At 38.9% G+C, this 288358-nt stretch overlaps 2 protein-coding genes across 4 annotated transcripts; one reads left to right on the forward strand and one right to left on the reverse strand.

The window, feature by feature from the left end:
- The first annotated feature begins 6469 nt into the window (after positions 1–6469).
- Positions 6470–199989, forward strand: LOC119040492 (cytochrome P450 7B1). 3 transcript variants are annotated; one of them, XM_053660863.1, is made up of 7 exons: positions 6470–6681; positions 112916–113026; positions 168348–168484; positions 176287–176874; positions 177331–177537; positions 187770–187945; positions 195399–199989. In XM_053660863.1, exons 3-7 carry the CDS (start codon positions 168397–168399, stop codon positions 195684–195686), a joined length of 1347 nt encoding a protein of 448 aa, XP_053516838.1. In that variant the 5' UTR covers positions 6470–6681; positions 112916–113026; positions 168348–168396; the 3' UTR covers positions 195687–199989. The 3 variants fall into 3 exon arrangements, with proteins under 3 accessions (XP_053516838.1, XP_036989417.1, XP_036989416.1); XM_037133522.2 differs by lacking the exon at positions 112916–113026; XM_037133521.2 differs by lacking the exons at positions 6470–6681; positions 112916–113026 and adding an exon at positions 29553–30882.
- An 8352-nt stretch (positions 199990–208341) lies between these two features.
- Positions 208342–211894, reverse strand: BHLHE22 (basic helix-loop-helix family member e22). Its single transcript, XM_037133524.2, has one exon. The coding sequence runs from the start codon at positions 211089–211091 to the stop codon at positions 209988–209990; it is 1104 nt and encodes a 367-aa protein (XP_036989419.2). The 5' UTR covers positions 211092–211894; the 3' UTR covers positions 208342–209987.
- Between the last annotated feature and the right edge of the window lie 76464 nt (positions 211895–288358).

Here is a 288358-nt window from a genome sequence, read left to right on the forward strand (position 1 = left end):
AATCTCTTCCCCCTCTTTCCATCATTTCCCCATCTTCTCCCTCCTCTCTGGCAGTTGTCAGTCTGTTCCATGTTTCCCTGTCTCTGGTTCTGTTTTGCTCCTTAGTTAATTTTGTTCATTAGATTCCTCTTATAAATAAGATCATATGGTATTTGTCTTTCACTGACTGGCTTACTTCACTTAACATAATAATCTCCAGTTCCAACCATGTTGTCACAAAAGGTAGGAGTTCCTTCTTTCTTTCTACTGTGTAGTATTCCATTGTATAAATGTACCTGTTTTTAATCCATTCATCTACTGATGGACATTATGACTCAACAACAGGAAGACAAACACTCCAATTAAAAAAATGAGCAAAGGACCTGAACAGACACTTCTCCAAGAAGGACACAGATGGCCCATATGAAAAAATGCTCAACATCACTAGATCTCAGAGAAATGCAAGTTAAAACCACAATGAGATATCATTTCACCTCTATCAGAATGGCTATCATTAACAAATCAACAAACACAAGTGCTGGTGAAAGTGTGGAGAAAAGGGAATCCTAGTTCACTGTTGTTGGGAATGTAGACTGGTGCAGCCACTGTAGAAAACAGTATGGAATTTCCTCAAAAAATAAAAAATGGAACTGCCTTTTGACCCAGGAATTCCATTGCTGGGAATATACTGTATGAAGCACAAAACACCAATTCAAAAGGACTTATGTGCTGTGTTCTTAACAGTGCTATTTACAGTAGCCAAGTGTTGCAAATGCCTTTTCTTTTTAATGAACGTTAATGCAGGATTTCACTAAAATGAGGAAAAAGAGCAGTATGTCTTTTAAGAATTAATGTTTTTACAAGATCTTAACAAACAAATTTGGGGAAAATCTAGAAAATTCAGGCAATTTCTTTGGCACACATCACCTGTGACTGTAATCAAGCATTGCCCTTAAAGCAAAATAATCTCCAAGTACTCCTTTGTCACTATAATCATATCAACAGTTATGCTCTAAGCCTGTTAGCTACCCTGGGTTCCTCTGGGAATGCTGGGAAATAGAAACTCCATGACAGAGAGGTCAGCTTTACCAAGGAAATTCAGCAATACCTTACCAGTTCCAGTGTATAGAGAACTCATGGTATCCAACAAGACCCTGGAAGTTGTATCTTGTCTTATCAGTGAGATGTTAGTGTTAATAAATAAAGGTTCTATCTGTTTAACTCTTTTAAACCATATCCTAGAAAAAAAGATTTTTTGCCAAACTTTGAGAGTATGTTTGGAGTGGTCTGATTTAAAATACAGATTATATACTATGTACAATTACACAAATAACATACGGGGGTCAAGGGAGCATAACTTTGAAGATTTCAGTTAGTTATATTGTATGTATTTTGAAAAAATGCTTTGTGTTTTAAATAAAGAGGGCTCCAAATGTTCATTAATTTTCTAATATGATTAATTTCAACAGTCTTTTGGCCACAGTCATGAGTATATCAGACAAAGGGCAAGCTAAAAAATTAGTACGTTTCAGTTCTATGTCATCAAAAGCCTAAAAGCACAAATGAGAATTCATAGTGAGTCCAATGGCTTTATGGAAAGGAAAACTACTTGAGGCCACTCAGGAAGGGCGTGTTATGTCAAGGAGACCTGGGACTAATGTACAATGTGAGGGAGGGCTGACTGCCAAGGACAAGCATCTTCTAGAGCAGCTGAAACTGAGGCATAACCAAATGCCCATGTGACTGCAAACCCGGACAGGGTTGCCACCAGTAGTTAAAAGTCCAGCCTGAGGGAAATTTGGCCACCACTCAGGAGAGACATGCCTTGCATATTAAGATCTCGTGGACAGAGAAAACAAACAATGGTTAGAATTATGAGCCTCGAACCAAGGAGTGTAATATTGATTGTGTCTGAGCTTTGTCAGTATTGATAAACATGAAAAATAAAAGATCAGTGTAAAGGTTCCATGTAGTCAATTAATGAGTCTCCAGAATTATTAAATGGTAATTAATAGGACAAAAACCACAAGAAATTTTGAAAATGACATCAAGGTAAAAAATATATGAACAAAGGGTGCATTAAAAGGAAACCAGTGTTTGACATGCTGGATCCCACTGTTTCCATGTACCAGTCTTCCTGTTTTAAACCCCTACAGTTCTTATGGAGCGTTTCTTTCACCTTAGACGTGTATGGGCCACAAGAAGAGATGCTACAAATTGCAGGCACTAGCTGGTGACTGAGCTGCTTCTTTGTGCAATGCGCTCCACAAAGAGAATAGCGTTCATGTGTGCATTGTATAGCAAATGTTTATATGTATAAAAATTTTAAAGCTCTAAATTGTTACAGCTTTATTTTAATTATAAAAATATTGCAATAGTAACTTTTAAACATCACATAAAAATGATTAAGAGTACTCTTAAGAAAGGCTGCACAATATGGCTGGATGTAAAAGGAAGAGAGAGAGATAAACAAGAAAAATAAATGAGGAGAGGGGAGGGGAATCAGTTTAAACTGAAACTGATTCTGTTAAAAAATTTAAACTAATAAGCTGACTTTTATATAAGAATTTGGATCAAATACAGATTTTTCCTGATGGTTGAAAACTTCAGTGGACATTTCTACCCCAAATGTACTTTCTTTCTTTCTTCCAGTAGAAAACCTACAATCCCCTGTTTTAACCTTTAAGGAACTTTATTCTTTATAATTATGGTAGAACTACCGATCATAACCACACAACTATTCCCAGAGATGGAAAAACGATCCAAGCAACATAAACCATACTCATGACCTGAGGGGTTTAAATTAGAACAAAGATCCATAGGTACTGAAGGTATTTGTGGCTGGATGATCCAAGAAAGTCATTTCAAGAAGTGGGCTCTCAGATTCCTGAAGAGGAAAGCAGCAGACACACTAGATCCTATCTTTCATTTTGGCAAGCTTATCTATATTCTGAAAGTAGATTCCATTTTCTTGCTTAAGTTATGGTTCTTTTTGCTTTCAATCAAAAGATCCTAGGTAGTACCTCCATCTATTTCATTCACTGGTACATCCCTGTGTTGTCTCTGCATTGAGTTTTTGTGGGCTTTCAACTACTCGTGAAATGATAAAACATGGGTAAACAAATATACCCCAACTCCTAAAAATACTTCCTGATTTTAAGACATAATGAGTAATTTATATCTTAAATCAAAATAGTTGAAATAATTTTTACCAAATATATAAAATAATATGACAAATGAAGTGAATATTAATATGAAAAGTTGTTTTAAAAGACAAAAAATTAATACAAGTTTTTAAAAATGACTTTTGTAGTTTCCATTACATGTTCTATTTATAGAGACCAAGTGTAATTTATGCCCAACACCTACTCATTCTCATTAATAAATGACATTTTAACACACTTCTTTTCATTCTTATCTGTGCACATTAATGGCTTACCTGCATGAATTATTTTGCTTTATCACAGCCATCAACTTACTAAAATTTAATGATACTTTAAATTTTTTTTGAACACTGTTATGAACTGAATCTTTGTGTGGCCCTGCTTCAATTCCTGTGTTGAAATCTAATCTCCAATATGATGATACTTGAAGATGGGGTCCTTGAGAGGTAACTAGGTCATGAGGACACCACCCTAATGAATGAGATTAGTGCTCTTATAAGAAAAGGCCAGAGAGACTGTTTCCACCATGGGAGGAAGTAAAAAGAATTCAGCAGTCCACCCACCCCCCCCAAAAGAGGGCTCTCACCAGAATCCGACCATGTTAGTACTTTGATCTCAAACTTTTAGGCTTGAGAACTTTGAGAAATAAATTTCTGTTATTTATTGAGTAAAATAAGCATGTAGGCAATAATTAGCAAATTGGGTACAAATGCCCCTGATGACCCATGAAGGTTTTCTATGAACTCTACAGGCAGTGAAAGATTTAAGAAAATTCATTTTTCATATTTTCAACTTTTATTTTTAGCTAAAGCTGATGTGCCTGAGAATAGGCTTGTGGTCAAGGAGTTAATTTGGCTTATCTTTCCCATATTCCCTTCTCACGGTGAAACTTCCCTCATCTCACAAAAGAAAAGGTTGTGTTTCATCCAACCCAACTGTTACTGCAAACTATCAGAAAGTTTCTTTAACCAAGTCACCATAAACTTTTCACAAGGCTTTTGTCTTTTACTTACTCATACATTTTTCTATTTTGGACAAGCTGTGTCATTAGAAACAGAGTATTTGGCCTGTGTTGGAATATTCTGAGATCAGATACATTTGTAGAGCTGGATTGAAATAGTGACAATTTTCTTTTAAAAACCTATTTGCTTCTCTCTCCCTAGTTTTTGTCAAAGAAATTGTTGATGCTGAAGAAGACCCTAAGAAGAAAGCAACAAAAGTATGTCCAGAGAAAATATTGGAGGGCATTGTAGGTTATTTCATCTAGGTGAGAAACTCATAGAAAGGCTGTGTCCTATCTATCTATCATCTATCTATATATCTATCATCTATCTATCATCTATCTATCTATCTATCTATCTATCTATCTATCTATCTATCTATCTATCTATCATCTCTATCTATCTATCATCTATCTAATCTATCTTTCTTTCTTAGAGTGAAAGAGTTTACACTTGTAAAAATGCATGCTTTCTTTCCCCTCCCTATCTCGTTTTCTTTCAGAATAATTCAGTTCATAGGTCAGTAGTTGAGGCAGAGCAAAATACAAAAAGGGGAAGCAGAAGCGCAAGCCCGGTGCTTTTGTTGGGTCTAAGCAGGGTGAAGGAGGCACTTGCATAGTGGCCCTGTGCGGGCATCAGAGCTAAGAGGTTTGAGGAGGTTGTGGGAATGGGTAATGCTGGTGGTGTTAGTGGGAGGTTGTATATATACAGATGGGGTAGATCAAGAAAGTAAATATAGCCGTGGCTGGTGTAGCTCAGTGGATTGAGTGTAGGCCTGCGAACTAGAGGATCGCGGTTTGATTCCCAGTCAGGGCATATGCCTGGGTTGCAGGCCAGTTCCCAGCAGGGAACCCATGAGACGCAACCATATACTGATATTTCTCTCCCTCTCTCCTTCCCTTCCACTCTAAAGATAAATAAATAAAATCTTAAAAAAAAAAGAAAGTAAATATATTGAGGGTGATGGGATCCCAGGGTCTCACTGTCAGAGAAGAGAGTTATATGTATTATATATATTAAAATGTGTATTTCCAATTAAACTTTACATTTATTAAATTTCTAAAATATATTTAAGTTACACTTGAAAAATAACTAAATAAAATTAAAATATATATATATATTTAAGTTTCTTTGATCAATAATGTGCCAATAAAGATTGTAATAACAACTTGATACAGATGAAGGAAAAAAATAATACTTAGGTCTTCTGGTCACAGAGAATATAAAAAAATAAATTCCAATTTATATACATATTTTTATAGCAGAAAGATAAAATGTTATCAATAAAAGGCCTTCAAGCATAAAAATATATTATGTTAGGAAAAAAATTTGTAAAAGAAATGGAATGGAAATATGAGTTCAAGGAGAAAATGAAGAATGTAAAACTTAAAAAAGAGCTTGTTCATGGATTTAAAAAAATTGACTATTGTGGGTATTAAGTCACCACAGTATTTAAATTGCATTGAATAGCCCCTTTCCCCAGCTGCCGCTAAGGTGCTCTGTCCTTCCAAGGAACCTTAGGCTGCGCTGGGGTGAGGCCCCCATTTCATCCCAAGACCAGCATCACTCCTGGCAGCCCTAGCCTAGCATTCGCCCACACCATGGCCACCGTCTCCTTATCCTGCACAGTGATGAGGTGATGGTGACGCAGGATAAGATCAATGCCCTCATTAAATCAGCTGGTGTAAATGTTGAACCTTTCTGGTCAGGCTTGTTTGCAAAGGCGCTGGACAATGTCAACATTAAGGGCCTTATCTGCAATGTAGGGGCAGGTCGACCTGACCAAGCAGCTGGTGCTGTACCATCAGGAGGTCATGCCCCTTAACTGCTGCTGCCCCAAAGAAAGTAGAAGCAAAGAAAGAAGACTCTAAGGAGTCTGATGGTGACATGGGCTTTGGCCTTTTTAATTAAATCTCTTTTATATAACACAGTCAATAAAAGCTGAACTCTAAAAAAAAAGTAAAAATAATAAATTGTATTGAATAAATAAGTTAAAAACAATATTACAGTTTTGAAATCAAATGCCAATAATTAAAATATGCCAAAAGACACATCTTTTTAAAGTATTTTAACTTATGATGAAAATTTTTCACTGTCAATGTAAAAATAAACAAAAAGGTAACATCATTTTCAAAAAGCATACTAGGGGCATGCAAGCAACTCCTGGCAGTAAATATTTTATACTGTGTTCTAAAACTGGAATAATAAAAATCACAAGAACTGAATCAATGTTCCCAACTTCACTATGGTAAGTGGTGAAACTGGGAGTGTCTAACTGATTCTGATCCTCTAAATCTCTTACTACACCTTCCTTCACTTTGCCAGATTTTCCTCACTCCACTTCCTGTTCAGCTCATCTCTCCAACCATTGGCACAGGTGACCCACAGCGACTCCAAGACACCACCACAACCTGCTTGACTGAAGACTCACAAAGGCAATCTCTGCACCTAGGCCACAGCTTCCCACATACCTGTCCATGAGCTTGAGCTCTGTAAGCTCCGGCAAGTTCACCTGCCACAGTACTTCAGGAGGCCTGGTACTTTAGTATTTTTTTTCTTGAAATTGTCTTTCTGTAACTTCACTTCAATAACTCCTCCCCTAATTGTGTAAAGCTTAATCTTTATGATAAATCTTCTATTCTCATAATATGCAGGATGGCTCTGCTTTTTTACTGACACGGTTATTGTTATCTCAAGTAATTACAGAGTAATAGAATCTTAGTATTAGAAATCTGGAATTGGTTCTCTGATCTGGCTAGATTTAAAGATAGTTATAGAGCAGTTGCCAGTGGCAAGTGAGGCAGTGGTAGTTTATGGCATGCAGTGTAAAAACAGTATTTAAAGGAGAATTTATAGCCATCGGGAAAGATCTTACATGTCAAAGTGGTTGTTGCCATAGAACAACTTAGTGGAAATAAGAGTAAAATTACCATGGATTGATTTGCTTGATTCTCAGGGTGCTGGAGAACATGGAGGAAAAAATTAGATTATTTATTTGAGTTTACTTTTTTCTTGGTGAGGCTAGCTAATGTTTTTTTTTTTTTAATTTTATTTATCTTTTCAAAGAACCAGCTCCTAGTTTTATTGATTTTATTGTTTTTTAGTCTATATTTCATTTATTTCATTATTTCTGCTGTGATCTTTGTTGTTTTCCTCCTTCTACTAACTTAAGGCTTTGTTTATTCTTTTTTTGTTGTTTCTTGAGATGTAAGTTTAGGTTGTACATTTCAGATTTCTTTGTTTTGTTTCTTGATTAGGTGTATATTACTATGGATGTCCCTTTTAGAACTGCTTTTGCTGCATCCCATGAGTTTTAATATGTCGTATTTTCATTTTTATTTGTCTCAAGGTATTTTTTAAATTTTATTTTGATATTTTCTTTGAGCTGTTGGTTGTTCAGTAGGTTGTTGTTTAATCTCCTCATGTTTTTTAATTGTTCATATTTCTTCTTCTAATCAATTTCTAGTTTCATATCATTGTGGTTATAAAAGTATTTAGTATGATTTCAAACATAATAATTCAGTAAGACTTTTGTGGTCTAATATATAGTCTCTCCTAGAGAGTATTTTCTATGTGTTTGAAAAGAATGCAAACCAGTGGTGTCTGACTTATTGTGGTTTGACTTACAATTTTTGACTTTGAAATGGTACAAGAATAGAAACTGAACTCAAATTTTGAAATTTGACCTTTCCTCAGGCTAGTGATACAGGGTATGACATTCTCTTGCAATGATAGGCGGTGAGAGTGAGCCATCGGTCCCAGTCAGCCCTGCTATTAGAAGGGTGAACAACTGACGCTCTAACCCCATGCTGTGTTGCCAGCATTTTGGACACTGTGTTTTGTTTTTTCTATCCCCTTAGGTCTATAAAATGCCCATCTGTGGGCCAGTGTGCTTTCAGCTGTATGTGTTAATGATGAAAACCTCTACGACTATTCTGTTTCTCACTCTCTGTACAGTATTCAATAAATTACATAAAATATTCAATATTATAAAATAAGCTTTGTGTGAAAAGATTTTGCCCAGCTGCAGGCTAAAGTGTTCTGAGCATATTTATGTTAGATGAGGCTAAACTATGATGTCCAGTAGGTCAGGTGTATGAAATGAATTGTAGACTTACAGATGTTTTCAACTTCCAATGGGTTTAGCCGGCATATAGCCCCATTGTAAGTTGAGGCACATCTGTAATGTTGCTTTTGGATCTTTTAAGTCTGTCTGGTATAGCATGTCATTTAATGCCAATGTTTCCATTTCTGCCCAGGTAACCTACCTATTAATGTAAGTGGGGTACTAAATAGCCCTACTATTACTGCAATTCTGTCTTTTATCACTTTAGGTATGTTAATATTTGCTTTCTATATATTTTGATGCCTTTTGGTGGGTGCATAAATATTTTTAAATGTTATATCCTCTAGTTCGATTTACCCCTTTATCATTATATAATGCCCAACTTTGTCTTTTACTACAGGCTTTGTTTTAAATCTATTTTATCTGATATAAGTATAGTTACAGGAGCCTTTTTTTTGAGAGGGAGGGAGGTTCCATTTTCATGGAGTATCTTTTTCCATTCCTTTACTTTCAATCTGTGTGTATCCTTACATCTTGTAAGCAGCACATAGGATTAAAAAAACAACAAAAACCATTCAGCCACCTATGACTTTTAACTGTAAATCTTAATCTATTTAAATTTGAAGTAATTATTGATAGGTATGTACTTATTGCCACGTCGTCCATTGTTTTAAAAACTGGCAATTTCTCTCTGTTCCATTCTTCTCTTAAACTCTTTGTGATTTGATGACTTTCATTAGTGGTAGGCTTAGATTATTTTCTCTCTTTTCAGAGTTTTTAAAGTTTACCTATTTAGAGTTTGTAGTAAGAAGAGAGGAACATTTGGGATCAAGCCCTTTGACATTTACTGATCAAGTAGAGGATGAACAAGCCAAGGAGATTAAGAAGCAACCAGAGAAGTAAGAGGACAATCAGGAGTAAATCATAGAAGTGAAAAAGGAAAACATTTTCTTTTTTAAAGATTTTATTTATTTGTTTTTAGAGAATGAGGAAGGGAGAGAGAGAAACATTAAGTCCTAGAGAAACATCAATTGGTGGGCTCTCTCACATTCCCAGCAAGGACCTGGTTTGCAACCCAGTCAAGTGCTCTGACCGGGAATCGAAACAGCAACCATTTGGTTTGCAGGACCATGCCCAACCCACCAAGCCACACCAGCCAGGGCTAAAAGAAAATATTTCTTGAGAATGAGAAAGCTTCTAGGAGGAAAAATAAGATGCAGACTGTGAAACAAACAGTGAATCCAGCACCATGGAGTTGGGTTACTGGAGGTAACTAGCTACACTGCAGAATTCTGTTTCTTCCTTCAGAATCGATCACTCAAGTCCAGGACACCTAGACTAGCATTTCACAAAAGAAGAAAAATACTCTCCCCCCTCTATTAAGCAACATGAAATGTATGGGCCACAAAATGATACTGCTTTGTGCTACCAGTTATCTTACAAAAATCTTAGCAAAAATTTTTTTTAACAGACTTCACTTTCTAAAGCTCTGTTTCAAGTTCTTAAGGAAGTAGAGATATAGAGACATAAGAAAAAGGAATGTCTAAGCCCTGGCTGGTGTAGCTCAGTGGACTGAGCACGGGCCTGTGAACTAAAAGATCTTGGTTCTATTCCCAATCAGGGCACATGCCTGGGTTGCAGGCCAGTTCCCAGCAGGGACCAGTTCTTACCAGGGATCGAATGAGAAGCAGCCATACATTGATATTTCTCTCCCTCTCTCCTTCCCTTCCCTTCTAAAGATAAATAAATAAAATCTTAAATAAAATTATAAAAAAAGAAATGTCAATTAATTAAAAAATTATTCCTTCTTTTTCTTTATCTTCCAAACAATCTTGTATATTTCATGTGGCTCAAAACCTCTTATGCAAGTCAGGACAACTCCTTTGGCCCTTCTTCAAGACTAATAAATTCTTACAATAAACACAGTGAAGCTGTTAAGATGAGGGCCCTGCTAGATACCATTGAGATATTTTCTTTCTAAAATAGATAGTTACTGAAACTTAGGAGAGATTGTTGTTGAAATTTTTCATTATCTTGGCATGTGACTCTTGCAATGTTTGCCTACATTCTGCTCCAGATTATTTATTTAGAAAAGAAAACAAAATTCAGTAATATCAGTCCCATCATTGATCCCTAGAGTCTTTACTATTTGTTCTCTTGATTTCTCAGAAATAACCAACTAAGTCTACCCTTTGTTCACTCTAAGTTCTGTTTTCATGATGTTTTCCTCAAATTAAAGCTTAAAATGTTATCTAAATTTTGATCCCAAATCTAGAAATATCTTTTAAAAAGAGTTATATTGCAAGGTAGGCTATTATAGAAGGGATCTAGGAATGCATTACATATAGTGAGACAAACCCATACAGTAGGAAGAATACCATTAATATTTAGAGAATATGAGAATTCATATTCTCTATATTGTCATATTTTTAGAGGAAAATGAGAATCCATATGCGTAGTACTATCTGACTAGTGAACTTGGTCAAATTCATAGAAATACTGTAAAGATAAAATGTAAATGAAAATATTTACCTTGGTGACCAGAACATAGTAGACATTCAACAAATTTTCATTTCATTTTATTTGTGAACATTAGTTTTCTAATTTTCATTCATTCAACAAATATGTACTGAGGATCTCCTAAGAGCCACACCAGTCTACCAAGCATTGTGTGAACAGTCTTAAACAAACAGACAGATGTGGTGCTTATTGTCAGGGAAGTTACCGGGTATGTGTATAAAAATAAGAATATTTAGCTCACTAGATTTTCAAGTGGTCACATGAAATATTGCTTGAAAGTGCCTTGTTGCCTAGAAATAACTAAAAATAAATATGAAGGTTCATTTTTAGTCTTCTAATTGCAAAATAATCATGTTCTATTTTTTAAACTTTATTTTTATTGTTGACACTATTACAGATGTCCCCATTTCCCACTGCCAGCTTTGTCCATGTCTGCCCAGTCTCTGGTGCCCCTTCTCTCTGGCCATCACCACACCAGTGTTTGTGTCTATGGGTTATGCACACATGAGTATGTTCTTTAGCTAATCCCTTCACCTTCTTTTATCCAGTCCTCTGTGACTATTTTGTCAGTATAGTTTGTTCATTAGATTCCACATATATGTATGTTCATACGGTATTTGTCTTTCTCTGACTGGTTTATTTCACTTAGCATGATAATCTTCAGGTCCACCCATGCTGTTGCAAAAGGTGGTATTTTCTTCTTCTTTTAATGCCATGTAATATCCCACTGTGTAAATGTACCACAGATTTTTTTATCCACTCATCTACTGATGGGCACTTGGGTTGTTTCCAGCTCTTGGGTATTGTAAATAATGCTGCTATGATGATAGGGTGCATATATTCTTTTGAATTGGAGTTTCAGGATTCTTAGGCTATATCCCCAGAAGTGGGATCATTGGGTGGAAAGGCAGTTCCATTTTTACTCTACAACCAATGATATATTGATATTGGGCTCTAAAGGCCCTATCTTGGGACAATTCTGAAGGCCTCTCTGAGTTATCACCATTATGGTCTTAGTCATTTGTTGAAACTGCAACCTGGTCCAATTTCTCCCTATGTTTCCTTAACTTTTCTACCTATGGTGTGATCCTGTCCTAATAAACTCCTGTTGTGGTCCTGAGTCTGTTTTCCAGGACCTCTTCTATGACAGGTAAAAAAATGACACAACCTGGTAGAAGAGGTGGTGTGGGTAGATCTTATTTCAGACCAGGGTTCTTGGTGGTTCTCCAAGACCCAGCAAGACCAAATTCCCCACCCCCCAAAAAACATTCTTAGTCTATAAAATTTTCCCTCATCGATCAGAGGTAGCTGCAGTGGGGAGGGTGAAGAGAATGGTTCTTAAGTAAATGAAGGCTTAGAGAGTTTCCTGTGCTTTCTCTCCTCAAAAATAGGGGACAAAAGGCTAATCAGGAAATGAAATTTTGGAAAAGCCAGTGAGTCAGAGAAAGAGAAAGAGTTGAGTCTTGAATCTTGGCATGGGAAATAGGGTCAGACCATGAGAATACACTAAGTTTTAGCATGAGATTGTTAATTTGTAAGTCAGAGTATTCATAATTTGAATGTATAAAATTCTAAGATTATTAAAGAAGAAATGACAGAACTTTTGAATCTTTTCCTTCCTCGTGGAGATAATCAGAGCAATCTGTTCCACCATTTTGAAAGTTGCTTCAAAATAAATATATTTGGATTGTAACTGAAATTTTAGTTTATTTAAAAATTACATTTAAATGTAATAACATTTTATATTATTGGGTTATTCTGTTCATTAACAGTATTTTATTTTATAAGCATTCTTGCCTGACATGTTTCTGTGTATAAGCTGAATGCTGGGTCAATGCTATAAAAATGCCATTTAAAAAAAAAAAAGAAAAACTGAAGAGAAAACAAGTGAATTTATTTAAATCATAAATAAAGACAAAATGAGAGAAAGCATTTATGATTTAAGATACTTTTAGTTGGGTTCAGGGCCAGCATCTAAGGTGCATCACTATTTGCTGTATATGCCAATTTATAATTATAAGCTTACAGCATCTCAGGACTCGGGATATACTGTTACTGTTACCTCAGCTTCACAGAACAGCCACTTAAAACAAGAAAGTGGAACATTTTACATTTTAATTGGGCAGCAGTTATATATTAACAAACTAATACCTCAGCTGGGCTGAGTTTGTGTGATAAACTCATTTCTACTTTTACTTTATACCAATGGAAGAGAAGGTGCTATGTGAAAAAAGGGAGAAGATCCAGACATTTCAATTATCATATATTTAATCCCCACAATTTAACCCCCATAAATCTATAGGGTAGGTAGATATATCATTTTTCAGATGGAAAAACTGAGACTAGCTTCAGAGCTAGACAAGGGCTGAGGTAGGCCAAAATACAAAGCACACACCCAACTGTCTCCATGAGGCAGCGTAGTTAATATACAGCTCAAGGTAAAAACAGGAACCACAAACATGGGGCCAGAATGACTGCACAGAGACAGTAAAGTGTTAGTGAAAGAAAACTCAAAGGAAGGCAAGATAATACACTGAAAGGAGGGGTGACTTCACAGTGGGATGTGAGAGCTGAATAATCACAGGTGTCCTAGAACTATTTGAGTCTTGGTTTTCTTTTATGTAAAAAGGAATAATACCTATGTCATAAATTGGTTTTGAAGACAAGATGAAGCAATGTATATAAAACATGAGGCACTACCTGACACATAGCAGGTCCTCTCTCTCAATCCATGTTCCTTTCTTCTTCCATTTTTATCCCTTTCTCTGCTTCCCAATTTTGCCCAGGAGTGGTCTTAATTTTAACAGAAAGGGATAGGAAATCAAAGGTAATTAAAACAAAGCTCACAGGGGAGAGGAGAAAGTTAATCGTAGTCATTCTTTTTAGTTATAAATATGACTGTAAGGGAGGTAATAACTTTGATTTACCTTCTATGATGTTAGGGCTGGTCTAATAATCAACATGAGACAGATTAACAAGAGAAAATAACCAAATTTACATATGCATGTATGGGAACCAATACACTAAAGGTTCTGAGACAGAGGTTAGAATGGGTGTATGAGACATTTGGAGACAAGCATAAGAGTTAAGGCACTGGGACTTCAGAGGGGAGGAAGGCAATTCACAGGTCAAAAAGAAGAGCAGTAATTAGAAGTTTGCCCTGCCACGTAGGTCGGTTATAAACAGTTATTTTTGGTGGCTCTTATTACTGGAAAGGCTCCCAATTTAAATTATCTAAGAGAGATATAAAATTTTCTCTTGAGCCCACAGGGTCTCAGTTAACTTCAGCTCAAAATAATTCACAGATCAAAGTGGCACATCTTGAGGAGGTTGGTTCTGAATGCTTTCAACTCAAAACCCAATCTACATTTTATGTCAAATGTTGATAGGCTCTTTCAGGCTTAAATACTCAAATCTATTTTTGGAATTTCCTGATATTGTAAAAAAGAATGTGTAAAATTCTGCTTTGACATTTCCCACAGTGGTAACTTCAATTGTTCCTCAACAACTAAAGCTTATAACCTACCCTTCTCCAGGTACAATTTGTAACAGGATTGAAGCCATTGGATGCATGTTCTCAATCTCCTAGTTGAACACTGCAGTCTCATATTGACTAGCCTCTTTTCTTTCTTTTTTCCATTGTTAATGCTTTTAGTCCCCTTAGTCCCAGCCCTTTGAAGGTAAGGCCACTCCATTCACTTTTATAACTCTAGTAGGCCAGGACATTATTTACACTTAAGAAAAGTTCTTGACTATGTAGGTGGATTTGGAGATCTCAATTCAGTGTTATCGGTATTTTCAAAGTCAGGCCAGAAGAATCAGGACATAGATGTTGAAATGCAAGGGGAAATAGTCATTATTCAATTTTGGTAACTTCCAAATAGGATCTTTAGAAGCAAAAGAAGGCCTCAAGGGGGTGAAGCAGGGACAGAATTCAGGCACTAATCATTGATCAGAGAATGGAGGCTGACAGCTCCTACCAGCTGGTAGATGAGGGTCATCTGAGCTGGTCATCATCTGGATTTCATGGCTCTTATTGTAGAGACTCCAATGTGTATCATCCTCTCCCTTTACTCCTTCATTTTCAGTTCTGCTTTTGCTTGTATTTCTCTAAATCCATGTGTATCTAAGTCAATGTTGTCTGAAGAGAGATCAGTTGCTATCTATATGGAATACATGTCCATATTTGGATACCTCAAAGTTTAAGGGCTACCCTATGACTCTTTTAGATCAGACTGTTGGTCCTGGTTTAATTAGTATGGCCAAGGTACACAAGACACTAACATTGGTATGTGATGTTGAAGGAACAATTTGTGGCTGGGTTCTGAAGGGGACCGTTGGGAAGCTACAATTTTATACTTACCTTATCTGTATGCCTTCCAAACCCTTGTGTTGGAATTAAGCTAGAGTTGCCAGATTTAGCAAATAAAATAAAAGGACCCCCAGGTAATTTTATCATGTAAACAAAAAACAATATTAAATGCAGTATTTGGGACACAGTTAAATGGGCTAGGGGGCCACTTGAGTTCCAAGAATATTACCCACACTGTAATCAGCAGGAAAAGGACAAGGAGGCAAAGAGTGTATCCATTCCTGTAAAATGTGCTTTCCTGGGGTAGTAATTTATACTTGACCTAGTTAGAATTTAGTCACATGGTCACATCTAACTATAAGGGAGGCTGGGAAAACAGTGTTCACATTGGACAGTCTCATGCTCGGCTAAAGACTGAGAGCTATTCCTGAGGAGGAAGAAGGGAATAGATATGGAGAGTCAATTGGTCATCTCTGTCAGAGAAGTGATGAGAATCAAGGCATGTGTATGAGGTAAAAGAAATTGAACTGGACTGAAGATAATGATGCTGTAATTAGGTTACAAAAACAAAAGAGAAATCAAAGATGTCTTCAGATTTTATTTCAACCAGATCAGTTTACAGAATGGAGGTTCCTTTTAACAGAAATGGAAAACACAAGAGAAACATTCAAAAAGTATTAAGTGGGTATCCAGGGGAAGATGGGGGTGAGATAGGTGGGAGCGAGTCCACTTCCCCCAGCACATAGGTGGAACACCTAGCCAATCTTCTGAGGAACAGAGTCAATAGCCAATGGTATGCCAGCATATATGAAGGTTAAAGGCCAAAACTGTGGAGGACACTGAAAAATCAGAAGGTAAGGACAGTGCTTCAGGACAATATGGTCCCTGGGACCAGCATGGGGACCGAGGCAGCTGCAGCCCCAGGCCGGTGCCCCTGGGTCTGCCGCAGGATTTTGGGGAAAGAGCTAGGTCAACGGCTCCCTACCCTGCTACATAAGGTTTGAGCAGCACCAGGAGGAACTTGAATGGGTGAAGTTGCTGAAGGAAATAAGGACAAAGTGGCAAACACACAGGAGGCAGTGTGCACCTGCTGAGACTGTGGATGCTGGCTGGGAAGAGTTGGGTGGAGAAGGACCCTGATCTGGTTGGAGAGTTGGGCTGTGTGAGAGGCCAGGTGCTTGTTTGGGGGGACAGGCTTACACAGGAGGAATTTTTCAAAAAGAAGAGAAAAAGAAGCATTTGGTGCCTTTTTAGGGAATTCTCCCACAGCAGCCACCCCTACTGCCTCCGCAGCCCTGGCTGCACCTGTGTAGCCTCCGTAACCTCAGCCATGCACGCACCTCTGCTGCAAGGACCTTGACAGCACCCCTAACCTTGGAAGTGGCAGAGGGGACCTGTAACACCTGTGGCGCACCACTTACCCAGCCACCCCCAACCTGTCTCTGCTGCAGCCACACCCACAGCCTCTGGGGTGGAATGCACCTGACCCCACTGCCCCAAATGCCACAGCAGCAGCACCGGAGGCCGCAAGCTCATACCAGAGGCCAGGGGACAGTATGCACCTGACCCCATGGCCCAGCAGCTGCCCAACCGGCCCCAGCAGTGGAGGCTGAGTGCTCACACCCAGAGCCCCAGAGGCACTGAGTGCCAAGCCATTGCCCCTGGCACAGCAGCAGAGGAGGTATGTGCTCCTGCCTGCCACAGTGGTGCCCCTGCCCTATGGGGCAACTGGTTTGCTAAGAAGAAGGTGGAGATGCCCCAGCAGAGAAAAGCAATGGGGCTCAAGGGAGTCAGCAATCCCCAGACTCAACTCAGTGGGGGAGCTGAACTGCCCTGAAGAGACTCTGAGAGTCCCTAGTATCTAGGATAGCAAAGAGCGAGAAGGTGGTGTGTGAGTTGCCCCTAACTTGGGCACCTCAAGGGCAGTGCAACTGAGGGACTGAAGGTGTAGGCTGGGCACAGAAGGGCACTGGGGGCCCTGCAGCAAACTAAGGAACTGGGCTGGAGGTTGGGTAACTGCAAATGGGGTGGCTCAGACCTGGTTCCCAAGCCCGAAAAAGCACAGGAAGGGAGAAAAGCAAAACCAATCCCTCTTCAGACTGCTGCAGCCAAGAAGATGAGCAGAACTGGCTTGGCCGGTTAAAAGCCAGCAGAAGGCTTTTTTCCTCTTCTTCTTCCTTACTTTTATTTTTTTAATTCCCACACGTAAGGCAATAAAACCTGGAGTTGTGAAAGGACCAGAGTTAGACCCACAGAGGGGTCTTCCCAACAACTGAGACAGAGAGACAAATTTCACTTTGCTACTCCAGAGAACTTGCAAGTTATTGTATATTTGTATTATTATTATTTCATTATTTTTACATCTTTTATTCTATTAGTACTTTTTTATTTCTCTTCATTCTGTTTAGTCTTTTTCACTTGGTTTGTTAAATTGCATTGTTTGACTGGTTTTCCTTGATCTCTCTTCCATAGTGTATTTTTAATTTTCCTTCTTTAAGTTCACTTGTGTTTCAATAGTATACTACTCTAGGTTGTGTACGTCCCACTCTTGTTATTCAGATCACATAGATTCTGTCATATGATTGTTGCTCCATTACTATTATAATTAATTACTGTTCCACTCAAAGGATTGTAAAAACCACACAGCACTCCTCCTGGATCTTAACTCACTTCACTGTTTCTAGAACTCTATTACTGCTGTGGTTAACTCTATTCTCTCACACACTACACCTATTTTCTATGCTTTATTCTCACTATATCTCATAATCTGACCTCTGACAAGCTCATTGCTTTCTAGATACAACTCACAAAACTTTCCCTCCTAACAAGAGTTTTATCTTTTTTTGACCCTTTCTAAAAAGTGGCTAGTTGGGTGAAATATCACAGTTAACACTATACATATCCAAAGGATCTCCTATCTCTTCTCTATGGGTTAGTATTTTAAATACTACAGAATACACTCCCACTGTCTTAATCCATTTCACCTCCAATTAATCATATCAAAGAGTAGGTGGAAGATGTGAACACCAGTATACCTGCTGGAGGAGGAAACCCACCAACAAAGGAACCACCAACAAATAATAATGGGAGAAGGGGAAGGAATAAATGGAAGACTAACCTCCAGCCAGGACCAATCTGCAAATACAACTAAAAGGTGGAGAAATTACTCAGAATAAACAACTGAGTAAGAGCTAGAGAGAAGCCCCAAAACATCATACGGACAGAAGAACCAGCTTTAACACAAACTGTCCACACCCACACAACAGAATACAAGATGTGGTGGATGGAGTGACCCTCAGTTAACTAGCTGGTGGGAAGGACCCACCAAAAAAAGATCAAACAACAATCAAAACTCAAAGACATAAATCCAGAGTCAGATTTGGATTTATGAGTCAATCTTGGAAGACTTCAAGAAAAATAATGATAGCAACACACTTATAGTAGGGGATTTTAACACTCCACTGTCAAAAATGGATAGATCTTCCTAACAAAATATCAACAAAGATATTGAAACAATGAACAATGCCCTAGATGAAATGGACTTAATTGATATATATATATAGAGCCCTTCATCCCAAAGAAGCTAAATACACATTCTTTTCAAATGCGCATGGAACATTTTCAAAGATAGACCACATGGTAGGACACAAAACAAGCCTCAGCAAATTCAAGAAAGTTGAAAGCATACCAAGCATTTTCTCCGACCACAAGAGACTGAAACTAGAAACCAACCTCAAGAAAAAAAAACCCTAAAACATTCAAACTCCTGGAGATTGAATAGCATGCTATTAAACAATGAATGGGTCAAAAATGAGATTAAGGAAGAAATCAAAAAGTTTCTGGAAACAAATGAAAATGAACTCACAACAATCCAAAATGTATGGGACACACTAAAGGCAGTCCTGAGAGAGAAGTTCATATAGCGATACAGGCCTACATAAAAAAGATAGAAACATTTCAAATAAATAACCTAACCTTATACCTACAAGAACTTGAGAAACAGTAACAAGTTCTTGTAGGTATAAGGTTAGTTCTTATAGGTATAAGCCCGGAGCAAGTAGAAGGAAGGAAATAACCAAGATCAGAGTAGAATGAAACAACATAGAAACTAAAAGCACAATTCTAAGGATCAATAAATCCAGCAGCTGGTTCTTTGAAAAGATAAATAAAATTGACAAGCCTTTAAGCAGGCTCATCAAGAAAAAAAGAGAGGACCCAAATAAACACAATCAGAAATGAAAGAGGAGAGATTACAACTGACACCACAGAAATACAAAGCATTGTAAGAAACTACTATGAAGAGGTGCATGCCAAGAAATTTGAAAACCTAGGTGAAATGGACAAATTTCTAGAAAAATATAATCTTCCAAAACTCACTGAAGTAGAAGCAGAAAGTCTGAACAGACCAATAATAGCAGATGAAATTGAAGCAGTAATCAAAACTCCTGTCACACAAAAGCCCTGGACCAGATGGTTTCATAGGAGAATTCTACAAAGTATTTAAGGATGAGCTAACCCTTATTCTTCACAGACTATTTCCAAAAATCCAAGAAGATGGAAGGCTCCCAAACTCTTTAATGAAGGACAGGGGTTAGCTCATCATTAATCCCCAAAACAGATAATCCCCAAAACAAAGAAAGAAAACTTCAGGCCAATATCACTGATGAACATACATGCTAAATCCTCAACAAAATATCAACAAACTGCATCCAGAAATACATTAAAAAGATCATGCACCATGATCAAGTAGGATTCATCCCAAGGATGCAGGATGGTACAATATTTGCAAATCAATAAACAATACATCACATAAACAAAACAAAAGACAAAAATTACAAGATCATATCAATAGATACAGAAAAAGAATTTGATAAGACACAGCACTTATTTATGATAAAAAACACTTAGCAAAGTGGGATTAGAGGAAGCATTCCTAAACATAATAAAGGTGGTATAGAAGAGACCTAGAGCTAGTGTCATACTCAATGGGCAAAAACTTAGAGCTTTCCCCTAAGATCAGGAACAAGACAAAGATGCCCGCTTTCACCACTCCTATTCAACATAGTATTGGAAGTCCTAGCCACAGCAATCAGACAAGAAAAAGAAATTAAAGGCATCCAAATTGGAAAGGAGGAAGTAAAACTGTCACTGTTTGCAGATGACATGATAATATACATAGAAATTCCTATAAACTCCATCAAAAAATTACTTGACCTAATAAGTGAACTTGGCAAAACAGTGGGATACAAAGTCAATACTCAGAGACCAAAGGCACTTTCATATACCAACAATGAAATATCAAACAGAAATCAGGAAAAATCCCATTTGAAATAGCAACAAGAAAAATAATATACCTAGGCAAAAACCTAACCAAGGAGGAAAAAGACTTGTACTCAGAAAACTACACAACACTGAAGGAAGAAATTAAGGAAGACACAACCCTTTTGGATTTCCTGGAAAACTGAATCTACAGCAGGAGGAAGGGGAGGCAGTACAAAGACCCTGGAAAGAAAGTCAGAAATGAAGACAGATACTCGTAAACATGAGGGTTCCGATGCTGGCCCAGCCATTCACAGCTTTAAGGCCAAGGGCAACAACAAGTAAATAGAAGCATATACCATCTTCATGGATTGGAAGAATTAACATCATCAAAATGTACATACTACCCAAAGCAATTTATAGTTTCAATGCAATACCTATTAAAGTACCAATGATATATTTCACAGATATAGAACAATTTCAGAAATTTATATAAAACTATAAATGACCCCGAATAGCTATAGCAATTTTGAGAAAGAAGAACAAAGTAGGAGGGATCACAGTACCTGATACCAAACTGTATTACAAGGCCACTGTAATCAAAACAGTCTGGTACTGGCATAAGAAGAGACACATAGACCAGTGGGACAGAACAGAGAGCCCAGAAATAAACCCAAGTCTCTATGGTCAATTAATATTTGACAAAGAAGGAAGAAGCATAAAATGGAGTTAAAATAGCCTCTTCAACAAATAGTGTTGGGAGATCTGGACTGCTATAAGCAAAAAAATGAAACTCGAGCACCAACTTACACCATACACAAAAATAAATTCAAGGTGGGTAAAAGACTTAAATATAAGTCACGACACCATAAAAGTCCTAAAGGAAAACACTGGCAGGAAAATCTCAAGACATTCCACACAGCAATATCTTCTGTGTCCCCTAGAGCAAGGGATATAAAGAAAAGAATAAATAAATGGGGCCTCATCAAATTAAAAAGCTTCTTCATGGCTAAAGGAAACAGCATTAAAATGAAAATAGAACAAACTATATGGGAAAACATATTTGCCAACTAATCCTCAGACAAGGGTTTGGTCTCCAAAACATATAAGGAACTCACATGACTCCATACCAGGAAGACAAACAACCCAATTAAAAAATGGGCAAAAGACTTGAAGAGACACTTCTCCAAGGAGGACATACAGAGGATCTAGAGAAACAGGAAAAGATGCTCATATCGCTAGCCATAAGAGAGATGCAAATTAAAACCACAATGAGATACCACTTCATACCAACTGGTTAGAACGGCCATTATGAACAATTTAACAAACAAGTGTTGGAGAGGATGTGGATAAAAGGGAACCCTAGTGCACTATTGGTGGGACTGCAGACTGGTACAACCACCATGGATAACAGTATGGAATTTCCTCAGAAAACTAAAAATGAAACTGCCCTTTGACCCAGCAATTCCACTGCTGAGATTATATCCTAGTAGCCCTGAAACACCAATCCAAAAGAACCTGTGCACCCCAATGTTCATAGCAGCATAATTTACAGTAGCCAAGTACTGGAAACAACCTAAGTGCCCATCAGTAAATGAATGGATCAAAAAACTATGGTACATTTACAGAATGGAATTCTCTGCAGCAGAGAGAAAGAAAAAGTTCCTACCCTTTGCTACAGCATGGATGGAAATGGAGAGCATTATGCTATGTGAAATAAGCCAGGTGGCGAGAGACAAATACCACATGATCTCACCTTTAACAGGAACCTAATCAACAAAAGAGAAAAAGCAAGCAAAATATAACCAGAGACATTGAAATTAAGAACAATCTGACAGTAACCAGAAGGGAGGTGGGGAGAAATAATGGGGGGAAGGGTTTTCAGGAACAACTATAAAGGACACATGGACAAAAACAAGGGTGGGGGTGGAAGCAAGGGAGGGAGGTGGGTTTGGCTGGGGTTGGGGGAATGGTGGGGGGTAAATGCAGACAACTGTGATTGAACAATAAAATAAATTTTTTAAAAAGTATTAAATATATAGTACCTTCTAAGTAAGGTTCTATACCACTACTATAAGAATATGACATAGTTGCTAATCAAATCTAGTAGGTGGCAGTACAGTCTTTTTCCATGTACTTCTAGGGGACAATGTGATCAACTGCAGGCATTTGCTGTTGTTGTTTAATAAAAATTAAAATGTTTAGCACTTAGTAAATGTTCAAAAAATTGATTAGTACTTGATATTTTTACATATATTTTAAAACAGATGAGTCTTCCTGGGGACCAAATGGAAAATAAAAGTACAGAACTTGAGGCTTCTTGTGAAAATTAGCAAGAAGAGGGGATTGCTGCCATGGTTACAGAAATGCACAGCATGGATACCATCCTGTAAACGGGCTCTGCTGGCCAAACAGTGATGGAAACCAATTTGCTTTCTTTTGGAGGAGACAGTTGGCTCACTGTACCCTTTTGGATTTCCTGGAAAACTGAATCTACAGCAGGAGGAAGGGGAGGCAGTAGAAAGACCCTGGAATGAGAGTCAGAAATGAAGACAGATACTCATAAACATCAGGGTTCCAATGCTGGCCCAGCCATTCGCAGCTTTAAGGCCAAGGACAACACAACAGTAATTCAGTTATGGAGGCTGACTAAGAGCCAGGCACACTCAAAGTCCTTCCAAATATGTTATCTCAGGATATGGGATCAGGAAGTTGGGGGATAGAGAGTGGGTACAGACATGGTTATCCAAGAGATGGTTTCCACCTGCTATAACAGGAAAGACAGTCGGAAAAAACCCTCAGATATAGTGGGAAATGTGATGGGGTGAAAAGTAGAGATTTAAAAGTATGGAGGAGAAAGATTAATTACAAGAGAAGAGTAACATATGGGGGTGCAGGGATGGAGCAAAAGAGAAAAAGAATTCATGGGCCTGGACAAAAGTGTGGTGATTACAGGGTGAAGGCAGAAGAGCGTATAAGGGAGATAAATGGTAATGGAAAAAATACAATGAAAACAACAGCAAAAAGTAGTTAGGGATAATTTCTCAAAGGAAGTGGGGTTTGAACTGGACCTTGAGGGGTAGGCAGACTTTTAGTATTTAGGGAGGAGAGGAAAAATTTTCACAGAGAATGAGTATCATAAACAAAGAAATGAAAGGACTCATTGTGAGGGACATACTGGCTCAAGCTGTAATGAATGTGGAACTGTGCTAGCCATGGGAACTGTACCATAAACAGAAATTGTGGAGGGCTTCTCATTGCAAGTGGGAGATTTATGACTTTATCACTGAGACAACTATTAAGCATTTTGAACAGAGCCACGGCGCTGGGCTGAGTGGTGGAGAGCAGAGTGGTTGCAACCCTGCGGTGGCAGCAGCATGGGTCCCAACCCGAGAACGGCGGCCTCACAGACTGAGAGCACATGGAAACGAGTTTGAGGCAGCACGGGTGCCACTCTGCGCAGTGCCCGGGTAGAAATGAATTCTCAACAGTTTCCTCAATTAGGAACTCCTTGCACTGGGCTAAGCCAGGCTCCTTCACAGGTTGCTAACAGTAGTTCTGCATGATTGATAAAACCAGCAGCTGCAGAGTAGGTGGAAGCAGTAAACACCAGGATACTCGCTGGAAGAGGAAACCCAATAACAAAGAAACCACCAACAGATAACAACAGAAGAAGGTGAAAAAGAGAGTGGAAACCACACAAACCTCAATCCAGGACCTATCTGGAAATACAACTAAATAGTGGAGAAACTACCCAGTTCAAACAACTAAACAAGAGCAAGAGAGAATCCTCAAAACCTTGTACACATGGAAAAACTAGCATCAACACAACCTGTCCTCACCAGCACAACAAATTACAAAAGGTGGTGGACAGAGTGACCATTACTTAACCAACTGGTGGAAAGGACGCACAAAAGAAAGACCCCAAAACAATCAAAACCCAAAGACGAAAACAGAGCCAACTTAAAGGACAGCCCAAGACCAGTGAGCTCGGGAGATCAAGGAGACTACACCACTGAATCTCACAGGTCTCCTACCACAGAAGTTCACACCATAAACCCAGGGAACCACAACAGATAAATTTAAGAAGCTGAAGCTAACAAGAAGAGTCTCACAAACAATGGAAAGACAAAGAATCCCCAAATGAAAGGAAAGCAGGAAGCCTCAGAAAGAATGCTGAATGAATAGAGGCAAGTCAACTATCAGATAGTGAATTCAAACCACTGGTTATCAGGAAGTTCAAAGAGATCACAATGAGCTACCAGAAACTACAGGGGAACTACAATGAACTCAGTGCAAACTATATCAACACGAAAAAGGAAAAAGGAACTATCAATAAGGGCCAAGAGGAAATGAAGAATACAATTTCTGAACTGAAGAACACTGGAAGGAATCAAAAGCGGGATCAAAGAAGCAGAAAATTGGATCAGCGAGGTGGAGGACAAAGTAGAAAAAAACACCCAGAAAGAACAAGAAAAGGAAAAAAGACTCAGAAAGAATGAAGAGGGATCAAGAGAAATGCAAGAAAATATGAAACGTAATAGTATCTGAATAATCAGGATACCAGAAAAAGAAGAAGAAGAGCAGGGGACAGAAAACCTATTTCCATTATTACTTAATGATGGAAAATTCCCTAATTTGATGAAAGAAAAAGTCACACAAATCCAGGAAACACAGAGAGTACCAATCAAGAGGAACCCAAAGAGGCTCACTTCAAGCCACATCATAATAAAAATGGCAAAATTCCAAGACAAAGAGAGAATCTTAAAGGCAGCAAGGGAGAAACAAGAAGTAACATACAAGGGAGCCTAAACAAGGTTAGCTGCTGACTTCTCAATGGAAACGCTCCAAGCAAGAAGAGAATGGCAAGTAATGAAAACCAGAGGCCTGCAACCAAAGCTATTTCACCCAGCAGGGCTCTCAATCAAGATAGAAGGCCAAATAAAGAGCTTCCGAGACAAAAGAAGTCTAAAAGAATACACCTCCACCAAACCAGCTCTGCAAGACATGCTAAAGGGACTACTCTAAGGAAAGGAAGAAAAAGAGAGAGACAGAGAGGAATACAGGTACAAAAATGGCAATGAATAAGTACCTATCAATAATAACCTTAAACGTAAGTGAATTCAATGCTTCAATCAAAAGACATAGAATAGCTGAATGGATAAGAAAGCATGACCCACACATATGATGCCTATAAGAGACTCACCTCAGGACAAAAGACTACACAAACTGAATGTGAAGGGATGGAAACAAATTTTCCAAGCAAATAGAGAGGAGAAAAAAAAAAGCCGGGGTAGCAATACTCATATCAGACAAAATAGACTTCAAAAAAGGGCCATAAAGAGACCCAGAAGGTCACTGTATAATACTCAAGGGAAGAATCCATAAAGAAGACATAAACATTGTAATATATGTGCACCCAATGTAGGAGCACTCAATACATAAAGAAAATGTTAGAGTACTTCAAGAAAGATATTGACAGCAACACAATTATAGTAGGGGATTTTAACACTCCACTGTCAAAAATGGACAGATCTTCCAAACAAAATATCAACAAAGATACTGAAACAATGAACAATGCCCTAGATAAAATGGACTTAATTGATATATATATATAGAGAGAGCCCTTCATCCCAAAGAAGCTAAATACATACTCTTTTCAAATGCACGTGGAACATTTTCAAAGATAGACCACATGATAGGACACAAAACAAGCCTCAACAAATTCAAGAAAGTTGAAAGCATACCAAGCATTTTCTCCGACCACAAGGGACTGAAACTAGAAACCAACCCCAAGGGAAAAAACACAAAACACTCAAAACCGTCGAGACTGAAAAGCATGCTATTAAACAATGAATGGATCAAAAATGAGATTAAGGAAGAAATCAAAAAGTTTCTGGAAACAAATAAAAATGAACTCACAATAATCCAAAATGTATGGGACGCAATAAAGGTAGTCTGAGAGGGAAGTTCATATAGCGATGATACAGGCCTACCTAAAAAAGATAGAAACATTTCAAATAAATAACCTAACCTTATACCTACAAGAACTTGAGGAACAATAACAAAACAGCCCAGAGCAAGTAGAAGGAAGGAAATAACCAAGATCGGAGTAGAATTAAACAACATAGAGACTAAAAGCACAATTCTAAGGATCAATAAATCCAGCATCTGGTTCTTTGTAAAGATAAATAAAATCAACAAGCCTTTAAGCAGGCTCATCAAGAAAAAAAGAGAGAGGACTCAAATAAACAATCAGAAAAGAAAGAGGAGAGATTACTGACACCACAGAAATACAAAGCATTGTAAGAAACTACTATGAAGTAGTAGTGTATGCCAAGAAATCTGAAAACCTAGCTGAAATGGACAAATTTCTAGAAAAATATAATCTTCCAAAACTCAATGAAGAAGAAGCTGAAAGTCTGAACAGACCAATAGCAGCAGATGAAATTGAAGCAGTAATAAAAAAACTCCCAGCATACAAAATCCCTGGGCCGGATGGTTTCACAGGAGAATTCTACAAAGCATTTAATGAAGAGCTAACCCCTATTCTTCACAGGCTATTCAAAAAAATCCAAAATGATGGAAGACTTCCAAACTCTTTTTATGAAGCTAGCATCATCCTAATCCCAAAACCTAATAAAGATACAACAAAGAAAGAAAATTTCAGGCCAATATTGCTGATGAACATAGATGCTAAAATCCTCAACAAAATATTGGCAAATTGCATCCAACAATACATTACAAAGATCATACACCATAACTAAGTTGGATTCATCCCAAGCATGCAAGGATGGTTCAATATTCGCAAATCAGTAAATGTAATACATCACATAAACAAAAGCAAAGACAAAAACCACATGATCATATTAACAGATGCAGAAAAAGCATTTGATAAGGTACAGCACCCATTTATGATAGAAACACTCAGCAAAGTGGGAATAGATGGAGCATTCCCAAACATAATAAAGGCCATATATGAGAGACCTACAGCCAACATCATACTCAATGGGCAAAAACTAAAATCTTTTCCACTAAGACCAGGGGCAAGACAAGGTTGTCCACTTTCACCACTTCTATTCAATGTACTATTGGAAGTCTTAGCCACAGTGATCAGACAAGAAAAGGAAATAAAAGGCATCCAAATTGGAAAGGAGGAAACAAAACTGTCATTGTTTGCAGATGACATGACAGTGTACATAGAAAATCCTATAGTCTCCACCAAAAAACTGCTCAACTTAATAAAATGAATTTGGCAAAACAGCGGGTTACAAAGTCAATATCCAGAAATCAAAGACATTTTTATACCAACAATGAAACAGCAGAAGCAGAAATCAAGAAAAAAATCCCATTTTGTATAGCAAAAAGAAAAACAAAATACTTTGGAATAAACCTAACCAAGGAGGTAAAAGACCTGTATTCAGAAAACTGCACAAGACTGAAGAAAGAAATCAAGGAAGACACAAACAAATGGAAACATATATTGTGTTCATGGACTGGAAGAATTAACATCATCAAAATGTTCATACTACCCAAAGCAATTTACAGATTCAATGCAATACCTATTAAAGTACCAATGGCGTATTTCACAGACCTAGAACAAACACTTCAAAAATTTATATGGAACCATGAACGACCCCAAATAGCTGCTGCAATTTTGAGAGAGAAGAACAAAGTAGGAGGGATCATAATACCTCATACCAAACTGTGTTACAAGGCCACTCTAATCAAAGTAGCTTAATACTGGCATAAAAACAGACACATAGACCAATGAAACAGAACATAGAGCCCAGAAATAAACCCAAGTCTCTATAGTCAATTAATATTTGACAAAGGGGGCAGCAACATAAAATGGAGTAAAAATAGCCTTTTCAACAAATGGTGTTGGGAGAACTGAATAGCTACATGCAAAAAAAAAAAAAATGAAACTTGAGCACCAACTTACACCATACACAAAAATTAATTCAAGGTGGATAAAAAATTTAAATATAAGTTGTGACACCATTAAAGTTCTAGAGGAGGACATAGGCAAAAAATCTCAGATATTTCATGCAGCAACATTTTTACCGATATGTCCCATAGAGCAAGGTACATAAAGGAAAGAATAAACAAATGGGATCTCATCAAAATAAAAACCTTCTGCAGGGTTGAAGAAAACAGTATTAAGATAAAAAGAGAACCAACTGTATGGGAAAACATATTTGCCAATGATACCTCAGACAAAGGTTTAATCTCCAAAATATACAAAGAACTTACATGACTCCACTCTAAGAAGACAAGCAACCCAATTAAAAAATGGGCAAGGGACTTAAACACACACTTCCCCCTGGAGAACATACAGAGGATCTAGAGACACATGAAAAGATGCTCAATATTGCTAGCCATCAGAGAGATGCAAATTAAAACCACAATGAGATACCATTTTACACTGGTCAGAATGGCCATCATAAACAAAGCAACAAACAAGAAGTGTTGGAGAGGTTGTGGAGAAAAGGGGATCCTAGTTCACTGTTGGCGGGATTGCAGACTGGTACAACCACCATGAATAACAGTACAGAATTTTCTAAGAAAACTAAAAGTGGATCTGCCTTTTGACCTAACAATTCTACTGCTAGGATTGTATCCTAAAAACCCTGAAACACCAATCTAAAAGAACCTATGCACCCCAATATTCATAGCAGCACAATTTACAATAGCCAAGTGCTGAAAGCAACCTAGGTGCCCATCAGCAAATGAATGGATCAAAAAATTATGGTACATTTACACAATGGAATTCTATGCAGCAGAAAGAAAGAAGGAACTACTACCCTTTGCAACATCATGGGTGGAACTGCAAAGCATTATGCTGAGTGAAACAAGCCAGGCAGTGAAAGACAAATATCACATGACCCCACCTTTAACAGGAACGTAATCAACAAAACAAACAAGCAAGTAAAATGTAACCAAAGAAGGAGTTCCTACCCCTTTGCAACAGCATGGATGGAACTGCAAAGCATTATGCTGAGTGAATATTTCAACAAGCCAGGCAGTGAAAGACAAATATCGTATGATCTCACCTTTAACAGGAACCTAATCAACAAAACAAACAAGCAAGCAAAATGTAACCAAATACAGTGAAATAGAGGAAGGGCTGACAGTGGCCAAAGAGGAGAGGGGAGAGAATTTCAGGAGAAAAGGGGAAGGGTTTAGAGGAACAAGTATAGAGGACACATGGACAACAACTAGGGGTGGAAATGGGAGGTAGGTGGGGAGCACTAGCAGGGTGGGCTGGGATGGGAGTAAAAGAAAACTGTACTTGAACAATTAAAATAATTGAAAAAAGAACTTTGAACACTCTAAAAGCAGAATAGGTCTATGTTGTAGAGAGGTGGCAAGAGGAGCAGGATGGGCTGGAAAGGTCAAAGGTCAGAGGTATGGCGAGCATTTCTGAAGTGATAATGGTTCAGAGAAAACCCCTGAAATAAAATATTGCAAAAAAAAAAAAAAAAAAAAGACCCACAGTTGTCCTGGAATAGCCTTGGTTAGAATGGTTATTATTTTTTTATTTATCAACAAACCGGGCTAAGTTACTAAACCTGTCTCAAATGTTCTCTAAAACGCTGCTAAAAATTATATCATAAGTTTGTTGTGGAGAGTAAATAAACATGTGAAGTGGCATGTGCATGGTGACTACTCAGGAAAAGGTATTTTAAAATTTTCTCCCTTCTTTCTAAGTACAACTTGTGGGACTTCTGCCACTTATATTTGGGCCCTTACAGTTGTTCTGCAGTCTTCCCTCCCTCGCTTCTCTGTTGCTGGGCTGTATGCCTCTTTGGGGCACTTGACGAGTCCGCAGCGCATCTGTACTCCGGACGTCGGTATTCCGGGCTCTAGTACTGGCCCTGCACACCACGAGCTCTCAACTAAAGCAAATAGGATGTGCGGGGTGACGAGGCAGCCCGAGGCAGTGCACTCCGCAGGTATCCGCCACTCGTCTGCCGGACTTTCGGGTCTAGCCTAAGAGATCCCGGGTGCCAGAGAGCTGCGGGCAAAGTTGAGCTCTCTAACCCGCAAGCAACGTCCCTGAGGGGCGCGGGCTAAGGGATGGGGAACCCAAGCCACACTCACTGCCAACTCAGTACAGAAATCCCCCTCCTCCAGGCCTTCGGAGGCTCACTCTCGGGAAATCTCAACTCTTTCCCTTTCTACGGCCCTTCTTCCCGCCCCGTTTTTAAGGAGCAGCCTGGAGGGAGGCGTCGCCGTACGGGGCGGTGAGCGTGGGTGGGAGTTGAGCCAAGGGAGGGCAGTCCGGGAACTTTGAGACCCGGCCTCCAGGGGTCCAGCACAGGCCAGCATCTCCAGCCGGAGTGAGCGCAGAGGAGAAACCGCGCCAGTCTGCAGAGTCGCCGCCCCGCACCACGCGGAGAGAGACCCGGACAGCTCACCGCGGTCGCGCGCGAACCGGACAGCAGAAGACGAGTCTGAGAGCATGGGCCGCTTCCCGCTAGAGAGGTTGCTGCAGAAGCTACTCAGCCCCTCGGGCCTGGCTCTCGCCGCGGCCCTGCTCCTCCTGGTCCTGTGGCTACGCGCCCGGCGCACCAGGTAAAGCGTCCCCGAGACCTCCTTGCGCGGCCCCGCGGCACGGGCCACGCATGCGCTCTGGGCCCCCTGGACAGAGCGTAAACTAGATGACCTAGAGACCCCTCCAAGATTTTGGGAGCAATAGTCTAAACTTGCGGAAGCAGCGGCGTCTTTTGAGATCCTGTGTAATGATAAAGGCTTTTTGTGTCTCTCTCCCACGCATACGCATACACAGGAAAGCGTTGGGACCCAGTTAGATTTGCTGTTCCAGTACAGGTTGTAATAAGCCTTAGGTTTGTGTTATATATACATTATGCATGACGCGGGGCTTCCAAACACATGTTGGTGCTTTCTTACAGCGAGTTGATAACTTTAGCGCTTAGGAATTCATTGAGCATTTCGCGAAGGGAATTTTGTTTTACATTTATTTCATTTGGTTAAAACTGAAATGTTTTGGGGAATTGTGTGGTATGAATGGTAACTCTGGGTGCCTCTCTGCTTCAGTTTACCTCACTGTACCTCATCTGGAAAAAACAAAATAAAAGTACGTCTACCTTTCCCATTTCCCGCCATTCTCCTTTCCCTCTGGTAATCACCATAATGTTGTCTATGAGGGTTTTTTGTCTGTTTTGCTTAATCCCTTTACCTTTTTCACCCAGCACCCAACACCCTCTGCTCTGACAGCTGTTGTTCTATTAGTCTGTTTCTATTTTGTTTGTTAGTTTATTTTGTTCATTAAACTTCACATATAAGTAAAATCATATGGTATTTGTCTTTCTGCGGCTGTCTTATTTCACTTAGCATAATGCTGTCCAGTTCGATCTGTGCTGTCACAAAAGGTAAGATTTCCTTCTCTTTTTACAGCCAAGTAGTATTCCACTTTGTAAATTTTTGAAAGTTTGTTGACACTATTACGGATGTCCTCATTTTCCCTGCCTTTGCCTTTCCCTATCCAGCTCCCATCTGTGCCTATGAGTTATGCATATTCATTCTTCTACTGATGGACATTTGGGCTTTTAGTTTGATGTAGTCCCACCTTTTTTTCCTTTTGTTTCCCTTGCTTGAGGAGATATATCAGAAAAAATATTGCTGTGAAAAATGTCTGAGATTTTACTCCCTATATTTTCTTCTAGGATTTTTATGGTTTTGAGTGTAGCATTTAAATATTTAATCCATTTTGAGATTATTCTTGTGTGTGGTGTAAGAAGGTGATCTAGTTTAATTTTTTTTGCACATATTCAATTTTACCAACACCATTTATTGACTAGAAAATCTGTACACCATTATATGTTTTTGCCTCCTTTGTCAAATATTGATTATAAAGGTGTGGGTTATTTCTGGGCTATATTCTGTTCCATTAATCTAGATGTAAAAGACTTGTACTTGGAAAATTATAGGATACTAAAGACAGAAACTGAAAAAGAACCCTGACTGGGTAGTTCAGTTGGTTAGAGTGTCATCCTGATATGCCAGGGTTGTAGGTTTGATCCCCCCAGTCAGGAAACATACAAGAATCAACCAATGGCCCTGGCTGGTGTAGCTCAGTGGATTGAGCACCAGCCTGTGAACCAAAGGGTTGTCAGTACAATTCCTGGTTGGGGCACATGCCTGGGTTGCAAGGCCAGGTCCCCAGCTGGAGGTGCATGAGAGGCAACCACACATCGATGTTTCTCTCCCTCTCTCCTTCCCTATCTCTCTCCCCCCAAAATAAATAAAGTCTTTAAAAAAAAGAATCAATCATTGACTACATAAACAAGTGGAACAACAAGTCAATCTCTCAATAAATAAATGAATAAGTAAATAAAATTTTAAAAGAAATTGAAGAAGATCCAAATAAGTAGAAGCATACACAATATTCAGGAAGAATTAACATCATTAAAGTGCCCATACTTCCCAAAGCAATCTATAGATTTTTTGCAATTCTTATCAAGATACCAATGGCATATTTCCCAGAAGTAGAACAAATATTCCAAAAATTGATATGGAACCACAAAAGAACCCCAAATAGCCACAGCAGTCTTGAGAAATAAGAACAAAGTTGGAGGAATAACTTTACTTAATATCAAACTATACTACAAGGCCATAATATAGGCCAATCAAAACCATCTGGTACTGGCATAAAAATAATAGTCTAGATCAATGGAAGAAAATATATTTTAGACATCTTTCTATGTCATGTTATTGAAATCATTATTTGTAATTATTTTATAAAGATATACCATACTGATACACAAATATCTTTGTGTTTTGGGGGAAATATTTGTGTAGGATTTTGGAGTTGTTGTCAAACATAATGTGCCTTACACTTTGATAGATATCCCCAAAGTACTCTAAGTCCCAATTTATGTTACTACTAATAATTTATGTAAGCTCCAGTTTCTCCTTTTCCTATCATACTGGTATAAATCATTTTAATTTCACCAATTTGATATTAATAAAAATAAAACTTTATCTCAATTTTTATTTATTTACTTTTGAGGGACTTTGGAATTTTTAAAGGAGATAATTATCTCTCTTTTTGTATGATTAATAATAAATGATAATTAACTACTTCTGATTATTAATAGCTGTTATATAGACATTGTTAAGCTTTCATACCTGCTATAATTATTTTTACTATTTTTATTAGTATTTAAGAGTTTCTGGATATACCTCTTGCTTAGAAAGTCCATCCACTCTTCAACATGATAAAGACATTCACTATTATTTTTCATCTAGTTTATTTTAGAAGTATTTTATATACATATATTACATTTTTATTTTCATTCAATATCCATCCATCCTTTGAACAATTATGTCTTAAAAGTTTACAATATAGCATAAAATAGGAATGCTGGATATTCTAAAGAAAACATTTAAATGTTACCTAAAAAACTGGTGAAAAATTTTCAAAATAGGTAGAAATCAGCTCAGAGGTCATTTTTTACCTTTGGCCACCTACCAGCCCACTACTCCTCTTTTAAATATAGCATTTTGATTTCCTTATGTGAAGTTGATTTCCCTTTTAGATGTGATCTGGTGAGACTGTCAACCACAGAAGCTGTTACAATGCCCTTCAGGAGAGAGTACAGAGGCTTGACCTAGAGTTGTAACTGTGGGGTTGATGGGAAGTAGTTAGAATCAGGATATATTTTTGGTGGTAAAGTCAGTAGGACACACTAGAGGAATTAATGTGCCATATAAATGAGAGAAACCTCAACAGTGATGTTTAGAAGGTATTTTTCATGTTTTATGCTTCTTGTCTGATCATCTGTGCATAGTGTGATATTGTTTCCTGAGATAGGATTTCCAGGATTTGAGGAATTTAAAAAATTTGATAGGTAGTGAGGTATGTATTTCTGGTGCTCAGGGGAGATGTCCAGGCAGGATATGGGATCATGAAAGTCACAAATATGAAAGTGGCATGTAAAGTCATGAGTATTGATTTGATCACCTGGTGAGAGAGTTTGATGGAGAAGTAGAGGGCCCAGCCCACTCTCCCCGCTGAAGAGGCCGTCAGAGAAAGAGGAACCAGCAGACTGAGAAGGAAGAGCCAACTAAGGGGAAAGAAACCCATGAAGATGGTATCCTGGAAGCTAGGAACAGAGGTCAACAAGTTGGGGGAGTTATTTGTGTCAAATGCTGCTAAGAAGTCTAGTTTGATGAGGACAAAGAAATGAGTATCAGAGTTGACAAGATGCAAAATTGGTAAGAGCTATGCAAAGAATCGGTGGGAATGAGTCTGTTTGAAGTGGATTGAAATGCTGTCCTACATAGCTTCTAAGATTTTATACTCAGACTAGAATGCAATTCAGTATTATGTGTTATAGCTCTTGAGCCCATAATTCCAGTAATTTTATTTAAAAGAATTTCTCTTGGTGAAATAATCATGAAGTTCCTTAAATATTTAACCTTGACACAGTTCATTAGGACAGCTTATTATAGTGAAACATTCAGAAAAAACTAGGTTATCAAAAAATAATGGTTTATTTAAAGAAATTCTAGCATGTCCAATAATAGAAAATCACGTAGCCATAAAACGTATAATGTAGAATATATGAAGATATGGAAAGCCATATTCAAGCTATATTAAGTAATAAAAATTATAAAACAACATGTTCATATTCACGGTATTAATGACTTCCAGCCAGAGACCACTAGGAACACATCTATAGTTGAACAAGATGATTTATTGTTTATTGTTTATTGCAGTGAAAAAGAACACACACTATTCATTCTCCATAGAAGACTGTTAAAAAGGACTATTTTGGGCATGTGGTTTAGGACTTTGGAAAGGGTTTAAGAAAACAAGGTTTTACTCTATTGGTAAAATACTGTCAGAAAGTGGAAGCTGTTCTGATTGAATATTATTTTTAATTCTGTTTCATTTATTTATTTTCACTGTTTAAATTTTATTTTTCAGTTCATTATTATTTTGTATCAGTTTCATGTGTATAGCACAGTTAAACCACCATATACTTTACAAAGTGTTTCCCCAATATTTCCAGTACCCACTTGGCACCATACATAATCATTGCAGTATTAGTGACCACTGCCCATGTTCATGAATCCTTTTTCCTTTTTGCTTATTCCTTCTACTCCCTAAGCCCCATGCCCCTCAGAGCTGTCAGCCTGCTCTCTGTCTATGAGTCTGTCTCTACTTTGCTTATTAGTTCAGTCTGTTCATTACATTCCACAGATGAGTAAGTCATATGGTATTTTCCTTTCTCTGACTGGCTTATTTCACTTAGCATAATGTTCTACGGGTTCATCCATGCTGTCGCAAAGGGTAAAATCTTCTTTTTTATGGCCATGTAGTATTCTTTTGTGTAGATGTCCTATAGTTGTTTTCTCTACTCATCTACTGATGAGCACTTCCACGTCTTGGCGATTGTAAATTATGCTGCAGTGAACATAGGGGTGCTTAAGCTGGGCAGCTGAGGAGTACAGCTGGAGACACTGATTAAGCCTAAAAGAAAGCCTGCAGGCAAAAGTGAATCTCTGGGGGCTCTGGGAATTGAGGTGATCCTACCCCAGGCCCAGTGCTGCATAAAAGCCTGCCTTGGTGCACAGCTTGGTTCTTTCTGCACACACCCAGGTCCGGCACAGGGAGCCACAAGCTGTGGATCACTGATAGCTCCAAACAGGTTGCCCAAGGCCAGTCACAGGCAGCATCTTACACAGATTTGATCCGGAGTCTTTGCAGATCTACCTAATACAGAGAAACAAACACAAAGAGGCAGCCAAAATGGGAAGACAAAGAAACAGGCCCCAAATGAAAAAACAAGAGAATCCTCCTGAAGAACGAAATGAAATGAAGGCAAGCAATTTATCATATATAGAGTTTAGAGTAATGATTATAAGGATACTCAACAGCATGAAAAAAGACATAGAAACCATAAAAAAGGACCAGTCTGAAATAAAGAATGCAATATCTGAACTAAGTAACACTCTGGAAGGAATAAACAGTAAGTTGGATGAAGCAGAGGATCACATTAGTGATTTGGAAGACAAGGTGGAGAAAAACACCCAAGCCGAGCAGCAAAAAGACACTTTTAAAAAATGAAGAGCGTTTAAGAAACCTCTAGGACAACATGAAGAATTATAGCCTCCGAGGGGATGGGAATACAAGGGGACTAAATGGTGATGGAAAAATACAATAAAAATAAAAATAAATTAAAAAACATTATTGACTATATTCCCTATGCTATACTTTACATGCCCATGACCATTTTGTAACTACGAATTTGTACTTCTTAATCCTTTCACCCTTTTTGCCGAGTCCCCTCCATCATCTCTCCCAGCTGGCAACCATCCATCTGTTCTTTGTAGCTTTGAGTCTGTTTCTCTTTTGCTCATTTCTATTGTTCTTTAGATTCCATAAATAAGTGAAATCATATGGTATTTGCCTTTCACTGACTGATTTATTTCACTTAGCATAATGTCCTTGAAGTCCATCCATGCTGTTGCAACTGGTAAGCTTTCATTCTTTTTCATTGAACATCTTTAATAACTCTTCTCTGTAAGGCAAGGAGACTGGATTGAGGCTAAATTGGTAATTGCTAAATAAACAACCGACACTAACATCAGTAAGGTTTGGGGGATGTTTCTTCATCTTATTGATTTTGATGATTTTGTCAGTATTTAGACATGGTCTTATGTTTGTCTTTTTCCATAATGGTCATGGAGTAGTTTTCCTTTATGTCAATGTTTGTGCAAGTGCGTGATCAATAGAAGAACGAGGTATCCGAGCTGTTGGTGCCAACCAAGCACTTAAATCTCAGGGGCTGCATTCTTAAAAGTAAAAAAGGTTGCAAGGATACTTCTCGGATGGTTTGGGGAGGGGTACAATTTAAATGAAATGTGCAGATTTTTAGTGTACAGTTTGGTTAGTTTTCATAAGTGTATATACTAATGTTACTGCCATCTCAATCAGAACAGAATATTTTCATCATCCCAGAAAGTTTTCTCATGATACTTTCTAGTCAGTCCCCATCCTTGAACTCTGATTTAGTTTTGCCTATTCTTTAAATTCCTATAAATGAGATTTTGCAGCACCTGCTTTTGTGTATGGCTCCTTTCTCTCAATTTACTAATTTTGAGATTCACCCATGTTATGGCATGTGTCAGTAATTCACTTATTTTATGGTATTGCAGAATAATTTTTGTATATTGGGTTGGCCAAAAAGTTCATTTTTTCCCATCAGATGGCTCCAGTAGTGCTGAGTTGTCTTTAACTTCATTGTAAACAATTTTATTAGGTTGTCTCATGACAGCTGTCATATCAGCATGCATTTAAAAATGATTCAGCATGTGTGAATTTTTGTGTAGCCATTTTAATATTGAAGATGGAAGAAAATAAGCAACATTTTCTTCAAGAAAGGTAAAAATGCAACTGAAACGTACAAAAATTTGTGCAGTGTGTGGAGAAGGTGCTGTGACTGATCAAATGTGTTGAAAGTGCTTTGTGAAGTTTCTTGGTACTACTGACATTTTGGCCAAATAATTCTTTGCCATGGGGCTGTCTTACACATTGGAAGATGCTTAGCAGTACTCCCAGCCTCTGCCCATTCGAAGCCAATAGTGGGAGATAGCCAACACACTCAAAATAGCCAAGTCAATAAAGTTATTGGAGAAAAGAAAAATGTGTCTTGCCCTGGCTGGTGTAGCTCAGTGGATTGAGCCTGGGCCTGTGAAGCAAGAAAAATGTGTCTTTTAATTTATGGCAAAAAAGCTAAACAAACTTTTTGGCCAATCCTATATATATATATATAGTGTATATACGATATATAATTTGTATTACATTTATTATGTATGTGTATGTATACTACAATTTAATGATCTTTTGTTTTGTTAATGGATGTTTAGTTGTTTCTAGTTTGGCGCTATAATGAATAAAGCTTCTATAAATGTTCTTTCACAAGATTTTTGTGCATATATATTTAGCTTTTGGGGGAATTAAAACCTTAAGGTCCTAGGACAAATTTGATGGGTCATATGGTAATGACTTTTATACCCACAACCATTTTGGAAAGTTGACCCTTTTCCATAGTAATTGCACTATTCTTTACACTTCCACCAAGACTGTCTGTGAGTTCCAGTTGTTGCACATCTTCCTCCATGTTTAATGTGGCTAGTCTGTTTGTTATAAGCACTATCTTCCTAGATTCTGTATTTTGTTATTCTCCCCTGAAGAGTGTTGGATTTTGTTTTAGTGTGCAGATGGATTTCTGGCTGATTTTTTAAAAATATATTTTGTTGATTATGCTGTTACAGTTGTCCCATTTCCACCCCCCTTCATTCCCCTCCACTCTGCACACCCCTCCCATCCACATTTCCCTGCTTTAGTTCATGACCATGTGTCACAAGTTCTTTAGATTCTATATTTCCCCTACTCTTCTTGCCCTCCCCTGTCTACTTTCCACCTCCCATCTATTCTACTTATTCTCTGTACCTTCTCCCCCTCTCTCCTCTTCTCACTCCCCTACTGCTCACCCTTCATGTGATCTCCATTTCTGTGGCTCCGCTCCTGATCCAGCTGTCTGCTTAGTTTACTTTCGTTTTAGGTGTGGTTGTTAATAACTGTGAGTTTTCTGTCTTTTTACTGTTCATATTTTTTATGTTCTTTTTCTTAGATAAGTCCCTTTGACATTTCATATAATAAGTGCTTTCTTGCTAGGGCTACATTTCTCATAGTGGATCTAGGGGAGAATCCATTTCCTTGCCTTTTCCAGCTTCTCAAAGCCACCAGAATTCAAAGCTTTTTTTCATATGCTAATATTCCCATTTTCTTGTGAGGGCCCATGTGATTACATTGAACCAATCCATATTAATCTAGGATAATCTTCCCATCTCTAGGTCCTTAATTTAGTCACATCTGCAAAATTCCCTTTGCTACATAAAGTAACATATTCACAGGTTTGGGGGATTAAGACATAGACATCTTTGGGGGACATTTTTCTTCCCACCATGGTACTTCCACCAACCACCAAAGATTTATTATGTTCACCCTGCATGCAAAATATATTCAACCCATCCCAACATCCACAAGTCTCAACCCATTACAGCTTCAACTCAGAGTCCAAAAATACCATCTAAATCTTATCATCTCAAAAGTTCCAAATCTCATCATATAAATCATTGAAATAAGGTCTGAGAATCTTAGTATGATCTATCCTGGGATAAAAATTCCCAGGAACTTGATGAGATTTCCAAGTATGTCACAGGGTTTTACTCTGAGACAAGAGGCTCCTCCACAGATTATATTCTCTACCATATTCCTCAATTCCTGGATAATCCCATTTATAGTTCTGGCTTTTTCTGTGATGGCTATGATGAGTCACATGCTTAATCTTTTCAACGACTGACTAATACTCTGTCTATAGGGATGGGATCTATGACTAAATACTCCAACTTTTTGATTCTTCTGCAGCACTGTGAAAAACTGTCCAGCCACATTTTTGGCCTTCTCTCCAGAGCACTTTTTCCTAACAGTGAATCTCCTAGTTTTGGTGGGTGTCTTTTGCAGTCTGGGTAGGCAGAGAGTCCCCCAACTCATCAGTTCCTGGTTCTTTTGTGCTTATCCATTCTTCCCTTCATTGACATCTTTCCTCTCACATTTTACTGAGAGCAGCAAGAAAAAACTATGCAGTGTCTTCAACACTTTGCTTAGAAATCTTCTCAGCTAAATATCTGAATTCATTGTTTATAAATGCTGCTTTCCCTGTAACTTCAGGGCACAACACAGCTAAGCTTTGTGTAATTATATGACAGGGATTTGTTTTCTCCCCTTTCCAATAACGTGCTCCCCATTTCATCTGAGCCTTCCCTGGCAGTGCCTTTCATGTTAATATTTCTACTCACAGCCTGTTTCCGACAATGTAAGTATTCTTTAACATAATGTATTTGCTCCCTACCACACTTATCACTTCCTTCTGAGTCCTCACTAGGAGAGTTGTTAACATCCCTATTTCTACTCACCAGCTGTTAAAGGAAAGGCAATCTAGGATTTTTCTACCATCTTCCTCAAAATTTTCCCAGCCCCCTGCCCATTGCCCAATTCCAAAGCCACTTCTATATTTTAAGGTGTTGGCACTTCCAGGTACCAGAATCTCCATGAGTTTCCTATTGCTGCTGTAACAAATTGGCACAAATATAGGGGTTAAAACAACACAGACTTATTCTCTCACAGTTCTGGAGTTAGAGTCTTCTAGGCTTATATCAATGCATCAGCAGGGCTAATACTCTTCTGAAGCTCTAGTGGAAAACACTAGATTTCAAGAACACGTCTGAGCCTGTGCTGGATGAACAGTCTTCAACTAGAAAAAGACCTTTAAGAATGAGCCCAGAAGAGAATGTCTCACCAAATGACATTTCTCAGGCTACCTCGAAGAGAATCTCCTTACTCAGCAGGAAATTCAAAGCGTCCGTGAACTCTGTGACCATTGAGCAGTAGACTAACCTATCTGAGCCACCTTCCTTAACTGGAAAATGGAAACAACAGCTATTTCACAAGTAAAGTGCATGAGAAACGAGAACACATTTTGTAAAGGGTGAAGTCACTTAGAAGACAGGTGGCTTACACCATCAGGTTTCCTTGGCACTTCCCAGAGACTCTTCTCTCCTAGTCTCCTGTTGGGGGAAAAAAGTGGAGTGGGTTTCCTTCCATCTTTCATCTTGTTCCCCCAATACATGTGTTACCACATGACCAAAATGCTTTAATAAGTGAGAAATAAGATGTAAATGCTAAGATAAATTTTAGGCAAAGTCAAAATTCAATGATTTTTTTTGAGTTGTAAGATGTCAAGGTTATGTTGATAATGAGTTGTTTGGATATGTTGACTTGTTGACATCACTGTATCACATTACTTTCTCTTTGTAATTTCTTCATTACTCTCAGACAAGACCCCCCAGTGTTGTGGATTCTTCACATCATTACTGTTGCCTGGAGAATGAGACTAGATTGCCATCATTACTGGATGTTTCTCTTTTGTTCCCCTTTTCTCATATCACAATTAGGAAAAGGATGTGGGTAGCTGAAAGCCAAGTCTTTTTCTGCTCAAGAGCATGCTGAATTGAAGAAGTGAATTTAGTGTTTTTACATAGGAGGTGGGAGATCTCCATGTACATCTGTGGCTCTTGATTAAATGACTAGGCAGTTACTATGTGGTGTTATGCCTTCCCTTATTAAGCTACAGGGTTTGGATTGGTCTTGTTACCATTTGAGGCAGATTTCAGGCTTGGTTCAATGTTTTATTTTGTAACTTGAAAAAGCATTCTGAGAATTCAGAACATTCCTGTTGTGTAGTTCTAGCAACATGGGAGCTCTGAAAAACAAACACTTGGCTGTTTATTTTGTGCGTCTTTCAAAATGACCATTTAATCCTTTGTGAGGTGGTCAGAACTGCTAATATCATCAGCATTGAGGACTGGTCAATGCTATAATCACATTCGGCTGATAAATCTCACCTATCTCTTTAAAAAAAATCGCCTGTGTGCATAAGAGAAATCAATTCAGAATTTGTGCTGGATCAGCCTAAATCTGTTACTTTAATCAGAATAAAATATTGGAGTGCTTACCTTAGCAATAGAGGGACATTTATGTATGTAAATTTACACATGGCTCAGTGTCTCCTAACAATGGGGAAACTTACTTGTAGAGGCAGTATAGCGTAAGGCAGTGGGCATGGCTAGAAGGCAAAATGGGCCTAGATCCAAAATCCAACTCCTCCCTGGTGATGTTGACTTTTGAAAAGATGGTAAGAAAAGGTTGCAATTATAAGACAAAGCAAAAAACAAACAAAAAACTGCCACAGTTGAAAGACTTTTAAAAAGAAGATGTTAATTGGGCCATAAAAAACCAAGTTCAGGGGCATGAAGTCTAAACCACCAAGAACGTGCTTAGGTGGAGAAGGTAGCAAGTCTACCCACCATCCTGGAGATGATGGTGCTCTATCACACATCAAGTTTAGGGGAAGATGGAAGTTGTTTTAAAGGAATTTACATTGGCTACAGATAAGTTAGGCAGAATAACGTGAAGGGCAGTTCTGGGATGGAGTCCAGAAAAAAGATATGTTTGCTCTTTTGGATTGGTTGTGGGCAACAGTCTAGAGAGCTCATGGGAAAGCAGGAAGTGGAGGTTCCTGGGGTGGGTGGCACCTGGCTTTCTTCTTTTAGATAGTCTTTGTAGTAGCCACCAGGAAGTTAATTCAAAGTTCCAATGTACATTCAGTAGTGTGAGCAGTCTTTTATTGGTTTGGCCCTACAGGTGTTAATTAATTAACTCCCACTTACTCTTCCATCCACCTTCTGGCCTGCTGTAATTAATTTAGGACATTTCAGAAATTTTGTCTTTATCACAATGAATAATGGTGAGGCTGTTCTTTATACCAGGCTCAATGCTTAGATGTTTTGCATGTATTCTCTCATGTAATCTTCATTATTGTTCCTGAGATAGCTATTATTAAGCTATTTTTCAGAAGGGAGTAACACAATAAGAGATTACCTAATTTGCCTCAGATGGCAGAGCTCTGGGGAGTAGAATGGGTTTTTAAATCCAGGTCCATTATAGCTGTGGTAGACAGAATAAAGCCTCCTTAACCCTGAGGTTGTTCACACCTTAATGTCCAGAACCTATGACTATATTAGGTTTCTTGGCAAAGAAGATTATGGTTGCAGAAGGCCTGGAGGTTGCTAATCAGCTAACCTTAAAAGGTGGGATGATCCTAAACCATTCAAGTAGACCCAGTGTAGTCACAAAACTGCAAGAGGGCAGAAGAGAAGGTCAACCAACCATTGCAGGCCTTGGAGATTGGATTAAAGAGTTCAAAAGCCAAAGAACGTGTGTGGCCTCTCGAAGCTGGAAGGACAAGGAAATTCATTCTCCTCTAGAGCCTCCAGGAAGGAACCTTGCTCTGTGAACATGGATTTTAGCCAAGAGAGGCCCATTTTGGACTTCTGGCCTATGAAACTATAAGATAATAAATTTGTACTGGTTAAGCCACAGATTTCGGTAATTGGTTACAGGGGCCATAGAAAGATAACATAATAGTCATATTCCCCATATTCTCTGTGTGAAACTATACCACTCTTCTAAGAAGGTTGCAAAGAGGGGTAATACTGGGATTTGGATGACTTTGTAGGTTGTCCATAACAAACAGGATAGAGAATGAATAGTTCTAAATACTCAGTGGCTTTCTCACTTAGCCAGTGTAAAATAATTTGAGATTTTTGGGGTCCCAAGCTCCACACATTATCAAAGGCTATTCATTGATGTCTCTCTTCCTTATTATCCCTTAATCATGAGTAAGTTTTGAAGGTTTCTGATGAATCTTGTATTTCCATGAACCTTTAGAATCTTTTTGAAAATCAGATACAGGTTGTAGGCATTGAGATACAGATGTGATTTGGTCAGGAAACTTTTTGTTTTCAAGACTGGCACATTCCTCCTCCCTGCTGCCCACAGCCTGGATAAATGAGGCCAACTCTGAGGATTTATTTTTATTATTATTTATTTATTTTAATTTTTAAATTATAGCTTACCATCAGTATTATTTTGTATCAGTTTTAGGTATAGAGCACAGTGGTTAGACAATCATAGACTCTACAAAGTGGCCCCTGCAGTTATTTCAGACTCTGAGGATTTGGAGGTCTAATGGAATGGGATGCTGTACTTCACTGATTTCTCCCAAAATAGTAAAGCTGCGAGAGCCATCCGCTGCACAGGAGAGATTAACAGCTTCTTGTAGGAGAATATTTTGTACTTTATCCAAAATAAAATCCCATTGAAATGACTTCAGGTTATTGTTCTGTGAAAGGCAAAGGACAAAATTACAGAAAGCTACCTTGCTGAATGAGAGAATGTGACATCTATTATATCATCCATTTTTATAGCTGCAGTGCTCATTTTTATGCCTTTGGCATTTTTTTCAACACAGGACTATTTGGGATGGTATCTTTTTTTGTCTCTAGGAAAGTGGAAAGAATTAATTAAGTCTGTAATTGTATAATACAAAAATTAATAGAGATTTTAATAAAAGTGCTACCTTAACAGGATTTAAATCCATTGTCACTTCTCGTCATAACTTAATCCTAAATAATTGGTAGTAATGAAGGGGAAACTTTAGAAGCTCTACTTTAGTTTTAGCACCTACCACAATACCCAACACTGAGCAGTTCCCAGTGAATATTTGCTATATGAATGAAGGATGAATGGATGAGTTAACTGCTTGGTGCATTCATTGTACCTATTTCCAATATAAATATTTTAGAGTTGTAGATCTCAATATCAAAATATACAAACTGCAAATAAAAAGGATAAATTGTGTGTCATCCATATCAGGTTTTTTGCTGCTTTAATTAAAAAATAAAGTTTTTATAAGCAAGTGCTTCTATCATGAATATTTAAAATGGAGAACATATTGGTGCAATAATTATTCTTCAGTATAAACCTCACTGAAAACATAGCAATTGGAATGCAGTCAATTCCTAAAATCCTGCTTCTGAAAATTCAAAGTTTAAAAACATGTATTGTTAACTCTCAGATCTAGGTACTGGATTTGTATAACTGTGCTTATGACTCTTCTGCCTGGTGTAGGTGGACACTGTTTCATTTAACAGATCAGAGCTGCTTTGTGAAAAAGTTGAGCCTGGTTTTGGTTAATCACACAGAGTCACACACATTTTGGTCTTTACACACTGAAAAACAAATAATGATAGAATAATTACAAATAAGTATTAAAAGGATCAAGTTTTCTGCTTGAAAATCAAAGTTGCCCTGGTGAATACACTGCTTTGTTTTAGAACTATGAACACCCATACCACTTTAACCCAGGGAGAACAATGGCTTGTTGTTCAGTCATATCTGGTGAGAATTTACTGTCCTCTTAGTGCTGGAGGTGAAGGGATTAACATCTTTGGAAGATGGACAGTTACCACTTTAGGTTTGGCTACTCCAGCATTGTTAACTCTTCTATATGTCTTCGTATATTGAGTTTATAGTAATGTAGACTTATTATGATGATAGCCAGCATTTTCGAGAACTTTCTATGTGCCTACCAGGCATAGAGGCAAGTATTTCATATTCATTATTGTATGGAATTTATTGAATTCTCCCTTGTAAGAGGGAGTTAAAACTTTTTAACTCTTCATTTTAGAGAGTTAAAAAAATAAGTCTTATTTAAGTAGTATCTCAAAATTATAAACCTAGAATATAGCGCAGTTAGGGTTCAAATATAGTGTTTAACTTAAGTTCAAATATTTAGTACTGTTTTTCTTTTTTAATTATTTTAACGTTTTCTTGTAGTGGTCTGATATTTGTACTTACTCTTTACTAAAAATAAAGGTATTAAGATCTAAGACAACTTTTAAACATTTCTAGTAGAAATTTAACTAAGATATAACTATATGCATTTGTACTTTAAAAGAATATGTTGTATAAAAAGCAGGAAATAATAGTCTGCTATTTCCCTCTGACATGAGATTGTATGAAAGTCATATGAAGTGAACAATGTGAGAAAATATCTCTTTTTTCTTATCCTATTTGCTAGCTTTTATACTCACTTACTTAATGGCTCAGCAGAGGAGTTGAGGTTAATTGTGTTCCTGATTGCCCTTTATTCAAATAAAATGTCTGGGCTATTGTGAATAATGCTTTAATTGATATGGGAGTGCAGATCCTGATTTCAATTTTGGGGGGTGGGGGATCTTATACCTAGAGGTGGAATTGCTGGATCATATGGTAGTTCTACTTTTACTTTTTTGAGGAACTTCTGTATTGTTTTCCATAGTAATTGTACCAAATTACATTTCCACCAACAGTGTGCAAGGGTTCCATTTTCTTCACATCCTCACCAACACCTACTTTATTTTAATAATAGCTATTCTAACAGGTATGAGTGATATCTCATTGTATTATTTAATCCTTGCCTGAGGATATGGTTATTGATTTGGAAGACAGAGGAAAGGAGAGAAAGAGGAAAAGAAACATTGATGATATGAAATTTCAATTGGTTGCCTCTCATAGAAACTCTGACAAGGGACTGAACTGCAACGTAGGTATGTGCTGTGACTGGGAATCGAACCCACAGCCTTTTGGTGTATGAGCTGATGCTCCAGCCAACTGAGCCACTTCCAGCCAGGGCTCTTGTGTGGTTTTTATTTGCATTTCCCTGATGATTACTGAGATTGCATATCTTTCCGTATACCTTTTGGCTATTTGCATGTCTTCTTTGGAAAAATGTCTATTCACTTCCTTTATCCATTTTTATTTTTATTTATTTTATTTTTTAAAATATATTTTATTGATTATGACATTACAGTTGTTCTATTTCCCCCCTTCATTCCCCTCTACCCTGCACACCCCTCCCCCCACCATTCCCTTTCTTTAGTTTATGACCACATGTCTCAAGTTCTTTAGATTCTATATTTCTCATACTATTCTTGCCCTCCCCCTATCTATTTTCTACCTACTGTCTATGCTACTTATTTTCTGTACCTTCTCCCCCCTTCTCCTTCTCCCTCTCCCATGTTGCTAACCCTCCATGTAATCTTCATTTCTATGGTTCTGCTCCTGATCTACCTGTCCTCTTAGTTTGCTTTTGTTTTAGGTGTGGTTCTTAATAACTGTGAGTTTGCTGTCCTTTCACTGTTCATCTTTTTTATCTTCTTTTTCTTAGGTAAGTCCCTTTAACATTTCATATAATAAGGGCTTGGTGATGATGAACTCCTTGAATTTGATCTTATCTGAGAAGCACTTTATCTGCCCTTCCATTCTAAATGAAAGCTTTGCTGGATAGATCAATCTTGGATGTAGGTCTTTGGATTTCATGACTTGGAATAGTTCTTTCCATCCCCTTCTTGCCTGTAAGGTCTCTTTTGAGATATCTACTGACAGTCTGATGGGAACTCCTTTGTAGGTGACTGTCCCCTTATCTATTGCTGCTTCTAGGATTCTCTCTTTCATTTTAATCTTGGCTAATGTAATGATGATGTGCCTTGGTGTGTTCCTTCTTGGGTCCAACTTCTTTGGGACTCTCTGAGCTTCCTGGATTTCCTGGAAGTCTATTTCCTTTGCCAGATTGGGGAAATTCTCCTTTATTATTTGCTCAAATAAGGGTTCCACTTGTGGCTGTTCCTCTTCTCCTTCTGGTACCCCTATGATTCGGATGTTGAAACATTTAAAGATGTCCTGGAGGTTCCTAAGCCTTTCCTCCTTTTTTTGAATTCTTGTTTCTTCATATTTTTCTGTTTGGTCATTTTTTTTTTCCCTTCTGGTCCACTCCTTTGATTTGAGTCCCAGTTTACTTTCCGTTACTATTGGTTTCCTGTGCATTTCCATTCATTTCATTAGTTTAGCCTTCATATGTTCCTCTAATTTGCAACTAAAATCAACCAGTTTTGTGAGCATCCTGATCACCAGTGTTTTTAACTGTGCCTCTGATAAGTTGGCAATTTCTTGTTCGCTTAGATTTATTGGCTCTGGGGCTCTGAGTTATTCTTGAGCCATGTTTTGATCTGTTTATGCCCGTTAGGTATGAGGAGCGGAGCCTTAATTGTTCACCAGGGCGGGGCCACCCAGGTCGCTGGTTTGTGATGCTGTATGTGGGGGTGGGGTCAGAGAGGGACAATGGCGGTTCCCTCTGCTGCTTCTCACCACTGGGGCCTGTGCAGTCTGTCTCACTGCTCGCTCCTTCACTGGTTTATCTGCATACGAATGTGTGACCGTGGTCAGTGTTGCATCCGCCATCACGAGAAACAGAGGTTTGGAGACTTTCAGAATTTTCAAGATGTTACTTTATTGGCCAAGTTTTACCTGCGCAGGGGCGAGCTCTCTGAGTGTCCGAGGACACTATGCTCAGGAGAGCTGCAGATGAGAGCCGCGCCCCGGCGCTTACAGCTATGTCCTTATATAGGGGTATGCAAGCAAGCTTTGAACAGAAGCAGATGTGGCTGTTAGCTATGGGCTAGCTCTAAGCAGCTGATTGCCATTGGCTTATTAGGGAAATTCAAAAGGCTAGTTGGCGGTTAGCTCTTTTAGGAAGTAAAAATTTCCCTGCTCCTGGCCAGCCTAATTTTAGTTACTGGTCAGCCTAACTTTATCCGGGGCTTGTTAGGGATTGTCCCTTTTCAACATCTGTTTTGGACCTCAACAGTCAGCCCTCAGTGAGTCCACCGCCTTGCGCCCTCAGTGGGTCTACCTGCTTCTCCACACCTGGGATCCGCCCATGGCTGCTGGCGCACCTCGGTCACACGCCCAGGTCGGTCCGGTGGATCTTTCCTGCCCGACCCCGCTCTGCTGCTGGCTCTTCCCCTCTTACCGGTTTGGCTGAAGGGTTCGTTTTTGTCAGACTTCCGTAGTTCAATTTTCTGTGGTTTGGCTGCGTTTTTGTTGCTAAAACTTTGTTGTTTTTAAACTTGGTTGTGAGAGAAGGCACAGTGCTTCCACCTACACCTCCATCTTGGCGGAAGTCTGAAGTTGATACTTTCCTTTGAATATCATACTCTGCAATTCTGGGGCAAAGCTTGTAGACTTCCCTGTATTTCTTTCACTACTTGAAGTGGCAGTAGACATTGGGCTGGCTGCAGTATTATTCATCTCTGCTTTAAGAACATGTGTAGGCCCTGCTGCGAGTCCCACGTGGAGAATGTGGGGGTAGAGATGGTGTGGTTTCTGTTGCTTCTGCCCAAAACACGCTTGGATAGGATTGGGGTGGGAGTGGGCTGAGAGTGTAGAGAGAGAGAAAGTGTTTCGGCTGGAGTGGGGTTCTCGGGGGTAGGGGGAAAGATCCCTTTGCCCATTTTTTAATTGGATTATTTGTTTTTTAATGTTGAGCTTTAGGAGTTCCCTATAGATTTTGGATATTAATGATTTCTCAGATATACTATTTGCAGAGATTTCCTTCTATCCCACTGGTTGTTTTTTCATTTTGCTGATGGTTTCCTTTGCTGTGCAGAAGCCTTTTGGTTTGATGTGGTCCTACACGGTTTATTTTTGCTTTTGTTGCCTTTTGCTTTTAGTGTCAATACAAGAAATCATTGTCAAGGAATTTTTTTTCTATGTTTTCTTCTAGGGGTCCTGCCTCTTGACACAGAGAATATTGAGCAGGCTTAGAGCCACACTGTAATTTTTCTGAAAACTTATAAAGTTTGATTTAAAATCACTGTTTTCCAAAGGAAAACCATGTTGAAGCAACCTGGAATCAAAGGGGAAGAATATTTTCACCCTCTGGGAATCCATTAAATACAGCTTAGTGTGTTTCCTCTTTTAACAATCCTTCCTAAATGTATTATACAAGCTGTCATACCATTACTGCAATTCCTATTGTATATAGAGAGGCAGCATTAAATACCGCATGAGAAAGTGTTACAGACGGTTCAGAGATGACTTGATAGAGCAAAATGCAGTGGTCCCTGATACGTTTCTTGAAAGCTTTCAGATCTGCAGTGAGATTTTAATCTTGCTTTGGGTTTTGAATGACCTTTTTCACATGGACAGAGAAGCTCAATACTGTGTGTGGAATGTGTAACTTTGCTTTTATTTCTTTGCAGGCATGCATGAGACTTCTCTCACTATGCATGCAGTGTATGTGTGTGTGAATATATAAATGTGTAAATATATGTGTGTATATATGTGTATAGATTTCAAACTAGTTCTACCCTTTTTGCTTGTCAGTGTGTTGTACCATATGGTTACAGTATCATGCCAAAAGATAAAAATATTCCTAGACCATATGAAATCACCAGTCAACTGAAGAAGGGTAAAGACTTTTGACCACAGCATTTGCAACTGTGATGCATTTGAGGACAGTAGTACATGGCTTAATACCCCATTTCTAAAAACAGGACATATTTTGCAATAAACGTGGCTCTTACTTTTTAAGAGGAGGAATCCAAAAGTAACATCTTTGAAAATCTTATTTTTCTAAAGTAAAGGAATTTATTCAAATCAGTGTTTTCTTTCTATATGGAAAATTTCCATATTTATATATAAAACTTTCCCCCCTTATTTTACTCTCTGCTGTTACCATATAGAGAGGCCTTAGAGATGAAACCTACTCTGCTACAGGTGGATGGAGTCCCTTTGTTGTAGATAATATGGCCACTACACAGTTTCTCTAATTTATTCTGTGAGTGGGATGTTTCAACCAAGATAAGAAAGGTATGGAAAATCAAATTCCACAGCATTCCTAGAGACCATGGAATAAAGTCATAGTAACAATGTGATTCAAGGCTGTTTACTCCCCCCAAAATAAGCAGTAAAGGGTCTGTGGGTCATCTACAATATGTCTCACTTGAGCTACTCACATTTTACTCATTTTAGGTCTTAAGTAGACCTGGGGACTTTTGTGGCACATTGAATTTTGTTTTCAACTAATTAACTAAACCAAAATGGGCAGGGTGGGGGGACTTCTATAGTCAATTTCCTAACCAAAGACTGAGTATATTTTTTACTAGAGAGGTAAGTTAGTACATAGAGTAAGTGCCATCGTCATGGCATTTCCAGGCGACAGTTGTGTAAATAGTACTCATGTTATTTGACAGAGATGCTATCTTGAGTTTCATCTCTTCACTAATTATGATTCTGCTTCTTCTTTTGTATTTCACCCTAATTTTTTTGTTTAACAAATGATCCTACCTGAGCTTTTTTATAGGACAGGTCTAAAATAGAATGGTCTTGATACACTTCCTCATTCTATAATTTATGTTCAAACCCTCCTATTTTGCAATTGAATTTTTAGAGAGTGGTTGCCTTACCTTGAGACAAACAGATGCCAAAAATGTTCAAGTAAAAATCTTAGTCCCGAAGTATCTATATATTTTATTTGTTCTTGTGCTTTTCTCTTTGTTCACTGGAGATCTGCCATAGAGAGATTATTTTAGTCTCAGATATAAGTCAACAAAATTGAGTAGGTAGGTAAACATGGCCTTAATTGCAGTGTATTGGAAGATATATGCAAGTTGCATTCCACTTCATAGGTAGCTATAATATTTTTAAAGGGCTAGTCTTTCCTTTTTAGGAACCAAAGTGACTGAGTCACGTCAGTTTCCTTAATATGCTTTAAGATAACGCAATCCCTCTTTGAAATTCTGCTTTTATACTCTTAAAACAGTCATGTTTGAGAGGAAATTCTGGCCAAACTGAACCAAAAACTGGAGTAGTGTCTGTTTTGGGACTTCAAAAATTGTTACTGTTATAAAAAGGAACTCATAAACTGCGAGTCTCAAGCCCTGTGCTTATATGATAGGGTAAGAGGTCTTTTTAAGTATTTTAAAATGACTCACATTTGTAGGATATCTCATAACCTGTGTAAAAACACTTAGCATAATGCCAGGTTATTTAGTCACTTAAAATTGATCATTTTTCATTTAGAAACCACTTTGAACAGTGGCAGTTTTATAACTATTTATAATATGCATAGATTTATTTTTCAAATTCACCCCCTTCTGTAGAAACTCTGGTTATTTATAAAAAGAGAAAGGAGGAACATGCAGGGACATTGTTTTGGTCCGCCACAAGGATGACTTTGGAAAATGACTAGAATTTTGGCTGCATCCAGAGCCTGCTTTCCCAGGGTCTCTGAAGCCTTAAGATCAAGTAAGAAAGAATCCACGGCAGTGAGTGATTTCTTTTTCCAACTGCTGTTTCCAAGTTTCCATTGGAATGTCACAGTTACTACCAGGTCAAAAAAATAACTTGGAGTACTTATCCTTATTAAAAGAAAACAACTAGGGGAGTGATATTTGTGACAAAGGTAAAAATGGAGCTCACTCCTACTGAGAAAATGACATGATAACATTTCACTCCAATCTCTCTCTGAGCCTCGGTTTTCTCATAAATAAGGATGTCAGGCTAGTTAATCACTTTGGAAATGATAATGATTCTGCAAGGACATTGTCATTCTTCAGTTAACCCCACCAAACAATATATATTTCAGCTATCTGGAATGTATATGTCTTCAAACACAGCATGTCTTTTTGAAAAAATATTCTATTGCAATATCTATCTTTCTTCTTTTTTAGACCCAGTGCAAAAGCTTCACCTGTCTGGAGTTTTTCCAGCTTTTTCCCAGGCAGAATTCACCATCTTCTCTTCCTGCCTCTCTGTCTCCCCCAGCACCTCAGAATTCACTTCCTGATCAGTCAGTAGACATTACTCCCATCCATTGTGTTAAGAACAAGAGTCTGCTTGTTGAGACTCTGCTTGATGAGAATCAGAGTCTGCTTTTCATTTATCTCTATGTCCTCAGCTCCTAGAAAAAAAGTTTGGTATGTTATAGGTAGTCAATAAGCAAATCATTAATAATTTAAAAAAGAACTGTCCTTAAATAAAATCAGTGCTCCTCATAATGTGGAAAATAAAGCCTGTGGACAATTTTCTTCATAGCCATTACAGTTCATAAAGTGCTGAGAAACCTGATACACACAGTTGACTCTAAAGATATGAGTCACAGCTTCACATGAGTCAGAGTTAAGCCAGTTAGGCAAGTGGGAATTCCTTATAGTCCACTTGCGAATTACAGGGTAGTTTCAGGGTCCAGCGTGAAAGGATCACAAGATCCTGAATCCCAGAGGGTTCAGGACCATGAGAAACAACTCATTTCTAAAGACTGAGAGCAATATTCTTTCTGAGAATTGGAGAAAAGAGTTGTTCAAATGGGATTAGATGAGGACATTTGGAAATCTAAGCAGGCTGCCAGAACTCAGATCAGAGGCAAGAAGACCACTTCAAAACACAAATTGGATGAAACTCTTGGTACAAAAACAAAATAGCGGAGGGTGAGGTGTTCGATATATTTGTTCCAAATACTTCAGGTTGCAATATGGCAGAATGGTGAAGAACTAGGGCTTTAGAACCAGAGATAAGGAAGAGTTTGAATACTACCTCTGCTACTTATTTGAGGTAATACTTTGCACAATTTATTTTTACCTCTGAGGATAGAAGTAGTTTTCGAGGCAGATGGATGAGTTTTGAAAAGGCTTCATTTCTTATACCCTTGAGGGAAAGCAGGTATGCACTATTCAATATATAGCTATTGAACTCCTACAATATTCAAAACCCTGAGGGGTGTAGAAAGTACAATAAGATACCATTTCTGCCACACAGAGTTTATGTGTGTATATATATATATATATATATATATATATATATATACTTTTATACATATATAGCTGCATTAGGAACATGTATAAATATGGCTCAATCTTCAAATGTTCACACTTCCCTGATATATTAGTTTAAGATTGCTTAACACCTACATTTGTCAGTATTTGCACACTTAGTGCCTTATAATACTGATAGGTCAAGTAAGGTGATCCCTTAAGGCTGTGTGTCTTACACTAGTAGAAGTTGAGGCCACTAATGCCAACTGTTATTATTGACACAAATTACTCAACAATCACCAAGGCAAAAGAAATTGCTTTCCCTCAGATCCATTAGTCTTTCCTTTCATGTGTTCTTTTCAGTTCAACTCAACAAATGTATGTTGGTTGCCTACAATAGTCATACTTTTTTGCTGCTGGATATACAGAGATGAAAGTCAATTTCTATATTTAACCCAAAATCTATAGAGATACATAAAGGGTCTGGCTATTTTATGATGCAATGTGACAGGTAGGCAGGATAGAGATAAGCACACACACACGAACAGAAACAAAACAAAGCAACCCTTCATAGTAGGGCTAGATTAGAGAAATTCTTAGGAGCAGGAACTACTGTACTTGGAATTGGGCTGCATGTGGTTGGAGGAAAGAGGGAAGGTGCAAGGATGATTCTTAGGCTTCTAGTCTGAGTGTCTGTCACTGGTCATTTGACAACATAGAAGATGTTTAGGAAGATTAGGTTTGGGGTCCAGAGGATGAACTCACTTTTTTGGACATAATGAATGGGCAGTGTCTATGGGATACCCTGTTGTCCTATTGTTGACATTATTTTTTCTTTGCTTCTAACCTCATGATTTTTATCAGGAAAAAAGGCAGAATGGTGGGTAGGATAGTAGAAATAAATGGAGGTAGCTGTCGGCTCAAGGTGAGTCTCCCAGATGTCACATCTTCCCCAACATCTCAATGTTACGTGTATACATTATCTACCATTCTTTCACAAGATGCATCTTCTGGGCCAAAGCAATTGGCTTAAGGGTAGGCATGTGACCTAAGAGTCTTTCACCTTAATTTTTTCAAACTGCAGTTGATATGGAAGATCCCATTCAGTTATGGTCCTGGAGTTGTAAAGATGTGAGCCTGGGAATGGCTAGCAGCCATTTGCCCCATCTTGAGGGAAGAAGGTCCATATCTTGAGAGAAGGTTTAGCTGATTAGCAGAGAAAAAGCAGAGAGGATAACTGAAGGTCATTTTTAATTTCTTTTTTATTTTTAAATTAATTTATTTTTATTGACTTTATTGGGGTGACATTGGTTAATAAAATTATACTGGTTTCAGGTGTACTTTCTATAATACATCATCCGTATATTGTATTGTGTGTTTCCCACCTCAAGTCAAGTCTCCTCCCATCACCATTATGCCCTCTTTACCTTCTTCTACTTCTTCCCTCCACGTTTTTCTCTGGTGATCACCTTACTGTTGTCTGTGTCTATGAATTTTTCTTTTTTTGCTTAATCCCTTCACCTTCTTGCAGCCCCACAACCCTCCTCACCCCTCTGACAGTTGTTAGTGTGTTCTCTGTGTCTATGAGTCTGTTTCTTTTTTGTTGGTTAGTTTATTTTGTTCATTAGATTCCACGTATAAGTGAAATCATATGGTACTTGTCTTTCTCTGACTGTCTTATTTAAGCATTTCTTGAATGTCAAATGTATGCCAGAAATTGTTTTAGCTGCTTAGAAAATACCAAGGAACAAAACAGACAAAAGTAATTAGTCTGCACTTGAGCTCACATTGGAGACAGACATTAATAACACAATAATAAATAAAAAGTTCTATGACATCATAGGAGTGAGTGCTGAAGAAAAATAGAGCAGAATAAAAGGGATCTAGAAGTATAACTGGTTGTAATTTTATATAGGTTAACTTTCATTGAGGAGGTAATAGTTTTGCACAGAATTGAAGTGAGGAGGCGGTGACTGGAATTTTGGTGGGAAGAATGTCTCAGTCAGAAGCGGCAGCCAGTGCTAGGACAGTAAAGTGGAAGCCTGCCTGATGTCTCTGGGGAGCAGTAAGCAGGCCAGTGTTCTGGGAGTGAAGTGAGTGGTACGTGATGTGGCTGAATATCAGGTCAGAGAAGTGACAAGTAGTCAGCTTGTGAAAGGCTTTGAAGACTTTTGCAAGGCTTTGGCTTTATTCCCAGGGAAATGGCAGATGTTGGAAAGCTGGGGATAGTGGGGTCAGGTCATCTGATTCACATTGTAAAATAATCACTCTGGCTGCAGCGTAGAGGGCAGGCCGGAAACCACACACGTGTAGGAGGTTAAGAAGTGAGAGTGGCTCAGGTTAGACATGTGGGGGTGAGAAGTAGTCAGAATCTGAATATACAGGGTCTGGCACAGATAACTCCCTCTTTTTATTACAAAATCTTTTATTATGACATCATACACATATAATTCTGTACCATTACAATATCATACTTCAGCATACCATGTGACATTTTAGGTGAAATGTTCAAATTAAAACTATAAATTATTATTCCCATATTATTATCCTACCAACCATGCTTAGGCAGGTATTACTTTTTCTGGACCCCTGTATTTTGAAGGTAGAGCTGACAGAATTTCCTGAAAGAGGGGAACTTAAGTAACACTCTAAGATACATGGTGTGAGCAACTGGAGGATGGTGTAGAGTACTGTGGGTGGGAAGATCGATTTCTCAGGTTTAGATGTGTTAAAGTTCATATTTCTATTTACACAGCTAGATAGACATATCCTATAGGTAGTTAGATGTTTAAATATCAAGTTTAGGAGAGAGGCCTGGATTGGAGATGCAAGTCTTTGGATCCTTGGCATATAGATAGAAAATTAAGGCAATGAAAGTGGATGAAATAAGGCAGCGGGGGGGCTCAGTGTGGATATAAAAGAGCAGAGGACCATGAACTGAGACTTGGGCAAAAGAGGACCGAAAAGAGTCCAGTCAGTCAGGTGGGGGAAAGTCTTGAGGGGACGGTGTCCAAGTGAAGGAGAGCAACCCATGAACTGTGTCAGGTGCTGCTGGTCAGTCAAGTAAGAAAAGCAGCAAGAAGCCTCCTGGGTTTATTAAAGTAGAGCAGTGTGGATCTCAACGAAAGATGTTTCTGAGGAGTGGCAGAGCTAAACAACTCTCTAGAGGAGGCTTAATGGAAAATGACAGGAGTGAGATTTGAGACAGTGACTACAGATAAATCTTCTTAAAAGTTTTGTTGGAGAGGGGATGAGAAATAGGGCAGTAGCTGGTGGGGAACACGTGACTAAGGACAGATTTTGTTTAGATATAGAAGAGAAATGATAGCATGTTTGAATGTAAGTGACAAAGATTCCATAGGAAAAGAAAATGATGCAGACGAGAGAGTGGGGAATTTCCAGAGAGAATCCCTTGCATTAGTGAGAGAGACTGTCTTTTAGTCAATGTTCTCTTGAAAAACAGAACCAATGGGGGGGGTGTGTGTGTTAGTTATAAACAACTGGCTCACGTGATTATGAAGACCAGCATGTCCAAAGTCCAAAATTTGCAGAGTGAGCCATCAGGCTGCAGATCAAGGGAAGAGCCAGTGTTGAAATTCAGGTGCAAGGCCATGTGCTGTAGAATTCTATCCTGCTGAGAGGAGGTCAGCCTTTGTGTTCTACTCAGGCCTTTAACTGATTAGATAAGCCTACCAGCATTATAGTGAGCATCCACCAATTTAAATGTTAATCTCACTCAAAACCCCTCACAGAAACATCCAGAATAATGCTTGATCTGGCTCAGCCAAGTTGAAACATAAAATGAACCATCACAGGTGGGATCTCCTGTGTAAGAGGAGGGTTGGGTTAGTCAGGAGCGTGGATTGGTCCTTCACAGAATGAGGTAGGGAGGCAGAGTGTGAGTGTCCGACACTAGTGGGTGGGTGTGTGTGATGCTGAGAGTCTGGGGGAAAAGTTCTCTGCAAATTATTTCAATTTTATCAAAGGAATTGAAGTAATTCGACGAGAAAGTAAGAAGCAAGGTCATCTGAGGAGAGTGAATACGGGGGACCAGGTGTCTGGTTTGAGGAACAAAGCAAAGGGAAGGAGTGAACTAGTTATCCAGAAACATGGGAGAGTGAATGCAGCAGGGAAATGTGACATGATTACTGATGGAGTTCAGGATCACTGGAGGTTTGGGGTCATTAATTTAAAGCGATACCTGTTAGTAGGATTGTGTATTTTTCTCCAACCATGTTCACTGCCTGCGCTACACATGGAGAAGGCAGAGCATCATATGAGTGGAGTAATGGTTTTGCCCATGAGCTCCATGTAGTGTGAGAGGCAGTGTTGAAATTGGGACAGGTAGTTGAAGGGGTAAGCTGGGCACAGTTAGGCTGATTGGCCATGGAATTCAAAGAAATGGGCACTAGAGGACGTCAAGTGGGAAAGGGACTCAAAAAGGTGGATGTTCTAAGGGCATGAAGCCCCTGGTGCCTGTCACTCCTGGGGCCAGTTTCACTCCTGACTTTAGTTATCTGAACAAATTCCCCTCTGAGCCTAAGTAGGTTGGGTTTCTGTCACTTGAAATTGAAAAAGTCCTGCCAGTTTGGGAAGAAAATATAAAGAAAAAAAAAAAGGGAAGGGACCTGACAAAATTTTTATTACTTTTCAAGCAAGTGATTCTTAACTCTCACAATGAATCAGAATTTTCTGAAATTGAAGTGCATCAGTGTTTTTTAAACGATTCGCAGCTTTCACCCCAAGATTCTGATTGAGTTAGTGAGAACTGAGAAACCTGTTTTCAAAACTCCCCAATATAATCCAAATGTTCAGCCTCGGCTGAGCATGAGAGTTCTAAATCTTCTCAACTAAGGTCTTTAGTGACAGCCTCAAATTATTTGGATGCTGCAAATTAATCTTTGAATTAAATGATCAATTAATTTTTGGATTATCTCTGCATGCTTCTGGGAGATTTATGGAGGAAAGGAAGGTGTTCACATTTCCCCTGGATAGCTTTTACAGCTCTAGAGACTGCGTTGTGTGAAGTTAGCGGCCAGCGATGGACTGTGGTGACCGGTGTGCTGGGGACTGTGCAAACAAAGGAATGGCCGTCACTTTCCAGGAACTCGCTGGGGCTTTTTTATTTGTTATTGTTTGTTTAATGTTTATTATAAGGAGTATATTGGTTTTAGATTTATGGTTCAGTTGTTTTATTTTTTTATGGTAGTTGAACACTTTATTGCAAATTGAGGCTCCTTAAGTAATTGGTGTATAAAGTATGCCCCTTTTAATCGTCATTTATAGCAGGGCAGTAGAATATACTACTAGTAAGAGCTTCGGTCTGTGTGTCAACAGAGCTCTGCTCGAGTTGCATTCTCACCCTATCCCGGCTGTGAAATTTAGGGCAAATTTCTCCGCCTCTTTGTGCCCCAGGGTTCCCGTCTGCAAAATGAGGAGGCTGTCTACTTGCCCCTCTCACACTATAGGGAGCTCATGGGCAAACCATAACTCCATTAGTACGACTCTTCTCCTTCTCCACATGTAGCCTGTGCAGTGAACAGAACTCTAAGATCATTCAGCCCCAGATCTCTACGACTCAAGCTATAGTTTTATTTCCCCCCCAGTTTATTTTTGATATAGAGTTGTAGTTTTATTGTTTTATGGCACACTTGATCTTGCCGTGGTTTTGGGAATGTTGCATGGTAACAGGTGGAAAACATGAATTGGCTTGATGACAGTCCACCTTCCAATACGGCATTTAGGGAAGCATTGTGGAGGAAGTGAAGACAACTATTCCCAAAACAGTGCCATTGAGAATACTAAATGGTAAAGATGAGGTAAAGAATAATGGTAAGAACACTGGTTTTTGCTGGACTTCAGAAAGGAGGGAGAGAGCAAGTTTCTTTGTTGTTCGGGAGGACTTCATGCAAGAAGTGATAATTGACCCAATGCTTGGAGGATGAACTGGATCTCAGGGGAGATCCAGGGGAGAAGAGGACTTTATCTTATGCGCTGGGCTGGAATGGCGGAAGGATAGTGGAGGAAGTGAGGACTATGTTTTGGATGAATGGAGGGAGGGGATCAATTTGTCTTTGTGGGGAAAAAGAAGACTGCAAATACAGAAATTGTAGATATTGAACTACAAACCAGCAGCTGACAGTGCTGTAGAATAGAATGATGCTGACATTCAAGTATTAATGTTTCAATCTGTTTATAAAAGGTCGAACAGTTAAAATGTAATGGGGAATGGAGACTTCTGAGGGGGTAAAAATTCTTTAGAAAAATGGAATACAGTGGGGTTTGTACACACCTGGGAGGACATGTAGAGGACACTGTGAAGGTAGTTTCTGCGCTCTTAACATTCCTATACTTTATAAACTTTTCACCTAAATTGACATGCTAATTTAATCTAAATTGATATACTCCTTGGCATCATGCTTGGATGCCAAGGAGTCTATCATAACTCCTCTTTTATAATTTCTCAATTCTTGTTGAAACTTACCATTACCTTAAGGCATAAAGATCTCTTTGGTGGGAAGAAAGAGTGAAGATTGAAAATGTTTGTGTTTGTCAAGACTTCTTTAATCAAGGCACTGGACCACCGCCTCCACTCATTTCATTAAGGGACTAGACACCAATAAATTTTATACTTTAGATTTAATAATAATATATAAAATGTATTGCATTCAACTTTTTAATTTAATTGTGTGCTGCTAATGATTGCAATAATTTAATTATAATTGAGCCCAGAAGAACATTTTTAAATGGAGTAAAATGGTCATGAACATTATAATAAAACAAGGGAAAATAAAACTATTTTAAATCATAGTGCAATATTTTTGCAGAGATGTATAATGGGTAATCTAGTTTTAAAAAAAAAAGCTGGTGTGTAGCTAATAATCCTGTGCCACTAATCTCATATACTTTGCACTCTGTTTTGGAAGAACACCAAGTATTTAGAACCCGGTATTAGAACCTCTTAAAAGAGGTATCAGAACCTCTTAATCCACCAGGTATTAGAACCTCTTAAAAGAAGGTGGTTCTTTTTATTAGGGGACTTGTTTTTATTTGGTTTGGTTTTTCAAATGGTCAAGTCAGGCATTTGCTTATGCCTGTGTCAAATGCACCTTTGAATTGAAGCAGCCGCCTGCCAACTCTGTAATCTGAGATAAATTACTTAACTTCTCTAGGCCTTAGTTTTCTCCTAAGGGAATTGGGAATAAGACACACCACATAGTTTTGACTTGAGGAGTAAAGAAGAGAGTGGTGTTAAGCACATAGTAGCGTCAGGTACACAGAAGACTCTCAGTCAATTGCCTCTCTCTCTCTCACTCCCGCATTATATATAAATAATTGAAGTTGATTGTAGATCAGTCACTAAGTTAAATGGGACCTTAAAAAGTAGCCTCACTTGGAAAATTAGCACAGGAAAAGAGGAGTGAGTAAGTTAGTTTAAAAAAATGAAATACTAGAAATGCATCAGAAAATTGTAAAATAATTTCTCCTTGAAATATGAATAATGCCTCTTAGTTTACTTCCTATATTTTAGATTTTTGTATTTTTTATGCCTGTCTAAATACCTACCTACCTATTTGTTAATATAGGAAATACCTGAAGGAAACATTTATTATTCACTAATGATTATAACAATGAATAATAAAATAAAGATGGAAGATATTTTGGAGGAAAGAATACTATAGGTCTGGTTAATGCATACAACAATCATCTGAAAGTTGATTGGAAGTATTTGAATTTTTATGTGTATACTGACCATCAAAAATGTTTTTCTCTCAAAAAGTATATGAACTACTAAAATATGTGCCTTTAATATTGTGTTGACATATACCATAGCAAACAGTCATTCATCATTTAACCAAGGTTTCAAATGCATGATGAAAACTTAGTGAAGTAACCTATGTTCTTACCTAACTGTATTATCTTCTTAAATGAATTACATCCAAGTATTGATAATTCATTGTCATAATTTCCTTGCATGTAGCTTAACAGTGCTACAGCAATTCTAGAAATCTTTTGGGCTACTTGTTTGGTTAATATAAATACATTTGACCATTACATCTGTAACTGGAGAGAGTCAAAAAAGAAAATCAATATGATCGTGCATGAACAGATAAGTTTAGTTACAAAAATAATTTTAATACATTCAGACTTGTGTAGCTTTTGGATAATTCTTTTAGATAAGATAAAATTACAACTTTAGCATTTTTACTAATGCACTAGAAATCCACTGTTGTAGGTTTCTGAGCTGTAATTAAGAGAACTACCATGTCGTGTGCCTCTCTCCATAAGCTGAAAGTATATGTTCAGTGCTATCATTTATAACAGTTTTTGCAAACTAAAGAAATTTTCACATTTGAAAAGTTGGAAAGCAGTTCAGAATCTCATCTTTGGAACATGCCTGTCTTTCTCATTTCCTGCCTCCCTCTTAAGGCCTCCATTTCTCTTCGCCGTGGAATATGCGTAGGAGCAAATGGCTAGAAGACAGTACTGTACACGGTTCACACCAGGTCTTGTTAAGAAGATGGGAGGGACTACATCTTTAACCATATGGAGTGCTGAAATTCTTGGGAACAAACCAAAATGGTAATCTGAAGTCTTATTTAGGAAACAAAACTTGCGTGACTAGAAATAGACCAGCTCCTAAATATATTCTGGTTTATGTGCATTATGGTGTAAACCACATGCCACTAGGTAGGATTTTAGGTGGACAGTAGAGGGCAGGTATATTTTCTACCTAAAGAATGTGTCTACAGTCTGGGAACTGATTATACTCTTCTTTCAGTTTGATAATTTGAAGTCTTTTCTGCCCCTGTGACAAATCTATACATACATACATGTTTTTTTAATATTGCCAATCCCATCGAAGCAATGAGTGTTCATTTTTAGATAACTTTAATTATGAATTATAGCTTCAGAAATCTCTTTTCTACATTTCAATTTTTAAAAGCATCATATAAGGTATTCTCTGAAATATTGGTCTTCTTGGACTTAAACAACTGAAGATAAAATTGTAAACTCTTGTTGTAAATATTCTATATTTTTTTTTGCCAAAATAATCCAGGTTACCCATGATATGCAGCTATGAGAGAGTGCGTTCAAATCTCTACACTTTCAAGCATTAATAACTTCCTCACTAATTAGCTGCTTTATCTTAATGAAAATGACTTAATCACTCTGAGCTTCACTGTCCTTGTTCATAAACTAAAGATTTTTGTATTTAATGATCTTAAAGACTTACACTATGTCTGAATTTCCATTTTCACAAAAGTTTAACATACCATACTCATAGTTTGATTGTTCTCCATATTTTTTCTTATAAATCATTTACCTGTCAGCATTTTTGTTTTCTGGATTTTATAATTTGGCATATGGTTACTCTTTTTTACTCTTCCTTTGATTTTCTGATACATTTCTTTTGCAGTTGATAAAAGGAAACCCACTAGAATGTATTTTTATAAGATAGTGTAAGAAGTATAGATATTTAGAGATGTAAGTGATCATAAACAGCATCAAACTCATCTGTTAAAAATAAGAGAAGTGCCCTGGCTGGTGTAGCTCAGTGGATTGAGTGTGGGCCTCTGAACCAGGGGATCGTGGTTCGATTCCCAGTCAGGGCACATGCCTGGGTTGCAGGCCATTTCCCAGCGGGGGATGCACGAGAGGCAATCATACATTGATGTATCTCTCCCTTTCTCCTTCCCTTCCCCTCTAAAGATAAATAAATAAAATCTTAAAAAAATAAGAGAAGTGATGGCCCCATTGTCCAGGGCCTTGGTTTCAATTTAGAAGGAAGATATCTGAACTCAGACACTGGCAGATTGATAGATAACCTTTTATCTTTCATTCTGTGTTCCACCCTTTGGCTGTGTCAACCAGTAATGTTGCTACTGTGATATACTCACGGGTTTGTGACATTTAAGAATAAATCTTTGATTCTGGTGAGATACAACAATTCCAGATTTTTGTAGCCAAAGCTCCAGTTCCTCCTTCTGTCTTGGGATTTGGAGCTGACCCGGCTGAGAAGGCTAGAAATACTTTCTCTCCTCCTCCTTCATCGTCCCACGGTGCAGCACGACCCTCATGGTGCTTGGTCAACTCCTGGGTCAGCATTTGCTTATCAGGAGACCTTGCCTTGGACTTGTCTTCCTGTAGATGGTGATCATGATTCTCTGATGGCCCAGATGGAGGCAGCAGAGTGTTGATAGGAAAGGGTATCAAGGATCTCTTAGCTTCACTGATTTAAAATGTAGGTTTTATTATTGTTCAGATATGGTGAATAATACCACACTCCAGGGGGCCACAGAGGGTAGAACCAGGTTTGTCAGGAGGCAGAGAGAGCCAGGAAAGAACTAGGGGGAGTGACTTCATTGTGGTTTCTCCAGGAAGGAAAGCCAAGGCAGAGTAAGTAGGCTGAGGATGGGCTAGTTTGAATGATTTTAGCAGGCTCTGCACACAGGAGTTTTCCCTGGTTGTTCGTACCTGGTTCTGGGGACATTAGGGCAGGGGGCTAGTCCCCCAGATTGTGAAAGCCGAAGATAAAGGAGGTGGTTGGGATGTACTCTCTGAATTTATTGGTTTGTAAATGAAAGTCATGGTAACTCTGGGAAGCTGGGGGTGGTGGTGGGGGGTGGGGGTCCACTCCAGTGGCAGCAAGGCCCCAAGAAGCAAAATATTAAAAATTGAATAAAAAATATATTTAACACATTCACCGAGCCTTAGGATTTTTTATCTGAAATAACATAAATAGTTGTATTGTTACTAAGGTAACATGAGTAATAATTCTTATATAATTTCTGAAAACAGTACTGTGGTCTAGTTATTATTTTATTTGATTCTCACTCTAATGAGGAATGAGTTACGAATTTTTACATGCTTTTTTCATGTTTTTTTAATTTAGTTATTTTTCAAGTACAGTTTTTTGTCTATTTCTCCCACCCCAGCCCCCCCCATGCTCCCCACCTCCCTCCCATTTCCACCCCCCTTAGTTCTCGTCCCTGTGTCCTTCCTATTTGTTCCTCCAGATCCCTCCCCTTTCCCCCCTTAAATTCCCTCCCCTCTCCCCTCTGGTCACTGTCCTTCTGTTCTCTATTTCAGTGTCTTTGGTTATATTTTGCTTGCTTGTATGTTTTGTTGTTTAGCTTCCTGTTAAAGGTGAGATCATATGGTATTTGTCTTTCAACCCCTGGCCTATTTCACTCAGCATAATGCTTTCCAGTTCCATCCACGTTGTTGCAAAGGATAGGAGCTCCTTCTTTCTCTCTGCTGCATAGAATTCCATTGTGTATATGTACCACAATTTTTGATCCATTCATTTACTGACGGGCACCAAGGTTACTTCCAACTCTTGGCTATTGTAAATCGCTTTTTACAGGTGTACAATATGAAGACAGGAGTTCACTTGCCAGGTCTCCACACTCAGTACTGTGTAACCGTGTCTGTTCACTGCACTGCAAAATAAAAGGAGAACAGAATTACATTTATTGAATATCTACTATGTGTCGAATGTCTTCTTCAGTGCTTTAGTGTAGTGTGTTATTAAATAAATTAAAAAACTCAATACTATTACATATTCTTAGTAACCATCTAAGAAGAAATTGCAATGTCATTTGATAGATAAAAAAGTGAGATTCATAAAAGTCAGGAAAGTTGTTTCAAGGCTACGTACCTACTAAGTGGCAGAACTGAGATTTGAACCGGCTGTGCATGTTGGACCCCAGGTCATAGAAGAGTTTTATCTCGAGCGTCAGCTTCAATGAACTGACGGAGGCCGGCTGCAGCAGTGTGGAGAAGGCATCTGTGTCTGGACTCAGCAGAAATGTCACATTTAGTCTGTGACCTTTGTCACAGGAGTGAGGGGAGAGAAGCAGCACCCAGCCATTTGTTTCTCCTCCTTGAAGTAAACTCTCTTCAGTATTTCTTTCAGCTCCACAGATGTGTTGTTCTAGGTAGCCATGGTAACAGGTGATGTCTTAGCCTGCATTCCCCTGAGAGCACAGCCTGAGACAGAAGTTCCTGTGCAGGTAGTTTGAGAATGTGACCCTGGGGAGCAGGAGCCAAGGGGAGGGAAGGAGGGAAAACCAGGGTGTTAAGCCACCACTTGTGCCTAAACTGCTGCAGCCTCCTGAGAATCTTTATGAAGTGGGTCTGAGAACATGCGCTGAGGGAGGACCACAGGGACAAGAAGCATTTATGCATAGATTCCTAGGTCCTGTGACTCACTCCAGCCGCTGCTGAGCTGACAGAGTCAGTGCTGGCTCTTACCAGCTCCAGTGTATCAGCAGTCTGCACTGTCCATTTCTTGCTTTCCACCCTGATGCTTCTTTGATAATACAGCCCAAGAAGATGCTGACCACTGTTGATTTCCGTAATTCCCAGAGGCCTGGGAGACTCCATGACCCTTGTAAAATCTATATTTGTCCTAGGAAAGTGCTAATGACATCTAGTCTTAAGAACTTCCTGAACTTTTCCTCTGTCCTTTATTTTTCTGACTGTTAGCATTATAGATAGCCATCTGTCTATATGAGAGCAAGTATGTTGGGCACTAGTAATCCTATTTCATTGAATATCTATTATGTGCCAGACTCCATATACCCAGGATCTCACTCAGTCTTAACCACACCATTGGGAAGGAGTTATTGCTCCTCTGCCTTGCACAGAGGAAAACACTCTAGGAGCCAAACAAATTGCCTAAGAGGCCACATCTACCAAGCAGTTGAACTGAAATTCACACATGCCTCCAGCTGATTTCTAAGCCCCTAATCATTTCACTCTGTGCTTGTCTGGTGGGAGAAAGCGGGAAGGGCTTGGCTCTTATTTGAGCAGTGCTTGAGATCTTGCCCTGGGGTTCGATGAAATGAACTGACTTCTGGGTATCAGGCCATGTATCCTCCATGTGAGTCAACTGGAGGCTGGCCTGTTTGTTCTCTACGAAAAGTGCTGGAAATCCCCACTGGGTCTCTGACTCAGAGGTGTGTCTCTGAGCCTGCGAATCTTTAAACTGGGTAAAGCACAAACTGAAGTCGTCGAAAGTCCCTAGAAAAACTACTCTTTTTCCTCAGAAGAGCGGGAAGGCCACATTTTCTTATAGACCAAATTAAACAGCAAATCAAGTTACAAAGAAAATTAGCGTCAACCTCTCTAAATGCCAGGTTTGTCATGTACCAAATAAGGCTGTGGATTTCATGATCTTGAAGGTCCCTTCCAAGCTAAATTTTTATGAGGCCAGCACTACACTGAAGCAAATTTCAAGAAGCCAGAGGGCAGGAGCATGTTTCAACCTTTCTGTTTCTCCAGTATTTAGCACACAGTAAATCCCGATCCTGTGTTTGCCAGATGGCAGAGGAGTGCAAACCTGACAGGTCCCCTCCTGCACACCTTTCTGCCACTCCATGATAGTTCTTCATCCTATTCCAGCACCTATAAATCCTACTTCCAAAATAATCCCTGAGCTTAAAAAATGGTGGGGCATTTAGTTGTGCCTTTGTGTCAAGGATCTCAAGTTGGTATATTCTCTTCCACAGGGTATTTGCAAATCGAGATGCGTACCTAATTATGAAATTAGAGGAGTTTTGTCTATCAAGCCAGTTTCAGTGTTGAAGGACAGAACTCTTCCAAGGCTGTAAAATCACCCCACTGGGCATAAAACCCAAATTCCCTGTTTGATGCACAGAGAAGGGTAGAGTGCTTTCCTCAAGGACAAGAGGGGGAAAAGTGAGGAAAATGAGTGAAGGGTAGGACATGAAGTGACCACAGGCACTGCCAGGAAGGCGGCAGCCTTTCTCTGGTTGTGGCTGCAAGCCTACCAGGTACAAAGTGCGTAGAGCGAGGGGATGATGTAAGTGTGTACAGCAGGAGTCCAAGAACTGCAGCCTGCAGGCTGAGTCCAGCCCAACCGTGCACCTCTTTTTTCATGTGGTGTGCAAGCTGGGAATGGTTTTTACGGGTGAATATTTGCTACAGATTTGATGATTGAGAACACTAACTTCAAAATTCAATTAAGTGAAATATTAATCCCTCCACTGAAAAAAAAGGAAGAAGAAAAGAAAAGAATTTCATTCCTTTCTTAGTAGGCTTATGTTATTTAAAAAAATGTACTCCAGACCTGACCAGTGGGACTTGGTTGGGTGTCATCCTGCAAACCAAGAGGTTACGGGTTCGATTTCTGGTCAGGGCACATGCCTGGGTTGCAGGTTCATTCTCTGGTCGACGCACGTGTGAGAAATAACCAACCGATGTTTCTCTCTCATATTGTTTTTTCTCTCCCTCTCCTTCTCCTTCCCTCTCTCTAAATTTAAATAAATAAAATCTTGTGAAAGATTGTACTCCACTACTATTATTGTATTTTAAATTTCAATGAGAAATATGTGGAGATTTTTTAATATAAATACTTATGTGATACAATTGACTTTTCCTCTTGGCCCACAAAGCTTAAAATGCTTTTTCACTAGATCTTTACAAAAACATATCAGTCCCTTGTTAAGAGGAAAAGCAAGCAAACAGTAGGAAGATGAACAGGGCTATGGGAGAAGGTTAAAAGAAAACCGAGGAAAAGTGAAGTGATGTTACAAATGAAGTGAAAAAAGTAGATGTTCTTTCTCTCATCTTGTGAAGCACATACATAAAATCTTTAAGGACTAGCCAGTCTCTTCCTTTTCCAGCAAAATAAATTTCTCTTTTGTGTTGAAACACACACATGGCACATGCACACACATGGGCACACATGCTCGCAGTGGCCGGCTACATGGACAACGTGACCCTGAGCCCAAATCACAGCTCTGCCTCTAACTCATTGTGAGACCTGGCATGTTATTTCCCCTCTGGTCTCAACACCATTTCCTGAGGTTGCCGGTGGAACTTGGAATCATTAAAGCCGGTAGGTGTTCCCACTTATCAGCACACACTGAAGCCCCGACCCTGTGTTTGCCAGATGACAGTGGAATGCAAAACTTTGTCTCTGGGCTCCACATGCTGCTCTCACAACTCTTCAGTGATTCCAATTTTGTCCTGAAATTCTCTACATAAATATAGGCCTTACCCAAGGTTCTGTCCTCCGATCTCTACCCTCCTTTTTTTGTTTTTTTACATTTCCCTTTAAAGTTTTCGTTTCTTCTCCAATCTGATCATGTCATTCCTTTTCATTACCCTGACAGAGGTCCGTCTGTTGCATATGAGGCGTTTATGTCCGCACCTCTCCCCCACCAGCACTATAGTGCAGATGCACAGTTCTTTCTGTGTCTTCTAAATGCTTGCCCCTGGTTCCAGGGCTCACTTTCGCTTGCCTGCTTTGTCTACCGAATCCTGTCAGTCCCCCTCTCTCACTTCTACTGGACTAACTTCTAGTCCTTCAAGACCCTGTCTGTCATGACCCCTGCCAGTTAAATTATCATAAGCATTTAAACACTGTTTTAAGTTTAATATATTAGATTATATTAACTTCACATTACTATCAGGGCTATCAGTCACAACTCCAGTGTGCAAACGTTCCCAAACACTGAGATCTTAAAAATAAAATTGATTAGTGTAATGCATCAAGTATGCACAGATATCTCAATACTAAAAATACTCCAGTAGCCAAAAAGAGACCCTGCACTTTTTGGACAGGCTTTCTAGAAGTTAAGCAGATGATGCATGTCACTCCCCTGCTACAGACTCTGCATGCCTTCCTGTTTTTCTCATAAGACAGAGCACATCCTAGCTGGGGCGGGCTGGGCCCTCCAAGAAGCCTCCACCCACCCTCTGCTGCCCTGTGCAAGGGGCATTGGCCACACTGGCCTCTTTGTCCCTTGGACATGTCAAGCTGATTCGCCTTTGCACCCTTGCACTATTGCCTGGAGTTCAGCTTCCACATTTCCATAATGTGCTCAAGCTTGTCATTTGAAGCACAGCTCAAATGTCATGTCTGCAGAAAGGATTTCCCTTACCACCTTAACTAATGCTATCCTTTCCCTCTGTCAATCTAACGCATTTTACTTCCTTTACAGACTTTGTAGAGTCTGAAACTTTCTGGCTCATGTATTGGTATACTTATTCTTTTCTAATTCCTATAATGTAAGCTTAACAAAAGAAGAAATCCTGATTATTTGGCCATTGCTAGTAGGCCTTGTCCGTTGTCCTGCCCCATATGCTTTCCTTCAGGGTGTTAGTATGAAAGGTCTGATTTATTCTTTGCTGGGAATGGGTTGCTTTGGTGTAACAGTGTTGCATGTTTGGGGTTCAGAGAAATTCTATGCATGCATGCTTAATATAGAGAAGAAGGTATGTTTGCAAAGCAAGGTTTGTTTGCAGAACAGTGGGTGCTGGCACAATGCTAAATATCAGCATAGTGATTCTGAGTTCAATGAAATGATTATTTTGTAGGCTCAGCAAATTAAAGTCAAGAACGGCCCTAAGGAGTGGATATTTGGCATTGTTTTTGTTTGATAAATTAGCATAATATCCTAATGAGAAATTCCCATCAGTGCATTCAAATCTGAGTTCATCATCTTTATTTTTAAAAGTGTTAACTATTTAAAGAGAACCATTGAATTTCCCATATGCATTGAATTCTGGTACATTTTAAACAAAGGTGTTCTCTTTAAATCTTCAGTGGAAAATAACATTTAGAACACTGGAAAACTTAGTAGTTTATATTTGACCTTTACTTTTTGTACACTCTGTTAACTTTTCCAGATTATTAATCAGGTTGTTAATCGTGTGTGCTATCTGTAGGTTCTCTCAAATCTCATCTCATCCCCTTAACATGTAGCAGAAATAGTGTGTGCATAGTTTAGGGTACCATTAAAGTATACCAATTTATCAGGTTTTACTTTCTTCCTATATTAAAAGAAAAATAATAACAAAAATTATACACATATGTATGTATATATACAGGGTGGGGTGCCAAGTAGGTTTAGAGTTGTGAGCATGTAAGCTTATTCTTGTATTATTATTTATTAATTATTATATTATTTTCTCTGAGAACAACTGTATACCTACTTTTGTCTACCGTGTATATGTAGTCAAAGCTTCATATATATATATAGAAAGAGACATAAGAATTTGTAGTTTTCCTTCAAATATTGTGTTGTTAATTTCACGCAGAGAATATTAGGAAAAAAATTCTCTCAGTTCAGTGAGTCCCATTCTGCGTCTCATACCTCCTACCTCAGCTCTGCATAATATTCCACATGTCTTTCCTCCTTACCCGTATATTGTACAGTCATTCGAATTCTGTGAGTGGCAGAGATGCACTGAAGAACAGCTCATATTAATACAAACCCCTCGAGGGAATTTTAGAGTTTATCTTGATACATATACATATACATGCACAGACATAATTTAGTATAACAGAAGGTTGGATATAGTATTTAATTATGAAAATATATGTCAACATATATAGCCCTGCTTGTAAGTAAACTTTATTATATCATTTCGCTGGAATCTCAGCAGGGTACCATTTATGATATAGCTGGAGCACTGATTTGCTTACAGGACCTGGAACCTTATACTTAAATACTTTTTTTCTCTCGTTCTATATCATGGATCAGGTAGTGGCATCTGCTGGCTATGAATGATATTGCTTTGTGATTCTATAGCCAGCCTGGCTTTTCATAACAATACATCCCTGGAAAGCAGGTTATGATTTTTTTTAGAACAAACATATGCCTGAAAAGATAAATAACAAAACAGAGTGGCAATGACAGTTTACACATTAGCTGGAATGTGACATGTAGACAGAAGGAAAAGAACTTTTATCGTGAATTTACTGTGCCTATGTGGTGTTGTGTTCTTTCAGATGCTATCAGAGAGGTTAAGAGATCAGAGAGGTTAAGAAACTTACCCAGGTTCACAGGCTGGGGAAGGCAGGAATCAGTGAGATCTTATTCTGTGGTACGTAGGTAGGATGACCTAGTTTTTGAGGCAAACTCAAAAAGAGTATTCAGAAAAAGATCTGGGTGGCAGCAAACACTCTCGTACAGTGTTTCAGTTTTCTGAAGGACAGTTTTCCCATATGCATCAAAAACCCTAAAAATGTGCATGGTATTTGACTAAGCAATTCCCATTCTGGCAATTTATCCTCAGGAGATAATAATAGAGAGGCTTGAAGATTTACTAATGTATACAGTTATTGCATCTCTCTATGTGCATAGTACATATCACAGCATCTACTATGATCCATGAGAAATAAATGCTCTACATACCAACCAGTAACAAAGGGTTGTTAACATAGATTGTAGTATGTTTCTATAAAGAAATCGTAGTCATCTATTAAAATATGTTGTATAGGAATATTTGTTGACATGAAAAAATGTACTCTATTATTAAGTAAAATATCTGGTTTTCGATGCTATATGAAGTCATTTCCCGGTAAACCTCTCTATATTAATACGTTTGTGTGAATTTTGTGGGCTTATACAGAAGATACACCAGAGACTGGGAAACTGGAATGGGAAGGGACCCACGCCCTTTTTCTCAGTAGAGTCTGGGAAGCAGCAAGATCCTATCATTTCTTTGAGAAATGAAAAGACTGTGATCGGCAGAGCTGGATGGCTAGCTGGGATACAGCCCACACAATTCCCATGCACGCCATCTTGGGGCCAGGAGCAGCAGAATAATTTGCGTGTCCAAAATACTAAAATGTGCTGGCAATGAAGACATAATTACCCTAAGGGCTGAAGATAGTGTGGACACATTGGCATTAGTATTTAAAGTCAGAAATCAAGAAAAGATTTCAAACTGTGAAATAAAGTTAATGGAGTTAGATGTTGAACAACTTAGAATTACAGGACAAGAGTATAGCTGTGTAGTAGATGCCTTCTGGTGAATTTGCATGTATATGCTGAGATCTCCGCCATAGTGGAGATGCTGTTATAATTTCCTGTGCAAGAGACAGAGTGAAATTTTCTGCAAGTGGGGAACTTGGAAATGGAAATAATAAGTTGTCACAAACAAGTAATGTCGATAAAGAAGAGGAAGCTGTTACCATAGAGATGAATGAGCCAGTTCAGCTAACTTTTGCCCTGATGTATCTGAACTTCTTTACAAAGTTATTCCACCCTCTCCTGCGGTAACCCTCAGTATGTCTGCAGATGTACCCTTGTCATGAAGTATAACATTGCTGATATGTTATATAGCTGTTATATAGCTGATATGTTATATAGCTGGGACATTTAAAGTACTCTCTGGCTCCCAAGATCGAGGGTGAAGAAGGATCTTAGGCATTTCTAAATTCTGATAAAACTAAGCTCTGGCTTATTTCACTTAGCATAATGCTTTCCAGTTGCATTCATGCTGTTGCAAAGGGTAGGAGCTCCTTCTTTCTTTCTGCTGCATAGAATTCCATTGTATAAATGTACCATAGTTTTTGGATCCATTCTTTTACTGATGGGCACCTAGGTTGCTTCCAGCACTTGGCTATTGTAAATTGTGCTGCTATGAACATTGGGGTGCATAGGTTCTTTTGGATTGGTGTTTCAGGGTTCTTAGGATATAATACTAGCAGTGCAATTGCCAGGTCAAAAAACAAATCCATTAGGGAGTAAAAGACAGAAAACTGTACTTGAACAACAATTAAAATTTAAAAGAAAAAAAAAAGCTCTTTGAGGACTGCTTCTGAGATTCCAACATGCCCTTAAAAGTTTCTTCTGTCACCAAATTTGTACCTGGGTGCATATGTAGATAATGTTTTCTGTAAATAACCTATTTTTTCCCATTATGTACAACTTAAAGGATAGTCCCAAGTCAAATCTGGTCTTATGAACCTAGAGCAATTTCTGCCTTATTTAGAAATACTCTTTAAGATTTTTATAGCAAAGGGTTTTAACTATTAGTGCAGTTTTAAGAATTATGTTTTCAATTTAAATAAAAGTTATTTGAGACTTCCTGCCAAAATGGAGGCATAGGTAGACACACTGTGCCTCCTCGAACAACCAAAATAAGGACAACAACAATTCAGAAACAAAGTAACAACCAAAACTGAAAGAAAATTGAACTGTATGGAAGTCCAACAACCAAGGAGTTAAAATAGACACATTCATCCAGACCGGTAGGCAGGGTGGAGTCGGGTGGCCCGGCGGAGTCCGGCGGCCCAGCAGAGATGGGTCACAGCACAGGAACTGGTGACACCAGGCATGCAAGGCACCCAGGGCATGCAAAGCGGCACTGGGCAGACCCTGGGCACCCAGGTGGTGGTTGGCAGAATTCAGGCATGGGGTGGCAACAGGCAGACCCAGCAAGGCGGCGATTGAGAAGTGGGGCACCGTGCGCAAGGTGACTGGCTGACCAGGCAGTGGCCCCACATTCGCATGCAGATAACTGAGGAGCAAGACAGATTGCGCACCCAGGGTTCTAGCGCCGGGAAATAAAGCCTCAAAACCCCGATTGAAAACACTTGTGGGGATTGAGGTGCAGTGAGAGACTCCCACCCTCACAGGAAAGTTTGTTGGAGAAACCCACAGGATCCCAGAATGCACACAAGCCCACCCACACAGGAATCAGCACCAGAAAGGCCCAGTTTGCTTGGGGGGGGGGGGGTGCTGCTGAAGGGACTGAGGTACAATAGAGAGCGCAACAAAGTGCTATTTTTTTTTCGTCTCCAACCCTGTCCCCACATACAGTGTCACAACCCAGCGACTTGGGTTGCCCCTCGCTGGTGAACCCCTAAGGCTCTGCCCCTCATACGTAATAGGTGCGAACAGACCAAAACATTATGGCTGAAGCAGAAAGAGAGCTCAAAGCTCCAGAGCCAATACTTCTAAGGGACCAAGAGATAGCCAACCTATCAGATGCACAGTTCAAAATACTGGTGATCAGAATGCTCACAGAACTGGTTGATTTTAGTTGCAAATTAGATGGAAAAATGAAACATATGCTAGGTGAAATGAAGGAAAATGCACAGGGAACCAATAGTGAGGGGAAGGAAACTGGGACTCAAATCTATGGAGTGGACCAGAAGGAAGAAAGAAACATTCAACCAGAACACAATGAAGAAATAAGAATTAAAAAAAAATGAGGAGAGGCTTAGGAACCTCCAGGGCATCTTTAAACGTTACAACATCCGGATTATAGGGCTACCAGAAGGGGCAGAGGAAGAGCAACAAGTGGAAAACTTATGTGAACAAATAATAAAGGAGAACTTCCCCAGTCTGGCAAAGGAAGTAGACTTCCAGGAAGTCCAGGAAGCTCAGAGAGTCCCAAAGAAGTTGGACCCAAAAAGGAATACACCAAGGCACATCATAATTACATTAGCCAAGATAAAGATGAAGGAGAGAATCCTAGAAGCAGCAAGAGATAAGGGGACAGTCACCTACAAAGGAGTTCCCGTCAGACTGTCAGTGGATTTCTCAAAAGAGACCTTACAGGCAAGAAGGGGCTGGAAAAAAGTATTTCAAGTCATGAAAGACAAGGACCTACATCTAACATTGCTCTATCCAGCAAAGCTTTCATTTAGAATGGAAGAACAGGTAAAATGCTTCTCAGATAAGGTCAAGTTGACGGAGTTCATCATCACCAAGCCCTTATTTTATGAAATGTTGGTGGGACTTATCTAAGAAAAAGAAGATAAAAAACATGTATACTAAAATGACAGCAAACTCACAATTACTAACAACCACACCTAAAATAAAAACAAATTAAGGAACCAACTAAAACAGGAACAGAACCACAGAAATGGAGATCACATGGAGGGTTAGGAACAGGGGAGTGGAAGGAGGAGGGGGGAAGGTACAGAGAATAAGTAGCATAGATGGCAGGCAAAAAATAGACAGGGGAGTGCAAGAATTGTATAGGAAATGTGAAAGCTAAAGAACTTAAGACACATGGACATGAACTAAAAAGGGGGAATGTGAGAGGGAGAGGATATGCAGGGTGGAGGGGAATGAAGGGGGAAATGGGACAACTGTAATAACATAATCAATAAAATATATTTTTAAAAAGTTATTTGAATTTCAAGAAAAGAGAAGATGGAACACCAACAGTTGTTATCTTTGAGAGATAAGATGATACATTACATTTATTTTCTTCTTTTCCTTGTCTCTATTTTATAAATTTTCTTTAGGAAAACCCCATTATTTAAAAAAATTTAAAACACTTTGAATCTTAAGAAATAGATTGAGAATAACAACTAAGAGGCCCAAAATACAGAGACCCAACAGGGATGGAACTGGAGAGAGACAAGTCTCTCCAGTGGGAAGTTAATGGAATGTGACATTAAACAGGATTCAGCACTGGCCAAAGTATGGTATCCTGGTGTACTGTAAAAGGAGAAGCAAGAGGCATGAGGTACCCAACAGGTGCACAGGTTGCATCAGAGATGTTAAATGGCTATAATGGTTCCTGGAGAGGAGCCAGACACTATAATGTCTACAGAGTTTTTGTTGTTGATAAATTGGTGGACCAGGAAGAGAACCAATGACAGGAATTTCGGTTGGCTGTGAAAAGTGGATGCAAACCCAGGGCAGTATTAAGTTATTGAACAATTGTCCCTCCTGGGAGCAGTTCTTCACATTTCCCTTTGATCATGCTCCAGATAAGTTTCATTCCCCCTCCTGGCACCACACTAAAGATTTAGAGAACCATTTGTCTGCATAAGTAAATCATAATATCTAGTATACTAAAGGTTGCTTAAGGCTACTAGTGTACTTGGGACAAGTTGGGAAACAAAAATAAAACCAAGCCAACAGATGGAACCAATATCTTTTTTTTTTACTTATTTTTTTCTCTAGAAGCAAAGGTGTTTACATTTATTCCTTTGACTTCAAGCATTTCCCTAAATTGGGATCATTTGCAACATCTGGATGTATTAAACTTCGCGAAAGCTTTTGAATGTAAAGTTTTGGAGAGAAAAGGAGTATTAGACCTAGATCTCATTGTGCTGCCATGACTGATGGAGAAATTCACTTCAAGTTCGTAGATCTCAGTTTCCTCATCTATGAAGGCAGATCAGATGGGATAAAGGTATAGGGTCCTTTCAGCCTGGAAACTTCAGGACTCTCTGGACCTGAAACTTTGCTCTTATTTTCATACCCATATTGTTTTTCATGTCTACCCATCCCCAGCCCCCAAATACAAGAGCCACAAAAGGCAAGTTCAATTGCAAAAGGTCAGATTGAGGGGAGAGCTGACTCTTTACTCTTCCTGGAGTATTCTTACAGGCTGACTGTCCAAAAGGAGCATTTTCTTATTCGTTTATTCATCTACTCATTCATTCAAGAAACATTGACTACCCAGTTTTGTCCCAGATATTGTGCTAAACAAAGCACAATATCATAGGTAAACAAAATTGAAATGATATCTCTTCTGATGTCAGGAAACTTCTTATGTAGGGAAGGAATTTCAGTTATCCTGCTGTATGTTCTCCTAGAGACTCTGAACTTCCTCCCTCTTCTCCACCCCCTTCTGCCCACACTTCTGACAAGAAATATAACCAAAGTTGATTGAATATGTGGGTAGTATGGATGTAGAAAAACACCAAAAACCACTGGCATGGTGCAGGAGACAGACTCATATTCAGAAAATTACAAATTGCCGTTGTAAAATCTATAACATGGTGATTTTTTTTATTTTTAAATTTTTTTCTTAAGTTTACTGGGGTGACATTTGTTAAGAGGATCATATAGGTTTCAAGTGTACACTTCTATGATACTACATCTGTACACTGCACTGTGTGCTCACCGCCCAAAGTGAAACCATCTTCTGTCACCATATATTCGTCCCTCCCCACTCCTGTACCTTTCCCTTTGGCAACCGCCACATTGCTGTGTGTCCATGGCTTTCAATTACATATCTCACATATGAGTGGAATCATATGGTTCTTGGATTTTTTGACTAACTTATTTCACATAGCAGAGTATTCCCAAGGTCCATCCATGTTGTTGCAAATGGTGGTATTTCATCCTTCCTTATAGCTGAGTAGTGTTCCATTGCATATATGTATCACATCTTTATTCAGTCCTCCGGTGAAGGAAACTTTGGTCACCTCCATGTCTTGGCCACCATGAATAATGCTGCACTGAACATAGGGGTGCATTTGTCTTTGTGAATACATGTTTTCAAGTTTTTTGGGTAGCTACCTAGGAGAGGAATTGCTGGGTCATGTGCTAACTATTCTTAATTTTTTTGAGGAATATGCTAGACATTTTTTATTGAATAATGGAAACAAGCCACATGAACATACCTGACCACATGTTTCCTATTCTGTTTCCAGGAGTGTTTTACATATCCAATGTCAATCAATAAGTGTTACAAATCTATTCAATAAATTTCTCTTTGTTCCTACAGCCTCTCCCTTAATCTAGTTTTCTATCACTGTTTACTTGGATTACTTTAGCACCTCCTAACTCATCTCCTTGTCCTCTGAATCCATTAGATCCAGAATAATCTTTCTAAAACACAAATTTGGTGATGTCTTTCTCTTGCTGTTATACATTCAGAGTCTACACCCTCACTGCAAATTAGGATAACCATCCCTGTGCACTCATCTCCGTGCATCATTCAATATTATAACTACTTGCCTAGTTATCTTTCTCCTAAACTACATGGAAAACTCTCTGAAGACTACTTTATTCAGCAATGAATGAGCCTAGCACTATGCCTGGCTCAGTGTCAGTGCTTATTGGTATTTTTTAGATGAATGTAGGGTGTCAGTGTGGAGGTCATTTTAAGTGAAGTCAAAGGCATAGATAAAATCCAGATGTAAGAGATGCTCAGTAAGGGTTTGGTTGAATGAACTGATAGCTAGTAAACGTTAGTAGACTAAGAACAGATGTAGACAGTAGAATCCTGAGGAACACTGACATTTCACTGAGGAGTAGAGGGAGGTAAAATGTGAGTGATTGAAAAGATGGGAGGAAAGCTAGGAGAGAAGGTGGGAGGGTTGCCAAGAAGCAGACAATCTCAATAAATGCTTCTTTTTATCCCCAAGGACCAGCACAGGGGCAGGTGAATGGATGGGTTAAATGAGGGGTGGTCAGCAGCTTGGCGTTAAACACATTCCACAAAAGGCAGTTGATAAGAAGAGTATGTGAAAATGTCCTCTTAATCTCTGTTGTATCCTGTTCTGTAGCAAAGTTGAATATCATTAGAACTGAGAAGTGTTCGTTGGATTGGACAGTTAGGGGATCCTCGATAGTCAACTGGATAATTATAGTTTTAATGGAGCATTTGGTGCAGAAGCATGGGGTGGGAATGGAAGTGAGGAAGGAGGTCAGAAAGTATAGACTACTCTTGGAAGGAAAGGGAAGGAGACATACAGTATTTCACAATAACTGAAATGGACTCTAGAGAAAAGGGGGGTTTCTGTTTGTTTGTACTTAAAGGTGGGAGACATGTGAGGACGTAAGTACACTTGAAGGGGGGAAAACTCCACCTCCCCTCTCAGTGCTTATCCGGAGTCATGACCCCTCAGCAGATGCTTTGGTTCTAGGCAAAGGCTGCTGAATGTGTGGATGAATTGTAAGTTCAGGAAGTGCAGGTGTTTACTAGGCAACATCAGGAGTCAAGGAGGTGGAGGTGAGAACCATGTCAATATTGTCTGTGCTCGTGAGACCTGGGAAACATCTCATAGTCCTCAGAAGAAGATTTTGGGTAAGAAGGGGCAAGCATAGGCCCTGAACTTGTACAGGTACCACTGTTTCTAGAGCAAAGTACAGAGGACCATGGGCCAGGACATGACCTTAATTTTTCCCCTTTCAAATTTCCAACTTTGCCCATTGGGTGACTTAATACTTTTTTTGCTCTGTATTTTCTTTATATTTCTCTAGTAATGATAATGATGATGATGGTGATAATGATAATAATCATAGGCCAGCTACTGTTGTAGGTGCTTTTATGAGCACTAATTTTATTCAGCTAATAACTCAAAGCTATAGATAATATTCTTATCTTTCTTTTACAGATCAGTAAAATAAATTGAATAAATGAATGCTTTCTATTAATTTATAATAAAGTCAGTGACAAAATAGAATTATTTTAATGCATTTTCTGTACTCAAATCTTAAGAAAAACATCTTTCCTAAAATAATGCTATATAGAAGTTGTAGATTTATACATGTAGTTTGGGGTTAAATAGATTCCACAAAAGGCAGTTGATAACAAGAGTATGTCAAAATATTCTTTTAATCTCTTCTGTGTATTTGGTGGGTTGTGATATAAATAAATGGAATTTAGAAAATATGTAGCATTGGGTTGGATACCTCTTCCAAAATTTTATATCTAAGTAATGAAAAAATTAATTTTAAATTGTTTAATACTCTGTTTCTAATCATTTGTTTTTGAAATTAAAATATTTCTCCTGCCTCATGGGCAAAATTTTTCTTGGTCTTAATGCTTACTATAAAAATGTAGAAGCAGAATAGTACAGTATGTGTGAGATAACTCACACATAAAATTTAGTTATTGTGTCTTTTAAAGTACCAAAATATAAATGCCTGTGGGATCAGTAATTGAGTCTTCAGAACCATTGAAAACAACAGAATACAAAATATATTTTCATATTTTTTATGAACAAGTAATTATAATACACAAGAATGACAGTGTGTCTTGTGTGATTTCTTATGCAGTTTTCAGAAGTGATTTTTCTTGTGGTAAAATAAAACCAAGAAAGAAAATGCATGCTCTTAAAGTTACCTTAAAGGCCTGCCTTTAAATAGACAACAGAAGCTAGGAAATCAACGCTGGGGGATCTTAGCTGCATTATTAATCTACCCTTTTGTGTTGCAGAATTACGACACATAACGTACAGGAGGGTCCACACTGCAGTTTTAATAAAAGACCTGAGCTAGAGATTTTATGCTCCCCCCCTAAATAACTCCTTCTTTCTTTCTAATTCAACTTAGATTTAGCAAGAGATTTTAACTATATTTGAAAATTTTAGTGGAGGGAAGTACTCCTTAATATCAAGTAGATTAAAAAATATGCATTGAATGGCTGACTCAGGGGCTTTCACTAAACTGGCCATGAATGCTGAAACCATCTGTTTTTCTGGACGTTGTCAGGGTGAGTGTGGCAGAGGCAGCTGTTTGAAAGGGGACGCTTTGGATGATGAACCAGCCATTGTTTCTAAGCAATTCACTTGCATTCAGAGGCTCTACCCAAGCGTACTATAGAGTAATCAAAATCAAACTATTGTTTGTACCAATCATATTGATCTGAAAAGAACGTGGTGGGATGACCCCATTGTAGATGCAAATAGTTGTTCTGAGCAGCTGTATGCTGGCCAATATGTACCTCGGTAGGAAACAGAGAAGCTAGAGGGCTCTCTGCACCCTACTGGGGAAGCAAAAAAGATTATACCAGATTGAGCTGCAGTTTAAGGGGACTGGGGGGAGTGAAGACAAGTCTGTTGGTATTAGTGGTAATTTCTCTTGCAAAAAAATTGTCAACATTAACTCTACGGTGGTGAAGCTCTTTTTATATTAAAGCCTCTGCAAGATAGAAATGTAGAATGTCCATAAAATTAGATAATGACTTAAAACTATAGCACAAAAAGTGATTTGTTTTGGTTGCAAATGTCAAGTCCTGACTAGTTCTACAAATTAAAAAATGCACACTCTTACCATATCTGGAATTATCCATACACTGTTTAAAGTTTTGTAATTTATTTACATCTCAGAAAAATGTAGAAACAACCCTGATATTGCAATATTTGCATGAATATTAAAAAGGACTTTTGTGTCTATGCAGAGAGCAAATGGAAGCACACAAAATGAAAATTATACCATTTAGTGTTTAAATATAATCTGAATGCTATCTTTTATCCATTAACATTTAAGCTTTTTGGTTGTCCTTGTCACTTCATTGCATGCATGCTAATATCTTCTCATATAAAATTTAATCTGTTGAACTAAATGAAGGAATTAGTATCTGAAAGACATCTTTCATTAAGCAATTAACGAATCTCTCCAACAAATCTACAAAAGCATATGTGTTTATATTTAATAATTATTTGTATGATCAGCCAGTTATAACACATGCATACATTTTGTTTTATTCACGAGATTACTATACCTAAAGCTACTGTCTTTGTACTATAGAGTCCAAATAAAAATGTAGTTAAATTGGTTATTTGCCAAAGAAGATACACATCTATAGTTGATGGACTCTTAAAATCCCTCTGTGGTTTAGTATAGAGTAGTGACAGTTCTCTCAAACAGCTGTTTGGTTGTGGGTACAATTTTGTGTTATATTGCACTGAAAACCAGAAATAACCAGTAAAGTTAAAACAGTTCATAGATTTGTGGAATACAGTTAAAAGTAGGATCAACATCCTATGTGCCAACCAACCTTTATTGTCAAATATAGGGTCCCTGGTAAGACTTGAAGTTGAAAATAAAAGAAAATATCTAATTTATTCACAATTTTCATTGCTTAAATAATCATTTCTGAGCAACACTTACATTAGCAGCCTGCTCTGTTGCTTCTGAATTTATTTGGTTGTCTTGGTGTCACTGTGAGTCTGGCGTAGGGTGGAGCCTATGAAGCATTCTGTCATGGCCAACTCAGTCCATCAGTGGGTTGGTAGGCCTATATAATGTGAAGAAAAAATACCAAAACCCATTTTTCAATTAAATCTCTGATTTTTACTTGAATTATATGTTTGGGTAGAATGGCTATGAAATATCTGAAAATAAACTTCATTGGTTCAGATTCTTAAATGTTTTATGTTTACATTTAAGAGACATACACAATATTTCATTATTCTAACACTCAGCTTTTTCTCTACTTTTAGGAGAATGAGACCAATGACAATTTTTTAAAAAGCAATTAGGTCCTGGCCAGGTATCTTATTTGGTTAAAGTGCCATTCCAATACACCAAAGTTGCAGGTTTGATTCCCAGTTAGGACACATACAAGAATCAACCAATAAATGCATAAATAAGTGGAAGAACAAATCAATGTTTCTCTCTCTTATCAGTAATAATAATAGAAAATATAGAATTTATTCCAAAAGCAATAGCCATACTTTATTCTTCATATAAGTAAATATTTGGCCAAATTCCTCATGCCTATCTGTAGAAATACTGATTGGGGTGGTAAGTGATATTCTGAGTGATGACCTGAGGTGACATAATGACATGTTAGCTACCAAAGGATAATGACATAATGTTCATACTACTGTATTTAAAAACAGCTATAAAAACAGCTACTTACTATTGGATTTTTCTGTGTGTCCATGGGGAAGTTTAATTTTTTTAATGAAAGCAATTCTACAAACTATTAAAATGAAAAATATATTGGTATGCATTATGGGCTGAGTTGTATTCTCCCAAAATTTATATGTTGAAGTTCCTCAGAATGAGATTGTATTTGGAGATAGAGTATTTAAAGAGGTAATTAAATTTAGATGCGGTCACATGAGTAGGCCCTATTCCAATGTGGTGTTCTCATGAGAAACGGCATTTGGATGTGCAAAGGGATGCATATGCATAGAGCAAAGGTCGTGTGAGGACACAGATGTAGACAAGGTGGCCATCTGAAAGCCAAGGAGAGAGACTTCAGAAGAAACCAAACCTGCTACCACCTTTGAGGTGGGTGTTTGTGTCGTATTTTGGTGCCGATAAGGAAGCAGAGGCTGAAAGAGGTTCAGATTTGCCAAGGGTCCTATAACTCATAATTGGGAAACTTGATTTTAAACCCAGGTCTACATGTCTCCAAAGTCTTTCTCTTAACCACCATGCTGCCCTCTGATTCGAGCAAGGGAAGAAGTCTATCAATGCCCTTTATATAAAGAATTGCAGCAATAAATGCAGAGTTATAAAGATTATTTATATTTTAACCCTTATTAATATTGAGGCTAATAACAGAAATGGCCTATTACCCAAGAATTTTGTTAATGGAGGTTCATATTATATATTCAATATCTCACTTTTGGTCATTTTATTTCTGCGAGTGAATTTATTGGAAAAAAAAAGAAGCCTCCACTTGTATTGATTCTCTGCTATGTAAATCTTAACAAGACAAATTCAATTTCTCCAGGAGATGCAGACAAAAAGAGTTTAAGTTTATAAGAAAAGTGTGTTAGAGATAGAATATTATAAAATAAATAGTATAGGAAATTAACGACATTACTTTAATGTACTATATATATTCATAAGGAAGTTCAACTTCTTTTTCTAGAAAAGAACAATCGATCACTTCAAACTAATAAATGGAAAATGTATTAGTATTCAAAAGCATGTCACTTATCCTATTTTTCTTCTCCATTGGATTGAACTGTGTGATTCAGGAATTGGTTAAAAGTTGAAGGTGAGAAAACAATAAAACCATGTACTTAATATTTGCTCATATTTTGCTCATATATCCTATTTATGAAAAAACTATGGACACGATGCTGCATTTTCTTCTGCTCTCTTCCACCCTTTGTCACTTGATATCTTCATACTTGACAAAAAGAAACACATTCAGAAAAGTTATAGACCTGCTTTTTATTTTTAGACATGTAAAGAATGCTTGCTTTAAGTTGAGCAAAAGTATATACTATAGGTTTGAGCTAGATTAAGGAAATGAGAAAGGTTACACCATGTACACATCAGCAAATAGAACATTAAAAACAATACGGACAATATCCCCAAACAAGCAGCCAAAGTTGGATATCCTTCATCCATTTCTGTGGAATTTTAACTCCTTGGCATGGGTCACAGTTTGCTTTTCCTAAAATGATCTGCTTCTGGACTAAAAAAGAGTTCTGGAAATTCAACCCAATGTATTGTGCCAGTTGTCCAGGTGATGTTAGTCTGGGAGTTTGAACCCCCAGTTCTAATAATTGAAATGTTAGTAGTTAAAAGTATCTGGTGTTTTCTATCACAGTTCTGAGTCTGTCCTTTGTTGAAGGCACAGTTTCTAGCCCATAGTTTATGGCAGAGCCTTCAGGCACACATAAGAAGAAAACAGAGACAATCTGCTACTGAATGTATCAACTGTTTGTGGTCAATGGTTCTAGTAACCAATAAAATATTAGAAGGTAAGGAGAGTAAAATTTTCTGTGGGAGTATAAAACATAACTGTGTTTCTTTCCAGGAAAAGAACAATAATGGCATTGACAAATGCTATCCTTGCATGAATTTATATTAATAATATTTTATTATATAAAATTAACCTAAGAAAGGCTCTTTTTCTCTTTTGATTGGACAGCTCTTTTCATGCAGCTGATCAGTGTTGAGCCAACTAAGAAATATAGAGCCTGCTAAATGAACTTATTTCTGGCATCTCTTCTTCTCTAAAGTGAAAGAGTAAGTCTTTGTGGTTGCCTAGGAGTCAACTGGGAAACCTCAGAGATAGTTTAGGTATAAAAAATAATTTCAAAAACATTTTTTTGTTAATCTAGGGTATAATCTTGGGAAGGCAAAATCAAGAGTTTTTAGTGGCGGGAACACTGTACAAGCATAATCAATAAAAATATACTAAAAAAAAGAGTTGTTAGTGAAAATGTGGTCATTCGATTAAGAGGGGATCATAAATGCCTGGGAAGAAGGAATGGTGTTAGTTGTGGCTACTTACCAAAATGGCAAAATATTATTTTTAAAATAAACATAGAAGAAAGAAACAAAATTATGATGAACTCTAACATTCTTAGAAATGAGACATCTTTTAAATAGTTAAAGACATGATAAAATAAGCAAAAAACAGAAAATTATTTTAATGTTATATAGATGGTTGCAAAAAAACCCCCTTTGCTACCTTTAATAAAGACTAGACTGAATTCTCCAAGACCAACTTGACGTTTAACAGAGAAAAACATTCTGATATTGTCTAGAAAATAACTCATATTCATGAGTTATTTTCTCCTATGAATATACCCACCAAAACAAATTTTTCTTAAAATTTTACTGCATTTCAGTGCTTCTTTTCAGTCTTATTATTTGCAGTAGTTATGGACCAAGACAAATGAATTCCACAGAATTTCTGCAGTTTTCTATATGCATTCATATTATGTCTTCACTGCCCTCTTTTGCAGTTTGGAAAAGCCAGAAAATTTACTTGAAGGGGAAAAAAAACACTGTTTTTCCTTTGATAAACAAAACACATCTTATTACCTTGCATACACAACCTATTTCTCTACTACTACCACTTCTAATGTGGTTTTAATTGCCTGTGTTAATCATAATTTTTAACTGAACCAACTTCTATTTCTCAAAAAGAACTGAGAGGTAGGTAATCAGGAAAGATTTGTCACATGCAGGGATGTTAGCAAACCAACCAAGTTCATGAGAACACACACTAGGAGCCCCTGCAGCCACAAACACCCATTTTACACCTTCTTAAAGTGGCAAATGGGGATGTAATTTTTAATATAACCCAGAGGTGAAACTGCTTCACAAATATAAAAATAGAAAGCAAAAAATACACATATTAAAACTCTCCAATTTTCCTTTCTTTGCAATGTGATTATCTGGTTTGGTATTCAGGTAAGACTACTGGCCTCATCAAATGAGTTAGGAAGCATTCTGGAAGATTTGTGGAGAATCAGTATTACTCCATAAATGATTGGAAGAATTCACCAATGATGTCATCTGGGACTGGTGCTTTCTTTGAGGAAGGTTACTAATTATTTATTGGATTTCCTTAATAGATATAGGCCTATTCAAATGATCCACTTCTTTTATGAGATTTGGTAGTTTTCTTTCAAGATTTTGGTCCATTTTATCTGTTATCAAATTTGTGAGCATAGAGTTGTTCGTAGTAATAATTAGCTTTTTAATGTCCATGATATCCATTATTATTATTGTGATTACCCCTTTTTCATTTTTGATTTTGATAAATTATGATATTTCTCTCACTCATCCATCTCTCTCTCTCTCTGTGTAGTTAGCTTGGCAGAGGCTTATCAATGTCACTGATATTGTCCATGTACCAGCATTTCTGGTACAAATCAGCATAGTTGATTTTCTCTGTTTTTTTTTCCTATTTTTAATTTTCCTATTTTTAAATTTAATTCATTTATGCTATGCTATAAATTCTATTATTTATTTTCTTCTGTTTGCTTTATATTTAAGGTGCTCTTTTTTTCTCTAATTTCTTGAGGTAGAATGTTATTCATCTTTTTGCTTTGTAATATGTGCTTTTAATGCTATAAATTTCTCTCTAAACACTACTTCTGTTGCATCCTACAAGTTTTGACAAATTGTATTTTTTAATTAGTTTAAAATATTTGTAATTTATCTCAGAACTTCCTTGATCCATAAGTTACATATGATCCGTGTAGTATAGAAATGTGTTGTTAAATTCCCATATATGTTGGAACTTTCCAACTATCACTGTGTGACTCTTTTAGCCTAATTCCACTTCGGTCTGAGAACACACTCTGTATGACTTCTTAACTCTTGTTTAAGGTGTGTCTTATGGCCCCAGATGTGGTCTGTCTTGGCGAATGTTCCATGTAATCTTGAGCAGAATGTTTAATTTGCTAATGTTGCTTCTCCAGTGCTCTTCCTGTCTCTATATGAGCCATGTTTTGACTTGTATCATTTTTGTTCTCCCTCAAGAAATTCTTTGCAGGACAGGTTGGCTAATGGTGAATTCCTTGTTTTGTTTGAGAAAATCTTTGTGTCTTCTTTCCTTTTGAAGGATAATTTTGGTGCATATCGTAATCTAAATTGTTTATTTCAACAATAAATACTTCAATCTACTCTCTTCTTGCTTGCATACACAGAAGTCAGCTGTAATTCTTATCTATTTTCTCTTTAGATAAGAGATTGCACCCCCCCACCCACTGATTTCCTTCAGGATTTTCTCATTGCCTTTGGAGTCCTCCAGTTTGATTGTGGTGCAGGCCTGGTCAGAGATTTTCAGTACAACTGCTTGATGCTGTTTGAGCTTCCTGCTTATGTAGTTTTGTGTTTGTCATGAATTTTTAAAATCTTAGTCATTATTACATCAAATATTTTTCTGTTTTGTTCTCTTTTTCTCTGGTATTGCAATTATTCATATGCTGCATAATTTAAAATCCTTTCACAGTTTTTGAATTCTTTGTTCTGTTTTTCAATTCTTTATTCTTTTCTTTTACATTTCAGTTTGGTAAGTTCCATTGAACTACCTTCAAGCTCACTCATTTCTCCCTTTTCTCTCTCTGATCTATAGATGAACCCATCAAAAGCAATTTTGTTTCTGTTACACAGGTTTTTAAAATTTTTAGTATTTCTTTTGATTCTTTCTTAGAGTTTTCATCTGCCTGTCGACACTATGCATCTGTTCTTCCATGTTGTGTGTGTTTTCCATCACAGCCATTCATATGAGCATTGCAGTTATTTTAAATTCCCTGTCTTATAATTCCACAGTGAGTGTCATATTGGACTCTGGTTTTATGCTTGCTTTGTTTAGTCAGACTGTTTTTCCTATTGATTATTAGCATAATTTTGCACAGTTTCAGCTTTTGTTATTATTTTTATGGTTCCTCACTACCATGAATTGTAAAGACTATCTATACGGGATTGGGGGAAGACTGGAAAACTATTCTGCTCAAGTAATGAAGTACTTAGCATAGGAAGTCCTGAGTTAAGATTTTTACTTTTTTTTGATATATACTAAATAACATAAAATCATCTAAAAATATATGTTTAAATGGGATGTTATCTTTTACCTTGTCTTTGATTTAGTTGTGGAACTTTCTTCCTTTGGTCTCAGATTGTTGTTGAGCTAGAATTCCTTTTGTGAATTTTTCTCTCTTAGAAAATATTAGAAAATAGCAGAAATTCTCTAAACATTTTGAAATTGAATTTCAGTCATTTTCCTGATTTTTTAGAGGCATGGGATAATTCCCTGGTGATTTTCTTAATTACAGTAATAATTATAATAGTAGCATCTAGCAGTAACTGGGTGTTTGGCATGTTATCAGGTTCTTGGGAGTGTTCTTCATATAAAGGCAATGTGACGGTTTTCTTCTCAACAAATAGAGTAACTTAAATTTTGAATACATCCAGAAGAAGAAAAGTCTTTTATTAAGTTTTTCATTAATATTGTTGATGTAAATATGTTAGACTTTTCCCTGGCTGAGGCCAGGGGCTAACAGAAGATAGGGAAGGATCTTTGTTAGATTCAGGCACTGTCTGCATGGGGCCAAGTGGCTCCCATAGCCTGACATTTGTCATCTGGACACTAAAAACACCAAGGAACTCTAAAAGTTGCTTTTATATTATACTTAGTAATGACATGCTTGGTAACTTCATAGGATAATATAAATGCTTAAACACAACCCTAGTTTAGAGAAGGAACCTGCCCACTGCCTGGAGATACTAGCAATGTGGGATAATTATGCTCTCCAAATCCTCCCATAGAAAACTCAATGACCTGTATTTACTTCTTTTTGGCATTATAAAAGTTATGTATCCTTTTATACGCAGAGACAGTTCTTTGGGGATGAAGAGTTATGCATGCTCATTAACAGAAGAATGTGTACCACAGCAGGTACTGCATGCTAACCCCAAGGCTTATGACCCCATTGTCCACATGAGTGGCAAGCATAACTTCTCCATTGTGGTGGTGAATGAGAGGATGAAGAGATAATGGTGATAATGAAAGGATAATTTAAATGTTCTCGCTCTGTACTTTGGTTAAATATTCAGATACATTTCAAATTAACATGTTTCTTCAAAGGTTGGAATCCAAGTGTGATTAAAGCATTACCTTTTTGCTTTAAAACATTTCCTTATGTTTTGAAATGAAGGGTACCTTTGGAACTGTGTCTTAGAGTTGGCAAAGCACTGCCCTGGCTGGGAACTTTGAGCGTTGGTTTTAAGACTTTCAGTCTAAAGGGACATTAGATTGTTTTTCTTGGTCTTTCTACATTGATTTTCCCCCTGACTCCGTTGGCGATATTAGCATAATCTTTGCCAGAAGACTGCTACTTGGTCAGCTGTTCCCTATAGTCCTTCTCAGTTTAGAAGAATGAAGTGGTGGGATGGAGGAGGTCACTTCAATGATGGAATCTTCCTGATAATTATTCTTTTTAAAAATTCAGGTCCTATGTGTCATTTACCAGTGTGATCAATGCACATATTGTGTGAAGATCTGATTCATGAGCCGTATCATGGAAATTGGTTCATTGGTTATATATTTACATGAAAAGATCTCACGGGAACAGAAAATAATTTGTGAAGAAAAAATGATTTAAGGAAAGCAATGAATGCTCAGAATTATCCCTGGGAAACCTACTCAGCAAAGAAAAATAGTGTATTATTTTTATACATAGTGTTTAAAAGAAATCAAGGCCATGAAAATTTAAACTCACATTAAGCAAAATGAATTACAAGATAATTTACAATAGCATATCATCTTAGATCGGGGTCCTTGGAAGTAGAAGTTCTGTGCAGGACCTCCCAGGGGACACTTGAGGGGAACCAGGAAAGCGAGACAGGGAAGGGAGGAAGCCGCGGAAGTTGGGGTGATCTCAGGCAGACTCTCCCAGAAGGTGGGCTTTGGCCTAATCCTGCTGAAGAATTTTGGAATCTGAATTACATTTACATGGGTTGACAGTTCATCCTCTCTCACCCCATAATCACTTGTTGACAGTCACAGGGCGTATGGGAAGTTCATGGACCCTCAGGCCCTTCCCTCATTCTGTACCTGCAGCAAAGTGGCCCCAGCAGCCTGAGGGATGTCCTGGGAAGAGCTGCAGGTCTGGCCATAGAAAGTACCAGATTAAAATTTCAGGGGGTGGGGTGCACACAGAGACAGTATAAAGGAATAGAGGGGGAGTCAACATTGTCTGCTCCGCAGATGATCCTAAATTACTTTAGAGTAATATGAAAAGTATATATGAAAAATCAGTAAGGACATTTCAAATCTGTATAATTCTTCATATTAAAGAAAAAAAAGTCAAATCATCCCTATCAGGCATCCTCGTTTGTTGCTTTGTTCTTAATCATATAACAAACAAATAAAACCAGCTATTCACTGAGTACCTACTACAGGTCAGGAACTACACTGGGCATCATAAGTGCATTCTTTGATCCATTTTTGAGAGGGTAAGAACTAAACAGATACAGTGGTGTGCCAAAAATGATTGTTGAGTGAGCAAATGAATGAATGTATCATACTGAATTAAACATAGGCTGGCTGTCTGTACACTTGTACTTTGTTTATTGCATTACATTAGAGTTAGTGAGTTGCTAACTCAAGACATAAGTGTACATCGGTGTAACCCTAAAGCCCCACCTGTAAATATGTTCTCATACATTGCCTTTCCAAAATAAAAACAAATTAAACTCCTTCAATCTCTGTTTCCCAAATAATAATGATAACTCTCTGCACTTGAACAGCACTACGCAGTCCACACAGCCTTTCACATTCATTGTCCCCTTTGATCTTCCCACCACCCAGTGAGGTATAACACCCTCCTTTCAAATCAGGCCACTAACGTTCAGAGAGGTTAGATAACTTACTCAAGGTCAGAGTCAGAAAACAGTAGGGCTAAAGACAAAGCCAGCTCTCCTGATTCTCAGTCCAGTGCTCTTTCCAAAATTAGGTTTTTTTTTAATGATTTCCTTTTTTTTACATTGTGAGATTCCCTGAAAGATTCAAAATACATATTTAATGGAACTGTCATTTCAGCATGGCTAGTCAGTACACATTTTCTAAGTTGAGTTCTAAGAAGCTACATTAAGATGAAGGACTTCCTGATCCCCAAGGTGCATATTCAGTCTCTGGTTTCTCAGGTACATGTAGCTTTATGAGGATGGCCTCTGGTTCATTTTAAATCACTTTTACAATAATTCTGCTAATTAAAAAATGAAAAGGTTAGGGAGTAAGAGAAACAATGGAGAGTATTTTTGTTAGATTGTTTTTGTTGTTGTTCTTTTAAAGATCAAGAGCTGAAAGATTTTTGTTCTACATACTTGTTCCATAAAAGGGATATATTTTTTTTAGTTTCAATTCCAGAAGACAGCACCTTAATTAAACTCCAGTGGGCCAGTTTAATTAAAAAATGTCAGTCAGATCCTCACAAGGGGACCAGCTATCCATGAAGCACACCGTCTGCTTCCTTTGTGATTACTCAGAAATCTCTGACCCCGCGCCCAACACAACAGCCCCTGGCAGCAGTGGGAAGGCCTGAGGAGTGTGTCCTGCTGAAGAAGGCTGGGCCGTTGGTGGGCCAGTGAGCCACGTCAGGACACAGTGAATGAAGAAGAGACACCAGGTGGATCATCAGACCCCAGATTTTGAACATTCAGAGGTTTAGAGACTTTCTTTTTTCTCACTGTATTGAACTAAGGGATTCATCATCATATGTTCTATTCATACCACCAAGAAGATAACTAAGAAGTTAGTCCCTCTTTCATCCCTGTTCTACTTCTGACCCCCTACTCTCCTTTCTCTGATCTGACTGCAGGCTCAGGCCACAGTTCTGTGTATGTCTGAGAGGTTTCCAGTAGCTACTTCAGCCTGAACCTGGATAGCCCTGTCAGCAAGGAAGCCAGCTCCCTAGGTCAAGAGTGTGGTGAGGGATATATGAATCATGGTGCACTGAGGACCTACTGAGGTCATGCCCTCCTCTGTGTGCTTTAAATATATGATTTTATTTAATGTCTGCTTTATTATTTTATGCAGATGTGGAAACAGAAGCTTAGAGAAATTCAGTGATTTCCCCCCAAATTAAAAACCAAGCATATGGAGAAGCTAGGAACTGATCTGCAAAGCTGTCCATGGTCTGAAAAGTTTCCAACTAGTCTTGCTTCTCAGCTATCTCTTCTTTATTTATGAAAGTAGCTTTATTGTTTAATCTGATTATATAAATAATATGTGCTTATTTAAAAAATTCAATATGTAATAGTCCATAGTATGGATGGTTCATAGTTTTTCTATTTTGTTTTGTTTTTGCCCCAAGAGACAGTTCTGTACTAAATATTTTTTATTGCATCTGATTTCATATTGGTGCTTTTATTTCTATGGGATAGGTCTCCTAGAGGTAAAGTTTTGAGGTTAAAGAGTATGTGCTTTTTTAATTTTAATAGTTATCTCCAGTTGCCCCGCAAAAGCAGTTTGTAGGACATGATTATGCTTTTATCTGATCAGGACTTGTTATAATTTCCTTTCTCATAAGACTTCATAGCAGACAATTTTAAACAAAGTTCATGTTACTTTTAACTTCAGAAGGCATCATTTATAAGATCAGATTTAAGAGGCAGTTGACTATTACAAGTTGTTTTGATGAATTATTGTACTTTCTGCATTTCAAATGAGGGATCTTTTTAATTATATTAAAAACAGACATACCTAAGAATGGATGTAATGTGTTCCCATTGATGTTCGCAAACTCTGACTATCTCTTATCACATGCGTTATATGTGCTTCAGCCCTGGATTAGGTACAGATAAGAATCCATAGGATCGAATTGAAAACAAATTGCCAAAGATAGTATGTGTACTTGTGTATACTCCTACTAAAGTTCTGCTTTACTTAAAACTCACAGAAGTTCTACAGATTTTCCTCAGTGGGAATTTGGATAGCACATTGTTACATGGAAAATCAGGATGGGCACTTTCATATGGAAACCGCCCCGATGGTGCATCACCATAGCATCATAGGACTTCAGAGGCAGGACTGTTACGTCGACAGTTCCTCCGTGTACTGTCTAGAGTCTCTGTGACTCAGGTCTTTATTGATGGGATGACATGCTACAGTGTTATCTCATTTAGTGCTTTGCTGAAAACCTATTTCCAAAATGTCTTTCAAAATGTTCAAATTTTTAAAAAGTACAAGACATTTATTTAAATTTACTTTAAAGACCACTCATTCGGGGCTAATGCTTGTATAGTTTATTAATCAAATTGTATTTAGCAGAAAAAAAAGCCAGCTACAATTCACTTACAATTGAGATTTCACTCTATTTTTAACGTTATTTTAATGAGCTACAGATTTGAATGTGGGCTTTGTTCATCTGTTGCTTCCGCTCAATTGCAGCTTTACCCTAAGAAGACACAAGACAGATTGATCGGGCTTCCAGTCATTGTAAGGCTTAAATGAAGTGAACAGGGCCTTATGTTTCTAAACCAAATGAGAGGATTAAGGCAAAAAGAAAAAGAAGGGGAAAAATTTTAAGTTCTTCCCCCCCCCGAAATAGTCTATAAATCCTTTAAGTCATCTGTTTGCTATTTCTAAATTTGCTACTATGGTTTCTCACTTTCCTAGGACAGCATCAGAAGATGACATCATAAAAAGGAAAGTCACAAACATCTCATTTTTTTCACAATTTCAATACAAAAGCAAAGCATTTTAATTATGTTAGATTTTCTTTGGTAGGTATCATTGCTATATGCAAATTTAAAAAGCTATTTATTTATCATCTAATACTTTGTTAAAAATCATTGTACATTTTATATGATTTATTTAAGTGGAAACAAAATTTGTTTGAATTAAAGTGAAATTATGATTATATTATAACCATATTTTCAGCACTGCATATGTTTTGGATACTTCTCTGAGGGGCCATATAAGGTCTGGGAAGCACATACCGGACAGGTTTTGGCTGCTCTTGTTTTTCATTTTCAAGGGCAGTCTAGGGAGGCCATGGATTCCAAATGAAGTTTTCCATGGTATTTATACGATAGCTGTGATGCTGAAGATGAGGAAAGAGCTTCCTCACCTTCAATCAGAAAATGGAACTTACAGAGTAGTCTTCTGAAAGCTGTGGGAAACTTTGGCCAATTTTATTACACAAGGAATTAATCATAGTTTCCAAATTTCATAACCTTCTGACAACCAGAAAGCATGTATGTCCCATTATGTTACTTTTTAAATTACAAATGGTTTATATTAAATGCAAGTTCCATAAGTTATCTTTTAGGTAAGAACAGCTTCTGATTAACAATAATCATATTTTATGAACAAACATTCTTAGTGGAGTAATTTTTATTTCTAATGCTGTACATTACAAATATGAGTCTTTTAATCATTCTTCATTTATATTTTATGCTGATTTGGCTTAAAGTGAGACAGAACTATTTTAGCTTTCCCTGAGAGCTTGTTGCTTATTGTATTTCATTTTACTTTATTCTGCAAAGTAAAAGTATCTTATTGGGCAAACTGCACACATTGTTATCTAATGAAAGCACATTAATGTTTGAACAACTCTATACATGAGGAAAAATTATTTAATCTAAGAGATTATCTGACACACATTATCAGAAAAAGCAAAATAAAAAAGCCTTTTATTTTAATTTTTTCCTTTGAGTTGATGAAAACATCTCCTTAGGCTATCATGGGCTGATACCCAAATTATAAAAAAATTCCCAAATAGAAACTTAAGGGCTGGCAAGAAAGTTAGCTGGCCCATAATTCTACACATGTGAGTTTAGGAGAATTTAAGATTATGTGCTTCAAGAAAAATACACTTGCTAACTTAGATGTTCAGTTTAAATGGTTAAGTATATTTGCGCTTCAGAAAATGGCAAAGTCTAGCTCTAATACAGATCTAAATGGCTCCCTATCTGGAAGGGTGCAGATGACAAGAGCAGAAAGAAAAAACTCCTTTCCCATTTGGAGGGGTCCAGAGCCTAAGGACAAGCGTCCCACCCAAAGGCCAGAGGAAGAGTGAGCCAAGTCACGATGCAGAGAAAGAAGCTGATGAGCTCAGTGTGCACTGGAAAAGAGGAGCAGAGACTGGAGCAACAACAAACCAAGAACAATGATTATGTACAAGAGGCAGATGATAACAGGGAGAGCCGGACATTTTTTATTATGAAATATTTCAAGCATGCAGAAAACTCTAAAAAAATAACACGCATTTCATATTGATAATAGGGTAGATGTGGTAAGACCAAAAAACACATAAAATAAAATATAAAAACTAAGGTATTAAAAAAAAAAGAAGTAGAGAAACACTGTATCTATGTGATTCTGGCTGAGCAAAGCACAGTATTTGCTCAGAGTGTTTTAATAGCCAGAACAGATGTTTGTGTTGTACTTGAGCTGGTTGTGCAACTTGGTGAATGACAGAGTTGTTTATAATTTCAGTGACAGTGGGTTTTGTTTTATTAAAAGTTAGTTAAAATTAGTGTTGAAATTTATTTATTTATTATATTTTTATTTTATTTTTTTAATCAATGTATGGTTGCTTCTGGTGCATCCCCTGCTGGGAACTGGCCTGCAACCCAGGCATGTGCCCTGATGGGGAATCGAACCATGATCTTTTGGTTCGCAGGCCCGTGCTCAATCCACTGAGCTACACTGGCCAGGGCTTTAATGTTGACGTTTTAATACATTTTCTGCTAAAAACAAAACAACCACAAAGCAAAAATATTCAAGAAAGTTGAGATTGACTTTACAGGCAAAGAACTAAGCATTAAAAAACAAAATTAAACTGAGTAAATGTTAAAGATCTTGATAGCTTTATGCAAGGATGCATGAATTGGGCAACATCTTATCTAGCAAATAGGAAGGACCTCCAGATAGTTGTACAAAATAAAAGGCTTTTAGAGGCAGAAGGAGGTAGGACAAGGAAGAAGTTATACTAGCAAAGAGCTGACTGTGGCAATGTCGCCTTTCTCTAGGGGACAGCCGAAACCGTAATTAAATTAGTTAGTAAGTCTTGGTTTGGTGATGTGGGGTTGGCACAAGTGAATCCAAGCCTGCTGTCTCGTTTTTGACTTGAGCAGAATCAAGTGTTTTTCTCTAGCTTGCCACTGGTGGTTATATGTGACTGTAATATTTTAGATTTCAATCTTTTGTTTTATTTTGGAGAGTAGATTTTTGTTTACAGAAAAAGGTTTTATTTATATATTTAATTTTCAATAAATTTGGAAGTGATTTACAGATTAAATCCAAAATATAATTGCTATAATTCACACTTTGCTCAAATATTGCTGAAAAATTATATAACACTTCATTACACTGAGGCCATTATGCTAGTTATTAATTATGATAAACTTTAAATTATATCTACATATAATTTTATAATTATATAATTTAGAGGGATATCTTCATAACAAATCTATATTTGTTTAACTAATATATTTTAAAATATGCAGCCCTGGCTGGTGTGGCTCAGTGGACTGAGCACCAGCCTGTGAACCAAAATGTCACAGGTTCAAGTCCCACTCAGGGCACATGCTTGGATTGCGGGCCAGGTGGGGAGCACGTGAGAGGCAGCCACACATTGGTGTTTCTCTCCCTCTCTTTCTCCCTTCCCCTCTCTAAATATAAATAAACAAAATCTTAAAAATAAAATAGGCACGTGATGTACATTTTGGCCTCAGACAAAGAAGCATGAATTAAAATTATTTAATGACACACAACCAGTTTTAAAGAGCTCAATTTATTTTCGATGGCATGTGTGTACAACCACTGTGTGGATGTTCATGTATTGCTTTGAACATCACCATTTTCTCTGAATATTCTGTGTATCTAAGTAACCATGATTGTGGTTCATTTCACTTAATGGTCATTCATATAAAATTAAAGCTTTGAGAATATTATTATTTGCTTCAGCTAATATCAGTTATATTAGCTGAAGCACCTATATCTTTTACAGGATGGCTGGTATTTTCACATAACAGAGATTTTCTCAGTCTCTTGACTTTAATTTTATTATGTTGTTCCTTTCACTGAAAAAAGCTCATAATATAAGTTCAAGGTGAAGTTTTCCGGCTCAAAGCTGTAAGTCAGTTTTTGTGAAAACAATTGGCAACAACCATCTTTGACATCATCCCTTTATTCATTCAGTTTTGCGCTCTGCTGTGTAAATGACTATACCTGTGTGTTTTAAAAAATCACTATTTCTAATGGGCACATTAAAAAATCCTCAGGTAGTCCATGCTTTTCTGCAAATAAATGTAAAGTGGGTTATTGTGCCTCAGATTAAAGGCCAGTAAGGCAGACAAAAGGGACACCATTGCAAATTAAACCATAAAGGTCTAAAGTATTATTAAGAGGTTCACAGATACTATGTTCCAATCAGTCTCAATAAGGGCTGAATTCCTATTATGTTTCTTAAGCCTCCAGAAAAGACATGGGAAGGGACCCAAAGTTAAAGTCGTCAAATAAAAAGCACTTAGGCCAAGAGCACATGAATGTATGACTGGGTAATGGGCCTTTCATCTTTGAAATAAAAACAGTTCAGTTCAATTGGAACTGAAGGTCCCCCCTTTGAGAAAGTTTATTTTAATGAGTTTCCATTTTATGCGTGGCCTGCTCTTTAATCCAGGCTGTTCCATTGAAGTCTTACCCAATGAAGACGCAAGACAGATTGTCCAAGCTTGCGGCTATTGTTAGGGGTTGATGAAGTGTATGGGCCCTTATGGTTGATAACAGAAGTAGATGGTCAAAGCCAATAAATAAAACTTTAACTCTAATTGTTGGGTGCTTTATGCTGCCAAGGTTCCATTAGCATGGATCTCTGGTTTCGGAGGCCTTATGAACCCGAAGGCAGCTTGTGGCCCTGTCACAGAAACTCAGTCACTTGGGCGAGCAGCAGTGTGTCCTAGCTAATCAAGTCAGTTTGCTTTTAAAATTATAGACTTCTTTTTAGAAATAAACACTGTTACTATCTTGACAGACAATTAACAGTATATGGATCTGCTGCATATAGATTTGTCACAAACGTGGTTTAAGGAGTAGCTTGTGCATTGTTTTGTGGGATCTTAATAATGTAAACTTTAGAATTAACCATTTAGTATATATGAAGTAGTTGATATTTGAATATGTGTGGGAAGAAGGATATTTTGTGAACAAAGTTAGCCACAGAATCATCTTGTCATCGTAAATGTTGGTTGCCCATTCAAGTAACATTCATGTGCTCTCTCCAAATTTGTACTCCTTTAAATCCACTTACTCCCATGTTGGGGGTGACAGATATAGTAGTTGTGTACTGGTAGTTGTCTTAAAACCTACCAAACCCATTTGTCATAAGTTTAAGTTCCTTACAAATACACCCCAGTGACCTCAAAAGTATACATCACTAACTGAGCACTTTAGAAGCCACTGCACCTCATGACTGGTTAAATCACAATTTTTGCAGCACAATAGATGGAACCTTGGTGACCTTGAAAAGCTAACCCCACCATCATTGTCTTGACACTGGAATATAAGTTAGACCCTTGCGAGAAGTCTTCCTCATGTTTAACTTTCCAGTCACCCTGAGGAAAATCCATCCCTGATATATTTGAGGCAGAAATACGAATGGCTGCCACTGACAGGCGACCTTGCCTGCCTGGAATGAACCACTCCTCCCCCAGGAAGCTTCATCAAACTCTCCCACATCCCAAACCACCACCGGTGGCCAACTCCAGACCTAGATGTGAACATAACAGCTGCATTACGGAAAAACAGAGGCAGGACCCTAGAATTGTGGCTGAATGGGTCACCCTCTCTTTTTCTCTATTTTGCAGTAAAATCTATGTGAATAAAGTGGCTAACAAGGATAATAATGAGAGAAGGAGAAAATGAAAGAAGGTAGGTTAGGAAGCCTAATGAGGGAAGGCAGTATGAAATGTTGTTTGATAATTTATGTAAGTTATCCAGTGGGTGTCCTTTTCTGTCCTTTTTCCCCTTTGAAAAACACAACATACAGTTTACAATCATGTTCAAAGTTAGTGATTTCCCGTCTCTTCTTTAATAAGATTGTTTACACTTATTTTACAGTCTCAGTATATTTCAGTGGTATCAGAATTTTTTAAAACTTTTCCAGATTTTTCTCTTTCAGAAAGGACAATTTGAGTATTATAATTCTCACTTTTTTTTCTTGGAAGAGTGTGGGGGGCAACTTTGCCCACAAGTACCCCCGTCCACCACAGATGAAAATAAAACTGCCAAGACATGATCTGCTTGGGGAGGAAAGGTGGTCAGTCTCTCACAGGAGAAGGACCAAGAGCCTTTTCCTCAAAGGGCTTTTATTGGGTTTGTTTTGCACAAGAGTACAGGTAAGGATCAAACAATAGATAGCATTCAAAGAACTATGAGGGCTTATTTTCAGTCAGGGTCAGATAGCTAAAGAGCCATAAAGCTTTGAGGAACAAACTTCTTGTTTGGACCCTTATTTATTTAAATGAGACCATTCTAAACAAAGCAGGTTTCACAGGATTTTACATATTCTTTCTTAAGTCTGATCACCCTGGAACCTGCTCTAGCTGGCAAAGGGCTGCACCACCTTCCCAGTCATAGGTTTTTAGGCTTAAGTGGATTAGAGCCAGGAAGTGCTTCTTCCAGACAGGCATGGAGACGTGGGCTATGTCAGAATAGCTGGGGGGCAAGGGTCCATCACTCCCTCTTTGCTGCAGTCCCCCAAGTCCTTCCATGATGGCCTCCCAAGTGATTGTGTTTGGCTCAGGTTGCCCCTCCTCTGAGGGGTCTTACCTGTCTCTGAGTAACCGACCAAGCATTGGGGGCAGGGGATGAAGCAGAAGTAGCGCTGCTGCCAGAGACAAGCTTTGTCTCCTTAGTGGCTCACAGTCTAGAGGTCACTCACTCAGCCTTAGCCATGGAGGGCGGTTACAACTCCTGAAACCAGTCAGAGTGGTTCCCACTGGAAGAGTAGCACAAATCCCAATTTCTACCAAATTTCAAGGTAGACACACTGGAAAGAAACAAAGGTACTTCAAGAATTCTAGCCTGTAATTCATTGGTCAGAGGCCTTGGGGGCCATCAGGGTCTCTGGTCTTCTACTGAAGCCCCCTATTCCCTCCTACCTAGATTTGTTTTTTTAATGGTTTGAATTCCCAAACAAGGAGTATGGGCGGCTTTATTCATACATAAGGAGAAAGTATTCTGCACCTTTCTACAAGATATCCCTTCTCTGTATCACTAGATCACATGTATGTTTAAAATATGATTAAGTGTTTAGTTTATCCTGTTGGGGTTTTTTAACCTTTAAAAAATCTCATCATTATTGTATGCAGCTATATGTCCTAGGAGTAAGTAGAGTGATGAGGTCATCAGTCTTCATACAGCATGTGACACAGAACCAGAAATGGGATACTGTCATGTCCAGGTCTGTCTATCACTGAGGAATGGCTGTAGACTTCCTGATCAGTTCTGACAAGTCACTGACAGTTTGCAGGGGAAGCACATATGTGACAAAGGGCAAGCAGAGGTTACATGTGTCAGCAAGAACCCTCTGATTCCGGCTACAAGAAATCAAGTTACTGGCAACTGGTATTTGGATGCTGTTGGTTTTCTTTTTAAATATGGCTTCAGAAAATCACAGGTGCTCATTCTTCCAGATATACACAGTTTTCTGCTGACTTTGTCAGTGACTAAATGGCAGGTCACACTGATTTGAATGCTAATATGTTCTTGGTCTTTTTGCCACTTTGTTTATGAATTTACACACATTTTATAATTGTGGATCCTGGGTGGTGAGGGGTGAATTGATATTACGTAAAGAACCGCAGTTGAACTGAATTGTTTTCATATCTTGTTTAGCATAAAAATCATCACCTCTGGCTCAAGTCTGAGTCTTCAGGTATTAATGTTTGTACTTTATACAGATAACACAGAGGCCATATAGCTTAGTGGTTAAGAGCTTGCATGCTGAAGTTAGATCTCATGGATTTGAGTCCAGGATCCAGTTAAGATTGGGTTGCGTTGAGCACTCTACTTAGTATTTCTGGGAGTCAGTGTCCTTATCTGTAAAATGGGATGATGAGAACTCCTACCTCCTCAGCTCGTGAGGATTCTGGAGGTTACTACCTGCTAAGTGTTTAGAGCAGGGTCTGGTATGTGATAAGTGCTATCTATGTAAGTGCTTCCAGTTACCACTAAATTGTGTTGCTGAATTTTTATATAGTTGATATGAATTTTTTTTGAGATAGCAGAATATAAAAAGGAAGGATCTATGACTTTATAAGTTGATAAGTTTTGGGAAAATTTGGGTCCTTATTCTTTGAAAATGTTTTTGCCTCCCCCTTTCCTATTTCTCATTATGAAATTTGCATTGCTTGTATGGCTCAGATTGCTTTATATTGGCCCATAGGTCATTACATCTCTTTTATTTAGTTTTTAATGTTTTATTTGTTTTTTTTCTTTCCTTTGGATAGTTTCTACTGCTATTTCTCCAAGTTGACTGATCTGTTCTTGTATAGTATCTAATCTAATCTGCTGTTGCTCTCATCCAGTGTAGTTTTATTTGATATTTTATTTTCCATTTCTAAAACTCCTATATTTTGTATTTTCTATTTTTTTAATTTATGTTTTCCTGAACAAATGAAGCATGTTTTTATTTACCACTTTATCGCCCTTCTCTGCTAATGTTCTCGCTTTCTCTCATTTTTGGAGGCCTCTTTTATTGATTGTTTTTCTATATTTTCCCACTTCTTTGCATGCCTGATAGCTTTTATTGCATACTGGACATCAAGGATTTTATTTGTGCATGCTGAACTTTTAATTTTTTTTAATAGTGTCAGGCTTTGTTCTGGATACAGTTAAGCTTCTCAGTATCAGTATGATTACTTGGAAAGTTGCTTTTAACTAGTAGTGTTGGGTCTTCAGACATAGCATTTAACAAATCTCATACAATATACTGACAATTTTTTGATGGTACTATTTATTAATTAATTAATTCACTAATTAGCTTTCTATCCATTCATTCAACTAATGTTTTATTGAATTTTTCTTATATTGTAGATTAAAGATGAAAAAGAACCCTCAAAGAACTTATAGGTAGGAGAGAAGATCAATATAGACATAAAATATTTTCAGAGAGTGATATGCACTGATAGAATAATATGTAAAGTACCATAGAATCTGTTGGTATTCACTTTCCCCTGTGTATATAATGAATGGTCAGTCAAAGTGTACTCTCTTGTATTTAAATTTCTTCTGTCTGATTATTCTCTCTTGACCTCACAAAGTTTTTAAAATTTTTTGGTATTGTAAGTATGTAGCATAAGGAGGAAAAATATATCTACTTTTATAAACATTAAAGCATTTATTCAACAAATGTATCTATAATGTGCCAGTTCATAGCTGTAGCTACAACAATGAATAAAACAAAGTCCTTTCAAAGTGCAAATTCAAAAGGCACAATCAAGTGGCAATAATATATACCATATTATGAAATTATGACTATGTTCATGTTCCTGCTTTTAAAGTGACATGACGATTCTAGCATTGAGTTAATGGCAGAAAACTTGCCCTTGGGCAGGCCAGCTTGTTTCCTGTTCTGAGCTCCAGATGATAAGTGCTACTGAAAAAAGCTAGTTCCAGAGTGGTGTTTTAAAAAAGGATTGCTGATGTATTCATATTTTTGTCTGTGAGAATGCTATTTTTGTAGAAACAAATTGGATTCCTTTTTTTTTTAGAGTTTTAGGATATGAATCTCAAGAAGATTCTTGATTGCAAAAGAAAAGTCAGGCTAAGAGCAACTACTACAAATGCTACTACTACTGCTCCTGCTGCTGGTTATGATTTCCTGAATTGTCGGCATCTGCCGATGCTCCATGAAGTTTTTTACTTAATCTCTTTTCATTCTCAAAAGAATCCTATGAGCGGTAGGATAATAATAAGCATGGGAGAAAAAAGTGAGGGTGTCTGCAAAAACATTTTTTAAGTATTTCCGAAAATGAGACATGGTCACCAAGACAAAAATAATTTTAAATCTGCATTATCAAAAGGACTATAATAAGACTATTAGCACACGCTACATTGCACATTGTAAATTGCAATTAGCATTGTTGATTTGATGATTGGGTAGATGGCTTTCTGAGCAAACCTTATTTGGAAGAGTCGAATGAAATTCTACATTATTTTCTTGGCATATCGTAAGAATATTTGGAATTTAAAATACCCCACTCAATAGTGCCTTCTTAGTATCTCCACCTGACTGAACAGCAAATGCCCCACTCAGTTAGCTTCCCAAAGAACTGACAGTTGAGAATGCACATTCTGTCATCCGTCAGTGGAGATGCACATGAGGATCCTGTGGCTTCCTTCTCTGTGATGGGGGCTCCTTTCTGAGGGTGACACATGACAAGATCAACACTGGGCAGCCAGCCTTTCATGACCTCTCACCCTCTCTTAATGCCACTGTGTACCCCTTCCCAGAGAGCAGAGGTGATGGGCCACCCTGCACTGACTGGTGCCACAGTGGTGGGGCCACTGATCCAGACACCGGTAGGTTTACTGTGCAGCCGTGAAGTCATTTGCACTCAGCTGTGAAACATGTAAAAATAAAAAGTTGGTGTGCAGTGCTGCTGCTGTTCAAGAAGTTGTAGCAGATCTCTTTACATCTTTTATACGTATATATTATATACATTTATATAAGTATATAATAAATGAATATACATGAAAACATACATTACCTATATTTTACAAAGTTCTCCCTCCCCTCACCACCCAGCGTACGCCCATGTATATCTCTCTATTTGCAGATATACTTTTGTAGTGGATTATTAAAAAAAAATGGCCTCATCTCATTTTCTATGTATATTGACCAATAAACCTTTTTGAGAACTTCAGAGTGAATGATTGGTCAGACTACAGAGAATTTTACTTTGACTTTGGATTTTAAATCTTTAGCAAAACAAGTTATAGTCCAAGAAAAATTTTTAAAAAATGAGTTAACAAATGTTAATGTTTTTGTGACATGATACACTAGCATGACTTGGCAATAAGTGGCTATCCAAGAGAGCCCTGCCATTTTAGTCACTGCAGAGACTTTTTATTTAAAGTGACAATGAATTTCAATTCCAGTGATTGACTTCGTATTGCAAGTCACCTTTGCAGTAGACTCTACTGAGTTTTTCAACAGTTGCAACCTGATTGAGTTTGTGAGGTCTCTGTTCATTCAAGAGACAAAAAGAGGGTCCTCTTCAGTGCCAAATAAACACAAGTCAGTTTACATTTTTGCCTAGGAAAGAACTTTTACCTGGAGATGACATCAGAAAGCTGACTGATGAGTCAGTTGTCAGGGACATGTGGCTTTGATTCAGACAAACATATTGAAATAGATAATAGACTGGAATTTGGGAAACAGCGTTGGCTTGGTTCTTTATTTTTGTCGGCCCGTAGGGACCCTCAAAACTAAATGGATATGTACTCCATTAGGGCTGAAACTATTTTAGTAGAGCTCTCAGGCTTCCATTTTCTCTCTTGAAGGTTTGTTTGGTACATATATGTTTCATAGCATATGCATTTTGAGTTCTCCAAGTGTAGGTTCTGAATGCATACTGTGTTATTTTTTACAGCTGAATCAGTCACGGTTTCTAATACACATTCTCATTTTGTGAGCTACTAGGTGGCTTAAGTAGATGGATTGCTCAATTCCACTTTTGATAGCAACTTAAATACCTTCTTAAAAGAAAACATGTTTCTGGTATCAATCTTTGCTTTCTTTTCTAGAAGGCTTACTATGTGCCAATGAGGCAGTACTATTATTGTGATTCAAAGAAGTAAGACACATGTGCAACGTGAATAGCCAAGACAGGTGTAACCCATGTCTTCCTTGTAAGCCTCTTCATAGAGGTGATGCTGGAGAGCCCTCTGTCAAACAACACCTTTGTTAATGTGTTATTTTAGTATGTTAATAGGGGATGAGCCCTGGCCGGTGTGGCTCAGTGGATTGAGTGCTGGCCTGTGAACCAAAGGGTCATGAGTTTGATTTCCAGTCAGGGCACATGCCTGGGTTACTGGCCAGGTCCCTGGTGGGGGGCATATGAGAGGCAACCACACATTGATGTCTCTCTCCCTCTCTCTATCCCTTCCCCTTGCTAAAAAATAAATAAATAAAATCTTTTTAAAGAAAAATACATCATGTAAAAAGATAATATTTTAATAGGGGGTGAGATGGATTTAATTTGATCCGATTGATAAGAATACTAGAGCTGTTATTTAGGACAAGAACTAATTTCTATTATTCTGAGGAAATCAGGATTTCTTGCTGAAAATTGCTTACCAGAAACTAAATAAATGAAGCAAACTGTCATAATTGCTAAACTTTTGACAACTATTGCTATTTCATTAGCATTAGGTTCTTGATAACCATAGTTAGAAAAATGAGAAGTCACATACGTACAGTGCTAACAATTTCTCAGTTAGTATATGGGAAGCATGATTGTTGGGGAATAACTGTTTTCCTAGCTTGAATATACAGGAGCTCCTAAATTAAGATTTCCCCTTATACTCATTATTAGCACATTTTACTTGGAGTCCCATAGTCAATTTTACCATGAGCTCTAAATTGGTCTTTATCTTCACAGTCTAAAATTGCCTTCAGTTAGGTTAAGTTTACAGCTAAATATGGAATACACTTTTTTCAAAGATAATTCTACTGAGTATATTTTCAGAAAGAAATAAATGCTATTATAAGCTTGTAATATACTAGAATTTAATAAGAATTCTTAGTACTGTTTTCTTTCCAGAAAAGTATTTTCAAATAGATGTTTGATATAAAAGTAGTTTTATATAAATAAATTTAAGGCTGATTTTAGACCTCCTGGGTTATAATAACCTGTTGGAGTTCAGAATGCATATCTGTATACACACACACATATATATCTCATCATGTGTATGTATATATATCATGTTGTGTATATATATATATATATATATGATATACATGATGTGTGTGTGTATGTATATATCACCATGTTAAAGGCTCCAAATATCAAAGTGCCATGTTTCTGATTTTTATTGTTCTTGCTGAATTGCACTGTATTATCTTGATACTTTCTAGCATTTTCAGTACAATTATTAAAACAGTTATAGAGACTCTAAAGGAATGTAATTGGAAAGGAAAGATGGCCTATACTGGATGAAGTTCTTAATTAATCTTTCACTGTTAAATTGTTCAAAATTAATCAAGTATATTGCCTATAAGAAGGCAACTACACTTTACATATCTCAGTGTTATCATCACCAAGCCATATATTAAAAGTTAATTTCTGAATTAAAAGTGTACTTTAACTGCAAAACCATCAATCCTAAATAATTCCATTACAAAAAATCTTATAACACTAAAAACATGATATAGTACTTTGTGCTTAACATTTGAAATTTATTTTTGGTGTGAGCTTTGCAGCATCAAATTAGGATACACATTTTTATAAAATAACTAATCTCCTTTGGAAAACACCATTTATTCACTCATTGATTCATTTATTTATTCAACACATATTCATTGAAAAAAGTTAGGTTTCTGACATCGAGAATAATGTTTGTAAAATGCAATAGCAATCTGCTGGTGTATAAGGAGACAATAAACAACTTGAATTCTAATCACATGTGTAGATAAATGTCCATGGGGCTGTTTGAGAAGATTATGGAAAGGAGATTCTCCCTCCCGAATTTCTCTGAATTATGCAGACTGTACTTCCCCTGGTACTCAGTGTTTTTACCACCTTAATGCACCAGAGTGACAAGACACAACCCAGCAGACACACGTGGTCCCTAGGGTAAGTGCTTCTCAACTAGAGGGAGGAAGTCACTTATCCCTTTGCTAGAGCTGGAGACAAATAAAAGACTCCCTGGATGTCTGCTCCATTCCCAGGTTGAGAATCACCAGTGAGTGTGATTATGCTTAACTACTGAGCAGACCACAGAGATAAATGCCTGAATACATCCAAGGCAAAGCCCATATGGTCCTTATCCATTCAGTAGGACCAGATAAGTTTAGTTGATTTTTTCCCATTAAATCAACTAGTTGTGTGATTTAATCAGTTAACTTATGTTTTTGTGTCACACAGACATGATCTATATCAACATGAATATATTATTTGATTGGATTGTTTGTTAAGGTATGATTATAATTAGGACCATTTTAAGGTAAATGTGAACATGTGTACCTCAAAGCCAGAATAGCGTGAAATATTGTATTTCATTGAATGCAAGAGGCAAGAGTCAAGTCTAAGATGCTTTAATGCTGGAGTACTCTTCATCTTACCAAAGATGTCAGCAGCTGCCACCTGGCTGGCAGAGACTGTAAGAAGCTATTTCAAAAGGGTAAGAGGTAAAAAAAAGTGCTATTCTTAATGAAATAGAGTACCTTTTTTTAAAAAAAGCTTTATGTTCTGATATACACTACATTCTTAAACCTGCATGTAAAACACATAAAAAGGTACATATCAAGAAAGACTTATGTTACTCAGGTGAGGAGTATCCTATGACTCCAAGGGGAAACTTGTGGGGCTGATTAAGATCTATCTGTGGAACTTACAGACGTTATTCATCTACCAGAAATGCCTTCTGATAGGGTATCCTGAAATACCGGGTTTGACTGAATGACTTGAAATTGGATAAAAATCTTTTCTCTGTTGGGTTAGCCATACAATCCAGTGGGATGTTGCATGAGTAGAATAAAAAACTACTTAATGTCACCACCTAGGGAACCCAAACAAATAATTTAAGAACATTTCTTCATGTTTGGGATTATCTCGGCCTTGCCTTTTTCTTTAAAATAGAAGTGCTACTCTGACAGTTAGCATACCGTATTCTTAACAACTTAGTCTGCGTTAGCTTTTTGAATGCTTTCTCCCTTATTAGGAATATAGAAAGAAAAATTCAGAAAACAAAAGGGTAACAACAGAAGAAAAATTTCACTATTTCTCTTGTTGGTCTAATCTTTTTTTTTAAATATTTTATTTATTTATCTTTAGAGGGGAAGGGAAGGAGAGAGGGAGAGAAACATCAATGTATGGTTGCCTTTTGTGCGTCCCCTGCTGGGAACTGGCCTGCGGGGAACTGGCCTGCAACCCAGGCATGTGCCCTGACTGGGAATCAAACCGCGATTTTCTGGTTCACAGGCCCGCGCTCAATCCACTGAGCTACACCAGCCAGGGCTTCTCTTGTTGGTCTAATCTTGCTATCAGGACTTTATTAATCACCTACACTATTAATTTTAGAAAACCTCTTAGAGAAGCCAGCAAACAAAAAGTTAAAGAATGAAGATGAGTTTCTTCCGTAGACAAACTATTCTCCTGTAATTTGAAATGAGATGTTGGGGCTATTAATTAAAATGCTTCTTTCAGAAGGCAGACTATTGCATTATTAGTTCAATCCACCCTGTTTCCCAAATATGCACTCCTGCTGTAAACATAAGAGGACTAGATTAAAACCATTGTATGTGCCAATGTGCTTTCTCAATGTTCATATACTCCCTTTCTGAATAACAGAGCCCACCGACCAGCAGCTGTTTCTATTATATACTGGGGGGATATGCTGCATTCTCTTCTTCACACTGTTAACTGCACAGGCTTCTCATGCTTCATCCTTGAGACAGGGGGCTTGTCCTGATGGCCTAGCTCCTACTTAGGTTTTACTCTTTTTTGGGGGATAGTCTTAACTATGACTTTAAGGTATCACCACACTGCATTTGCATGAAAGGAAAAAATAAACAAGCATGCAAGATTTGAACAGTTTTATAAAAACAGTGAGTATCATGATGCAGGAAATTTTTCCCTGCTTCTGTTACATAGGTAAGCAATTCATGCAAATTGAGATAATTTGTCTTAGAAACTAGATGATTATTTTTCTCCTAGTGAATATGGAATATCTTTTATTTTGTCCCAAAATGCATTCTTACCTTATATTTTGGAACAGAATAAAAATGTGAAAAGGACAGAATTTTGCACTGTTGAAAGCAGTGGGAGACAAGGCTTCTAACCCTTTTGCGAGCTTCTTTCAGCCCATCTCCAACACGGTGACATTGGTGCAGACAGGGTTTGTCACCCATAAATTTACTGCTTATTTCAGTCTCTTCATAACTTGACTAAATTTTTTGAAAGAAAAAATATATATAGGTGTATAAAATACCCAGTTACAGGTTGTGTTCTATTTAGCCCTTGATTGAAACGTATTGCCCCTCAGTATCTTTCAGCTATGAAAATTATAATATGGAACAGAGATTAGAATGAAATTATCATGGCTAGAAGACATTTACTCAGTGGTGGCAGCCACATAAACCTGAGTCCTGAGAATGATGATAATGCATTAGGTTCTGCATGCCCGATATTATTGCCGTACATTATGTATGTTTCATTTATACTATTTCGCACACACCAGCAACGCTGACAGATAGGTAATTACTCTCTGCGCCAATGAACAGTTATCAGCACCACCGCTGTTTATTGCTGGAATGAAGTGCGTTTGTCAGTCAAGGTCACTTGTTTGTGTGTCCTCTTTAATAGTTCCTTCACAGTTGTTGAACTTTGCACGCCGATCTTATTACAGGGTTCCTGGAGGTTACTTTACTGCATAATGCGTTTCTTGTGTTATCAAAGTCACTTGTATTTATCACTTTAATTGATAAACAACTAAGTTGCAGGAAGCAGAACTAAAGATGTGAAAGAACATATTTTGCTAGTCAGCTGAGCCCACCAGGTATTCAGTAATGAATGGCCTCACAAAGATGTATTCAGCCCAAACCCTCTTTGATGGGGATACCCCACCAGCCTGAGCTGGTGAAATTTCATTTTATAATGTTAACCTTCATTTCAGCCCCTGATGGATATGGACACAATTTCATAACTACTATAGCCTTAACATTTGCACTCTCTTAGGAGTATTTTTCTTTGTTCGGTTCTTGTCCAGTGCAGAGTTATTTTCAGGCTTAGTATTTCCATACTTATATAATGGACTAAATCCTCTTGGGTTGATTTTAAGCCAGTCATGTTTATTTTTTTTAGATGTGTGCCATTAAACCTCCCCTTTCCATAAAAGATGTTATCAGTCTAATGCTGGTTATCACGGTTGTGTTGGAGCAACGGTCTTGTTCCAAAATGAACATTACATGGTGCATTTCTGAGAGTACAAATAAATTCAGTGCCATTGTGTCCATCCTATGCAGCTTGTAATTTCATCTGTTATAAAATAAAGAACATGGTGGATCTTTTTATTTGTGTTGGTTAGCCACAGTGCTTTTTTAGCAACTGGAATAACCTCTAGGATATAATAATTTACCCAGTCAAAATAACTGGAGCTATTTCCTTAAGCCTGTGATCAGCTTGAGTTTGTGTGTTGGGAGATTTATACTACCATTGCTTATTACCAAAGAAACAGTTAGAAAGGATTTATGGTGGTGCACGTTATGTGTGTGTCTGGAATATCTGTGTACTTAACTTCTCTCCTTGCCTTTCTCTCTTTTTTTGCCTCTCTTAACATTATTGTCAAATAGAGAGAATATCTATACATACCACTAAATGCAAATTTTATTCAGGCATTTAAGCAGAATCACATTCATTCATTAAACCAATGATTCTTTTATTTGGAAAAATACATCAGCACATGATAATATCATATTCTGTTTACAAGGGACTGTAGTTCCCCATCGGTGCAAAAGTTTACTATTTCATTATTAAAGGATTAAACTCTGGCAAAAGGTGCCTGGTGACCGTGAATGTTTTAGTTAATTTGATTATACCCATACAGAAAGAATTTAATTCCATAGCAGCCACGGGGTCGTATGCCTGGCAGTGTGGTTCCAACACATTACAGGTCTGATCTTGTCCTGGGAGGGACTGAAATTGCCATTTGGGTGAGGCGTGGAGGAAGAGATGAGCAATTCGGCTCACTGGTGAACTCAGGTTAACACCATGCCTCAACGTTTGCAAAATGCTTCCTTTTCTTAGTTCTTAGTTACCAGAGTGTTACAAAGAAAGGGTTTTGATCTCATGTAGATAGCATAGCATTAATTACCCTGACACTAATTAAACTGCATCAAACAAATACCACCGTGTTCCTCAGGGGGACAACAGAAGGCAGTTTAAAATAATTACTGGAGCTTCATGCATGTGTGATGTTTTCATTACTCTTAGGACACAAGCAAAAGAGATTTGATATCATTAAAATAGCCACCCTTTAGTGATTGCCACAACAACAGAAAAAGCGACTAAAATTTCCTTGGAGCATATTGGTGTCTAAATAGTAGTGTCTTAATGCTTGAGAATGGTAACTTTTCCTTAAGAATTGCAAGTCTGTGAAGCAGGAACAGGTGTGCCAGTTCCCATTCTGGTATGATTATGTATTAGCTTATGTTTGTCAGACCATTTCATTAACCACCCACAGCTATCACATATACATATACTTTGTTCTTTCTGAACCATGAAATGAAATGCATATATCTTCACTAATGCTTGCTATCAATGTAAATGAGAAAAATAAGCTTATTACCAATCACGGCTGCTGTGAAGCCCACACCTCTGTACACTTACAGGTGATAAACATCTTTTTGTAAGTAGGACACAATATGTATTAGTTTTTCCTATAATAAGAAATGGTGATCTTGTCCTACTTTTGCATTAGCAGATGGTACTTCTCACACGTATTTAGGCACAGTGCAATAGGATCATTTTGAAGCAGGCTTCTACTCTCAAAACTGGAGGCAGTCATAATGTTTGAGATCTTTTGTCATTCTGGAGGTAAGCAAACCTTCCTGGTCACAGAGAATGGGCTTTTTTTTTGCAACTGGACAAGTGCACTGAGTCAGTAGCCACTGCTACAGGGATTGTAGATGGCCTCTGCTGGAACAGCTGTCAGGAGGGACTGGTGTAAACATTGCTAGATCCCAGCTAAATGGAGAAGTGAAAGCGATCAACAGAGTCTTGGATGGTCACAATGACCGGGAATTACACATTGATTCTTGGTTCAGGTGCATGTGTGCTTGTTCATGTATGTATATCTGTGAGCCTGTGTGCACATGTCCCAGTACATACATGCATTCATGTGTGTGTGTGCGCGCAGTGGGTTATATGTATTTTCCTCTCTTGTCTGCTTTGTACATACACACATTGCCTAGTCTATGGTCTTGACTTCACGAGGTCACTTACCCTGTTCATTTCAGTGACATACGGGCAGTAAGAGTCAAGTTGCCTGGGTTCCAGCACCAGGTGCCAGCCATCCTCCCTGAAAGATGTGAATTAAAATGGGAGAGTGGTCATTTCCAGATTTATGCAACTCATATTTCACCCACTGAGTGATTCTTTGAATGTGATTACGGAGTGGTTCTATGCATGTGGTGCTGCATGTTTTAAGCCTTTTATTTTACTTTTTTTACTTTTCTTTGAAAGCAATAATTTAAGGAAATTATGTATTATAAGGGGTTTCCAATGATTTTTTAAAGAAAATTAAAGTAATACCAGCTAGTTTAGGAAATTCTTGTTTAGGAAAATAACACTGAATTAAGTGTTTTATAATTGTCATACTAAGCAAAAAATGGATCAAAACTGATTGTAGAAGAATAAAATTTATCTTCTTGCAAATTTTTGGTGGGTCCAGAAAATATGCAAAAAATATACTTTTGTTCCTCTATAGCCAGATGGTTTGTCCTATTTTAAGCCAATAGTATCTTCATACATATTTCTTGAATGCCATTGGTTTTAGCTGGAAGACAGTGACTACTATTAGAATTTTCCTTATTCCTGGATGATCTAAACTATATTTTTGGAACATTTGGATGATCATCTTGGATGATCATACCAAGAAAAATCTTTCATTACACTTAGCTCATAAAAACTGTTTATATAATTTAAAAAAAAACTCTTAAAATGAACAGTTCTTTTGACATGATGTTGACAGAAGTCACTTTGATGTAGTTTAGAGTCATGAATTTTCTATCTGTTCCATTTTTCCTGGGGCTCCATCAACTCAGACATCCTGATCTGTCATTTTGCAACCCCTGGTGAAGGCCTTGACAGAGAGAGGTTTTGACAAGTGCTGGACATCGGCGGCAGTGCAGAGTAAGCAGTGTGCATTTCTCCAGGTAAAGCGACAAGATACTGAAAAGCGTCAAAAGACCTGTGTAGTCTTCAATCGCATCCAATGTCGTAAAGCAAACTGTTGTTTGCATTTGGTGTTTGAGCATTGTGTGCTGGCAGAGATTTAAAATTCTGTTAGAATGGGAGGGTAGAGATCTTTTGCCTTATTTACAAGTGTTTATGATAATAAGAACATTTAGGTCACCAGAAAAATCCTTTAAATTCTTACTGAGGGAGTGATGGGAATAATTGCAAAATGCGATAGGAGTCTTTAAGACTGTAACATGTCATTACCTACTCTTTTTGTGTCTTCAGTACTGATTTGAGTAATTCTGCCTGATTAAGAAACACTTTCTCATCCTTCCAGGCCGACAGTTCAGAGGTCAATTTAGAACTTTCACTGGGCCCTAATTAGACTTGTGGATAGGGTATTAACTTTTCAGACATGTCAAAGTCCTTCTTCGTTATACCCTCGGTTAATGACTGTGTGATAAATGTAAACATCCTACATATCGACTATGCTGTTCTTTTTATATTATTTTGCATCTGCATTCACTCAAGAAACAGCTGTTGAAAGTTGAGTGGGATGCAAGATGGCACAGCCTAAAGATGTTCTTGTTCACACCGCTGACTCTTTTTGATGTGATGCCTACTGGCAGGGTTGTGGGGTGAATTCAACTTGTCTGACAGCCGTCAGTGCTGCTGACCAGTGTGGTCTCAGGTTTTCTAGTGATGGGAAAGAGGAGGAAAGTGTCCCATAGTTTAATGTTTTCCCCCGCTGCCGGATCTGAAGCTTCTGCCAACAACCATCTAAATCAACACCATGCCAGTGTGCTCTGCAGACCAAAGGTCACCCCAACATCTGGCCCCACTGTCTGCTCCTCTCAGGTTTGTCACTGGGCGGCATCTGCTTATGGATTCTTTCTCAACCTCTCTTTGATCTCTCTGACAGTAAAAAGAAGCTTCTATTACCCATCATGTGTTAGCATTTTAAAAAAACATTCAAAAGCATAGGACATTGGAGAACTGGTGGGATTTTGTATGTTTTCTGCTACTTTTATTTTTAAGCTGGACATTTTGCTTGACAAGAGACATGGAGTGAAGTGGTTTTATTCTTGATTTCCAAAAATGTCATTATAGTCAATAAGTCTAGCATGTGAAGACAGCTAGTCTACAAGACCCCCTGCTTTGTCCCTCTTGGCCAGTCTTTAAAGAATAAAGAGTGAATAGTACAAATTGTTTTTTGTGCGTGTTTGTTTTGTATGGACGCTGAAGAATCAACGTTGATATCTATTGTCTGCTTTTCTGACATTTCTATCAGTGGTTAAGATCTCATGAATTTTTCATCCACTAACTTGCAATATAGGGGGCAGTTTGGGGATGCTGCGTCATCTCTGGATAGGTATTAAGGAATGTTGAAGTGAAGCCCAACAGAGTATTCTTCCCCAGCAACAGGCAGTCAGGTAGCTCACTGTTTGCAAAGGTTGCATAACTCCTGGACAAGACACTCACTAAAACATCCCCATCACCTTTAGCTCAGTTCCTGTTTCATATCTACTGGATGATCTCTAGCCTGGAGCCCAAATTCAGCAAACGTGGAATGAATGCCTGCGTTGCCCCTGGCCTTTTCCTAAGTACAGAAGTAGACAAGACAGACACATGCCTTGTTCTTCACAGTTTACAATCTGGAAACTGTGATGTTTCCAGATGGGGGGAGGAGGCTTAGAAATTTTCATGTCATGAAAAACACTCAATGATTCTAGTGAGTTTGAGCCTGCCCAAGAATTGGCAACCCATTTCTATATTTGTCTGTGAATGTAATTATGGTAGTTCACAGCTATGACTGTAACAGGATTTTAGTTCTAGTCCAAATCAAATGGCACAGCTCTCAGGAGGAAGTTACAGTGTGTTCTCGGGCACTTAGCACAGCCACTAATGTACATTTGTGGAGAGAATTTGTGCCTTTCTTCTGTTTCTGTTCATTCTCCCCAAAGTTTGACTATTTCCTTCTGTATCCCTTCACTTTTCAGGAAACAAAATAATAGATTTTTAAAAATTTCAGGTGGGATTTAACTTTGGCTAAGTAAAACAAGAATTTGTCTTTTAAACAGCACTTACCACAATTTCAAAGCACTTTTACCAGTTTGGCACCCTTTGTTTTTCACAACATCCTAGATATTTAGAAGAAATTCGACACTGAACTCTTAAGTCCATAGTAACAAAGAGAGCATTAGGACCAGGAATCTTCCTATGTTAAGTTATTATTAATCTCTCGTTTTCATTCTGTGAAAGGAATTCTCTTTAAGTAATAAATGCCTCTGAAAGTGCTTCAATAATCAATAAAGTGTAAAAAGATGTGAGATCTCTAAAGAAATGAAATTTTTTCCCCCTGGGGGAATTGGTTTAAATGCTTCATCGTCACAGGCCTGTGCTAGGATGCAGACCGATGGGGAGAGGACGACAAACTGAGGTCTGTTTCCCCCCGGTTTTCCAGAGTCCGGAAGGCGGGGTCACGGCAGCTGGGTTCCAGCTCCCTCTTCTGCTCACTATTTCAGTGACCGGGGCAGGCCACTGGGGCTCGCTTGCTCCCAGGTTTTCATATCTCATCTGCAAAACAAGGTTTTGGGATGAGATGGCAGAAATAATCATCTGGTTTTTTAAGGTTTTTTTTGCAGTGTATATAGAATTCCCATATATATGTTATCTCCTTTAACCAGAACTTTTATACTTTAGGAATTGATCATTTCACTTGACAGGGTACACATCTATTTTGTTAAGTAAACCCTTCATCAGAAGCATCAGATTATAAGGATTCTGTTTAATGACCTGATACCTGCTTTGGAAATAATCTGTGGAAATTCAGTCACCTAAATGGTAAGCACTAGAATTGGTAAAGAATAATTGTGGCCCTATTAAGAAATTTGGTAATTAGTCTTTGTTCTAAACATTTACGGTTACACATACAGAATGATATATTAGTGTCTAATCAATTATAAGAATTATTACTGAATATGTGCAACATTTACCATACGTGCTGTGATAATTTTGCACATATATAATTACCTTATTTGGAGTACTCCAAAAAGAAATTATACATTTTAAATTTTTTCTTTTAAAAACAGATCACAAACAACCTTTTTGTTAAGAAACCTATGAATCTACATGTATCGCTTTGGCCACTAGAGGGAGTCTGATTTGTCGCAAATGGCCAGGGAACCTCAGGGAATAGGAAACAGGCTCTGTTATTGTCTACCCATGAAATTATATACCAACAAAATATCATGGTAATCAAACTCAATTCCATTGGGTCTATTCCCCCCCCCCCAAAAGAAGTTTTTCATCACTTTTTCTTTTGTTATTTTTTTAAAAGTACAACTTTCAAAACACGATAACTTAAAATGCTTCCTCCAAAATGACAGACTTAACAATCTAAAAGAACAGGAGGAGTTAAAAGACATGTGTTAGTACATACGTGATCAACACCTTTCTGGAGTCAATTTTGGTGCTGGTGGAAGAAGTAATCCGGAAATGAAACTGTTCTGTTGCTCCCTCAGGTCCTCCCCATACAGGCAGCAGCTGTGCTGGCTTTTTGCATCCTGACCTACTGGTATCCATCACCCCTAACCTGCAGGGACCTCCTGCTAGGGTGAGAGGGTAATTGTGTCTCATGTCCGGTCAGTCCGTAGCCCCTCTTCTGAGACCACCAAACAAGTGGCTTTGCGTGTGTCTGTGCAGAGCTGGTTTATAAATGAGGAACTGAACCGAAACCACCTGCTCATTCCACGTAGCTACCAGAACGCAGAGGGAAGGCTGGGACGGCCCTTCCTTTCTCAGCGTGGCTGGTTTTAGTCAGCAGTGTAATGGAGTTCAAATTGTAAAATTTCCTGTGTCCAGTGGGGCTTCTTGTGTTTCGCTTAAGTATCTTACCTTACTCATTATTGACATCTGACTTGACTCACTTCTGAATTGTTTGCTTCTCATTACCCACGGGTAGCAAAGTTAGCTGGAGGACCCAACACAATGTATGAATAAAAACATATGTGGGTATTACGAATATATACAAGCTATTTGTATGGCAGAATAATTTAGAAAAAATACTTCAAGAATAAATGCTGTGTTTCATGTAAACCTACTTTTGCCCCCACTGCATATATATATATATATTTTAATTTTTTAATTTCAATTTTATTTTGTATTGGTCTCAGCTGTACAACTTAGTGACTAGACTATCATATACTTTATACACTATTCCTCTCAATATTTTCAGTGCCCAGCTGGACCATACATAGTTATCACAATATTATTGACTACATTTCCTATGTTTTACTCACTTCCCCATGACTATTTTGTAGCTTTTGATGTGCACTTCTTAGTCCCGTCACCTCGTTCACTCAGCTCCCCAAACCCCCTGCCCTCTGGCAACCACCAGTTCTCTCTCTGTGTTTATGAGTCTGTTTCGGTTTTGTTTGTTCATTTATTTTGTTCACTAGAGTCCACACATGAGTGAAATCATATGGCATTTGCCTTTTCCTGGCTTACTTTACTTAGCACAGTACCCTCTTGGTCCATCCATGACATCACATATGGCAAGATTTCATTCCTTTTTATGGCTGTATAATATTCCATTGTATACATGTACCACAGTTTTTTAATCCACTTGCCTATTGATCTTGGGCTTTTTTCATATCTTGGCTATTATAAATAATGCTGCAATGAACATAGAGGTGCATATATTCTTTTAAATTAGTATTTTGGGTTTCTTCTGATAAATCCCCAGAAGTGGAATTGCAGAGTCATAAGGCAGAATCCATTTTTAATTCTTTGAGAAAACTCCATACTGTTTTCCAGAGTAGCTGCACCAAACTGACACATATTTACATTTAACTTTAGTTCTGTCATTGAAATGTGGGCATCTTTAATATTCTAGAAAATCATTTTATTCTTCCCAAATAACACCTGACTCAGAAGGCTTGGTGGCATCGCCTAACATAGTGCATCTCAGACTGGCTGTGGTGATGGAACGATCCTTTTATTCCTTTTCCAATTTGTTGTGGATCAATACTTCTGTCAAATACAATAAGAATAAATGACTAGAAAAGTGAAATAAGAAACATTTGAAATGCTACCTAGTTTTTTAGTATTATATTCAGCTGACATAAAACTACCCTGAGATTGCTGTAAGAGTTTTGGAACACTGCCTTTCATTGTCCGGGTCTCGGGGTGGACAGCGTGCGCTCAGTCTGCAGGCGAATTTGAGTGGCTGTGGCCTAGAAGCATTCTCAGTTCATACCAAAGTGCACACCTTCCTCACGATCCAATCAGAGAAGAGGTGGCATTGTCTTTCAGACTAATAAATGCGCAACAGCAACTATAACAGCTCTCCCTTAGTCTCCTTTATGTGGATGGAGGGAGGGTTTGGAAGGTTTTGCTTCTGATGAATATAGGGTAAGGATAAATAGAAAAAGAGTTGTATTAAAAATTAAAAATCACAGTGGATGGCAGTGCCAGTTTAATGAAAATAAGGTTCCAAATGTTTGACTCTGAGCATATAATTAAAAGTTTATTGAAGATGATATTTTCTAATCACGTTATACTATAAAAGGTTCGACAATAAATTATTTTTGTCTTCTAAGTTTGGGGCAGAAATGAAGCAATTAAAGGGGGTCTTTGTTGCTCATGAAATATTCAATAGGCAAAGAATCTGGAGAGCTGAGTAAAATAGGCTGAACATGTTGCCTTATGTTTCTTTCTTTTTGGTTGCCCTTTGGAAATGGAGCTGATGGTGATTTTGTTTCCAAAACCTCAACAGATACTAAGGATAGATTAACGAAACAAACATACTGGTCTGGGGATTAAGACACCTAGTTATTATCTTGTTACTACTTAACTAGTCATTTGGCCTTTAGCAAGCCACCTTATACTGCAGTTTTCTCTTCTTAAAGTGGGAAGACGGACCCCTCTATGACTTCATCACAGGATTACCAGGAGGACCAGGCTGATTAGTCAGTCAGTGGGCTTTGAAAACCATGAAGCATGTTATAGGCATGTGCCTATAGGCATGTGTGTATGTGTAAATGTGTACATGTGTATGTGACATTGTTCTTCACTGTTCTTAATCAAACCCTTATTTTCCTGAACTCTCTTGAAATATACACTCTACATCCATTGTTGACCCATTCCATGTATATTTTATGGTCTCTTGTCACTTCATGTCCAGTCCATTCATAACTTTAAGTTTATAATGATTTATATTCTCATTTTAAATTGTGGAGGAAAGAATCTTTTACATACCATCTCTAAGATTTAGCCTCACCTGCCTGGTGATGCTGTGGTTCTGAGTTTGCAGGTCTGGAGAAAAGGGAGTCCTGCCTCTGAAAGGTCAGTGCCAGCACACACACATGCACACAGACACATGTGCCCAAGCACTTGACACTCAGCTGTTTTCTACATGGTCAGACCTTAGATTCTGCATGAGTCCTTGGTCATCCTGGTTTTGCTCCACAAACAGTCATAATGCAGCTTTCTTCAGAGAACAGGGATTGCATGACAGTGCAAGGTCATTGCCCTGGGAATGATGACAGATAGTTTCAAGACTAGGACCAGTCCTGATCAGTCTCTCAGGTCCCTGGGGAGATGGGTCTAAACAATTGGAATCTAAATACCAAGTTCTGGTAATGGGAATAGAAAAGTATCTTTCACCCCTGTAAACTGTAAGAGTCTGTGTTAGTTCCTGGAAGAGTCACTTTAGCTTGAGAACAAGTTCGAAGAATTATGTGATCTCATTCATTCATTCACACATCCATCCTTTCAACTGAGTACACATCATAACCAGGTCCAGTGCTTGGTGCCCCATAGACCGAGGCAATGAAAAGGATCATCCGAGTCTCTGGCTTTTGTATAAAATACAGGTAACTATACAGGGTGTGGGAATAGCTTCAGGACACTTCGTTTCTTCTTCTGCTGTCTTTGAAGGTGTATGCAGTATAACAGAGAAGTCAGAAAACCAGCTTGACTTTATTCTTGTCCCTACACAATTACAGCTCTGACCCAGCTTCTACTCTTTCCCCTCATTCTGCTAAGACATTCTTTGAAGTGTGTCTGGCCAGTTTCTCTTCCTCTTTGAGAATGCTGAGCTAATAATGTTCAGGGAGATGTCTGGCAAGCCAGGGCATGGTCCTGGCCCCATCCTTCAGCTCCAGGGCCTAGCTCTGCTCTGATCAACTCCATTCATTAGCACAAACATCTGCCTTTGTCAGTGACTACAGAGTCACCATCCTCTTGTCGGCCAATGCTCACTTACACTCTCCCAAGAGACATGGTTAAATGAGAATGCCCATTTACAAATTTACAATTGAGATGGACTCTTTTAGAGACAGAAATACTTGTATATCCTAATCAGGGCATCCCTTTATAGACCTGCAGGCACCTGGAGATCACATTAGTCATATAGAGGCTGCTGCTTGATGGTATTGGCGCTATGTTAGGCAGGCACCTATTTTCAGTGTTGTGTATTCATGTCCATGGTCCTTTCTCTTTGTTTCATCTGTGAGTTTCTTTTCTAATAATGCTCTTCCCACAGAGGACACTAGCTTAATGCTGACTGATTCAATTCTTTGAGATAAAATCTAGATAACTTCACTCCATACCAGTGTAAACACATGTCAGAAAGAACAGACCTTCATGTGTTCCCAGTAGCTCTGTGATAAGCGTGGTGAATAATGAGGAGTAGGTGGAGGAGCCACCCTGACCTACGTTATGTGGAAGGAGGTTGCTCTGGTCCTACCCCTTAGTGCAGCAGTCACTTGCTTCTTCTGTAGGTGGGGGAGATTAGACTTGGGGGACAATACAGGGCCTGTCCAGTTTTGAGGCTTTGACAAGCCCAATTCTGCCAGTGACTTGTTCGTTTCCCAGGGTACATTGAATTGGAAGGCAATTTTTGTGCCATTACCAGTTTTGTTTAATGCATTTCTTCCTACACCTACTGTGTCTCAGGCGCTTGGAAATCCCGGGTGAGCAGAAACAAGCCTGTTGCATGTAGACTCGAAAAGGATTTAGGAGGCCGTGCACATTAGGCCTCTGATGACCACCATTCCTCACCCAGTTGCGATCACAGCCATATGTTTAAACTGGTGCTTGTTTATACATATGTTGGATGCATGTGCCAGGGGGATCCCTGCTTCTCTGACAGTCTGTAGCCTTTGACAGTGGACAGGAGTAAAATAGGACGAGGTGGATATCCATTTGGCTCCCTCCATTTTCATTTCAGAGCTTTTGGAAGAGCTTATAAGTCATTTTCCTCTGCAGTCAGTAAGCCACTAATTTTCCTAAACTCTGTGACCTATTTGAGGGTTGAATTAGTGTTGATAAATTGGGACATTTAGACTTTTTGGTAAAGAAAACAATTTTGACAAATGTTTATGTCAATTTAGAAGCTGTGGATGCTGATGTAGAGTGTCTAAGTGATACTAAACTATTTATATGGTGCTTCTCACTGCCATTGCTGAACTGCCTCCACCCCCGCAACAGCATTTACCCCAGGAGCTGCTCCATCCCAAAGCACTGAATTGTTCATAAAACCAGAAGGGGGGACAGAGTGGTGAATTTTGTGCACAGTGACACATGTGTAATCCCTTCCTAGCGTGAGCGTTTGGTTCTGTTTCTTACTGGAAGGCAGAAAACTAATTGCTTATGTGCATGTTTAAACCCCAAGAATGTCCTGGCAGAAAGTGAATGCCTGGGGGTGTTTGTATCCACGTCCCACAGTGGAGTGAACAGAAGTGGTTCCAGCTAAAGGAGGAACAAGCCTGCCTTGAAAAACCATCTCTTCAGTTTCCAAATTTTATTTTATGTGTTCGTTTTTAATAGAACAAGTCGCAAATATTTCTTGAACCACAGCTCAACGTATGTGTTATTGAAAATCAATGTTATTCCTTCAAATTTGGGAAAGAGTAGTCCAGAAGGTTTCTTTGGTGATTGTGTTTGTATGTGTGTGTGTGTTAAATCAGAATTTTCTAGGCAGAAAAAAGGCCTTATTGTTTCTTGACTGGAAAATGGGCTGTGAATAAGAATAGCCCTATAACCTCCAAAATGCATAGCATGTGGGATTATTACTTTTTAAATAGAACATTTTATCCTAAACATGGGGAATGCAATGGTGTTAAATAGTTGGTTTAATTGTAAAGACTATATAGTGTTGGGACATTTTTTTTGGAATTAGGAAAAAAAGAATGTTATGTCAAGATATATGTCTCCTTATTTATAAGGGGAATATATAAAATATATATATATATATATATATATATATATACACACATACACACACACAGTACACAGCTGCAATTTATCTGAGGGATTTTCCAAGAATGGAGATGCCAGTCAAAGTTCAGAATCAAATGTGCCTTTGCTAGACTGTTAGCCAGTTAAAGGTGGGATATATTCAATAGAGACAATGACTATTTCAACATGGACTAATTTAATGGTAAATTGTAGTGCAGAGGAGGGAATGTATGATGCTTTTTCATGATGGTTTAGGGGAACACACTAGTTCTACCTATTTGTCTGTGTCCGTGTGTATAAGGCCCTTGCAGTTTCTGTCTACAAAGTGAGGCCATGAGCGCAGGTGCGTCAGGAAGTTCAACTATGAATAATGCCTCTTCTACTCTGTAAAGAAATTCTAAAAATAAGATTGAATTCAGTTAAGAGTATTTTAAATTTCTATGTGTTTATTTCATCATTTATTAAGTAATGAGCTTTGCTAGCATGTTATGAGTACAACATATTTTAAAGTTTGATGTTCATATGTATAGAGAATTTACCCAAAAATATGCAATATATTTGGAAACAAATAAGAATATTTTTAAAGGTAAAAATATATACATAGCTATTTTATAAAACCAATTTAACACCAGGAGAGAAATGAAAGGCTGTTTAAACTTAATGACCAGTATCTCAGAATTTATTTTCAAATGAACAATTTTTCAGCACCCAGTGCCTAGAAAACCAGGACTCCAAAATTTGCATTTCAGCAAAAGTTGGACCCAGGAAAGTTTACTGAAAGTGTGTGTTTTAAACAAAGTATGAATTCCTTGTGGGTGTGGTTTTTTACAAAAAGATTTTATTTATTTGTTTTTGAAGAGAGGGGAAGGGAAGTAGAAAGAGAGGGAGAGAAACATCAATGTGTGGTTGCCTCTGGCACGCCCCCACTGGGGTCCTGGCCTGCATCCCAGGCATGTGCCCTGACTGGGAATGCAACTGGTGACCCTTTGTTTCACAGGCCTGTGCTCAATCCACTGAGCCATACCAGCCAGGGCCAGGGCCTGCTTTTTGTTTGTTATGTTTTTTTGTTTTTAATTCACTGTATCCTCACCATCTAGCATTATGTCTGGCATATAATCTATAAGAAATAAGTATTTATTACAAAATAAATAAGTGAATTTTTAAAAATATAGGAAAGCAGAAAAGAAAGAAGAGGGGCCTAGAAAATGGAAAAGCTTCACAGGAATCTAGTTTTAGGTGCTTTTCCCATGTTAATTGTAGTCACTACAGCCACTCACGTCTCTAAAGCTTCGCTAGGAGAGGTGGTAGATACAAGAGGGTACAGGCATTCTTCCAGGAGCGGCTACAGAACTGTCACAGGTGCAGTGATCCAGCCTGAATTTGGGGTTTTATGTGCAGACATCTATATTATCACCAAGGCTCTCACCGAGTCAGGAAATGAGTTTTATGCTGACTGCAAGAGCTGAGAGCAGAGGGAATGATGGTTGAGGATAGTTATTTGGTACTAAATGTATTTGTCCGTGTTGTGATACAGGATGAGAGAACTCAGCCCACCCAGGAGATGGCTGGGAAGGGGAATGTGACCTGCAGTGTGTTACGTCCAAGAACCAGCCTGCCATGTCCATTCCCAGCGCTATTCACTTCAGTTAGTCAGGGGCCTGTTGCGGGCAACCTCAGGTAGATCTAGTGAAATGCGAGGAGTATTTTTAAAGACCTACCATGAATGAGCAAAGCTTTCATTATTTATTACTCCTTTCACAGGACTGAAAGCAGGTGGAGCTGTTTTCCCAACGATGCAGAGTAACACACATGTGAAAAATACTTGAAGGAACTTTGAATTATCCAAAGAGTAATATCTTTTTAATTTACATTTCTGGAGCATCTTTTAAATGCCATAGACTTTTAGATGCTGTAGAATTTGGGAGAGGAGGGTTGAATTTATTTATTTTTAAATTATGATGTAATTCACACTTCATAAAATTAATCTTTTAAAGATGTACAATTCAACAGAGTTTAGTATATTCACAGGACTGTGCAATCATCACCACTATCTAGATCTGAAATATTTTCATTACCCTCCAAAAATACCCTGATACAGGCATCCCCAATTCTGTGCCCCCTCATCCCTAGGTAATCACTGATCTACTTTCTGTCTCTATGAACGTATGAACCTGCCTATTCTGCATATTTTGTATAAGTTGGATAAAATAATATATGACCTGTTGTGTCTAGCTTCTTTTAATGAGCATCATACTTTTAAGGTGCATCCGTGTGGTAGCATGTGTCTGTACTGCATCCTGTTTATGGGTGAATAATATTCCCTCGTATATGTATACTTCATTGGTTAATTCACTCACCAGTTGATGGACATTTGGGATGCTTCTACTTTTTGCCTATTGGGAATAATGCTGATATTAATATCTGCCTATATGTATTTGCGTGGAGGTATGTTATTATTTCTCCTGGGTATACACCTAAGAGTGAAATTGTTGGGTCATATGGTAACTCTGTGTTTAATCTTTTGAGGACTGGTCAGGAGTTCCCCACAGTAGTTACACCATTTAACAGCTATCCTAGTGGGTGGACAGTGGTATATCCTTGTGGTTTTGACTTGCATTTCTCTAATGACCAGTGATATTGAACATCTTTTCATGTGCTTGTTGGTCATTTGTGTTTCTTCTTTGGATAAACACCTAGGAGTAATTTTGTTTGGTATTATTATGCATTTTTTAATTAACCAGGATGTTACCGAACAAGAGATCTGGGGGGGGCAATACTTGGCCCACCTAGGGATGGCACAAACTGCTACAGAACAAGGGCCCTTCCCAAGGACAGAATACTAATATCTACTGGGCTCTTCTGTCCACCACCAATTGGAAAGACATCTCTCAATGCCAGAGAGTTGTGAAAAGGAAACGAAATGTTTATTTAATGCTATTCAGGCCTAACACCTCCACTAAAATATCAAAGTCCTTTAGAGTATACACCTACACCCACACAGCACTCCCTTCTCCCACTGTCCCAACTCCGGGTACCATAAATCAGGAAAAGGGCACACATCTGTGTTGCTGGCACCATCAGCTGTGTCACCGTGCAGGCAGGATCTCGAGTTAATCCAAAGTCATGTGGCACCCTCTCACGGCCCACTGGCAAGAGTTCTTTTTACCGAGTTCCAATCAAAGTCTCTCCTGCTTTCCAGGCCACTCAGCCAAAGTGGGCACCCCAAAGCCGCGTGGGCCTCTTCTACCAAAGCTGCAGGGGTTCGCACTCCACTGAAAATATGTGGCTTTCTTCTTCACCTGGCTGCAGGGATCTCCATTCTGACAAAGCTGCGCGGTTTTCCCTTTCAACTGGGAAAGAGGGGGTCCACTCTGCCAAAACCATGTGACTCCCTCTTTCACCTCACCAACAGGGGGTCCTCACTCTGCTGAAACCGTGTGGCTCTCCCCTACATGGCTGCAGGGGTCCTCACTGCCCAAAACCATGTGGCTCTCCCTTCAATGGCTGCCACATCTCGGTTACTCCCTTCTCCCTGGCTCAAAACTTGGCTACAGCTATTTAGCATATTTATGAAACCAGTTAAAGGTTATAGATATGTTAAATAATCATTCCAGAGGTTAGCTGAAAAACTGTTGCTATGCAAAACAGCTCTCAATGGCCCTGGCTCTATTTGTCTCTTCCCCCTGGGGGTGGGGGTGAGGACATCTTATATGTCTCTCCAATATTCCCATACACTTTGAATTCTGGAAACCACTCCAAATCTTTTTTTGGGGGGCCCCCCCTTGGCTGCACCCTGTCTCAAGGAGACAAAAATTAAGGCAGACTTCAATTCAAACAATTCTCCACTAGAAAAAGGGGGAATTTTTGTAGGGTGGATGTTGAGTGACATGTGGGGTCGCGAAGGAAGTAGGTTGGGCATTTAAGCAGGTACAAGAGAGTGGACCTCGGTGGTGCTGACTACAGTTGTACAGAGTTTAAAAGGACAGAAACACATTAAGGAAAATGGGAATGGAGGTGCTTAAGAAAATGTTTCTTTCTCAAACTGAAACATTGCATTATTAAATGTTGCTTCAAATTTTGATTTCAATTTTAAAAGCTAGGGAGAAGTGAAAATGTGTAATCATCAGGATCATCTCTGTTTTTATTGCCATATAATGTGCTTTATTGGAATCATATCTCCAGGCCCTGGTCAGGTGGCTCACTTGATTAGAGCATCTTCCCATACGCCAAGGTTGAGGGTTTGATCCCCTGGTCAAGGTACATACAGAAATCAACTAATGAACGCATAAGTAAGTGGAACAATAAACCAATGTTTCTCTCTCTCTCTCCTTCTCTCCTTTCTCTGTCTAAAATCAGTCAATCAATAAAATTTAAGAAAAAAAGAACCATATTTCTGGCTAAAGCATCAGAAATTTATGTAACTGGCATAAGTTTATTTTTTGTGTTTTTAATTTTCTAAGGGTCCATGCAGTGGTTTATTGTTAATTCTTATGCATCATAAAACTTCTATATTTTAAGTAAAACAATGCCCCAGAGATGCAAGACACAGATATTTGATTTCATGTTTTTAATTTAAATAAAATTGAAAATTTTGTTCTTTGCTCCTCCAGGCACAGACCTGGGTTGGGCAGGGACTATCACCTTAAGAAGACAAGGGACAAATCCAGCTTAGTGAGAATAGACAAAAGGAACATATGAGAAAAACCACGTATTCAAAAGGATGGCTCAACTGGTTAGACAGACTGAACAGGCAGGTACAGTGCTGGAGGGGAAAATGCAGGTATGAGGAAAGAAGTGTTTGAAGGAGAAAAGCCACTGAATGTCTGGAAACAGAAGGGTTGTTTCAATGGAGGCGAAAATCTACTGTGCCTGGGAGAGAGGGAAGTCAAGGGAGGAAGCTTTTCTGTTGCCTTTAAAATAAAAAAAAAGGTTTTAAAAATAGAACTAGAAATTAGAAAGCAAGAAAAAAAGTTGAAAAACACATGAGAATTTCTATGAAAAAGAACTTAGCCATCTCTCCTACCATTCACTGAGTTGAGCCTTTTGTCCCAAATGATTTTTTTATAAAAGAAATCATATTTAAGTGATAGCAACAAAAATATTTTCAAAAGCAGGAAAATACTAGTAAAGGTTGTTTCCATCTATCTATGTAGCACAAATCTCCCTGCTTAGTTTGGAGGCCACCTTAGTCTGGTCAGGGCTTAAGATGCCTACTTAAGATGAGGGATGTATGTGTAGCCTCACCCCTTTTCCTGGTCCAGAGGTCTTCCTCCTTGTTCCTTGTTTGTCAGCCCTCAGCACTGCTCAGTGAGGTGGACCTGACTGAAGGAATCCCTGTCTGTCTACTACCCTAAGTCAGGAAGCTCTGCCCAAAGTAGAGACTGGTTTTTGTCAGCCCTTTTTCCTTCAAGCTGACTGATGAATGAATGAATGAATGAATGAGGAAAATTACACATCTTAGTTTTACTATCTTAATGAAGTTTAATTGGAATGAAAAGGTTATGAATGTTTCACAGGTTTATGAATCATCAACTCTAATTTTCTTGTCCCTTAAAAACTCAATACATAAAGGACTGTACTAGAAGTGCAACCATATATATTTTTTAATTTTACTTTTTAATTACAGCTTACATTCAAAATTATTTTGTGTAAGTTTCAAGGGTACAGCATAATGGCTAGACAATCAGATACTTTACAAAGTGTTCCTTGTCCAATTGCCATTATGCTGTCTTGCTTTTCAGAAACTGGCACCACAATCTCTTTGCTTCTATCTCTCTTTCTAATTTAGATAGATAGATAGATAGATAGATAGACAAACAGAAAGACAGACAGATATACACACACACACACACAATGACTTTGGGTGTTTATGACACTCTTGTTTAACAAAAGCATTTTTTTTTCGAGTTCTATAATAGTATTGATTTCTTGGGCTATGAAAGGCCTATGCAGGACTCATCACGTATGGACAGAATCCCTCCTGGGACATCAGCTATCTCTGCCTGCAGACCTGGTTATCACCATAGATTCTGTACCTCTTTACTTTTCTGTGGACAGAACAGTCATCCTCATCAGCAGCTGTGTGACCACATTCTGACTGTAGACACTGTTTTCTCTGCTCTGAATATCTCCACCTGTGCCCTACCTCTTGGTTTGGCTCAGCGTGGGTGAGAGACCTGCCCTGGACCAGTCAGCTGAAACCTGGGATGTATTGCACATGGCAACTCCCATGAAGATGGAGATAGGAATAGTTGCTGGATCCCATCGGTGTCTACTGCATCCTAACAAATGAGCCAGCATCTTATTTGTAACTAAGATGCTGGTTTTGTTGTCGCAGGAGTTTCTTTGATCAGGATAAACTACCTTCTTTAGTTCTAATGACTTCCCTGGGGATAGAAAATTTATGCTAAGTAAAATGCTGCTAGAGTAGCAACCACGAGAACCCTATGAACTCCTTTAAGGAGAAGATTAAGACCTGTTTTAGGGGCTTCAGGCAGGGCCACTGGTAGACTCTCAACTTTGGTGCACACAGAGAGCAGGATTAATGGAATAGTATTCACTCATACACAATGTGAACTCTGCTTGTCACAGGCAGGAATTGGAGCCTAGCCCTGGACTGTGTGGGAGGTTTTGTCCATAGTTCCTGATGTTGAGAGTGATCTGAAAGACAAAGTCAGGGTGAAATGAGCAATAAAAGCAAGACATGCAGTTCAAACCTTCAGTCCTAAGCATTTAGGCCAAGAGGGACAATTTAGGTAGAAGATCGGAGCTTGGAACTAGAGTGCCAACCCAGAGCGAAAATATCCAGGAATGATGGTAGAGAAGTATGACTTAGCCATGAGAAATCCTTCTAGGATTCCTGTAAACCTTGGGAGAGAACCATGAAAGGCAATGAGCAGATTATGACACCACAATAATAATAACAATAATAATAGCAGCTAACATTATTGAGCACTTACTGTGTGCCAAAATGTATGCTAGCTGCTTTTAACAAGGAGCTCATTTGACAGACCATATTTTATAATTAATTTTAAAATGTGGATCCTATGATACATCTCTGTGTAAAGAAATCAAGAAATGTGGTTTCTTCTTATGCATTCCTTTCAACACATAACCTGTGGGAATATTTTGATGAATCCTTAATTTTCTGACATGCCATGATTTTAGATTAGATTTTTAATGTGATGGGGATAGAGCTTTTACAGCTTCTCCTCAGTTGCTTGAGAACATTCTGGTGAACTGTTAGTCCTGTACTTGTGTGTAATTGTCATTTTTCTGGCAACTGGCTAATATAATCATCAGGAAATCATTGTTTTTTTTAGCCCTTAAAAATGTGTTGTCTACCTCATTTCTATTGTTTTTCTCTAAGAACGTTTAGTTCTTATTTAGCCGTTATTGAAATATTACTGTTACCTCTGTGGCAACATATTCCAGCATATATTGTTTTGGTCAGCTTTAAAAAGGTTTAATTTTTTTTCTTAGGATTTTTGATTGTCCAGTGAGCACATGGGACTGCTTTGTTCTGAATTTCAATGGCTAGTTAGGGAGGAAGGAAGTACCACTTTTTTCAAATATATTTTTGCCATGAGTGCATATTTTCTCCCTGTAACTCAAAAATATTGTATGCATATTAGGCTTATCACAAGCTTCATTCAAATTGTACATGTAAATATATTTTGTCTGGTGGGCTTTTCTGTTAACATTCCTGAGTTTTTGTTCAAGCATCATAATGTGCTGCCTTTTCCATTAGAACAAAAGCTCCCAAATGTCGGTTCATCAGCTGACAATACCAGTTTTGTCTCTTAATTAGAAAAGAGAATAAAGCTGTTTAGGGGTGTCAATAAAATGACAGATGCATCATTAGCAGACGGCTGTGGTGGATCAGTTCTGTGCAAATACTTGGAATGGAATTAATAGAAATTTCTGCTAGCACATTTAAATTGCAAGCTTGGGGGAAGAAAGCAGTGTTTTAATGCAGTGAACAGCCATTTAAGACTGAATTAAGATTGTAAGAGAAATCAAGTTGCAATAAAGAATATATTATGGAGAATTTTATATATTATTAATATTTAACAAATGAACCATTATAGATACTATATGATTAATTCATTTAGTAAATATTTATTGAGGGTCTACTACATGCCAGGTGGTAAATTTAATGAGAGAGTACAAGCTCTGAGTCCAAACCCAATGTGACTGTCCCTTGTAATTAGTAGGACAAAATTTCAGTTCAACCATAAATCTTGGAAAGGCTTCTTTGAAGGTTTTGTATTAGATGGCTGCACACTGTGTAAAGCCCAGGTTACCCAGCGCAGTTCAAAGGAGAATTTCATTTAGTCCATATTTCCTGAATGGCTGTTGGCAAGGTTGCTTAGCAAGCATAAGTAGGTATATGTGAGCATGTCCCACGCAGAACATTATATCATGAAATTTAGTGATCAGGACATACTTTACTTATGGACTGAACACTACTTGTTCAGCTAATTTCCTGATGCTTAAAATAATGCCATGATAGAGTAGGTACCAATAAATATGTACAAATGAATGGCTGAAAAAAGAATGCATGCAAAAATACCAGCTGACTGAGGCAAAGGAACACAAACAATAGGCTAATTTGATACATTTTAATAAGACATGGATGATTATGCTAGAAGCCCTTCATTTTGTTTGAAATCTACTCATTTTCTTATTAATTATGTCAAACACCTAAGCTATTCCAGGCACTGTGATAGGACCGGAGAGGTGAGCAGTGAAACCCACAGCCCCTGTCCTCAAGGAGCTCCCAGTTTAGCTTTTGTGTGCTGACTGGTTCCGCTCAAACTGCAGGGCTCCCTCGGATGCATCAGCATGATCTAGAAGAATACAAAATGTCACAGACCTCTAAGGCTTGGCCATGGGGCTGTGTTGAAAAAAGCCTTTTTTTTTTTGGAAATTTCAACAGGAAAAATGTATCTGCCCTTTGTAAGAACCTAGATATGTAACATTTTGGGTGACTCTCAGGAACTGCCCTGTTCTTACTTTTGGTTCTCAGGTTCCCATTTCAACCACATTTGTTCAAACAGTATTATAGTCAGTTATATAACACCCAGAAGGTGACTCTAATACTCTTTTCTCTATATGACAATGGCATTTAATGATAAATTATGTAACAAACCAGTAATAAGTATTTTCTTAATATTTTAGTTTTTACATTAATAAAGAAATTTCAGTTCAATACTGTTCAAAATCAGATAATACCTTATGTGTGAACTAAAATGTGCATTTGTCAAATAAAAATATTACACCTTGTAGTTTGCATTGTTACACTGTTTAAAATTTGAAACACACATAAAAATCCCAGGGAGTTACATCAAATAAATTATAACACAGGTTCAGTTTCTTTACCATAGAATCACTGGGCTATCATAGTCTAGAATTTACTGTTTAAACAAGGACTATGTAGAACCCTTGGGTCAGGAATATATTCAAAGTCAATTTACCTCTTTCCTAGTGGTTTAGAACATACTCTTGAAATAAATACATGTAGCCGAGTCTGGGTGTGGCAGAAAGGACAGGTGAATAACCGTCACTTCTCCTCACCGAACTTTCTTTCGGAATACCAAGTTCATGAAGGAAATGTAACAAAAATTAGCCAACTCATGTAAGCTTAACAGTTGCTTAGAATTTAGATCAACAAAAGATTTGTTAGGATGAGTATTTTACCATGAACACTGCTTAGAATTGTTGGCACGTGGTACTAATAAAGAGCAGATGAGCTTTCAGGGGTTTTGTCATTATTCTTCAGTTCTCTGCAGAGAGTGCCACCGTATTGCCTGCACGCGGGGTGGACCCCTACCACCGCTCTGCCCTTGGTCTGTCGTTGCACTTGACCACCTTCTTCCACATGTGGACCCATGCCTACAAAAGCAGGGTTTTCCAAGACAGATCTTAGATGTGCTTGGTGGTCCTTACCCAGACCCCTGTCTAGACCTTGATCCCTGTCTGTTTGATCTGTATGTTCCAGAAGTATGAGTCTCAGTTATTTCTCTATCCTGGTGCAACTCTGTGACTTAATTGACATTCTAGACTTTGTAACTTGTCTGCCTGAACCTAATGCACTTACCTGCCTATCTTTGCCTTCACTGACGCTGATCTTTCCATCTTATGTTACTAGTCAGCTCACCCTCTCTGCCCCCCACCTGCGCCTCTGTCCACATTCTGACTCTGGTGCTCTTGCCTCCCTGGTGCGGTTGCTGGCCCAGCTTAATCAAGACACAACCTATTTCCTTGGCTTTGGTGGCCAGCAATTAAGGAGTTACAGATTGATAAGTCAAGGTGTGTTTGTGTAGATTTCTTCTAGCAGTTCTGCAGATAGAGGTGGGGAAACAGCACTGCTTTACTCAGCTGAGAGCCCTGGGAAATTCCAGCTGACAGAGGCAAAGGAAAATGGGAGCACATGCCTGCCACTGCCCTCTGCTGTTTCACTGAAGCCACCTGGTAGAGGGCTTTTCTGGGACATTCCCAGGATTTACCAATCTTTCCTCACTATTGCCTGTTTTTCAGTGTTGCCATGGGGATTTAAAACACTCCCTCCTACCCTTAATAAAAACCTTTAATGACATAATGACTTTCCCCTTCCAGTCTGGTCTAGATCTTCCTAGCTGGTTCCCAGACATCAGAGCGTCTTCTCCACCCAAGCCTCCGTTATCTGCCCGCCGACAACCAGTTCCTACCCCTGTGCTTGCTTTGTGCCCTTACCTTCTCTTCAGTCTTCTACTCCACTGCTAGAATTCTGCTCACCCTCTACGGTGCCATTGCCTGCGATGCCTCCCCCACCCACTCCCTACCCCAAGTGGGTCCCTGCTGTCTTCTCTCTGGCTATCAGTAGACACCGCCTCATAGCAATGGCTACATTGTGCAGTATGATTTTGGTTCCTTCCCGTATCAGTGACAGACCTCCCAGAGGAGAGGCTATGTTTTGCTCATTACCTGTATGGCCAGTGCCTGGCACTGTCGTTGGTGATATACCATAGAGGATGTTTTTAAAGTTTATTAAATAGTGAAAGTCAGTGCCATAACAAAACCACCATGGCCACTTTGAGAATCACTGGTCTTATTTACTTAGAAATATGACTTGTCCCAAAGTTTGGAGTAAAGATGAGGTAGACCAAATTGCCATGTATAAAGGAGTCAAAAGGGACACAGATGCAGCCTTTTTGCTCAGTGGACTGAAACTGTCATTGTGCAGAATGTCATCTACTAGTTGCTGTTCATGTTTAAGACCTCCAGTCATAAAAAAAACCAACCAACCAACCAAAAAAATTCTTTAAATTGTGATCGTTGTCTACTGATATTGAATCAGGGGCATTGGTGATAAAATTTACATATATCGCTTTCCTGAACATATTGTAATAGTGACATAGTTGTATATAGCTGTATATATCATTAAAAACTTGTATATACCTGCATATATAGTGACTAGTTATATGTAGCTGTACACATAGTTGAACACTTGTGTACAGCTGCACATATAGTTGAATAGTTGTACATAGCTAGACAGTAAGTTGGGTGAAGCTGACTCATCAAAATATTTCCATTGTCTATGATCCAAAGCAAAGGTATACTTTAATTCTCATTAACGATGCCTCGGGTATACATGAATTTTGATTGATAGTGGGTCAGCTCTGAGCCAAGTCTCTCTGGAAGATTCTTCTGCATACTACATAATGTTATAAACGTCAGTAGGCTTAGTTTCTGTAAAGAAGAAAATGTGTATTTTATTTTATCTTTACTTCTTTTCATGTAATAACCACAGGTGAGGAAAGTAAGGGGGAATATTAATGGCATCATTTATTACCACCACATTTTTAAAGTTATAATTACTCATTCATACATTTATTCTTCCAGCAGATGTGTCAGCCACAAAGCAGGCCCAACAAGGTCAAGTATGTACGGTGCTGAGGGACAAGGAAGCCTCCTATGGGAGGCTGCCTGTGGGCAATCTCAGCTTTGGGAACATAGGCTGTCTTACAAATGGAAATACAAAAGCACACAAAAGAAAAGTGGAAATAAATTTAAAGTATCTGTCCCTGTGCCTATTAGAACCTATAGCCAATAGTCAGCTATTAAAATCCAGCAAAAATTCCATTGCTTTAATTAATTCCTTTGTGCTGATTCTTCCTGGTAAGCCTTCATTTTAACAAAGTTAATTAGGTTGAAGATTAGAAATCCCATTAGTGTCGATCATTCACTTCCTGGCCCTGTCAACAAGATGCTAAAACCTTGCTCAGTTCCGAGGGGCAGAGGGCGGGAAGGGCCGAAGGAGCACTCCAGCTCGCTGCCTGGCGTTCTTCAGGGCCAGATATTTTATGCCATTTTAAAGACTTTAGATGGATATCAGATACCCCCATCACTTGAAAGCATATTTTTGTACTTTTCCAAATACCACTTATCTTACATCCTTTCGACCTGTGGCTATTTATTTTCTGAGCAGTCTATGGTAATGGTACTGTTTGCTGAGGAATTGTCCCATCTACTCTGATTATCTAATTTGCAGGTTTGCAGGGAATGGATTTTTAATCAAGGACCTGTTTCCACTGTCACCTTGTCTGCCTCTCTATTATGGGTAAAGACTCAATGGTGTCTGAGTCTCACCCAGAGCAGGAAAGAACAAACAGTTAATAGAATCATGATTTACCTGCAGGTCATAATTCTGTTAAAAATACTGGTTTGTTTGAGTTACACTTTCTGCTTTGGCTCCCACACCCAACTGAACAATGGCAAGACGTGTTGGTAACCCGCACTGTTAACACTCCAAGGAAGTGGCTAGATGGTGCTAGCAGTGGATAGATCTGGGATCAAGACCAGGGCAAGGGAGCACAAGCTGCAGGCCCAAATATACTGTCTCAGTTACAGTGGAAAGTTATCAATGGGAAAGAAGCCGTGGAGGATGGAAGAGGCGGGAGGCATCTGAAATCAATCTCATCCAGGGATATATAGCAAGGGCATTTCACTTCCTGCACAGAGTTAAAGGCCAGGAAGAATTTGATTGAAAGTTAGGATTAGAAAAACTGAACAAACATTATGCAGAACAGTGTTTTCCAAGCAGATTTATGTAAAAACAAGAAAGGGAATATCAGAGGAGAGCATAGCCCCACAAAACTCGTCTGGGATACCGGGGCCCACAAAAGATGGAGAAACAACAAGACACTTGAGCAAATGGGAGGTTGAGGTAGGTTGCTTGCGCCTTCAACTTGAGTTTGTTGGGGGTGGGACAGGAAAGAGGTGTGCCATGGTGCAGGGAATGCTGTGCACGTAGTAGATCGCCAGAATTTTAGGGTTCTTGGGGGAAAGCCTAGTGTCTCCTTCAGCTTCTGCGTGGGAATCTCTACTATTGGCATTATTAGTATGATGTGCATACCTTGAATCAGGGTGAATAGGAAGGGTCCCCACAGGTTAACACATGAGATGCAAAAACACCAGAATTTTATTTATAAATGGTCTCTTGCTACATTGTTGAAAACGAGGGCCTGCAGCAGGCTCTATAAGGACGGTGTTGTGTCAAGGACGTATAGGGCAGTTTGGATGCCTCCACCTAGAGAACAGAACTACCTACTCATGGCGAAAGAAAAAGGTGGAAATTCTTCAGGTATTGAAATGTGCCTCTTTTTGAGCTTTAGGTCTATCAAAGGTATAATAAAGGCAAGACAGCACATTCTGTGGACATTTTTAACTACAAAAACTTATGATCCTTGACTCTATACAGGTGTTATTTCTGTTGAACTTATCATGGCCTTTCCCTTCTTCTTTGCTGACAGAAAACTCTTCAAATCTCTGGTCCATGGGCCCACCCCCAAACATAGAAAGTATCGGGAAAGTATTCTGCTGTTTCTCAGAGCATGGGTGTTAATGAAGTCTTTAGCACCACCACTTATCTCTTCACAGTCTCCCTATTTTAGTCAGCCTCCACTGTGTGTAAGAGTCTGCCTGGACGTGCCCCCAAAGCGCCCGTTCAGAAGCATCGGCTTTTACTAAGAGGTCTCAGAGTGACCACCTGCAAAGGGACCCACGGCACACTCCTAACTCACCCAGGAATCCCTCCCAACAAGGACAATCATCATTTTAAAACATGACTTCTCTACGGGAAGCTCTTTGAACCTTTAAAGAAGCCAGTATCTTAATCTCCACCATTCCAAGTGTCCTGTTGTGGATGGCTTCACACAGGTTTCTTTTGTCTAAGCTGCAAGATTTGAGCTGGTGAAAGACAGGGACAATGCCTCTTGGGCTATAACTGGAGACACAGAGTCTGGCTTTCGTATGTACAGCTTCTGAAATGGATATTTTAATTCTGCCATTAGACTTCTTTAGCTCTTTTAAAAAATATTTTTTTATTTAATTATTGTTCAAGTACAGTTTTCTGTTTTTTTACTCCCATCCCAGCCCACCCCCCAGTGCTCCCACCTCCCTCCCATTTTCAATCCCCTTAGTTTTTGTCTATGTGTCCTTTATACTTGTTCTTTTTTAAATCTCTCCTTTAACCTTGCACACAACTACTCTGTTTGTATTTGACTCTCATGAAACCCCACTGAAAAGTAGTTTTTAAAAAATTGTTAATCCTTACCCAAGGATGTTTTTTATTATTATTGATTTTAAAGAGAGAAGAAGGGATTATTATTGATTGAGAGAGAGAGAAAGAGAGAGAGACATTGATCAGTTGCCTCTCATATATGCCCTGATAGGGGATCGGAACCACAACCTTGGTATGTGCCCCGACTGAGTACCATAACCTTTTGGTATATGGGATGATGCTTCAAGCAACTGAGCCACCCAGCCAGGGCCTGACCAGTATTTTTAAGCAAGGTTAAACACCAGTTCTTACACGTCGCTGGAAATCCAGCAATCCAAGGAACACTAGTAAAGAACAAACTAGCTGGCAATGGCCCTAGCTTTTGCCTACATTTGGTCTTTAGCCACGATATACATCCCATACACTCACATTCAGAAGTCACCTTACCAGTGCTAGGAAATAGAAACTGGAAGTCTGCATTCCTTGAGAGGCAGATCTGGGTCTCACTGCCCCATCCGAAGTGGTGGTCAGGTCTCCCCTCGTTGATCTGAGTTACAGCTGTTGAATGATACGAACATCTGCTGGGGTGAGGTTTGGAGACATCTCAATTTTTTCTCCTCCACCCCCCCTACACACATTGAAAAATAAAAATAGTAAACATACTTGGCCAGATAGTAGGAATTATACATCAGAAATTAAAAAATATGAAATACAGCATCTTTTCTCCCTGTTAAGTAACCCATCAAATCTAGAGGGTTTCGGGTGAGCGAGTGTTTATATGCTTTGAAGGAAAGGAGGAGAAAGAGGGAATAAGAGGAAGAATGGGGTCAGAAAGTGATATTTAATCTGCTTTGTACCTTATCTACCAACTGTGTTATATTCTATATTGTTTTCAAATTAGTGCAGGAAAAAAATTGCATGCCCAGAACAACTTAATCAGTCACCTCCATTCATTAATCAAGTCAGAAACAAGAGCTTCCAGATCCAAGTTGACATAATTGTGGCTTGGGAAAAAAAGACTTTTCTCTCATTAAAGTCTTATATTTGGCTTTTTCTTAGTTGCCTGAAATTAAAATGGTCATTCTTCTATAAATCATGTTATTAATCTGCTCATTCCTTATTCAAAATAATTGTGTGCATACTATGTAAATCACTTCATACAAGCTCTGTGGATTAAAAACAAGACCAAAGAGAATATTAGCTCCTATTTCCGCTTAAATGTCACCACTTCAGAGAAGCCTTCCCAGACCACCCAGTCTAAATATAGCTCCCATGCACCTGTAATCATATTTTTCGCTCCCCTCCCCTCCCTCCCCTCCCCCCCCCCCTCCCCTCCCTCCCTCCCCTCCCCTCCCCTCCCCTCCCCTCCCCTCCCCTCCCCTCCCCTCTTCTCTATTGATTCTAGGGAGAGGGGAAGGGAAGGAGAAAGAGAGGGAGAGAAACATGGATCCATTGCCTCTCTCATGCACCTCAATTTGGGACCAAACCCACGATCTTTCTGTTTGCAGGACAAACACTTAACCAACTGAGCCACACCAGCCAGGGCTGTCTTGCTTTATATTCTACATAATCTTGTTGTTACTCACTATATTTCTTTTGATTAATGATTAGTTTTCACTAGAAGAGTGTAAGTTCCAAAATAATAGAACCTTGAATCTTATTAACTTTTGTATTAGTCCAGGTTCTCCAGGGAAACAGAACCAGTGTATATACACACAGACACACATATGTACTGGCTGTACTTTTCCCAGAGGGACCTTATATATACTCACTCTAATAACTGTATTTTATTAATTGGCTTCACAATCTTTTTATCTTGAGGGAAATAGTGGAAACTGACCATTTTCTCTTCCTTTTTTAAAGTTTTATTTATTTATTTTTTGAGGAAGGTAAGGAGAAAGAGAGGGAAACATCAATGTGTGGTTGCTTCTTGCGCACCCCCTACTGGGGACCTGGCTGCAACCCAGGCATGTGCCCTGACTGGGAATCTAACCAGCAACCCTTGGGGTCACAGGCTAGCACTCAATCCACTAAGCCACACCAGCCATTGGCTGACCTTTTACTTATTTCACATACTTATTCAGGTTATCTTTTACAAAAATTATCCTTAAAGAAACTAGAAGTCTTTAAGTGATTTCACCTGTATATGGTGTTAAAAGGTAAATATATACATTGAAGCAGAAATGAATAGGAAAGGTAGCATAGACTGAATTCTACATTTGATTTCCAAGTAAGGGAACATGTGATATGCATATGATATTGGGTGACTCCCAGTTTATGGGGAGGCCATGTGGTACAAGGCACCAGGGAGGGAGAGAGACCCACTCTTGTACCATGGCTCTGTCACTAGGGTGTGGCCTTGAGCAAATCACGTTATCGCTGTGGGAACAAATTCAAAATGGAGTTGGAATAACCCTTAAATATTTCTAAATCCTGAAACACCGTTCCCACAAAATCTTATATTTCATTCTAATTTATGAAGCAGAGGAAGGCAAAGCTGAAAACCAGAATTGGCAGGAATGTGTCTGGCTGTGTGTGTTAGTGTCTGAAGCCCACTGGCTTTACCCGTCATTCCTTCCCCACACTGGAACTCTAGAAAATCCTCAAGGCTTCAGACGATAGTTTTCAAATCATAAACTCATTGAAATGGAAAGATATCTTTGCCCGCTTTGAAATTATATGAACAACTATGATAAGGTAATTCACAAGTATTTATAAAACTGCGCTTTCTTTAAAATAATAACTACTTAAGAAATACTAGGACATAGCACGCTATAAAAAAACCTAACTGATACAGGAGTATCTCGAGTAAAGTGTGAAAAGCCCCCATGCCTTGCATTCTGTTTCCCCTGCTCCAATCTCTGTCCCAAGTTCTTTGGGGAGTTTGGTTTGGTTTGCATAAAATAAATGCAAGATGTTTATTTTTGCATTTATTTTATATATGCATGAGAAGGAAGCATGCATATAAATTGTAGAATTATTATTTTATAACTTAACCCCATGCCTTAGAAATCTTTCTATGTCAATAAAATACACTAATTCTAGGGGCTAATTGTGCATGAGAACTCCCATTTACCCCATACTGTCAACAGCCCTGAAAATCATTATCTTTAAAACATTTCCTATCAGAAGGGTAAATTGGAAGTCTTCCTGTTGTTTTTATTTATTTTCTTTGACTTGAACACTAAATATTGGTAAAATAAGCTTTCCATTATCTGTTATGGTGATTATCACCTAAGGTCTAAAAAGAAGTGAACATATTAACTGTGGAATCTGTTTAACAGAACTGTTGACTGTTATGTCTCATGTCTCTGATAAGAAATTGGGGCCCTGTAACCTGTAAAGCCATTTGCTTCTGGGTTTCAAACATATTTTCATGCAGTCACAGTCATTAGTGGCCTTGGGTAGAGAACATTTCATTAATTAGAGTCAACTTGTCATTCTCATGATGCAATGTAAATAGAATTTTAATTAATAAATGCAATAATTGTCATTCCCACCTTGATTTTAATTGCCAGGTCTAGCAATTATAAAGTCCCAGTATTCTCTTTTTAATCTGTTTTTTTTTTGTCAATTTTAATAGAGACTTCTTTTTTTCTTTTCAAAAAGAAGCAAAGCAAAACTTAGTATCAAGCCCCAACTTCTTATTTCATGTACTAGGATGTCAAGTAAGTTGCCAAACCAATCCATCATAAGGAAGCACGAATCTCCTAAGCAAATGCCAGTAAAAAAGGAATAGATTTAGTAAGATTAATAATCACTTTAATTTATAGCATTCTTTCTCCTGAAGACACTTGGGAAGCATTGCGAACATTTGAACCAAAGTGTATTTTAAGCCACTGGGAAACAGATATGTAAACTTGCTGAAAAAAATAAAATATGAGCCTCATAGAGTGGTCCTTCATATTCAGAGATGACACATTCATATTATATAGATATCAGTTCAACAAGTTTTTACTGCATTTTATTTGTTCTCCCCAAAGCCTTATTTTTGATAGATGATGTCTAAGATATACAGGGAGCATCCTTTCAATAACGTGTGAGTGATGAAAGGCAAAACAAAACAATTCATCAAATCACACAGCACACATCCCTATAAATTTGGAGGATGATGAATCTGTAGACCCATAGAACTTGGCATGTCATGTATTCATCAAAGGTAAAGCCGCAAATGTCACAAACACTGCTGGTGACAGGAAGGCTGATCTTACACAGGGGGGGGAAAGTAATTACCCTCTGAAACTATTCCTGTACTATAAGAATCTTTGGCCAATTGGGTGGTTGTCTGTTAAGTTTGAGTTCAGGGTTGTATGGAAAATTTGATATGACTAGTTCAACACAGAATGATGTCGTCATATTCTTTTCGTATTTAGCACAGTTAAGTGCCTTTGCAAAAATGCCCAAGACATCTGCTATGTGTTTCGCTATATCTAGTATTTATAGCTTCTAATGAAGATCCAAATAAAACCCTTCTTCAGAACGTAGATAAAAAGGACTAGGTATTAATTTCCCTTGATTCTACTACAAGGAACCAAAGGACAGTTATTTTTCCATCACAGGTGTGGTTTGCAAATAGGGATAAGAGACACATTGGTCTAATTTTATTCCTCAATGGCAAGGTTCCCACGTGATACCTAGTTAGCAGTGAGTCTCTTTCCATATAACTTGGTGATTAGACTAAATGAATTGTTGCCATGTGTTTTCATAAAAAAAGCTCAGATGAGAATTATCTCTCTTGTCTTCTTCAAGAGCTCAAGATTTTTAAAGGTCACTGGTATCACTGAGTCCTGAAACACTCAAGTTTTTTCTTGGTAACATCAGGAGGATGGTGATGTTTCAGGGTCCTTTGTGCCTGTGTTCAAAATGGTCAAAATAGGAGAGAAGGTCTTCATTAGCTCCTGGCCTAGCCCTGCTGTGCCAAAGTGCTTTGAGGAAACACACGTTTTTACTGTTTGGAGGTAAATGTGGTGGCCCCCGGGGGAATGGGTTCTTCGTCCAAATTTCACATTACTTAGTTATTAGGAGACCTTCAATGCAACAGCCTTTGATTTATTTATTTATCTTTTGTACTTTCAAGTTGATAATTCTATTAGCATAACTTAGCACATAGTGATAGGGTTTGTTATTTTTTCCCTTCTATTTCCTTTAGTCATTCAAAGTTTTTATTCCCACTTTGAGAAAAAATAGCTATATTTAATTAAGGGAAATATTTTGAAAATCTATCAGAAACTTGACTGGGGTGCCTAGCCCGTTCTCACGTGAGCACCCTGGCCTCTCTGTCCTGTCCCGGTAACAGACCTGCGTGAGTGAGACACGGGTGGTTGTCAAGGAACTAGAGCCCAAGCACCCACCCACCCACCCGTAGGGCTGTAGGGGGCATGAGAAGCAGAGCAGATTGGCATTCTGGGATAGATAGTTTTTCACCTGAATTTCGCAGATTAAATAATAATACCACCTTAACACAACTTTTAAATATCCAGCAGTTTTATTTGGCAGTGTGCATAATTTTAAAAAAGATTTTATTTATTTATCTTTAGAGGGAAAGGGAAGGAGAGAGGGAAAGAAATATCATTGTATGGTTTATGGTTGCCTCTTGTGTGTCCCCTGCTGGGAACTGGCCTGCAACCCAGCCACGTGCCCTGACTGGGAATCGAACCACGATTCTTTGCTTCATAGACCTGCACTCAATCCACTGAGCTATACCAACCAGGGTAGTGTGCATAATTTTTTAAGGCAGATAATAGCTATAGTAAACCAACTCATCATGAGGGTAAATAACACTTATAATCAATACTATTGAAGGGGAAACATCCAAACAAATAGTTGGTTACTAGACTATTTTTCTCTCTAATTCAGTGTTCTGGTTAGTTCTACTCATTCTCCATCAGCTAAGTCAGTTGTAAGTTAGTATCATCATCAAAACTAACCATTCTATAGAATGCAGACACTCTTCTATATGGTCATTTCAGATTTCCCTTCTTCATTTGCATTTCCTCTGGATGACAAGCATTTTGGGTTAGATTCTTTCTAAAATGCATTTGTGGTAACATGAAAAAGTCGGTTATCCTGGCAATGTGAGATACATTTCTTTAGCCTGAGCCCAGTTAAATATAATGATGAAAACCTAAAACAATGATCTATAAGAGGAAAATTGTGTGTGTGTGCATGTGTTTTTATACAAGCTTATTTCTTTTTAATCAAAAATGGATACTCTACAACTAGTCTCTTCAATTATATATATCTCCTAGTTCCATGATCAATAGTTTTCCTTTTAAACTAGTACATGTGGCTTTTGTTTTCATATCTAAAAGGAAGTTATGGAAAGGATTTTTGATATCCAAGATGTCCCTTGCTAATCATCATGATTTGTTTTAAACTGATTACTTTATTCTAGGCACTATTCTTCAGATACATTACCTCCTTTAAGCCTAACAGCCACCACACGAGGGAGAGGTCATTCCATTTTACAGATGGCTAAGGTGGGGTGTAGCGAGGGGGTTTGGAACATCCTTGAGGTGAATCTGGGATGTATACCAGGTCTGGCTGACTATAGCGTCTCAGTTCTTTGCCCTGTCTTTCATTGCCTTGACTTTCCTCATTCCTGCTTCCAACACTACTTATTCTCAAGAACATATGGACAGATCCTGGCAGGAGAAAGCTGCAAGTTCCATGACATTTGGACCATCTCTATCTCTCCAAGTCCCCCTCATCCAGTCCATCCTCCCCCTCAGAGTGCTTAGTCCTGCTACTTCCCCCAGCTGTTTTCCACCCGAGGCTTCCAGCACTTTCCTTCACCGCATCCGGACAGTCTTTCCCAGCCTGACCTTACTGTGACACCAAATGTGGGCTTCTCCGAGCCTTCCTCCCTAGTCCCTCCCCACCACCAATTTAATTGTGTCTGTTCCCATTACCCTCTTTTATGGGACCCTGTTCTTTCCTTTCCCCTCAACTTATAATTCTGTATTTTTAATTTATGTAAGCCATTTCATTTCTTTCCCTTCAGTAGGCTGGAAACTCTGTAAGGGGACTTGCCTCACCTCTGTATCCATGATGATAAGGACAGTGTCTGGCATGTGGGTGGGACTCACATATTTATGAAATGTGTGAACTGAGTTTACTTCTGTCACTGAGAACTAGTATTTTAGGACTGGGCAGTCATTAAAGAAATTTGAAGAGATTGTATTGATTTTTAAAGTTGTTCTACAGGTGAAGTTAAAACAATTTACCCAATCTAAGTTTGCCTACTCTAGTTGGTAGATCTTGTTAAAATTGACATTCTCTCTTCTTAGACTGCCTTCTCCAAACATTTCTGCCTTTTGATGTAAAAGGCCCCCTCCTTCTTGAAGCCTTCCCAGATCACCTCATAAGAACAGGACTCTAATGTCCAAAGCTCAAGAGTCCTTCCTTAATCATCTGATTTTATAGCTCCTCTTTTTGAGGAGCTGTAATGAACTCTTAAAGGGGGCCAAACTCATAGCTTTGCATCTAGATATTGTACAGAGAGTCTGATCCAGTACCTACAGTACTGGAGTAGGCATTCAATTATTTTCTACTGAATTAATAAATATTAATGTATGTCCCACAGATGATAATGGACTAACATCATTTTCACCTATGGCACATAGAAAATAATTATATAAATTTCCAGAGTCCACCTCACTGGCCAGCCATGGTCTGGGTTCTTTTTTGTGATGATGCCAATGTGATTGGCAGGAACAAATTTTAATTCCATGCATAATCAAGCCAAATTTCAGTTGGCTGGGCTTCTTTTGGACAAACTAATTATGCCATTGTTCTGTCAGTATTTCAATCCTATATTCTGTCTCTATGTTTCTCATGCTTCAGTGCCTTTAGGACAGACAAGAATTTATAGATAAAGGACAGGTGCAACAGAGGGGACTCCCTCGTGGCAATTACAGCTCAGCTACCCGCCTCATCTTCATCACAGATCACTCAAATGTTTGCACCCCTTAGGTCTGTGCACATCAAGTGAAAGTCAATGAAACACGGGTGAAAGGGCTTAATCAAGTTACAGTTCTGGGCGTGGCTTTCAGGCAGCATCCAGCCTGCAGGCCAGAGCCCAGCTAGAAGGAGGAGTCCGGCCCCAATCACATCCAGCTTCCCTGCTGTGCAGTGGGAGATGTGGCTCTTCTCTCTCCCAAATCTTGGTTTCTCTCTCTGAAAAAGAACAATGATAAGATCTGCTTCAGAGGGTGACTGTGAAAGATTGAATGAGATGATCTATTCAAAGCATTTAGCACAGTGTCTGACATAAATGAGTTCTGTAAATAATAGCTGATATTAAATTTGAACCAGAAGGAGTAGCAGTGTGTGTGTGTATGTGTATGTATGTAAATATATATGCTGTGACCTAAAAAATACTGGATCTTTTTGGCTGGATTGTTCAAATTTCAAGTAGATCAGATCTTAAACACTGCCTTAGGATCCCCCAATGCGTGCTCACACACACACATGCACACTCACTCCCCTCAGCTGACCTTAGTTCTTAGTTGTGGACAGTGTGTGTGATTTGAGACACAGCCATGAAAAACAGTACAAGCAACCCCTCCCTTCCCTGGTCTGGGTGAATCTTGTAACTGCCCAGTGGCAAACTGTATTTCCCACCCCTCTTGGGGGGGGCAGAGTGGGTCTGACCAGGAAGAGCAGTGACAGAGACAGTGCTGCTGAGAGCCAAAGAATTTTGGGCCACTGAGGAGGAAAGATTGTGTGTCAAGGGGACAGGCAAGAGAGAGACATGGCACTGTCAGGTCAGAGTGGACAGAAATGAAATTCTTGGTCCTCAGGATCTAGGGGTGAATCTGAACTCAAATTTATTTCTCTGTACTGACACAATCACTGAAAAGGAAATGCAACTTAGCAGAGAAAATATGAGAACAGTCATCCCTGCCCCTTCACCGGTCCTGGCTACTAGACAGGGCTGTGTGCGGTTTGTGGTTTATACCCCTGTTGGTCATTTAGATAGAAGGTGGGTGAGAGAGCTGGGGAACCCAGGATGTGAAGGGGCACTGTGGGAGCTACCTAGCAAAAGTTTCCTTTGCATTTGTAACTTGCGGGAGTTTGAAGGGTTCCTTGGCTTTAGTGTGTCTTTTAAAACCTGGTGTTCACATCATGGAGGCCCTGTTTATGAAAGGGGAAGGCAAGTGAATCCTGACAAATCATATTTCAGGAGCTTTATAATCTGAACCAGAAATGACTGCTATTGATTTCAGCTCCTGCATGTTTCTCTGTGATGCCTCTATTTATTTCATCATTTATTTATACAGCCCTTTTTTTTTTTTAGTATTTACATGTCAAGCACTGTGCTGAGAGCTGGGAAAACAGAGATAAATATAAGATACATCAGGAGGCATTCAGGAATAATTAGTTGACCAAAATGAATCAATATATGATTCCTCATCACTGTTTATTATAGACATTCGTAATAAAATAAGGTAGCAGCCTTCTCACAATTACTTACAAAGCATCATTGGAAATAAAGTAGATATCATCTTTTAACAATGACAGAGTGGAGGGAAGGAGGTTTAAAAAAAAGGTTCATAAGAAGAGTTTTGATTAAGCTGAGTCTTAAATGATATCTAGAAGCTTGCCAGGTGGATGAGGAAAGAACATTTCTGGGTAAAGGAGAGAGCATGTTTCAGAAATCACCTCTGTTCCGGAATTACTTGAGGGTAGGAGTGGATGAGGGGAGGGAAAGGGGAAGACAAAGTCTTAGAAGAGGGCAGAGACTAGGCGATGAGAAAGGCAGAGTGGCCGAGAGGAGAGAATCCAGGATTGGGTCAAATAGACCTGGTTTGAATGCCATTGCTACTGGCTGACGACAGCTGTGGGACCCTGGCCATCCCCTTCCAGGTGTCCTTTTCTTCATCTCCCACCATGAAAAAGCACACCTATCCTGCAGGGTTGTTTGTGGTAGAGATTTGCTACCATGTGGGTGTGGGTGAAATCCTGGAAACTTAGAAAGTACTAAGTATTTGACTGTGATACATTATTTAAATGGCACACAAAGGAACTCATGCTCTATTTTGTTTGTTCCAAGGATTGCCCAGTAAAGATTTCCTGGGCAAAGTGGCATGATTTGCATTCACCTTTTGGTCGAATGGGAACAATCGAAATGATTTGGGCAAGTTTTCTAAATCTTAGTTTGCTCACCTATCATAGAATTTATCTTTGCATCTTATTTTGAAGATTAAATGAGATTATACCAGCATTTCACACTGTGCCCACCTCAATAGTAACTTATCAATGTATGTTAGGTATTTTTCTTCTCTTTATCAGGGTGAAGTGACAGTAAAGAGAGCAGCCGATAGCTGGGAGGCCCTCATTAGAGTCCGATTGGGAAAGGGAAAGCCACGCCTCGTAGAATGGGCTAAAGATATTTAAGAATTAAAAACGACAGTCCTGGGATTCTTGAACGTGGAAGATAATCTTCCTGTTCATATGTTTTCCTTCATATGTGTTTTGTCTTCTACAGAATAACAATTGTAATGAAAATTAGTTTTGTAAAGTATGCATTTTATAATAGAGGTGTACATTTCCAAGACAGCCAGGTCCACATTCCCTGATTGTCCCTGTTAGTGAATCTTCACAACTGAGTGTCATGGCTTCCCGGAAGAGATTACTCCAAGTTCAACAACATTGGACGAGTACTGGAGAGACCACAGTTGGATTCAACAAATGGACAGGAATCCAACAGGAGCTGTGACTTCCATTCTGCACCAGATCTTCCTTTCCCCCTTTTACCCTGCACACAAATTTAAACATATTAAAGGGATTATTAACAACATTAAGCAGTTGAACAGAAATCAGCCTAAGCAATGCAAACCATCTGGATACAGCTAAGATGAACTGCTCAGGCTCCAACTATAATAGAAACACATTTGAAATCATCTCTGGTTCTCAGAAAGGGACACAAAACTCAACCTAGCTTCTTGCAGACAAACAGCAATAGCTCATATCAGAGTGCTTTTGCTGGCACGAACTAACTTTCAAGAACACTGAAGTGGCCTGACATAGAAGATTGGACTTCCTTCTTCCAAACATTCACAAAGTCCAGGAAAAGCCTATCACAGCCCTGGTGCTCGGGAAGCCCCCACCCTGCACCATCAGAATCACAAGGATGTGTACAAACTTCGGGGACCTGTTGTACGTAACAGCGATACCCACCAAGGCTTTACCCTTCATGCTTCTGTGGGACCTGCATGTGCAGTTTAAGGCCACTGTGTTTGGCTCCAATTTACACCAAAGAGCTGCAAGTCACCATACGTCTTCTTTTGTATTTTCAATCCTCGATTTTCTGAAAATTTTAAACTGTTTTTTTGACCTTGTGATCATCAGCATTGTGAGTTTTCTCATTAACTTTTTCTAGTTAAACTCTCTCCTCATAGCAGAACAAAGAGCTAAACTTATTGCCTACATTATAGAGTATTGCCCAGCAATGTGTAAGTACCCACCTCTTGATTCCTGAGACCTTTTAGTTAGCCTAATGTGATAAACAAGATGTGATTGGGCAGTGTAATGTTGTGATTTGCTTCTAACAAGTAGAGAACAAATAATGGGATTTCACTTTCGAGATTCAGTTACGAAAAGACCACGGCTTCCATCTTGGGCAACCACTGTTGCTCTTGTGGCTCACTCACCCTCCTTATGTCCTGGGAGCCCTGCTGAGAGGCCCAGGTGGCAAGTGACAAGGCCTGCTACAGCCCTGCCCTGCTGAGCCCTCAAATGAGACCACAGCCCTGGCCAACACTTGAGTACAATTTGATCAGAGACTTCAAACCAGAGGCACCCTGAGCCTTGCCTGGCCTCTTGACACACAGACATTATAAGAAAATAAATGTTGGTTGTTTTAAGCCTCTCAGTTTGGGGGGCGATTCATTATACAACAATGATAATGCATAAAAAAGGCAAAGCTCCTGGAAACATAATGCATGAAAATCCTGCCTGTGTCCCGTTTTAGTAAGTGGCCATGGGCTAGAGTTAGCTTTTGTAAGCTTCTACTTTCTAATCTATAAAAGGGCTATAATAATAGTAACAGTACTTTCCTTCTAAAGATGGTTGTTTGGGCATTAATAGAGATGAAAAGTGCTTGATGATCTGGCTCATACTAAGTACTCTGTGGATATTGTTTCACTGTTACTATTATCTCCAACGTGCATTGTTTTTGAGTATTGGGTTTGGACTATGGCCCTGTCCTTTAGTGTCTTTCCTTTATTCTCTCTCTGGTGGGTCTCACGCTCTAGGACTTGACTGCCTACCTATGTAGTGATGACCACCAAATATCAACATCTCTCACAAACTCAAAGTGTGTATTTATTGTTACCTATTGTATAATTCTATCAGGGTGTCCCACCCTCAAGTATCTCACTCAGAAATTCAGAGTTCTGTCTTGCACCTCGCCTCGTAACCCCAGACAACTGTTGCTTCTGCTTGGGAGGAGGCACAATCTAAGACCTGGCGCTGAATATGAACAGCTGAGATTGTGCTGATTTACTCAGTCAGTCATTCCATCCATGTAGTGACCATGTACTAAAATATTCATTATAATGTTGTGGTAAAAATTAGGTACTGTCTAAGCTTCCTTTAATGGGAAATTGACTAAATTATGCTCATAAATAATATTTCTCCTCACTATGAGGTAAGCTCACTTCTAAGAGCAATTCAGGGGTGGGTAAAAGTAGGTTTACAGTTTTTCATATGGAAAATAATACAATAATACAATAAACCCTATTTATGTTCATTCAGCAGACTACATGCAGTGCATTTTAGAAGATGCTATAGGTATAGATTTACTGGTATAGAAAGATACCCATGAAATACTGTAAAATGAGAAAAGAAAATAATGAAAGATATATAATAGCATACTATTAAAATACCTATATGCAGAGATGTGAATGTATAATAAATAGGTTTTCCTTTCAGAAACTCTGCATCATTTCCATATGCACAAATATTCAGTTATCATAATTTAGTTAAATAACAGCAGTTCTCAGATAATATAGTTCAAGTTTTTATTGATACAGTACATTACTGTGAAAAATGAAGTACAGACTTAACTAGTAGCTCTTCAGTCCACAAACCACTATGCAAATAACAGATGTACATTACGTCAGTGGCCAATCATATTTCTTCTTTCAAAGTCTGCCGCTGATAGGTCATCTGCTACTCAGTGCACACAACTGTGTAGTTGCATAGTATCCCTTTTTCCAAGTGATACACCTAGTGATGAGCCTATGTGAAAAATCAGATACTTGAGAGGAGGAACTGACCAAGAAAGATCAGCAACGAAACAAGAAGTGATGATGCTGGAAGTGAGATGTGAATCTAACATAAATAAATTGACAGGAGGACCAGGTCGCCCTTGGGAATGAATGGTGAGATTGCTGCCATTCCAGAGACTGGAATGTGCAACAGAGGGATTTAGTGAAGGAAACTTCACTTGAATGAGGGCAGTGGTTGTGATGGAAAGGATGGCTTCCCAGGAGACGTGGCCACCAAATAACTTACTTCACCTTAAAGGAACTCTCAGATATTTCACAACATTGAAAGCACGAAGGATAAAATGTTGGAAGCTGATCCAAACTTAAAAAATGAATGTGACAATTCACCAAAGCATAGAAAAAATGTTCCCTCCCTGAAGTAAGTTACATGACAAGAAGAAGGCCACCGCTGTTCAAACTACTCTTGATAAGTTATTATATTTTAAAAATATTATTCTCCATGTTTCTAGTGTTTCAAATCACAATATTCTAAATTTTTCATGCTTTTATTTATAACCAATGGTAAGAGAAATTTTGATGCTTTGACAAAAACTTTTAAAGATCACAGAATAATTATAATTTTCCTTACAGATTATTGTACATATGCATCTTGCACAGTTTTATGTCCTGCACTATTGTGCAAAGCAAATACTGCCTGTATATATTAGTTTTAAAAAAATAGTTCTTAGGGCTTTCATTAAGATGCTAATAATATTACTTTGGGGAGGCTGAATTACAGGTGACTTTTTGATTACATCCATTTTATGTCTCTACAATGAATATAGATTTAAAAACCTTAATCTAGTTAGATAGGCATCTCTTTCATGAACCTACATTTTTGAGCCCTACCAGTGGAAGGAATTTGATAAGTGCTGGACATTGAAGGAAGAAAAAGACATGGTTCTTTCCAACAAGATGGTCATGGAGTAGTGCGAACATTTTCCACGTTGCACAAATTTTTACTCTGCATGTCCAGTAAAATGGGCATATGAGCAAAAGCCAGGAGAGCACCCAAGAGAAAGCCTCATCTCCTGGTGAAGTTGGAGAAAGCCTCAGGATTTAGACACTTTGACATTCCAGGAAAAAACATTCCATGTTTTTCCCGAAGGAGAAATGCATCCCAGCTGGCCACAGCAGTTCCCGCTGGAAACTACTGAAATCTGTAGCCCTCCTTCTGGAGAATCACTGTTAGTTCTAGGCCTCACACAGGAAACAGGTGAAGTTAATAAGGTAAATACACTGAGTGTTTTGCCAGCAATTATTTAGATACTTGTTTTATCTGCTTCCTTCTGTTACTGAAACTTGATCAAAGGGCTCTCACATTGATTGGTGTTTGTTTTTGTTTTTCATGCTGCTTTTCATAAAAAGCCAAACCTGTGTAATCAAAATCATCAGTAGTGAAGAGTATGAGGCAGAGCCCTCATGCTCTGGGCCCAGGGCAAGGCTGTGACTGACGCAGACAACTCCTGTGCCACAGTCTGCGTGGCTGCTGTCTGTGCTTTGCCTTTTGTTTTGAGAGTTTTAAAATGAAAGTTTAATGAGTTGATGATGGCTTAAAATTTAATTACTTTCCCAATCAATTGCCATTGTGAGATCACCTTATCACAAACTGACAGCTTCAGGCAGGAACACTTCCTAACATAAATAAACAAATTTCAGAAACAAAAAATCTGAGTGTGATAGGAAAGGCTTGTACAGTTGGGCTTTACCCCCCGAAGTGTCTTCAGTAAATTCTTATTTGTTAAAATGGTTTTATCTTCAATTTCGTGATCTCATTTAGAACACTCGTTCCTAGAGTAGGATGAAATATGGTGGTGAATGAGGAGCTTCACTCGTGTTTTGGCAAGTGCGGCCTTCCCTTCCCTCTGCTTCTCTGATGTTGGCTCCTCAGGGCTTCTCTCCAGAGGCAGCACAGTGTGTGTAGACAGCTTTTCCCAAAACGCAGTGATGAGCAGATGAGCTGACCCTGGTCAGAGGGCCATTCCGAGTGAGGCATCAACACTGAATCACCTTGTGAGGAAGTTAACCCTTTGCAGTTTGTTTTAAACCTTTTTTAATTAAATTATTTTTTTAAAGTTTCATTTATTTATTTTTAGGAAGGGGGAAGGGAGGGAGAAGTGAGAGAGAGAAACATCAGTGTGTGGTTGTCTCTCACGTGCCCCCTAACTGGGGACCTGGCCTGTAATCCAGGGATGTGCCCTGACTGGGAATCGAACTTGCAGCCCTTTGGTTTGCAGGCCAGCACTCAATCCACTGAGCCACACCAGCCAGGGCTGTGTTAAATCTTTTAAGTCAAGGACTGAGTCTCCACTCACTGAAACACTTACTAATCTTACATTTAAACCAAGAACAGGCTATAAACTTGGGAGTTATCAGCAGACTAAAATGTCCAGTTAGAATTTAATAACAATGTTTTTTTCTCTTTTTCTCTATGGTAGTGATTTACATATCTAAAGTAAATGAGTCAATTTAAAGAAAGGAACTAAGAAAATAGTGTGAGCAATGTTTCATAGATATGGCTAAAAATTGTCAATGGCCTTTGAAGAACTAAAGTTGAAAAATATAAATAATTTGGAAAAATCTCAGCAAGGAGTCAAGAGGCCCAGATTTATATTCTGGGTCTCTGTCATTTTAGGATGGTTGCAAAGCATCAGCACATCTGCAAGGCTGTCTGGAAAAAGTCCTACCATTGTTAATATAATGAGAACAATTTATGCTATATCAATGTAACCTGGCAGCCAAGGAGAGTGGACTGGAATGCACATGTGTGAATAATGATGACTTCACCGCACCAGTCAGTGGGGGCAGTAGTCACCGTTAAGTGAGCATGTGTGCTGTGTGGCATTCAGAATGACTGAGAAAGTAGAGCAACAAATCTGTGTCTAAATTTGCGTTGAGCTTGGACATTCCTCTGCAGAAACTATTCAGATGATTCCAAAGGCCACAGCTAAGGGCAGCTGGTGATTGGCAGCTGCATCACCACAACATGCCCACCATGTATCATGTCTTGTGCAGAGATTTTTGGCTAGACATCAAATCACTCGGGGTAACAGCCCCCTTACAGCCAAGATTTGGGACCCAGCAACTTCTGGCTTTTCTGAAAACTAAAATCACCTTTGAAAGGGAATAGATTTTAGACCAGCACTGAGATTCAGGAAAATACAATAGGGCAGCTGATGGCAATTGGGAGAACTGTTGAGATCCCAAGGTGTCTGCTATGAAGGGGACTGAGGCATCATTGTCCTATGAACAATATTTTTTGTATCTTCATCAATAAATGTCTCTATTTTTTCATATTGTATGGCTGGATACCTTCTGGACAGGCCTTGTATAGCTCAATATTTTCTACTGATTATATTTAAAAATCTATTAATTTTTAGGTTAGGTTATATGTGATTCATAATAGTAGTTATAATTTAATGGAGGCTTTCTTTTGAACTTGAATGTTCCTAAATATTTTATATACACCATTGGACCATCCATTGAGGCAGGAGGTATCAGGAGGCATACTTTGCAGAAAATAGAGCCAAGATACAAAGTACATGGACCAGGTGAAGACCAGGAATCAAACCTAGGCAGACTCCACATCCTGTGCTCTTAAAGCCATTAAGATTACCAACCTAGGTTCTTGAGAAGCATTGCAACATTTCTTTTAAATTCCAAACTTTCAATATGTTCACTTGCTTCCCCCTGATTATATTCCAACCACACCATTATATTCTGCGGAAATAGCTTCAGCCCTAATCTGGACCTTGTGGCTCAAGCAGTGCAGCCGAGTGGCCTGGGGAGAAAATCTCTCCATCTGCCTGCTGGCTGCACGAATGAGCTGCCTCTTCCTGACACCATCAGCGGGGAGAGAAACAATCTCAGCAGGGAGAGCTCCGGGGCTTTGGAACGTCAAGGAACCACTGCAAACAGTGTCCAAGTAGCATTTCCCCAAACCTCAGGTGATTAGCATGGGTGGTCTCAGCCATGGTTCCTCATCTCCCCCATGCTTTCTCACCTCGAATACAGCTTTATGTAGTTTTAGAATTTAAGGCATCAGCGTTTGTAATTACACTTCAGGCACCCACTGAAAACTATAACAGATTCCACAGATCATTGTTCTCTGCTGAGCCTAAACCCACGGTGCTCTAGACAGGAAAGGCCTGGGCACAGTCAGAATAAAGTATGTTTATTTGGGTGAAAGGCGCCGTGAAGGTCAAACATAGACAATTTTCTGTGGCCCTTAGTTCATATGTTGAAGTATAAATTTCTCAGAAGGTTCAAATTAAATAATAAATCCCAAAGCTATTATAATTTAAACTTAAAAAAATACTTTTCCAGGCTATGTGAGAAAGTGATTTTATGTGTGGTATAAAGAATTAAATATTTCTATATATGAATGTTCTATGACTTTGTTTCTAATTATTTTTAGGACAGTAAGACAGTTTACAGTAGCACGCCCAGTTATATTTATTTGCTTCATTTTATTATTAGGAAAAGATATACAACTTGCAGAAACTTGACCCATGTTGAGCATCAAACACATCTTTTCTCCTGGAATAGAATTATTAGAGAGAAGCCTCTGTTAACCTATGTTCTTGTTTATTTTGAAATGAAGTAAATGGTATTTTTATTTTAAACATACGAACAGATTCTAGAGCATGTGGGCATGAAAGACTGATGCTATGATTATTGGCGTTAATGTATCATTCATATTGTATTTTTAAACCACAGATCATTTTGGAGCATTGACAGTTGATGGTTTTAGAGTGTGGAATCTACTAATTACTTGACTCTCCCCTATCTCATCAGCAGAAATTGCAGTATGCATCTTGGAGACTTAAATTTTAAGACAAGGTGTATAGTATCTTCCAGATCAAACATAGGAAAAGTACTCCAACACCCCTCACTCAACAACCTTTAACATAATCTTGCAACATGAATCAAACTGACGAGTTCCCGAGATAGAGCACGTAACCCCTAAGAACCCCTACCATTACATTCATGACAGTGTATCTTAGTTATGTTTTGTGTAAACCCAACACCTACCACCATCAACACTGAGCTTCCATGGGGAAGATCTTGTGTCCTTGTCACTTAGAGCAGTGCCTGACGCCAACTGATGGTTGAGGTCAGTTGGCGTCAGTTGACGCCAACTGAGTACAGGGTAATTGTTTGAATTAATACATTGATTGATCCACTGATTTATGGGTGACCCAGCTAATCAGGATTGCTGCAAGTAGCCAAACTGTATCTGAAATCATGGGCATTTCAAAGGAACTGTATGATCAGATAAGAGACAATCTCAGGATATTCTGTGCCTGGGAGGCCAAATTAATATGGCAGCTTTTCAGGAAGGAAAGCATGTCTATTAGTATAAAATGAAGATATGTCCAAATGATTTATGTGAAAGTCGACAATCAAATGTATGTCACAACAATTCCTTTTTAAATGTTCTATCATTAGCAATAATTTGGATATAAAACAAAAGGTTAAAATCTTGCTGGTTCTCCCGGAGAAGGGTCACTTCACATACGCCATCACCAGGGTTAGTCACACTGTGCAAACTGTGGCTCTTTCTCTTGCCTTCACGGAGGAAGAAACTGAAAAATTCTCAAATGTTAAAACAATGATTTCCAGCCCACACCAAATAAATCATTATCTCTGAGACTGGGGGAGGTTTATTTTAAAAGTTTTTCTAATGGTTTTATGGTGAATCCAGGGTCAAGTACTATTGGATTAAAATTTGGGAGAAAAAAAGAGAAGAAGACACATTTAGGGATCATTCAACAAGGTGGACACTGGGTACAAAGTAGGACAATGGGCTGTGACCCACTGTGGAATTTAGTGGGTTCAAACAAACATTTTAAAAAATAAAATAGAAGAACAAATATTAAAGTGCATCACTCATAGTAAGCATTGCTTCACAAGTTTTTGTCATATCTGTATGTCCATAGGTCTGCATATGTGTATTATGTATCATAATGCATGCACTGGATCAAAAGCATTCACAAAACATCAGTCTAAAATGATGGGAGTGTGTATCAACACTTATTCTTCAATCAGGACGCGGTCCGCAGAGTAGCACACAATTTATTAATTAAGACAGATCTCTTTGTTAAACTCTTGTATTAGTCATCTTTGGCTAGTTTACACTGCAGTAACAAATAACTCAGTGCCTTAGAACTGATCTATTTCTTGTTAAATCTATATATTCTCCATGAGTCATTGTCTTCATTAGTTTCCAGATTTACAGAGAATTTTCAGTGTGGGATATTTTTTGATATGTAGAAATAGGAAGAGAACAGTGGAGCCCTGTGATGGCTTATAAAGCTACTGCTAGGAAGTGGCATGTACCACTGCTCACAGTTCATTGGCTAAGGAAAGGTCACAGGGTTCAGCCTGGCGCTGTGAATAATGCTGCTATAGAGAGGAATGGCAGAGTTTTTCAGCATTACCACAATTTACAACAGCTCTTAAGCTATTCCCTTAAAAATTTGTCCTTATATTATTTGTTTTCAAGGCTTGACTGAGATTTGGGCAAGATTAATCTATCTGAGCTTCTGTGGGTAAATACTTCTGGTTCTAGCCTCTAAGAACTTTGGAGCCCCAGATTTCTTACACTTTATTGTCACTTTGCAACAAATATTGCATCTGTCTGAGTTGGTGGTACTCAAGACTTCAAAACCTCCTGAGACCCAGACGTCTTCATCTTTTCCTGCAGATGCCAAACTTTGGGCCCTGTAGTATACTATCATCAACCAGAGTTATTGAAAAAAACAAACATTGCACTAGACTACGATGCATATCAGAAGTTTCTAGAGATACCTCTTAGAATATGGAGATGGTAAAAGGTATCCATGGGTTGTAGAATTTGAAACCCTTCAGCTACCACACTCTGCTGGTGTCAAGTGGCTCATTTTGTTTCCAGAGAATTAATGTTGTTTCCAAAAATTAGCTCTCATATGGCTCGTTCAGGTAACCAGTGTTGAATATGGAAATTAGATTTTTGTTCATACAAGTTTATTACATTATAGCTTATGAATCACAGTGGCTACATGCCAAACTCCCTTTCAAGCTCAGCAGCCTCTTTGCTATGTTATTCCAGCTGAGTCTTTTATTTGAAGTGTTTCTTCATCTTGGCTCATTCAGCCACAAACAGAAGTTGCCCAATGGGAGATAACATCTTATGTTTATTTACTTTATAGGATTATCACCTCTGGGCTCATTGCAAATGCAAAACATACCAGGAAAGAGAACAATTTGATTTCAGGAAGTCAGGACTCCCTTAACCCTGAAATGTACCTGACTTCCCTTGGATACTGTGGTGCAGAAAGATCAAGTCATTGGCTCATCAGTCAGGAGACCTGGTCTCTGATCACTTCTGTTGCATTGTGGCCATGTGACTTTGGGCAAGTTATTTTACTTCTCTGATTCTCTTTTCCTATTTGCAAAAACACATGGTGAGTCTCCCAAAACTCTTACTTTCAGGGCTCTGTTCTCCTTATGGAATTCTGCAGAAGTCATATGCATTGTTCCAGAAAATCATTAAAGAAGAGATTCTTGTTTAGAAAACATGAAAATAAAAATTTATTTTATCATATATAGAAATGGCCAATAACATCTAAGTTTCAACCTAATGCTTAAGTTCTATTAAATCATTGAAAATGACTAGGTCCCCTTCCAATCACAATATGGTGAAGGCCACCAGCCCTAAGGACATAGGCAGTCTTATTTCCAAATGCGAAAGGAAGCTAAGGATCATGAGACACTGGGGAAAGAGTGCCTCCGTTATGAAAGGGAGGAACCATAACAAAGAAACCGGGGCTGGGACAGGGAGGACAGGGATAAAATCGAGGAAGCGTCTCACTGAATGGAGCAAAAGAAATTGGAGAGAAACTATATGAAAATTACAGGACCATATGTCTGACTGTATTGAGAGAGATTTTAGTACTGAACAAGCTTAATAAGATTTAGTGATGGATACATAGAAAACAACTCATACACAAAAACAAAGCCATTGAACACTGCCTAAATCATGATTATGGTATAAACACTGAAAACTGATTTCCCAAGTCAAGTGAGAAGATGCATGCATGAGGGAGTAGCTTAAGCAAAACAAACTATAAGAACTTTGTTTAAAATATGTAAAAAGGTATCTTTAGTAGAATTTTAAGATTTGCAAACCTTAGTGATTTCTGTGTCTACACCTGGTGCTCTTTCTCTATGCTCCATGTTTTAATATTAGTGATGATGGATTTCCTGAAGTCACTCCTTTTATGCAGTGACTTAAAATCTCCAGCTAAAGTTAGAAACCAATCTTCGGAAAATAATGGTATTTCTCTTTCAGCCCTCTAACTTGGAACAAGATCAAAACATTGCCTTTCTCAGTGCCATGTGCTGTGTTACAAATGTAGAGATACTGTTATGTTATCCTATGCTAATAGTTTACCCAAATTAAAATATGGTTATGAATTATTGCATTATGAAGCAGATGCAGCATATGGTCCTCAGGCTTCTTCGCTCCCCACCTCGGCAAACCCAGTACCGTTTATTTCTCTCCCTATGGTTCTGATAAGCTGTGTTTGCTTATTTCAGGGCTGTCTTTTAAAGTTTGGAACTGTTTCTTTATTGGCCCGGTTTGATGAAATGTCATTTGATAAGTCGACTTTGCATTTATAAATTGTTGGCACTGATCACTATATTGTCATTTCCAAGGCTTTCTGGCCTAGTTCTTTCTTATAATTTAGTTTGCACAAAAGTGTGGGTTCTGATCTTTGGTTAAACATTCAAAATCAAGTGATTTAGTCCAATGTAAGAAGTGACAAGTTAATGGAATTGATATCTCTTCCATGGAGTACAAGCAAATCCTGTTGGTAAAATAAATTAGCAACTAATCATCTCAGAAATTATAAATTCGGTTGCATGGTTTTCTACTTTAATTAAGGACTTGAAATAACTTTCAATTACAAATCGATTTCCCTGTTTCAGATTGTCGGGGCCATTTAGACATTCTTGACTGGTTTTCTCCTGCGATCCAGTGCTCTGGGAGCCAGTTTTGTTCCTTGCGATGTGTTCTCTCAGAGAACACAAAGCCTGAAAAGTTGTATTTTCTTTCAAAGTAGGAAGGTGATTCTGGTGCCCCATTTCCTGACCAGCAAATCACATATGACAGCCCTAAACAAAAATCTATGTTAGGCAAATAAAGGAAATATGAAATCAAATGAAAACATATCTCTGAAAAATGGTGCTTTATAGAAAACTTTAAGGAAATGGAGAGGAGAAGAGAACCATTATTGGATGTGTATTCTAGGTGACCCTACGCAGCAATATGGGGATTACAATAGTAATAAGAAGAATAGCACTAACATTTTCAGTGCTTACTGTGTGCAAGTCATTACTTTTAGTTACTTGCAGGCATCAACTTATTTCTCATGTGAGGAAAGTGGAGGAGAATATTGATTTTACAGGTGAGGAACCTAAGGCACAGAAAGGTTAAATAAACTGGCCAAAGTCACCAAGCTGGTGAGAGCAAGCAGAGCCTGGAATTTGAGTCATGCCACATGGCAAGACTAATCAGGAGGCTGTTGCAGCAAAGCTGGCGAGAATGGATGAAGGCCTAAACTATGCCCTCCCGATCCAGGGTCAAGTGCACAAAGAAATGTACTCCAGTGGTGTGGTCCCTGATCGTGAGGCCTGCTTGAGACTCAATTAAATTTTAAGTGACAGCTTTTTAAAAGTATGCCTTGACATCATTTCCATGATGCCAATGTATCTCAGTTGTGTGTGTGTTTGTTTCTCTTTTTTTTTTTAATGTAGACATAGCTTTTATTTCTCTCAGGTATATACCTAGGAGAGGAATTGCTGGTGATATGGTAGCTCTATGTTGAACATTTTAAGGAACTGCTGAAATAGTTTGCAAAATAATCATACCATTTTAGATTTTACCAACAATATATAAGGGTTCCAATTCTTCCACATCCATGTCAACACTTGTGATTTTCTCTCTGTTTCCTTATAGCCACTGAAGTTGAGCATCTTTTCGTATGTTTATTGCCCATTTGTATCTCCTCTTGGGTGAAATGTTTGCTCATACTATTTGCCCACTTTTAAATTGGGCTATTTGCCCTTCTGTTGTTGAGTGAATGTTTTTTCTGTATTCAGAATACTACACCATTATCAGATATATAAATTGCAAATATTTTCTTTGTCTTTTTAAAAAAGCTCATTCATAGACTTCTTTGAGTGAAATCTTACATGGATGTGTTTTGGCTTCGGCTTCTTATCCACAGAAGCATTTACAAATCACTCACTTGATCAAGGCATTAGTATAAATCTGCTAATGGAATTGAGTTTACAAGGCACATTCTACAGGCAAAGCTTTGCTCGATCACACAATTGCGGAGATGAACTGATGGTGGAGGACTGAACTGCAGTGTGGCTTGCAGAGTTAGGTTTTGGGGTGTGAGGATGTATTTAGTCATCTTCATGCTGGTTTTGCTCTAATTCCATGCCCATAATACACAATTTGTGACCATTAAGCATTGCTTGCTTTTACTTTGCCATTACATTTAATGCTTTGATCAAAAGGGCCTGAACAGTGCATATATTTGCTAATGGGAAATTAAATCAAGTTTTTAAGCCAGTTGCCAACCTGGTCAAACCAAAACATTTCAAGAGTAAAGGCCTTATTCCTGACCCTCAACGTCAGCAGGCCTTTCCACAGTGGTACAAAAGTTGCCAAAGAGCAGAGTTAAATCACTGAGACACTGAAAAGTGGCATTTTTATAAACATCGTTTTTTGTATATTCTTTGTAAGGCAGGGGCTGTGAACACCAGATGCCAATCACACAGCACCAGTGGGTTTGCAAGGTTACAGGATGGGGAAATAAAATGAAGGTTAAGTGCAGGGTACAGCAGAGATTACTTATGGTAATGAATTCTGTCATTTTTCTAGACAGAGTTGGATTAACGTTCATCCTGAAAAGAGATTACAGTAAGTCTGACTCTTGCAGTGAACAAATATTAAGCAGATCATTTATGTTCAACATATGAATTGAGAGTCCTAATGAATGTATGATTTATCATATACAAGGGGGGAAACATAACCTGTCCCCTAACTGTATACGAGAGATGCCTTGGGGGTTTATGAAGGAGCGGAAGCATGGTGCCCTGTGCTGCAAGCCTCCTTCCTCCGAGTGGAGCCTTGAGAGATGACAGGGACCTTAGCGTCATAGTCTTGCAGCCCCACCTCCTGTTGTGAAGGCCTCCCTTCCCATGACTGTCACAGAAACCACCCCTGCCTGCCCCAGTGGCATGTCCCCTAGACCCTGATGGAAGTAGGGGGACATTCTGGGGGCCACCATGTGTCCCTACTTGTGCACTTACACAGTCAGACCCCATGTCTGCTCTTCCTTTTCCAAGTGTGGGCAGGGTGGGTTCTGCTTCTCCTTATGGTAGATCTTGGGCGGTTGCGCTCATTTTTAGAACCAGCCTTTGATTCATCGGTACAGGGTATTTTTTGCCATCATCTACTTTTTAGAAGACAGTACATGGCTTTCATTTTAACACTATAATAGCATTTTTTAGAATTTCAAAAACAGCAATGTACTGAGAAGGGCACATCATTTTGGTGGGACTCTTTCCAAAAATTTACAACCTCAATCTAATCACGATAAACCACCAAACAGCTCAAACTGAAGGCCATTCTGCCAAATAACTGGCAAGTAGTCTTCAAAAGCAGTGTGATTGTGTCACGCAGGCTAGAAGACACCAATAACCAAACTCCCAGAATCTCACCACCCAGAAGTAACAACCATTTATATGGTAAAATATACCAGACCTTTCTCTTTACATTTCTATTCACCTAATTTTTTAAGAAAAGTAGAAATATGATATGGGTCTATGGTTGTTTAACTGCTTATTCACTCAAAAGTATGTGACCAAATTTCTCTAAAAAGGCCAACATGGATGGACTCTGTGTCATACAGCACCTTGGGGTGTCTGTCTGTGGATGAGGACTCAGGGCAGAAAATTGTCACACCTTGTCATTTCTGCCCCTTGCCCCCTCTCCCTTTGGAGCTCATGGAAAGCATCAGCTTCGTCCACTGAGGTCTTCATAGTCCAAGTGGCCTTTACAAGCCTTTATCTTCATGCTCACCAGCCGCAGTCATGCATGGGATTTCACAATGAGCTCTACAGTGCCTCTCTTGTTACCAAAGGTGAAATATTTCTTAAGGAGGCTTTTGCATTCTATGGACACAGAAAAGGGAATATAGTATATTCCTCTCAACCTGCTCCCCCTGCTCTGTAAAGTTCTGTCCATCGAAAGGTGAGAATCCTCCGACCATTGTACATGACTCTCAGGCTCCACTCATCCATCTCGGGCACATCTTACTTGGGACCCTGGAAAGAGTTCAGGCCGCTATGAGGGGCTCCCACACAGATAACCAGCTATTGCCAAAGGTAAACCAAAGTCTGCAACCTTGACGTTCAGGTCAGCATCGGAGAGCAGGGTTTTTGCCTTTAGGTGGACAATACCCTTCTGGCTGCAACACTGTGCAGCAGACACTATCTGGTAGAATCTGCCGGGCGCCTCTTTGTCTTCCATGCTGCGGTGATCTGCTGGGTAAGGAAACAGCCCCTCCACTAGCACACTCCATGACGGGGCAGGGTGTCTCCTCAGTCTTCAGCATTTCAAAAAGTTTCACGATGTCAGAGTGATCCTAGGCCTTCGTTATTTCGGCTTCATAGGATAGTCATCGCTGAAGCCTGGAGATCTGCTGACTCTTGCAATGAGCTCCACGGCTACCTCTTTCTCAACCTCAAAGTGTTATGAAGAAACAGACCTTGACTGGAACCCCTTTCTCTCTCTCACCTGCCTCAGATAGCTGCTCTTCAACTGGCCCAACTTCTCCGACCGCTGAGGTCACTGTAACCTTTGATATCTAGGTACTTTTATTTATACAAATATTTTAAGTAAACAGGTCTGAAGTTTCTATCCTGCATGGGGTGGGGAGTCCAAGTCCCCTTTCAGTGCCCCCAGGATTCCTTCTGAGGCAGCATGAGGAGCTAGTGTTCTCTGTCTCCCAGTCTCCCTCTAAGTTTTGTCTCTTGCAGGTACAGCCCTTGACCCTTTTCCTTGACCCAATAGAGTCCCCCAGCAGGACACTGCCCTACCTCCTCTCCTTGTTTACCTGCCTTGACCCTAAGCGTATGTGGTGTGTGCAACAGACTTTAGTGAGTATTTTCAGATTTTAAAAAAAGGTCATGTGGCTCCCAGGCCAGCAAACCACTTCTAGTTGAAAACGGGCCATTTCTGTTCCTATAAGCTCCCTCCCATCCGTTTATTCTCATCATTGTCCTTCTCACGGAGTCCCAGCTTTCCAGGATGTGGCCTCACTTCGTCCCCTGTGCTTCCATGCTTCTCTTCATTTCTCTTGCTTCTTAACTCCAACCCTCCGTATTTCTGTTTGCCTTTTGTGCAGAGGAATTTTATTATCTTTTAGACCAGGTCATGCCTAGAGAACCATATCACAGCCAAACACACCCAGTGAAAGCGTTCTTCTACATATAGTTCTTTTCCTGAGAAGGTCAGCTGTTTGCAGTGTCCTTTTGCCTGCTCACATCCATGTGCGTAACTTCACACGTGCCTTCACTTAGCCAATAACTCAAAGGATGGAGAGGTTCCTCCCTCTAACCTGAGCAACTCCATCAGAGGTAAAGGTACGCAGGGAGGGCTGACAAATGAAACTATTCGGGCAGAGAATGAGTGAGCAAAACCACTTCCATGCAACTGCTTACTGTATATGAATAATGGGGAAAACTAATCCTGACCTGCGTGCCAGCTACTTTCAAATAATCTAACCTGAACAGCAAACCTCTCAGGTATATATTATGATTATCATTTTCAGATGAAATTGAGCATCCTCTCAGCTAGTGTACTGAATTTAAAATTTCCCAGTGTGAGTCAGATGTACAGAAATGCAACTTTATGACTAAATTCTAATTTCTCATGAGCCACTATATCTGCTGATGGCAGAAAACACTAAATATTTTCAGGAAAAAGTAGCTCAGTCACTTAGTCTCTTTTGTATAAATATTAAATAAGATTTAGGATTCTCTCTTCCCATTTCTCTCTGTTGGTCTGGTGGGTCCCACTGTGTGGATGTTCACATCAGTTGTCTTTGGTGTCCTGTGGTACCTCCTGGCTAGGGCTCCCTGCAGGGTCCTCCACCTTTGCATCCATTACTGAGGTGCCGGCAGTTGGCTATAACTCCCACCTGGTTTCCCAGCAAAGTAATGCATGTGGTTCCGTATTTCCTTTGCCCCAGCTGGGATCTCACCGAGGATGCGGGCAGGCATGAGTCAGCCAGGCCCTCCACTCACTCCTGCTCTTTTGAGATCTTTCACCCACAGCCTTGCAAAGATGTCCCTTCTTCCCAGTATCCTGAAGAGCATGTGGATTCTCAATTATCCAAAGTTGTTGGAACACTTTAGGTACACTTGTGCCTGCACTGGAGCCAAAGAAGAGGGGAGAAGTAGAGAGTATTTCAACACTATAGTTCTAAGAAGCACTGTGAGGCAAATTCCATTTTCTGATTAAGTGGCTTCCAAAGAAAGTCAAGGAAAAGATAAGCAGAGCAGCTTCATAAGTCCCTTGCTCAACAACACTTTATTCAAAAGGTCAGCATCATAATGAAATATTGCAATGCACATCAGTTAGGTGCTTTCTGAAAATTTAACCACACACAAAGAAAATCTTCAGTCATCAGAAAAAAATTGAAAAAAAGGAAAAAATTTAAATTATTAATGTACTATCACAAATATTAGGTGACCTGATAAAAAATGTATTTAAAAACTATCAATCAGCAATCAGCACATACATTTATTACCTTTTTTCTAAATTGATACGCATGTATAAAGGCTGCTCACCACTTACCTGGGGGGTTGTTACAATAGCCTGGACTCCTGGACAAGAACGATCACAGAAAAAGCGGAGAAGAGGGAGTGACTTCTGTAGATGGCTGTGGAGAGTGCTGAGCTTTAAATGGCTATGGGAACAATGTGTGATAAGTCACTAGCCAAATCTGCTACGTATTTATTTAACGAAAGCTGTAGCATGAAGATGAACTTGAAATATTATTACGAAACAAAGGATTTTGTGTTGATTCGTCCTTTTCTACTTTAGATGCTGCTTCTTAACCAAAGAAAACATGTCGTGTGTCTTTCCTATTATATGCGCAGTTTATGTACTTAGATGGTTCTCCACTACTTGCTTCTATATAAATTTGAACCATACCTGAAACTTTACACTTCGAGATGTGTCCCACAACCTGTGTGGAAGAAATTGTGAGCAGTGATTCAATGGTTTATGCATAGAACTTGGTTTAATCATTGAGAAATTTGTGAGCTCTCATTTGTATAATTTGTGAGACGTGTACTTCTAGTCTCTTAAACAGTGAAGAGGATATTTGAGAAAGTGCATATTGTTTGAGTGGGGTATGGATTTTTTTTTTTCAGTTTTCTGTTTGTTTTTGTTTTTGTTACCCACCATTGCTTCAAGACCTATCCCTTTCAAGGTATGGAATTTGATCATTCCCAATGAACATTCCCTCACTCAACAGTGGCCAGTGGTATTTTATTTTCAAAGTCACAGAGCATGAGAGAGACAAACAGCCATATCTGAAGTGCGCCAGATGCAAGAGGCACTTCCAGGATCATTATGGTGATATCCTTTCTTCCTAGATAATATTTCACAAATATACAAATCAAGACAGATTCTCTTATCTGCCTTCAATAGGTCATAAGTTGAACTAGCACTATATTTTTTTCCTGAAAATATTTAAAGTTATGACATGGTGTTTAATAGTTTTAAGCTATTGCTGTCAAACACAGCTGTATGAAATGATGACCCTCTCATCTTTATAACAATAAAATGGCCTCCTGATATGTATTCCTAACTCTGGGTGTTGTTACTAGTCCCCTGGATTTCTGAGCTCCCTCCTTTCCCACAGTAAAGAGTACAGATTTTTTAAATGATTTTATTTGTTTTTAGAGAAAGGGAGGGAGAAAGAAAGGGAGAGAAACATCGATGTCAGAGAGAAACATCAATAGGTTGCTTTTGTGCCCTGAGTGGGACCACACCGACAACCCAGGCATGTGCCTGGCCCGGGAATTGAACCTGTGACAGTTCCTTTGAGGGACAATGCCCAACTGAGCCACACCAGTCAGGGTGATGAAACTAGTGACATTAAATTACAATATGAAAAAAAAGCCCTTGAACATCTTCGTCACAATGCAACATCCATACAACATTGAAACAATAAATGTAGACCAAGGAGAAGTTAATAAACTGAGAGGAAATTTTGTGAATAGGTCACCTGAAAATCCTGAAAGAGTCATTAGTGACACCCTGCACAAACTGGCAGTTGCTGACTTGGGGGCCCTGCTGTACAATCATGTGTGCAAGCTCTTCCTGCGTAATCTTTGGATATACAATATTTTCTTGGTACACTTTTGTATTTCTGAAAAAAAAATCAAGTCTCTATTGCTAAAGGCTGCACTCAAGAAAAGAATGGGGGAAGGGATGCCAAATGATGCATTTCTATGCAATGTTTCTTATCTTCCCATTTCTAAGTATATTTATTTAAACAGCAGTGTACATTTTGTAAATTTTTATAAAGATAAATTGTTTTCACCCTGGCTGGGTTGCTCAGTTGGCTGGAGTGCCTTCCGGTACACCAAAAGGTTAAGGGTTCGATTCCCAGTCAGTGAACGTAGCTACGTTTCATGTTTGATCCCAGGTCAGGGCACGTACAGAAGACGTGTGATCGTGTTTTTCTCATACCAATGTTTCTCTTTCTGTCCCTCTCCCTTCCTCTCTTTCTAAAATCAATAAACATATCTTCAGGTGAGGATTTAAAAAAAGATAAATTGTCTTCTAAAAACAGAAAGCAAAGAAAGTTTTGATAACCTCGTTCTTTTATTTGTATCATACCCTAGATTTTTTTTGTTTTGTTTTGGCTTTTTTTTTCCCCCTGAAAGACCTTATGTTTGTTTTTCAAGTTTAATTCCACCCTGTTGGGTTGTGGGAAGATAAAAGCTTCTGATAAAGTTTATCTAGCTACTTCAAAGTCCACAGTGCATATAATCAAGATCATAATCTTGATCTTTGATTAGATCCCAGCTAGTAATACCTTGTGATTAATCAGAATGGGTTTCACTGCTGGTAGTGTGTCATCTTCACAGATGGGAGAGAGAATTGTCAGAGTTCTCCTGAATATTTTTAATCCCTTCTAAGGTAAAATAGCTTTGATGTTGTTGTTGTTTTTTTTACTGTAAATCAGGTTGAGTTCCCCAAATAAATGACTAGGAAGAAATGTTGAATTCCAGTTTTGGTAGGATTATAGGTCAAACAAAAGAGAAACTTATTTTTTAATTCATAGTATTTCGACATTTTCTTGAACATGCTTCATATGTTTTAAAACATAAAATTTAACAAATATTTCTATTCGTCACAGATTGAATAAAAATGTTCATAAAAGAATATAATGAAATATACCTCTTGGGAATGATGTTGAGGTTTTTATTGTTCTTCACAGCCTAAAACATTTTGTCAAGATTATTAATTGCCCCTTTTCTAATTACCTGATTCCAGTCTAATTGAGATCTGATCATGGAGATTTACTTCGACCACTAAACTACCTGACCTCTGACAAACACCCAGAATGCAGTAGGAGCTCCCAGACACCAAGTGTTGCTCAGTGTATCTGCCATTTCAGCCAGCCACTTGGGCCTTGCAACACATAATGTCTTGAAAGTGTTGCTCACCGAATGCTCTGAATTGAACTGTGTGCCCAGAGCCACACACAGCAGGGGGTCCAACCTGTGGCCTGCAGGCTGCACACGGCCCAGGATAGCTGTGAATTCGGTCCAGCACAAAATCGTAAATTTACTTAAAACATTATTAGATTTTTGGGCGTGTGATTACATGTCACAATGTATTTAATGTGTGGCCCAAGACAACCCTTCTTCTTCCAGTGTGGCCCAGAGACACCAAAAGACTGGACACTCCCATTAGAGACTCATAAGTATATTTCTATGATTCCATAGGAGTCATTGAATAAAAGAATCGAAAAAAGCTGTGCAATTCATCCAATCCTCTTAGAGACTAGATGAATAACATACATATGTTAAAACAAGAATGGTCGAATTTATTTAAGTTCTTTTTTTTTCTTACAGGAGACCTGGCGAGCCCCCGCTGATACAAGGCTGGCTTCCTTATTTTGGGATGGCCCTGAAAGTAGGAAAAGATCCCATAGGTGCCATGAAAATGCTTCAAAAGCAACACGGCGACACTTTCACACTCCTCCTTGGGGGTAAACAGCGCTTCTTATGTCCTAACATCCGCTTGTTCTTTAATGGCATTCTCTCTTTCTCTGGGCAACATACGGAATATTTGTACAGTGTTGTCTTATTTGTAGAGCTAATACAAAAGGAAACTATGTTCTTGAGCATTGTAATGCTCACATTAAACAAAAACAAATTATAAAACACTCTTGAGGGTAACTAGGTAACCTGACTCTCCGTCCATCGATTGTCATTACAGTTTGGTTTGGTTCGGTTTTAAGAATGGTTTTTAAAAAGTTATTCTGTATTAATGGCCTTTATTTTATAAAGAAGTTTTAGGTTTATAGAAAATTGATCAGGTATTACAGAGAGTCCCCATATGCCCTTCCCTCCCCATCATATTTTCCCCTGTTATTAACATCTTATGCTCATACTTCTTACAACTGACGAGCCACTGTTGATACGTTAGTAAAACTCTGTGGTTCACATCAGGGTCTACTCTTTGTGGTGTATGGTTCTTTGAATTCTGACAAATGCATAATATCATGTATCCACCATTACAGCATTAGGCAAAATAGTTTACACTGCCTTCAGAATCCCTTGTATTCCACATATTCATTCCTCTCCCTCTCCCGGAGCCCCTAGCAACCACTGATCTGGAATGTATTTTTAATTTGAAAATGTTCATTATCTTTCTACTGTAATAAAATGTTTACAAAGCTAGATAAAAGAAACACAGCAAGTTTACTATGTAGCCCAACCTCAAAGGACTAAGAAGAGAAGCTACAATTTTCTTAATCCATCCTCCTTTAAGGCTTTTGCTGTCCAGATACATCCCTATCTATTGCTACATAACAAACCTCCCATAGATTTAATGCCTTAAAACAACAACTGGCCTTGCCAGAGTCACTTGTGAGGCTTGAGTCCTCTGGCCTCTTGATTGGCGATAGACGGTCCACGCTGGCCTTATTTATGTGCTGGCAGGACCCCCTTGTCCACATGCTGTTTCATCCTCAAAAACGACATTCTTACTATGGCAGCTGGTATTTCAGCAGTGTACGGGGAAAGTTGCAAGGCCTCCTGATGTTACAAAACCTCACTTCCACCTCATCCCATCAGTCAATTCAAGTTGCAGGCCAGCACAGAGTCCAAGGTAGGGAATTAGACTCCACCTTTTTCTGGGCTGGGGGGCAGCCACATTGCCAAGGAGCAATATAGAAAGAGAGTGGGAATTTATGGAGGCCAACCTTGCAGAGTCTTCCACATCAGCTTTTCACCTAGGCTCGCTATTCTCTTTCTTGGTTTTTGTCTGTCCTGTCTATGCTCCAGAAGGCTGATCTCTATAGTCTGGATTTTCTACTCTCCTCAGCCCTGACTTCTGCTCGGGTGTGCTGGTGAGAGAGGCAGGTGTGTTCCAACTCCCCGCCCCTCACTGGGCTCTGGTGACACCCTTCACTCTCCTTCCTAAGGACACTGAAGACATCAGGTGTGGCCTCACTCACTCAGATCCCCAAACATCTACCAAACGTACTAGGTCTCACAACTGTTTTTAACATTTACTCTCCAATTTCAATGACTGTTCAAGGCAATCTGGTTACCTTTTTCCATGATCCTTCCTGCTTTCTCTGGGCTGGCATTTTATTATGCATTTCTCTCATAACATATCTTCACTTTTTTTCTCTCTTGAGTCCTTACCCTTCACTTATAACCATGCTTAAGATTTTCCTATATTCTCCATCTAGTTATCTCCATTATCTAGTTTCCACTTCTTTTTTTTTCTCTTCGGCATCCAGATTTTTTAAGAGTTATCTATATTTGCTACTTCTACTTGCTTATCTCCTAGAAACTTCCCAACCATAATGAGCCTTCCGCCTTGCTGAGCTCAGCGATGGGCCCTCTCCTGCCTAGACCCCTCTACTCGGTTTGACAGCACTGATTCCTCATTCCTTCCTGAAACTCCCTATTCCTTCACTCTCATGACACTGCACCTTCTGGTTCTTTCTCCAAATCAGAGTATTTCTCACCTGGGTCATCTCTAGGTGAGCCTGTTTTCTTTGCTCAACCCCTTTTATTTTCGTTTTACCAGCCTTAGAATTTTATGTTCTATTCCTAAAGAATTCGGGTGATTTCTTCTTACTGTAATTACTTTGCTGAGTATCAGAAGCTGCTTTTTGTACATCGAGTGACTTCATTTCCTTGCTACCATTTTAATGTAATTGGGAGGGAAAATGATACAACTGGATGAAATTGTAAGCACGACTGAGTTCTCACCTGAGCAGGCAATATTCAGTTCACCCCATCTTCTTCCCTTACCTGGAAGTTGGCGAGTCTCTTCCAAAGGTAATTGTGTGCATTCTGACTTCTGAAAAATTAAAATGGAAAAAAATCATGCATCTTAGAAAGAGAGGTTATAATATATGAATGTAATCTTCATAAGGGTTCCCAGAGTTTGGGCTCCAGCTTCCTCCGCAGCCTCATCTCTTGCTGCTGCTTGCCTTGAGCTTAATACACCATGAACGCACAAAGTGGTTTGAAATGTCCTCTCCACACGCCAGGCCCTTTTGTGCCTCTGTGTTTTCTCTTGTTGTTGTTTATTCTGCCAGAATGCTGTCCTTCTCTTTCAGTCATCCTCAGAAGGTGGCTGGCCTGAACTCATGCCCCGAGGCCATAGTCCACATATCGCTTCCTCCCAAGAGCCTCACTGACTGTCGCCCCTTCCATGTTACGCTGATGCTTCTTCTCCAAGCCCAGTTGCACCCAATAGCTCTCCTATCATAGTGTTTAGTAAGTTCTGAATGTATTGCTAATTCACTTGTCGATTTCCTTCCATTATTTTCTAGCTCCTCTATTACCAACATTTAGTCCAGAGCTCAGCTCTGATTGATTCACAATAAAAAACTGATGAGGAATTTCTCAATACCTTAGAGCTGATGAAATACTTACTAGAATACACATGAAGGCCATAGCTGGTTCTATTCTAAATGAGCTTTGGCTTCATAATACAAAACTGTATTCTTCACTTTTTTTTAAAGAGTCGCTTTAAAAAATTCAGCCTTATGTTCTAGTGAGTGGATACAGAACATTATTGAAATTTTAGTTTTTCTTTTTAAATGCATTACACAGAAATAACCTAAGATGACTAAGCAGAAACTTGTGGCAGATTTGAATCATTGTATTCACTTTTCAAACAAAAAAAAAACTTACACACAATTTCTTCTGACACTTGATATCTTAGTTTCAGATACTGAGAAGCTTGCTGAATTTCTTACGTCTCAATAATTTGACCATGATTATGTTTTTGAACTCAACAGTAGACAACCACAGTTGAATACACACTACTACTTCTCTCTGGCTTCTTACTGGAGTTTGAATAAATTCCTGTCAAGATATCCTATTAACATGTATGGTTCTGATGATCAGTTTGCAAAATGTCTCACGGTGGAAGATGTGACTTGAGGAGCAGTTTTTCACCTGTGTCCCATAACATGATTTCAGTGAGTCATGTTCTTGTATGATGAGCAAATGATTGGCATCCCCAAAAGTCTCAAGGGACGCAGATGTCATCTTAATAAAGAAGTAAAAAGGTACATCTTCTCACGAGAAACAACGTAAATTCGTGACCTGTCGCAGAAAATAGTTCTCTAATTGGTTTTGTGTGGCGGTGCAGCCGAGTCACTTCCCCTTGGTGTCACACCGGGGAGGCGGCACTGCACGTCACTGTCAGCAGCTGGCGAAATCTCCCGAACAAGGGGGAGTGTGTGATGTGGTCAGCCTCGCCAAATGAAAAGGTGCTTTCCATTTCACTCCTCCAACTAATATTTTCAACTTCAGATTTAAGAAAAAATCTATAGAAGAACCAACTAAATATGGAAATTAAAAGCTTATAATTCCAGAAAACTTCTTTAAAATTCAATTTCAGATTTTGTTGACTAGGCATTTCTATTCCATATAGTGAAATGATGATTCTGAATTCCCATGGGTGTGTCTCTGTAAAGCACCAAGTATCTGAAATGAGAACATCAAAACTCCATTTATAATGATGCAGATGTCCAACTTCTTGTGCATATAAGACATTAGTGTGGGTGATCTAACTTGGTTTTTTTTTTTTTAAATATTTTATTTATTTATTTTTAGAGAGAGGGGAAGGGAAGGAGAAAGAGTGGGAGAGAAACATCAATGTGTGGTTGCCTCTCCTGAGTCCCCTGCTGGGAACTGGCCTGCAACCCAGGCATGTGCCCTGACTGGGAATCAAACCGCGATACTCTGATTCGCAGGCCCGCGCTCAATCCACTGAGCTACGCCAGCCAGGGCCTAACTTGTTTTTTGACGTTTACTGACATACTTTGCGTCATGTAGCTTCACCTTCCTGCAGGAAGTAATTGTGAAAGAAGTGAAAAGGCTGCTGAGTTACAAAAGGCTCATGCACGCGTTGTATAGCAATGCTAGAGTTAGTATCTTAAGGCCCAGAAAGCCCCTAAAAAGGGAAGAGAATGAAATTATTGACAAAGAAAACATTAAACATTTTGAGCCTACTTCAAATTCAAATGTACTGCTCATAAGGAATATATATTTATAGCAAAAGTAAGCCTCATTTTGACATTTATATTTTAGACATATGGAAACTCTGAAGTTCTTTAAATCAATTATTCCATGTCAAGTGCTGACACTGTTCTTTTCTTTTTTGAAAAACGTGGCAAAGGCCATTGTTTCCACCTTGTGATCTTTGTGAACTAGGCAACTTGCCTGTTGACACTTGTTCATTTACATAAAATTGCACTAGAGGAAAAGTTAATTTTGCTCCAAGAATCTGTGGCCTTCCAAATAACTTCTCAGATTTCCTTTGTTAGGAAATTTAAATTCACTTTATGAATGTATATGTGTTTTCCTAACTGTCTGATTAAAGATTACAAAGAAACTCTGGTTTTGCATCTCACATTAGCAGATGGTGGACAGATGGTTTAAATTAATATTAATTTTGGAAAACTTAGCTTAAATTGTTTATACTGAAGATTAAAAGTTGGAAAGCCAGCTAACATCTCCAGGGTTATTAGTACTTCCAAACCCACTTGAAAAGCAAAATCCTGAAATCAAACGTCCACTTTTAAAGAAATCCACATCTTACTCAGAAAGATAGATAAAACCTCAATGCCTTGATGTGGAAGAAAATTAAAATAAAAATGAGAAAGAGAAAATACTGATTCTGGAATGTAAAAAGCATAGAAAACAGAGAGAATTTTGTCTATAAACAAATTGCTTTAAACTGATCAGTAATGATTTTTATACCCAAAAGCCTGTGTGCAACGACTGCTTGTTTTTTTAAATATTAATAATTGGTTGCTAACCAGGGTGCTTTGCCACATTTTATTACTTTTATTTGAAATTAACCTTACTGGTTTTCCCACACCCTCGGCCCCAAAGAGAGAGAGAGGAAATGGGACTAACGGTGTGTGTGTGATGGATTACAGACAGGGTCCCCCCTCCCCCTCCCCCCCACAGCCTGCCCTGAGGGAGGCCGGCCCTGGCTGCCCTTGCTGGATCGGTTTTTTTTTTTTTTTTTTTTGTCTTTCTACTCTGATTCTGATGATTTTAGAAAACTGACAGGAAAAATTTCAAAAGATACTGTAAAAAGTGTGTGTTTTACAAGCTGGACTTTTTATAGACTCTCTGAACTTCAGTGACAAATTTAAAATAACACTAAAGACATTTAGTAAAAGCCTTTCATTTAATGGAAAGAGAAAAGTATGAATTGCCACCTGTGAAAATACACAGCTTTGCCTAAAATGATGCCTTTTGCAAAATAAAAGAATTGATTCTTTTTTTCAATTATCTGTAAGGCAGATGCTGGCAATTTTATTTAATTAAGCTGCTATGGCCAAGCAGGTGTCAGAAAATATGCCCAAGTCCTGTTGAGTCCTTTCTCTGCTCCCTAGGGGGAGAAAAGATTGCATTTATTTTGTCCATACAGCTTTGGGATCGGACCAGACTGAGAAGTCACTTCTCGCTTTCCTGTCATTTCTGTATTGGCCCACCTTATTAAGTCAATCAAGAGGAAATCGAGTGAATAAAATTGACGTCAGATGATTTATTTTTAGAAGTAAATCACAGCACACGTATCTCTATGTACACTAAAAACTTTGATTATGTTTTAAATTGTGAAACAACAACAAAAAAGCATTTATCTTGTTTCTAGGGTCGAAAGTTATTCAAAACTTTATCCCAAATCTTGTACCAAATTCAAGTTGTATGATGCTATGGAAGTAATCACAAACAAGTGACAAGTTGTTCATCTCAGAAAGCTACACCAACATACATGTACATACACCACAGAATGATAAAGTTAAGGAGAAAGTGTAGGTGATCCAACGTATTTCAAGGTCTAATAATTTTTTTCTCTAGAAGTCAATAAATAGGCATGGAAATGTATAGGAGCATCTAAACTTCATGTGTGTTCTTGGGAAAGAAATGCTTGTTAAATGTTGTTATTGAATACCATCTGCATATTTCATATAACTAGGAGGAGTCTGAAAACGGTTCTAGAGCACTCCAAGCCTGACGAATCAGAATCAAGAAGAAATTTCTATTTTTTAAACAGCACCCTGAATCTTCTAAGTGGCTAAGGTCGGACAACACTGACGAATTAAAAGACCAAATGCCACTACCTTAAAGAACACTTTGATAGGTCTTGAAGGCAGCCTGAAGCAGACTCTACTCTCTGCCTCACAACTCTGCTATATAGTACAACTATCCATATAATACAGTGTTTTCTTTACATCTTTATAGCTCAAGGGGAAAGAGATCCAACCAAGTGTCTGGATTTCAATAAAAGTTGAGTGACTATAACAAAGAATGAATGAATGAATGAATGAATGAATGAATGAATTCTAGTTTGGGATCCTGTTTCAGTATGTGACCTCAGACGTGTTACTAAACCTTCCTGACCCACTATTTTCTCATCTACGAGGATGACAAATCTGACCTTTTGTGATTTATTTTTAGTGTTGAATTAGCCATTCATTTGTAAGTATCTACTTCATACTACATCTTCATTTATTTGAGTTAAAATTGTTGTATGTAGCCAAAGCTAGGATGATACCAGTTATGAAAGAGCTATTTATAAAGTGTAAATAATCAGCAATGGAATGGCATCTTACCAATTTGATTTGATTTTGTGTTATTGTAGCAAAAATATGAGAAGTGTTTAAATCAAGGGATTCTGAGAATATTTAAAGGATAATTTAAATATAATGGTGGGGATGAGGGGTAGGGTGGAGGGGAATAAAGGGGGAATAGAACAACTGTAACAGCATAATCAATAAAAAATTTAAAAAAAAATAAATATTTAAGTACTTAGTTAAAGATTCAAAGAGTACACTACCTTCTTTTAATTCATTAAGAATTTCAGAAGCCCTGGCTGGTGTAGCTCAGTGGATTGACTGCGGGCCTGCGAACTGGAGTATTGTGGTTCTATTCCCAGTCAGGGCACATTGCCTGGGTTGCAGGCCAGTTCCCGGCAGGGGACACATGAGAGGCAACCATGCATTGATATTTCTCTTCCTCTCTCCTTCCCTTCCCCTCTAAACATAAATAAATAACATCTTAAAAAAAAGAATTTCAGAATATTTAATTTCAAGCTTCTAGAGTTTTTCCCACTGTCTTTCATTTTAAAAAGAAACCTATAGTGGACCTTTTAATGGAATGGATTTTATTAAACTTTGCACCTTTCTAGATGTTCATTATTAAGACCTAATTTTCATTAAAATATTTTTAAATTCCTGGGGGAGGGTGCTGTTTGTTTCACTACCAAATAAGCTCATATTTTTATTTCTTTCAGGAAAGTACATAACATTTATTCTGGACCCTTCCCAGTACCAGTTAGTGATGAAAAATCACAAATTAAGCTTCCAACAGTTTTCTAAGAACATAACAAAGAAAGCATTTGCCATCCAGAAGACTATGAACAATGATGACATGAACAATGAACTGCATGACTGCTATCAGTATCTGCAAGGGAAATCCTTGGATTTGCTCTTGGAAAACCTGACGCAGAACCTGCAACAAGCTTTTGAAGCTCAGCTACTTAAAACCACAAACTGGACCACGATGCACCTGTTGACATTCTGCAGCTCAGTAGTATTTGAGATGACATTTACCACCATGTTTGGAAAATTTGGTGCTGGCGATAGGACAAAATTTATTACTGAACTTAGAGATGATTTTTTTAAATTTGATGCCAAATTAGTACATTTATTATCGGACATACCCATTGACCTTCTAGGAAATGCCAAGTCTATTCAAAAGAAACTTATAAAACGTTTGACATCAGAAAACTTGGCTAAGATACAAGGATGGTCAGAAGTTGTTCAACTGAGGCAAGATATCCTGGAGAAATACTATACTTTCACAGACTTTGAAATAGGAGGTAAGAAATTTCCAAATGATTACTTATCTAAAAGAGAATAATTTACAGTAAGACCTTCGAAATAAAAAGACAAAATCACGACCTTGAAAATTTTTATGCTCTTTCTAATTGGCTAATGATAAAATGTTTTACTCTGAAACAACCTTCTGTGATAATTGATTTTTTTTCTTTTGCTGAGGTGGTAAAACAAGATACTTAATGGTGATAATGAGAAAGAGTATAACTAAGCTGCATTTACTCCTCTTATCTCATTCCCCATCTCCCCCCCACCACACACATTACATTTTAAACTATTCTCATTAAGCAGAAAATTAGACTTCAGAAGCCTATTGGTCCTCATTAGCATGCACTGATCCTTGGCTGGGTCTGTGTCCTAACATCTTTTAATTAGCACACTGCAAATCTAATCAGTGTAATAAACGCTATTAATCTTCCTTTTCACTTATTTTCTCCCAGCACATCATTTAGGCTTTCTCTGGGCCTCTGTGGCAAACACTATTCCAAGCATGGCCTGGACAATCTATTACATTCTACGGCACCCAGAAGCTATGGCAGTGCTGCGTGACGAAATGGACCATTTGCAGGAGTCAACAGGTCAAAAGCGAGGGTCTGGATTTTCCATCCACATCACCAGAGAACAATTGGACAGCCTGGTCTACCTAGGTAATTTATTTTTATCTGTTATGAGGAAAAGAAGGTTACTTCTCGGCAAACTCAGTTTATCACTCAGAGCTATTTACCAAGAGGTGGAGGACACAGCTGCCTAATTGACATAATAACACCCATTTACATCAATTATAAATTATGTAGTTTATAGCTGTAGATACTCTCGTTGCATGTAAACACTAAGGCCTAGGTAATTAACTATGCAAGGTATGCAAAGGGCTAGACCAAAGCTTTGCAATTATTTGAAAAAAAAGTTTCTGCCTATTAAGTCATTTGATTCTGAGCATCTGTTGGCATGCTAATGCTTTCCAAACACTGCTGTTCTGTCTCGTCAAGAAAGGTATTTGGGGCTTGAAAAAGAAAGTATTTCAGAGAAGCAACTTATGTGCAAAATGTATTTATTCTACCCTAAAATGGTGTCTATATTTTCATGCAGTGCTAGGATGTTTTATACAGTTTGGAGTGCATGATTCTGAAAAAATGTAGTACAAGTGATTTCCATTGGAAATTCATGATTTAAACACACTTTGGTTTGGGCAGGGAGGAAGAAAAAGGAAGGGAGAAAGAAAAAGCAGTAACTATAAATTACTTCATGTGAAATGTCAATATTTTATAAAATATTCACTGACTCATCAGGTATGTGTGGTCACTATGTTAAATACATTTTCAGTCAGGAGTGACTAGGTTTTTTTCTGTTTCTACATACACCTGTATACCAGTGACACCTGCTTTTGATGACAGTGGTTGCATTCTCCTTTACTGGTTTTGATGTGAACTGCCTATGACTCTGTGATAAACTTCAATTCCCAAAGTCAAATTCCATATCAATGACTTATCCTCTATTCCTTCTGCACTGACATTTCATCCTGTGGTATCCTCCACTATAGGGTAGTCCACGTCTTGTTAGGCAAATACAGGAGTAAGTGTGTATATATCTCTGTTCCTTCACTCCTTCGACAATGTAGAAAAGCATTTTAGACCGTGTTGGTCTCCATTTTTTATCTTCTAGCTATGTTCCAGTTTTAGGGGTAGGAACTTCTATACACAGATGTTCTACAGGTCTTGTCCACCTGTTGGCCTTAAGAAGAATGGCCCAAGAGATTGTTCTCCCTGTTTAGGGTGAAACCCATCAGAAGCAGTAGCTGGAACCCGGCCTTGTGCTGACTGTTGGCTAGCTTGTTCAGTCAATTAGGAAAAAGGTGTCACCTTGTGGTTTGCTGTTTTTAGCATACATTAGCAAAGTAATTTTATTTTTATTTGGTGAAAGAAAATAATCACACATTAGTAAAATACACATATTATTTTATTTTCTTTTGAGAATTATTGAAGGGCAAATGCACAAAATTTGCATAAAGTTCTGGATAGTTGCCTTTACATGGATACACAGTATTTCCTGAGTAGACAATAGATGGTTCTATAAAGATCAAGTTTGCATTTCCCATGTGTTCAATTGCATTTTATGAATCAGATGACAGATACTGAGAAATAAAGCAAATAAGCTTCAAAAATATATGTTTATATTTTATAGACAATTATTACTCTTTTTAAAGTATATTTTATTGATTATGCTATTACAGCAGTTTCCATTTTCCCCCTCTCCCCCCTTACACCAGGTTCCCCCCTTTTTTAGTTGAAGTTCATGAACTCTCTTTTTACCCAACTTCTCATTATTGAAACAGAAGGTCATTTTTAAGTTGTGGTATTAAAAGAGAAAAGTTTAAATGTATTTGATTAAAAAGGAAGGGTTCATTCAAGCCCCTAGCTAGAATTAGAGATTTTCATCCTTGGAGTGCTCATAAATTCACAGCTCATTGACCATCGACGAGTGAACGACAACAATTCCGCCTGAGTGTACATCCTCCTGGATACAGGCAATGTCTTCTGTCACCTGGAAAGCAGACCTCTGTTTATCACAACCTCGGTTACAAGCAGAGGTCAGGTGACACTCGTTACGAGAACTTAATCTTCTAGAAAATACTGTGCATTTTTTTCTTTCATGAGATAGACAGTTTTATGCAGAGGGGAGCAAGTTTTTATATGACTCAGTAACAACAGAGAACCTCTGCATCTAGTCATAGCTCAACTGTATTTGTATGTCAAAGGAGTTTGAACTGTATGTATAAAGGGCAAGATTTGCAGAATTAAATATTTGTACAGTGTACCATATGGTAGGAGTGTATGTGCTTCCTGTTCTCATCTCCTAAAGGAAAGTGTTCTATGTATTCTAAGTATAATTTCTCTTTAAAGAGATATCTTGAATTTTTATTATTATAAAAAAAGATCGCAAGGATTGAATGAATACTGCATTTTGTAAAAAACCAGGAGAGAGAATTTTGTTATTAGTATAGCAAAGGGATGTGAGATCATTTCTTATAGAGATATTGCATGTCACATTTATTATACAGCGAGGTTGAAAAGGAAATCTAGGGTGCCATAGAAAATGGTGTCTTACTCCTGAACAAAAATGATTTCTCTAATGTGGCCCAGAAAACAGAGCCCAGCAGGGCACAGGTGATACAGATCTTCGTGCATGTCTTCCGGACACTCCCGGCTCGACTATGTGGGCCTCAAATGTATCAGATTTCCTCCGATGTCAATATGCACCTAATGTCAGCAAAAGTTAAAGTGTGTAACATAGATTTGGCTTTTAAATACCAAGCTCAAAGCAATAATCTGTTTTAAGAGCTCGTAATGGATTTATGCTTTTATCCAATGCTCTTGAAAATCTTTCTTTAAAACCATTCTATCTTTTACTTAAAGAAAAACACAACTTTAGCCCTGGCTAGTGTAGCTCAATGGATTGAGCACCAGCCTGAGGAACAAGGGGGTTGCTGGTTCAGTTTCTAGTGGGGGCACGTGCCTGGGTTATGGGCTGGGTCCCTGGTTGTGAGTGTTAAGAGACAACCAGTCAATGTCTCACTGACACATCAATATTTCTCTCCCTCCCTTCCCATCTCTCTAAAAATAGATGAATAAGATCTTAAGAAAAAAAAGAAAAATGCAACTTTATATTTTTATATATTTATGGAACTGATAAAAATGTGGCTTATCATGAGCTCACTAAAATGTTATATCAATTTAGTAAAGGTCTCTACCATTAAATTTAAATTTAAAATAAGTTAGTAAATATAGAGAGGTTCAGATAGCAGTTGCTTGGGGCCTAAATCTCAATAAAAATGATGTGCTGAGAAAATGGAAATTTGAAAAACTCTAAGAGAAAAGTAAGAGATAATGCAAGGAGCAGAAGCTCTTGAAATTAATTTGTACTTCTTACTTCAAGGTTTACTGAAATAATGTATGTAAATAACAATAAAAATTATGGGTTCAATAAATATTATTTATTCTTATCAGCAAAAGAGTATTAAACTTCAGTGTCATCCCTACAATGTTTATTTTTTCTTTATTCTCAAGTACTTGTGAACCAAGCTACTATGGTATTCAAGTCCACTGCACGATGCAGGAAGGCACTTTCTGCATAGCACCCATGAAAAGAGCAACTGTGCTCTAAGTAAGAGCATAAGGCAAAGTGGATTATCACTCTTAAATTGCTCAGGTGAATTGCCTGCAATTACATATCCTGAAAATGAGAAAAGTTGCAATTGTGGTTCAAGTCGGGAATATTAGAATAAAGGAAGGTACTGCAAAACTAGGGTTTGGCAAAATTTGTAATACTTTTTATTTTTTAAAAAAGAGATCAAATATTATAGTAAATCTAGAATTATGACCTTTGCTGTGATTCTTCAAGAAAATTTTATAAGAGACTTCTAAACTCCCCCCTTTTTTAATGGAAGAGGAGAGAAAGGAATGATTAGTTGGAAAAAAGATTAATTACAAATAATAGTGATTATTCAACATAGTCCATATTAAAACTATTAATGGTTTTGACATTTCAAAGGAACTTTATGGACGTACGTTGTTTTGTGTGATCTTCACCGATATACTGGGGTCTCGGGCAGCTATTACTTTGTCATTAGTTTTACAGACGAGAAAATCTGAGGGGAGGGTGGCACAAGGGAACTAAATGGTAATGGAAAAAGAAACACAGTAAAGATGAAAAAATAATACTCGGGGTGCTATATAATTAGCCTAAGGTCATGGAGGAAAAGAAGAGGCAGGACTTTAACTTGGGCTTTCTGTCCAAGGCTTTTCCCCTCCAAACTCTCTGCTGTTAGAATTATTGGAGTCCTTTTCATTGTCCAGACTGAAAGGGAAGAGGGATTCTTTGTACTGTGATGAACAAAGCCAGCCCTAAATAGTCACACAGATGAGATCTGAAAATATGGGCTAGATGATAATATTTTAAATTTCAGATGAGACATTAATAATGACAGTATTAATAATGATTTTACTATGTGGCAGGCATGTATTTTAGCATATTTAATCCTCAAGTATTATCTATAATTATTGGGTAACAAGGTTCAGAAAGTTGAGCTAACCACCCCAAATCCTACAACTAGATAGTGGCAGAGCCACAACAAATTGATGCCAGGTCTGTGTAACTCAGTGCTAACCTACAAACACTGTCATCTTATGGAACAATGCTCTAGAGATGCTCTTGACCACTTTTTTTACATGGACGTGTATCAGTAATTCTCAAGTGCAGTTGGATTTGAGTGTGAGGGTGGGGCTAGAGTTTCACATCAGAATTTTGGGGGGGTGGTTTAATAAAAAATAAATTTTTTATTCTGAATAGTTTTAGATTTATAGAAAAGTTACTAAAATAATAGTATTTCTGTATGTCCCCAACACAAAATTTTTTATTATTAACATCTTAGTGTGGTATAGTGGCAAAATTGTGGGTGTTATTTTGAAAAAAATTATTTAGTATTATAAAATATTGATATTTGAGAAATTTAAATTGTACATAGTTTAGACAACAATAGTAAAGTTTACAGAAACAGTCTTCTCTTCCTGTGGGGATACATAGGAGGTATCAATTCTACTTCATGTTAGAGACTCCCAGCTGGAGCGGAGGGGAAAAGCATCTTCCATAAAGGGGTGCACCAGAAATAAGGGAGTGAAATGTTTATATGTAATCTAAGGAAACAGTAGTTAAAAAGTGAAAGATACTGATTTGGATGTTTATTGAATTTCCAGCTCAGCACAAAGCTAAGAGGGTTAGATAATACAATGAATGGTGGAAGCAGAAGTCGAAAGGATTGAAAGGGAAATTTAATGAGAATGCAGATTATTGTATTTAGGTCTAAAAATCAGCTGCATACAAATAGGATGAGGAAATTCATGGCTGAGCAAAAAAGGTTTGAAGGTGTGGTTCTCAGCCTGGATTCCTCATGGGAATCGTCTGGGAAGACTCAAAGATACTCAAACCTGGTCCCACCCACAGAGGTTCTAATTTCAGTGGCCTCAGGTGCAGACTGACGGCTTTAAAAACTCTCTGGATGATACTAATATGCAACCAAGGTTTAAAAGCATATATTTAAAAGGGTTCATTATTGCTTTAGTTTTGATTGCATTGGTCTGGGATGGAGTACTTATACTTACTATTATTATTAAACCATCTTATGTGATTCTAATGGAAAGCCAGGGCTGATAGCCTCTGGGATATCAGAAGGTTTAAAACAAGTCAGTGGTTATATTATTTCAAAAATATGTTGTTCATCTGCTTCCAACAAAACAGCAATAGAAGAATGGTATTTGCAGCAGAGAAAGAAGTCGCTCTCTACTTTTCCAACCGAAGTAGCACACCCAGTTCTGCCACATTTTAGTGGAACATTTACTAATTGAATTCACCCAGTATGTCAAAAAGAAGCAAAGCCATATCTTCTCTGACACACAATTAAAAAATGACACGATAGTTATCTTTAAATATTTGTAAAGGGTTGTTATGGGAGAAGAGAAATAAGAATTTTTTTTCCTTTGGGTTTTCTAAAGAGGAATAATGAAAAGGAGGCAAATTTCAACTCAGTATGAAAAATAACTTTCTACTAAAAGAGACTTTTTCTATGCCAACATTGGAGATATCCAATCAGAAATTGTACAGTAACTGTACTAGGATCTTGGGAAGCATTCCTGTTTGTATGTACCTTCCAACGGTGAATTACCTACATTGCACTAGCCCTGAATTCCAAATCCACATGCTGTGTTATCTTTTTTCTACATATGTGAACTACCATTTCACACCTGAAGCAGTAGCTCACTGCCCTGAGCAGAGCAGGACTTGTATAAACGTCAATTGAGTATACGAATGTTGACCTTACATATCTATATTTTAGCAGTGAACCAAAGGCCATGTCTGCAATGCAGAGTGAAAGCAGGCATTCATTTGTATCAACGCAGATTTATTTTTGACTTTGCTTAAAATATACAACTGTTGATCCGAAAATTAGTTATTTTACTTCCCATTATCTGATTATTATTATAATTTCAGATTTACCTTCTCACCTGTCTTGAAGGCAGTTGCATAAAATTGTACACACATCTGGCCCCTCACACCCTCTAGGGCGTACTACTTCCAGGTTCCTCTCCCCCTTTCTCATCTACCTTCTTCCTAAGACCTCCCTCCAAGAGCTCAGCCCTAGCACACTGCGGCTGGGCCTGGCTGTTCATTTCACTTGAGGCACCACTGCTATCTACTGATCGCCATGGCTAATCAAATGGTGTGACAGCCTGCCCCAATCATTAATTAAGATGACCCAAATTAACAGCCCGGCCATGTCACAGTACATTCATTCCACACACACAGACATGGCTTAAGTGTGAGGCAGAAACTTGGATGTGCTTATTTGTGTTTGCACTGTAACATGCATTATTGATAGTCCTATGCTGCTTCCCCACTTTAAATCTGCAAATGAGAATCATCTATCAATTATTACAGCCAGAATGGAGATCTAAGGGCAAAAGAGAAAGTGGATATGCCTTTTTCCACCGCCATTTCTTTCATTTGCCCTTTTTCTTCACAGTTACATTATAAAGCATCTTAGCTCAACACATTCCTCAGCTTTTTGCCTACAGCGGACACTGAATCAGAATATTTTTATATCCTAAAGTGAAACAAACCTTCCCGAGCCAGGTGAAGAAGGCAGTGCAGGCTCAGAACCGTAAGCTGCTTGTGGGAACTCGGTAACCCAATTTCCCTGTGAGGACTGGTCAGTGAAGCTTAGTTCTTAAAAAAACACAGGCAGCCTTATCTTAATCACCATTGCCACTGTTGGCACTTTACAGTGCCTGGTGTAAATTATCCCCCAAATATTTTCATTCTTGATAGCCGTTTTTCTACAATGCATTTAATAAGTGGAGGGTCCTATTACCTGCTAAATGTTAGTATAAATTAACAATCCATTACGCACAATAAGTTTTATAAAACATTTACAGATAGAGATCATGTTTAATTAAAATTAACTTGCATATGAAAGCCAGGCACACTAATGATCTCAATGACCTTTTATTACCTGCAGTCCCTTGTTTTGGCTGGAATGATTGACAGCTTGCTGTTTGGCTACCATGTTGAATTTCAGCTGACAAGACTTTTCATTTTAACTCAATTTGCCCGCCTATCACAAGCTGGTGGCAGGCCAGACCCAAGTCACCCAGCTTTGCCTCAGCAGCTTGCTCTAGTTCTCATTAGTACGCATTTATTCAGTGGAAATTGGAAGACAAATGCTTGAAGGCATGTGAACTAAGTATAGCAAATTAGGTTTAAAGACTGAATATTTATAAGTCTATGGAAAGTTTTTTTTTTTTTAATTCTAGAGCAAATTGAGAACTGAGTGCTAGCTTTGGCATAAAAGAAATAAAGATAGAAGGGGGAAGGAAGATTCTAAGAATAACAATACTATAAGCTTTTTCTTTCCATTTTGGAAATATGTAAAATGCCTCTGACAACACCTTATCAAATACCAACCTGGCCTGTCTTTCGTGGAGCGCTTGCACAATGAAGCTTAGCACCTCGTGCATGAGAAGGGGGGAAAAACGAGGGTCATGTTCAATTGTTGCTTGGTTATCCCTTGGTATGTTTTAAATTGCCTTGTTTGTTCGGCACTAGCACAGAAACAGATGTTGCTCTACCGTGCAGGATAATTTACTGTACCTCCTGGTGCAGCATGGAAGGCCTCCCAGGGCCCAGCTGGTCTGTCAGTGGCACTGGCTGGTGTCTGCTCAACTATGACAACTACAAGTCGAGGCTGCATTTTTTTGTTGTTGTGCAGTTGTCATTCTTCTCAGCATATAGCTCTGCCTGCACTCGCACTGGGCTGGTGGAGAAGCTGCTGGCTTTTGTTGCCTGTATGTGGCAACACAGAGGCACGGAAGCCCCACTCTCTGTTGTTAATAATAATGCAACTCATTACTTCTGTCATCTGATGATTATCGGCATGATCGCTCAGAGCAAGAGCCAACCTCGCCTTGCACACATAACTGGTACTGGAAGGTAAAACAGATTTGTCATTTACGATCTGACCGCTAAGCCACACTTTGTGCTCCATTATTGTGATTAACTTCTGCCTAAGATACGCTCGCCCAATTGTCATCTGTGATACCGCAGTGGGCGCGAGCTGCCCCGCTTCCTGAGGGTGCCTCAGCCAATCGGATGTGACCATGTCGTTTGGATTGTTAAATGCCTGTCCTGTCACAGCAGCCACCCCACGGTTATTTAGCTTTTGTATTCCTTCCTCCCACACCCCTACTGGAGTTGGTGGGGAAACGGTGCTGCTACATATGTCAGCTACCATTTCACACCACAAGCTAAAATGATGCTGTGCTGTTCTTGACCCCACGGAGCCAGCCGCCGTACAGGGGAAGCCGGCCCTCGATTTTGACTATAGAAATGTTGGTCGCTGGTGTCCTGCCAGCTAAAATCCATTATGTTAGGTGCCTTGTGGCTATGTGCAGGATAGTCCACCTTCCAAAACCAAAGTTCTTTTCTGCCCTCATCATCAACAAACCATTCTGACTCTGCCTGATTATAATAACGAAGGCAGTCCAAAAGAATATGCACAGCCTCACTGTACGTCACATTGAATCACCACTGTGGCCACACAGAGATGACCGCAGCCTCGTTTCTTTAGACAAATGCATGCCCAGGGAAAAACCTCCTGGGAGAAGGCACCCAAAGCTACTTGATAGTGCTGTGCAAGCCATGCCTAGATTTAAATTTTAGTAAAATAGTATTTATTTTTATTTTGTGGTTGATGGGAACCCCCGCTGACCAGTCTGTAATCTAATGATGAGTGCCTCTTTCAGAGCTTTGCTGAACACTACTAGGGAACTGGGCTCTGTGTGTGTGTGTGTGTGTGTCTGTGATTGTGCATTGCACGCCACAAACAACCATGTGTTACCAGGGGAAGGGGGAAAACACTGTTTGGAGCTCTCTTTTACATTGCTGATTAGAAAGAATCAAGCTTTATATTCCAGGACCCATTCACGCTGGTGAAAACATAGTCAGTTTTGATTATGAAGGCAGAGATGCAGACCTAGACAGGAGCTACATGCTGATATGCATGCTATCAGAATGATTTATGCAAATTATGCATATTATTCCCAAAGGAATTCCTCCTCAAACTGCCAGGATAAATTGCCGGAAATTAGCCATAAAATCTGTCGTGCTAGGAGCAAAAGGTGAAGGCCACTGGGAAAGCAAGGACATTCAGCTTCTGGAATCTTCCAGGTTATGATGGTGGCTGTTATTTTCCCTGGCTGCAAGGGAAATAGAGTTTTCTTCTGAATCCTATGAAAGTATTTTTCAAAAAAAAGTATTTTTCCTTTGAAATTTTTCCAGCAAATGCTGACTCACATTTTTATTTACAGCTAGCATAAAAGAATTTAAGTGTTAAGCTGTCTCAGAAAGCACCACTACAATCACTTTACTATTAACTGCCTAAGTGGTTATTAAATGTCTCAGCCTGGCTCTAAAGGCATAGCTGTTCTGTGGGTTGGTGAAGTAACCCACCAGCAGTTGTTTAACAGGGATATGGTTTTAATTTACAGTGGGTATACCCATAATACAACGTTTCTCTCTTGCAAACTGTTCTTTCCTACAAAAAATTCTAACTGATGACTCTCTGCCCCAGCACAGCACTGTTGCTCCCTGTCTGTGAAATGCCCGGCCACAGCTGTTTCACCCGCCCCCTTCCCACTCTGGTCTGGCAAAGCCACCATCTCAGCACTCAGTGAATCTGATTAGGAAAGCTGTTGGTGATGAGCTTTAATGGCAAATTGTGGGCACTCCTCAGGTCCTATCATAGTTTAAGAAGCTGTCGCTTGTTTTCCTTCAGAAAGCGCCATTCTCGAGACTTTACGACTATGTTCATTTTCATCCATCGTGCGCTTCATTCAAGAGGATTTGACTCTACCATCAGAGACCCGGGACTACCTTCTGCGAAAGGGAGACCTGTTAGCCATCTTTCCTCCAATCTTGCACTATGACCCTGAAATCTATGAAGCCCCAGAGGTAAATAAATGTCAAACTGGTCACTGCTACTTCTTAGATATTGCAAGCACATTCTTCTTCCTCATAAGCTCTTTCTATCTCTTTTTTTACCACCTCATTTTAGATAGGATTTAAGACACTTCCATGACTTCTATTTTTCCTCCAATGGGAAAATGTTCCTATTCACTAACATGCTTCCTAGGCTCTCTCCTTCAAAGATTTTGTGACCCATAAATAGGAATACCATGATGAGACTCAATGCTGGTGTTTTCCAATGAAATGGGCATTGTGCTTAGGCCATCACTACCTTTAGGGTATATATAGGTTTTGCTTGGCAAAGAATTATTAAAAACCATAAAAGGCAAGCTATTGACAGGTGGCTTAGAGGATAAACAATGATAATGATGTTGCCAAGTCTTTCCAGAATGGGGTTTACATCCCAGAGTCAAATACCTTCATGGTCGTAGTTAAGCCCATATACTCTTTCACCTCTTACTAAAGATATGTGCTCCTTCTTGATCAGTTACAATGGCATTACAAACTTGAGATTGTAAAGCTGCTGCTCACGGGTGAAGCTCTGAGGGTAATTGTGTCATCTCCTTGTATTTTTTCCCCCAAAGCTGGAGTTAATGAATATCAAAGACTGGAAATTAATCCACCCTGGCTCATCCCTTAATACCACTTCAGAGGTTCACCACCTGCATGCAAATTGAATGCAGTCATATTCTGCCTGTGCGCCTTATGAAGTAATACTGTTGCTGCAGTGGTTTTTGTATATAAAAGGCCATTTTTCAAAGGGAATCTCTGTGCTCTTTTTGAGCAGTTCAGAAGCTGGGCCACTTTTAAATCCAGTTTCCGAAGTGAGTTGTCACGCAGCCAGGCTGGATTAAAATATTGCTGAATTTTGGAAACCAAAGAGAAGACAACTTCAAACATAAAGAGATAATATGTATTGATTTCATCAGCAAGGCAACTTTTTTTAGGTGAGGGAGAATGTATATATAATTTCTATCTGTTTCAGAAGAAAGGACATTAAATGAACGATGAGAGCAAGTCAGAGTGAGGTGTTAGTGAGTGAATTAGCATTTCCCAGACAACAAGCTTTATTTCCACATTGGTAAATATCAAAATTTGCACACCCAAGTAGTCAGTAAAGAGGGAAAATAATTAATATTTGAAAAATACTTTAAAATTTTAAAACTGCTTTTATTGTTAGCTCTGATTTTTAGTGTATTTAACATTATATTTTCATTATAGGATTATTCCAGTAGTCATTAAGTTTACTCTTCATGTCATGGTAATAAAACAACAAATGCTCAACAAATGTTTGCCAAATCACCACTGTTTTTGTGGACTGTTCTTTGGGTTCCTTCTATACTCCACTCCTGCCCCTGCCCCAGTGATTTAAAAAAAGGCCATAAAGGATACTTTCGGGAATTTAAAAATCAAAGTTAAATATTGAACATGTGCTAATTTTTATTTATATTATAGGATTGACCAATCTTAATAACAATCAGAAGAGTTGGCCTCATGCTAAATCTGTGGAAGATGAAATCGCAATATTGTGAATGCTGACTTAGCATCACTGGGGTAGCTCTAACTTAAGTTGATAAGCACTTTCTATTATTTACTGGGCTTAACATTAGTCGATTATGCCTGACTAATATTAAAAGTAACTAGTTAACTCTTTGCCATGGTATTGTTTTCTTGAAATTAATTGTGGAATGGTAATAGTTCTAGTTCAGAAGCATTTTTACATGATTTGACAAGGTCCTATATAAGCATTCTATAAACACTTACTAAGCATTTACCACTGTCAGGCATATACATTGATTCCTTTATTTTGTATCAACTTACTATGGCAATAAGATGCCCACCCCAAAACCACAAGGCACTGACAGTAAAGAAGCACGTCTGTCCTTGTTATGAAGAGCCCGGCCCAGGAGCCCTGGCCCAGGAGCTCATCAGATGCCCTGGTTTTCCATTTCTTTTCTTTCATATACTACGTATCTTGAATGGGAGGATGGGCCTTAGGTATAGAAAACAGACCATTTCTATTGGGTCAAAAACAGGAAGAAGACTAACTCCAGATATCAGTATTGTTATTCTCAGAGCCCAAAGACACTGAAGAGCCTTAGCAGGACATAGGTTCTCCCAACCAACAAGGTCGTTCAAGTTGTTACAAAGAAACTGACTTGGCCATGCCAGGTTTCAGGTTGTTCCAGTTCCAGAGACCCTAGAATATTACATTACAAGAGCAGGCCATGGTTCTCCTTCACCTGACTTTCTGTCCCTGAATGCCCCTCCCAAGAATCATCCTTAATTATCTCTTCTTTGACAGTGTCCCTGAGTCCCACCTTACTCCTAGAGAATTTGCCAGTGCCCACTCTGTGTCCTGTGTATGCCTTTCATTTATTTTTTATTATGGTCCATACCACATGGTATTTTGCAATTACTTGTTTACTTCTCTGTGCTTCCATACACTACAAGCTTAGCCTTGCACACAGGAGGGTGTCCATAGACCATGAACAAACAAGGGGATGCTGAGATGGATGAACCCACTGAAAGTGAAAATATGCACCGAAAAATTTTATATCTCCCCAGATATTGCATACTCATATATGTACTGGGCCTGAATAGATGAAATGGCTTGTGTATAAATATGGCAATACTATCTGGAGTGGTGAGAACTGTGGCAAAAGGATCACCCAGGAGTCATCTTATTGAGTCCATTTGACTACTTCTGAGCTAACCCTCAGCTCTTACAAGCATGTAGGCCTGGTATGGCCAAGTTAGTTTCTTTTTAAATCAAAAAACATGTTTCTAAGCGAAGCTTAGAATAGAATTTTCAAATGTTTGGGAAAAATAAAGTTTAAAACACAATGTTGGCTAAGCAAAAAGTGTCTATGAACCTAACTGAATCTATAAGCTACTGACATGTAACCTCTGTGTTACAAATTATTTTCCTGAAATATTTGTTGCTTAGCTTATTGTAATATAGCTGCTCAGGTGGATCTTGCCTGTGTGAGAAACAAATTGGCAGTAACATTTAAAACAATGAAAGAGAGCAAAGAAAACACCTTTCCCAGTTCTTTCTTCCTTCGTCTCTGTTGGTCTAAATACTATCCAAGAATATCCCAGGGGTGTCGAACTCATTTTCATCGGGGGCCACATCAGCCTTCAAAGGGCTGAATGTGATTTTAGGGCTGTGTAAATGTAACGAGTCCTTAATGGTTAAGCGAGAGCTCGACACTGCTGCCGGGTAGAAACAAGGTAAAACAAACTGGAGGGCCGGATTTGGCCCTCAGACTTTGTGTTTGCCACCTGTGAGATAAATTAGCTAGGAATGGGTAGCTCTTTAAATTTTTCTGAAGGCTTCCTCAAATTTATATCTATTACCAGACATAATTCAAGCACTGGCTCTCAAAGAATTGGTTAATGGTGATGAATTCTTTTGTGCCAAAATGCAAAGTCGGAGCCATCAAAAGATCATATCTGTTGGGATTTTTCTATGACCCGAAGGGATACAGCATAAAGGGAGGCCTAGGGAGGTCCATATGGAAGAGAGCAAACATTTAAGATGATAACAGGTTATCATAACCATGTAACCTCCTAAAGTAAGAAAACAGTGAAACAACAAAGCCGTTACAAAGCCATTGAAGTACCCACTAAAGCTCTGAAGTTCAAAGACCTCTAAATAATTATTGTCTATATTTCGAACTGGAATAGAGTTGCACCCCTTGTATATTTCAAGGAAACAAATGTGTAGTGCATATGTGCTGTCCAGAAAGCACGTTGATGGGCATCATGGGTGACACAGAAATAAGAAAGACCTCTGTGCTTAAGAGCTTATGGTTTAGGGGCTTGGCCTTATCACATGGCAATCTCATAGCCAAGTCTTTCATGTTGACAGGGTTTCTGCCACACCATTGAACTGCTACACCTGCTATGTTAGAACCAGCTGGTAGACCACCACTATGAAAGCTCCAAGTTTGTCAGTTTTCCTGGTATAAATAATCCCACCTTGGCTGATTTCGTGTAACCAACTTGAAGACCCTAAACACAGAGTCAAAAAGAGATATGCATGCTTGTTTGAGCCAGTAGAGGTTGGCTATAGCACACCACTGGTTGGAACCTACGTTATGGAGATAAAAAGGGACTTGTGTCATCTGTCACCTTGCTCCCAGGAGGACTGACTGTAAATCAGGGGCAATGGTGCAGCTCCTCAGTCATCCATTCAAAACACTGGCAATTTTTATTTCTAGGAAGTCATATGTATCATCTAATCTAGAACCCTATATTCAAATGATGAATCGAATGAATACAAGACCTGACCGTGCTAAACATCATCTCCTTCAACAAGACCATGCTTGTGCCTTTTTAACTCCAATGCTTCACATACAGGAAGTACTGTAAAAATCTGTTGCATGAACTAAATGTGGTATTCAGGGAATACAGATTAGGGTGTTAAACAGTGTTCCTCAGTCACTTATACCAAAAAGTCTTCTCAATTCAGAAAAATTGAATCATCTATCCAGCGCTGATTTGTAGTGCTAAATATTATACCATTTTCCCCTTGCAAACACTGAATATTCATCTACTCTTCATTCTCTCCATGTTTATTTACTTATTCAATATCTCTATTTTTTCAAAAGCTTGAAGATTGCTTCTAAAATATACTTATTGTCATGTATTTATTCATTAATTTGACAAACATATATGGAGCCTCTACTATGTGTATAGCACTCTGTTGGGTGCTTAAAAAATACAGAGATAAACAAGACAGCGCGACAACTTCCATCTCCTGGGACTCCCTGGCTCTGCCATTTCCTGTGGGTTAGCTCTGTCTGCTGCCCGTGGCATGATGGCCGCAGCGGTTACAGGCATCATTTTCACATTAAAGTAGGTCCAGACGAGAAAGGGTGGTGAACCATGTATGTTTGTTTGTTTGTTTTTGTTCAAAAGAAGAAAACTTCTCGCAGATGTCCCCACAGACTCTTCCTGTACAGCACTAATGAGATTGGTTCACATACCCTGTGTCCTAAATGGGCCAAGAGGCCAACGCGATGTGATTACCACCACTGGAGCCCAGACACATCTGACGCAGAAGAAAGATGTTGAGGAGTCACCTACAACAGTCGTCAGAGGAGCAATGGGGAATTTCAGTGTCTTACTCTTTCTCTTATGGCTTCTTTATTTTTATCCATCTAATAATGTTGCATTCAATTGACCCATTTTAATGATGAAACACTGAGTTATAAGAGTTGAAGCCAATGTGATGAATCCTGTATTTAAGTTGTTCCAAGTAAACATGGACATCCTGAGCTTTCTATGGCACTGTGACCTTTGTTCTATGGCACTGAGACCTCCAAATCTCAGGGACGAGATAATTACACTCCTCATTTATGGCTAAAACCATGCTATATCCCTAGCAGCTACCACAAGCTTTTCCTCATATCAGTTTCTATTTTGGTTCTCCATGCCCTCGCAATAGAAAACAAACTGAAAATAAATTTATACTAAAAATATATATTTATGCCTATGTGCCCTTTGTGCTCGATGACAGTCTGGGAGCAAAAGAAGAGGGCCTCTTCCCTTTTTGTTTCATAATATATTTAACCAAGTAGGAATTTCTAACATGTTTAGTGTGAGGAAATTGAATAGAACATGCTGAAAATTAGAGGAGTGACGTTGCTGACTGACTTGGAATTTGAAGGAACTGAATATAAACACTAAGGTTGCAGAGGAAGGGACCGTATGTGCAGATCACCGTAGCCCCCCCAGAGGGCAGTACAGCCAGTTTCACAAAGAACACGAAACTAGTGACAGCCTTGCTTACTTACATTATAAAGGACATTTATAATAGGAAATTACAAAGTCATGACCCAAGCTAAGTTTTCCTTTTGTATCTTCTGGCTTAAACAATGGGACTACAGTGAGACCATCTCTAACAAATCATTTCGTGGCAAAATTAACTTGAACTGATTTGACCTTGGCCAGGAGCTCTCAGGAAGAGTGCTGGTTTCCTCAGATTGGTTGAAAGCAGCAGCACTAAACTGGGGAAAGTGGGCCCAGGCCAAGGTAATGAACAAAGGTCACCAGGAAAGAGTGCTATGCAGTAACTTTATCTCCAGTAACACAATATATGTCAACAAAGAGTGTTCTTACTCATAGGGATGAACAGATAGTTTCAGTTTAGAGCTGATTAGATTGTATTATTCGAATACATTCCAGAAATTTCTCTGTGGGAAAATACACTTGTATTCTAATGTAGATTAATTTGCTATTTTGATTGCATCAACTTACAAGTTGGAGTGAAATAGAAGCTACCCAAAGTGTGTTTTCTAATCTTGACTATTTATCAAAACACATATCCTGGGTAAATGAGGATAAACCCAGTTTTTTTAAAGATATGATTTTGCTGGCATTAATAGTGGCATGAAATGAGACAGGTCATTTATGATGAATTCACAATCTATCCAGGTATTGTAGGGTTTTCTCTATAACCTGAAATGCTTTTTCATCTGACCTGCTTCCTTTGCCTTTGACGCTATGTAGTTCATATCCAAGTTGTGTGCTGAGCAGATCTAATGCTAATGAGCACCAATCACAGGAAATACTTGGTCATTTTCATGCATGCCACGTGTTAATTTAATCAATGGGCTGAAATGGGTTTAATTCACCATGGGCTGAAATAAGGTCACTCAGTCTCCTCTTGGAAACTCAAGTGAGAATAAATTAAGATGGTGGGCCAACACCCGAGATGATCCAGGCCCATCATTTTCTCTAACAAGTAATAGAACTTATTTATGAAAACATGTCAGAAACACTCACCAGCCTAGAGTTGACCCAAAGAGAGTTCATTCTGATAGAACCATCATAGGAGAAATTCATTCCACCATCAAAAAACTAGCCAGACCAATTCTGTGCCTTAGCTCCTCTCTAATGCTTCATGTGAATTTTATTATTTTGTATCTATTGAATCTAAACATAAATGGACTCTAAACTCATAATTCTTAATCATTAGTAGCTGACTGGAAAAGAATAGAAAAAAAGCATATTATGGGTCCTCAGCAGCTGCTGTTCGTTATTCCAGTAACAATGGTGGCAGTACCAGAGCCCTGACCTTCCACCCAACATCGGCCCATCAAGTGTCTGTGAGTCAGGACCCACCTTAAAGAACAAAAACAGAGGTATTGCCTCCATACTTAAGAGACTCAACATGGGAGAGGAAGGCAGATTGGGAGGGAGAGTCATATAGGTAGGTTCTTGGATTCCACTTCATATCTGGGAGAAGTAATTTCTTAGTAGAATTTGAGTTTTTTCAAAGTTTATACATGATTTGCATTTAGTCAAGCTTTACTTTCTTCAAAGGAGCCTTTTAAGACAGGCAGGGGGAGCTGGCAACTTTGTGGACATGGACTCAAGCTACTTCACGTACAATTTGTTAACATTCTCTATTTCTTCCTCACAGGAGTATAGATTTGACCGCTTTGTAGAAAATGGTAAGAAGAAAACCACCTTTTTCAAAAGAGGTAAAAAGCTGAAGTATTACCTGCTGCCATTTGGACTAGGAACCAGCAAATGCCCAGGCCGATTTTTTGCAGTTAATGAAATAAAGCAACTGTTATTTGTACTTTTAACTTGTTTTGATTTAGAAATAATCGATGATAAACCTGTTCAACGAGACCATAGCCACTTCTTGTTCGGTGTTCCATACCCAGCTTCTGATGTTTTATTTAGGTACAAAATCAAATCTTAAAGAAGCTAAAAGGAAAGAAATGAGATCTACGGAAACTAACCTAAACATCCTTAGTCCCTCTGTTTATTTTCTGGTTTCTGCAAATGTAATTGCTTTGTTTCTTTTGTTTTAAAAAAAGTGCCAAATTTGATTTGATTTGAGATCCATTCAGCTTGTATTTGGTCATGAAATAAAACAGGATGGTAGCATGAAAATAAACATTAGAATCAACATAAATAATGAACCTAACAGTGGTTTTAAGTTTCTTCATACTGTGATTTTTCACCTGTGATTAGGCAGCAATAGATTTGGTACTGTGGGATTTTTTTAAAGTCACTCAAATTCATCTCTCATATATAAATACACATTTTATTTACTGCTGGAAATTGACACAGCCTAACAACTTCCAAATTCACAGAGAATGGAATCAAGTTTTCATGAGAAAGACTGTATGAAAGTATTTCCATCAAGTATAATATTGATAATACTTATACAACCATGGTATGTTTGCATTAAATGAGTTTTGCAGTAGATTAAATAGTTCAACTTCAATATTTAGTCTTCCATAAGTGCTCTTTATTACTTGTATACTATAGTTCAATAAAACAAAATTTCTTGCGATATAAGACCACTCGTGGTCAAGTTTGATACTGATGAGATTTAATGTATAAGAACACACGAAACCTATTTCATATTCAGCAATTGCCCTAGACATTAGCATTAGGTTTATTGTAGAAGCAAATGCTGAAATCATTGCAGGACTGATTGTAGCATTTGGCTGGAACGTAAACTACATTGTTATGCCAGTGTTGCAATTGAGTCTTTCCCAATTCATATAAATTGGGAAACTAGATAATAGCAGTTGTGCTTGACACCTGACCTTTTGGACTTAAAGTTTGTTTTATTTTGAATTACATTACAAAATGGAGTATAATTTTATATACCACAATACAATATTGTGTCCATGATGCAAAGGTTTCTAGTACCAGATTACCAAGTGATTGTCTGGAATTTGATAGAATGATGATGTTCTATCTACAGAGGCAAAACAGGTGGTAAAACTCGGATAATTCATGCTACATTAATTGAGACTTTTGATATTTCAGAAATGTGCTATTGTTTTTAAAAGGAAATTGATTTTTAATAACATTATTAAGTACTGACCACATTTAAGAAGAGAACAGATTTCCCAGCATTTATTTTCTCCTTCCTGAAATACATGTTCTAAAAGGTCCTTAGTGAAGGTTTTCTGCTGTAAACTGTACTTTTGCTTGATTGAAGATGTTTTCATTTTTGCCCTCATTCTGGAAGCATGGTTTCACTAGTTGCCCACGTCTAGGATGAGAATTGTTTTCTGGCAGCATTTTGAAGATATCGAACGTTCCTGATAGGGCTGCCATCATTCTTCTCCAGAGGTTAGCCCTTTATCAGTTTAATTACTCAGCAGGTAGCCTGTCTCTTCTCCCTGACAGCTTTAACATATTGTCTTCGTCTTCAATGTTCCTCGTTTTTATTTGTCATGCTTGTGATTCTTGAATCTGAGAATGTGTGTCTTTCATTAAGTATGAAATATTGTCGGCCATTATCTCTTTAAATATTACTTCTCTCCAGCTCTCTGTTAGAGCCTCTCACTCTATACTCAAAGTTGTCTGAACTTTTCTCCTCATATTTTATATTTCTAATTTAAATTCTTGGTAATTTCTTTAGATCTCTCTTCTAGTTTCCCCCCCCCCCCTTACAGTGTATCAAATCTGCTTTTTTATCACTTCTCTTCAATTTATTTCTTCCTTCTTTTTACTTTAACTCCAGGTTGATAGGATTGAGTAATCATACTCCTTATACCTGTTAGTTCATTGTACGAAATTGTACTTGGTCTAGGCAAGGCCCCTCTGGCTTTATTTACTTATTCTATTTTATCCCTAACCCCCACCCTGGAACTCTTCCCATTGTAGGCAAACATTATAAAGTGTTTTATGTTTGTCTTTTTATAAAACATGTATTATTATCTTGGATGCATGTTTTGATTTACATAAATGTATTTTTATGAACTAGATCCTTGTTAATTCAATATTCCATAATGTGCACCCACCATGTTTTAATAATCTGTTTACCGAGGAAACTGTTGGTGGGACAGTTACTGTGAAGGAGAGGCCAAAGCCCAACCTACCCCCACTTATCTTCCCACTGCCGTGCCTAGCCACCCTGCACCAGGGCTGCTGCAAACCCCGTCCTCAACCCCAGCACCACAAACACATACACGTGCCCCACTTGGGCTTTATCTCCTAAAGCATAAGCATAGCTCTATAAGCATAGCCCATGCACTTTGTGCCAGGACATCAAGTCCACCATATTACCTTAAATGGAAGCCTTCAGATTCTTAAATTCATCTCGTGGTACACTTCTGTGATGTTATAGCAGAGAAAATATAGAAAATCATTCCATTCTAATCTCTGCTTAATTTATAATTGGGAGTGTGTATGAGAATTTAGAAGAGAAAGTAAGAATAAATTAAGTGGTGGAGAAAATATTCAAAAACGATGGGCAGGAGAACCAAAACCAGAGAATCCTGTGACCAGCTTAAACCTAGTAATTAAAGATTGTTCATGAACTGAACAAATGTCATGGTGCAATAAGGTAAAAGACATGGTTTCTAGCTGTGACAAACTGGTTTGTTATTATCAGCAAGTCACTTTGCTTCTCAGTGCTTCAGTTTCTTTATTCACAAAATAACAAGGCCTTTTCGACACCAGGGTTCATTATGAGGGTTAAATGTAGTAAGATGTATGAACTTATTTTGAAGAGTGTAATTCAATCTGCAAACCTAAAGCTGTAAAAGAGGTACTTTAACAATGTTTGCCTTTTAAAAACTTTTTTATGTATTTGTAAAAGGAAATAGAATGTCTGTCATTAGTTGATGCATTAATCATTTATTTGATCATTTATTGACCATTTCCTCTGCTCTAGATATGTTGTTCACTAGATCACCTGTCCTCAGAAACACAGTTTATTAGGGAAAACAACATACTCACAGTTAATTGATTATAAATGTAGTCGTAAGTAATACATTCATCCTTTTAAAACCATTCTAAAAGTCTGATTTATCACTAGTTCTGACTAACCTTCCATCATTTTTTCCACATTAATGTTTTGTAATGAGAAATTACTCTGTGCATAATCACACATGATAAAACATATACACCTGGGATTGTGATTGTATGTTAAAAATAACCAAGACCAAATATAGTCATTGAGGCTCCAGAATGTTTTTCAAACTGTATTTTACATATTATAAAGCCCATCTTTTCATTTGTAAGTCTTCCCTAAGTTTCAAAATAAAGGAAATGAATCATTAATAATGTTGCTTTATATCTATGATGCATTCAGTTAGCAAAAACTAAATGTTCTGAAGGCATTAAGGTAAAAACTGTTTGTCACTAAATAAGGCATGTGATAAGCAACCCCTGGGGAGTTTTACCTGCCTCCTCTTGGTTTTCCTGACACACTTTAGTATATCTTCTCCATTTCATCATCACATTTGGGGTCACAAGTCTAAGGCAAAAGAGCTTCCCAACTCAATGGGGGTAACTTTTCCTGTAAGCATCTTCTAATTTAACAGAGGAATCTTAAAACCACTGATTTCTTTAAGTGAAATCTTAAAATTTCAAAGATCAAAGCTAAAAATTGTCTAGATTTTGATCATAGTGTAAAATAATGTCAGTAATTATAAGACAAGAATTCTATGTCAGTAGAATATGCCCTGTTTTAACCTATTGAATTTGACAATGTTGCAAACTATTATTTACTTGAACTGCATTATTAGGTATTCATATTCACATACTCAATTAAGAAAAAGTTAGCAAGCCAAGATTACATTCCCTGTAGCATTATTTTAAATTATAATGAGCGATCACATAAAACTCTGGTATTTCTCTAAAGCAATTATTGCTTATTCTACTTCATAGTGTTCATCTAAATCAGTGATCATTGATGTTTGAACATTTCAGCTTTAAATGTTTATTCTGTTTATAATGCCTTCTTGAGTAAGGTAAATTTAACTCATGAAAAGCGCTACTACATCATTTTAAATAGAAGATAATTTGGCAATATTTATGTTTAAAATATTTTTAGGCAGAGGAATGCTACATGTTATAAAAAACTGTTGTCCTGGATCATTTGTTGAATATTATCTTTTGATTTTAAAATGGCATCTATGTGGGTTTATGAGGAAGCAAATGATCTTAACACTGTAGGTAAGAAAAATGCTTTGTAAATCTATTTCATTTTATTTACAAAACAAATTCAGTAAATCAATTTTTAAAGCACATATGAATGGTCGTGTCTCCTTATTTCCCTCTGAGGAACCTGTTAGACTTGATTACAAGTAGCAGATTATTTGGGAAATAGTTTCGCTGCCCAAGTAGCCCCACATCTCAGCTTCCACACGCACACACGCGCGTGTATTTTTATTTTGATATTCTCCTTAAAAGAATATTCATTGTTATATTCAGAGTATTTTTCTATACATTTTAGCTTCATTATTTATGTGGGACTTAAACACGAATCTAAAAATATCAGTGACTGATAAGGTGTTTGTTTATTTATATTGATTTTAAGGCGAGAGGGAGGGAGGGAGACATCAAATTGTTTTACCTATTTATGCATTCAGTAGTTGATTCTTTTTTTAAAGATTTTATTTATTCATCTTTAGAGCGGAAGGGAAGGAGAGAGAGAAATATCAATGTATGGTTGCCTCTCATGAGTCCCCTTGCTGGGAACTGGCCTGCAACCCAGGCATGTACCCTGACTGGGAATTGAACTGGCAACCCTTTGGTTCGAAAGCCCGCGCTCAATCCACTGAGCTACACCAGCCAGGGCAGTAGTGGATTCTTGTATGTGCCCTCACCAGAAATCAAACCCACAACTTTGGCATATAGGGATGGCGCTATAACCAACCTGGCCAGGGCCATAATAAGCTTCTCAATAAGTTCATTTTAGCCTTGGCTGGTATAGCTCAGTGGATTGAGCACAGGCCTGTGAACCAAAAGATCACGGTTCAATTCCCAGTCAGGGCACATGCCTGGGTTGCAGGCCAGTTCCCAGCAGGGGAGGCACCAGAAGCAACCATACATTGATATTTCTCTCCTCTCTCCTTCCCTTCCCTTCTAAAGATAAATAAATAAAATTTAAAAAATATATTTATAAAAATAAGTTCATTTTAACCAGACTGACTTTGCTAGGCTACAGTTCTTAATAATTATTATTATTCTGTGGGAATATCAGAATAATATTTGAACAATATTTGAACAAGACATATCAGAACAATAAATGAGACAGAACTTCCCATTAGATGTGGGCTTTGTCCTCCGTGGATCACTGTACCACAAATAATGAACACAACAGTAATATTTGGACAGTATTCTATTTCTTTATGAAGCTGAACTTCAAACTGTAAAAAGGCATATAATGCAGAATGCTGTTGATGGAAATGAAATGTGGCTCCTTCAGTAACTGGCCATACATTGTTTCACTGGGATACTTGGCTTTTCTGAGAAACCCTCCTGAGAGTCATTAAGGTTTGAAGGGAGCTCGCCTTAGCCTCTGAAGGTGTCCGTGTGCATTTGAATTAGTCAGTTCAGATTTGTTTAACAATCAGGATAAATTATGTCCTTAAATGGACAATCTATGAAATAATTATCCTTGTTTTCAATTTTACTCTAAGAGACATTTATTGAGCAAACAAAGTTTTTTCAAAAGTATCTGAAATTAACCACAATCATGTGAGTAATGATGTCCATTATCTATTCAGGATATAGCTGGGTAGAAAAAATACACCACGGTTATGCTGGATAAGTTTAAGTGTTTAATACAGTTTATTGTTAATTATTTGAGGTATAGGTTATGTTCTCAATGTCTAAATATATTCTTTTTTATAAGGAGAGCATGATATATTGCAAACTGCACAGAAAGTAAATGTTTTCGATTGCATTTTATTTTTCTTACAACATTTTGTGCTTATAGGAGAAACTAGAGGGAATACAAGCAACAGGTAAAGGTACTAATATCTAATGATTCATCACTGAGTCACATTTAAACATTTAAAAATATAAAGTGTGGCCCCGGCTGGTGTGGCTCAGTGGATTGGGCATGGGCCTGTGAAGTAAAGGGTCGCTGGTTCAGTTCCCAGTCAGGGCACATGCCTGGGTTTCAGGCCAGGTCCCCAGTGGGGGACACATGAAAGGCAACCACACATTGATGTTTCTCTCCCACTCTTTCTCCTTCCCTTCCCCTCTCTCTAAAAATAAATAAATAAAATATTTTTTTTAAAAGTAAAAATACAAAGTATGTATTAGTTGGAAATGTTTTTTGTTTGCAAGACAATATTTACCCCCTGTTACTTTTACCCCATATTATCCCCCAAACTAGCCATTGTAGTTAACATAAAATGTATGTCATTATGTGTGAAAAAACACATTTTTCATAAATGCTTTGATTTCATGTTTAAATGAAATGTACTTTTATTCTATAACTTCTAGGAACTGGCCAATATACTTAAAGTTTTATTAATGTTCTGTTTTATACTTTAAATGAAACCTTTTTTAAGTCTTTGAAATCACTTTTGAATTTTTTATGAATCTAAAAGTTTACAGGAAGTAATATTTTCTCTGTTTTGAAATCCGGTATTAATTTTTATTTTTATTTATTTTTTAAAGATTCTATTTATTCACTTTTAAAGAGAGGGGAAGAGAAAGAGAGAAATATCAATGTGTGGTTGCCTCTCACGTTCCCCGTACTGGGGAACCTGGCCTGCAACCCAGGCACGTGCCCTGACTGGGAATCAAACTGGCAACCCTTCGTTTCACAGCCTGCGCTCAATCCACTGAGCTACACCAGCCAGGGCTGGTATTAATTTTTTAATTTTTTTTATTTTGAACCAGTTTTAGACTCACAGAAAAGCTATAAAAATAATACTTATTTTTGAAGAAGAGTCCTCATACTAAACAATGCTTGCAAAAACTTGAACTGAAGAATGGTACCAGGACTTTGGCAGTGAAGAGCCCCACTCCTTCCACCTTTGGAGATGGCCATCCACAGTACCACCCTGGAGGACAATATACTGTAACTAGCAACTGACCGGCAGAAATAATGGGAGTATGCGTGCCACTGAGATCCTCCACAATTCAAAGTGTTTTGTTTTCATTACATTGTTTTTCCTAAAAAGAGCTTACTTTGTTGAGTAATTCCAGGTTTTACTTAATTTTACCCTCTTAAGAAATCTATGCTTTAAAGATATGTGTGCCTGATGCTTCTCCAAAAGAAAATTTACTTATTCCCTGGCCCTGCTTCCTGATTTCCTTTTCTCCTCCATGGTTCTTCGCATTTCTATGGGAGGCCTGGTTAGGAAATTTATTTATTTATTTATTTGCTTGTTTGTTTGTTTATTTATTTATTTATTTACGGCAGTCTCAGATGGAGGGCCAGCCTGGCATGTGAATGTTGACCCTAGCTCTGTAGGAAGACTGTACCTGGCCAATGTAGCAGTACTTACTGACTTGAAGAGATAATAAATGCATGAGCTAATGTTTTAACCACTTAGGTACATACTCTGAGGCTCTCCCACAATGAAGTATTATTTGTCTTTTTTCAAAGAGTAGACAAAAAATATTTATCAAAGAATTCCTTGTACCAAGTTCTTCAGTAATTGCCAGAGCAGAAAAATGCATAAAATGAGGTTAGTCCATGAAGCACTTTTATGTTTAAATCTAAATTCTCATCTCTAAACATCTCTATTAACATAGCAGATTTGAGTTGCAACCATCCTCCTAATAAAATGTGAAATCTTTTAAGATTGCCAAGGATTTGTAAATAATGGATCCTTTAAATATCCCTGAACTTTATTCTAAAACTTATAAGGAGAAATAATAATTGCTTTATATAACCACTGGTACCATTTTAGCATTTGATGAAGATGTTAATTTATGGTTGGTTAGCAGTTTATGGCTGTCATTAGTTTCTCAGTTTGATTCACATTAGAAATCTATTTTTCTTTTTTATTTTAATCGGAGACAATTATATAAAGATATGGTTATGTTTTATCTAAAATGTATCATTCTACTATAGCATTTCAAATTATTCACAGATCATAGTTCTTATATGTGCATATATGAATTTAAAAAATACAGCAATAAAATGCTTGAAACAGATCATAAATTTGCTTCATATTTTATTGCATCTCTGAATCAGGTTGAGACGACAAGGGCAACTATGGGCTTTGGGAAAGAATTAACTCTTCCCCAAACTGGGAAGGAGAATGATATCACGGTGTGCATAATCAAAGCCAACACCCCCATCAAAGCATGCTGGTGACTTGTCCCTCATATATTGGGGGAGGGGAATGAAGGTAACTGCAAAATCCTCTCTTCCTCTACAGTCTAACCTTCCCAGCACAGTCATTTCTCTTCCAGAGCTTTCTAACCTGTATTTCTCTGTTGCTGAAATTAGGGAACACGGGGGAAGGAAAAGGAAGGAATTCACACACGCACATGAACACTCACTCAGGGATACTAGGTAATTTTGCAGTAGCCCAGAAGGCACCTGGATCATGTTAAGCAGAGTAATTTAGAAAAAGTGGTAGAATTTAACACAAATCAAGCCTCAGGGAAAGCCAGCGAAGAGTTTCCCTGCCTTGCTAGGAAGAGAAGAAGTCTTTGGGGGTTAAAACGGGGGCACTTTCCTAGAATTTCTGGGTTGTGGTGTGGCTGCCAGGTGCTCTTGACAAGCCTGGCATCTGACCGTGAGCCCCCCAGGCCATGGGGTGCAGGGGACAGCCCAAACCTAGTGCCTCCCACCTCTCCAAAGAGTTTGAAGCAGAGTGCTTTAAGTTCTCTTTTTGTCCCAAGGAACTTGAAGGTTGCACAGCTTTGAACCTGCCTGCAGGAGGAACCTGGGACCCCGGTTCAGGGGAGACTCTGGGGGAAGAGGTGCTTTTGGGCTGCGGATTCTGAGTCCCTCCCCGGTCGCAGCGGGAGCTGAGAAGCGCTGTAGGCGCGCTCATTATGGACGTCGTTCCGTCCGCAAACTTGAGCTGGCTGATCTGCGGGAAAGTCATCCCTGTCTCCTCCTGCCCTCCCAGGCCCTGGCCCTGGCCCTCAGGCGAAACAAACACCAGGAATTCCGCACAGCCTACAGAACACTTGTTCTGGTAAACACTTCTCAGTGGATCAGAAGAGCCAGAGATGCCGCGGGGAGACAGGGACTTAAACCGAGTTGCTTTTACTCTTAAACTTAAGTTATTGTCTCCTCGTTTTCCCTCCTGTTCCCCTCCTACAACTGTGCCCAATATCTAATTTAAAAAGGCCAAATTTCAATGAACCTGCAGCTCACTGACTTGGCAGTCCAGGGGCCTCCGAGTTATAAATGCCAACACAGAGCGCGCAGGAAACGGGTTCATTTATTTTGCCTACACGACAAAAAAAAAAAAAAAAGTGTTAATTGATGTAAAGTTGCATGGCACGTGGATAATTTAGTCTGACCCACATTTTAATTAAAAGAAAACTTATGTATGTTCCTAATGTTTATCTTTTGCAATTTATTTTTGTTTGGAGGTGCCGTTGTGTACTTGATGCCCATCTGCCCCCAACCCACATTTCATTAAAGGTTTTACTAAGGAGCCTCGCCTGACCGGATTCATTACCTCCCGCTGTCTATGTGCACACTTAAGGGTCTCCACCGGCTTGTCCGCTTCACTCGGCAGGGTCGCCACAGTGTGCTGTGAGCCGGGAAGTGAACCCTCATCATTATTTTTCAAAGTCTGGGAAGTGTATTATCCTTTTTTCCTAGTGGTAATTAGTTACCATAGCATCTAATATGTAAATGTGCCCAGAGCACGCCATTAACAGTTAAACGGAGGATTCAATTTAACACATGATTATATCTTTCATAAGTCATTACATTGGAAAAGTCAATGCCACTCAAGCTGGAACAATCTCCAGATCGGGGCGCACAGAAAGTTTTCGTTCTGGCGTCGGAGACCAAGGGCGCGTGGAGAAGGGGAGCCCAAGAGATTGCTCCTACCCTCCTACCTCCCCCGACCCAGTGAGCTTTTTGGCAATAAAGGTGGGTAGTGGATGGGGTCGAAGGGAGAAGAATTTAAGCTCAATACAAGGTGTTGGAGAAGATGCCCAGCTGCGGAGTGGAGAGCGCACCATGAGTGCGCGCGCGCACTCGCGCACACACACACATACACACACACACTCACACACGCACCACTGGGGGGGGGGGGGAGCGTAACCGGCGAGTTCTTTAGAGATGATCATTTACAGGCCCTGTAGGAATCCACGCAAAGCCCCGGTGCTTCTGTCGGTGCCCAGTATCAAACTGGAGATGAAACCTAAGTAAGAATTAGAAATTAGAGAAGATTGGAATTGGAAATTGGAAAAGGAAACAGGTGGAATAAAGGCCAAGTGGGATCCCGGATCCTCGCTTGGCCTCATCGGCTCACTCTCGGTTCCTAAGAAACCAACCAGAGCAGAGGGACCCACAGGGCGCTGCTCCTGGAGAAGCGCCCCAAGGCGCGTGGAGGTGAGAGCAGACGCAGGGGCGGCCAAGGTACACAGGCAGTCTCATACGCCAGTCTAAGGGACCAGCCACTCTGCCCTGTTCCAAGAGCACTTCCGCAAGACCTCACTGACCCCTCTGGTCTCAGTCACCCAGTCCCGACGGGTACTCCACACCGGAAGGACCTCTGATGCCCACAAGCTGTGGGTCAACTTTCCAGACTGGACCGAACTTCAGGACTCAAACCTCAGAAAAGCAGCCTGGAGTTTTGCCAGGTGGGGAAAGAATTCTCTCCCCAGCCTCCAGTGACCTCTAAAAGCTGCTGCTGAAGAAACTTTGGAGAGGCTGGGGTTAGAGCAGGAAGACCACCTAAGTCAATCACCGAAAACCCCTTTCCTGTTCCTTTCGGATGTTCCACGTTCATTCTTAGAACCCAATGCTGATCATCTCCTGGACTGTTAAAAGAACTGATTGGTCTGAAATTACCAAATAAAAAAATAACTGTTATTAACCTGCTACTTTTAACAATTGTTTGCATCCCTTTAACATTTCAACTCATTCTCAACATCCTCTTCTTTTTCACCCCCATCCATCTCAAGTCTTTCAGGACTAAACACTGGAGTTTAGGTTATTAAAGGATGAAAGGGCGGTATTTCTTTTCTCCTGAAGTTCAAAAATTATTATTTGTACAATTTCTAATAATAGTTGAACAGTACAGAGGTTACAGAGAAGTATTTCAAGGAGGCCTTTTAAATAATGAGAAATACTGAGCAGTAAATCTTGCAGCAAATGTGTCCCTTACAATGTTAATATGCAAAAAGAAAAAAAAATCGACCGATGGTGGCTGTGTTTAATTCCTAATCAGAATGATGGACAGCAGAGCCAGAACAATACAAACTAATGGCTGTGTTGCTGATCACTTTACCCCTTGATTAAAGACACCCAATTATGGCGCAGAACAGTGTCGTAATTATGTTTCTTAATCACATCCAGGAGGTTTAATTGCCTTAACGATGTGTTTCATTAAATGAATTTAGGTATTATAGTCGACAGTTTTCATACACAGTTGTTTTCAAATTAACATAATATTAGACATCGTCATGGAAATTGTTTTAATAATCATAATTAGATGCACCCAGGCTTTGTCTGGTAAATGCTAAGAGACGGTCTCCTCCAGCCTGGGGGCTGCCCTGGTCTCTTCCCTTCCCCCACCCCCCCCCCATGGGAGGGCTCCAGCTTCAGGGCCCTCTGCTGCTATGTTTTCTGCAAAGTTACAGGTTCTGATTAATCTTTTTTGATGGCAAGTGGAGCAGAAAATATCCTCCCTCACCCCCCACTGAGTCTGATGCCATTTAGGGACAGCATTCTGAGCTGAGGCTATACCAAAATGCATTTAGCAAGCTGCCTACGGAAGAAGCACTCTAACTTTACCACCAGCACCTCTACAAGCTCTACCACAATACAAATCAAAACTGCTATATTTGAGGGTGTTATTCAGGTCCAAATACAAGCCTATCCAGATATTCTTTAATGGAATCAAGGTCCCATTTATCCAGACAAAGTCCCTGAAAAATATCTTTAACAAGCAACAAGTTTTGAAAATATCTATGGGCACTGTTTACACTTAAAATTCAACCTGGTTGATTCTTTTGTCAGAAAAAAAAAAAGGAAACAGCCACAATAAAATTTATCCTCAGAGAATTTAAATCCATCTCTTTTCCTTGGCTTTTGGGCAATTTGGAAAAAGAAATTTTGAGCAAAACTCCGAGATCCTTTACTATCTTTGATGGGCCATACAACTGGGAAAAGAATTCCAGGGACAGCATGGCCTTCAAAGTTATGCCAACAGACAGCAACTCTGGACCTCCTCTGGGTCTTACCGCTGACCCCTTTTCTCTAACCATCAATGACCGGGCCCAGCCATCCTTTGAACAAGTAAACAAGTGAACTAGGGTCACTCCTAATTATGTATCCTTGACAAAACTTCTCTAAAACTCCTTTCTTTTTTGTTACCTTTCAAGCAAAAAGTAACACAGAAGAGAGGGGACTGCTCCTTCCACAAAGCACAGCATAATAAAATGTTTGATCAAAATATTTTAATAAAGATTCTTTCTGACATAGATACACATACAAATGGTCGTACATAGCTGTCATAGTCTGATTGACCTATTGAATATATATATTATTCTGTATACATCCAAAACCCACCAACAGACCCGTCACAGCTCCCAACTCGCCATCCAACCTGACAAACTAAATTTGTATTCTCTGCAAGAAGTGGAAAATAGCAGGACTCCATTTTTTAAAAAAAGGTTTTCTTGATTTTTGTAGGATAGAAAGGCAGGCAAACAGCCATGCAAACTAAAACTGAAAGCTCACTTTGGGTGAATAGCTTCTTGCTCTTCCTTAGCTTTATTTTATTTGTTTTTAAATTTTATTTTTTTAGAAAAATAACAAAGGATTTCACACCATATGCAAATCAAACCAGTCTTTTAACTTAAATAATTCTCCACAGTTAAAATAACTTATATATGTACATATATATTAAAAGCAATTAAGTTAGACCTTTTAAAAATGCACAGCACAGCCTGGAAAAATATTTGCTCAGCATGTTCTTACTTATAGGTCCTATTGCTGTGATGTTTTTCCCTTTTAGAATGCAAAGGAGTCCCCTTTCAAAAGAGAGCAATTCATTCATCAATTAAGAATACACCTTTCCTGTAATTTTTGGACTGAAGCAATTTATTAAAGCTCAATTTAAATACAGGGATGATGCAACTGAAAAAATCCAGGTGACCTTTGATAAACCTAAGCAGCTCAGATACATCCATAGGTCTCTTCATACTTGTTGGCAAATAAACCTTTTAAACACTTGGCACACAGTATAAGGTAATCTATAGAACAGAATTTCAGAGGCATTAATAAAACCTGCACGTAAGACCCATGACCTTAACACATGATAAATACTGTCAATGTGGAAGGGTCATTGAAGAATAACAAATAAATACCATGAATCGTTAACATCACTGCAGAGTGGAAAGTAACAAGGTGCACATAAATATATTTAAATGCAATTCTTGTAGCCACAGTCAGTTTTTTAATATCACTCTTGCCAAAACTTTTGAGCATTTTCACAGAATTAAAGTTCAGAGACAATAAAAAATACAAGTCTTTCATAGCAACATGTCTCTTTCAGGTTTTTTTTTTAATTATTATTTTCACTTAAATAAATCTACCTTTCAAGTTTTTCTCCTGGCTCAGAATCAAAATTTACTTTCAAGTGCCCGTACTGATTTGTCTGAATGAATATTCCGTCCCACAAGCCACCCAACCCCGGACTCCTCCTGTCCCCCTCAGCACTAGCCAAATTCACAATTAGTAGTAGGATTAGTATTTTGCCATTTAATATTCTCCACGCTTTACAACCAAGCGACTACTTCTCAACTTATGTTCAACCTTAAAGGAAAACTCTGCTTCCTCGCGGTCTAGGCTGCCACCAAAGTTTCCACTTTTCTGAGAAAAAAAAGACATCCATACTTCAGCCCAACTCCACCTCCCTCCTCCCTCCCTCCCCACCCCAAAGACCGAAATTCTGGGGATGTCAAGGCTAAAGTCCCGTTTGTCTCTGCTGCGTCTCCAGTTCTTGCCTCTGCTTTCTTTGCTCTGCAAGTGTTTCACAACTACCAGAAGATCAAAATAAAGGGGGTGGGGGCAGCTTTTCCCTTTCCTCTAGCTTTTGGTTCGGTTTTGTGTTTCTCGGGGGTGTGTTTAAGGCTTCTCCGTGCACTGTTTGCAGAGGCTGGAGGAGACGCTGTTGAACAGGGCGCACTTCTCTGGGCAGGAGGCGGCCGGGGGCAGCCCGGCGCTGAACGGGTAGCCAGCAGCCTGCTCGTAGGCGCCCAGCGCCGGGTGCAGGGCCGCGGCCGCTGCAGCTGCGGCCGCGGAGCTGGGTAGCGAGGCGGCCGAGATGGCCTGGCCCTGATTGAGGTAGGCGACAAGGCGCCGCATCTCCTCCAGGGCCTGTGCTTGCATGAGGATGTAGTTCTTGGCCAGCAGCAGTGTGGCGATCTTGGAGAGCTTGCGCACCGAGGGGCTGTGCGCGTAAGGAATCACCGCGCGCAGCTCATCCAGCGCGTCGTTCAGGTCGTGCATCCGCCGGCGCTCACGGGCGTTGATGTTGAGCCGCAGCGCCTTTTGCTCTTTGGATTTCTTGCTGCTGCTACTGCTGCTGCTGCTACCACCTCCCGCGCTGCTGCTACCCCCGCCACCGCCGCCGGGCCCCCCTGGGGGGGCATTGGCGCCTCCGTGGAGGTGGGCGTTGGAGGAGCCCTCGGCCGCTTTGACGCCGCCGCCTCCTGCACCCGGGGAAGCCCGTGGGTCGGCGCCTCCAGCCCGCAGCACTAGCTCGCAGCGGCCGTCGCTGTCGTCGTCGGGGCTCTGCTCGCCACCGCTGCTCTCCGCCACCGAGCCCCGGCTCGCGCTCTCGCCGTATTTGAGGCACAGGGCGGCCCCAGCCGGCAGGCTGCTCAGTCTAGGGTCGCCCCCAACGCCGGCAGAACCCACCAGCAGCCCGGGGACGCCCACCCCACCGCCGCCACCACCACCTCCCGCGCCGCCGCCGCTGCCACCCCCCGGCGGCGGCAGCAGCAGCCCTGCCCCCTCGGGATCAGCCGGCTCGAAGCAGCCCAAGGGCGACGAGGAGGAGGACGCTGGGCGCTCCCGGGGCGGCGGCACCAGGGACAGGTCCATGCCCGGGGGCGTGGAGCGGAAAGACGCCTCCAAGCGCTTGGCGGTGGAGGCGCTTAGGCTCTTGGGTAGATAGAGGTCCTCTTCGCCCGCGGCGGCTGCGCCGAGGTGCAGCCCACGCTCCATGGTCCGGGGCCGGCGCGCAGCCCGGGCCCGCGGCGCCGGCCGCCGGCTCCTCTGCTCGGGAGTCAGGCGGCGCGGAAGACGCGCCCGAGCCGGGCTCCGGAGCTGGTGCGCGCGTCGGTCCCGGTGCTGCTGGTAGCCCTCTCCCCTTCTTTTTCTTTTTCGCCTTCCCCCGCGTTCGCCTCCTCCTCCTCCTCTTCTTCTTCGTCTCCAGCCGATGGTGCTGGCTGCTGGGGCTCACCATGGGCCGCGGCCCCGCATGGTGGGAGGGTGGGCGCGGAGGGAGTGGAGCCGCCGCTGCTCTGAGACCAGCCCCGCGCCTCCTCTCCGCACCGTTTATCTTGCTTGGATTCACCTTCAAGAGATTTCCGGACCCATCAACCAGCCGCCGCCACAGACGGGGGAGTCTTTTACATCATTATCTCTGAGTAGGTTATTATGAAGAAGACTCGCCTGTTGGGACAGCGCTTTCTACCCAATCAGGTTAACGTTTTAATTAATAGGATTAAAACGGTAACAAACAATCGCAGGCGCTATCTGGCCGCGAGTCTGAATAGTTTCCTTTCCCAGGTCTGAAGACAGGCAGCAGCTAGAGCTTTATAAAAGGCGCCTGCTCTGTTATTCTGCCTGCCATCTGTATACACAGCTTAGCGCATATGTTTGCAAGGCGCTGGGTCCTGTTAGTAACCCAACAACTGCCTTTAGCTTGACATGTGTGGCGACTTTCACTCATCAATGAGCACACTAAAAGCCCTACTTAGAGCCGAGGATGTTCTTTGCTCCTTCAGCAAATTGTAGATCCGCGGCGAAGCCTGGGAGTCCCGTGGAAAGCCTACGCTCCCTCCCACCGCCCCCACCCCCACCCCTACCCCCACTGTCCTTCCCTCACCACTGCTGCCTCATCTTGTGCTAAATTATCCTTCCCCCGAGAATGACACTCAGCTCATGTTCATAGGATGACACTGGTCTGGATTTGGAGACCGGACTTTGCAGGGGGTGGGGGACTGGTGTCTCCACTGACTTGCCCAAAATTCGCCCTAGATTCTCAGCTAGTGAGAGAGCAAAGCAGTCGTCCCTCTTAAATACACTGCCTTATTTCCCGCCGCCCCCCCCCCGCCCATTTCCAACCGGGATTGGGGGGTGGGGGGGCGGAAGAAAAATGAAGAGAAAATTGCCTATGCAACCCATTCGATTAAAGGGGTGGGGGTGTCTTCGCGACGCTTTCCAAACAACTGTTACAGTGATGGTGACTCTGAAGTACATGATTTCCTAAATAGAAAGGAACTGATTTCTCAAACTTTCTACCAGATTAATTTCTCGTGGTTTCAGAATCATCAATTTAAGCAGGAGCCAAATCCTGTCCCACCCCAAGTCGGGGCATTTGTGCGGACTGATTTGCCCGAAACGTAACCGCCACGGCTGGGAAGCCATTCGGGGACCTCTGGCCCTGCCCGGTTGCTGCGGGAGGGCTGCCGAGGGGAGGTCTGCGAGGACGGCGCTCCTCTCCGCGTGGGAAGTGGTACCCGCCGTGCTCTCGTCCCCGAGTTGCGTGCCTGGGAGCACATGGTGTTTAGCGGCTGGTGTTCATCCTTCTGACATAAGTAAAAACAATGTTTCCCAACACCTCCAATAAATCTTTCTTATGTGGCAGAGTTACTGAAGCCCATGAAATTTTTGGTTTCTCTGGTTTCATTAAAAACCTTTTAATTGTGGCTTTCTGAGTTGGCCCCAGGTGTTGGACTCTTTTCATTACATTTTGCTCTAATGTGATGAAATTCTAATTCTCTCCTTACCATATGGTTAAATTTCCCAACTGAGAATTAGTTGAAAAAAGGAGAAATAATCTATTAATCTCTGTAATAGATTCACAAATGAGTTTCGCCACAAAACCTGTTTTTGAATGGTAATATCAGAACAGTTGGGCGCCTTATTTCATAAAGGAAGGGTGAGGGAGACGCGGAAGCTTCTGCATTGTCACCTGGAAGGGATGAATAACCCGCGGTATCTTTTCAAAATAATTGCCTGAGAGTCAGTCTCACGGGGACAGAAACAGCCCGCCGTCGTCGGTTACCTTCGCGCCTCAGGATTCACTGGAACCCCAAGATCGACAGACGGCACGAGGGCTGCGGGAGGCTTTGCAGCCCGGCACCCGGGCTCGCGGTCCTGGGAGGCTGGAGCCGGCCCACGGGGCCCACTGGCGACCCAAAGCCCTCGCCCACCGCTTCGCTCCCACCCTCCCTTCCCGGGCGCTCGCAGCTGTTAACCTCTCCCTTTAGGAAACTAAAGACGTGCTCCTGTTATTATTTTTCAACTGGCAGCCCCTACGCCCACTGGGATAGCAAACAAAGGTTCTCTATAAACGTGTAGTTGAGTTGACTGTGCTTGACACTAACTTACTCAAAGTCCTCGGAGGTCCGAGGCTGCCACCGTTGTGGCCCAGGGAGAAGTGGAGACGTGTACTGGTGTCTGACTCGGGTCTCCATCCAGCCTGCCTTTTCAGTGGGACTACTGGCGGCCAGTCAGTAGTAGGCCCTGGAAGGGCAAAGGAACTTCCTCCCGGGCCAAATGGTAGCCCCGGCTTTGCTGCGCCCTGCAAGGGCCTTCCCGAATGCCCAGCAGAGCTAACCACGGAAAGCCGCCAAGGCGCCTCCTGCCCCGGCTTAGACTGGGGACCCTGGCCTGACCCCGGTCCTTCGCCGTTTTCAGATGACTTTGCACCGGAGGGCACCTCGTGGCCTTCCGCGACCCCACCTCCACACTCTTCTCCCTCCTCCCTCCCTCTCCCCCCGCCCACCCAAACTTGTGGGAACAAACTTTTGCACAACTTTATTTCATTCAGTAGGAGGCAAAAACCTCTTTTCTTAGCGGTTCGAGAAAATCCTCCAGGTCTCCTCGGAGGAGGAGACTGCTTAATAGATAGTAGAAATTTAGTTTGGGGAAACTGCTGGAGAATTTATAGAAGCTCTAAATGTGGGCCTTATAACAACCGTCGGGGAATGGTCTTTGAGGTTTATGCACTCGTAAACGTTTGCTGATTGCTTCTGGGAAGTTGTCGGGCACTTAACGCTGCATTTATCTCACAGGGCAATGAAAACACATCTGCCTGGCCTCTCGTTACCTGGTTTAATCGTCGTCAGCCCTAAGTCACTGGCCGGGCTCGCTCTGCTCACTTGAATGGGATCCCGCCGTCTAGTTTCAGGCTGACGGAGGAGGGCTGACGTCAGCTGCTCTCTTAGTGCCCTCTGGCCGCAGGAGCTCAGGAAATCTGTGCACTTGAACTTTGTTCTTGGCAAGAAACGGGGGGAAAGGACTCCTGGTGTAACTAGCAAGCTGACAGAGTAGCAGAGGAAAAGCCAATATAAACACATTCCGGTTCCTTGGCATGAAAGGGTGGGAAATTAGCCCTGGGGGCAATCTCCTGACTCAGAGATGACCCCGGAGAATGAGCAGTGGAAGTGAAGTTTTCTGATGGTGCTTATTCAGAGGTCACCATGAGTTACCCAAGCAATTGGGGGACAGGAAATGCAGGGACTGTCTCGTCTCTTCTGCAGGCAGCCTGGCAGGAGAAGCTCAGGCCCCTCGGCAGGCAAGTCCGTGCTCCCCGCCCCCAGAAGCACCCAGCAGAAGCCCTCGGTGCTGGGCTGGTTGGCTCAGCGCCCGTCGGCCCACAAACATCAACACAGGGAGCGTTCTTGGCCGAGTGTTGGACACCAAGTTTACAGACGACAGAGCGTGTTGTACAAAGATGAATACAGTTTTGTTACTGCAGGAGGGAACAAACCTATGGCATTGAAAAGATTCTAAAACAGCAAGCAGCACCGCACTGAAATGAGCTTCAGACCAAACTCATTTTATAAGTCACACTTAAATTTGTTAGTGAGCGTCTTTATTAATCTTTGCTTGAAATTTGAAATAGGAACCTAAATAAAATCAGAACGGAACACAGTCTAATCTACTTTTCAACAGGAGAGCCTGGAGTCCCTCTTTGTTATTTCTATAGCCCCGATAAACAATTTATTGCTTACCTAGATTAAAAATTTGGAGAACTCGGAACACTGGGATTTGGGTATCTGTGTGTTTTCTAAAAGGGAGGCTTGTCCGTGTGTGTGTGTGTGTGTGTGTGTGTGTGTGTGTGTGTGTGTTTCAATTTATCTACTTGAAAACATTCTAAAAAGTAAAAGCAAAGTTTGGCAAAAAGGATATGAACTTTCGCTTGAGTGGTGCTCTGGAAAACCAAATTCTCTGAGAGTGATGGGAACTCTCTGCGGGAGGCGTTTACCCACCGCGAAGAAGTCCAGTCTGGCTGGGTCCTAAGAGACCCCAAAGGCACATCCTCCCAGGACCTGAAGTACCCGATCCCGCCCCGGAGAAGCAAGGCTCACCCCTCCGCACTCCAGCCTCGGGCACCTTTGGCCCCTCTTCAGCCGGGGTCGGAGAAGTGCTGACCTTGAAGTTGCACTTGCCTGTCTCCGCCCCTCGCCCGCCCCACACTGTCTGGTGGGTCAACTTGAAGCCTGCACAGCAGAGGATTATCATCCTGCGCCCCTTCGGGGTCTGGGAGCTCAGGATCAACACGCTGGCGGAGAAATGGAAGCCCAACCAGCTCCTGGAGTCAAGCCTTACAGTGTCGTTTTGTTTATCAGCATTTTCTTACCCAGTTCGCCAGGTCCTGCAAAGTATCTCCGTTCACTGCAGAGAGATACTCTGGGTCCACGCGAGCCTTGGGGACAGGAGGGGCTCATGAGGAGGGCTGCGAGGGTGCAGGGGCCGAGGGAGCTGAAACGTAACCGTCAGTAAGCCCAAGGCCCCAGCCTTCCTATTGCTTTGAAGGACTTGGCGATTCCAAGAACTTCGACCGCGGAAATGTGGAAACCTGTTGATTTGAAGGTCTTTCGGGAAGATTTTTCTTGCTTTCTTTTTTTAAATCTATTTTAAATTAAAAAAAGGTGATCTTCACGATTGTTAGCCGACAAGTTAGCTTAAGTTTGAACCGACTTTGGAGGAGGACCTTCATCGCCCGAGAAACAATTCTTTTCCAGGGCGACTGCGCGCCCCACGCGGGCGCGCAGGTGGGTCCCCCAGCGAAGGGTTCACCTTCCGCCTGGAGGAGCTTTCATATTATGGAAACTTTTAAGGCGAGCGGAAAAACTTGCTGCCTGCGTTGCACTGCGGAGACCCCAGAGAACAATGTAGGGTGTGCGGATGGGGGTGGACGAAAGCTAGTGAAAAAGAATTTCGAAAAATTAACTGGGATGTTCTGCATTCAATTGCACTCACTAGGTGATATACTTTTTTCTGTTACTCATCCTCCTCCCCCCTCCCCCCGAATCTTATGTCTAGCGAAGGTTGGTAAACATTCGAAGTTTTAAAAGAGAAAAATTGTTAACACGTTTAGGGCTTGCCTGGGCTCCACTAATCAAGGAACAAACTGAAAGGGGTTGAGATCAGCTTTGGGGTTTTAATTCTGCGATTAAAAACCCACAGCGCCATCTCCTGGCAATGAGAAGAATATCGAGGTGGATGACAGCAATACTGAAAAGCTGAATATGAAATACTCGAATACGACTTTATTTTAATGCCTCAAAAATTGTTTCAGTGACAAGTTTATTACAATGACAAAACATGAGCTGGAAATTCGTGATTGTTACAAGTTGCCAGACACAATCCTGGAAGCTAATTATTTGTAAGTAGGAGTTTGTGTTTTATATCTACGCACATAATTTTTATAGATTCAAACATAATTATTTTAGGGATTGATAAATATGATTTTTTGATCTATCACAAATGTATAATTTGATGGAGTAAATTAAATCAGAGGTGAATTTCTAAGTCAGGATTTGGACAAGTCATTCCGTGCCAAAGTTACTGTAACTGTATAAATACTTCAGCGCTCTCAGGAATTGATTGGCTAGTGAAAAGCAGTGCTGAATTCCTATTCAGCTACTTTAATCATCAACAGACTTCTCTTTCAGGTATGGGGAGTTTTAGTAAAAGCAGTCCTATTTGTTTACTTTTTGTGGATGATGCTTACTACCCATGGGAGAAGGGAGACTAATGTATTGAAATGACCATTTGTTGAAACAAATTCTTCTAGTTCCTCGTGGAATTTTACGAGTCAACATTAGTAAGTAGTCTGCCCCATTTTTCTCAATACCCCTTCACTTTCTGTATTTAACCGTTATCTCATGTCACAATCTTTCTGAATTAGGTTTTCTGAGCCCGAAATACCACCCGAAGCTAAGTCAATTTCCAAAAACTTAAAGCACATGTTAAAATCTGGATACCTAACACTCGTGAATCAAAATGATTCTGAAGTGTATTGTGCAAAATGTGCTCCCTTTTATAAGGCAGACTGAAATCCAGTAAAACTTAGAGATGACATCCCAACTAAGAACATTTTTCATCTACACGTATGATTATATACCCAGACCAGCTGTTTAAAATATAAATACAAGTAGCCATGCTTTTTGTAGTGTACAAAACATTATGAATATCCTTCAGAAACATTGCAGATAAAACAGACAAATGCAAACTTCATTTTAGGAGAAAGATTAATTTTATTTGATTAATGAAAGCGAAGGTTTATTAAACCAAGTGTTTGGACTCATTTACTCTGTCAATGCAACAGTTTCTGTTTGAAAGAAATTTGATTATATTTAGGAAGAACTAGATCAACAGATGGTTAGTTAGAGAGCTTTTCACAGTTAAATTTTAAAATTTAACATGGATAAATTTGACACCTCAGACAATTTTGATGCGGTCATTTGATCTATTATAGTAATGCAGTATTGTCGAACATAATCATTTTAACTTATGTTCGAGAAACATTTGATTCATGTATCTGGCTGAAAACTGCATTGAGTGAGATGTCCACTTGGAACAATAGACATACAAACACCAGACACTTATATTCCTCCTATATTTACATGTTGCGATGAAAGTATTATAAAAAGGAAACCAAGAGCTGCAAGGCATCAAGACAAGAGTGACTAGACATGAGAATACTGTTCCTCTGGTGCAGTATTTCACTCAGACTACCTGGGGGCCTTCCTCTGCACGCAGAGGTGTTAGCTTGCAAACCAGGCTGTCTGTCTGTTGTAGTGTCATGTCCGTGTGAGAGATGGGTGTTACCAAAGGGTATGGAGACTTTAAAAGTTAGTCCCCAAAGTGGTCTGGGGGTGTCTAGGCCTCAGGTATTTCTGAAAAAAATAAAAATAAAAATAAAAATCTCCCATTACCTCACGGATAAGAAGTTGAGATTTTCCCAGGAAGATTGTTTTGTAATCCACGTGCCGGAATGTAGGTGGGGCAAAAGTAGGCTTATAGTGGGTCATATGGAAACTAATATACTAATTAATAAATACTAATCCAAGAATAAACTCCGTGCTTCACACACTCCCAACTATTTTTTTCTCACCCTGTATTCTCACTCCCTTGAGTCGCTTCCCAGAGCCCCACTGCTTTTGAGAACACGAGTCATGAGGGAAAGAAAAGGACAGAAGGAAGGCTAAGGAAAAGTAGGTGTACAGATTTGAGAACAAAAGATGAATTTAGTGTATTCATTTGCTTTTCTTTTAAAATGGGGTTTTGGAATTATGATTTTTACAGATATTGAAACCTGATCGCACTTCCTTGCAAATTGCTTTAAAAGATATGAGCTGGTATAGTAGAAATCACAGATTCTCAGCAGAAGAGCTAGGTAATCTTTGGCAATTTTCTCGATCCTACTTAGCTTCAGGAGGAAAATGGATCTATTAATCATTGCTTTCCCGACTGCTTCAGAGCAGTAATCAAAGGAGACTATGTGGAAGCATTTTGCAAACACTAAACTGGTATGTGGATTCAATGTTAATGCTTTATTATGCTTCTGTGACTGTTTTATCTCAACCAGTGCAGTCACCTTTCATTATCATTGTTGGCTTGTATTTATTTTTTCTTTTTCTCTCTCTTTATTTTTAAGATTTTATGTATTTGTTTTTAGAGACAGGGGAAGGGAGGGAAAGAGGGAGAGAAACATCGATGTGTGGTTGCCTCTCATGTACTCCTTACTGGGCACCTGGTCAGAAACCCAGTCATGTGCCCCCACTAAGATTGAACCAGCAACCTTTTAGTTTTCAGGCTGGCACTCAGTCCACTGAGCCACACCAGCTAGGGCTAATTTACTTTTTTAATCATAACTTTCAGGTGCTGGTAGACTAGGCCAGCAATTCACTGCTTGAGCCATACTTGAGGGTCACGGGGTGGGGGTGGGCATGGGGCCCTTTCTGTGGGGCCTAATGCTCCCGGGCCATCCGTGCCCATACCCTTCTCAGCCTCTCCCTTCTCCGGAGTCCCCGGCTGCTCTGCTTGTGTAGTGCTCCTCTCTCACTTCCTGCTATATTAAACTGAAGGAATTTGTCTCTAGCTGGTTACAAAGTGGTCACCATAGTGTGATTTGACTGAATCAACTGGTATGTGGATACGGAAATGGCCGTGGGCTTGGCTCAGAGTCAGTTCTCATTGGGATATCCTGCAGGGTTTTTATCTTTTGCAAGAATGTTACATGATAGTGCTTCAGATGTGTGGAGTGCACTTTTCAATTTAGTGGCATTTGTTAAATTGACAATTATGCTATTTTTCTTTCTTCCTTGTAGATTGTTTATGCGAAAGCATTGTGTATCCGAATCTATCTGTGTGAACTCTGTGTGCTATTTCTTTCTTCCTCTCTATGGCTGGATACATCGATGTTATTATTATTTCTGGTGTTTGTAGTCCAATTTAGGTCAATTCAGTTGACAGTGGTCACCTTAATGCTGACTTGAATTAATTGTTCATGAAAGATTTGTGTAGACAACATAAAATGTATTACACATCTTATTTTCCCTGACCCATTACTTTTTTAAAAGATTTTATTTATTTATTATTAGAGAGAGGGGAAGGGAGAGAGAAAGAGAGGGAGAGAAACATTGATGTGTAAAAGATACATTGATGGTTGCCTCTTATATGCCCCCAGCTGGGGACCTGGCCCACAACCCACTCGTATACCCTGACTGGGAATTGCACTGGTGACCTTTAAATTCTTAGGCTGGTGCTCAATCCACCGAGCCACACCAGCTAGGGCTGATTTAATTATCATTACTTTTATCAAGAAAGGTAATCAGGTTTGTCTAAATTATTTTTTTCTTTCTAAACTTCATCTATTTATTGCCCACAGGTTTCATTATTCTGGAAGTGTTTGAAGAAAATTTCTACTTATATTTTATTATTTTATTAGAATCAGAGTTAAGTCAATTGTAAGTGGATTGAGAATACAGTTAAAGTAAGGCAATGATAACATTACTATGTTTATAGAGATTGCTTTTTGGAACTTGAGGGTGGAAAAGTTTCCCTAAACAAGGCAAAAATCAAAGGACTCACACAGGAGAAGGTTGGCGTATTTAACTACATATAAAATTTATAATTCCTGTTCTGCAAAGGAAGAAACCATAAACCATGTTAAAAAATGGCAGATTAGGGAGAGAAAATAAACACATCAAGTATGCAAAGAACTTCTACAAAACAACAATAAACTATCCAACAGGAAAATAATTTAATCTGGCAATTAACAAAATAAATATAGATGTCTCCAAAAGGATATAGAAGATTTTCAGACTAATGAGGAAAGTGGGGAACGACCTGTGGATGGACAGCAGATGACAGCTGGCAGGTGGGGGGGAGGTTGGGGGAGGGACTGAGTGGGTCAGGGGCAGGGACAGCAGTGTGGGGATTGCGGGGTGGCGGGTACAAGGGGACTAAATGGTAACGAAAAAATACAATAAAGATTAAATTTTTTTTAAAGTTCTTCAGAATCATTAAGAAAAAGAAAGTGCAAATTAAAACAGTTTTATAAATTGTCCACATTTTAAAAAGTTAACAATATGCAGAGTTGTGAGGAAAATTCTGGCCGTGAAAGTTGGTAGAATCCTTTTGGGAAAGTAGCCTGGGTTCTGATGCCTAAGAATCCACCATGTGGAAATAATGGTGTAAGTAACAGGATTTTCTTAAAATGGCAGAAAATATCAAACCACCTGAATATTTTTCAGTAAGTAAATGTTTATATAAACTATGGTGTCTCTATTCTATAAAATAGAATGCTGTTATAAAAATAAAAGAGGTTGATATAAATATATACCTGGCAAGACACTTCTGACACATAATTAAGTTGAAAGACACCTTAAAATATGCCACAGGCATATTTGTTGTTAAACAAAGAGGTATGTGGGTAGATCCACCCAGGAAAAAATTTGAAGGAAATTTACTGATCACTTAACTGAAATTGGAGGGTCAAGGGGGTGGGGGGTTCATAAGTTACATTAAATACTTTTACAAAAAGCGAGGAGGTTATAGGTGACATATGTTTACTGTTTGTTATGTGGACAGGTTTTTTTCTTTAACAATTAAAAAAGCTGAAGGATAAAAGATTACAGTCCCTAGCTGAGTAGCTCAGTTGGTTAGAGTATCATCCTAGGTTGTGGGTTTAATCCCCTGTCAAGGCACATATAAGAATCAACAAATGAATGTATATATAAGTGGAATAACAAATCGATGTTTCTCTTCTCTCTCCCTAAAAATAAATAAATAAGTATAAAGAAGAAAGAAAGATTGTATTAAAAGTGTTAATATTTCCCTTAGGTTCTTTGCATCATTATTCATTCTTTATCTTTAAAAAATAATTTTCTAATTTAGAAAATTTACTCTCCATAATTTTGCTCCTTAAATTGCATTACTTAAACCATATTCTTTCCTATTGTTTGGATCAAGAATGAATTTAGAAATAATAGTGGTATTTATAAACAACATACCTTTTCACTTGACCACAAATATCTGACTTCTCTAGTAACAATTCAATTTTTGAAGAAAATTGATGACATTAAAAATACTTGATGATTATGTTGCAATACTAGTGACTTTTATTGAGTTTCAATAATGAATAACTCAGTTTAACTTTGTAAATTAAGGCATTTTATGCTTAGACATTAGCATGGTCACAAAACTACTTATTAAATAGCAGAAGAAATAAAGATTTTTTGTGGTGCAAAAATGCTTTCAGCTCTGACTAAGTGATTTGGGGGCTATGATTTTATCCTCTTGATCTCACGTGTCTTCATATTGTCATTCACTCATTCTGCCCCCTGCTTCCCAAGCAGAAGAACAATGGTTTCCGCCTTTGAGGTTACTAAATTCACACTTTAATCTTTCAGGGCCTGCTATTTCCCAGTCACACCGGGGTGTCTGATTGTCAGCTTTATGTCTCAGAAAGTATTCCCCACAATTCAGGTACAGTAAAGTATCTAGCTCCAGCTAGCCTCTGTGTACTATATAACTTTTATAGTCATTATAAAAAATAATTTATTGAAAAAACTTAAACCTTTTCCAACTCAAGTGACTTTTGATTTAAATGTCTATGATCCTGGCTATGGTAATCAGTGATGGCGGATTTTTTTTTCTGAATTAAGTTTGCTGTTTTGCTGTTTATATTACGAAGTTTAGAAAATATTAGAGGTAACATCATCTCAAAGGTAGTGGGTTAGAAGAAATGGAGTGTCTGCAGTCTACATTTTACCATTACTTGCTTTGGAATCACATTTAATACAAGGCCTGGAGAAATTTCCTATTCTTTGTGTCATATTTTTCCTCTTATATATATTTTTACTATATTCAGGCTGCTACAGAGTAAACTCTAAAATATAGCTAGCCTCACTCCGTTGTGACTATTTATTGGGAATACATTGTGAGGTGAAATTATCAGAAGCAAGCTAAGCTATTAACAGTAACATTAGATATTTAGCATAATAATTAATTATTAAAAGATTTTTAGGAGGTCATTTAAAGGTGAGGGTACAGGCAACAAATCTCTTCGAATGCTTAACTGCTTAACCTCTAAAGACATAAACTCTCAATATACTGTGATCTGAATTTGAAGGTGCTGAGCTGACAGCGGTATTTCCTTTGCACACGGATGTAGCTGACAAGATCAGTGTGTCCTCTGCACCCTTAGACACTCTGGTCGGGGACTTTATCCACTGCGTGCAAGGTGTGTTTCACTACCTGTGGGCTGCTTTGTTACCTGCTAGACTTCGGGCACTAAACTGAAATCTCCAGTTATTCAAATGCAAATGCAAATAGCACCAAGATAATTTTATATTTGCCAACTGAGTTCTTCTGACTCAGAGTATGGTCAAAGCAATTAAGTCATCTTTCATCTGTGGGTAATTTGATGTGCCAAGGCCCAGAAATGTCATTTGGTTTGATCATGCTACCATTTTAAAAGGAAGCAATTTGTATACGACTTACAGTCAGAGCAGCTCTTCACTGGGGGGGGGGGGTTCTTTTGTTTCTTTTTTTTTTTTTTTTGCAGGATCAAGTGCCCCATATTTTCTAGTTTCTAATGCCGGTGTTGCAGCTTGTTTTAAATGCATGGACCTCTTTAAATTTTAAGATATTATGATACTGAAATAGAGTTGAAAACAATCTCAGACTACAGTTAAGAGCGAATCTGTTTTCTTTGTTTTTACAGAACCTGATGCTGATTTAGGGATAAAGGAAGATATGGTTACTGCCTTATAGAAGCTTTAATATCCATCTTTACTGTCAATTTCAAAATATATTGAAGATGATAAAAGACAAGATAATAAAGCTTCTTTATAGAGAGATCTGAGGAGATCCTGAACACTGCTAACTTAATAAGAAATCTTGCCCTGACTGGTGTGGCTCTGCTATTGAGTGTCATCCTGCAAAGGGAAAGGTCGCTGGTTCAAATCCAGCTGAGACCACATGCCTGGGCTGCGGTTGCGCCCCATGTTCCATGTTTCACATCCATGTTTCTTGCCTTCTTTTTCTCTCTCTGAAAATACACAAATACAATTTTTTAAGAGTTAAGATATCTCAAATCAATGCGTGTGGGGAAAAAATCCTCCCATAGGAAAAAAAAGCTTCAAAGGAGGAAGCGTGTTGGAGAGGCTTACAGATGACCACGTTTGCAGGAAAGCGTTCTCAGTGAGTGTGACTCTTAACAGAGTTGACAGTTTTGAGACAGGGGTAGGCTTGCAAGGTAAAAGAAAAAAGCAGAGGGATCCAGCAGTAATTTCCTCAGTCTATTTTTTAGAAAGGACAGTCTTGCCAAGGAGAAACTGTGCTTCAAACCTCGTTAGTAGGATAAAATGTGATTTTCGTCTTGATAAGAGTAAGCAGCCAGTTTAAAACTCACCTGAAGGAGCAGAATCGGGCAAGCTCCTGCCTCTGTGAAGCATGTCAGAGTAATTTGGTAACCTAAATTAAGGTAAGTGGTGACAAAACCTATTTAAACATTCCAGCCTCTATCTGTGCTAATTTGAATCAGTTCGTGCAGTACCATTCAACGCAGTGGGATGCGGGGCCGTACGGCAAACATTCAGCAAGGTGCAGGGCCATCTTTCTTTAAATCTTGATTCTAATATTATTTCATCTGGAAACATATCTAAGTAATGTCTTATTTGTTAATTCAGTTGTATTTTAATAATAACAAGTAATTCTAAATGAGACGTTTGTTAATTGTTGGGAATCTCCAGAAGCTGTAGACAGGTGTCGGATAATCGTGAGGAAGTCAGTTGTTGCCCTAGAAAGTGCTCGTTGTAGACATGGTTCGGGTAGATAGAGCAGTGTCTGCTTAATAAATATAATTTCAGCAGCAGCAACATTATACCAGATACCATAAAATATAAGAAACAATTTTCTACTAGTGACTGAATGTAGCAAATGTTACCTTTTTTATTTCCTTCGAAGACACCCCCTCCTTTCTCACCCCCCAGCTTCTCGTTCCTCTTAACTCTGTATACACTCCATTGCCCTTATAATTGCACATACAGAGTTTATTCTGGAAAAGAGACAGTAAGTAATCACAGTCTACTATGTAAATTTATTTGGAGGTCACAAAGGTACTTATTACAAAATGGGCCACCAGATAAACAGACACTTCTTAAAATAGTTTGTAACATAAAGATGGATTTTATGGATTTTTCCATGTGCTCATATTCATTACAATTTCAACGCTTCATATTCTTGTAATAATTTGAAGTTTTTAAAGATGGTTAGTGAATACCTTACATATGTATATCTCAGCTTTCTCTCCTTCATAGATTCTGTTTTTAACACATCTGTAAGTACATATTTGGTATTTTATGTTTATCATATTCAGGTTTCATCTGATTTTCATTGTGACTTTAGTTTGTACATGTGAAAATTACACACTTTATCTTATGTCTGAAAGAGAAGAAATGCTTGTAGCCATAGACTGTAAATCATGTACGGTGAGAGGGGTTACTCCATTAAGTGCCCCTTCACACTCCAGAGCAACAGGTCAAGTAAGAAGACGGTCCTCTTTTGAAACACGCTCAAGCACGGGAAATAGGAGAATAAGGTGCATAGCTAGGTAACCCTCGCTAACCCTCTCATTTCTATTATATGCTTTAGGAAGTCATGGGACCAGGATTCTGGTTCCAGTGTTCTTGTAAATTAAGTTGTATGACCTTAAACAAGTTTTGTAACCTCTCTAATGTTCATTTTTAATCTATAAAATAAATGTAGCATTTTACTATTTGTAAAATGAATCCTTTCAATTGAAAGGGCTTGTGAAGCATTATTGTTTGTATCCATTCCTCCCGAGGGTCTGTCAGGACCTCAGAGGGAGTGAGCCTTGGACTGTGTTTCAAGAACCACCATCCCCTCCCCAGGATACTTCAGCCATACTCAAACTCGTATGTCCAGCCAAAATACTGTTTACTGTCTTTTTCCATTAAACTCCATATTCTCATGTTTTTCCTATATTTGAGCACAGTTTTGAATAAAAGCTTGGCATGATTAATAACTGTGAGGCTTTTCCTGCCCATAAAGGCAGAATCTTGATTCTTTAGTCTGTAGGTGGGTTGGGATGGTGGTTTTGTTCCTTACAGTGACATTTAACTCAAATAATTTTTATTTGAATTTCTACTATTTGATTATAAAAATATAATTCTTTTTATTTTTCTTTACTTCAAGATCCTAATTACCCTCATTTTAGTATTATTTTAACCCATTTCTGTTTTGCAAAAGACAAACCTTAAAATAACACATTCCATTGTATTCTTAGAAAATTATTTTCAAGGATAAAAAATAGTTACCTTTAAAAAAAGCCATTTATAAGTGACGTGAAATCTGGCAGAAAAACATACATTTCAAAACTCCATTTTGAATAGTTTTTATCTTGGCTTGTAAGGGGGAAGGAGTCAGATATCAGACACAGAAGATTAAAGTACAAAGTATTGATTAGTACCACTCAATGATAATCAGAACACATTATATCAGAAGTTTGGGAAGTCGTTCTGTTTTGGGTTCAGCACATTTAAATCACAATTTATATCAGAAGCATGTTTGAGTGAGGGATAGGTTTAAAAGCATAAAGTCTTATTATTAGAAACACCGATTTTGTTGGTGTAGCTTTTCATGATAACTGCCTGATGTCATTTTTCTGAATTTTTAAAATGTGGTATACAGGAATGCCAGCTTTCTTTTGGAAGTCCAAAACAATAATATTGCAAAATTCAAAACATTACAACTCCATGGGATTAGAAGAAAAACAAACGAATTCAAAAGGAAAAAGCAAAAATCTTATACAGCTAGAAAAAATTATACATGAAGAAAAGATACTGTTCAACATTAGGATAGTTAGTTTTTTCAAAGTTGAGAATCCAACAGATAAAACAGAAATAATTAAAAGAAATCAATTAAAAAAAACAGTCCCTTGAAATAAATAAAGAATTGACTCTGCATATTGAAAGACCATGCCATGTGCCAGAGAAGGTTAATATTGAATGAAGAATCCTGATTTATGCCTTAATCAGGTTACCAAACTTTACAGATTTAAGAAATATGGTCGGGACATTCAAGCAATAATTCAATAACATCAATTGGGGGAAATCAGGCTGGCCTCAGATTTCTACATAACAATATTGAATGTCCAAAGACAATGGAGTAAAAGAAGCTTCATTCTGAGGCAGAGTTGACCCACAAATATCACACTCACCAACCCTGTCCATTAAGTGTGAAAGCAAGAGGCAGGCATTCCCAAACATGAGCCAACCAGCCTCGCTGAGTCCTTCCTAGCAAGTCTACTTGATGCTGAAATTCAGGCAATTCATTAAAACAAAGAACTCAGGAGAGGAGAGGACCTGACAGAAAGAACAGATCTGAGCATTGTTTCATTTCAGTATAAAATTAAGACTAAACATCTATGGAGATTATGAGAATTGAGGCAGAATGCAAACCTTGGTAGCTCACACAACATTTAATCAACAAAAATAAAATAAAAGACAGGAGGAAATATTAGTGTGGTAATTGCCTTAAGTTTTTATATTATCAGTCAGTAGCATTTGGAAGTGAAATACAGTTTAAAACATAGCCATAATCATTTCAGCCACTCCACAGTTTTCTCTGTGATTTTCATTAATCTGGTTTAAAAATTTATCCAAAATTAAAATATTTTACATTTTATTCTGTTTTGCTGTTAAGTGGAAATGCAATTAAATTATTTTAAAACATGCACAGAACAGTCCCTATTTTATAGTAATTAATGTCTCTTTTGTCTACTTTTTATCTGAATTTCTTCCTAGTAATGTCTAGTGTGATATTCACTTATGGTTGGTAAGAAAAGTTTCTGGCTAGTTGGACTTAGAATCATTATTTCTTTGTGCTTTGGCTTGAATTTCATAAAAAATTATGTATCATTTATAAAAGTAATTTTTAATTAAAAATAAAATTTGCTGTTTTAACTTTAGACCATTCCCTTTTCTTACAATTTTTTGGTTTGGGACTTCATTGGTTATGGACTTGGAGTGAAGCATTTGAATATGTAGTTACTTTGGGGACTGAAATAACTGGTACTATTTGACATGCTGAGTACATAACACAAAGATAGTGTTCAAATGAAATATTATGCCAGATGTACCCACACTCCATATATGTAGTTTGCAAATGTTGCTTAGTGTGTATTATGCATATTATGATTTCCTTTGATACCTAAAACTGTGAACTTTTGTTAGAATATGCATTATTTTGCTTCCAAACTCTTAACTCCATGTTGCTAAAATTGTATATATTAAAATCTGGTCCCTAAAAGGAGGGCTCTTTGGGTTTCTCAAATAGACTTTAAAAGGGGGTTAAAATCTACTTAAACAAAATATCATTATTTATAGTGTGAACATAGAGATGTAATTTTAAAATTCAGTGTAGGTGTTGGAACACACGAAGGATTTTTGGAATATTTGATAATGGTTAGTCAACAACAATGTGCTGGTGAGACTTTTTGAGTATAGTCCTTAGAAACGTCAGGATCTGGCCCAGAGCAGGAATGTGCTGTCCCTGTCTCTCGACAGTGACTTAAGTTTCACTGTCATCAACACGTGCAAATAGTCACCCTTACAATTATTAATGCGTATACTGCTTTATGCAATCCACATCACTGATTTCCTTTCCATCTTAGTTGTTTCTTAATTATCTCATTCTAAGTGCTTTAATCATTTTTTCTCTTTTATTTTCTTCCTTTGTAATATTTTCATTTTATCCTGCTGTGAATATGAAAGTAGGCATGAGGAAATTAACCTCAGCATTACAATCACCTGTTGGACACTCTTTAATATACCTAAGCACTGCAAATTAGGCATGATACCAAGGTGAAGAAAGACATAGACCTTGTTCTCAGAAAGCTGGCAATATAGGAAGTAAGATGTGGAAACAATGGATGTCAATTCTGGTTTATTTGTCTCCCAAGTGAAAGCTCTTTCATTACCTGAAATGCAAGAGCAGTTTGGAAGGACAATGGGACCATGAACATTTAAGTCACACGGACGTGAGTTTGAACCCTAGCTCTGTTACTAGATAACTGTGACCGGAACTCCAGTTTACTAGTTGGAAGAGAAATGAAAATAATACCTCATGCAGTTGCAATGTGGAGTGAATTAGAAAATACTTATCATACTAGCCTGTTCACTACATGGCACATTGTATTCCCTTAGTAACAATTAGTTTTCTTTTTTCTCACATAACTCAAAATATTTGCAAGATAGCTATCAAATGTATTGCCAGTATCTATAAAAAGGCTGCCTTTTCCTTCTATGTATTGTTTTTACTACATTTCACATCAATATACCCATATGTAAATCTGTGTCTACATTTATGTCTTTGCAGTCTTCCTCTTTACTCGGTCTTATACATTTTCATTCTTATTTGAATGTATACTGTCTTGACATAATCCAATGTTTTGTTATTGATTGAAACATTACGGTCCATATCTCCAAATTCTTTGCAATTCCCGTAGTGAGGGCAGGCAGCCATCTCCTTCCAACTTGCACCTGTGCTTGCCTTTGTTCGTTAGTGACAGTTCTTTTCCTGTCATCCAAGGCAAGTCTGTCCATGTGGACTTTGTACCGTATTCTCACATTTTCTCAGGGACTCTCCTGTATTCCACATTACTCCTCTTCTGCTGTAGCATTTCCAGTAGAATCTATCAGTTACATCAATCTGAAAACAAAACAAGTCTATCCCTCATTTTTGCTGCTTCCTCTAGTTACCTTCACATATCTTTCTTCCCTTTTCATGGCAAGTTTCTTGAAGTAGCATTTTGCATTTCTCCTCTCTACTCAGTTTTACTTAAGTTCTCAGTCCACTATACTCTGATATATTCTACCAACAGTCAAGGGAAATTGCTTTTACTAAAGCCTTATATGACATCTGGTTTCTGAAATCCAAGTCACTTGAAAGAAATTCTTCCTTGTGTTATTGACCTCTGTACTGTATTTAAGAATGGACCATTCCCGCCCCGTTCACTCTCTTCTTTGCATAGTCTGTGATAACTGGTTATTCTAATAACTAGGTGTTTAGGTAAAAAATTCAACATCAGAAGTAAAAATATATTACTAGGAATGGCAAAAAGTTTCTGTGAATGGTAACAAGCAACTCTAAAATATTAGTGGTCTAACAAATGCAATCTTATTTCTCACCCATGCTTGGCCCAAGGGGGCCGTTTGATTTGGGCAACTCTTGTGGGTTGCTTTCCTTCAAGTGGGGACTCTGGGATTCGGGGTCCTTCCTTGCTTTGATGCCATTGTCTTCCACATGCAGGCACCAAGGAAACTGTGAGAAGACAAACAATTATGGCAGAAGCACCACTCTTAATTATCCACCTCAGTCTGGAAGTGGCACACATCACTTCTGATAACCTCCCATCATCCAGAGCAGCCCCACGGCTTCCCTGAGAAGTGAGGCAGACTGGGAAGGAAATGAAGCTCCTGGCTGGGTAAGTGCTTCCCAGGAGCAACTTTAAAGTCTGGAAGGGAAGCATGGCTCATCAGGGTTAGCCAGACACAATTTATTACATTTTTCAACTTTTCTATGACTTGGCCAGTTCTCAGAAGTGATTGCATCGACTCTCCCAAAGGGTAACTAAGTGCTCTTTTGTGTCTCACCAGTGATTGCTATTAACATTCACTGTTATCTGAGATGCTGATGCATTTAATGTCCTAATGAGGTCCCAGGGAATGCAGCAGATTGCCTAAGAAGAAACCTCGTCTCTATCTTCTCTCAAGTAAAACAGCTTTCCAATATCTCTATGCCTCATTGATTCACCCTATTTTTAAATCTCATCTGAAAATATGCCCTTGTCCCTGGGTAATGCCTCTTAATTTATCTCTTCCTCTGCTCTTTATTATTTAACTTTGTATTGTTTAATTAAATCAGGTTACATAACTGTGTATTGAAGATGCTATTCAAAGGAAAGTTGTTATACAATATTAGCATTTTTATTTCACTTGATGTTTCCAAAGCAGTTTATAGTATTAATTAGTACATTGTCACATTTCAGGGAGGTAAATTAATTATGTATTTTTCTTTTGAGAAGTAGCTCATCTCAGTGAAAGACAAAAGAGTATACTTTGCTTCACAGATGCATCTGTGCTAAATTCCTTCCCCTTGGTCCAAGACCAGTGGAAGTTTGTGATGATAGAAATACTAGCACTGGTCTTTTGAGGCCTTATGATGCAACAGAAATCATGGTCAATGCCTTAAAAAGGTTAAATCTTTAATTTTCACCATATCTCAGACATGTACTTTGATGTATTATGCCTGAAAGCATTTACCTCATGAACTGAGTTACCTTATTTGCACTATTAAAAATAATTTAAGGGAGCAGTAGGCCAATACCTTCCAATTAATTCTGTGCCCATGACATCAGAATGTGTGGTAACCCTCAATTAGCTACTCAGAACTTTCTTATTAGGATCTTCTGTGGGTGAGAACTTTTTGTTCATGAGTTTCTCTGCATCCTACAGGGTGATTCTGTAGAAGTTAATCCAAAGTGCATTTTCTGTTGCCAAGAATAATGTAGGCTTTGAAACTTGGAAAGTTAGCTCTGGCCTAGTGGCCAAGTTGGAGCATCATCCCATACACCAAAAGGTTGCAGGTTCAATTCTCAGTCAAGGCACATAGCTAGGTTTCAGGTTTGATCCCTGGTTCGGGTGCACTTGGAGGGCAACTGATTAATGTTTCTCTCTCACTTTGATGTTTCTCTCTCTCCCCCGCACCCTCCACTTCCTTGGTCTCTAGGAATCAATAAACCTATGATTGGGTAAGGATTTAAAAAGATAAATAAATACATACATACATACATACATACATACATACATACATACATAAATAGTACTTTGGCAAGTTAGCAGTTCAGGCTTGCCCTATGAGCTGGTTTACAGAGGATCAGAAGATATTTTCTTTGGGTCTCCTCAGGAAATTTTGGTAGAAATCCCTACCTAATAAGGCCAACGCTGTGCAAAATTTTGAAGTGTCATTTTGGTAGCACATTTCTGCCTGTTTGTTTCTGACTTTTTCCCTTGCCGGTGAGCCCATTTTGTTTAGAGAGCCACCTTTCTGAATGTCTTTGCTATCCTTGCCCTGTGGGCGCAGTAGAGAAGAGATGAAACAACCTCGGCCCAGGTAAGATGACTTCCAATCATACCCCCACTCTGATACTTCAGGGGACCTGCCACACTGAAACCCATGCTGAGGCGCGCACGCCCTAAATCTTACTGGGATTTGTCCCACGTAACACACATGGCCCCACTTTTTTTAAAAGCTGAGTTTAATAATTTACATAGTAGAAAACCAACAAGTAATAAGTAATGTCTTGCTGTAAGGATGACTAAGGGATTATGTAAAAGTATTAGTATGAATGCAATGGCTGAAAAATTACACACACTTTCTCAAAAGTAAAAGAAGATAAAGAACAAGGAAAAGATTCCACATGCTTATACTGGTCCATGTAACATGCAGCAATATGACACTAATGAGAGCAAACCTATCAACAGTATCAATACAAGTAATATCTCAATTACTAAGAGAGAAAAGTTTTTATATTGAGTAACAAAGCTAACCCAAATCTATGTTGCACCCATGATACATGCTGAAATAAACTAATTCAAAAGGTTAAAATGAAAAGGATGGAAAACCATGTAACAGGCAAATATAAATAAAAATAAAGCATGGTTTACAATTTTGGTGATATAAGATGTTAATAATAAGGGAAAACAAGTCTAGGGTATATAAGGACTTTCTGTACTATCTTTGCAATTTTTTATAATTGTAAAACCACAATAATTTTCACTCTGATGTCAGAATAAAAATTATTATTTGTATGGAAAAGGACATCAGAGGCAACATAAAAAGGCTCCATTAGCCAAAAATGGAAAAATTTGGATGTCCACATGACTGGCACACACTGAATATTCAAAAACCCATAGTTTCAGAATGCAAAATATGAAAATCAAATCAAATCAAATCGCTGGACACTATTTAAAGTGACTAGTTGTCTAATTCTCACTCTGAAAATTTGCAGTTAAAAGAATTTAATTCAGCCTATTACTTGATGAGAAAACTAAATGAATGCAGTGGTCAACCTAGTATCAGTAAGACAATCTGATGTTGTTTGACTTGGGACACAGTGTTGTATAAGGCCCACAGCAGTGGTGACGAAGTAGTCTTACAAAAGAGCTCACTCCGAGCCTGACTTCTCTTTATAGAAATTATAGGGATAAAGGAACAAGTTAAATGCCACCATTCAAGGAAATAGACCGTATCAGAAAAGTGGGAACATTCTTTTGGATAATAAATCTGATTTGTGTCACAATTCAACAGCAAGAAAAAAATAAAGAAAAAACAGCAGACATTTCTAGGATTCAAAGAGATCTCAGAGACATGAAATCCATAGCGTGTGGGCCTTGTTTAGATATGATTCAAACCTACCAGCTATAAAAATTTTTAGATAATTTGGGAAATTTGATAATGATTGAGATACTATGATCCCAGGGAATCATTGTTGATTTTGTTAGAATTGTAATTGTTATTGTGGGTTTGTCACAAAATTGTTTTTCGGGGTGCATAGCAAATGATACAGGGGCCATAAGATGGCAGGAATTTGCTTATAACTCTTTAGTGAAAAAAAACTGGTGAAATAGAAACAGATAAATACAGCAACAGTTGCAAATGCTTGTTGACTTTATGATGGGTCTATGTGTAATTCTCTCCAATTTTATGCATGTTTGAAACTTTTCATAATAAAACATCTTTCAAAGCCAAATGCAGTGAGTATAGATTTCTTTGGGGTGGGGTGGGAAAGACTTTCTGCAAATGACACAAAACACAGAAACCGCAAAGGAATGTCTGGAGGTATAGCCACATAGACATTTAAAAGTTTTGTACTAAAAATTTACATAAACGAAGATGAAAAACAACTATATTTGGAGAAACCATTTGCAGCACAGATGTAAACAAAGTTAATATTTTGTTTACAAACATTTAACAACAAATTAATAACAAACATTTTTTAAAACAGAAAGAATAAATATAGAAAAAATGGGAATAGAAAAATAGGCAAATTCATGTTACACGTGTAAAATAAGAATTACCAAATAAAGCAATGAGATATTATTTTTAATCTAAGAAAGATAATTTTTTAAAGATTTTATTTATTTATTTATTTATTTATTTATTTATTTATTTATTTATAGAGGGGAAAGAGAGAGGGAGAGAAACATCAATGTGTGGTTGCCTTTTGTGTGTCCCCTGCTGGAAACTGGCCTGCAGGGAAGCAGTCTCAACCCAGGCATGTGCCCTGACTGGGAATCGAACCGCCATCCATTGATTCGCAGGCCCGAGCTCTGCTCTGTCCACTGAGCTACACCAGCCAGGGCTAGAAAGGTAATGTTTAAAAAGATTGTTGACATTCTCTGAAGCAAGGGAGTGGAAAATGGCACCTGTATATTACTGGTAAGAATAAGTTGGAACAAGTTTTTGAAACTATGTATTTATATTTTAAATGGGCACAATTTGACTTAATTATTCTATATCTGAGAACTAATATTAAGGAAGCAATTTGAGATGTGTACAAAAGTGTTTCTGAAGCATGTTTAAAAAAATAAATTTTGAAATGTCCTTGACGTCTGTTACCACGGATGGATACATCGGTTATCTTACCAGCACACAACGCACAACATTATGGAGTCACTAAAATTAATTATGTGGATTCATATTTATTGACAGAAATATGCTACCGAGAAGTATAAATGGAGATAAATGAGCCAATGTGCTCTGTGATTCTCAGATATGTATTATTAAACACTATTTATGCTTACCACAAAAGAACTATTTTCAGAGTGGAATCCTTGAGAAAAGGGTCAAGAACAATTTCAAATCTTTTAATATATTTTGCCCAGCTGACTTAGACAAGATGCATATTAATTTGTGCTTCTCAGAAGGACCATTTTCCAGAACACCAGCCAATCCCTAGAATTTTAGCTTTAAAACATTTGTGGTAATTTGATGGATAAAAATTAATATCTCATTATTGTTTAGTGTGCATTTCTTATAATTAGTGTTTTATATACTTTTTAACATGCTTGCAGATTGGTTGATTTCATTTTTTGTAAAGTACTTTTTTACTTTGCTTGTGATTTTTTCTACCGGTGTTTTCATTTTTCTAATTTGTTTGTGGGAGACTTTTAATGCCCCACTTCTTTTCACAGCTTATGTTGAAAATATATTTTAGTGACTCTTTTGTCTTGCCTTAATTTTTTTCACAGTGGATGATTGATATACATAAATTCTAATTTTTGTATGATCAAATTTAATAGTCTCTTCTTTGAATAGTTTTTCCTTTTGGGACAATTCTTACAGAGGCCTCTCTACACAGTAATTATGTCAAATCATTGCTTCTACTTTTTGTTAGTATTTTATGGTTTAATTCTTATACTTAAATCTGTAATCAATGTGAACTTTATTTTGATGCTGTATAATATGTGAACCACTCTAACTTGTCATACAAATGATTGGTAATGTGTTTCGATACCACTTAGTGAATAATACATTGTCTCCTCAGTGATCAGAAGTTCCAGCTTTATCAGAAAATGTTATCTTTTAACGTGGTGTGTACTCAGTGGCTGATAACTTATAAAATGTATTTTCCCCTTCTCCCTTAATTACCTGGCCTTCCTACCTTCACTTTTAATCCCATAATTTTCTAACAACAATCTAAATTATTATTTGCGATTTTAAAAAAGGAATAGTAATTTTTCCGATGTTGTGTCAAGGCTCTGAAGAGAAGTTGTATAATTAGTGTTATTTTGTCACACAAGTACCACAGCGCTATGAGAGACACACACCGGAGACATATCAGTAGTTTAACTCTGTAGATTTATAGAGTTTGAAAAAATGTGGACTGACTTAGGCTTGAACCCTGCTTTGAGTTTTAGTGATGTTTTTGTTTTGGGGGGAAGGAATTGTATGTTTTCCCTCCATTAGTTGGGAGACACAGGCGGCTGATTTCTAATAAGGCACACCAATTCTTGAAGGAAGAAGAGATCTGGACAACCTGAAAAAGCCAAATGAGTAACCTTTGCTAAGTACTAATGAGAGGCTTGAGGATCCCCCAGGGAAAAATGATAAATAAAAAATTGGAGGAGCACAGAAATTGTAGCGATATAATTTCTCCCAGGCTTCATAATTTGGCCGGGTAAACCTATGTGTAGTCTCGAGAAGCTCTGCTTTTGAGGTAACAGAGGGCATCTTATATTCCTGCTTTCAGTGAGGTTAGTTTCCCCCACCCACCCATCTCTTTCACTTAATCAAGGAAGTTTGCGAGGATGATTCATTCCGTGACGTTGCCCAGAGCTGGCTCCGGAAGATGCTTTCTCAGCTGAAACTAAATGATATTTTATGTGTCTTCCCTAAATAGAGAGATTAGAAAGTTATAAAAAGGGGGTAGAAAAGCACATTAAATATGGGATAAAGTAAGTGGTTTTGTAACTGATTTTATTACTTTAGTTAAGCATTTTCTTCTTGCTAGACTTTGTCAACTATAAATGAAGATAGAAGCAGTTGGAGAAGGGGATACCAAGGGAATGCAGAATGCTTCAGGGAACTCGTCTTTAAGGGTTATTAAACACAATTTGTTTTTGTCAGACTCCAATTTATCTGTATCTAAGCAAATCCAGGGAATGTGAGTTCTGACATCTTGTACATCCTTATTAATTATTCATGCTTCAGATTCTGTACTTGCTTGACCTTAAGGAATACGTGCTGTGTACTCCAGTCAGAATGGACCAGAACACCCTGCCCATCGTGAAAGAACGCAACGGACTCCTCTTCCTCATTTTCCGGTTTCAGGCGCAGCCCATGTCTGGTACGCATCTCCCTCACTCCCTCCTTTGGAAGAAAAAATGATAACAATAAGTGAAAGTGAACTTAAAGGGACAATATCAACACCTACGGGATTTTTTAAAGCTGTAAACAGCTTCGAATCCTATGGTATAAGCCCAGTGTGTTGCGTTGTCAGAAATAAACTGTAAACACTTGAGTTTGGCGACCACGCTTTTTAAATCCCCAGTTATTTCTGAGAGTTCTTCTGATGTGCAAGGCAGTGTGGCCTCCTTTGTGGTCTGTTACTGTGCTGTCTCACTCAGGTTCAAAATCCTGGACATTTATCAAAATGATTTGATATTCGAAAGATGAGCAAACCATTGAGATTTTATTCTTTAGAATGGCAAAACAACATAAACAGATTTCTTCTAAATATATGATATGGAGCAGCTGGTAGCATTCATTTTAGGATCACTGTATCAGTACTTACCCTAAAATAGTTTCTTACAGCTGTTTTTGGTCTGTAGATGTTTGCTCTTCAGGCAGAAGGATGCACTAAGAGTTCAGATTTTTACTGATTTTTTTTTAGCAAGAATTGCCTTGCCTATTGTTGCTTGAATAAATAAGCCAAACTGAAATAGCCATATTGTGAAAAATATTTGGTTCCTCACAAGGCTAATCTTCCTAGAGTGTTCAGAGATTTTATTTTTCATATAGAAATTTCAGTTTTGACTTCTCTCCCTCCCTACTAATTCTGTCCCATGCAAAATAAGTGAGCCAGAGGGATCAGACAGCATGGGGACAAATTTTGTGGCCTTTCATTTGCCCCGCAAAAGAGAACAGGAGCAGACGAAAGAGAATAATGCCAGAAGTGGCTTTGGCGGACTCTTCATTTCCAACATGTCGGCCAGTGAGAACCAATGGCTAAAAGCCAAACTAACAATGAACAAAAACTAAAAAGCAGTTGTGATACTGAGTAGTGTGTATAATAATATTTTGGACATAGTGATTCGCATCACTCCCATCAACTTGTATTTCCCCTTCCTTCCCACTTGAGCAGAAGAGATGGACAGTTACCAGCTTCCCCACTGGCCTAGGGCCTTTTCCTCAAGCCAGAGGCAGACAAAGAAACCTGAGAGCAGGTTAAGAGTCTGGAACTCCATCACAGCCTCAAACTACAAAATGCCTCTAGGCTTGGGGAGAAAGAAAAACAAAGGAGAAGTGACAAGAGTGTCCATATTGATTGGTCCTGCATAGAAAGACACGGCTCTCAGACCCTGGGGCAGAAACCTGGAGATTAGTTTCCCCAGCAGCCCATCTTAAGCGGGGAATTTCTATGCAAGTACGTTCTTGAGGAAGTGTTCCAGGAGATACCAGTATGGAAGTAAGCAAGGTGGGCCAGAAAAAGGGAAAACACATGCAAGGGTGCCCTCTCAGTTTAAACCCTATGGTCTTGATCCTGCAGAGCAGATTACGCTGCAGAGTTATCCAGGCCTGAGCCAGCGAGAGCCTCCCTCTGCACAAGGAAAGCGTTCAGGACAAAATGGCCTTGGTTGCTGCCCCCGCCCGCCCGCCCCAGGCAGCCCTCAAGGGCCGCAGGTGCTGGCTCTTGGGAACAAAGGCAGTGGGTCTAGGTGTGGGGGTGAAGTTTGCATAAAAACGTTAAAAATAAGATCCAGTGTTCATAGAGCACTCAAATCTGCCCTACCCAGAGAATAGGAAATAGATTACCATAGTATTAAATGTACAAAAAGTGTGTACATAGCATTCCACCGTTTTCAGTGCTCTCTGGGCCACAATATCTTTTCTGATCTTCATAAAAAATCTAGAAGATACTACAAGATGGATGTTATGATACTAGGATATGTGATTGAGATATATCATCAAGCAACATACTCAAAAGGCGAAAGCCTATGTCATTAACTCTAGTCCCAGCAGTCTTTTGGGAGCCTCAATCTAGAGAGTATTTCTGTGATCTTCTTATGCAAATTCAGAATCCAGGGTCATTACAGAGTGGAGGCTATATTGTGGTTCCTGCAGAATTCCTTGGCTCACATCTGACCCCTGAGAGTCACTCAGGGTGAAGCCAATAGTTCTTGATGTTTACAGGCTCCTCAGGGAAGGTGTGTGTAGCTATGGAAGCACAGTTGTCCAGCCCTGGTTTAGGACGCCACTGCTTCAGAGCACAGTTTGGGGGTGTAGGCAGGGTGGGGTTTGAATCCTGGTTCTACCATTTACCATCTGTGTGAGTTTTGCTAAGTCATTGGAGTTCTCAAATCCTCACTTCTGTCGACGACAGAATTAGGTTATGCTATACTTATTTCAAAACTTGTGTTGAGAATTCAACAAGATGACATTGGTAAAGTGCTGAGCCCAAATCCAAGAAGGAGCCAGTTCCTAACAAACAGAATGTACTATGATTTTATTCATCTTAATCCTCTCACTTTTCTGCAATTTACTGAAACTCAGGACATCCGTTCTCTAAAAATGGTGTTTTTGCCCCTATTCCACATCGAATGCCAGTGTGGGCCACTTTTCAGGACTTGAAAATGGTTCAGCAAAGTGAACCTTTTGGTTAATGTTGTTTACTGGAGTGGGATTTGAGCTGTAGCAATTTAGACACTTGGCTGGCAGATGGTGGATGGCCTTGGGAGGCGATACCATTTGCTTAGAATACAGGGTTTGTAGTCTCTCTTCACCCGTCATTTCAAAATTGAGTCTCGCTTAGAATTTCACAGAAGCAAATGAGCCTGTATTTAAAATCCTGGTGAAATAACCACTCATTTAGTATTTATTTACAGCTCAGAAACCCAGCAGGTACAATCCCTGGTCTACTTAATTTTAAAAGCGAATCCAACAGTTCCCTTAGCGTTCCTGACTGGTGGGCACCAGAAAAGGTATATTTGAAAACTAGCTTTCTCCAAGCTCCCAGGCCCATGATAGAAATAAAACATAGAGAAATAATTTTTCTCTCTAATTTGTAAAGCAAACAAGAGAAATAAAAAGAGCAGGAGGAAGCCAGCTGCTGGAAAGATACCCAAATAGACTAGTTTCCCATAGGTGAGAAATCGCAGCTCCAACGAAGCCAGAGCAAAGGGTGGTTTCCAGGCTCTCAGACCCTTCATCACATGCATAAGCAGAAGGAAGCAGCGGGTGACGATTGAGGGACACTGATGACAGGACTGGGATGAAAAATGATCAGTTCATCTTAGCACAGGCGGAGCACGAGAGCGAACCTGCTGAGCAAGCTTGTCAATCAATCCTGGACACCCAATGGCGTCATCCCAGAACTGCGGGCAGACCTAGAGGGGATTCAGAGCAGCCTCTCTTGAACATGGCTGGAGACACTAAGGGAGTTGCCTTTGCACAACCAGAAAGACCAGTGGGCGCTAGACGGCACATCTTCACATTGCCACATCTCTTTCCCCAGCATGCTCGCCAGTGTGAAACAATGTGCAGAAAACTTTCTGTGAAATGTGAGCCCTCGGTTAAGGTGGGCTAGAGAAAGAACATAGCTAATAAAAAGAGATCTCTCCTTTCCTGAGGGCTAGGCTGTACTGGGACCTTTACATCCCTTATTGCAGCTACTCTTCAAAATGGTCCTAGAAAAAGTGTGCATTTCCTATATCACAGGGAAAGACATTAACTTTCCAAAACTGTAACTAATAAGTAGCAAAACGCATCTTTAATCCCCACATTTCTCCTTCCAGATCCTATGATCCCAACCTCCACAGCCTATATATATATAGCAAAGAAAAACCTCTTCATTGCAAATAATTTAATGAGGTCCTCCTGTGTCATGGGAGGTGGAGAAAAAAATAAATGTGTACAATGCAAATGTTTCCCTGGTGAGATTTATATGTTTCCTTTAGGGCTATACCATGAGAAGCAGGGGCTTTTACCTTCTGTAAACACGTGCAGTGACTAGACCTGTGCTCACACAGGGGAGGGAGCAGGCAGGATGAACCAGACGTTACTGCACGCAGCTGGCCTTCCCTCCCGGAGCGTGGCCCAGTGCCCGGATGCCTTCAGTACCTGCTCGGCTCCTACTGGTGCTAAATAAAACCACCCTGCACACGTAGTCTCCACAGAGCAGGCGTCTGCAGAAGGCCACTTTCCCAAGACCAGAAGATGCAGCAATTTTGCCTAATTCATATCGACAAACAGAAAGTTAAACAAAATGAAAAGCCCCAGAAAACCACTCAAAGGAAATGGAAATAAGTAATTTGCTTGATAAGGAATTCAAAGAAGCAGTCACAGGGATCCTCACAAACTTGAGAGCGAAATAGAGGAATTTAGGGGGAACTTCAACAGAGTCAGAAAGTATAAGAAAGAACCAAGCAGACCCGAGGAGATCAAGAGAAGAACAGAGGGCGGCTATAAAAACCACCTAAAAACCAAGAACAAAATGACAATCGGTATATACTTACCAACAATGACTTTAAATGCAATTGGATTAAACACTCTAATAACAGAGGCAGGGTGGACGAATGGATTAGAAAGCGTGACTAACCTCTGTGCTACTTACAAGATACTTCAAATCAAAAGACACATAATGACTGAGAGGTTTATATGCAAATTGAAATGGAAAAAAAGCTCAAGTGGCCATACTTACGTAGACAAAAAGAGGTGTTCAAACAAAAAAAATGTATAAAGAAACAAAGGGGAATGTTACATTATCATAAAGGGATCATTCCAAGAAGACAGTATAACATTTGTAAAATGTCTCTACACCCAACATAAGGGCACCTGAACATATAAAACAATTATTAATGGACATAAAGGGAGAAATACACAATAGTACAGTAATAGTAGGGGATTTTAGTGCCCCACTCACACCAATGGGTAGATTATTTAGACAGAAAATTAATAATGAAATAATGGCCTTAAATGTCACATTAGACAAGATCATCTTAATAGACATTTTTTTAGAATATTTCATCCAAAAATGTCATAAGACACATTTTTTTCAAGTGTACATGGAATATTCTCCAGGTAGATCACATACTAGGCCATTCTGTACCAGTCTGACCTGGTAAGTTGCCTTGAAAATGTTATTTGTAGGGAATGCCTGGCTTTGCTTAGAGCAGAAGAGGGTCCAGGTAAAAGTAACTGGGGTCAGCCACACAGTCACCACATTACCGACCCCTCATAAAATTTAGGACACCGAGGTTAGATGGAGCTTCCTCAGTTGGAGACATTTTGCACATGTTATACGTCATTGCTGGGAGGATTGAGCATAGGAGTCTCACGTGACCCCTCTGGGAGGGATTATCTGGAAGCTTACACATGGTTTCTTCTTCATAGTCTAGCATTTAAGTCTTCCATCACTTTGAGTTTATTTTTGTAGATGGTGTAATAAAGTGGTCTAATTTCATTTTTTTTGCATATGTATGTCCATTGCCATCACTACTTGTTGAAAAGACTGTCTTTACCCCATTATATATCCTTACATCCTTTGTCATAGATTAATTGACCATCTAAATGAAGATTTATTTCTGGGCTCTCTATTCCTTTACACACACACACACACACACACACACACACACACAGTCTGTCTGGAAAAAGTGCAGCCACTATTAATATAATGACAATGGTTCGTGCAGCATCTATGTAACCTCGAAGCCAAGGAGAGTGGACTGGAATGCACATGCATGAACAATGATGACTTCACTGTACTAGTCAGTGGGGGCGGTAGATGTGTTGAATGTGTGCACTGTGTGGCTGTTCATTCTAAATGACTGTGTGGGTAGAAAAATGAATCTGCATTGGATTTTGCATTAAGCTTGAACATTCCTCCATGGAAACTATTTGGATGATTCAGAAGGTTGCAGCTGTGGGCAACTGTGATTGGCAGCTTCATCATGACAGCACTTATGCATCATATCTCGTGCAGAGTTTTTTGTCAAAATATGAAATCACCCAGGTGACTCAGCAGCCCATATTTTGCACCATGCCACTTCTGGCTTTTCCCCAAACCAAAATCACCTTTGAAAGGGAAGAGATTTCAGACCATTGATGAGATTCAGGAAAATACGATGGGATAGCTGATGGCAACTGGGAGAACTGTGCGAGGTCCCAAGGTGCCTACTTTGAAGGGGACTGACACATCATTGTCCTATGCACAATGTTTCTTATATCTTGTATCTTCTTCAATAAATGTCTTTATTTTTCATATTACAAGGCTGGATTCCTTCTGGACAGACCATATATATAATTATACATATATATTATATATTTTCTGTTTTTATGATAGTACCATATTGTTTTCTTCTCTTGTGTGTTGACCACCCCAAATCAAGTCTCCTTTCATCACCATTTCATCTCCTCTTTATTTTCTTCTACCTCCCCCTATTCCATTTCCCTCTGGCAATCACTATACTGTTGTCTATGGGGGTTTTTGTTTGTTTGTTTTTGTTTTTTCTTAATTCCTTTATCCTCTTCACCTAGACTCCCAACCCTCCTCCCCTCTGAAAACTGTCAGTCTGTTCTCTGTATCTATAAGTTTGTTTCTATTTTGTTCATTATAATACCATACTGTTTGGATCATTGTAACTTTGTAGTATATTTTGCTATTAGGGCATTTGATATCTCCTACTTTGTTGTTTCTCAAGATTTCTTTGGCTCTTTGAGGTCTGTTGTATTTCCATATAAATTTTAGGATCAGTTATTCTGAGACTGACAGTGGTATATTAATAGGGATTGCATTGAGTCCTATATTACTTCAGGTAGTAATAACATTTTAACAATATTAATCCTTCCTATCCATAAGCAAGGTACACTTTCATTAATTTGTATCTTCTTTAATGTTTTTCTTCAGTGTATTATATTTTTTCAGGGTACAGGTCTTTCATGATTTTGGTTAAATTTACTCTTAAGTATTTTATACTTTTGATGCAGTTTTAAGTAGGATTGTAAATCCTGCCTGCTCTCTTTTTTCAGGCCCAAAAGGGCTTGAACAATGTGTGCAGGAATACACTGTAAAGACAATTCAGGTGGGCCAGAACCACCCTCTGGAGGTTTGTGGGGATAGAAACAATGGAGCTCACTGGTCCCTCCAATCCTGGAGAATTTCTGCAGTCCCTAGAGAACTCCCATGGCTCCCCAGCCCTTCTTCTCTCTAGTTTATTGTACCAAAAGTGGACCCACACACAAGACCTCTGTAAAAGCTTTACATGCAGGGTAGTTTGAGGAAGCTGCTTAGAGCACAGCAGACATTTAAGGCACCTGGGGCTCTAGCCTGCTGGGCCTGAGCAACTCTGGGAAGGGAGGCCAGCTAGGAGCAGTGAAATCCTGTAGCTCCTGTTGGTTCTCTCTGGAAGCCAAACACTCTAGGCAATGTAGCTGGGATCCTACTGTGGTGATCCTGCAGGTAAGCCAAAGATCTCCCCTCCCTACTAGAACTCCTGACACCTTCTGAGTGGAAGGGAAGTCAACAATGGAAATAAACTCATGGGCTTCTTTGTCCTGGAGAGTTGACACAGCTGCAGCTTCCAGAGGGCACCCTAGGCCTCCCAGCACTATTTGGTCTCTTTCTCTTGATTGTTGTCAGAAGCTGTTCATTCAGTGCTTGGTTTTCTCTCAGAGTCATTGGGGCCTATATACATGTATATTTGATTTTGCTTATGGGAGAGGTTAGTTCAACCTTCTCCTTTCAAGCCATTTTAATTGGCATCTTAATTTGTTGCCATTTTTAAAGATTGAGTTGTTTGTTTTCTCTTTATTGAGTTTCAAGACTTTTTTGTATACTCCATACAAATCACTTATCAGATATTTTGCAAATAGGTTCAGCTAGTCTGTGGTTTGTCTTTTCTGGCCACTGAGAGTGCCTTAAAAAAGCAGAAATTTTAAATTTTGATAAAGCCCAATTTATTAATACTGTCTTTTGTGATTTTTGCTGTTTATTGTACAAAAAAAAATCTGCCCTATACCAAAGTCACAGACTCTCCTTTTTTGAGAAGTTTTATAGTTTTAATACTTTAGTTTTAGATCTATTTTGAGTTAATTTTTATGTATGATGTAATGGAAGAGTTGAAGATTTTAAAAGATACAATGCATAGTTATTGCAAAAATACTTGTTGAAAAGGTAGTCTTTAACAACACTAAATTATCTTGATAACTTTGTCAAATTTATTTGACAAGTCACATGTGCATCTGTTTCTAAACCCAGCATTTTGTTCCATTGATTTATATGCCTATCCTCACACCAACACCACACTGGTTTGCTTATGGTAGCTTTATAGTAAGTTTTGCAGCCTGGTGATAATAGTCCTCAAACTTCATTTTTTTCAAGACAGCTTTATTCCTTCATTTCCATTCCCCATGTACTTTATCTATAGTTCCTGCCTAAATTGCGCTGGTCAGGACCTCCTGCCCGGTCTTGAGTAGAAATTTTATCCTTGCCTTATTTCTGATCTTTGAAGGATAGTACTCAGTTTTTCACCATATGTATGATGTTAGTGGTAATGTTATTTAATCGCCTTATTAGTTTTTGAGTTTCCCAGGGCTGCCATAACAAAGTACTCTCACAAATTATGTGGCTTAAAATAATATGAATTTGTTTTATTGCTCTGAAGGATAGAAGCTTCAAATCCAGGTGTAGGTGATGTTGGTCCTTTCTGAGAGCTGTGAGTGAGAATATGTTCCCATCCCCTCTTCTAGCTTCCAATGATTTACCAGCAATTTTTGGCATTTTTTGGCTTGGAAGTACATTTCTCCAGTCACGCACCTTCACAGGGCATTTTCCGTGTGTCTCTTTTACACAGTCTTTCTTCTGTGCATCATTTTGTGTCTCAATTGTCATGTTTTTAAGGCTGCCAATCATATTGGATCAGAGGCCACCCTAAAAACCTTAACTTGGCTCCATGTGCAAAGACCCTATTTCCAAGTTGAGGACGCATTCTGAGGTACTGGGAGTTAAGACTTCGACATTTGGGGGGTGAAGAGTCACATAATTTAACCCATAAACATATATTTTATTAAAGTCAATAAGTTTTCTTCCATGACAAGTTTGTTTGGAGGTTTCGTACGAATGGTTGTTAAATTTTGTAAAACACTTTTCTGCAGCTATTGAGATGATTATATGGTTTGGGGGTTTTAGTTTCTCAATACCGTGAATTATATTGATTGATTTCCAAATGTTAAGTAACTGTTAGTTCTAGGATAGATCCCACTTGATTGTAATGTATTATTATTATCCTTTATATTACTAAATTCAATTTGCTAATGTTTTGCTGAGAATTTCTGTGTGTATATTCAGGAAGGATTTTCATTTGAACTTTATTTTTTCTCATGTATTTATTTGGTTTTGAAATCAAAGGAGTAAAGCCTTCATAAAATGACTGAGGAAGTATTTTTCCTCATCTAGTTTCTGTAAAAATTTGCTATAATTGATGTCATTTCTTCCTTAAGTGTTTGGTAGAACTCACCAATGAAGTCAACTTGTCCTGAGATGTTCTTTGTGAGAAAGTTTTAGACTACTAATTCTACATCTTTAGGAGAAACAGCATTATTCAAGTTTTTCTTTATTGAATAAATTTTGCTAATTTGTGTATTTTAGGAGCTTGTCTGTTATCTAAGTTATCAAACTTACTAGCATAGCACTGTGCTACCCCTCCTCCTTTCCATGGAGGGTGTATGGTGACGTCCTTCTCATTTCTGATATTGGTAATTCAAGTTTTTTTTCCACCCCAATTCTCTGATTTTTCAACATTCTCTCCAATCAGTTTGGTTGGAGATTTATCAATTTTACTATTATTTTTTTTCAAAAAAAAAAAGAAGCTTTTGAGTGCATTGCTCTTGATTTTTTTTTTTTGGTTTTCCATTTTTGTTGAAACTTACCTTTATCATTTCCTTCTATCTGCTTGCCGTAGGTTTAATTTTAATTTTTTCTTCTTTTTCTAATTTCTTAGGGTAGAAGCTTAGATCATTGATTTTATCTTTTCTTTTTGGTACAAGTATTTAATAATAAAAATTTCTCTGTAAGTACAATAAATACTGATAATGTGTGTTTTCCTTGTAGTCAGGTCAAAATATTTTATAATTTTCTTTTTGAATTTGTTAGTTATTTAGATGTGTATTATTTACTTTTTAAATATATGGGAAATCTCTCAGATGTCTCTGTTAAAAATTTCTAGTGGATTTTACTGTAGTTAGAGAATACATTTTTTATGATTTTATTCCTTTTATATTACTGAGGTTTGCTTTTGCTTGAGAACATGGTACATCTAGATGAGTGTTTCTTGTGCCCTTAAACAGAATATGTGCCTGTAGTTTGGGGGAACAGTGTGTTCTACACATGTCAGCTAGGTCAGCTTGTCTGGCAACGTTCAGTTCTCCAATATCTGTACTGATTTTTGTCTGTTTGTTTTATGTATTGATGAATGAGAAGAAAGTGTTGAAATTTTAATTTTAATTATAGATTTGTCTATTTCTCTTTTCAGTTCTATCAGTTTTTGCTTTATGTATGCCAAAGTTCTGTTGTGGGATGATTTATATTTCTAGCATTTCCTTTTGGCTTTTAATTATTGTTTCCAATCCCTGCTGAATTCCCCATGTGTTCACACATGTTGTCCATATTTTCCTCTTGATCCTTGAACATATTAATCATAGTTACACAGAAGTCCCTGTATGATAGTGCCAACCTCTGAGCCATCTCTAGACTTGGTTCTGTTACTTGCTTATCTTCTGATAGTGCTTTGATTTTTTTCCCACTTGATTTTATGTGTATCTCTTAATTTTTTATAAAATACTGGACACTTCATGTAGAAGAACAATAGAGAATGAGCTAAATTTTATTCTTGGCTACAAATGGGCAAGCTTCTTCTTCTCTCACATTGTTAGTGTGGGTGTTTGCATCAGTCTGGCTTGTACTTGAGTTGGGACTGAGTTGGTGCTATCAGTGTGTTACTGCTTCATTGTGCTTAGTGTGGGGTTATGATTTTTCTCAACATCCCTACTCTGCCCTTAGCTTTCAAAGCACCTTAGTGGAGGATCCTGCCTCAGTCTTAAGCAGTTGTAGCCAAGTTCTGCTTTGTATCAGAGCAAGATCCTACACTCAAATGTATTTCTTCCACTTTAGGTGATTTTTGCTTTTAATGATCTCTAAGAAGAAATTTATTTTGTGGTCTCAAATTACTAGTGAGTTTTTAAGAGGACTGATGAATTTATAGACTATCTAGATTTTTGTCATTTCAGGTAGAATGATATTTTCTTATATTTTTCTACATGCTATGCTTAAGTGAAACTCTCATCAGCAATGTTTTAAAATATGGGCAAGATGATAGTATTTTAACAGCCATTTCCAAAACTGGAAAAATACTGAATACACAAAACTGTATACCCAATATATCAATACTTCCAATATTAATTGATCATCCAGTATATTTTAGGCCTTTTGGTAGGTATTGGATAAGCAAGATTGATATCTGTTTCTGCCAAAGAAATTATAATTAAAATTCTTCTACAAAAACATTGAAAAATATGTACATAAGGAAATAACATAACTGAGATTCAAAATCCAACAGTGATTTGAGAAAATATATTCAATAAATATGACAGAAGTTAATATCACTAATGTATAAGGATCACATGCAGTAAATTATAACTAACACTGTCAGTGCTTCATTGGCATTTACTTGGATCCTGTACCATTTTTATCACACTGGCTTCTGGTTCTTTCCCTTCTGGATACTGGTACCTGCCTTTCTTCTTTGGAGACTTCTCTTAGCCTGCCAGGCATGTTTTCCCTGTGCACATGGAGAGTTGGTATCGCATGGCCATTGGCTTGAACCCCTGTGTTCCCACTCTCATCCCCCCAACCACAAATTTTGAGACAATCTTTAACTAAGACCTAAGAGACTAATTTTTTTCTGATCAAGAAACTTTAGGAATGCGATCTTTATTGTCCCATAGCTTCCCTGGAAGGGGGATGTTATGCCAAAGTGATTCTCCATGGACTTTATTTGATACCACAAACTTCTTCAGCTCCCCACCCCACCCTTCCTGCCCCCCTTCTCCATTCCCTAGTGGTTTTCCTAGGAGCATTATCTAAGAAACGGCTTTGGCGCAAAGCCTCATTTCATAAGCCAGGTGATGAAAGACAAATACCATATGATCTTACCTTTAATAAGAACCTAAACAACAAAACAAACTATAACCAAAGACACTGAAATAGAGAACAGGCTGACAGTGACCAGAGGGGAGACGGGAGGAAATTTCAGGGGGAAAGGGGAAGGGTCTACAGGAACAAGTATAAAGGACACACAGACAAAAACTAAGGGGGGTGGGAATGGGAGGGAGGTGGGGAGCACTGGGTGGGGTGGGGTGGGGTGGGCTGGGATGGGAGTAAAAGACAGAAAACTGTACTTGAACAACAATTAAAATAAATAAATTATAAAAAAAACAAAAAGAGAGAAAAAACAAAACAAAACCAAAGCCTCATTTCAGAGACTTCTTATACAAAATCCAAGCAAGGCCATACATCAAAACAAAAATACTAATAGTACAACAGAAAAAAAACTGAGCTAAGAACATAGACTAAGAATTCATACACACACACAACCCATACCCCTTCCATGGCTCACTTTTTCTTAGTATATTTGGGATAAAAGGAGATTTTAGTCTCCTCTGTCCCTACTTCTTACATGGCCCAGCGAGTTCTCCACAAATGATTACTCCCCACCCCTCTCAGCTCGCCTTTGAGTGTCCTTGACTTTGCTGCTGCCAGCTAAGACTGGGCCTACACCTCTCCTTCGGTGCAGTGCTCACGTGATGATGTTGGCTCCTGTGGATGGTGCAGGGGTGCGGGGTGGGTAGAAAATATTATATTTCACTGTAGAAGAAACCCTTACTACAAAAGACTAAAAATGATTATTCCCAAATTCTAAGGGGAAAAAGTTTAAGCTCTTTGTTAGTCATTACTGCCACATGCTTCTCAGTCTTGATGTTCACCTTACACTCTCCTTGTTCTCCAAGATAGGGTCTCTCTTGCAACCCCTATAAGAAGTCCCCACGCCACTTTGCAAGAACTCTGTTCTCTGTCATAGGGTTTGGATATCTTCTGGTTCTATCCTCCCCAAATGTCCTGAGATGAAATTTCCTGAAGTCTAGTTTATCCAGTCTAACTGATAATAGCAATCCCTCATTGCGTGTGAAATGTATTAAGTATGTACAGAGTGGGGCCAGGAGATTCTGTGGGACAATGCAGATGGGATCTGATGTTTTTTGCTTCAGTCTTCTTCGTTGGTCCAACTGCAGTGGTGTGAGCCAATTGTGCATATTGCTCCCCAACTCTTCTTTTGGAGCTGTCTTATTGGCAACTTGCAATCGGTCACATGGGGAGTGTTTATATCATGGCAATCAGTAATTGCTACAAATCAAGGCTTCTTTCTTACCCCAGAAAGCCAATTTTTAAACATTTACTAGCACACTGCTGTCTTATTATTTTGGGGGGCACCACAGGTCTCTTATTCTCCACCCAGGTGGTCTGGATGGAACTAACTTTATTCTCTGGCTCGAGGAGTAGGAAGAGTACCACATCCTTCCTGGGTTTGGTGATTGATATAAAAATGGATAAACACCTTGAAATGGACCAAGCAAAGCCTTTTCTGGGACTTTTCCTGAAATGACTGGGACAGAGCTGCCTATTCTATTTGGGATCTTGGACATTAAGATCTCTGAATGCCTTCAACTTCCTCTAAAAAGAACAAATTTGTAGTTAGAGAATAGTCAGAGCGTAGGGAATGCAGTCAGTACTATTGTAATAACTGTGCGTCAGGTAGGTATTGGAAACATTGGGGGACCACATTGTAAATTATATAATTGTCGGACTACCATACACCCGACTCTAATATAAAAATGCTAGTATCAACTGTAATTGAAACAAACAAACAAAAAATCCCTGAACATGTGGAGCTGGTGATGGCCATGTGAACAAGTGCACAGACAAAGCCCGTTGAGAATGAAGCCAGCACAGAGGAAAATAAAGCCTAAACAAGGAGCAAAAAATGCTAGGGCTTGTGCTCGTGATTTTAATTTCTGGATAGAACCCCTAAATTTCAGTTACGGATGCCAACGAATGCCTATTACTGCTTCACTATTTTGAGTTCAGTTTCTGTTACATGTGACCATGTAAATTCTGACTTATACAATTGTGAGGAGAACACACGCGCACACACACACATACACACCCCTCCCAAAGGCAGAAAGGACTTCCCAGAAAATAAGGGAGAAGCGACTTTCCCTACAGGCAACACGGAACAGAGTGCTACGTTATAATGCGGAGCAGCGTCAGTTTTCCTTTTCTCGTCCTTCTGCTTCTGCAGTGTGCCCGGGCACCTACCAAGCCACAGACTCGGCAACTTTTAGTTATTCCAGCACCAGGCAGGAGTTTGGGGATTAAAGTTCTTCTCCTCTCCTCCTTCTCCTCACACATTTGATCAGGTCAAAATGCTGAGCAGTCCTGCTTTCCACTCTCTCTGGATTCTGTAGATGGAAGGAATACAGAAATTGAGGAGAGGTGTAACCATACACCATAAACAAATGACTATTTTACATTGGGAAGAAAATTCAAACAAGGACACTTTTTAAAACCTCGATTACATGAGCAAGTTTTGATAAAATTAATACCTCCGAATAGGAATGGTTTGGTGAAACCAGATCTCAGGTACATAGTGGCTGGGAAGTCAGGTGATTCAACATTTCTGAACCCCAAATTTCCGGTATGCATCCAGAAGTTTATGTATTTCCACTCCTCGTTCTGAGTAGCTCCCCTTCTGGGAATATATACTAAATGAGTTATCAGAAAATTAGATAGAAATTTATGTGCAATGATATTCTTTTTTTTTTTTAATTTTATTTAGTTATTTTTTTCAAGTACAGTTTTTTGTCTATTTTTCCCATCCCAGCCTCCCCTGCCCCTTGCTCCCCACCTCCCTCTCATTTCCTCCCCCCCCCCCCCTTAGTTCTCGTCCCTGTGTCCTTCCTATTTGTTCCTCCAAATCCCTCCCCCTTTTTCCCCTTAACTTCCCTTCCTTCTCCCCTCTGGTCACTATCCCCTTGTTCTCTATTTCAGTGTCTTTGTTTTTTGGGTTTTTTTTTTCTGCTTACTTGTTTGTTTTGTTGTTTAGCTTCCTGTTAAAGGTGAGATCATATGGTATTTGTCTTTCAGCACCTGGCCTATTTCACTCAGCATAATGCTTTCCAGTTCCATCCATGTTGTTGCAAAGGGTAGTAGCTCCTTCTTTCTCTCTGCAGCATAGAATTCCATTGTGTATATGTACCACAATTTTTGGATCCATTCATTTACTGATGGGCACCTAGGTTGCTTCCAACTCTTGGCTATTGTAAATTGTGCTGCTATGAACATTGTGGTGCATAGGTTCTTTGATATTGATGTTTTAGGATTCTTAGGATATAATCCTAGCAGTGGAATTGCTGGGTCAAAAGGCAGGTCGATTTTTATTTTTCTGAGAAAAATCCATACTGTTTTCCATAATGGTTGTACCAGTCTGCACTCCCATCAACAGTGAACTAAGGACCCCTTTTCCCCACAACCCCTCCAACATTTGTTGTTTGTTGCTTTGTTTATGATAGCCATCCTGACTGGTGTAAAGTGGTATCTCATTGTGGTTTTAATTTGCATCTCTCTGATAGCTAATGATATTGAGCATCTCTTCATGTGTCTCTGAATGTTCTGTATGTCCTCCTTGGAGAAGTGTTTGTTCAAGTCCTTTTCCCATTTTCTAATTGGGTTGGGTGTCTTCTTAGAGTGGAGTCGTGTAAGTTCTTTGTATATTTTAGAGATTAAACCTTTGTCTGAGGTATCATTGGCAAATATGTTTTCCCATACAGTTGGTTGTCTTGCTAATTTAATACTGTTTTCTTTAGCCATGCAGAAGCTTTTTATTTTGATGAGATCCCATTTGTTTATTCTTTCCTTTACATTCCTTGCTCTAGGGGACATATCAGTAAAGAAGTTGCTGCGTGAAATATCTGAGATTTTCTTGCCAATGTTCTCCTCTAGGACTTTAATGGTGTTATGACTTACATTTAAGTCTTTTATCCACCTTGAATTTATTTTGGTGTATGGTGTAAGTCTGTGCTCAAGTTTCATTTTTTTGCATGTAGCTGTCCAGTTCTCCCAACACCATTTGTTGAAGAGGCTATCTTTACTCCATTTTATGTTACTGCCCCCTTTGTCGAATATTAATTGACTGTAGAGAGTTGGGTTGATTTCTGGGCTCTCTGTTCTGTTCCATTGGTCTATGTGCCTGTTTTTATGCCAGTACCAGGCTGTTTTGATTACAGTGGCCTTGTAATACAGTTTGATATCAGGTATTGTGATCCCCCTACTTTGTTCTTCTTTCTCAAAAGAGCAGCTGCTATTCGAGCTCGTTTATGGTTCCATATAAATTTTCGAAGTGTTTGTTCTATGTCTGTGAAATATGCCATTGGTACTTTAATAGGTATTGCATTGAATCTGTATATTGCTTTGGGTAGTATGGACATTTTGATAATGTTAATTCTTCCAATCCATGAACAAGGTATATGTTTCCATTTGTTTGTGTCTTCCTTGATTTCGTTCTTCAGGGCTGTGTAGTTTTCTGCATACAGGTTTTTTACCTCCTTGGTTAGGTTTATTCCCAGATATTTTATTTTTCTTTTTGCTATATCAAATGGGATTTTTCTCTTTATTTCTGCTTCTGCTGATTCACTGTTGGTATACAAAAATGCCTTTGATTTCTGGATATTGACTTTATAACCAGCTGTTTTGCCAAACTCATCAATTAGTTTGAGGAGTTTTTGGGTAGAGTCTATAGGATTTTCCATGTACACTATCATGTCATCTGCAAACAGTGACAGTGCAATGATATTCTTAAGAGCCTTGTTCATAATAGAGAGAAGTGAAAATATATAACTGCCTAACAGAAGTGAATGGTTAAATTAATTGGGACTCTTCTATATGAGAAAATATTGTATTTTCAAGAATTTAAAATATGATCCTGAAAAAGCCCTAGACAAACTGTTCAGTAGTATGATCTCACATAAAAATGCACATGCACCTCCTGACTCATCTGGTGTGAGCTGAGTTCAGCCCCACATCTTTACGTTTTTGCATCTGCTGGGCCCTCACCCACTTTCCTAGCTGGTGAATTCTTGCTTTTTCTTCAAAATCCAGCTCATTATATCTTCTGTGGAAACTTTTCTTGGGAAGGTAGTGCCTAAGGGGAGCTAAGAATTCTCTCCTAAAAACTAAAGCATAGACAATATTTTCTAAGACTTATAGTCCCTCTCCCTCCTCAATGCATTGCTCTCTGCAGCCTTTACCACCCGTTGGCAGTGGCACCTGAAGTGAGACCATTGCCGTTCTGCATCTGTGCTGTCCTGGGAGACCTGGGTGAGGGCTTGGCCAGCAAGGAGCAATGGGGATACCTGGTTCCCATTAGCAACAGCAGCCTGCAGCTGGGCGTTCTGAGCAGTCCTGTCCTGGGTGCATATCAGCTTAACAAATCATTCTACTCCAGAATGGAACACTTTATAGCTGTGAGATGTTGACACACATTAAAAAATATGGGCTTGTCAGGCGGTGAAAGACAAATACCATATGATCTCACCATTAACAGGAAGCTAAACAACAAAACAAACAAGCAAGCAAAATAAAAAAACAACGACACTGAAATGGAGAACCAGGGGGACAGCGACTGGAGGGGAGAGGGGAGGGAATTTCAGGGGAAAAAGGGGAAGGATTTACAGGAACTAGTATAAAGGACACATGGACAACAACTAAGTGGGGTGGAAAGGAGAGGGAGGTGGGGGGCACTGGGGGATGGGCTGGGATGGGAGTAAAAGAATACTGTAGTTGAAAAATAATTTAAAAAATAAATAAATTAATTAAAAAAATATGGGCTTGTGCCACCTGTAATGTGTCAACTATTGGGTGGGTTCCATGAATAAAATCAGCCAAGCTTTAAAAATATATATAATTGACTTTAGAAACCATAAAAAAGACACAGAAATGGCTCTTTTGTTACTAACACAAACCTCAGTTGAGGGCCTGCCTCAGGCAATATGAAACCCCTGCAGGCTGGGGCAAGTGAAGGGAAGGTGAGTTCTTACCTCGTCTTTGTTGACCTCTAGAGAAACGAGCAATTCCATCAGTATAGTCCCTGTACCTGCCTCTCACAAGGTGCCTCCTCCACCAAAAATTACTTCTCTTTCTGCCCAACCCGTCCATGTTCAGGCACTATGCTATCATTGTTATTACTACTGTTTTGCCAGTAATAAGTAGCAAATTACACAAAACTTACTTTTATCATCATAACATTTTCCTAAAGGACTGGTAACTTCCAGATAGACGTGCCCCTGCCATTTCTGGCTCTGCAATCTTGGACAGATTACTTAGCATCGTCAAGAGCCAGTTGGGAAACATTCTAGGTGATATTAGGGGCAGTAGTGAGCCCTGATGTTTAGTAGAGAGCTTGGCAGGATTGCGTGAGGTATCACACATGCAGTGTTTGTTATATACATATCATGTGTATAGTAACTTCTCAATATATAGATTATATTTTTATTACTGGGTAACTGTGACAAGGAAACAATCTTTCTCCACCTCATAGTCAAGGTAGGTCCCCCTATTAGAAGTCTTGAAAATCTCTCTGGAGTGGCTGTGTATAGACAGAGCTTTGAACGACTGGTCAAGATAGGGCCTGAGATGGCAGAGGGGTGATGTTGCATCTCCACCGCCACTCTGGGGGAAATGGACATTGGATGGTCAGTACTGGACTATTATCTAGAAGGCTCTCATTCTGGTTAGTAAGAATATATTATTCATGTCTTTGCCTCATAGACATGTAGGAATGGTAGTAGTCTGGAAATGTTTAAGTGGCAAGTCATTAGATTAAGTGACAAGATGCTTATATACCATGAAATAAACCGGGCGCATAACTTTACAGGCTATCTGGGCTGGTATTCCCACAGCTCTTTATTCCTTTGTCTGATACAATTTATCAAATAGTTGCTGTGTCTTTCTTCATTATTCTCTATGCTCTCAAGGGCAGGAATTGACTTCATCACTCATTAATTCATTCAATAAATACTTACTAAGCAATTACAATGGGCCTACTATGTCTATTGTTGTATTTCCAGTTTCTAGTGGAGTAGCTATTGTCTGTTGAACAATTGAATAATTGGTTTACAATTTTTCAAAGGGCAAATGGGAAAAGTATGTGGTTTTATGACATCAAAAAAGGGAATTGCTAGGAAAACAGTGGGAGAATCCAGTGTACAGAGATGGAAGAGAACAGAGAATTCAGCGAAGACAGGCTACAAGCTAATAGTGGAAGTTGTTGTTTAGAAAGAGAATATTGCTTTGTTGAGCAAAGATACACGTGGCAGCAGACAGGGAAAGGGCTAGGGAGACGAGAAACAAGAGAATGCGGAGAAATACTAAATTTAGAGGTAAGCTCTGGACGGGCGGAAGGAACTAGGTTTTGGAAAGAGCATGTGACACTTTTCATTTATATTTGTGGCATTTTATGTCTTAAGCTGGGTGGTAGGTAAATGGATACTCATAATTTTTTCTGTAGTTTTCATATTTCATAAAAAAGGAAAGTTTCAATATGATGTTTCATTGCCTCTAAATAGTTTGATAATTTTATTAAAATTTTAAAAAATTATAAAATCAGCCACAAAGCCAAGTCAACCTCAGTAATGCCCCTTCCATTGATACCCACCCATTCAGGCCTTTGGAAGCCTTTTCTCAGGGGCTCAGGAACTATTGTCTAACTGTCTTGGCCCTGAGCTTTGCAGCCACCCCAGACTCTGCCCCAGACAGGTCTTCCTAAAATGTGGGTCACGTCATTTTTCTTCCCGAAAACAGTTTGTGAGATAAAGTCTAAACTTGCCAACCTAGCATTCAAAGAATCCCACATGTTAGCTCTTCTTTACCTCTGTGATCTTTCCTCCCAAAAGCAAAACACAGTTCCAGTCACAGGGGCCCACCTGCCCCACCCTCTCCACCTCTCCACCTAGTCTTTCACCACTGGTGAGAGACTGCTTTCACCAGTCTTTACACCAAGTCTGGCCATTACACTCGCAAAGATGATTGCAAAACTAGATGACTTTGCATTTCTTCTTTAGTTTGGGAAACTTTTGGTATCTGAGAGTTTCAGATGAGCAGGTAGGTATTGGGTATATCCTGGTATCCACAGTGCCTAGACTGGTTCATTTTTTTCTCTTACAGTAGTTGGTTTTCAATATAATACTTTTTCAGTGGGAATGAGCTATAAGGAAAATATTGAGATTATAATAATAATTACACATAATTTTAAAGTGCCAAATAGTATGCAGGAGCTGCAGGTTTATGTGTGTTTGTTTTTTTTTTTATATTCCTTACATGCAGATGTGTGTGATCAATAAGTAGATTGGACATATAGGGGACAAAATACTGGTCTGCAAGTTTTGGCTTTAATTCTAGTGTTGCAAGTTATTTATTTTTCATTATGCTTGAGTTCTGGGAGCTTTAATAACCCTTCCTGTTAATTATAAAAAGTTGCTGACCTTTAATTCCAGAATCTAATCTGTCACATGTTCACGAGCGTCTTGTTCTATAGTAGTAAAACCTAGGAGGAAGTGCCCACCCGGTACGGCTTGTCCGTGAAGGGTGAGCTTCCTTCTGGTGTTCTGTGAATCCCTTATAGTTGTGTAAGCTCAAGGAAATGGTCTTAATTTGTTACGGAAGCTGTTGACTTAACAATTATGGTCTGAGCAAACAAGACCACAACACCTACAAATAAAATGGCACTCAGCCTTCACCGTGCTGTCCTAGTGAGTGGTACCTGCTGCTGGAGCGCAGTCCAAACGGTGGCGGCTGTGTGAAGAGGAAGGACGTTGACTAGCTCTCTGCTTTGGTTGGAGAGAACCCCTAGAGGTCCCACTGGCTCCTTTCCCTCAACTCCAATCCCAAAATGCCATTTTTTAGAATTTTTAAAGACTTTCATAAATAGCGCCTGTATTAAAATCTTCAGCTTGGCATGAAAGATCTGAAAGAAGACTTTGATAGGAAATGGAAAAAATAGTAAGAAAGTCTGCAAAATAGGTAATGAGAAGTTACATGTCCATAAGAGATAGAAAAGGATAAATACTGTGGAGGCTGGAGCTGTTGACATTTTCCCTTGTTTATGAATTCTGTCAAGACTTAGCACTTATATTTTATTCTTTTCCAAATAAAATCCAAGTTCTAAGTGAGAAGAAATGATAAATAAGTACAGTGGTAGATGTTCTAATAGATGTGGTTGTTATTCAGCAAGTAAGTTAAATTTTCTCCATTAATGTCAGACTTGGTTATGTGACTTGCTTTGCTTTTTTGATGGTCAAGATCTATAATAGGTCTGATATTTCACTCTATGTGTAAGCCAATAAATTATTCTGTTACAGTTTTGTGGATGCTGGCAAAAACCATAAGGTTCCTGCGACAAAGAACTTTATCACCACGACAGTAGCTATAGTATCAGCATTTTCTTGTGTCAGTTCCCCAAGCCCCAGTCCCCACAGGGGGGTGTGAAGAGGACCAGATGACGCCGGCACTCACAGCAAGTTGCCTTATAGTAAGTTTCATACCCTGAGCTTTGGGAGACCAAGTCTTTTCTAACCGGCAGTCAGCTTGTCTGCCTTTTATTCTGGAGGGAGACCCTATGTTTGTTTTCTAAGGCTGTTTGCTATTTACAGTCATACCTGGGTACTGGTCAGCTTCAAAACTCATCAAACCCTGTACCTGTTGCATCTTGATGTGAAAAAAATGTTTTAGCACTTGGGGCTTGCTCTGGACTTGTTGCACTTGCTAGAACTTGTACGAGTCACGCCGCTGCCCTGCAAAAGAAAATGTCTCATCACTCATCGCTTGAAAAATTTGTTTGGTACTCATCTGTTTCAACACTTGTCACAAAGTTCTGGAACAAATTAATGATGAGTACTGAGGTACCACTGTATTCTTAAAGAGATAATCTACAATAAAGGCAGCTAGTGCTTCTGCTTAAAAGATGTCAAGAAATGTGCATGATCTATGGAACACTGTTTCCCCAAACCAGCCTCTGCCAGGGGTCAAGCCCAGGCAAGCTACATTCTGACATACTGCCACCACAGCTAACCTCATCATGAATCAGCTGAACAGTAGTCAGCATGGAAATGCATAAATATGAGAATAAGTGTTTATTTCTGAGATGTTTTGTTGTGTAGCACTGTTGTAGCAGTAAGTGAGTAATAAGGAAATTGGAAGGGAAATGAGGTGATGTCATATCAAAACCTTCAACGTGTGGCTTGGCTTTGGCTTTGGGACCATGAAATGAGTAATGAGAAAACTATTATAGGAGGATAAAAAAAATGATGATCTGTGTTAGAACTTGACAAAATATTTGATAAAACCATCACCTGCAGTACCTCAGAAAACAGAAAATATGTACCTAATAAACTTGTAGCATTTGATGAGAAGATGTCAAAGCAAGAGCTGATAACTCTAATCACATTTTATAAAGTGTTATAGGAAAAATCAAGTTCAGTAAAAATGGTTGCTTAGTTTGCAAAGAGGATTTAAAGGGACTGTAGAGAGCTTAGAAATCTCAGGTTTGGAAAAAATGGTTTTTTAAAAAAAATAAAACAGAAATGTGATAAATACCAAATCAACTATGGAATTAACATCCTTTGTTAAGACATAAAAGCAGATTAAAGTGTGGCTTAGTGGATCTCAGCTGGACAAAAAGCCTTCTAGAAAAATTGAGGGCAAGTCCATAGAAGACTAATGTACCCTAAGTACCGGCAATTAAATCTAGAGAGAGACATGGCTTGGAAGAAATTGTGGGTGTGGCTTTTGACACTTGGATTTAACTAGAATTAAGTACACAGAAAACGAATCAAGCTTTTGAGAGATCTGTGTTGGCAAAAGTGCCACCAGCCTAGACTAAATAGACAGTGAGACTATTAGACATTCAAAAAGACCTCTTGCTTCCCAACTTTATATAGCCAGGAGTTGAAAAACAACAAAAGTCCCCTCCCCCAAAAAACCACCATACTGAGTCACCAGGAAAGGCTTATTTTCAAATGTCCTCTTCAGAGTCAGTCAAGCAGGACAATGGCAGAGGAAGGAACTCCAAGAGGACCAGCTGGATGTCTGTGGAGAACAGTGGACTGAGAGCCACTCCAAGGGAACATAACAAGTGTCATCAAAAACCATGGTCACATTCCATTATTTGTGAGTTCCACATCAGCTGAGAACAAGGCTAAATCACCTTTTCTCAATTCACACGAATGTACTGATATAGGTTCTGGAGCATTCTTGCTCAGGAAGGTTCATGTCCCTCCTATGGAGTGCCCAGGTGTCATTCGCGATTGCCCTTATTCCTACTAGTTGCATTATAGAATACATCTTATTTTGGTTTATCTTTTGGGCAAGAGCAGTGAGCAAGCAATGATTTAATTGCCCTACTAAGTTTTAAGACTAGCACAACAGGGTTCCAAAACTGCTATGAACCAGTGACCGTAATATATTTCTTTAAGAAAATGAGAGTAGTTATTTTGAATACCTTATCTAGGTTTCAGTGCTGTATATTGGGTATGTGGGGACAGATAACTCATATTTTCATTTCATAGATGACTGGATTAAAAGGGCCTGTCTATAGATCATACGTACATCCTGAGATCTTGATGCTGTGATTTTAGGGGTATAGTGGAGAGGAGTATCTTTTTCTTGTGGGGATATAGTATTTGAGTATATTTTTCTTGTGGGGATATAGTATTTGAGAACAAAAGGGTAGATTGTGATAAATCAGTTTATTCTTAAGTAAATATTTACTCCCTCATCCTACCTCCATGAGAATAGTGTACACCCCATTTCCTTGACATTGGGGCTTGACTCCAATTTACTCAGCCAATGAGATATTAGCAGGTGTGATGCAAGTAGAGGATTAAAATGTGTTTGCATGGTTGGGCTTACTCTCTTGCACTTTGGCTGTTGCCATAGAGCAGCTCCATGTGCCATGGGTAGCATGTGGCCAGTAGCTGCTGGCCCTCCAGCTTGGGCTCCAGTGTTAGAAGCACGGAGCTGGTCTGTCTCCTACACACAGACCTGCAGTCCCAAGCAGAACTGACTCAGCTGACCTGCAGATGTGTGAAAAAGTACTAAGAGCTCCTTGTTATGAGATTTTATGATTGTTTTCTTTGTAGAAAAATGTGGCTTATTTAAAAACAGAAAATGCTCATTTTTTGAAGGGCATAATGGCAATATTATTGATTGTGGGTGGTGATGGGAGGGCAAGAACTGAATCCCAGGCTGGTTTAGAGTTTCTGAGAGATGAAGAATGATGAGTTTTCAAAGACATCTTTGGCCTTCTGAAACCAACTATTTCTCTACATTTAAAGTTGAATGATTTTGGTGAACTCCTACCCTATCCTATGCATCTTTACTTGAGGGTTCCTAATGTGAAATACTAAGTGTTGCTCGTTTGTTTTCAGTTTGTAAAGTGTTGACATCCAGTACCCCAGGGAACTGTGAACAGGAGTGGAATTTGGGCTCGTTCGGAGTGCAGTGACTTAGCAGTTGATTGCATTTTGCAGAATCCTATTTGCAAGCTTAGAAAATTACCACACACAGTTCACCATATGGCACAACTAATTTTTCTAAGGGGACTATTGTATTTGAAAAATCAAAAACACTGAATTCCCAAATCTCTTTTTTCTTTCTCTACTGTCATGGTTTCCATGACGACATTTCACAGGTCCATATTACATCTTAAATGTAAATGATTTCTACTGAAAAACACTATGTATCATCTTCAGAAGGAAGAAAGTGAGAGAGATGTTTACTCTTCTGGGCAAACAGTGTGTGCTAATTCCCACAACTCTGTCTGGGATTGAGTATGGCACAACCGAAGTGTAATATCTTGCTATGATTTCTGTTTTCATTTCCCTGATGACCAGTAAGTTAAAAATTTTCAAGTGCTTATTGACCATTTGTATACCTCTTTTTTGCCACGTCTATTTGAATCTTCTCTTTAAATACTGAATTGTCTTTTTATTATTAAGCTGTAAGGGCTCTTTATATGATCTCTGTCATATGTTTCTAATATTTTCCTCTGTTTGTATGTTGCCTTTTAATTTTTTATAATGTCTTTAAAGAGCAGAGGATTTTAGTTTTGATGAAGTCTCCTTTATCAGTTTTATCTTTTAAGTGTATTTTTGTATGCAACATATATTTGCCCCAAAGTCTTAAGTATTTTCTCCCTTCTTTACTTCTAGATATTTTATAGCTTTAGTGTTTACATTTAGGTGTTTGAGCCATTTTGAATTAGTTTTTGTTTATGATGCTGGGTAAAGTTCAAGGTCCTATTTTTAAAAATAGAGACAATGTAGTTTTTTCCAATGTCACATGTTAAAAAATCCTTTTGCCATTTAATAACTTTAGCACTTTTGTCAAAAATGAATCGACAATGTACATGTAAGTCTATTTTTGGTATGTTTATTCTGTTCTAATAATAGATATATAATCTTTACATCAGTACCATGCTGTCTTGTTTAATACAGCTTTAGAGTGAAACTTGAAATCTGATACTAAAGGTTCTCAAAGTTTTTTTTTTTTAGATTTCATTTTAATTCTGTATGAATTTTCGAATTAGTTTATCAGTATCTACAAAAGTTTCTGGAGCTTTCTGTCTATCTAGCTCTTGCCTCTCTGGTACTCTTTCCTGTGAACTCTAGGGTCCTTGGCGTCTCCAAACTCCAGCTCCTTCTCAAGTCAGGGAGACTTGTAAGCTCTGCCTGGCTCCTCCTCTCTGAGTAGCCACCCAGAGACTTTCTCAAGACACTTAGCTGGGCAATCATAATACTCATTTCATTTGTTTCTCACCTCTCAAGAAGCCCTGTTCTTCACTGCCTGATGTCCAATGTCTTGAGTGTCATTGTTTCATCTATTTTGTCTGATGTTTTAGGTAGGACAGTGAATTCTATCCTTTGTCACTTCATCTTGACTGGAAGTGGAGAGACCTTGTAATGATAGTATTCAAGATTGATAAAGATGTAGTAAAATAAACACTCATGTATTTGTGAGAATTTAAATTATTACACTTTATCAAAAAGCAGTTTGGTAATATATCTACACCAAAATATTCTATGTCCCCAAATCCCACTTCACAGAATATGTTCTATGGAAATAATTTATAATACTGATAAAGAGTCATGCACAAAACTATGCATTATGACATTTTCTTTAATAGCTAAAAACAAAACAATCTAAATATTTTAAAACAGGGTAATGCTTAAGTAAACTATGGTTTATTCATTAATGAAATATTATGGAATCATTATAAAACAACATTTGAGAAATGTTTGAATCATAGTTAGATTCTTAACATATACTTGAAGTGAAGGAAGCATATTCTGGTTTATTCTTGTATGTGCCCTGACTGGGGATCAAACTCACAACCTTGATGTATAGTTATGAAGCTCTAACCAGCTGAGATAGCCCACAAGGGTGTCAATTTTTTTTAATATCCAACTTTTTGATTATGAACACAGATTATTTTATGCTCAGATGTTCATTTCAAGATCATGATATTGAAATAAATTCTTTTTCATAATCTATTAGGGTAATTCACTATTTAATTTTAATTGTATAAGTTAAATTCTAAAGTACTAGGATGAAATAGAGAAATTGCCCTAGAGATAATATATATGTCACAATGCTGCTGATTTTATTAACATTTTCTTTTAGATGGCCATATTTTAGCAGTAGTCTTAAAGATTCTCTTAAGAAAAAAAGAAAAAGCCCAGATTAAATGTAAGCAGCCTCCTTGAAGCACGATGAGGTGGGTTGTGCAGCGTGCATTTTGGAATTGAACTGTAGTTCTAGGCTGATCACCAGGGAATTTATGGGATGGTGGGATATGGAGCTTGGTAATTATGCTTTAGTGGTGCCGAAACTTGTCCTTAATATTTCAATATGTTAATCAGGATGAAGAAGATTAAGGACAAGGTCAGCAATTTGAAGGGAAAGAATTTTTGTTCTGTGCTGTAAAGTGTGAGACTTGGGGCAGTCTGCTCCTTGAATCTAGGAGAGCCCCTTAAAAGGAAGTCATTTCACTCTTCCGTTGAAGACTTAGAACTGCCTCTTAGAAAGTTGCTTGAGTTGATGTCACTCTAAACAACTAATCTTCGACTCAAGATCATCTAGAACTTGTCTGTGTGTTAACCAGAATTGTGTTTCTTCTGTGTTTGGGCCCCCTCAGACAAATTGGTCTGCTTCTTCCTAACACCATAGGGGGATGTTTTACTCATTCTCTTTTGTTGGACTGGGTGCTGGAAGCCAGGCACTGAGGAACTGACTTCTGACCGACTTGGGGAGGCAGTAGGCAGGGTCACATTCCCAAGGACCCTGTACTGTGTGAAGTTAGTAAGAGAAATGCCAATCTAACCTTAAATTCTAGAAAACAGGAAACAATATGAGGCCAAAGACAACCAAATGGCTTAACAAGTAGAGCGATAAGAGCATCCTGTGGGTTTGATCTTATACTATTGGGTTCCCCTTGCAGCATTGTGATGATCAAATGTATCTCTTCTATTTTTTAAAGTTTTTAATCCTCGCCTGGAGATAAGTTTATTGATTTGAAAGACAGAGGATGAGAGAGAGAGAGAGAGACATTGAGTTGAGAGAGAAAAGTCAATCAGTTGCCTCTGGTATGCACCCTGATGGGGATCAAACTCCGTAACCTGGGATCAACCCCACAACCTCTCGGTGTACGGGATGACATTAAAACCAACTGAGCCAATTAGCCAGGGCAAACGTATCATTTTAAAGGGGTCACTCTACCATGTATGAATCATTCTAGTTGTTGGATTGCTTTTCTTTAAAAGAACAACATTAAATATGCTAGTAATCTTTTTTTTTCTTTTGCATGGTAAAAACACTGTTTCAAAGCATCAAGACTTCCTCGATTTAGCTGGGTCACATTTTCTACATGTACACTTTTTTTTTTACTTTTTTATTGTTGTTCAAGTCAAGTTGTGCATGTACATTTTTTCAAGGCCTACATTTTAAAATAAAGAGATTTATTATACAAAGTTTACTATACACACAGCAGTGTCATAGTAAGTTTAGTTTCTGTACGTGTGTTGCCTAATTGGAAAAATGACAGTGAAATATAATGCTGCCTCTGTTATGTTGACAGTTATGCTTTCCATAGTTTATAGTTTTTAAAATCCAGAGTGAGTCAGATAAGTAAATTAAGTATATAAAATATAAAGCAATATGAATAAAACATTTTTAGAAATGAAAAGCTTTTAAACTATTCTTCTCTCATTTTATACTTGCTAAATTGCCTTATTAAAAAGAATTATGTTTTTATTAACGGCCAAATGAATTGAGATGCTATTATGTACCGGTAAACTATGTTATTATTGCAATGCATAAACTTTCAAGTATACCTACAAGAGGTTTCTCTGAGTGCAAGAAAATCAAAGCCAGGAATTGGGTTCTTATAAAAGATATTTCAACAGTAAGTTTATGCAAATAGGGAAAGGGGCTTATTGATTCTTTCCCAGTCTGATGTATATAAGAAGGGAAGGAAAAGGGAAATAATGTCATGTGGTGAATTACAATGTTTGAGGAAATAATGGAGTATGAAGACCTTTAGGAGGCATGGTATGTTTCAGTTTGTTGTCTCATCAAAGTTTCATCTGGCCTTCAAATCTTTGCATTAAATAGATCATTATTTGTCCATTTTTCTCTTCATTTTTATTGTTGACACTATTACAGATGTCCCCATCCCTCTCCCCCTTTGTCCCCATCCACCTAACCTCTGCCCCCTTTCATCTGGCCATTATCACATTGTTGCCTGTGTCTATGGGTTATGCATATACAAGGCCTGTCCAAGAAGTATCCAGCCATACAGTATGAAAAAATGGAGACATTTATTGAAGAAGATGCAAGATACAAGAAATGTACATAAAATGTTGCCAAACCATTCTTGTTATATTAACAATGGCTGGACTTTTTCTAGACAGACCTCATATGTTCTTTGGCTAATCCCTTCACCTTCCTTCATCCATCCAGTCCCCCCAGATCAGATTGTTATCTTACAGATGTGTTGGAGCTGTTTATGTTGTACAACAGAACATTTTACCACAACCCTTAACACTGTGAGCAAGATTGTCTTTGAAATTCTTGCTTACTGGGAAAATCCACTAGGATCTGTGACATAGGAGAAATTTAAAACCTTTTCTAATAACCAACCTGAAAAGAAATATGTATAATTATTTTTCACATGTCTTTTCTTTGTGAATTATTACTCTTCTTTTTTCGCCCTTTTAAAATTGTTATTCAATTACAGTTGTCCCAATTTTCCCCCATTACTCTCTCCCACCCCACCCGCCCCCACCTCCCACATTCAGTCCTCCCCTCCCCTCTTCTTTCTAACCACTTTCAGAGAGCTTTGGAGTGATAGAATCAAGAGAATAGGCATCTCTTGGATTGAGTCCTGCCAACCAAACTTTGTTTTCTTACGAAACCCAAACTTTTTTTTAAATTAATTAATTTTATTTAGTTATTTTTTCAAGTACAGTTTTTTGTCTATTTTTCCCATCCCAGTGTCCCCCGCCCCTTGCTCCCCACCTCCCTCCCATTTCCACCCCCCTTAGTTCTCGTCCCTGTGTCCTACCTATTTGTTCCTCCAAATCCCTCCCCCTTTTTCCCCTTAAATTCCCTTCCTTCTCCCCTCTGGTTACTATCCCCTTGTTCTCTATTTCAGTGTCTTTATTTTTTTTTCTGCTTGCTTGTTTGTTTTGTTGTTTAGCTTCCTGTTAAAGGTGAGATCATATGGTATTTGTCTTTCAGCACCTGGCCTATTTCACTCAGCATAATGCTTTCCAGTTCCATCCATGTTGTTGCAAAAGGTAGTAGCTCCTTCTTTCTCTCTGCAGCATAGAATTTCATTGTGTATATGTACCACAATTTTTGGATCCATTCATTTACTGATGGGCACCTAGGTTGCTTCCAACTCTTGGCTATTGTAAATTGTGCTGCTATGAACATTGTGGTGCATAGGTTCTTTGATATTGATGTTTTAGATTCTTAGGATATAATTCCAGCAGTGGAATTGCTGGGTCAAAAGGCAGGTTGATTTTTATTTTTCTGAGAAAATTCCATACTGTATTCCATAATGGTTGTACCAGTCTGCAATCCCACCAACAGTGAACTAAGGACCCCTTTTCCCCACAACCTCTCCAACATTTGTTGTTTGTTGCTTTGTTTATGATAGCCATCCTGACTGGTGTAAAGTGGTATCTCATTGTGGTTTTAATTTGCATCTCTCTGATAGCTAACGATATTGAGCATCTCTTCATGTGTCTCTGAATGTTCTGTATGTCCTCCTTGGAGAAGTGTCTGTTCAAGTCCTTTTCCCATTTTTTAATTGGGTTGGGTGTCTTCTTAGAGTGGAGTCGTGTAAGTTCTTTGTATATTTTGGAGATTAAACCTTTGTCTGAGGTATCATTGGCAAATATGTTTTCCCATATTGTTGGTTGTCTTGATAATTTATTACTGTTTTCTTTAGCCATGCAGAAGCTTTTTATTTTGATGAGATCCCATTAGTTTATTCTTTCCTTTACATTCCTTGGGAGAACTGGACAGCTAAGTGCAAAAAAATGAAACTTGAGCACAGACTTACACCATACACCAAAATAAATTCAAGGTGGATAAAAGACTTAAATGTAAGCCGTGACACCATTAAAGTCCTAGAGGAGAACATCGGCAAAAAAATCTCAGATATTTCACGCAGCAACTTTTTTACTGATATGTCCCCTAGAGCAAATTTTTCAATTAAAAAAAAAAAAAAACCCAAACCCAAACTTGTTGATTAACTGGTGGGTCCAGTATGTGTGCGTGTGTGTCTGTGACAAAATTTATGTAATTTTGCATGTAAATTGCATAAAATCATGTAACACACATTAAATCACAAAACGTTCATATATTAAATGTGTAAAAACAATATACATAAGATAAATATATCATATGTGGAAATCATATATGTAGAAAATAAATATAGAATGATTTTATACATTTGATTATATATGGCATACTTATCACATATGTATGATTTTACATATATGTGATTTTAACATTTTAAACGAAGCCTGGTTCCCTGTAGTCTGGAGGTCTCACCTCTGAAGGTTGATCTTTCTGTGCACTTCCCTCCTGACATTGCCTGGGATATTTTCCAGCTACCAAGCTGAGAATGGAGCCAGGAGAAGGTCAGAGTGGGCTCAGAATGGTGAGGTCTGAGCACAGACACATGGGTGTTTAATAAGCCCCCTTGTGGCATGCCAGGCCAGGTCCAAATGACTCGGGACTGTGACCACTCAGAGAGGGTCGTGGTGGCTTTCCTCGTCTGTACTGTGGTTTCTGAGCCTCAGGGTACACTCCCACACTGACCTCATGGGCTTCTTACAGGGACGTGCTCAGGCATCATCTGAGGTATTATTGGTTCTATTTCATTTTATTTAGTTTTTAATCCTCACCTGAGTATATGTTTATTGATTTGAGAGAGAGAGAGAGAGGGAGGCATCAATGGGTTGCTACCTATAAGCGCCCTAACTGGGAATTGAACCCACACCCTAGATTCATTCTCTCCCTGGGAGTCAAATCTGCAGCCTTTTGGTGTGTGGGATGATACTCCAACCAACTGAGCCTCTGGCAAGGTCTTGGATCTGTTTTAAAGGTTGGGGAAGCCAATGTCTCCTTGTTAAATTGTGGAGTGACTGGGTATGATGTGGCTAATTCATGGCAGAATCAGGATTAGAGTTTAGGTGTTCTGTTTCCTAGTTCACAGCTTTTCCTCTTAGCTCTGGCTCTACATTATTTTCCTTTGGTTGCTTAACATACCTCCCACTTCCTACTAGCGGGTTAGGCAAACTCGGTACTATAGTAATTGTTTGGATAGCATGAGTGCTACTCTACTTGGAAAGGGTAAGTATGGAATGTAAATGAATTCTTCCTCCCTCAGATGTTGTGGTTAAAAGTCCTACCCTCCTTGGCAACCTCCTTTCAGCTTCGTGTCATTTTACATGGTTGACGTATGAGCCCATCTGTCCTTCATGTCTTCTCCCCTGCCCCCTTCAGTAAATTGGGTTTATAATAGAAACACTAACTCAACGTTAACTAAAGTGATACTGTCAAGTGATATGATAAGACTTCGGGGTGATGTTTTATGGTAATAGATTCTCTTTGGGCTTCATTTCCAAGATCATGAGATGGTGCTTCACCCCTTAAAGGACAAACAGAAGGCGTGGGAGCCACAGTGGGAGGAAATCTATGGCAAGTCTGTTTCCACTGTGTTTTCTTTCCCAGTTTGGTTAAAACAAACAAACAAAAAAACCAAACAAACGACCCCTCCCAAACCTTTGATCTTTTGTTGAAACAAACACAAACAAGATTTTTTTAGAAAAAGAATTTCTATGTAAGGCGATAAGGCCTATAAAATGATTCATAATGACATCCAGCCCAGCCAGTTTTTCTTTTCCATAAGGTTGTCAGTATGGTCCCACTGATGTGAACCTCATCACATCACATCACATTATTTTAAGCTGTTAATCCTGAAGTGTTATGCATTTCTACCTTAGTTTCTCTTACCTGATTTAAGACAGAGAAATTTTTCAGAGAAAAACAGTAAATCAAGGCACAATGTGAAGAAATGTAAACAGCATCAAAATGGTGAACTTTCTAAAGATTTCTGATCTTGTCTTAGTAACTTCTAGTGCTGGAGGACTAACAGAATTCTGTAGGTACCTTGCCAGGCTTTGGTCTTCTAAATCTGCTCTTTATTCCAGGCACCACATTAAAAGTGGGCTTTTACTTCTATTATCTCTGTGATGTGTTGCAAGTTACAAAACCTCAGTTATGTAATCTGAAAAATGAAAATAATGAGTGCTTATCCCATTGGATCATTCAGAGGACTGAGTATTTTTAAATATTTAGCACAGAGCCTGAGGTAGAATTAATATTCATTAAACATTATCTGTAATTATTGCCATGTATCTTGATGGACAAAACTGGATTCCTGGGAATCTAGTCACCTTCCAAGATAATGCCAGAAAAGAATGGATTTCAGATTCTTCCCTCTTTTTTTTTTTTTAAAGATTTTATTTATTTATCTTTAGAGGGGAAGGGAAGGAGAGAGGGAGAGAAATATCAATGTATGGTTGCCTCTCATGCATCCCCTGCTGAGAACTGGCCTGCAACCTGGGCATGTGCCCTGACTGGGAATTGAACCATGGTCCTTTGGTTCACAGGCCCTCACTCAGTCCACTGAGCTACATCAGCCAGGGCTCTATTCCTTTAGAACTAACCCATTTAGCCTTTATTTTGTTCAGAGGGACATACTCCCTTCTTAGTAGTCTGGTGATGCAAAGAATGATTCCACTCATTAGCCAAAACATCTCCCTTCCAGATACAGAGGAATGGAAGCTTGTTTTATATTTTCCCTATTTTCCTGTATAATTTTCTATGAAGCCAAAGGCCACAGGAATCATGCAAAAAATTGCATGAACTCAAGAAACAAAATTTGGATTTGAGAAAGGAGAGTTGCTATTACAGAGTTCAGTCCTAAAGTTCTGCTACTGGATTTGCTGGATAGTGGCTCAAATAGACTTGTGCATTTTTATAGGCTTAAATGTTGGAGATCCAAAAGACACTGTCCAGGAAATAAAGCCAAGTCTTTATAGCCTTGCAGAATTTTAGAAATCTACAAGGCTGCGACCAACATCACCTATATGTAGATATCCAAGATACTGGGATTACTCTCTGTGCTTACCATGTGTACTTACTGCATGAAAGTCCTTGAGAGTTGTTTTTCAGGCCGGGAGTTTTTGGAAAGATATAATTTCTGGGCAAGAAGCAGGAAAGCATTTTAAATTCCCTTGTTTTGGATATTTTTGTGATGAGTACAAATAAATGCCACTGTAGGAGACAGCTACATTTTGAGCAGAGCGGCCTGAAATTTGTGAGTTTGGAGAATGCAGTAAGTATAATGATTCTATATTCATTTTTGGGCCAAGGATCATTCTGTTTGCACATGTTAAGTCTGGGAACTAAGGGTCTGTGTTAGAAAGAGGGCAGATGGCTGGATTTCCCCCGTGAGCGTGAGCCGATTGCTCAACCTACAAAGACTCGCACCTGGTTGCCCTGCTGCCTGGCTATCTGGAAGCCTCCTGGATGACTTGGGCAGTCCTATTCCACAACAGTGGACGTGCATTTGTGCATGGTCTTTTCAGTCTGGAAAAGGATGTGGATACTTCCAGTGAATTTGCATCTAATCTGAGGGAAAAACCTGATTTTTTGAGCAAAATGCTACCCAGAAGTTGTGGATCTCTTTATATGATCTAAATGGCCAAGATTCTTTTCCAATTTTCAAAAGAAAATGTGACCATTAATCAGATCCACCTTTATATTAATCAGGTTAGATATTTGTTTCCTTCTTTTACCTACATAGATTCTTTACCTACATTTTAAAAAATAAAATGACACCTGAAAGGACTTTGCCAGTTTTAGGCAAAAAGACACTTAATTCAGCCAAAGCCACTGTGACCAAATTCAGCTTTGCAAACTACTTTGGTTGGAACTCTGCTCCTGAGGCTTGAGCCTGGAACATTCTCTCTTTGCACAGTTGGTCGTAACAGCCTCTTAAAGGAGCAGGTAGTGCAGCAGTAACCATTGTTGGACAAAAGACAATGGATTTAAGAACCGGGATTGTATAGCTTTGCGGTTCTATGCCTTTCACTGAAGCAGAACAAGGAGATTTAAGATGGGGACCAACATGTGAGGTCTGTGAGGTCACAACTTGTCCCAGTATAAGAGAAGACAGGGCCTCATTCTTTGATCAGTATGGGACTGCAGCTTAATTGGACTGTCACAGTGGGATGGAACCTTAGAGGTGATAGCACACAACCCTGAACCAGCCATTTGGGTGTTTGATACCATGGTGCTGGAGAAGGGGTGTTGGGAGAAGAAGGGTGGGCTGGGACCAGGTGCAGAGATTCTGAGTTCCATGTCTGCCTTGATGCCACAGACTAGAAATCTTACTCTGGCTAAGGCTGCCTGGCAAGTAATTGCCAGGATGGAGTGCTAAGCAAGCAGCCGCTGTGTCAGAGAATCTGACCTTGGGAAGATAATGAGACAAGGAGAATTCAGAACAGATGAAAGCCAGGAGCACCTACTTTATCTACTGACAGCCAGAGAACACCTTCATGCTCAATCAGTTCCTGCTAATGAGACAAGATGGGGCAAGATGGTAAAACAGCAGTACCAGGCAAACTTTTTTTCAGTTTAATGATCTATAACTTAGTTAGATAAAATTGTCTTTTAGGTCAGGCAGCAACATAAGTCTGAGCGTTAAAATACAAAAGCAATACCTGGGTCATTTTGGTTTTGTTTATTTTGTAAAGGGAGTGATAAGGCTGAAGGAAATAACAAAGCCCCTGCCCGCCATGACCAAGCCTTTTCCTGATAGACTTTTCTAGAACAGCCCTTTAACATGCTGTGCCATGGCCATGAACTCCTTAAATCACTCTTCTACAAATCCTGTCACTAGCTGTTTTAACATCCAACAGGAATTTTAACATACACCTGACACTTTTAATTAATTAGTGCTTTGTTCTCCCCCGTGCTGCTAGTTTATTATATGTTTCCTGGAGATGACACTACAATTTCCGTGCAGATTTCAATCCTATCAATGGGGCTGTTTGGGGACACCTCCTGCTTTCTTTGAAGTTGTAGAAGTGGTGTCCCGGTCACAGGGAAGGGAGAGTTTGCTGGGACCTTTTCATGCTCTTGACATTGAACTAGGTACTTTATACATAGCTTCCTTTAATCTTTCCCCTGACTCTGGGTGGCGATTCTTATTTAGTTTTATTTATTGATGAGAAAACTGAGGTCACACAGAAATTATGAAAGTTCTTCAGAGTTCGATGGTAGTATGTCACCCTTTGTCTTTTTATTGCCAAGATTCCTGTCTGTTGTACTATATCCTGAAGGTAGTAGGCAATTTTTTCAAGATAGATAAATGGGAAGGGATGGAAAGTATAATCCAGAAAAACAAAAATCAATGCCTTTAAGACATGGAAAAGCTTCTTCTGAATTAACTTTTTGGAAAAAATGTACAGTGTTTTTAGAATAATGTGATAAGAGATCACTATATTGTCATTGGCAGTATCAGTGGTACCTCATCTGGGTCAGAAACAATTTAGTATGTTTTTGAGCAGATGAAGAGCTTTGATCTGATATTACTGATGATGTCTTGGTGAGAGTTCCTGCCTGCTGAAGAGGGGAAAGTCTGCCCCATGGCCTTTATTCTCTCTATTTGCACTGCACCTCACACAACACACATATACATACACACATGCACCCACACACACCCAAGTGCATGCACACACACAGGGTGGTGTAATCACAGGCAAGCTGAAGGCTGTTCTCAGGAGTGACAGATGACAGAAGTCAATGCTCCCATGGAGACTTGGGGAGGGCAGCTCTCTTCTGCATGGATCGTCACCTGACACATGAGCTGGGTCTCACCTTTGCAAACCTCAGGAAGACTGAGCCATTGCAGCCGTTTCTCTCTGTCAGTGAAATATATTATCTGATGAAATGCTCCTAGTGATAGAACAGTGGATCCTTTCTTAGTGGCTCTGCTCAGGGGTCTCACAGGGTCAGCTTTCGTAAGAAAATGACACCATGATGCAGCCTTGGGGACCATGTTAGAGCCACCATTCATTTTATTCATTTGCTTATACAACCTGTCCAGCAGCCCCTGCATGAGTAAAGGAGTGGGTGGAGTCAGAGGAAGGAAAGGGACAGAAAGGAGAATGATGCTTTCACTGGTTTATTTGGTACCCTAAGTTAAGAAACGATTTCTCTTCCTGTAGGTACATGCCATACATCCATATGCCTCTAAGACAATAATCCACCCTTTTTTTTGGCTTGCATTAAACTGGTCATTCTGACATGTTAAAGTTTTTGTCTCACTTTTCATTAAAATGCATTTTATTGTACAAAATATATTCATTACAGAAAAAAACTCAGAAATACATATAAGCAAAAAGAAAACTATTTAACCATTATTATACTTCTAATGATAATCACTTTTAAAGTTTGTAGCATAGTCCTCTTTATTTCTATTTTTATTCATAGATACACTTTACCCACACACATAAAGCAAAATAAAACAAGAACAAAGAGTTCTTTTGGTAAACTGTTTTTTGGCCACTTAACAATGTACATGGAGATCTTCCAGATTAATAAATATATTTGCACATCAACATTAAAAAATTCTACATTGCATTCCATAATATGAAAGCATCATAGCTTATTAATCAACCATTGAAATTTTAAGCTATTTGCAAGTGCCCAATGTTTTTCAACAAGCTATAGGTTTTGTTTTTGTAGAGTTATCTTTTAAGACTTGTACAATTCATTCCTGAGAGCAAACACCTTTAAGTGGAACTTCTGGGTCAAAGGGTATGCACTTTAAAAAGCAATTTCAGTTTTTCTTGGAAAATTAATCAGAGGTCACAGAGGCACTGGGTGCCTGCAGCAGTGGTGCCCACGGCTCTTCCTTTGAAGCCAGAGTCCTGGTCTGAGTTGCCCCCCCATACTGGAACTGCTGCAGGGAGCTGTTCAGAGTGAGACCTGGGTCCTTAGAGTTGGGCTCTCTCCCCACTGTCTGTAAGATCTGAGAGGTTGGGAGCCAAAGGAATAATGAGAAAAAGAAGGGCTATGACCTACAAAGGGCACAAAAAATTAAAAAATGAAACTTCAGATGAATTACCATCCATGTTTAGGCAAATTATATTCCCAGTTGCTGAGAAAGCTTGAAAAGGTGGACCTAGTAAAATTAGGAGTAATCTTAAAAATCAAATCACGAAAAACTGCTAGGAAATGAGAAAACGATTTTTTGTAATTTTAAATTAAGTAATGAGAACATATTCTTGAAACTATATAGTAATGAAATTGCATTCTATTACCAGCAAAATAATACGACTGAACTATTAAACAGGTGAGTTTTGAACTTTTGCAAACACAAGAGTGATCAGTAGAAGCCATCATTAAATCATTAAAACTAAGAAGTAGCAAGTCATTACTATTTATGTCTACTAATAAAGCTACTGGGTGGGTCATTCAGGGCAATGTCATAGACATGGTATCTGCTGATTTTGACTAGGAAGTTTACCCCCTCACTCACGAGGTCTTGCATACCACTGGATGAATATAGGGAGCTGTTGACAAACTGAAGAGAGTTAGGAGGGTGATCACAATCATAAAGCACCTAAGAGAGGAGATAACCACAGCAAAGCCTTCCAATACCTGAGAAGTTACCATTCTTGGTTATTCCAGAGGAAAGAACTTAGCTATAAGTTAGACAGAAGTAGATTATTGTTTTAAAGAAATAACTTTGAAAACAATTATAGCATTCTGAAAATGTCATCCACTGACTATGGGGTAATGAGTTAGTTGCTACTCTATTGACATTTTATTTTCAGAGTGATTATAAAAATATTTCTGCATTTGGTGGGTAGGAGATTGGACTAAGTGACCTCTAAAGTTCTGCCCAAATTAAGGCTTGATGGCTGATTGGTAATATTTTATTAATGTCATATATCTCTTTCTCCATCCTTGAATAGGTATAAAAAGGAGGCTACACTTATTTTTATTTTCATAAGTAATATAATTTTATATTTTACTTTTTCTTGCATCTACAAAAATAAGTGATTAGTTTATCTGTTTATTACTTTTTATAAATTCTTTAAATATTTTGCAGACAAAATAAAACCAATAACATGAACTGAGAAGAAGTTAAGTCAGCAATGTATCTGGTCAGCAAGACCTAAAACAAGAGACCAGTGACTAGCGAACTGTGAGGCAGAGTTAGAACAGCTACTCAAAATTCACTAAGTGAAACAAAAAATCTTTACATGGAGTTTTCAAAACTCTTGTTCAGAATGGAGGCAAGTACAAGAATCAAGGAACACAGACAGGTATGTTGTTAAGCAGCAGGATGACATGTAGAAGTTTAATTCTGCTGTGTATCTTCCAAGTCTCTTTAGGATGTTGTTTTGTATTGTATTATATTATTGTAATACTACATTACTTACTATTATATTATATTATATTATATTATATTATATTATATTATATTATTTATTGTGTGTCTGAATTTTATTCTCTGCCCTATTCACAATTAGTCTCGAAATTGAAAGTGTCTTAGCATTTAAGTGTGGAGTACTAATAACAAATTGAGAGGATATAGTGAAGTCTAGGCTCCTTATACACTAAGTGAAGTCCCTTTGCCATTGTACATTTTAAAAACATTCTCCTTAAGTTTTAAATCATTAGAAATAGAAGATATCTTTTAAGCCAGTCAAAGCTGATTTTATTCCACCATATTATTCATGAAAGCATTTTAGAATTGTATGATAGTTGTTAACAGGATACTACATTGCTGTTTTTCCTTTAGACTATGGTTATTTTGGAGACAAGGCTGTGATTTGCCAAACTCCTGGTACATAGCAGGCCCTTAGTGAGAATTTATTGAATAAATGATTGAATATCATTAATCCATCGTGTCCTGGGTATGTGGTACATTTGACCCCAAGTTGAGGGGTCAAAAGATCTGTGGATCTCTCTGATGGAGTCATAGATCTGATGCTGTCAGAACTAGCCATGTAGTTCTCAGGAATTTACATAACTTTTCTGTCAGTTTCTTCACTGGTATAATAAAGAAGTTGGAGTAGCTGTTCTCTTCTAGATCAATTCTATGGCCTATTTTTCTTCATGACATTTAAAGTCATTCCCCAATCACCTATGATAAATGGCCCTTTCACAAAGAAGAAGGACAGGCAGGAGGAGGCAGGGCTGAGAAGCAGTTTTGATAAATTGGGGACAGTGGGCAATCCCCAAATTCTACTCCTTGCTTTTATAATTCAGCAGATGACTTTGCCTCCTCCCCAAGTCTTCTTTCCTAATTGCTTAGACAAATACTAAAAAGATCTTATTTTTCATTCTTTAAGTGGCTGTCATACTGTCAGCAGAAGGTGACGCAGAGTCGTGCTGGGTGGCCAGCAGAAAGAGGCTTTGGTGAGGATTAAAATGTGACCACAATTCAGACATTGATTTTTAAGCCTTTGTTTCAGTGAAGCGATTTTAGCCACCTGGATAAGAGCTATTTTTTAAAATCTCTCCTTCTAATTGCACCTTCTTATGGGCATGATGGATGGTCAGGGTGACAGGCAACATCTGCCCCTGACGGCAGGTTACGTTGTCCTGTGGAGAGGCAGTGTGGCCCAGTGGACCTCTCCAGGCGGGGCGAGTCAGAGAGTACAAGTTCTGACTTGAGCTCTGTCCTTCAAACTTGTGGGATGACCTTATGGAAGTCATTTAACTATTCTGTAGCTCCCCTTTTATCATCCATAAACATGGAGGAAATAACAAGTTTTCAGCCCTTAGTGGAGGACTGGCTAATAAATCATTGAAACGTGCTTAGCAATAAAATGCTCTGCAGAAAAGTGAAAGACTAATAGCATGCAAATGGACTTGTCTAGGAAAAGTAAACTTTGCTTAAACCTGCACTAGGTGAAATGAACCTATTCACAGCAGAATACCTTTGAAATGATGAGCTAGTTTTACTTGATCTGTCTGGCTCCCTGGACAGAATGGGCTGGCCCAGGTGGTTCTCAATGTAGCTTGAGTTGAGGAATGTGGTCCCTCTGTGGCATGTGTGTCTTACTGGAGTTCTAACTCTACTACAAAAGGGGAGAATCTGAGGGATTCTAGTTCCAAAAAGTCACTGTAGAGCCAGGAGCATGACGTGCAGAAGGAAGCAGAAGGAGAGGGCATCCAGTTACAGGATCTTCTTTATGTAGTCATCCCGGATCAGATTGTCTGTGCCTGGAAGGCTAAAGCTCAGAGGTTCTGGGACTGAAAGACTGCTAGCTACCTCAGTAGTTGTTTTTTTTAATCCAATAAATGATCTCACCTTGAACTTTGATATTTAAAATTCTCTTGACCCCACTACAAGAATGCTTTCTGTTCTGCCCACTTCTTCAATCTGAATTTCACTCATCTTTCAAGTCCCCCTTCTCTGGGAGTTTCTCCCAACTATAGGTCTTTGATGACTTTGAACTGCACAGGGGGGCTCCCTATTTAGCCCCAGTTCATCTTGCTAACCTGGACGGCAGCTAGCACATATGGCACCTTATTACATAGGGGCTCCCCACCCAAGGGATGAAAAAACTTCAGGAAAACTTCACATGCTCTACCCCAGCCCCCTTTCTTCTTTGCCTTCCCCACCTCCTCTGGTTGTCTCCCCAGGCCCCATTTTCAGTGCACAAACTGCTAGATTCTATGTGGAGCTCTGGGTGCATCATTTTTATCCTCTCTGATCCTGCCGATGGGTGGTTTTCTGGTGTTCTCTGGGTGCAGATGCTGAGGACCATCTCTCCACAAGCCCAGCTTCCCCAGGTGCCCGGGCAAGTGCTCCCCAAGCCTGGTGAACTTACTTGGTAGCTTGTAGTTGCAGAGTTGCCCCAGCATTCATTCCACATTCTTACCATCATTCCTGTCACTCTGCGTGTTGAATCCCGCTGGAATTCTAGCCCTTCTGGTTGGAACTATGGTTTCGTTATCCTTCTATGCTCCCAAAAGAGTTTTGCTCTCATTACAGACACAATGTATGCTTTCACAGGAATAAAGTGTACAAAACAAAATATAAAGCATGCAGAGTCTCAACTCTCAGCCCATTGCGTGTGACTTTTTAGTGTTGTACACACTTGCACACATGCAATGTATGAACATGCTTACCAAAATGGGATTATAAAAATATGTATTTTTAAATTAAATTAAAATTTTCCACATTTTTTATTGTTCAAGTACAGGTGTCTCCATTTTCCCCCCACAACTCTTCCCCACCCCACCATCCCCACTTCCCACTCTTGCTCCAAAACGTGCATTTGTATGCTTATGTTTTATTTAACATAATGTTCTCAGTCAAGAATAAATAGTGCCTTTCATGCTTGTTATTAAACAATCAGAAAAAGTGATTTTTAACAGCTACATGGTGTTACTTTATATAAATATGCTAAAATTTATTGTTGAACTAATGTTGAACATTAATATTGTTTCCAACTTTCCCCTCTGGTGATGAATATAAACATAAATGTATCTCCAGTCTATCAGTTTCTCTCCATCTCCATTGCCAGCCCTCACCCCCGGTCCAAGTGACCACCATAACTTCTATACAGCACGTGGGCCACCATGGGCTGGAGTCAGATGCTTAAATTAGGACCCTGCATCTTCAGCTTATAAATATGGCCTCAGGGGGGTTATTTGGGCTCCTTCTGCCTCAGTTACCTCATCTGTTACATGGAGGTATGATTGGTAATGGTACTACTTGCTTAAAGAGGTGTTAAGAGAAAAAATGAAATATACATAGAAGACACTTGGAATATTAACTGGCATGTGAGAACTTTTCAATAAATATTGCTTTTTCGACAACTCACTCATTCCTTGCATCCACTCTTGCCTGACTGTGCTCCATTCTCCACATGGTAGCTAACATTCCATCAACATGCTTGTCCAACAAAGTTTACAAATATGGTACACTGAATGTATATAGTATAGCTTCTATCTAGCTTTAAAAGGAGAGCTCAAATATACCTATTGTTGAGAAGAGGGTTATTCATCCTTCTGTGATTTCAGAGAAAACCATAAGCTACGGTTTGAACACCTGCTAACATTCATGAGGCCTTTGCAATGAAGCAGTAGAGTTGTTTTTTTCCTACATTTTCCAATATTATGCCACATATCACCATAAATTGTCCCCAAATTTATGCCACATCAAACAGAAGTTTCCTGATAATGTCATTAGGAGTCTGTAATGATTCATTGAGATCTTGTGGGAGAAAACAGCCTGGATTTTATTTGATAAATTCTTCAGAACATTAATTTAACATACTGTTCTCTAAAATATGTTCTCTTTGGTGGTGATAATTAGTGTGGATGTGAGGGAAGCTGAGTTTGAATCATTTAAGACCTCAACATTCACAAATAATGCCCAGTGGAGTTTATTTCTGAGATTGATATTTAGGCAGTAATTCAAGTAATGAAGTCTTGTTTCAAGAAAATCAAGCAACCAAGTACACAACTTGTACTGTATGGAGATAATTAAGTATAGGTATTCTATGAAGAAAAACGTTCTCTCACTCAGTGAAGAAGGGCCATTATGAAAGCATTTGGGGAGTTTATAAAGGTGTAAGTCTTTGAAGAAGCGTTTATTTGGCATTAGTAAGGCCATGAGAGAAGTTTGAGTCAAATTATAAAATGTATCAGTAATGATAAGCCTGTGAAACTAGTCAAACTAAAGCACATTATAATTGTCAATTATTACTGAGCCACTGACCCTGATCCATTAGGGTTATGATATCATCCCTTGGGTTTTGAAGAGCTGATAATTTTCTAAAAGGCAAATCAAGTTTTTAAAAATTGGGATTAAGCATACCTTGTATTTTTCTTTTTGTCAGAAGCTGTGTGTCTGTGTCTGTATGTTTGGTGGTCGAGGGGCTGTTCTGAGTGGGCATGAGGTGAACAGCCAGGAAACACGGCGGCTGCTCTTTTGGTGAGATGCAGGGCGAGTCAGAGGGGGAAGGGTCAGTCTTAGATCAGTGAGGCCAGTCCTTTTCACTTTACACAAGGAGAACAGCTTCAGAGTGTAAAGACTGTGTCAGAGTCACACCGCATTTGTGGTTTAGGGTAAATGCCCTCCAAAATAGCTCTCTGTATTTAGGTATAGTCAATAATATCCCAACTTCGGTTTTTTTTTTTTTTTTAATTTTGAAGGGGAGGGGTAAAATTTTAAAAAAGAAGAAACCGTGATAAAACTGTTGCTAGTATGATCTGTTTAGATTAATTTTAGACCCCTCAGATTTTCCAAGGCAGCAGTAGCCTGTGTACCATCCATGAGGGCAGTGATTCCTAACTTGCCGGGGCAAGAAATAGGAACCACATTTCCAGGAAGATAAATGGAGGGAAAGTCTGTACACATGTCAATGGAAATGAGTGTTCAGGCTTATTGTCATATGACAGTTTTTTTCATCCCTTCTTTGCAACATTAGAGAGAACTGAAGATTAAATGCCCTCAACCTCTGAGGAAAAGAGAACTAGTTTTAGGTTGATATGGGGGCTCTAGATGAAAGGCCTTCAGAGCTTATTGGGAAAGAATAAAAGAGTAGCACGTGCTGGGGAGCAAATGACTGAATTAAGAGGCATAGACACAATGTCTTAGGAAGGCAGTGAGAAGAGCAAAGTTTTACGACACCACCCACTCAAGACCTAAGAGCTTTCCCTGGACTGGGAAGGAGGATGATGCCAGAGAGCATCCTGTGGGTCTGTAGCCCCCAAGCTCTGAGGCCCTGCTTCCCAGTGGCACTGTTCCAGAGGTAGGGGTCCCCAGAGAGGATTGGAAGGGTCGTGAGGTTCACTGGGTTGATCAGGCCTGTCTTGAGGAGTCTTTGTTGCAGAGCTTGCAGCAGAGTTCCTACTGTCTGCACCAGGGATTTTGCTCAGGCTCCCTCCTCTGCAGTATAGTGAGGGGTTTCATGCATTATCAGCGAGGGTTCACCTATGTGATGCACTGTCAATAGGTCCTTTCTCACCATTAGGGCACCATAAACCTGAGAGGAAGTGGGTAGATCCTGGATAACTAGTGGATCAGGGTGGAGACTGGAGTGGGCAGAAGCCCTTGGATTTTGGAGAAGGCTTTTCCTTTGGATTTTGAGAGGCTGAGCTGAACTAGCTTTGACACCCCCTAAGGTAAAAGTGGTTAGTGACATCCCACCAAAAGCAGAGGAACCCCAACTCTGGGAGTGTTTTCAAAAAGCCTGGGATAGGTGCTGACCACTTATTTAAGTCAGTTTGTTATCTCTTAAATCACTGACTTTTAGGGCCTGAAAAAGTGGTACTTCTCAAACTATGAATCAGATGAAAATCTCATTAGTGCACCCCAGTGAGGCAAGATTTATCCCAAAGCTCCAGCTGTGACTCTCTCCTTGCACAAACCTCTTTTGAACATCTCCACTAATAAGGTAGAACTAGGGAATGGAGACACTGTGTAAATAAAGCAGATGTCGGTCTGACTCATAGCTCTATCCACTCTACTGCTGGACTTCCTTCTGCTGCCCATCAAATCAGAAGGGGGCTTTCCTAAAGCTTCATTGACAGCTTCAAATCTGTGGGCTTCCATGATATCTGCTTTTGGGTGAAATTATTTATTAGCTTTCTAGACATGATGTATCTTTTACCCACAACAGAAGGAATTTGCAAGAGGTTATGAGAACCTCTCAGAAACACCTGGCTGAGCTGCCTGTAGCTATATCAAGTAACCAAAATGATGAATGCAAGTCAATCACACATGTCACTATGAATGATAAGAATTAAAAATATACTGATACAACATATTCAGAATTTCAGATAATCTACACATTCTACAGGGAAACTGATCCTGTCTCCTCAGAAAGCAAGGGCATGAAAGAAGGAGGAGGCAGTTATACACTTAACAGGACTTAAAAAACATAACAAACAAATGCAGTCTGTGGACCATTCTCTGATACTGCTTCAAACAAATAAGCTGAAGAGAGGCAGATGTAACACAATCAGGGAAGTTTGAATATGACATGGTATTAGGTGATATTAATTATTGTTCATTTTGTTATAATAATGATATTGTATTTGCATAAAAACATCTTTATTCTTAGAGATGTTTATAGAGTACTTATGAATAAAATATCATGTCTAATATTTGCTTTAATCTACTTCACCAGACAAAAAAAATGCAAATATAGAAAAATGTTAATCATTACTCAATGTAAATCATGGATTTGTAGAAATTAACTTCACCATTCTCTTTACTTTTACTCCTATTTTTAAATTTTGAATTAAAAAGTTTAAAAATGTATTCACACTGATTCTCAATGCTTGTAAATATTATTTTCTCTGACCTACTTTAGTACTGCCAATACTTTATTTAGACATCTAGTAATCATTTCTTATGTGTTCATATTCAACCAACCCACAGGATATAATGCCAACTATCTTCACGAAGGAAGTGCTCTTCCTTTTCTTATTTTGGGTTCTGGAGCTCAGACCATGATGGAATCCCCTTCGTGCTGCTGTCAATCATTTCCTCTCCTGTGTTTCCTTCTGTTCAAATCAACTACAACCTGAGGTTTATTCCCACAGCACGTTCCTTTTGTGTGGGAAGGGAGGCATAGGAAAGTAAAAGGTAGATCTAACTTCAACTTCTGGCTCTGCTAGTTACTTGTGATGTGACCCTCAGGTACATGTCCTATCCTCTGAGATGCTCATCAGTAAAATAAAGGCAATGCATGCTTAGTGCCTGGCATGGCAGATGCTGCAGACACCTCACCCATGTCCCATTGGTACTCACGTTCCCATACCTGCCAATGGCTTCTCACTGCAAATATCTGTGATGCTGTCTGACAGCTCTGTCTGGACACAAGCGCTATTTTTTTCTTGTGCTTTAATTTCCCTTATGTTGTCTCAAAATGCTAACACTTTATTAAATACTTGGAATCTTAATGATGGTTAAGTGAGAAAGTGGGAAGAGGAGATTGGGGAAAAATGTATAGCAGTGGTCCAGAGCAACGGCTGGTAGCTATCACCTAGGATTTGGAGATATTGATCCTTAGGAGTTCTTGTAAGTGCTTTGGGAAATAAGTTTTTAAGTTTGAACTCATTTCCCAAATATTTTGGGGGTTAAAGGTTATTTGCCTTTAGGAGAGGTAACTATAATCCTAAAAAATTTGAGGATGTAAGTCACACAAAATTTCCCAAATGAACACATTTGTCATAACTCAGATGACCGAACTGAAAATTCTGGAATATCTGTAGTGGGTCAATGAGACACAAGCATGTTTAGAGAAAATGACTCAACTATAAAAGATGGTCTCCAATCTAAGTTACAGTGTCTAAGGGAGTATGATCTCATGGGTAGGCCAACTAATAGCATTTCTGGAAAGCAGGAACATTCCTAAAGAGGACAGCTGTGTGGTTCCAGGCAGTATATGTAATTCAAACTGAACTCCAAAAGCAACTGTGTTCTGCCTTTGTAAATTGAAGATGATAATAGTACTACCACATAAGGTTGCAGTGACAATTTAATGAGTTTTTATGTGTAAAAATTGCACAATACTTGGCACGTAGAATGTGCGACATAAGTTTTGGGTAGTTACTATCATCATTTAGCCTACTAGGAGAGAGGTGTGGGGAAAGGCAAGGTAGTTTCTCCAGGTCGAAGACTCTGGTCCCAGTGGGGTGACTGATAACACTTATCAGGAACATAGGCAGAAATCCCTGTGGGTAAAATAGGCAAAGTGGCCAGTGTTAGGAGAAAATTTGTAACTCAGGGGTCTTATGATTTCCACCTATGTGGCAGATTTTGTGGGGACAGGCACTACGTCTTCATAACTTTCTCCTTAGACCCTGGTATAGAGTCTGGCACATAGCGGGCACTTGGTGAATATTTGTTGAATGAATAAATGATGTGAAAGTGTAGGTGCCATGGATCTTATAGTAACATAGAAGAATACTTACAGACCTCAGTGCTAGGAGACCTACTTCAATCTAATAGGATTCTTTGGAGGATTACTTTTCAAGCAAACTTTAAATAAAAGTCCTCTTCTTTTTGACTTTCTTGCATGTCACTACTCAAGGGTTTTTGAAATCTGTGCTATAAATCTTATCTAAGGAGTCATTTTTTGTATCTATTTTCTGAAGTGAGCTGAATCAACCCTGTTTGGATTAGATGCCATACTGAGCTACACACAGTAGCTTCACTGCTTGTTTTGATTTGGTACTTCTTCAAGTGCCTCCAGAAGTATCTCCTTACATGTATGAAAAGAGCCTCTTGTCTCCTAAGCCATCTTTTTTGTGAAGAGGGTGCAGTCAGTTGGGCCCCCAAATTTGGCACATGTTTGTCTCTTCCCAGCCCACAATGCCCTTCTCTCAGGGCTGTGTAGTTTCTGCCCCACAGAATAGGAATGTCAACCAAGACTAGTTGAACTAGGAAAAAAAAAAAAAAAGGAAAAAGCAGGCCGAACAGAGCTCAAAGTCTATCTCCAGGGCACTTGTAGTTGGGACTCAGATATTCTCTGTAGCAGTCTCTGCAAGTCACTTGGAAATGAAGCTATGTAAACTTGGGAATTGAAAAAGCTGTGCGCACACACAGAAGTTGCTTGGGCTTCTACCAGCACTCAGTTCTTGGTTCCATACTCTCACACCCTTTAAATAACTTCACGTTTTCACTTAAACTAGAGGTTTGTTTTTGTTACTTGCCACTAACTGAGATTTGATGAAGTTGCTCTCTGAAGTGCTAACATTGAAAACGCATTTCTTGTTCCTCTTTATGAGAGACCCTGACTCCTCCCTGGGATGTTTTCCCAGCCCTTGTTTTTCCCAAGAAAGGATAGGGCAGCATTCCCCACTGTTACGCCCTTCCCCGGGCCTGACTCCCACAAGTCCTTTTCTCTTTCCTGATCTGGTTCCTGGGGTCTCTTTCAGTACCCATTCAATATATGTTATTATCAATGATCAATAATCGATTTCCAACCTGAACAGAAGCATTTGGCTTCACCTATCATCATTATTATCCACCCATCCTTCACCAGCTCTCAGGGTCCCCTCGCGTTGGTGGCAGTGATTGTCATCCCAGAAGACTTCCCACCAGCTAGTAATTTGTTTCTTCCTCTCAGGACTCCTGAAAGACTTTTTTTCCATTCTAAGGTGCCTCTTTTTCAAGACATTCACTTCCAGCCATAATTAAATAGCTATACTTGTCTAATCTTCCCACTGAAAACAATGACAAAAGCTGGAGAAGGTAAAGCGAGCAAATATTTAAAGGCATTGAGGAGTAAGTAACACAGAACGGACATGGGGCTGTGATTTCTGGATCATCGAATCAGTCAGGGGGGAAGCCACTGAGTTAAGTGCTGCATTCACTCCAGGCCATTTTTCTTTTCTCCTTGGGAGCATTTTTTGAGCTTTCAGCAGAATTAAGTCTCAGCAGAAAGCAGCAGTTCCAGTGGGCTGAGGGACAAGTTTGAATTTATAAAGCAAATAAGACTAAAGGGACAAAATCTTTGAAAAGAGAAAACCACAGAGAATTGAGCAAAAAAAAAAAAAAACCACAAATCTGCTCACAATTTCCCCTTGAATAATGTAGAGAGAGACTGCAAGCAGAAAACAGCAGCTGCAAACCCAAACCATAGTAGATATTTCAGTGACTAGGAAGTGCTGGAAAGGCAGAAGTTGATGTCCACTCCCCACCTAGGCGGATTGGCCCCGGCAACCACCAGACCCCTGTGGAGCTCTCCCAAGGGCCCTACCATGGGACTAGGGCATAACTGAAATAGCCTAGTTGCTTACAAAGCCAAAAACAATGCTCGACATGACCAAGGTGATCTTCCGCTTCTCTATCTACCTGCCAAAGAAAAAGCTATCCTCTTTGTAGGAAGAGAACTTCATTCAGCGCCCCCATAACTTTTTACATGCAAAGTGAGGCATTGAATACAAAATTACTTATCATGCTAATAAACCAAGAGAACTAGGTGATTCTATACAAAAAATGAAAAGTTCCATGGCTCATTCAAATATTATTAAAAACTCTAAATATTAGAAATTCTAAAATGGCTTTGATTAACGTGACCAAAAAAATAGGAGATGGTAAATTACAGAAAAGACTTGGAACCTATAAAAGTAAAATGAAAATTCTGGAAGCAAATACATAATTACTGAAATCAAGAATCTAATAAATGAGTTTAATTTGAAAATTAGAGTAGAACTGAGGATTAGAAAAATGGAAGTCAGGTCATTAGAAAGAAAAGGGAGAAAAATACAGTAGTGTGCATGGAATATATATGGGGTATTGTAAGAAAGGTTAACATGCATGTAATTGAAATTCCCGAAGCAAAGAGAAAGAATTGTCCAATAATATTTGAAGAAATACAAAGAAAACCACATGTAATCACACCAGAGACAAACCACTAAAACTCCAATACAAAGACAGAACATTTTTAGATCAGTCAGAGAGTAGGAAAAAAACAATATTTTCAAGGAAGCAACAATAAAACTTACAGCAAAACTTATGGTGAAAGCTAGGAGACTGTGGAATATATATGTATATATCAAGAGACAATATCCTTAATAAATAAAAGTGAAATAAAGACATATTCAGGTAAACACAAAATGAAAGAAATTATTGCCTGGAGACCCACAGTCAAATAAATATTTCAACAGTTTTTTAGGTGGAAAAAATATAATCTCATATGGGAAACATCAGTGTACAGAAAGGAATGAAGAGCATTATAAGACATAAATATGTAGATAAATATAAAGATTGATATTGGAAGCAATCATATCATTTTTGGACATTCAAAATAGATTAGACAGGTATCAAAAATAATGCAAAAGACAAAAGAGATGAAGTAAGATTCTTGTACTTTTTGCAAACTGGTAAACATGATAATTGAAAATAGAGTGATAAATTAGTAATGCATGCTGCAATCTTGAAGTTAATTACTAAAAAAAATACAAACATCCAACCACTAAGTCAATAAACATTGTTTGCTAGTCTGACCATCCTACTGTTAGGACTTCCTGAAGGTAGGTCCTGCACCGATTCTCAGGATTTCCCTGGAGAAGAGGTGCTCTGCACATGCGCACACCCTGGCTTGCAGTTGTGGGCAAGCACAGCACTCGCATTATTCTCTTCAAACAAGTCCTCCATCCTCATTCTGACAGTTAATGTTGGCTTTTTCCACCTTGGAGGATGGGAGGGAATGAGGTTGTATAATTGACTGGCAAACTCTGCCCAAAGGGTCTAGGACTTCTCAGTAGATTGAGGAGCAAGAACACGCACTTCTTAGCCTAAACTGAGAAAGTATATGGGGGGAAGGGACCTTGTGTGATATTCTGTTCCACTGTGATATTCTGATTTGCTCTCCCCTTTAGCCATATTTGTCTAGTGTGTCAGTAATACAATCAAGCCCCTGGATTTTCTTACGAGGATTGTCTGCACTAGGGTAAGAAAGTGAACTTTAAAACGCCACAAGTCATCTTCCATTTGGATAGCGATTTAAAGTTTATAATGTGTTTTTCACATTAATGAGCTTATCTGCTCCTCATCCAAACCCTGTGAGGTAGTCAGAAAAGTTATAATTATTTCCTGTATCTCAGATTTGGTGAGTAAATTTCAGAATGCCTAAGAAAATTGCCCCATGTCACACAGAGATAGGATTCCCAGGTCACTTGTTAGGAGTTCCAATTAAAAATCAAACAAGAGGAGAGGCTTTAAACAATCAATGCAGTTGAAATAAATAGAACATTACAAGTATCCTTGGGATTTCCTCCCTGGTCCTCCAAATCCTAGATAATTGGGACTTACTCTATTTCATTTTTCACCTTTGAAGTCAGGACC

Source organism: Artibeus jamaicensis, unplaced genomic scaffold (genome assembly GCF_021234435.1).
Source record: "Artibeus jamaicensis isolate MK-2021 breed Jamaican fruit bat unplaced genomic scaffold, CSHL_Jam_final scaffold_916, whole genome shotgun sequence".
In the NCBI taxonomy this organism is placed as follows: domain Eukaryota; kingdom Metazoa; phylum Chordata; class Mammalia; order Chiroptera; family Phyllostomidae; genus Artibeus; species Artibeus jamaicensis.

What these genes read in the sequence shown, in the direction of transcription:
- LOC119040492 (XM_037133521.2), top strand. Translation starts at nt 30,770, where the DNA reads ATGGGCCGCTTCCCGCTAGAGAGGTTGCTGCAGAAGCTACTCAGCCCC. An exon ending in CTACGCGCCCGGCGCACCAG is followed by an intron (nt 30,883 to 168,347) that starts GTAAAGCGTCCC and finishes TTTTTCTTACAG; the next exon opens with GAGACCTGGCGAGCCCCCGC. An exon ending in CACAGACTTTGAAATAGGAG is followed by an intron (nt 176,875 to 177,330) that starts GTAAGAAATTTC and finishes ATTTTCTCCCAG; the next exon opens with CACATCATTTAGGCTTTCTC.
- BHLHE22 (XM_037133524.2), bottom strand. Translation starts at nt 211,091, where the DNA reads ATGGAGCGTGGGCTGCACCTCGGCGCAGCCGCCGCGGGCGAAGAGGAC.